This window comes from Simochromis diagramma, unplaced genomic scaffold (genome assembly GCF_900408965.1).
Source record: "Simochromis diagramma unplaced genomic scaffold, fSimDia1.1 OVJJ01000583.1, whole genome shotgun sequence".
Lineage (NCBI taxonomy): Eukaryota > Metazoa > Chordata > Actinopteri > Cichliformes > Cichlidae > Simochromis > Simochromis diagramma.
In genome coordinates, this window is record NW_024387285.1 from 991206 (window position 1) to 1279563 (window position 288358).

The window sequence follows — 288358 nt, forward strand, 5'->3', positions numbered from 1 at the left end:
GTTGGAGAGCGGTTGCTGTCTGTTGCTGAATGGTGCTAGCTAAAATCAGTCCTTAAATCAGGGTGCTGCACAACAAAACCTTGCAATTGCTTTGGGTGCCAGCAGTTTGCTTGGTTGCCCATAGTTTGCACTGAAAACAGAAACTTGTCTGCCCCCACCAACTAATCAACGAGCAATAGTGAAACTAGAAAAAGTGTGAGGCACACTTGTTTCAAAGTAAAAGTGCCTCAATGCTGCAGCCAACATGTTTTGAAAGGTGAAACTTGCCACCCAATTTTTTGTTGTCATCTAATCTTTAGACCCGTGTGACTGAGGCTGAACTTCCCTGCAGAGAAATGAATAATAACCTCAGATTTTATCAATAAAATGCCTTTCCAGTGGAAATCCATGTACAGTATTTCATTTGTTGTTTTGGATTATTAAGAACTAACAACTTGTGATTTTTATGTGTTGTTATGCTTTTTTTAAAGGTCTATTTGTGAACCATATAATTGAATGCAAATGTAATGAGAGAAGATTAAGTGTGTAATGATGAAAAGTAGCATTTATTGCTTTTGTATATCTATAGATGGATTTATTTATAATTTGCTGGTGTGGCTCACTTGAGATCAAATTGGACCAAATGCGGTCGGCTTGATAGCCCAACATTAAAAACCTGTATTTCTGCTTTGGTAGCTGCTGTGCTGCATTAAAACCACCACCACCCGCCTGCTTGCACTGCTTCAGCTCCCACAGCTTGACTGTTGCCTCATCAAGGGATTGCTCTACTAAGTCTAACAGGGTCACTTCTCTTATCTGGGTTTCTTTGTGGTTTGTGGGTTTAATGTGTTGGTCAAATAATTGAACTATGAAGTTACTGGTTTGAATCTTGCTGTGGACCTCTCCTGCATGTGTTCCTTTCATTGTGCTAATATGTTAAGAAAGTATTAATCTGTCTCTAAATCAGCTTCTATTAATGCAAATTCCCACTTTGTATTTTATTTCTTTTTTGTTCTTTGGACTCTGATGATGAAACGTGTGTGCAGCACACAGTATGCTCCCCTGCAGATGGCAGATGGAAGAGAGTGCTGTTTTGCTGCGTACACACTGAGAAAGCGTTGCAGTTAAAAGCCCAAACTTTCTTCCCCAGGCTCTGGCATGTTTGATTCGGCTCGAGTCTGAATCATTGAGAAAAAGTTATTGAGCAACAAGATTTAACCTGCAGAAGCATCGTTAATGGCGGCCTTCCTGGCTGCCTTACCCTTAGATGCTTTATCTTTGAAGCCTAAAGCGACCAATTAAGTGAGATAAACGTTATCATGATTTTTGTGACGATGGTCGTAGTCAGTCACAGTTATTGCTGCGTCTTTTATTGATATGTGAGGATTCATCATGAAACGCGTTTGTTTTTAAACCATATCTCCTGTGTTTCCCTCCCTGTTGTCTGTGTGAGCTTTGTGTCGCTCGTTGTTCTTATTTACTATTTATTTTGTTTGCTACGTGCTCGTGTGTCTCAGTTGGTTCTGCTTCCTGTAAACTCGCCTGTGACTTGTTAGCCAATCATAGTTCTGCACCTCCCTGTCGGTCTCCTCGTGTCTCTGTTTTGCCCCTTGTGATTTTTCTTCCTGCTGCTTTGCTACAACTTTGCTGCACTTTCTTAAACTTTTGCTTTTATGCTGCTTGTATTTTCTGGACTCTTTCCTTTTCCTGTTTTGTCTTGATCTCAAATCTATTTGTCAGCAGTTTGTTTGTTTCCCTCACTTTTTTCTCACGAAAGTATTAGCAGATGTTGCCTCATCTTAATATCATAGTATTTCTTTTAAAATTGATTTAGGCTTGTGCGGCGTTTGTGGAGGACTGTGATTGCCATCTTGTGGTGTTTTCATTTTTCCATGTTACCTGCTGAGCAACAAAAAAAACCCTTTAGATTTCACAGTCACGCTTTTCTGTTTCTAAAATAAATGTCTTTTCTTTTTTGTCTTTAAATAAAATTTAGTTACCAACCCTGAATCTAAAAGTGTGCCGACTCTCTCTTATGACAGTTTCTCTGCTTGTTGTGATTGCAGCCTGAAGTCTTAGTTTACCAGTCAGTCTGCTGGACTATTTGTCTTCAGGTTCTCAGGCTGGTGTGTATTAACGGGGATAACCTGCTAAACATCTTCTCTATTTCTCAGAATAAATGTGAGACCTCGGCAAGTTTAAAACTGTAGAAAAAAACAGAAAAGCAGAAGATATTTTTAAAAATCTTAACCTGTAATGTAAATAAAACTCCTTATCTTTTTATTTCTGTGCAGGCGAGTGCTGATATTCTGACCTTGCCTCTGAGCTGACACATTGCACAAAAGATTTTAGATTCACCTCAGCTGCACATGAAGAATAGTTTTTCTTATTCTCAAATGTGAACAACTGGTGGTGAACAGTGCAGCCAAGTGCACTTACATACACAAATCACAGGAACATAGACTCTGAGTTCAGTTCTCAGCACGCCAGGAGCAAATTGTCTCATTGCAGACGGGACTCAGAAGAAAGCATGACTTGCTGTATTTCTTTCCTGTGTGAGCTGGAAAGAAGTGCAGTGGTTCTCAATGGAGGAAAGGCTGACTCCTGGGGTGCTGTGAGCTACTACATGTGCGTGCTTTAGAGGACTGCAAGGCTGGAAAACCCGTGTGGGCTGAGAGACGTGGTTATGCTTTACACTTGTGCTGCAGGAGCTACCAGCAGTGAAAGCGTATGTTAGTGTTGCAGAAGGCTTGATGCATTATGCAGATGTTTATATGGATGTCTTGCTCTCTTATCCCCTTCAGTTATTAACTGAATTCCTCCCATTATATATTTTGTTTTATATATTTGCTCATTGCTGCCTTCAGTTTGTGTTATTTTGAAAACATCTCACTTTTTCTTTTTGTTTGCGCAGATATGCAATGAAACACTATTTTTGGAGAAAAGCACTTACATGTTTGGTTAACTCCAATTTGGTTTACCCACCCAATGATTTAATTGTAGTAACATGATCCACATTTAGGTTTTTTTAGAACCAGAGATGAAGCGGTGCAGATCTTGCTGGCAGACATGTTTAAAGTAGCCTTTTAAACCTTCTCCACCTATTGAAGGGCATGCATGTGCATGTATTTGCTTCCCTGCTCCTTTTGTCTCCCAGTATTAAGATGGGTCATTCCCACAAAGAGCTGATTTAGGTATGACTGGCGTTCCCAGTTTCACACTTGGCTTCTTCTTAATTAATTTATTCACTGTGATGTTTTATTTTCATTCTTAAATTTTGCCACATTTGCTCCTCATTTTAAATCTTTTTCTTTTTTTACAGACTTTTAGGACCGAGCTTTGATTTGATGGCCCAACTTCATACCAAGTAATGAATGTGTCACTGAACCATGTTAATCTATAATTAAACTTAAATTGTGGGTGACCGGTGGAGCGAGTGGCACAGGGTCGAACATATCAGATTAATGGGTGCTTCAAATAGGCTGCCCTTCTATTAAAGAAGCAGTGTTGTGCATTGTACTTCGGTTTTTTGTGGTAAGAAATCATGCAGTAGTAACTGCACCCCCCTGTGGGAGTTGCAGTATGGCAACACAGCTGTTTTAGCAAGGGGGTTTTGTCATTTGAAATAAAGTGATGCCAAACACTTTTTGCACTAATAAAATCCAAAAATGACACCAGGTTTAAAACTTGAACTTGCTGCAACTCTTGGGTCATCCCTCAGGACACCTCAAACAATTGGATTACTCTCTGGGAATCCAGTGTGTGTGTGTGTGTGTGTGTGTGTGTGTGTGTGTGTGTGTGTGTGTGTGTGTGTGTGTGTGTGTGTGTGTGTGTGTGTGTGTGTGTGTGTGTGTGTGCGCTGATGAAAGTCACCATGGTAACAAGAAGGCAGTTTGTGGACGACAGGCATCCTGCAGTATATGCAGGTCGAGCCTTGAGAATAACATTGTTTTATATGCACAGCAGCTGTAGAGAGTGCAGAGAGCTGGTCTCATGTGGAAGGATAGATAGGATTGCATTATTTTTTCAAACCTTACAAACACTGCAGCTCCCTGACCCTGTGCTTTGTTTACTGAACTTGCCTGCAGTGGAGTGTTTATTTTACGGGCTGGTTGAGTTATGTGTGATTAGGTCTTTTCAGTTTCCTCATCATTATCAGAACTTTACATAGAGACCTAAAATCCAAATCATCAATCCAATGTTTGTCAAATGTCTGTCCAAATGTGTTTGGCTAAAGCCGAGCTCGACGTAATAATTTAAATTTAACAAAATCGAAAACAGAAAGTAAGATTGCGCCGTATATTAAAACTGAGGCAAATTTACAGTTTTACGCACATCTCTGTCTAAACCACAGCATTTTTAAGCTTTGTTAGAGCTATATAGCTACACATCTGGCAGAGTATTTAAATGTTATTTTACTCCATGTACATTTGTGCATTATCTTTAGACAAAGGACAAGACATCTGGAGGCAAAATGCTTTCTGTTTTTTTCCTGGTTAAACCAGCTTTGGCTTCATGCGGTTGGACAGTGCATTTGGTGAAGTTCAGTCTCAGAACCACTTTAATAAAAACTGGCAAACAGAACAGGAAGTCTACATGGAAAGCCTGCCTTTAGCAAGGTTAACTCCAGGAACACAGCACGACGTTTGGAGCTGATCACAGCCTCCAGTCGGCCTAGACTGGGTCGCTTAATGCTAAAGATTGTATAACATTTAACATTTTTATTGTCAGTATGTATATATTGTATATTGGTACACATATAAAAATAAAATCATCAGTTCATTCTGCTTTACAATATGAAAACCTGTACAAAAATAAACTCTGCCGCTGGAAGAAAGGCTGCATAGATGGCTTAGTGCCTGGTCTTTGAAATGATTTATATTGTTTCCATGGTAATTTGAAACATTTTCATAAAGGCTTTGATAAAGAAATGTTACTGCAGCTCTGTCATTGTATATTACATACATATGCGCTTACTTGCAGCAAAGCTGTTTGATCAATTGCAAATAAGTGCATACATCATTCTCCAGCTGCTTAGCCAAACTGTAGGGCTCTTCTTTGTTTTCTGTCTCGGTATGTTCGCCCGTTTTACTACTGAAAATAAAATAAAAGATTATTATTTGGATTCTCAAGTTGATAAATAAATATGAGATTCATACATTTGTTTACCCTGATCTACACAGACGACAAATAAAAAAGGATAAGCACCACCTACCTGCAGCTCCAAGCCATAACCAAACCCGGCAGGAATGAATGTGCATGCTGGATCTAAGAGTCACTGGACATTTGGCTTTAGTGCGAGGCCAGATCTTTATTCAGTCTGTTTTATTCGGCTTATGATCTATGCATAATTTGGCTAAGACAAGCGTGAATAAAGAAGAACAGCGGGAACTACTTTATGTAACTGGCCTTTCTACGGACAATTATTTCTTCTTGGTCAGACTGAAAGAAGTATCAGCTTCAGAAAATAATCTTTTCATGCTGTTTTTCTTTCAAATGATAAAAAAGGGGGGAAAGAAATGTCAAATTACCTATCTCAAGTTTCTAAGCAGTGCATTTGAAGATAAAAATCCAACTTTTCAGTGAGTCATGACATGTAATGTCTGTGTCTTACGTGACCATAATGCTGTTGATTTAAAGGTGCCTCTGGCAGGAAGTGTCTCATCTCACCTTGTACTCACCTGCATCATCAGTAAATGACATCTAGTGTCAGGCAGGTGCTTTCAGACTGAACAAGGAGCTGATTTTTATCTTACTTTTCATCTCATGACTCAGAAATGTTGTTGCCTGGAGACTTTTCCTACACTCTGATTTTAAAACATGTTTAACATGCAGGACTTTGCTTCAAACTTTCCATCCTTTTCCTCATGTGTTCCAGATGAATATTTTACTACACGAGAATATCTTCTTGTTCTGTTTGCTCAGATGCTGTTTTCAGAGTAAGGCTGATAGAATGCAGCTTGGTGTGTTGGCTGATCTCCTTGGAGCTTCGGAGCTTATCCGAACAAAGGTGCTGGACTTTTCTGGTCTTCACATCACTATTTGTCCCACCTTCTTATCCATCGTGCTGCTAAGGCACCTGAAAGCTGCGCAGCATCAAGCCAAACAGGTTCTATGTTGCTGGTGTTGAGTAGGTATAATTACAGGAGCTCAAGGTCATCCACAAAGTGTCCACTGGACCCCTCTTACTGCTGGCAGTAGACTTCATGATCCGGTCATTAACCAGAACAATCTAAATGGATTGTCTCACTCCTCTTTCTCACGTGCACTGTGAATCACTCTGCACGGCATCCCTTTGTTGTGGATGAGGCAGACAGGCTTCTGGGGATGCCTGAGCAGCTTCAGCCAGTCCAAACTCATAGTTTACAAAATGAATGTAGAGCAATGTGTTCCAGAGAACATCGTAAAGCTTTAGAAATATCAGACAGCATGAACTCTGTAGATGTCAGAAGATCTTTCCATCCAGTCTTCTGTCAAACCCACAAACCTTTAATGACAAATATTAAAGGCCTGAAAATGCAGAAGCAAACACGGCTGTGTTGAAGGTGTTTCAAACTTGGGACGACTGGATGTTAATGAGGTTTTTTTCCATTGATGTTTGGTCCCAAATATAATTTAATATGCCATTAAAAAGGTCACAAAGTTACAGACTTAATGTGTGTATACCTGCAGACAACAAGTCCTCAGTAGACTAAGTCGACTGAGGCTAAAGCTATGAATAAAATTAATCATGCATCTGTGGATCCCTGCAGAAGAGAAAAATGAGACATTCTCTTTGCATGTTTAGAGCTAAGCAGACTGAAGTATCCAGAGGAATGTGAAAACGGCATGCATTTTCCTTTTTATATAAATCTATGTGATCGTTCACAGTTCATATTTGGACACGCAGGAGTGATTTCACATTCGCTTTATTGCAACAGTTTTTACCCAACAAGTGAAAAGAAGGTGAAGTCATGGGTTAACTCTCTGAAGTCTGATATGTTTAAAATGCAGAACACGTGTTATTCTTTGTTTAAATTCTGTCTTATCTCACAGCAACAATGAGGGAATTCAGGGAAACATCTCTTTTTCCCCTCTGGAGTGGTCGTGGGAAGCATCTGTCAGCCGTTTTTTCTTCTGAAGTATTTTACATGCAGCAGGCTGTTTGTCTCCAGTGACGGTGAAGGCAGGATGCTAATCAGAGCGACTGCTTTACCTCTGGCCCACTTCAGACATTTATACAGGTTTTTTTTGGCACTGGTTGGGGAGTGAATGAAAAACGTGTTACTGTCAGAAGTCCTCTGAGCTAATGGATTCCCCAAACACCGAGGAACAAAAGTACACACAGAGGAAAGAGGAAGAACTCCTGGTCCAACATGGATTTAACTGGTGTGTGTGTGTGTGTGTGTGTGTGTGTGTGTGTGTGTGTGTGTGTGTGTGTGTGTGTGTGTGTGTGTGTGTGTGTGTGTGTGTGTGTGTGTGTTGTTTTATTTTTTGTTTTTTGCATTTTAGCTTAAATGATCAGGTTACCGTTATAAACTGTTACGAATAGGGATGGGTACCGGTATCTGGTGCCATTATGGTACCGGTTCTGACATAAACAGTAGTAACCAGACCGAAAAGCAGCGCACATTTCGGTGCTTTTTTCCCCCTGAGATGTGATACGCTTTAGATTCTAGCCAATCATTTTACGTTTCCGAGGATAGTAGGCGGGCCCAGGTACATAGGTTCTTTTAGAGCAGAGCTACAGATTAAAAAAGCGGTCAAAAGTCTGGCTGTACTTCACAGCAAAAGATGCAAACTCAGCAGCAACAAGTGCTTTAAGCTGATACTGTGATACTGTCAAAGGAGGTAACACCTGGAATCTGATGAAACACCTGGCGACGCATAGCAGTTTTTTTTTAAAGCCGAGAAATGCGCCGTATTTGATAGCTTGCTGCGAGACTTCACACCGAGCACATCTACTGCGGGTGTGGTGCCTGTTATCGGACCCGGAGTTAGCAACATCCCCCAAAAACCCGAAGAGGAGAGTCCTGGCCCCTAGCCCTGCCAGTGTAGCAGAAATGATGAGGATGATGATGCAGCAGCAGCCGTTCTTCTCTGCGTGAGGAGCTTAATGTTGTTCGTGTGTAATTTACGTTGAGTAGGCTAACCGCGTTATTACATTAATGCATGTAAGGTGAACTAGCAAACATCATCATAGCTACATGCGGCTGTCTTCTTGTTTGATGGCAGATACTCCCTTCACCCTGGCCAAAAAGGCTAAAATGACCAAAGAAAAAGTGGGAAACAGCTAAACATGAGAGGTTTTTGGACAAAGTTTGTGTTTTTTTCCATTGTTTAAGCACTGCTTCCAGCCAAGAGTGATACCATATATGCTCCATAGCTGCAGAAAAGGCTAACATTGATATCTTTTTACAAAAAAACAGCTGAACATGAGAGGTTTATGGACCAATTTTGTGTTCTCCATTCTTTAAGCACCGGTTTGAGCACCGTTTAAGCACCGGCACCGTTTCAAAAGTACCGGTTTGGCACCGGTATCGGATAAAACCTAAACGATACCCATCCCTAGTTGCGAATATGTTTGAAGACACAGATCCCAACAGTCAAGTCTTTCCTGGTGCCCAGTTATCACCACGTTCCTGAACCGCTTAATTTGTCAGCTTTGATGTTGTATCAGTCTGACTTTCCTTTATACGCTTTTTGCAGCATAAAATCATTTGCAACTTTTCTTGTTCATTCACTTTTTTCCTTTTGCTTATTTTACATCCTTAAACAAACCTATCAGCCCGTCTACGATCAACCAGCAGCCGCACTGTGTTCAAACATTTTTCAGCACTTCTGTGTTGCCACCACTATTCATAAAGGCTAAAAGCAGATAAACCGGGGAGATTTCTCCATACTGTTTCTGCTACAAATTATATTTTCTGACACGTATACAGAAAATACAAAGTAATTCTGGCATATTTAAAAACATTAACATTATAAATGAGTTATTTAATTAGTTAATTAAGGATTGGTCATGCTCTCTTTCATCATTAATATGATCAGTCACCATGGTAATAGCCCTTTAAAGAACTGAAAAACTATCAGAGTCAAGATTAGATACGAGTCCTGGTTACGACTTTAATATATAGTTTCTTAAAATGCGCTTGGTTGTTAAAGACACTAGTAGCTGCTAAGTCTCTGAGGATGTTAATCAAATGACGTCTTGTCCTGCACTTATATGTCTTGCGCATGTGTGTTACGGTCCTTCCTCTTTCAAATTCCCTGCATCCACCCACAGTTGGTTTGACTAAACTGTGGTGTCAGGTGACGTGACTCTGGGGGAAAAGAGTGCTAAGACAGAAAAGTGTAGAGCAGCTGAGGGTGAGATGCACTGCAGGGTTATAAAAGTGCACCCCAGGAACGACCCTTAGATCCTGATTATTACAGACAGGAGGGTTGATACAGCTGGAACGTCTACCTCTGCACACCTGACAGGCCTCAGGGCAACAGGTTCATCAGCATCACAAATTTTCTTTCTATCGGCTCATGAATTTGAAACATGCACACTAGCTCCAACCACAGCCTGTAATATACATCTTGAATGTAGCTCAGTGCCCTTTCAGTTTTCACTAAATAAGGAAGTTGGTGATCGATTTCCCTTTTTTTCTTTATTGGAATAAAACTATATGATAAAAACCCCAAAAAAACCAACAGTCTGGAAAAAAAGTCTGGAAACTTGTCGGCTGTTCTGCCGGTTCACAGTTTTTCATTGAATTTGTCACCAGCACATTTTCTTTTGTCACTAAAGTCCACCTGACAGATCACAACGAACAATGTGCCAATTTTCAGCACTTTGACGTCCCTCCACAGACATCCATCACTCGCGAGGCTTTCTTTAGTTGAATCTAATAAAAATGTTAAAGGTAACCGTTTCACAGACATGAAATAAGATTTTAGCATCAACAAGGCGATTCCAAAAGAGCTGTTAGCTGAAAATGTGGCACATCTCTGCATGCTGTGCAGCGTTCCCTTAAAAATCTGAGGAAGTGGAGGGCAAACAAAGAAACGGCAGGCACAAAAACTATCTACAGCAGATGAACAGCATGTGAAAGTCACGTGCTTAACAAATACGAAAAGAAAATCCAGCAAAGACCTGATACGGAGCCTGAGAGATGCATCAGAGCCTTCAGTTCATCCTTCAGCCGAGTGGCTGTGAGGAAGACAGGATCAGGGAGGATCAGGGAGAAAAGACTGAGGTATACCAAATTACACAGAACTGGACTGACAGTCAATGGCAGGGAGTGATGAACCCAAATGAGAAATTTCAGTTTTCTCGAAGCAGCTTTTGATAACTTTAACAAAGATCGGAACAAAAGATATTTCCACAGTACTGTCCTTTTTTTCTTTTAACAAGCTTGGAAATCATTGGGGGATTTTTTTTTTCTTTAAAAAAAGATGTGAAGCTTCAAGAGACACAATCACTGGAGAGGCTGTCCTCTCAGACACGCTGCCATCTGCCAGAAGGGGTTTTCCTGCGAGGCAGAGCTCGTTCTTTTTTAAACACACACCCACACACCAAGAGAGAATTACACTTTCTGCATACTGTATGTATTAACTCATACATATCTCAGGGTTGGAGCCTATATCTATATATATATAGCACATAGTAGAAAGTGCTTTATACGTCTATATTTTTAACAAAGTGCAGAAAGATCAAAGCGTGCTGTCTACGGATTGAACATTTTTCCAACTTGATGTTTTTGTGGATATATTTATAGCAGAAATCTGAAAGCTGAAGTGCTGTGATGTTTACTGATTGTTAGGAACTAAGAAACAAGAAAGGGATTTTTGGCTTGACAGACATTGAGCTGGAAAGGAGAGCGATGAGTGAGATGAAAAGATGGAAGGAGTACTTTTAGGACTTCATGAATGAGGAAAATGAGAGAAGAGGACAGATGGAGGAAAGTGGATTAGTAAAAAGGAAGTGAGGGAAGCTTTGAAGAGGATGAAGAACTGTAGCTGGTCCAGCTGAATCTCTGTACTTCCACAGGTGTGAGGATGTCTAGGAGAGTGGTTGTTTAACACAATATTGAAGAATGACAGGATTTCTGAGGAATGGAGAAGAAGTGTTTTAATACTGAGTTTCAGGAATAAGAGAGCTGTGGTAACTGCACAAAGCCACACCGTGAAGATCCAGAAAAGAGTCCTGGAAGAAAACAAGTACTGACAAGGTCAGACGGCACTTCACTCTGTCTTTGTGAAAAAAGGACATAACAGGGAGAAGAACTGAGGTAGTCACGAGTGGCAGAGAAGTATGTGAGTGTGGTGGACATGGATGAGGACAGGAAGACAGTGGTGAGGTGTACAGTAGGAGTGACAGATGGAGGCTGGATCACATCGGAGATCAGCTCTGAGCTCATTCTTTGTTTGCAGCAGTGATGGACAGGCTGGCCGGCAGGAGTGTCTGCAGACGATGACATTGTGACCTGTAGTGAGAGTAGGGAGCAGGTGGTAGAGACGCATTAGAGGTGGAGGTATGAAAAGAAAGCACACCTCCAATACATGAGTTTGAATAAGAGAGAAAGTTTAAATACCTGGGCACAGGAGAGGTGAAGAAGAGAGCAGGCAGACAAAGTTAGAGAGGTGAGGTTTAGATGTTTTGGACATGTGCAGAGGGCAGATAATGAATATACTGGACAAAATAAGTGAAATAGTGAGCTGCCAGGCATCTTGGAGCATAATAAGAAACATCCGGCTCACTCGTGATGGTGATATTTGGATCTCACAGCTGCCCAGCTTCCTGCCCAGGTGATATTACAGCTTATGTGGCAGGAATCCACTGCAGGGTATCTTTTGAAATGGAAATATCAAAAAACATCCAAGAGACTAATTAATAATTTCACAAGAGGCACCTCAGTCTCGCAGGAAGCCAATTGCCTCCCCCGGGATTAGACAAGCTCATGTGCAGAACATAACAAGACAGGCGTATTTCTGCTAATACAAACCCTGTTTATAAAATAAGAACGCTGTCAGTCAGAATAAAGCTGGTTACATAATAACAGGCAAAAACAGAATGATGCAGCACCGTGTCAATTTTGAAAACAAAAGTCAGAAATACATTTAATGACTTAAGGTGGTGCCACTTAAAACACACATTTCAAGTAGGATGAAAAGCACTGTCGTGTTTTGATCTCCGGTCTAGACTTTTGGGACAGCCATCCTTGCCTGAGGATTTAAGAGTCTCTGTTTGTTTGTTATGCATGTTCTTGGGCAGTAAGCAGTTACCTCAGGATGTGTGCATTTAGATGAGACAAATCCAGGGACAAGAAGTTGCAAAAAGGCAGACTGTGATGCGGAGCGCAGCGGCTCAATGTCGACCAAAACTGCCAAAAGAAAAGGACAAAAGCTGTAACATGGAAAACACTTTAAGCTGTTCTAGAGTCATCATTTCAACCTTTACAGATCAAATTAAATTTCATCCCAGCTTTGATCACCTTACCACAACAAATTAGCTTAGGGCTTTTTCCCCTACAGGCGCATTCATCTTAGCCTTTCAGATAAAGCTGGCAGAAAATACACTGACTGTTTGCAAAAGGAGTAGAAGAAGAAGTAAAATTAGTATGCTGTCTGTGTTCCTGCCTTTGTTGCTCTCCTGGGCCTTGTTGTGTGTGATGGCAACATTTCTTCCAAAAATACTGATTTTAGTTAATAAACTTTAACAGCTGTGACAATGAGAAAAACACATAATGAACATCTGAGGATGCTGAAGCTTTGCTGAAAACAAACAACTGATTAGACCTGCAAGGAATCGATTTGATTACTTCTTCCAAGGAAGTTAGGTTTTTTTTGTGTGCATGCGTGCATGTCGTTCGCTCTGTAAACACGATAGCTCGAAAAGTTTTCAGCAAATTCTGATGAGACTTTGTGGTGGTGTAGCAGGAGGACGTGTTAACGGTTAACGTGTTAAACTACCAAGTTTGTAAAGGTCAACTTCACAATTTGTTGGTTGAAAACAGACAAAAACTATGATTCTTATAAGTGTGGTGTATGTTAGCAACATTTGGAAAGTATTGTATAAATAATTAAAATATGTCCCATTTGACCTCTGACCTCTCAGTAGATTGATCTGAATCTGATCTGGTCAAAATGATAATAATCCTATGAAGCTATTTAAAACTATATTTCTTACTGTCATTGTTTGCATCGGCATCACAGAGGCATACAGGGAATGATATATGGAGAGTCAAAATATCACATGACCTTGGACCTCTGACCTCTTTTTCAAAATTTTCTTAAAATGTGTTTGACCTTTAAACTTAAAATTCCTTTGGTTGTATCGCTGACAGTTAGGAAATGATACTGCTACAAGAGGATTCTAAATATCACATTATACTTTGTATCCAAATATCATTCCACATTTGACCTCTGACCCCTGATCTGCCTTTTATATTTCACACCTGTCAGTTATGTCAAGTATGATAAAATGGATACTCCAGCTTCCTGCCACAGATCAAAGACACTCGGTTAGTGGAGTTGAGTTAACTGGCGATTATAAATTTCCCAGAGGTGTAGCTGTCTGTCTCTCTGTGTCAGATTGGAAACCTGTCCAGGGTGCATCCTGCTTCTCGCCCTGTGGTAGCTGTACTATAGTTGTGTCTACTGAAAATCTCAGATGAGTTCAAATCCCAGTGACTTTGGCCTGAAGGTCAGATCACTGATTCGTAGCACTAGTGGCAGACAGTCATTTTTTCCACATTAGCCTCCACTGGAAGCAGCACCATGAACGCTCCTATAAAAGGGCTACAAGCATCACAAAGGTCATAAACTGTTAATTTACTTCCTCTTGCTTCCTTTCGGCGTGAGCTTTGTCTCCTTGTCGTTCAGCGGCTCCAGCAATCTACAGTAAAAATTACCCACGTCGTAGAGTCGCTTTCACGCCGCTGCTCGCTATTGATAGATGATAAAGACCGAGCCGTCCTTCCTGCTCCTTGGTTCTCTCCCCTCCGTCTCACCCTGAGTAATATTCCAGCTGCAGAGTGACAAGTGCAGACTCTTAATGAGTTATTATAGTTTGATTAAAACACAGCTGTTAAATCTGCCTCCTGGCCAGACTGTCAATGAACGACCTCAATAACAGCATCGATCTTTGATCTCAATCGAAGAAGTCACCGTGTCTGCAGAGCTGCTGGTTGTGTGAAACCTTTTGTAAGACCAAAGACTGCTGGTTAAAGGATTGCACTGAAAGTGAAGTTTTCTGTATCATCCTGTGTATCAGTTTTCAGTGCTACTGCACTAACATTGTTTTTACCTATTTCACAGTTTGGGGAGTGTAGGAGTTGAAGTTGATGAACAGTCCTGCTTCTGTTTATGCTTTCAGTAAAATGCTTTAATGACCGATCGATTCTTTGGTCATCTTGATCATCTTTTTTGTATTAATGAGCTGCATTCAGAAGTCAGGAGGGATTTTGTTACATTACATTTCTGAAGCAAGTTTGCATGACTGATACAAGTGAAGCTAATGTGCAGATTGCAGGACATTCCTGTTGTAGAAAACTACATTCTTATCCACTGTGATGTGTGTGTCAGGTGTGTGTCAGGTGAAAGCATCACCCACCCAGTCTAATCTCATTATAGCCTAATAAAGTGGTTTGTAGCTGCAATGGCTGATGACTGATGTAGTCATTTTAAGCTAAGTGATGATGTACACACTGCTGGCAGAGGACTGATAATCTCCTTGTCCAAAGCTGATGATGCACTGGCTCCTGACAAATTGGCTCTTGCATTGTTTTTTTTATTTAAATGTCTTTCTGACATTAAAAACAAGCAGAGACATGCTTCAAGGTGAACATTCACAAGAACAGCAGGAGGCAACCATTCGCTGTATGAATGGTTTTTAGACATATTTAGAGCTCTGATTTGTAGTACTTGTGTCTTGTTTTTGTTTTTAAGGTGCATTTCCATTATCTGCTGTCCTGCAAATATCAGAGGTTGGTGCATAGCACTCCCTCCAGTCAGCTGCATTACAATTTATCACTGAATGCATGTTGGCTGCATTTAAAGGTTTTCAAATCCAGTTTGGACGCACCTTCTCATTTAATGTTTTTTCTTTATTTTTACTACTTTCTACACTGTAGCTACAAACTGAAAACATCAGATCAAGATAAATGGAGCACAGAAACAATCAATAAATAACTCTAAATGTGTCTCATAGTTTATATTCTCCAGAGTAGCCACGCTTTGCTTTGTTGACAGCGCTGCAAACCCTCGGCCTTCTCTCAATGAGCTTCATGACGTATTCACCTGGAATTGTTTCACGTCACAGCTGTGCCTGTCAGGCTTCATTTGTGGAGTTTCTTGCCTTCTTAATGGGGTTGGGACCATCAGTTGTGTTGTGCAGCAGTCAGGTTGGTGCACAGCTGACAGCCCTACTTGAGAACTGTTAGAATTCATATTATTGCAAGAGCCAATCTGCGAAGTAAAGAGAAACGAAACTATAAGAACTGAGGGTCAGTTCTTAAAGTAATGATGGAGTAAAACGTTGCTAAAATGTTGAACGTGTCCACAAGTGCAGCTGCAAAAACCATCAAGCACTGCGACGAAGTTGACTGCCAAAATTTGAGATCTTTGGTTCCACTCGCCGTGTCTTTGTGTGACACAGAAAAGGTGAACAGATGGTCTCTACATGCATGTTTCCCACTGTGGAGCATAGAGGAGGAGGTGTGGTGGTGTGGTGGTGCTTTGCTGGTGACGCTGTTGGGGATTTATTCAAAGTTGAAGGCACACTGAACCAGCATGGCTACCACAGCATCCTGCAGCGACATGCCATCCCATCAGGTTCGTGTTTAGTTGGACCATCATTTATTTTTCAACAGGACAATGCCCCCAAACACACCTCCAGGCTGTGTGAGGCAAAAGTGCAACAAGTGCTCAGCACCTCTGTGAACTCCTCCAAGACTGCTGCGAAACCCTTTCAGGTGACGACCTCATGAAGCTCATTGAGGGAATGCCAAGAGTGTGAAAGCAGTAATCAAAGCAAAGGGTGGCTGTTTGAAAAAATCTAAAAAATAAAACGTGTTTTGAGACATTTCACACTTTTTTTTGTTTACATAATTCATATGTGTTCATTCATAGTTTTGAAGCCTTCAGTGAGAATCTACAATGTAAACAGGCTTTAAAAACATAGAAAACCCATTAAATGAGGCGTGTCCAAACTTCTATCTTTCATTTAATGAAATCAATTTCTTGATCTCTTTTTTATTCATTATTGAATGAGGACGTCCTGAAAACAGGAGAACGGTAAGTGACACACAAACAAGCTGACACAGGCAAATCAAGCTGAATGTATTTTACTTTTCAACAAGAGAAGCATGCTCAGGCTTTTATTGTCACATAACACATTACGGTTAAATGCACAGGAGCACATCTACATCTGATTTGCCGACTGATTTGTCTCTGTGAACAATTGAGTCACAACTCATAAGGTTTGGTTATGAGTAAAGCCAAAGGGTTGTGTTCTCTTCCTTTTTTGTTGTGTCGGGGGTTCAGCGTTTCATGTGACAGATCAAAGGATGAGTTCATGTTCAAGATATTCAGTCAAGTGCCCGAGGTCTGAGTTTGTGTCAGTGAAACATCAGGGTGTGCTGAGGCCTTAGACTGATGTTTGGTTGCACAGTTGGGGGTCCTTTCCTTTGAAGCTCCTGCACGGACCTGTTGATTGATTGTTGTTGTGGGACTAATAAAGGTATATCAAATCAAATCCTCCACCTAATGTCATTGTGCTTCACTCTGTATGAGTTCTTTTCCATCATACCTGTGATGTAGCCATGGTGAGCTCTCATGGTGAAGCAAGGATGTGACAAAAATGACAGCGCGGGCACTTCTGCAGATGCAAGCTTGCTGAGGTCTCTGGTCTTTTTAATTTGCACTTGTCTTGAGTTTGTCATATTAATAGAAACGTGTGCCGTCAGGCTCTCTCTCCATCCAGCTTCTCTAATTTATTCATCTGTTCTACTGTGCATGTTCTTTCTTTCACTCTGGCTTCATGTCTGTCATTATGTCCTGTGTCTGAGGGAAAATACCAGCTTATTCTGAAGAAAATGAACTAAGTGGAAACAGTTTTCTGAATGAAAATGAACATCATCACATTTTATGTCAATCAGTGTCTTAAGATGAGTGCAAGATTTTTGCTCCATATCACAGAGCTCAAATGTTGTGTTATCTCTGCTCTCTTCCTAGAAGGCTTTCTCTGAATGTGACACGTCATCAAATCTGGACTGGAACAGCACATTAACTGCTGCTGTACATTGTGGAATAGCACAAAAGTTTGCAAGTTAACACGAATTTTATTTGCAAAAGTATTCCAGAAACAAATCTACCCCTGTGCCCACTCTGGGGCTTTGCTTTGAAGCCAAGCAGTCATGTTTCTTTTTCTTTTTTTAGAACAGGACGACGTGTCCAAGCAGCAACGGTTTCAATATCTCTCCCTGGAAACGGTGATGAAACCATGGAATGGACTGATGCTTGCCTTAAACAAAAGACTTTACCCTAAATTTGACACAATTGATGAAAATGGCAGTAATGCATGTCAGGAGGGGGTTTTGCTGGTAAATAGCACCCAGAAATAAAAGCTTAATTCTAGCAGAATTGGAGGAGCCGGAGTTCGGAGCGTATTTCATCTCATATTTGAGTGAAGACAGATTTTTCCAAAGCCAATATGTTATTGTCTGGCGAGCGTCCTCCAAATGGCACATTCAACACTTGAAGCATCGTTGAAAGCCTTTTTTGAGGAGGAATATTGGCTTTTATCAGAAGACAACTTTTTGCATTCATAGCGGAGGTGTCAGACTCATTGTAGTTAATACGCCACATGCTGCCCACATCGATCTAAAACGAGCCAGAGCAGTGAAAGAGCTGCGTGAAAACACCACTCCAAAGTTTTCACTGTGTTTACCGTAAAGAAATACATTTTTGAAATGTTCTCCTGGGCCAAGATTGTAAAAATAATATATATATTTTGAAAAGCTTTTGGATCACTGCCTGGTCTTAATTTCATTGTGTGATTTGTTTTCATTTTGGGATGCTCGTACGGGAGAAAAGATCGTCTAAGATCGTCCCGCGGTGCCCCGGGCCATGGACCGGTCTGTGAGAGTTGAAGCTCGGGTGTGAAATTTATGGTTTTCGGGGTTTTTGTCATTAACTCGGTTTCCCTGGGCCTTTACCGTGTTGTAGTTGTGTGTCTTATGTTGAAAGAAATATTTACCTGTGACCATAGTGACCAGAGAGCATTAAGGGGAGGAGGACGCTGCTAATAAAGTTACACAATTAAACTGAATTCGCGATTGTTATTATATTTACAAAATACCACAGTTTTTGTCTTGGTCAGGTCATTTTATTTTGTTGTATTTATCCGGGACACATTAAAGGCCGGTCCGTGAAAATACTGTTGGACATTAAACCGGTCGGTTGTGGACCGCTGATAAACCACCTGGGTTTTGGAGTTTCAGTTAGTATGAAATGAAGCTGCAGTGCTGCCGCGGTCTCTGAGAAACCTTTGGTAACAAGCTTAATGTGGGGGTGTTATTTTAGTAATTCTAGGTTTTGGGTGGAAGCACGAATAAGTGCAACCCAGCATGGATCCACATGTTTGTGTTTTGCTTTTCTTTCCTTCAGTGTAAGCAGAACCGTCTCAGCACAGCAGAGAGGCATTTAAACTAAAGTTTAAAAATGTCCTTCGAGTTATTTATTATTTTTCAGATACAAACTACAGAGAAGCAAAAATGGTTTATGCAATAAATCGAGTGCTTCTCTACAGTGACCCAGAACAACACTTAATGAAAGACCAGAAAGTAGAAAAATGCTGCAAAAGCTCAAAACATGACAGATGTGTTTTTATAAGGTGACAGAAGTGACGAGTTAACAGTAACCAGCAAATGGCAAACTGTTATCGACAGTAGTGATTTGTAAAGTGGGGGCCACCTGGTGGGCAGTGACGGTACTGCAGGTGGGCTTCAGAACAGAAATACAGCTTAAAGGTATGTACAGTTACATATTTCTATAAATGATTTTATTTATATAAAAAGTGGATTAAAACGTGTAATAGCAGGTGGTTAGTCTGTGATATTACTCATTAGTCTGACATAAATTTACTGTTGATTTTAAAGTTTGTGCCCCAGTAGCAGCTGGGTCACACATTGGACTGAAACCTTTGCATATGACTGGGTAGAAATTCCTAGTTTCTAGCCAACAAGTGGTAACAGCTCTCTTTACTTTAGGAATGGCTGATTGTAAATAATGCAGTCAAAATACACATTACCTTGCATCTTTTTCTCCCTGTCCAGGGTCTACCCCGAGCCCTGCTCCCAGGACGTGTCTAGAACAACTCACTTAGGAGGTGCTCAGGAGACGTCGTATTCAGATCCTCAAGCCACCTCAACTGGCTCCTCTCATTGTGGAGCATTCTTCTAATTGCTGGTGTTTTCTTGAGTTGCAGTGCATTTGACCTCTCGGGGCCACCGTACAGAAGCTAGAAGCGAAAGCAGTCTGTGTCTGTTCTAATGTGAAATAGGGAAAGATTAGAAAATCTATAAATACTGGTAACCACATGTTCATCTAAATTTGAGAGCACTGAAAACCTGAGCAGGATAACTGGCGAGGAAAAAACAACCACGCTGTGCTTCTGTATTTCTGTATTACCACCAGCCAGTTCTGCAGGGTGTGCGCACACAGGTGCTCTCAAGATTAAAATTAAGATGATAATATACAGTGTGATGTTTTAACCACGAGTACTAAAGTTTCTGTCCCATTAAAACAGTGTAATTATAAAAACACTAACACACGCTAATGATGTACTTTCAGAACTTCAGAGAAATTTCTGCTGGCCCAAGGCAATAATCCATCATTTTAGCTGAATAAATGTAACATCTGCGCAGCCTGATTCAATTATTTTCCAAGAGCAAACTGTCCGACAGCACTAATGTGACATCTAGGTCTGCCCTCAATGTCATTTCCTCTTTAAAAACGTGTCCTTACCTGTGGTGACTGTAATCCATCCTTTTAAAGCACTTTTTCAGTGTTTTTTGGTGCATCAGAAATTTTTCTTGGATGCTTTGAGGTTTCAATTATTTTGCAGCTGTGTTAACTACCAAAATGTCTTCAACTTCTTCTTCTCTGGTGCCTTTTCTGTTAATCAGTGTAATAAAGTTGACACACTTGGTAATGAAGTATGCTGTTTTACACAAGTCACCAGAGATCAAATCTCCTGCCAACAAATTACCGTCCCATATCCCAAAAGTCTGATCCCATGTAAAATGTACATTAAAGACAATGATTTGCAAATCTCATAAACCCGGATTTTATTCAAGATAGAACAAAGAAAAAGTATAAAATGTGTAAACATTTCACTGTTTCCTGAAGAATATTTGCTCCTTTTGATATTTGGGACAGGCAAACAAAAGCCTTTTAAAGTAAAACGGTATTAAAAAGAAACAGTTTTAGGAACATTTTGCACCGAATCAGGTTAAATGGCATCAAGTCAGAAACCCTACTGGGAATAGAAAAAGAACATCTTAGAGAGCATCACCCATCTGCAAAAAGAACTGCATCTATAAACTGTGGAACAATTTCAAAATGATGTTAAATAATGTTAAAATTGCAAAGACTGAATATCTCATCATCAGCAGTGTGAGAGTTGATCAGAAAATCAGTCCTGGATGCCCGTGAATCATGGACATCAGCTCATCATGGGCTCAGGAAATGTTTGCAAATGCAGGTTAAAGCTGAGTCATACAAAGAAGCAGCCATGTGTGAACATGATGCAGAAACACCGCTGTCTTCTCTGGGGCAAAGCTCATTTCAAATTCATAAATGACCTGGACCTGGACTCTTCATAGCAGAAGGGTCCAGGTGCTGAACTGGCCTGAACAGACCTTTCACCAACCAACAACATTCGGCTCATCATAAAACCAAAAAGCTACAATCGTCTATCAGACAAGAACAGGACACATTCCTCCTCCAAAGGTCCAGCAGCTGCTCTCCTCAGTCCCCAGATGTTTGCCAACTGTTTTTAAGCCGTTTCTGTCACCAAATTCTTTTTTAAGTTATACAGAGTGTCCAAACTTTTTTGGAAGTAGGGTTGTAAATAAAATAAAATGAATGAAAGCTGTGATTCGTTTGTTCTGGTTTTGAAAACTTCTGGAAATACATTATATTATTGGGAGCAGCGGATCTGTGGTTCGGCCCTCAGACTGACAGCTACGTTTAATGTTGAGAAACACTCGGGATTCCCAAAGGATGAATCCTACTAACTGTTGCCTCCTGTATGTTTCCTCTAGTCCTGCTGTGAGGTTGGCACATCAGGGTGAATTTCAGATCCAATGGCGTGGCTTCCTTTGATCAATAGTTATGTAAATCAGTGGCGATATATATATCCTGAAACTGTAAACATATTTCATAATGAGTCTCTCGGTTTATTCTGTTTATCTCATTTGCTTTTTGTCCTATTTAATTACAGAGCTATAAAATGTAATTCTTCTTCAGCTCGTTGACGTGTTTTGCAGCCACACACTTAAAGCTGCGAAATGATGAAATGCATCCAAATAAGAAGTAAACTGTGGACTGAGGAGGATGACTCATGTTTGGATGATGCTCAATACTTTTCCATGTTGACACTGACCTAAAATAACATCCCAGTGCAGCCTCAGAGTTTATCAGAGCATCAGGGTTGTAGACGTTGTGTTTTTGTTGGTCCTCTCTCCCTCGTCCTCGGGGCCCCATCTGGGTTCACTGGACGAGGTGAATATCTGCGCAGCGAGGCAGGCTTAAATTTAGTGATAACATTCCCCCCACTGTCACAGATATAAGCGGCATAAACAGGACAAAGGCTTGTGTCAGGCTCAAGAGTTGTTGTGGTGACAAAGTGGGGGTTTCATGGATCTGGAGCAAAGATGTTACTTAACTGTACAATAATCTCTCCACATAAGTCCCACATCACGCAGACGGACTTCATCAGACTAAAAATGTAAACTTTGCATCCCAGAGGTCATGACACATTTCTCAGTGGTCCCAGAGTCCCGGGCCTGTTGTTTTATTGGTGTTGGCAACTCCTAAAACACAGTTGCTACATAGCGTCACAGGATGGTGCCTCCTTTGCTTTTGTTGTGATGAGTAAGAGGGGAGATTTTACACATCTACATGTTCTCCCATCTGACCAACGGGGAGTAGAGGAAGAATAGATGTGACGAGAAGGGGTCCAAACACAGAACCTTGTGGCACACCATGGTTTACTGGGGCAGGAGTGGATCAGGAGCCTCCCACTGGTGACAAGAGAGACGGGACTGAAACTAGGAGAATACAGTACCAGTGAAGCCAAGACAGTTGGACAGATGTGACAGAAGGATGGTGAGAGAAAGGCTGATAAAGGCTCCAAAGGTCCAGGAGGATGGGGATGCTGATGTGGTCAGAGTCAGCAGGAATGAGAAGCTTTTAGTTATTTTGCTAAAGTCTGAGCACTGCAGTGTGTATGGAAGCCATACTGGAAGGGTTCATAGAGCCCTTATTGGTAACAGAAAGACAGACAGGAGAGATGGAAACTGAGGATGCTGTGAAGCCCAAAATGTCCAAACTAATTTCATCTGAATTTAACCTGTCAATAAACTAATTGTTGCCTGCAGTTCGGTTATAATTGAGCCTTCATATTGTGAGTGACAGAGCAGAGCAAATGAAGAGCTGAGGAGGAAGATTAAGGAAGCTCAGCAGACAACAAAACAACAGCTGAATCATAATGAAGGAAAGTTCCTGTAAACATTTCCTCTCCAGTAGGTGTGTGTGGCAAAAACAGCTTAAAGGACTGAAAAAAAAAACCCAAAAATTTGAAGATCAGTGTAATAAAAAAACTTTAAAAAAAGGATTTTCAGCCTTAAAAGTTTCTCCTACCATGGATTTGTCACCCTATAACTAGTCCTACAACCTTTCATTGTCATGTTTGGAGGAAGTGGCCCACTGTGTGGTGAGAGTATTGTAAAGTTGTGTGACGTCATTTACAGCCCATTCATTTTTGTTCTTTCTATCACGGTTGGCTTTGATTTTATTGTAATTTTGCACCTATAATCACTACATTGTAATTTCCTGAATGAATTAATATAAATATAGTAGAAAGACGTCCTGCTGCAGCAGGCTTGATTTTCAGTGCTTTTGTACAAAATACTAAAGTTCAGTTCAGTCCTTTTATTGAAACAGCTCGGTTGTTTCAGGGTCAAAGACATCAATATAACAATTCCACATACAGACAAAGGGCGAACCTGCACTATTGTCAGAAGGTAGTTCCTTTGTGCTTCAAGCCACTGTATAAAAACTGCACACTTAGTTATGTCACTACTGTAAATGGAGAATCAAACCGAGGCTCAAATGCACATTTCTAAAAGAAACGTGCAAACTGAAGCTCGTCCTGCAAATCATTCAGGTCCTAAACCTTGCACTCTGTTGTTGTTTGTCCTTTGTAGTTACAGAACATCGAACCTTGAAATAGCTGTGCTGTAAGAACAACCATGAATTTATTGTTAAATCGGTCACAAAATGTTCCTCTTCTTGAATGCTTCCCTGTCAGTGTTGGTCCGTGTTCACACAACAGTGAAATATCCTGACGTCAGCAGGCAAACACATACTGATTAAGATGTGACCGATCACTCGTGCACTGCGATTAATTACCCGGTTTCCTCCGGTGAAGGGACACAACGTCTTAATAATACAGTTTATTTTTATAGAGCTTATACTCATCCTCTCTGCGGGTATACCTTGTTTTTGTTACTCCCAACCTGCCACACAATGAGCTTCCAATTTTAACACATTAAAGAGAATGAGCTGGTTTTTTATGAGGCTGTGTCAGTTCTCATCATGAAAGAAAAAATGATGAGCATCAACACTGGACAACAAAGCTTCAGCGTCTGCAAAGTTCAATCAGTGCAAAAATGCTTTAAACCTGCATTCTTTCTCATGGCCAGCAGGAGGCAGCGACTCTGGTTGCAGGAATAAGTCCGATTGTTTAGAAGTCTGTAGGAAAAAAACCCTTTAAAGTGTGCCCTCGATCATCACGTTTTTCATGTGTTTATGGTCTCTAATCATAGCTTTAAAGGCCTTTCACACACAGGATCTGTGTGAATATGTTCAGTGTTAAAAATTCAGTTGAACCGCAGAAGTTTGGATGAATTTGCAGCATTTATTTTTTCTGACCAAGGTTGATGTTTTTTTGTTTTGTTTTGTCGAATGCAAATAAGCAAATCTGACCAATCAGACCGCTGCATTTGTCCACAAATGTGCTTGTAGCTCAAAATGCACACCAGTACTGCATGTACAAAAGTAAAATAATATTATTTTACCCCAGACACACAGCTAGAAGGACTGTGTTATTCGTGTGGGTGGATCCTGCTCTCGCTCCCCAACTCAAGTGTCACCTCTCTTCTCCTGTGGAGCCTGTGCTCATGTTCAGCCACTGAAATCTGCTCGGTTACAACCTGTACTCTGTGCTAAAAGACACCCATCACACCAGTAACACTGCTAAAGGTCCACATGCCACTCCAGGATTAAAATGAGCCTTTTACAATTTTTTTAGTTAGTTAGTTAGTAGGTTAGTTATTTAGGGGTTTTTTTTAACTGAGGAACACTACATGATCATTTAGCAACATCTAAATCACGAGGCGACTCTAACGGGCGCCATAACTTACTGAATGAGATCCATGTTGTATTCAACATGACTTGAAAGGAGTGACTGACACCATATGCCATGAAGAAGATGTTTAGTGAGGTCATAGAGCTGAGAGCCATCATTTGCACAAACGTCTGCATAACTGGACTTCTTTTTGCAGCCAGAGGAGTCGCCCCCTGCTGGCCATAAAGAAGAATGCAAGGTTCATGCCCTTGCCTTCACTGTCAGGACATGGCAGCTGCCTCCTCCTTTTTGTTGTATACATCCTATGCAGTGATGGGAATAACGGCGTTACTTTTTTCAGTAATGAGTAATCTAATTACTATTTCTATCGTTACAACGCCGTTACCATTACTAACAAGAAAATGCGGTCGCATTACTATTTTTCAACAAACAGACGTTTGAAGCTGTCTTCAGGTTACCGCATCTTATATCAGCTGCGCGGAGGTTGCTGTCTATGTAAGTAACATGGGACCGCGGTAAAGTGAGCCGTCATTTGTGAGCCGCGGTCAAGCCAGCCGCCTCCTATCCGCCGCATAAATGTCCTTGCGCTTTTACACCAGTCTTTACGGTAGCGCCTTTTCGCCTTTTCCAGAATAGTTGAGGTCCAACTTTCAACAGATTCCTCAACTACTCAGGATGATTTTTAATGAATTTTCGAAATTTACATAATTGTAGTGTATTGGCTGTATTGAATTGTGTATAAATGTCCTTTAATTTCTGAGGAATTTTACAGTGAATCTGGATGAAACTTGGCACACAGGTACAGTAGGTGTCCCAGAGAAGGACACAAAGTTGTAATTTGTGTGCGCGCGTGTGCGTGTGACTGTTCGCGCGCGCGCACGTGTGCGCGAGTCTAGGCTTTCAATCAGGATATAAAGCGAAAAGGCGCTACCGTGAAGACTGGTGTAAAAGCGCAAGGACATTTATGCGGCGGATAGGAGGCGGCTTTGGGGATAGGAGCCACTTTTTTGAAGAAGTAACTAGCAACTATAATTAATTACTTTTTCAAAGTAACTTGCCCAACACTGATCCGATGGACAATCTACTCATTCTCTAGGGAATTCACGTAACGGTGAATACATGAGGCGTGCTGGCCCCTCAACAAATCAGAAACAAAATTCAAAGATATGTGAAGAAAACTCTCTGAGTTTATGGTATGCTGCTGCTCTTTCCAGGTATTTCCAGTATGAAAATACCTGTAGTGTGTGAAGTGTGAAAGAAATTAACTAATAAATTCTAACTCTGATATAGTGCCAGTCCCAGTAGATACTGAGATTTCAAACTGTGACCTGTTGGTTTCTGTTTGATCTGCACAGTTTTTGCGGTCACACCATGACCAGGTTTGTGATAAAGTTACTGTTACATCCATGTCTGCTGCACTTTCTAGAAATGTCCTCTTTCATCTGAAAGACGGCTCATGTCAAGCTATGATTTAAGTCTATTCAGCTCATTTAATGGACTTTTTCCTGTCTCTTTCACTTGGCAGCAAACTACCACGATTGCTCACACAGCAATTTAACATAAATTATAGTCTTCAGCTACAAGTCTTGTCAGAATAAGTCTAGCTGTATTTTTTTTTACCTATTTTCCCTTCAACCTGCTTCCAGCTGAATGCAGCTTCATCCTCACCGGTGCTTTTTATCTCTACCACAGCTCTTTATAGCCCCCTAGTGGAAACAGTGAGCAGTTACCTTTTTATAACCTCTGACACAGTATCAAAGTGGACGTGAAATCATGCTTTTCATGTAATTCTGTAATTATCTCTGCATGTCTGCTAATGAACTGGAATGCCCTGATTACATGGGAGAGCAGGAATCACACATTGCTGATTAGTGCTTTGTTTTGATGGTGTTTCTAAATGCTGATGAGGTGGATAAGCTGCAGCGCCTCTTACACTCTGTGTAGAATAATTAGCTGACATCTGAGAGCACTGTTGGCCTTTTGTTACAGAGCCAACGGGAGCTTCGAAGCTGCTCTGAAAATGACCTGCAGATATTTTAAACTGTAGCTGAAGTGACAGAATAGAAGAGCCCTCTATTGTCATCGTACATGAACAATGACATTATGTTGTTTATGGTCAGAAGACAGTTTTGGAAGAGAGACAGAGATTGATAACAACTAATGGTTAGATGCAGAGTGGTGTGTAAACACATGGTGAGCAAAAAGGTGAGTGAAGAAGCATCTCTTCTTCTGCATCTTCCTGTGCTGTCTGGGTCTTTTTACACTTTTCAGTATTGTTCTGCTTGTCACACATACTGTTTTGAACTTTGATAACTAAGAAAAACTGTACCACCAAGTGCAGTATTTACAGTATTATGAAACTTTTAAATTAGATAGCCAACAACTACTACTGAGCCTTCAAAAGTACACACACACACACACACACACACACTGCTCTTTTATTGAAACATCTGTACTATAGTCTTTAATAGCGTTCAGCTGACAGTAGAGGGAGTTACATAATCAGTAATGGTGAGTAAAATCAAAAACCTGTGCAAAGAGGACCCTTCCAGCACCATCATATATATATGTTTTTTTACAGACTATTATTTTAAGGTGTTTTCTAGTGAGTGCTTCAGGTCTGCCAGCTTCTTGGTGCGTTGCATTATGGGGGATATAGTCCATGAGCACATGTCTAATGTCTGATGAATGTCCGTGAACTTTTTATGTGTCTTAAAGAGATTAAAAGAGATTTTAATGCAAAATCATTAACTGTCCATCACTCAGCAACCATTCACCTCAGACTTTTTTTATCCAGAGTAAAAGTGGTTTCTGATGATTGTTCTGAAGGAAGGTTTAAAGAGCAGTGACTCAGTTATTCAGGTTTCACTTGTTTGTTAAATCACAAAATAGTGACTTAAATTTACTTTAACATAAATAATCCTCAAATAGTTTCAGTTCATAAATGTGACATTAAATGTAATTATGCTGGCTTTTCAATATGGAACACTTTAATTATCCCCAACATCAGACTGACGAGCACTCGAGTGCTGTTTGATAATTCTCTTTATTTCCAATATACATTTCATTTGAAAAATATAAATTCTAAAATAAACAATTTCACCTATTCTAAAGTCACAAAATGTTAATAATAATAAAAAAAAATTGCATCAGTATTCCGAACACTAGGATTAACAGAAGATTTTCACGTCGTGTTGTAGGTTTTTGTCCGACACACTTACACAGAATCACACTTTAAACTAACCACTCCCCACAGAAGATGTCCCGGGCGCTGACTCACATTCGTTTCCACTCGCCGCTGCTGCCAGCTGTAAATACTGAGGTGGAATATTAAGCATGTCGTGACTCTTATCTACGTCTTTGAAATCTCTACCGTGGCGATCCGTACGGAGGCCCGGAGGTTTCAAATTAAAATGAAAAAAGTGAGAAAGTGCTTCAGTGCACCCATTAGAGATTCAGTGGGGAGATGGTGTCGATCGCTGTACTGGAGTTAAAAGATAACCGTGGGTTATTTTTAACCGTTTAATGTGGGTCATGCCAACTTTGAGCTCCATCTTCACCACAGAGACAAAACAAAAACAGAAAACAGCATGTAAAAGCTTTTTGTGTCTATTGTTCGGATCAAACTGCAAGAGTGTGTCGTTCAACATTTAAAGCGGCTCTTTTGTGCTGTTGTTGTTGTTTTTCTTTGCTTATGAGAGTCATCCAGTCACTTTCTTCAGACGTGGAGAACTGAGGCTAAAACTACTTGTTTCAAACAGTAATGACTACTGTAAGATAAATATGGATTATTTATCTTACCATGCAAAGGTAATCTGTAATCTCCAGGAATAAGTATGTTAAAGATGCACAGGGTCTACATCCACCTGTATGTCCTGCTATCTGATGGAGTTATTATTATAATTTCCCACCAGTTATTTTGATGGGAAATTATATAACAAAGCTGCTAAAGTAAAATGCATGTCAGGTGAAAGTGGGTGTACAGCAACTCTTTTTACTTAATTACCTGTACGAGGAGCAGAGCACTTTGCTTCCAGTTGTTTCAGTGAGATACTTACTGCAGTTTGGGGGAAATTGTAAAATGTTTTTGCACTGAAGAAAAGAACATTTTTCTTTGTATATACCAAGAAACCTACAGCTGATGCATAATGGGTCAGCTGCAATTTTTTGTTTTTTCAAACAACCTTTGGAGCTTGTATTTCTCTAAACACAACTTCTGTTTCCTGCCTGATTACTACAACAGAAGGGAAGAGTTCAAAGTTAGCGCGACCCACACAGCAGCCACATTCATGTAATATAAGTTCACATAAACCTGAATTATCCTTTATAACTGGCCAAAAACAGACGAGCAGTCAGAGAGATGCACGTGGTCATTCTGTGGGAAACCGTCTGAAGTAAAAACATTGGAGCAAATATGGAGTTTGTGCATCTTCTGCCTCACTGACATGATGTTTTAACAACTGTTTAAAGGATGTGTGTGGGTTAAACATAACACTCACATGCCCTGTGCACACTCTACAAGCTCAGCAAGTTTATTATGGGGGCCAAAATTAAAATGCTTTGCCTGATAATGAGAGTGAAGAAAACTGAGTCAAACACTGACCAGCAATCAGAGGTTCAAAGACATGTGTGACAGCTGACGTGCGCACGGGTCTTTGTGTGGATTTGAAGAAGATAGCATTGCATAACAACGACCAATAAGTCTCTGAATGTAAGCACAGATGGCATGTGACCGTTGTATTACAGCCCAAACACATCCTTATGAAAAACGTCTTCACATCATCAGATAATTCCAAAAACAGCTGAGAAAAACAAAGAAAACCTGCCGTGAACCGAACTGAGCTCGCGTGGATTTGATTCCCGTCTCCTCTTTTTCACATTGTTACTTTAAGAATCAATCTCTTATAAGCCACTTAGGTAAAGTACTTTGTGCAGCAAAAGTAATTATTATGATATGCATTTCTAGTTAGAGTTTAAGTTTGGCGGAGGAAAATCGGATGATTATGTCGCTGGATTGTTTTCTACTCGAACAGAAAAAAAATAAGAAATGTTACAAACACACACACAATAAAATCTTTTTTTAAAGCAAAACAAAAGAAGAAAACGATTTAAATTAAACGAGTAACAAAAGCAAAAGAGTAAAAGATTCAGAAAACTAGAAACTGAAGCAAGTAAAACTGCATCACAAAGTGAGAATAAAAATATTTTCCTCATCTGCACATACAAATGTGCATTGTTAATCTGCTATTAATTTACTTAAATATCTACTGTATTTCCTTCACAAGCTATGATCATAGAGTGAATCTGTGTGAATCATTTCTACAAGAGGACAGAGAGAAAATATCAAAACCCCATCAAAAGTCAACACATTGCAATCATTCATGATAAGCACTGAATCTAAAACAAGAGGTAGAGCTATAAAAACATGATTTTCCTGCTACAGGAAAATGTTATTAGAATAATTCGGTTTATATAAAAACTCAGACAGATGATATTTGTATATGTTTATATAAAAAGAGCAGGTCCATGCGTGGTCAGAGTGAGCTGCAGCCTCGGTCGGTGACGCGTAGGAGGAGTTGCATAGAAGAATATTCAGGGGTTACTTTTGTAAGCAAAGACTAGCCGTGGAGCTGTGAGAGAAACGTGGTGAGGAAAGACCATATAGCGTGCAGCGTAATGCTTTTTCTAAAGCGTGCCGCTCTTCACAACAAAGTCTTGAAGTCATGAAGGAGATCGGAGTTAAAAGAATCACCGAAGGTCAGTAAAAAGCAAGTTGTGCTGCAGGTTGGTGGAGATCTACAGAGATGTTTCGGATCCTCTGCTCTTCCAGTAGAAAGTGTTATCATCGTCTGGGTCCATGTCTATTCTAATCTGAGGCACAGACTTCAGCGGACTCATCTCAGGGCTGAAACACAAAAATAAAACATTTTAAGTACATGTGTGCAGACGTAGTGCGTCGACTATATCATCTAGGTGTTCGGGGTCGATTAGATGAAGCTTCAGCAGACTCGCCTGCTGCATCACTTTTCACTTCAGTTTTTAGGGTGTCTTTAAATTCAGCTCTTTCTTTTCTTTGAAACAACGCAGCATCCTTCTGTTCCTAACACATCATCCTGTCCTTATCAGTATTCAGTAGATATCCAGGAGGATTTCAAAGTTTTCCTGTAATTTTTTGGGAGCAGAGTAAATATGACGAAGATCAAAAAAATCATGCTCACATCTCAAAGGTTGTACCCGGTGATTATTTGGCATCGTTGCTTAAAAACTACTTATCTTGGTTACTAGTTTATGTTTAGCTGACTTAACATTTCACCTCTAGGTCACTTTATTGTGGTATTTCACTAATACCTCAGTATAGATCTGATGTTTCCTGAGGTCGTCTGAGCTCAAAACAATTTGCCTTCAGTCTTAGTGGGACAGGATTACTTTAACAGCAGGGTCAGCGTAACGTCATTACTACGATAGATACCCAGGACCGATGCCAGTGATAATAATGAGCATGTAACTATTAAAATGCCTAAAATGTTTTAAAGTAAAATGACATCAAAAAGCACCCAGCTAATTAACCCTAAAAGAAAACAACATGTGACCGAAGAGCACTGCGGCTGCGGACCAATTATGTCACTGGTTGTGGTTTGTTGACATCGCAGATGTCCTGTAATCGCAGCTGCTTTTCACACATTGTGGTAACAGTGCTGATGGAAGAGGATTAGTGGGACGACTGTGGGGCAGATGGGGTGATGGGAAGGCAGCTTGACCCTGCATGTGCTCACAATGCGCAGATCCTGGTCATTGTGAGAAGTTGCGGACATGATGGAAAAACATAATCTCTCTTAAGCAGCATAATCTTTGCTATAAATATTTGCACACAAACAGTTCCTGTCATGCCTTTTTAAGACCGATTGTCTCCTTAAAGCTCATATCAGTGGAACACAGTGTGCATTTATCATGCAGTATAGACTTACAACATCCACACAGCAGATTGATCTGTGTTCCTAAATACACAAAAACACTACGAAATGGCCTAAGATGCAGCTTAAGATACTAATCTCTTACAAGTCACAGGCAAATTTAAGACGAACCAGTTTAGCTCTTTCTTTTTTTTAAATCCCACTAACCTCACAAATCCGAGCACCAGTGGAACCACACGCAGTTAAAGGTTTTATAAGACTACACTACGTGCACACAGCTGTTATTCAGCTGGTTGCTTTTGCAGGTTATGTTCCTGCAGACGTTCAATGAAGTTCAACATAGTCAGACTTTGTTAGCATTAGCTGGCTCGATAAAACCTAAAATCCCAGTCAGAGATGATGGATGTCACAAAGGTGGTTATCAACTTTGTCTGCATGAGAGAAACTGTCATGAACTGGCTGTGAAAGGACGCAAATGCAGATAACATATAACACAGCGTTATTAAGTAAATCAAAAACAATACAAAACAACAGCGGGAAAGGATAAGAACTAAACACATGTGGAGGCAAACAGAATAACACACAACCATGAGGGAGAACGCGACACTGGACAGAGGGAAACACGGGGCTTACATACACAATAGGATGATGAGGGAACAGGAAACACATGGGGAACACAGCGGAGACAAATTAGACACGAGGAAGCAAAACGAAACACACTGAACATGGAACGCAAGACTTTCACAATAAAACAGGAAACGAACGCAAGACTGACACTGGAGTGGAGAAAAGGCAGATAAGAGGGAGCGAGGGAACACGAGGGAACACGAGGGAAACATGGATAAACATGGTAGACAGGGGAACATGCAACGAAACATAAGGAGCGAAACAAGACACAAGGACTCACAAACAGATATAAACAGAGACACAGGGAGCTAAACAGGGAATATAGGAAACTCATAACAGCATAACTAGGACTACTAATGAACCAGAACATCAACCATACTACAAAATATTAACTAACTCAAAATGCTGGGTTAAAAGGACCCAGAACCACGACACGGACGTTGCAGACATTTTGTAAATGTTTCGATTTGATCGTAACAAGCACGAGTGAAAAAGTAACTCAGGCTCATATATTTTACCACTCGTTGTGGTGGTGCTGCACAGTACAGCTCTCAATCTTTAACTTGTTTAAACATTTGATGTTATTCAGTGTGTTCATGTCTGACACTTTCCCATAGGCTAATAAAGATGGGAAAATTAGTGAAACACACTTTGTTGTTTTATATACTTTTTGCATTGCTACGGGAAAGTGTGGAAAACTTACATATGACTTTAACTAAAACTCATACAAACAGATGAGTCTCCATGAGACTGAAAATATGGGCTAATTTTGCTTCCAAGTACACCCGTCGGGTCTGAATGCTATAGTTTGGGGCCATAATTATTATGTAGCTTTAATCCTATGCATATTTGCTGAAAATAATAAAGTATTATCTGTGATAATGCAGATTCTGGAGGCATCATTGGCCATTAGAAAGCACTTTGGGTGCAAGTTGCAGCCGAGCATGGAAGATTTCTTCCAGGCTTAGCAGTTACGTGGCAGCTTAGGTTAGCCAGCATCTACAGATGTCAGTTAATTTGAGTAAAACACAGACTAAGTCACAAAATGTGTTTAGGACAAACTTTATTTATCTCTAAAGCTGTGGAAAAGTAAACCAAAAACAAAATAAAATATTAGCTCACTAAAAAAGAAAAAGTCTCACTGAAGCAGCTCCTTTGTTTTACTGAAGGAAATAAAATAGAGTAAAAACTCTTTTGTGAACATAGCAGAAAAAAAGCACAGCAAAAAACTAGTATTCAGAAGCCTTTCACTTTTTAGCATACAGCATGCAAACAGCATGACGGGGCAGACAGACGAGCTGGCATATGGCGCCCAGCGCTTTGCTTCCCCTTGAGGAAAATACAGTTTAGCCATAGGTAAGCTAATTAGCCTAACTGACCTTTAAAGTTCAGGCTAGCATTACGCGTGGGGATAGTTAGCGTGCCTTCTGACCTTTTGCCATCTCTGATGCCACTGTCTTTATTAAATGCAAAAGGAAATTGGTGGAGGCTCTGTTTTGTTTCGTTGCCATTTTGTTTAGTCTGGCAGGTGAGCTGCACTGTGACAGTCTGTGGCTCTCAGCTTCCCGTCTGTACACACTCTGATATCCACACACACACACGTCTCACCTGGACAAGTAGTTGGCCTGGTAGAAGCGAAGCTGCTCAGCACGATGTGTGTCGTTCAAGGAATGATGAGGACTTGTCTCCTACGAAAAAACCCCAAAGAACACAGCCATTAGCTCACAGATATCCATGTAACTTGGTAGATAGCCTCTGACACACTTTAATGTTTGACATCCTGTGTGTGTCATAGCATCTGTAAGAGCAAAGCAGCGGGTAAAACCAGGAACAGTGTGGATCAAAGATACTGTAATGAATACATATAGAAACCAGTCAGTTCATTTAATGTTGTAAACGGGCATTTGTTCTAATATTAAAGGACCAGTGTGTCATACTGGGGTCATTTATTTTTCCCCATCCAGCGTGTATCATACTTTTATCTGCTTCAACAGAGTCTTTAAAGGTTGTTCTAGTATATTTCTACACCAGCCCAGACAAAGCTCAGGAGAGGGTCTGCTGTGTTGTATTCTATTTGATTTTATTAGGTGAAGTCATCCTAAAACATATAATAATCAAAAGCAGGGCTAATCAGTTAGTTCCAACCTCCAATAAATGTAATTAAGTCTACACACTAGTCCTTCAGCAAACACACATTAGTTATATATTAAGGCAAAAGTTAGAATTCAAGAAGACTTTTGTACATAAAACTAAAGTTACTGTTAAATACGTTTAAACAGGCAGGATCCACAAAGTCAGACTTAACAGCACGTAACTGAAAATGGAAACTGATGGGGGGAAAGAAGTTAATCGAGCAGGACGAGGTAGAAAGCGAGCAGCTTTCATGCATGTTTGAAAGGAAGTAAGCACAAAGAACGGCAAAGAAGTGAAGCAAATTTAAATATCATGCAGTTACAGACAAAAAGGCACCACATCTTTACTAAGTGCAGCAAGTTAGGCAGGCGCAAGAAGTAGTTTTCTCCGGTGCTGCAGGTGGTTACTCACTGTCAGAAGCCTTATCACTTAAGAAGGGCTCCTGTTCCATCATGTCCATGGGGATTTTAATGCTGGGAATATTCTCATTGTAAGGAAAGTCAGACTGTTGGAGAGAGGAAACATCATCATTGGAAACTTTCTTTTTTTCTCTTCACCGGCTTGTTTCCAGCCATATCCAGTTCAGAGCTACAAGAAAATCAGTCATGAGTGAATAATTCAGAGCAGCCTGCCAGAGGGTCCAACTGGGCCCGCTGCACATCTCTGCAAAGTGTAGAAAGTGGAGCAAAGTCATTCATTATATTTTGAATGCAGCACGACGATGGCGTTAACACACAGGAGTAAAAATATGTGGAAATTTTAACATGTTTTTAAAGTCATGTAGACATAAAATAATATTGTCTAGTTTTTAAAACCAATGCATATGAAGGTTTTGTACTTTTTAATGCCTGTGATTGTAAATCATAATGTAAATGTAAGCAAACTCACTGAGGGTGGAAAAACACGGATGCGTCACAGACTCATCTGTTTTTAAAGCGACAGTTCATTAAATGTATTCAAAAGAAAGGGGTGTGGCTGTTTTTCACCTCATTTACTATGCAGTCATACAGACTGGGCTGCAGGAGACTCGTTAACTGTTAGTTAACGATAACTGTGCCTGATGTGCACTGTTTAGCCTTTAGTCAAAACTCTTGCAATAAGATCTCTCTCTGTGCTGCAAATATCTAAAAATGCAAAGTGCTTGAATAAAACCCACGGCGTTCTCCGGTCTACACGGTGAAGGTATGATTTTAGCATATGTCGCCTCTTAAACATTCTCATGTTCATTAACTGGAAGAACTACAACCTAAAAATGAAAGAAATGTGCATAAACTCCGAGTTAGGATGAGCTGCTGTAACAGAAAACAAACAAAAGGAGTTAAGAATGAAGAATCTCAAATAAACCTAAGAGTGAGTTAGAAATGTCAGAGATGAACATATCCCAAACTTACGTCGTCAGCGTCGCTGTCTATGCTGCCACGTTTCTTCTTTTTCTTCTTATCATCCTCTTTCTTCTTCTTGTCCTTCTCTGGGATGACATCGTCCAGGAAACTGAGGTCATGCTGAGAGAACAGGTAATCCATCCCCTTCCTGACAGCGACCAGAGCGAGGATCTGATTTTGAGATCATTCGTTGACAGAAAGACGTCAGCGTTAATTCTATCGATATTTCTTTTCTAAACATGAGCTGAAATCTTCGTAATTTGTAAAATAAAATAATACATTAACCCACATTAACACATCAAACACATCAAAAGTACAACAAACTTTATCGTTCAATGAAGTTTATAACAACATCCTGCAATATAACTGTTACATGAAGTACTGGGATGATCTCTGCTGATTTATCACCCAGATAAACTCAAGTCTACGTACACAAAACAAACTTTCGAGAAACGGTTTGAACTTGAACTGGAAATGCATTTCTGGCCACAGCCTCTTTAATTCTGCTTTGGTGAGTGTAATGCTGAACATAGTGCCTGCTTAGCTTTAAAACAGCACAAACTCTCTGTTAATGAACTTTCCATTTAAGCTGTAAAAATGTGTCCTGATATGAAAGTTTCGTCACGCCATTATGAATCTGCCCAATACCTATGTACCTAGATCAGAGTCCTTCTGCTGATGATGCCTGTGATATGACTCTTACGATAATACTAAAAGGTGTTAGTATTACTCACTAATCCCACAAGGTTGATTCTGTTCATCTGGACCTTTTCAATGGGAGAAACGTTTCCTCATAAACAGCACATTTGCACAATGACTGAAACCAGCACCACTGAATGAACAAAGTGCTGCGAGGTCAGTTCTTTGATCGTTAATATGTTAACTGTCATGACCACTGATCAAAGCCCACGGAGCACTGATCAAAGAATCGGGGAACGGCTGCAATCACAGCATGTAAGATGGTGACAGATGGACCCTTAGGCCCCTCCTCCATTCAGAGATGGTCTTTCCCTTTTCACGTAAATGGCCTCCTTGACTCCGCCCTCAAACCAGCGTTCCTCCCTGTCCAGGATGTTACATCCTCATCCTTGGAAGAGTGTCCACTGGCCTGCAGGTGTAAACAGACTGCCGAGTCCTGACCTGACGAGGTGGCTCTTCTGTGACAAAATGTTTCTCACACTGAAAACGTCCAGATGAACAGAATCAACCTTTGCACTTACCTGGGTGATTGAGCGTGGATCAAGACATTACTCACTAATATTAATTAAAACTATACATTCTAGGATGCTGCAAACTTAATTAGCAGCATCTCAATAAAAAGATGTCTCACCATGACAGGGAAGACGATGGCAGCCACGGTGGACTTGAGGATCCAGAGCAGAGCCAAGCAAAGGATTTGCATAAAAGTGAAGAGGTGGACCTTCCGGAGAGGAACGTGTCGCAGGTAAACCAGGTCCGGCTGGTGCTTCGCCGGCATTAGAAGCAGCTTAAGACGATCCATGAACTACAGAGAGACCGTGGTAGCAATTAATATGACAGAGCTTCAGTAACCATCCCTGCTTTTCACTGCAACTAAAGTAAAGGAAACTATGCAAGTCCTTATTCTGAGACTTTTACTGATATCGGCTGCTGAAGGTACCCAGGCATCATCTGCAGCATGTTTGGATTTTTTATGTTTAGGCGTGAAGATTCAGCCAATCATTTCCAGCTGGTATCCTTAAATTTACAGCATAATGCAGTTTATCCTACACAAGTGCTGAGTGACTACCTCAAAGGGGGAGAAAGCAGCAAGGCAGCTTGAGTTTCTCTGACTCTGAGCACATCTGTCTGTGCTGATGCACAGATGGCCTTCTATCCAAAGAGCCTCTGCACCTATGGTGTCACAGGCTTGCTTCTCTAACATGAAGGAAACCAGAACAAACATGCAGCAGCTCTGACGCAACAAGCATAACATTACATGTGCTACTTCAAAGCTGGACCATCCTCCACGCTCCCCTTGCCAACTCAGCGCTTCCTCTGTCTGTTTTTACCATTTAACCGTCCATTTCTTAAAAGGAAATGGACGGTTAAACAGCTGGGTTATATTCCCCCCCCCGACTAGTCTAATTTGTGGAAATATGGTAATTGTAGTTGTTTTTTTGTTGTTGCTGTTTTGTTTTTTCAGATCAGTTTCTCTTTAGTCAAATTTTTTCTGTGGCTTGTGTTTTTTAAAAATTAAAATGATACCTGCACTCCATTGAGAGAAGCGACCCCCATGTACAAGAAGACTCCATACAGCACAGGCATGGGGATGAACTAGGTGAAGGGAAAAAGAAGAATGCACATCACAGATGATACTTAGATCCTGGTTTGTTAGGAAACACAGAATATGTAAAGGTTAGTGAGCAAAATGAAACCACTCAAACTCGTCTGATTTGTTCTGAATTCGAGGAGTCGCCTATGAGTTGTGTAGTGCTCTCAAAGATTCCCACAACAGTGTGTGGACTGTTGTGCATCACAGCTCCAAAAAGAGAAGTCGTATTACTCCACAGCTGTCACACAGCAGCAGCTGAATATCGTTTAAAAGTTTGAAATTACTTACTGTGCTGCAAAGGGAACCAATGACAGCTTTTTGAACCCAGCTTTCAGAGGTTGAATTTAAAATATGAGGTGAGAATAAGTATATCTAATCTTTGTAATCTAATGATAGATGGGCTGATTTGTATAAATCGAGGGAAAGCTGCATATAAAACTCTCTCAAGGAACTTGGCACGTGTTCGGCATGCAAAAGTCTTTGAGTTATAAAGTTTGTGAACATTTATGAAAGTTTGTGAGAGAGTCTGGCCTCTCGGTGGCCGAAGATCAAAGTTAATGGCGCTGCTGTAAAACTCATTGAGAGACAACTGACGTCTAGAAGGACTTAAAAAAAATCCCACTGATCTTTGACTTCATCCACACAAGTATTTATTGTGTGTGTGTGTGTGTGTGTGTGTGTGTGTGTGTGTGTGTGTTAACTTAATTTTTATTGTATTGAGCGATCTTCTTTTGCACTGAGATAACTGGACCTCAATGTCATTTTTCAGCGCCTCGTTGCTGCAGGGACGATAAAGATTCTGATTCTGATAAGATAGCAGCTTATCAGTAATCAGTGAGTGTATTTATTATGCAGGTTTATGGGCAGCCTGATAAAGAAATCCTTTTATTCTTTTAAATTTAATTTGACCAATGAAAACTATGTTAAAAAGCAGAGAAGTCCGATTTCATTTATGTCCTGATAACTGAAGAACAGGTTAAATAGTACAGATCCTCTTCATAATAATATGACCCACCGGCCATATTAAACAAACTATTACCACTTTGTTGTGTCGTTGCATTTTGATGCAGATTTGAAAAGTCACGTAAAAGCAACTGGAATTCAAACACATTAAACTGAAATGGGACATATTAGCTAATCGTGTCTGTGAGGGCTCTCAGTCATCCAGGTCATCGTAGCCTAAGGAGGTTGGAAAGAGGGTCCCAGATGACACCTTGGCTCATGTGATTAGGTAGAGGATCAATCAGGGGTCCATCACCCTGTTGGGGACACTCCCATAGGGCTTAAAATCTGGGACTCTCCACCAGTTGCTCTGAGAACTGAAGAAGCTTCTCGGATGGAACATCTATAAGAAACCTAAAGACGTCCAGATGCTTTTCTTTCCAAGCTCCTTAGACATTAGCTGTGGTTTGTTTTTGCATTTTTTGCAGGAGCATAGTGTGAAGCAGCATGACTTTTGTTCAGAGATGGCGATGAAGCCAAGTTACACTGCCTTTATATTGTTTAACTTTGTGCAGTATAACTAAAGAGAGCTTTTTAGCATTTTTGTAAGTCACATTTAAGCAGTACTTGCATTGTATGTCTCTAGATCAATTAAAAATGTATTGTTGTTTGTTGATTTCTAGTCAGAGGCTTGAAAATAAATTCAAACTCCTCCCCAGAGCTGTTACCAACATGGTCGCTACGTGGTAAGACCTGCTTCTAGAAGGACATTGATTAAACTCATAAACCGTTTAACTGGCATGCCAAGTTAACAAATCAATCACAAGACAAGAAATAAAATCAATATCTGATTGATTACCTTTAAAACTGGAGCCATAAACACAGACAGCCCTGTGAGGATGAACACGCACACACCCGTGACCCTCTGCTCTCTGCAAAGGACAGAAAAATACATTTTACACAAGAACAAAACTGCAGCGTCCGAGCTGTCTGCTTGCTATAAAGTCATGATCTGAAGCAGCCTGGCAGTCAGTTGCCAATTCGTAAATTAGTTTAGCCAAGAAAAAGAAAACAGCACCAGTGTTTGCAGAGGGTTCAGAGGTAGTGTGGATGTTCTGGTGTTACGGTTTGTTAGCTCAGCTTACAGCTGACACATCAGGAGGCCGGGGAGGACGTCAGACATGAAAACAATCAAAAGCCCCGTAAAACTAAAATGAACACAAAGGAAGAACCAGGCAAGATGCTGAAAATAAAATATGTTAATACTGCCAATAACTCAGCTTAATTTAAATACAGATAATCATTAAAAACCTGAGATGATGAGAAAAAAAAGAACATTTGTTAAAGTTGTCTCACGCTGCCTTTTCTGAAATATTTATTGAGACCAAACACTGAATGAACAATATTGACCAGCTTGGATCAACAAGCCAACAGCAATAAGTGTTTATTGATTATGATTTGAATGATAAGAGTGATCGAGACACTTTGTTCAGAGATCGTGTGCACGTTAAAAAACACAGACGCAACTTCCAGGTCAGAAAAACGAAGCCAGCGTTGACGTGCCTTAAGCCTGCGTTCTACCTGAAGGCCACCAGATGGCGATAGATGCGGTTGCAAAAAAAGACTTTGGTCCTATAGCAGTGTATGGAAAAACACCTCTCTGCCATGACCTCTGTGAACATGTTGTGACAAGTTTATGGGCTCAGTCACACGTTTGGGGTCATACTGAATAACAAATCAGAGTCTGCTTCATAAATCGTGGTAATAACATGTTTCACAATGGAGCAATACTTGTCAGTTAAAGGTCATTAACAATGAGTATATGGTTTCATATTCAGAGTGATCGGCTAAAGAAATCTGAGGCTTCAAACTGCCTCCCTGATCAGCGGCCACAGCTGCAACATCTGTCATCGAGTCCTTCAACATGAATCTACCAGAAGTAGGCAGGGGTGTCTTTAGCTGCTTATTTGCTAATCAGTTAATAAATTTTAAACTAAGACTAATCAGTTAATCTAACAGTCAGAAATCGAAACAAGTGTGGCTAATTTGAGCATTTCTGGCACTAACAGCCTTCTTTCCAGTGCACATGACATATGTGCTAAGAAAATAAAAGAAAAAGTTTAACTCATGAGCCAATTCAACATCTTAGCGTAACTATTTTTGAGGAAGGTTTTTGCTTCTGTGTTCATCACATCTCAAAATGACTCATTGCTGCTGCAACACTCGGGCCATTTGCAGAGCACTTGGTGTTTGAGCAGATCACAGCACGAGTCCTTCTTCATGGACCTTCCAGTTTTAACCACAACCCTTCATCTGAAAGCACTTAATTCCATTTTCAATTTAGTGCATGAAATATCTGAAAGATTATCCATTTACTGCTCTTTGATGCGTGTTGACCAAATCTAACCAAGTGATTCTGCCTTCTTCTTCCTGGAATCTCACCTGCAGATCAGATGTAAAAGCCATTCATTTCTCACAGTCAAACTAAAACTGTCATCGGGCTGTATGTGACCACAGTCCAGAAAGGGGGCGTCTTCCTAACAAGCATTGCTCTTACCTCACACCCAGGAACTTTGGCTGCTCTCCGGGAGCCGATGTTTCAGTCTCCATCTTCAAACTGTCGATGTGAGCGATGGAGATGACGGTGGCGGCCACGTACCACGGCAGACCCATGAAGGAGCAAATTGCTAGCAGAACAGCCACCCAAAACAGATCCAGATGGTAACCTGCCCCTTTCTGGTACAGACAAAAACAAGGTCAGAGGTAACGTGTGTGTATGTTCAGGCAGTAAGCAGAGCACAGCTGCAGATACAGGCAGACCTAAAACCCTGCAAACTGCTCATTTATGGTTTGTTTGCAGAATAAGACAGAAGAACCAAAGCGATGCTCCATCATTTATTGTTTAAAGGGGCAAATTACCCCGCTGAAAGAATCCTATTGGTCTACTTCAGCAGTTACTGCCTAAAAATAACAGGTAGTACTGCCGTGACATCTCTCTCACCCCTATGAGAAGAATGATGTTTAGCTCCAGGGTGAAAGGATCCAGTGTTCTAGAGCAGGGAGGCCAAACTCATTTTACATCGTGGCCCACTTTGATCTCAGGTGGGCCAGACCAGTGAAACTCGTCTTCATGTCAACATGAAGATGTTTAGAGATATTTAATATAAAAAATGTAATTAAATACATCCTGTAATTATAAAACAGTGTTGTTAATTTTTTCTTTTTTTTTTAAACACTGTAAAAATCATCATTTCTATAGCAGATAGTGAAAACACAGGAACTTTCTTGACTGTTTGTCTAATGCTTTTTTACTTTGTTCTTATATGAAGTAGAGATGGACCGATCCGATATTACGTGTCGATATCGGTCCGATACTGACCTAAATTACTGGATCGGATATCGGAGAGAAATAAAAAATGTAATCCGATCCATTAAATATCATGAAAGCAGCTCAAAAAACTTGCGACACGGCGTAACTCAGCTCATAATCGTAGCACGTCGGAGCAGTGTGCGTCACCTGATAGAGCGGCTGTGGCGTGCGAGACCTGTCGGTGGTCTGGTTGAGCATTTGTAGCTTCGCTACCAAACTGGTATTTCATCTCTGAGAAAGTTATCCCCGAGAGAAGTAAAGCAAGTGTGTAAGTTCATCTCTGAATGTTTGTAAAGCATTCCTGCGTTAAGCTTAACAACCGATATATGGAGCGACTGCCTCTCTCCCTCCCTCTCCTGCTGCTACTTCAATCATGAAACTGATCAATGATCAGCTGATCAGTTTTGGTGTCGCGACTTTTTTAATTTGACTATGAACTTATACAAAATGCAGCAAGATACTAAAAAAACAGTTTTATTGATTAAAACTATCCAAATTTATGATATCGGTATCGGACATAAAAAAGTGGTATCGTGCCATCTCCAGTATGGAGGGCCATGGGGGAGGTCTTTATCAGTAGGAAAACCTTTGAAAATACAGAGAAAATGTGAAAATTTGTTCCCTTCTTCACATTTTCCAAAGCCGTCCGGTGCACCAGATTGGAATTTTTGGCAGGTCGATTCTGGCCCCCAAGCCTTATGTTTGACACCCCTGTTATAATAGAGGGACTGTAGTTTGTTATGTGAAAACCACTAAAACTTCCATACATCATAAAAGAGAAACCGAATGAAAAAAACCTCTTATGTTTGCACCTTATGAAAAGCTGTTTTTGTTGGATTTATCAGTATTTACGCAGCAACAACGTTCAGCTTTGTAAAGACGCTTCACAAAGCTCATTCTGTCAGAAGGATTTCTGACTTACCTTTAGCTTGTGCTCCTTCCTGTTGACAATCACAGCAGTAATCTGTTGGTCCATAAAGAGCAGGATGGTGACCAGAAGGGCGGGAAGAGCAGACGCCAGATAAACCCACCAGGGGTTTCCTCCAAATGGGGCCACAAACCAGCCTCGGTTTGGACTTGTTGGCTATAAGGAAAGAAGACACACAGAGTCAGTCCATGAGATTTAAATTGTACATATCCTTGCAAAGGCTTCCTGTCCATCAAACATGTTCATTTAAACTCCAGAAAACCTTTTTTTGTTAACCTGTCTCTGAAACTGTGTTAAGGTTCATTATGTGCACAATCAGAGTGGCTGCTTTTAGTGAAAGATGAACCCGGTACAAAGTGCTACACCACTGTCTGTAGCCGCTTGTGCCGACTGGCCATCTTTTACATACAGTCTATGATGATGACTTGCAGGACAATTTAACAAGAGTTTATTGTTGCCTCAGGTTTCATAAAGCCACGCATAACTAATATGGACTTTAATTTCTCTGGGTGGAGGAGGGCACTCACTTTGAATTCACTTGGCACAAGAAGTTTAGGCGTATCAACTCCTACGAGCATATCAACTCCACAGAAGATAAGAATGGCCAAGATGATGGCAAAGTCACTGATGAGTTTTCGCACCTGAATGAAAAGAAAACACAAAGAGACTCTGGAACCTGCTGATCCACAAACAGGTGGGAATTTCATTTAGTTCCTTCACACGTGGCTTGTTCAGTTAAATTAGGTCGGCACGTGGACTCACAGTGGTGGGGAAAAAGGGGCTTGTCTTGAACTTTTTTAGACACATGGAGCAGGTGTAAGTGCCAAAGAACAATATGAAGGACATGAGGGTGATGTCTGGGACAAAGTCGCAGGCTTTGCCCACCAGCTCTCCATTATACTTCAAACACTCGGTCCTGGAGAGGGACGACCACGTGGCATTCGGTGGCTGCGTGAGAGAAACAAACAGGTTAAATAAAGTTTCAGACTTCCAGATTAAATTAAACCAAAATAGCTGCTTGAGAATTTCCGTCTTTTACAGTGTAAGAGATTCATAAAACAGTGCCCAGAAACACAGGAGAGAAAACCGAGAGCATCAGTGTTAATGTGGTGACTCTCCTGCAGAGGTTAATACAGCAAAGCACAGCGAGGGGTTTAGTCGAGAAGGTTTGGTTGCTCAGGTGACTCATCAAAAGAAACTATTAACCTGAAAATGATACATTTTAGTTTGTTTCTTAAAGAGCATCAAATAAAAGGAGAGAGACGCACCAGATCTGTGTTGTTCCAGAACCAGTCTGAAGTGCCTTCTAAAGGATCGCCAATGATGTCTGTGCTGTTTTCTGCAAGAAAACAACACAACATGTTTCCTCTCAGCATGAGAGCTTTAATACGTTTAAAGGTTTCCAAAGTGACACGACTGAAATCTTATATGGAAAATTAATTTTACAGAGGCCATTTATGACATCTGACAATCAGCCTGGTAAACTCTGGTCAAGGTTAAGATACTTGCAGTACAGTACAAAGCTCAGCTATGACTTAACTTGTTACAGTGATTATTTTGCATTCATTGTGATACTATCTCAATATAAGTATTAGCTATCATGTTAAAGTGCCCTTGGGAACAGCCTTTGTTACCTGGTTGCATCCGAATGTCAAAGAAAATCAGCAGCAATCTGCTAACAATGACCTCAACAGCTACTTCATTTCAATAATGTCCCATCTACACAGAACAGCTTGAAGCAGACATAATAAGTGTTCAGACAATCTGACATTGAGACATCAATGCTTGTAACTTCTTGTGATCTGACACAAAGGATACAAACGTTTTATGCATTTATGTCTGCTAGGAAACTCTAGACCAAGCCGCAGAAGAAGCAGCTACAATAAGAGGGAAAAGCATCAATACAACCTGACAGCTATGATTAGGTGCAGGATAAACTCGTTTTTATAGGTTAGCTTTTCCTTAATCTTTACCTTTGTTTTGGGCCATAATTTGGTTGATGTCTGTGTGAACATGTGCATTTAGCTTTAATGTAATATTCAAACTGAAACACTTTATTAATCTGTGTTTTTTAAAGTGTTACACAAATAAAAAGTACAGCTGTAGCAAACCTGATTAAAGAAAATGCACATGTGTACTGCTACCTTTAGACCTTTAGCTATGAATGCACTGCTGGTTTAACTTTATGCCAGTGGACTGGACGATCCACACAACTGTCGTTTCCTCTTTTCTATATTACACAATGCAGCAGCATTACTGTAAGCTGAACACAGAGCTGAACAGCACCAGCTGTGTTAAATGAAACCTCTGTTCTAACTGATAATTAGACATTAAACGCATCATATTGGTTTAAAAAAAAGATCTGTTCTTATTCTCACAAGAAGATAAATTTCATGCATTGTTCTTAAAGATTCTGGCAAAACCTGTAACATTCAATAGCAGACCGGCTGATTGGCATGCGTGGACAAAACAGGCTGTACAGTGTGTAGATATGCCTTTAATTTAGTAGCTACTCACCCAAGACAGTAGGAGCCATGCAGAGGCAGTCGTACTGCGTGACATATTCCATTCTGAAGTCAGGGTTGATTGGATAATGATGAGCTAATTTGATCATCTTCTTGAAGGCATCATAGATAAAGATGAAGCTGATGAGACAGGAGAAGCCCTCCTCAGTGAAGCGGGTGAAGTACTGGACCAAGTAGCTGGCATCAGTCGCCACGAGCAGCAGGCAGAAGAAAGCCGACCACAGGCCGATCCACAGGCGGAACTCCAAGTAGTCAAACTCATTATCTCTAAAAAAAAAAGGGGGGGGGGGGAGCACAATGAGTCATATGATGGGACGGGGATGTGACTTTCAGAGTAAAACAACAATAGTATTACTGGAATTATAGACACTGAACACAATTTGCACAAAAACAGCACAAAAAACTGTGAATATTGTTTCTTAAAAAGTTATTGCTCAGTACAACATGAGCACAACTTATTGTGCTTTTCCTTATTTTCTGTTGAGTGCTGTTGTCATGAGGTCAGAGCAGATGTACCTAATGTGGCCGTGCAGAAAGCTCTGCACCACCTGCCCTCTACTCAAACCGTCTCAAGAGACAGCAAATGAGAATCGAGCTGGATTAAACAGAGCTAAAAGCCTTATTTCTGAATCAGCTGCCATTCATAGTCCAAGAATAAAACGCATCGCCTTTAACAGAATCAAAAAGACACAGTGACAGCTGAGATTTTCTAAAACACAGGGCAGTAACCAGGCATCTAAAAAACAGAGAGAATGCAGACCTACCTGCTGAAGTTGAAAAGCAGCCGTTCAAACACCAAAACGGGGCCAGTGCTGCTGAGGATGATGAGAGGCTGACCACCCAGCAGACAGAAAACGCCACCAGCAATGGCTGTGCCCAGAAAACTCTCCAGCACACCCTGCACACATGTTGGAAAGCAGTCAGGGAAACGCTCACAGCGTAAACGGTGAACGCTCTTCAAACCGTCACATGGTGCAAAAGCCTGACCTGCATGTTCTCCGTAGCGTCTCCCAGCAGACCACCAAAGGTGATGGCGTTCGTTACAGTTCCCAGGTAAATAAACATAATAGCCGACAGGGCCTGAATGTGAAACGCGTCGGTGAAGTCACTGACGAAGAAAGGCGCTTTTCTCTTGATGTCAAGTTTGAGACCCCCACAAAACCTGAAACAGGACAAAGCAAAAGGTGAGTCGCTGTCAGTGGTATGGACTACTAAAGCCAGCAGCTCGTTTTGATGCACCGAACATGACATTCACACACGCGACACTGGACAGTGACTTTTCACTCAATATTCAATATGTTAGGTAAAAACAGCACAGTGCTCCCAACTATTGCATGCAGATGACATCGCTTTGTTCAAAGTGTCATACTTTCCCGTCTTCCTGAGCTCTTCGCCCACAGCGTGTCCTCCTCCATGACCTCCATCGTGAGGCATGTCTCCGTTCATCTGAGAGTCGCCTCCTGCATACATGTTTTTCCTGAAATACACATGAAGGCACAGATTTGTTCAGCAGCAGGAAGTCAGAGTACCTGATCCAGGTCCTACAGATACTGGTATGTGCTGGGAGATCGATCGATCATAGAAGAATCATAGAAGGTCGAGTTATTCTAGAGTTACTACATGCCAGCTTTATATAACCAGCTCTTTCATAATTGAACACTGTTGTCCACCTGGATGCACCTCAGTGATTTTACTCTCCTGGAACGTCTCATTTTTCCGTCTTTTATCTACAAACGTCTTCTAATCTTGCACTGGTCCTCTGTGGATTTGTGTTAACATCTAGGCAGACATATTTTCATGCTGCTGGTTATTAAATGGCTCTTTTAGACACGAGCTGCCAGAGTTAGAGCAGACTTTGGGTCACATGATGTTAGATGAAGTGTTTGTGCTGACACAGGTTTAATGAATGACCAGCACACTAATATACAGCCCCAGGTGTTTAAATCAATCAACTCTTTTGGTTTCAGATAAGATCACAGTGACAACTTCCACTAACGCTTATTTTTTAACATATTTTTTTCCCACAAACTCTGATATGACCCATTCTGCGTATCTTCTTTAGTGACAGGCAGCTTTTTCTTCAATCATCAACTCTGAATCATGTAAAACAGACAAGTTTGAGCTCACTGACCTTTTGTCAGAGGAGGGGAGGGATTTTGGAGGCTCTATCCTGATGGCTGGGTCCCATTCTCCAGGAGGAAGCACAATCACCTCATCCAGAAACTCGTCAATACCGGCCAGCAAATCTTGTCTGTCCTTGGCCTTATATGCAATGTCATGAAAGACCTGAACACACAGAGGGGGGGAGATGGGGCATTCAAGTGTAAAAGACACCTGTCAAAGAATCCAGGGTCACGGGGCAGCAAACTGCAATATCAGATGTAAGGATTGTGAACTAATCCCATCTGGTAAATCCCAAAACTCTGGAGGGGGACAGATGCAGTTTGTTTTCATCAAAACAATAACTCTCATAATGTACCCCAGCATGGATATAACATTAAAGAGGTGCCTGTCCCATCTAGTTTTATTAAGTTTGCATTTAAGACCTGGCCCCACAAAGCGATAGGTGTTATTCATAACCACTCAGTTATACAGTGCTGTAAATATCTCAGTGTCCACAGTGATACAGTACATTAACCTTTCATATTCATGGGAGGATAATGTGGTTCACTGGTTAAGTTCTCCTCCAGACACTGGCATGTGTTTGGAGGGGAGCATGTTTAATCAGGCTTGTTTTATTGAGTGTAATCAGGTGTGGGATAACTGCATGGGACGGGAACCCTCCTGTGTCACTGAAATCAAAGTTAGCTTGCTTAGTTCAGACTGCAGCGATTGTTAAAAAGACCGCTATAGCCTCCAAACTGGTTTCAGGTTTTATTATAAACTGGTTTTTAAACATTTTGTAATAAAACTTTATGATTCATCCAGCACAATATATGTTCTCAGCATGAGCTGCTACTGTCGGGTAGGTTTAAGAGCCTGCTGAGGACTTTACAGAGCAGTGTGAAATAAATGAACCCTACATAGGTTTCACTGCAGGGTCACTTCTGTGTGATGCCTGTTGTTTTGTTTCAGCTGGGGTTGTGTGCCATGTTTATCAGTGGGGACAATAAAGTATCTATTGATTATATCTATCTCAATACTGGCAAATACAAATGTTAAAGAGGTCGATTTTCCTCATTGGAGAGCTTAAAATAATGCTAACTGCTGCTGCAGCTAGGACATGTCGCTGCACGACTGCAAAGATTACTGATTCAGCTCGTTCCCCAGACACGATGTCCAAGAGTTCACTTGGCACCAGCACTTTATCCTAAACAGGTTTACGTGAGGATCACATTTTAATGTCTAATATCTAAGATCTTACCTCATCCGACATCAGTGTAGCGATCGCTCTGCCGATCTCGTGGTACGACTTGGCTTTGCCTTTGGGTCCAAGCAAGATGAATAAAAATCTGAAGCCACGTTAAAAAAAACAGAGTACAAATTTAACAAAAGGATTACAGGTTAAAACTATATTTTCTTATTTTAATTAGAGCCTTTTTGGGGCAGTTTGCATTTATTCAGATGTCATGCGCACACTTGGGGTCCCTGTGCAGTTTATAAAACATATTAACTCGAAGCTCAGAGATATTTTTGTTTTGTTCTGGCTGCAAAGATGCTGCTTTGTATGACAATCATCTATTCAGCTACTCTCCAATACAGATACGAGCAGTAAAGGATGTTGCTCACTATAAGAATAAACAAACTGATGATATAATGGATATGACACCATAACTGAGGCCTTGTTGTATAAATACCATGAACTAGCTTTAAATACTTTCACTGAAAAGTACTGAAAGTTAAATTGTTTTATGGCTCCTTTGCTTAAATATGAGAACAGACATCAGGTGTCAGTGATCAAACTTTATGATGCTTGTTTCAGTGAACAAACATCAGGTGAAACACCGTCATACATGTGTGTTTTACAGCTGTGATGCAACACTCTTTCATATTTTACTGTTTGTTGATCATAATAAAATATCCGGAATTATCATATAATCCACTTTTTATTGGATTTTGCAGTGGAGCTTATTTCAAGCTCCACAGTTACTATGTTACTGGTGGACTGTGATGCTACAGCAGCTTTGCATGATTCACAGTTCAACATTATCATCATTTCCCTTTAAGCTAGGTTTATTCTGATTGGCTGCCGCTCTCAAAAGAAAGATTTGAACATCGGCCTCCTGTGCTCGAGCCAGAGCTGTGTGCCTGAGATATCCACTCTGATTCATTCACATTCAGAAGACGTGACAGAAAATAAGGAAAAACGTATTAAGTTCCTGTCAAAATGTATAAACAACACATCCAGGTTGCAAACGGACAACCAGGAGTCTGGATTGGACAAAATTTCAGGCACCTTGTGGGAACAGGAACCTCCGTCAGGGCTCCCAGCATCACGGCCTGCTGCAGACGAACAAACGCCACAAAGGGCGCGTCCAGGAAGTCCACCTCCCCCACCAGCACGTTGGAGGCTTCTGCGTCTCTTGGCAACTTCTTCATGAATTTGTTCTTCAGCTGAAAAGCACAAAAGAGAAAAGCAACAGGAGTTGAGAGGTGCTCCGTTCACACCAGCAAGCCGTCTAGAAGCACGCACGCGAAATTAAAAAACCTATATCAAACGAGGCAATCCCTTTCAGGTTAAATACCAAACCAGGCGTCCCCCACGGTGCCTAAATAAGAAAGCAAGCAGTAAAATGAGCATTTCTTCTCGACGTAATGACACAGACATGCCAGGAGGTCAGCTACATGTGTGTCTTTCATGGGACTTTTATCTGTACGACGGCTCATCCTTATATGTCATTAATGTGTTTGCATAGACAGAGAGGGGCGGCAGTAAACCAGTGAGGCGTTAAAGACGGCTTCAGTTTGGGTTCAGTCATTTTTCAGAGGTTTGTTTTTTTCATGCTTTTGTTGCAGTCGTGGATTTAATTTTTTCTTTTTTATCCTATTTAGTGCACTAGAGCAGCGCTCCCCAACCCCCGGGCCTCGGACCGGTGCCGGTCCGTGAGTCGTTTGGTACCAGGGCCGCGAGAGTTGAGGCTCAGCTGTGAAATGTCTGGTTTTCAGGGTTTTTAATCGGTCAGACTGATGCTGCTAAAAGATGTTAAATAGCCTGCTGTACACACAGACTAACATACATATTCGAATGACAAACAAATGCAGATGACATACTGGGCTTTCTCAGCGTCTAAGGATTGAAATCCCATAAACTTGTGACCTTCCACTGTTAACAGCCAAACAGATCCAATCACAGGCTGTTGGGCCATCTTGGCAAAGAGTTTGTCTGTAAATGATTCAAGTCAAGAGGTTAAACCTGTGTAACTGCACACCACGGCCTGTGTCCAATCCCAGCTAATCCACACCGCGCTCGTAAACCACGTACACCTGAATCTGTTGTTTACTGCCCTGAGGCACAAACGCAATATGCACGGACCTGAAATGTTTATTAGCACGTTTAAAATGAGCCAGTGCAAAGATCAAAGTGAGATCTGAGATGTGACGTTTTCTTTGATGTGTTTTGTGTAAAGAAATTAGAGGCGCCAAAAACCCACTAAAAGCATCCCAACATTTCCAGAACTGCGTTTGTTGAATATGATACAATGTAATATTTAGATGTTGTTACTCAGGTTCAAATTTAAACTAATACTTGTAAGTCCTTGTAAAAGTAATACACTGTGAAGAGAAAATTAATTATATACGTTTGTAATTCATCTGTGCACCTCGAGTGGCTGCAGTCTCTGTATGTTAATCTGAACAGCTCCCGTCTTTATCTTATCTCTACATTAGCGACAAGTTATCAGTCACGATCGCTCCATGTGGAAACGTCATTATGGTATTTATGGGCTGAGTGGGTGTGGAGGAGCTTCGGTTTAGGAGATTCGTTTCCTGCCTGGGAGTCTCTAATCTGTCCCACAGGAGACTCACTGGGTCCCTCTGACTGGGTCGCTCTGACCTAATTCCTCTCTCCCACAGGCCTCGTCTGGGATGAGGGCATATAAAACATTGTCTGCTGTGAACTGGGGTAACATGACACATGGAATATGACAATACATACAATGAGAATGCATAGAGCACAGTCCAGAGAAGAGCTGCCATTTCAACCCAACATCACAACAAAACGTGTAATAGAAACGCCGGTCCACTGTGTCCATTTGGCACTTTGCTTCTATGAATCGTATGACACGCATGCAGAATTTGCAGTAAGTTGCAGTACTCTGCAGTAACAGCAGGGGGAGATATTTTATTTGAGTGTTTAACAGACATTATTATCACATTTATATGTGTATGTACACATTAACTGCTTAAGGCCTTTGGAATGTACTTTTTTTGAGCTTCTGTAGATCTTCACCTCATGGCTTTAAATATATTAGCGCCCCCTGGTGGTAATGCAATTTCTGCATGCTATTTCATGGTCGACTGGCGTGTCTATTCTCCATCTTGCCGTGATACTGGGTTGGATATTTTCATGAGAAAGTAACTCACTGATTAGTTTAGATTAATCGGACTTTGTTAAATCTACTCAGTCTGGAAAATAAAATAATTTGTTCGTTTTAGTAATCAGCACAGCTACAATGTTTTTGCATTTATCCAGTAAGTGTTTACATGTCACATTTCTGGCTCACACAGGTAGACTACATGAGAAATATTCCAGGAGCTACACTTTGGTAATAAACAACCTTTGCAGATGCTACTTCACATGTTGGCATACAAGTAGTAAGGATAAGATAGCGTGAGGGCAAAGGAGCAGCGTGTCTCAAGTGTGTGGAAGCCTCTGACAAAAACCCAGAGGAAAACTGTGTTATGTCCTGTGGGCGTGTTAGATGATCTAAATATAGCAACAGTGCAAGTATTTGCCCCGTTCCCGATTTCTCCATTTTTTGTATGTTTTTCGCACTTAAATGTTTCAGATCAAAGAAATTTTAATATCAGACAAAGATAACCCGAGTCAATACAAACTGCAGTTTTTAAATGATGGTTTCATTCACTAAGGGAAGAAAACTATCCAAACTATCCACCTGCCCTTGTGAAAAAGTCATTGCCCCCTCCACGTAATTCGTGATGAACCCTATTTTTTAAAACCTGGGTTACGACACCTGTCGTGTGTGTTTGTTTCTGTCTGAACAGCTCACTGTGTTATGGTAAATCCCTGCTGCGATTGGTGCGTGGAAGTATGGCTCCGGAATGACTGGTTCCAGCTGGAGGACCCGTCTTATAAATATAGCCTGGAGCACCGCCGGCAAGAGAGGTTCTCGTGCTTCCCCTAACGCCTGAGCAGCCACGCCTGTGACAGCCGCCGGGTGCAGTGCTCCGTAACAGTTGAGGAAGTGGGGGAGCGAGTGCCTCATCCATGCTACGACCTGGCCCCTAGACGGGTTGTAACATGAACTGGGGGCTCATCCGCACCCAAAGTGAGAATCATTCCTCTAGACTCAGTAACAAATGTCACTGATTCCTGCTAAACAAGACAAAGTAAAGTAGGCTCAACAATCTCAAAATGAAACGCATCATGCCACATCTACAGCTGTCTCTATCAGTCTAGAAAGGGTTGCAAAGCCATTTATAAGGAACTGCAGTGAAACACAGTAAGAGCCATTATGGAAAAAATAAATGGAAAAAATGAAACCGTTGTGAACCTTTCCAGGAGTGGCGAGCCTACAAAAATTACTCCAAGAGCCCAACAATGACTCATCTGACTCAACAATAAGAAAGACACAGAGTGAAAATGTAAAGAGAAAAACACCGCAGACCAAACACAATACAAAGACATAGCTCAGATTTGCCAAACAACATCTTGATGATCCCCAAGACTTTTAAGAAAATATTCTGTGGACCGATGAAACAAAAGGTTTCAGACCTGTTATATCTGGTGTGAAACTACTTCAGCATTTCATGAAAAGAAAATCACACCAACAGTCAAACATGGTGGTGATAGTGTGTTCGCCCGGGGCTGCTTTGCTGCTTCAGGACCTGGAAGACTTGCTGTAATTGATGCAACCATGAATTCTGTTTTCTACCAGAAAATCCTGAAGGAGGATGTCAAGCCATGAGTTTTGCTCAAGTGCACTTGGGTTTTGCAGCAGGACAATAATCTGAAGCACACCAGCAACTCCACCTCAGAATGGCTCAAAAGACAAATAAAGGGTTTGGTGAAGACTCCTCAAAGCCTGAGATGCTCTGGTGTGCCTTTAACAGGCAAATCCCCCCAACTGTAGCTGAATGAAAACTATTCTGCAAAAAAGATTCTGCCAAAGTTTCTCCACAATCACATGAAAGCCTCACGGACAGTTATCACAAACACCCGACTGCACTTCTTGCTCCCAAGGCCAAGGGTGGCACAGCCAGTAATTAGGTTTAGGAGGTCAGTTACTTCTTCACCGAGGGCTGGTAGGAACTTTTTTTTTTGTCTTTTTTGTCCTCTTAATAAATTAAACCATGATTTGAAAACTGCATTTTGTATTTACTCGGGTAATCTTTGTCTGATATTAAAATTTGTTTGAACTAAAACTGAGAAATCAGGCACGGTGCAAACACGGTTTAATGGCACTGTAGACCAGCAGTCCCCAACTTTTTTTGCACCACAGACCGGTTTATGGCCAACAGTATTTCATGGACCACCCTTTAAGGTGTCGCAGATAAATACAACAAAATAAAACCAGTACCAAAAACAGAACATTTATTGATAACATGTGGGAAAAGACCCAGGGAAACCGAGTCAACGATAAAACAATAACACTAAAACCAATGAAAAACCCTGAAAACCATCAGTTTCACACCCGAGCCTCAACTCTCGCGGCCCGGTGCCAAACGACTCACGGGCCAGTACCGGGCCGTGGCCCGGGGGTTGGGGACCGCTGCTGTCGACTGTAAGGCTGCAGAGGAAATTCAGTCTCTCTTTGCTGTTGATGACATCATCCTTTATCAGCCACAGCCTGATCCTCACTGCAGTCTAAAGTTGCTACACAAATTTCCACTTTAACCATCAAAGGAAAAGGCGGGGAAGGTTCAGAGCAGCTACAGCAGGCTGGGTGATAATACCAGGAGCGGGAACAATGCACTTTAGACAATCTTATCTCTGCTGTGAAGCAACAACCACGAAATACTCCGACGGGCCTCCTCAGCTCTGTTACATCCAGCCCACAGCATGCAGCTCTGTCATGGAGTCTAGTCAGGCTTTTCTCATCTCTTCTGCCAGTGCACTAGCTTGTTTTTAGCCTCAAGCTTGAGAAATCAGACAAGCTGGTTCATTATATCTGTTTCAGAATAAAAGGCCATCAAGCGTATCGTTACATCTACACCACCTTAAACTGGGAACTTGGGAATACAGAGATCCATCCCGTTCATTTTCCAGGAAATATAAACCTCTCACCACTGAGTCTGATGGATTGGTGAGGGTTGGTGTCCAGAAATAGTACAGCAGATGCATGAGGGCGACTTACCTGGTCTTTCTCCGGTTTGTCAGAGACGTCATTCAGGCTGGTGGATGTCAGGTTCCTGGGAGTAGTGGTGGGACTATCTGTTCAGACAGGGCAACAATGACTAGTTAGACCAGCTTCACCCCCACTGTGGTCTAAGACTCAAGAGGAAAAGAGGCAGAAACCCAAAGTGGCCCAGACAATTAGCTCCTTACATGCTTTGCCAAAAGAAGAAAAAATCCAACAGAAATACTCGTGCAAGCTGTAGGACAAAAGCTATTGTCTGTGATAAAGTAACTGGCCGATATTTAGGTCTAACCCGTCGGGTATAAAATGTGTGATCAGATCAAATATCAACTTTTTACTTTGAATTTCAAATAAAAGAAGGCAGGAGGTCAAAAACAAAGAGTAAAATTACCATTATTAATGCATCTTTCTTGAGGTTCAATCAGCTTGTTGTGCTTTGATAATAATGAGATCTAGTGTCATCATTCTTACTGTCACATTTAAAGCCTTACTCTGTGGATGGACTTAATGGGTGCAGACACAAAATAAGTAGAAGATGATCCTGAAATGTGACAGCAGAACAGGCTTCAGTCCAGAGATCAGAGGGAAAGAAAAACCTCAAAGAATGCAACAATCTGGTGCCACTGCAGCCTTTCATGCATCTGCACCTTTGGCACTGTTGGTAATAACGTGCATGTCAGTATGATGCAGCCAGATAATTTTTTTTTATAGGTGTAGTGTAGGTGAGAGAAAATATTCTTTAAAAACAACCTGAGCTGACAGGGATTATTCACCATCAAGTACTAGCATCTAGTGAAATTTCAAGCTAGTCGTGACTACATTCAAGCTGCAGGTCATCAGCACAAAGATGCCCTCGGACACAACTTTACGATCCGCTGTCTGTATATTTAAAAAAGCCTCAGTTTGAGACTAAATTTGAACTCTCTGGTCTTCGTTTCTTTGTCGCCAAATGGAAGCTCACCAGGGGTCTGCAGTGTGAACGTAGACTTCAGTGAACTTACTGAGCCAGTCCATACTGGAACTCCTTTGGGTCTGCAAGTCCTCCATTGAGATGCGACCTGACAGGCAAGTCACAGAGTTCTCGAGAGGACTGCGGGCTTTTAGTGGCAGCAGCAGGTTATCAAAGCCAATCCAGGGAAGCAAAGAGGACGAAAGAGAGACGGAAAGCAGAGTTGACAGAAAAGCCCGCTGAGCCAAAGCAGAAGATTTGTTAAATGCACAAAAGATCAAGTGGCTGTTAAAATATGTGAAGACGTGATATTGCTGCAATTGACAAGCCGTGCAGAGATACAGTGAGGAAAGAGGAGGGGCATCATTAAATGAGGACATCATGGGTCTTTGGACAGAAGTTTGACCTGCACTTTAATAAGTCAGAAAATAAACTTTATCCTTGAAAAGATGGTAATCAAGCAATATTTATCAGAGTGGCTCCTTATCGTTGCCGTGATAAGAGGACGAGCACAGCAAAAGCTGGGTCATGAACAGAGAAAGCCTTTTCTTTGATCGTCAAAGTTCCTGAAATCTGATAGTGGCTAATAAATAACTTCACTTTCCAAAGGCCCATGACTAGTAACAGATTCCTTCCACTGTCAACACAATAAACATTTAGTAAATCAATATTTTACAGACTACTAATCCACATGTTGTTAACATCAGTAAGAGCTGTGTGGTGGGGCTGTCACTTTGAGTTCTTCATCAAGATATTTCTAAAGATTTTGTGCCAGAGTGAAATTTCATTTATCCCGGGACAAATGAAACTTATCCCGGGACAAATGAAACTTATCCCGGGACAAATGAAACTTATCCCGGGAGTGAACTAATGATTATTTTTTGAAGAAGAATTTAAAAAAAAGTTAATATTCTGACAACTTTCATCAAAACAAAGTGACAGCTCTGTAAATAAAACATGCATTTCCATGAATTTAATCAAAACTAAGAGTTAATTGATTTGAAACGTTACTGTTAACATGAATCATGAATCTAGAAGATTGTGACCAACGTAGCTGAATTCCAGAATCCTATGATTTCAGGTTTATGATTACTCCTGTGGGTCGTGAAGTCTTGCCCCAGCTCACTTCTTCAGAGTTAAAGAGGACCCATTGTTCTGTCTCATATTAAAGTTAAGGTTTACAGAAACGACTTGTTCACGTGACTTTATTTATCAGATGTAAGAACAACTGCAACGGCTATGGTTGAAAAAAAACCCTCTTTCAGTTCTAAGGTTTTATGCATGAGGACATAAAAAATCATCTGAGCAGGCTCTAAAATTAACAACAGCTTGTGGAAGAACGTAACAACTCGAAGTAATAATCTTTCTTTATGACTTTATCAGTCTCACATCATCGTGGGGGAATGTTGGCCAGTCGTCTTTACAGCATTGCTTCAGTGCACAGAGATTAGTGAGCATTTTTTAGATGCACGGCTGTCTTTAGGTCCCGCTGCAGTTCTCCAGTCATGTTCAGGTCTGGACTTGTCTTTTTCTGTTTTAATGACCAGTTTGCATGACCAAATTTAGATCATGTTTTGGTCATAGGACAGATGACCTCACGTCGGACTGTAGGATGCTCCGACTGATCGACTGGTCGAGTGCAAGGTGCCCGGGTCCTGTGACTCAGAAAAATAACCCAGCTCATCGCCCCTCCACCAGTGCTGACAGCTGGTATCAGCTGTTTGGTTTTCTCCAAACATGGCACTGTGCATTATGGCCAAATGCATCCACTTCAGTCCAAAGACTGAACTTAAACCTGATCTGTCCTGCCATGTTCCTTCTAGAGAGCGGAGCCTTTCTCCTGGCTGCCCTTCCAAACACTACTTCTTTACTTTTCTGTACCATCATGAACTTTGCCATAAAAAGCTAACAGAGGCCTACAGAGTCTGGTCTTGTGTTTTTTTACAGTATCCTTGATCACATGCATATCTCTATAGAGCAGGGTTGGGGAACTCCAGGCCTCGAGGGCCGCTGTCCTGCAGGTTTTAGATGTGTCCTTGATCCAACACAGCTGATTCAAATGGCTAAATTACCTCCAGGATCTAAAACCTGCAGGACACCCTTAAATCCTGGAGTTCCCCACCCCTGCTATAGAGCTACTGACGCTTGCTGATGATTCTGATGATCATCAGAATTAAGGTTAATTAAGGTTGTCCATCTGATGTTGTATTGAATGAGCTTAAACCTGTTAAGAATCCGATTATTTTTGTATTATGTCCTGATACAAAAAACTTAGAATTGACAGAGGGTGCACTTCCTTTATACTTGACTGTAGATGACTAATAAATAGGTCCCCTTTAAACCTCTACCTCTGTTTATGTAGTTAGTACAGTACCCTGCAGTGAGTCCACTTAAAGCGTTAAAGTGCAAAAGACATTCCTGAACTTTACTAATTTTACTCAGTTGTTCTTTAGCTTTGGTGTTAATGCAGGCCGAGCTATTCAGGTTGGTTCTTTAGTGTTTTCCCTCATCTGCTGGTTCCAGCTGGAACTGTGTTTAAAGCCACATTAGTGGGTTCATGCAGAGGAGGGCAGCAGTGTGCCCCTTATGACACACTGTGGTATTCCTCAGAACCCACTCTACATCTTTTTCTTCACCTAACAAAATTTAGTATCGACCCCATTCTGCAATTAGTTTATTCTTATAAAATAGCAATCGAGCTTTAATTATTTAAGCTAAGACTGCACCAAACTGGCATCAGTATTACCATTTTCCGGGGTGGAAAACAGCCTACTTGCACTGGACACCGTCTTCCCGATGTCAGCCAGAGAGCGCAGGTTGGACTTCTTGGTCTGGTGGCGATGTTTCCGCAGCAACGTGTACATCACCTTGTCCTTAAGTTCGGCCTTCAGCTGGCCGATCTCTATCTGGTTGTCAGTGATCATCTCTGAAAATGCAGAAAGAGACGAGGCGAGGAAGAGAAGGTGAAAAGCTGAGTTAAAGTTTAAATGCAGGCTTTAAATACTCTGCATTAAAGCAAAGACACTGTGGATGCATTTTTTTAATTACTGCTTAATTTCTTGAGCTTTAGGTTTAATTAGGAGCAGAAGAATTCAGAAGAATCCAAAGAAAAAAATTATATATGTATAAACAAAACATGAAATTTAACATGTTAGAATGAATAAACACTTTTTGCAACATGAACAAAAATAAAATATTGTTTTAAGTTTATTGCAAAGGTGCCACCTGTTTCAAGTTTTATAAATTAAAAGATGAGCACAAAGAGTAAAATTATATTGTGCTGTTCTGTCAAATGACACTTTAATTTGGGGTCTCTTTCTTTCCCCACCCTGCAGCATTTTACTCAAAAAGGTAGACTTGGCAACACTATCACCCAAAACAGGTCACCATAAAAGTCTCTTCATACTTTAAGGACTCAATTAGTGCCTCCCAGACTCTAATGCTCCTCTTTATGGCATCATGAAATGGCTCAATCAAAAGGTCTAGTCTATTTTTGAAAAGAAGGTCAGAAGCCTGAATGCTGAATGAAAGCAGCCCGGGGCAGTTCCTCTTCTTGTGTAAGGGTAGTGCTGTTAATGGCCTATCAGTCAAGTCAGCAGGCCTCAGAGCAAGAGGCCCAGCTCCACTCCGCCCAGTGCAGCTCACGCAGCACAGACAATTACTTCACATTAATCACTCCAAGTGGTAACTCTTCTTCCTGCTCCCTCATGCAGACAAAAATGTTGGGGTGGTGGCATGAGATAGGAGGACACAGAGATATAATCATCTTAGAGCAACTGGAGAAGGTTAGCTGCCCTCAGATTAGGAAGTTTTTGTGTGGCCATTTAGTCCAAACTATAGTCAACTAGTGCTGTAATGTAAAGTACAGCGTGGCCTGCAACTCAGCTCTTTTCTCGCTCTTAAAAGACGGGAATGAAAAGAAACCTGAGTGTTTTGATGCGCATCAATCCGTGAACCTGCCGACCTGCTCTGCACACGCTGCACATCACACAGCTGATTTAATCAAGCTGGCAGACGGGCTGTTGTTTCAGAGCAGGAAGATGCTGACCTTTAGTATCGTTACGCAGCAGTAAAAAATAGTGATGTGTAAGGGAGAAAAAAACAAAACGATCAAACCGCAGAAAAAAATATTCTTACATCAAAGAAATCTGTCAGTTCAGTTCTTTCACACTCTAAAGCACTTTTGTGCTGGACTTCGTTAAGTAATACGATTTTTTAGGGATAGAGATCCAGACTTATTTACATTTTATATTGTATCTCCCAAAAATTCAATTTCTTCATGTTCATATTCAGCAAAAATAATTTTACTTCTAATCATAGAGATAATTCAAAGGAGTTTAGAGTTCATGGAATGGTAAAAAATAAAAAAATAAAACTTATTCACTCAAAAAAAAACTTAAAATATTTCCATAGAGGTCGCTCCATTACAGTTCCATGAATGGCCACTTGAGGCTTGCTGCAAAGGTGAGTCAACCCCCATTTACTCCCATGTTAAAACTTTACACCCTGTCGCTACCCGGAGTAGTGGCCTTTCGCACGGTACCGATCGGGTTTCCGGTACCGATCGGGTAGTGACACACCCTGCTATAAAAAACCTTCATAGTATCTATAGTACGGTGACCCTGAGAGGTCAATTACACTGCAAAATGACACAAAACATAATGGAAGTGTTTCTGGGGACACAATAACATGACGGACCAGCTGTGGAAGTGTCCGTCACATTATTGTCTCCCCAAAAACACTTACATCGTGTTTTGTGTGTTTGTTTTGGGGGCTTTTGGGGTTGTTTGGGGGGTTTTATTGAGCATTGTTCTGTTTTGGCCACCGGACTACAGCCCATTTTGCCCTTCACAACAGCTCTTCAGGGTCTGTTTCTTTAAAATAACACATTTGTTTAAATGTTATCGAAGTTAAAAGTTCGCATCACTAATCTCAGTTTTTAAAAGCAGAGTTGAGGTTGAATTTTTCATGAAATTATCTGACAAATGTCATGACTTGGTAAAGTACCATCAGCTAATAACTTTAAATTAAATAACTTAAAAGAGGGCTTCACATGCTGGATGAGATCACCGTGGCTATAGCCATCATTTATGTGCAGTCTGAGGTTCCCATCATAGCCCCAACCATGAGATGAAGCTGAAACATTGTCCACTTATGTATCTCTGCAGTGAGACCACTTGAATTTACATATGAAGTGGGATGAAGACACTTTGGTCCTGCTGCTACTTCCACTTTAACCTTCTCTCAACCATTGTGGTTGAACTATGTGAACATAACCTTTTAAAGATACAACACATCTATTATTGAAGTAAAAGGTGTTCTACTGCACTTTTAACCTCACAATCACAGGATGAAGTGCAGCTTTATATGAATTTGTTACAGCTGTGATTACACATCATGGCGATAATCACTCGATGGGTTAAATTAATTTGTAGCTGCTGGAATTAAAAAAACAAACAAACAAACAAATTATTTTTGAAGAGATGAGCTTACCAACAACCTGAGGTAGCGTGGAAGCTTCCAGGTCCAGCATGATGGTGCCTTTTTCTATACATGTCCTCAGTTCAAATAGGCTGTGTAAGGACAGCGTCGCCACATGAGGTTTACTCCAGCGTTCTCCACCTTTCTCCACCTTCTCCTCAAACTTGATCCACCTGGATTTAAACAAAAAAGAAAAAAGACTCAGACAGGCACACGCTGTAACAAAACAGGATTTAACATGAAAATCTTTTTATCATAGTCTTGGATAAACATTTACATTATTTTATTTTATAGAAATTTACTAAGCGGTAACCTGCTAACTTGGAGGGGAAGCAGGCATACCAAAAACAGGCTGTACAGTCAGGATGTAAGAGGAGAGATATCAGTGTTAGAGAGTAAGTATGGGTGGCTTCGAGGCATCACAAGTCTAATTTTAGCCCAAGCTATTCTCATAATGTCAGAATGTAGAGTGTCACAATGAACAAGAGCCCGGTGAAAAATGCCACCACTAAAAATATCTATGCAAGTATGTATTGCACTTCTACTAAGATTAGGCTTCAAACTTTCCTTTTTGCTAAAGCATATAGTTAGGGCTGGACCAGGTGACCCTGAATCCTCCCTTAGTTATGCTGCAATAGGTGTAGGCTGCTGCGGGAGTCCCATGATGCACTGGGTGTTTCTTCTTCAGTCACCTTTCTCACTCACTATGTTTTAATAGACCTCTCTGCACTGAATCATACTTGTAATATGTCTTTGTACTCTCGCCCTTCTCTCACCCCAACCGGTCTGCCGGAGGTTTCTTCCTGTTAAAAGGGAGTTTTTCCTTCCTACTGTCGCCAAAGTGCGACATGACCGTTGGGTTTTTCTCTGTACGTGTTATTGTAGGGTCATTAACATCCAATATAAAGCGCCTAGAGGCAACTGTTGTGTTGATTTGGCGCTGTATGAATAAAATTTAATTAAACTTTGTCTTGGGAAAAAAAGGAAAAGTAAATATTGTCAAATATATGACAAACTTAAAGGATTATTTCATGCTTTTTGCTCTTTAGTCCAAATTATGAGCCATCAAATGTGCGCTTGGTGGACCTGTTGACGAGGGTCAGCCATTATTTTTTAAATCAATCAATTTTTCATTTTTCATTATTGGGAAAAAAAACCTGGATTCTGAGTCTGCATTGTTATATTTTTTCTGCCATTCTTCATTTCGACAGCTGAGAGTGAGAGACCTGAGAATCAGAGGTGTGGCTGAGCGGCTGTTTCTCTACTGCGGTTTTAATCTGGCTGCCAAAACCGCACTTGGCAGGCAGTCAGCACTGCCCGGCACGTCGCAGAGCTTTTATTCAGTTTGAGTCCTCTGAGTGTACTCATCAAGATGCTGCACAAGTTCTTAAACTTTGAACTACAACTCTTGCACTGCTGTCCTCAGCCTGTTTTTTTTTTTCCATACAGTTTCTGTATGCTAAAGATTTTTATTTTTAGAGACTGAAAAACTATGCTGCATCCTCTTCTATCAAGCAGATCAGCTTTTTTTATTGCTTTTTATTAGATTTTTTCAGACGGCTGACATGAAATGATGGGAATCATTACTCCCGAGGCCACACTTACCTATCATAGTGCGTTTCAAACATGTGGTCCAGTGCAGGTTAAATTATGCTGAAGTTTCTCCAGAGCTGACCGAATATGACTGAAGGATCAGCCCCTCATCTGATCCTTCAGTCATATATAATAACTTCCTGTGTGCAGTAGGCACGGGGGCGGAGGCTGGACAATTTTATCGTCAGTCATTAGAAACGCTGGCAAAAAGGCCAAATTTAAAACGACAGTCAACTAGATTTAAAGCAGAACTTAGCAATTAAAAGCTTCACTGAGTTTAATTAAAAGCAGTTTTAAAGTGCACTAAAAATGTCAGCAGTACTTCTGCAAACTGTTTAAACAACAGTGAATCAAAACTTCTACAGTATGTCTGAGTTTAGGATAATGAATCGCTGATTGGGTGCCTCGAGCAGCGGTCCAGAGACTCTGTTTCCTCCTGAAAGAACTTCACTCATCCACTGCTAATTATGTATAAACAATCATCCCATCTCTGTCCCAGTGTGTCCCACTAGAGAGCCACTCAGAAGAAACCAGTAAAACTCTGAGCTCAGTTTTAAACTTGGAGCTGTTTTCAAATGTCTGTTCACTGTTTTTCCATAAAAAAACATATATTCATTCCTTTTGAGATAAAAACTTAACGTGAGGCTGGTTTTTCATCATTTTTATTCACATTTTTAGTGACTCGGTGAAAGGATATGATTTTAACAAAGCAGATACACACAAAGAGGATCTTACCTGGCCGTCTCCTTCCACTCCATCTCCTGTCCGTCCACTGACAGGAGCTCATCCAACTCAGTGAAGAGCTGTGGGGGTGCCGGGCCATCGTCGTCCTCACCTAGGATGAAGCGAATCCTCTCTGCTGCTGGTGAGACTGTGGAGAGAGGAAAGATACTGAGGTTCATAGGCTGGCAGTGGTGCCCATTGGGCAAGGGCTTGGGCACTGGCTTTTCGTCCTCAGCTGGACTCTTCACATTGACCTCAGTAGGAGGTGGAAGCAGCGCAGTGTTCACTGTGACCTCCTCTCTTTTATCTTCAGCGTCCTCTTCTTTTTCCTCCTTCTCTTCTTGATTATTGTTGTTGTTGGACATCTTTAAAATCTGACCCCCCTTTGCTCTCCAAGTCAGCTGACACAGCGTTTGCTTAACAGACTGTAGTCTGCAAGTGTCTCAGGCTCACCACAGTCCCAAAGCACCAGCTAGACCCTCATTAAAATCTTCGGTGGAAGTGACAGCGGCTCTCAGTTGCCTGCTCCAGCACTTTGTGAAGCAGGTAGGAGGGGGCTGATTGGGTTTAGGGTCCCCCTCAGTGACAGTGGCCCAACAGCTAGCCCCAGTCCACCCCCCCCAACCCCCCCTTCACTTTTCAAACAGTTCTTCGCCATTGGCCCTCCAGCCTTGGCAAGCTGTCCTGAAGCCCCTCATTAACAATTAGGAAATGGTTCACAAACTGGTCCATTCTTCAGCTCAGGCTTGGCTTTCCTTCCTCTTGTCTTCTCATTTGAATATTTAGAGAGTGACACATAAGTGAACCCAGCACAGTTCCAGCAGGAACAATAACGGTGTAATACTCCTCAGTATTAAACATGGTGCAAACAGTCGACGTGACAACAGCGTCTTTCACTGAGTGAAACAGACAATATCTGAACATTGCTTCTGAACCCTACTTTTTACTGGACCCACACAACATCACTATAGACACAGACACCAGAAACCTGCACAGTATCCACGAGTGCCTAAAACTGAACAGTGAGACATAAAAAGAGCACGACTACCATTAATAATCACTATTATTTAGTAACTCTGTCCTTTGAATTCTATTCTAATTCTATTCTATTCTATTCTTTGGCTGGTATCACATGTCAAAATTACACCTTGAAGTTTTTTAAAGCAAATGTCACTGAAATTCAGACTCTGTACTGCTCAATGCAGAAGCTCATGTTACATTTAAGATCATGTCTTCATTTAACATTTTGCTGATCTTAAAATTTAACGTTTGCTTCAGTATTGTTGTGGCGTGAATAGTGCGGGGCTGTAATTCTAATTTGCTGATATTTTTTGTGCTTGTCTTGGGCTCCAGCTTTTAAATGTTTAAATCCAGAATGAATAGCCCTGGCTTTTAATTAGCTGGCAGCACGCATCGCAGTTAGACAGATAACGTGGTTATTCAATAACCGATTAATGTGGTGTTGGGGGCTTGATTTTACAGCTTCTATTAATCTGTTCTGATGGCTCTCCAGGCTTTCCTGCGACCTGACATGTGAGACTTCAGATTTTAGCCCGGATCCCCCAAAAAAACAAAAAAGCAAACATTTGCTCACAAAACTAGTAGATAATACTGTACACTGCAAAACATAAGCTGTGTAAATCAGTAAATACTCTCAATTTAATATATCTATGCTAACTTTTGTATTTGAATGTGAAGCACTTAAGAAGTCGCATGAACTTAATGGTTTACCAGAGTAAATGGCTTCAAAGTTTAAAGGTAAATGCATTTTATACTACCCTAGTTTGCAAGTGTAAACTCAGGAAAATGTTGCAGTAATTTCCTGTTTTTCATAGCGAGCTAAGTGTTTCTACACAATTATTACCTGTTAAGAAACTATGAACATTTATCAACATTCAGCAACATTAACCCTCAACATTCATCTCTGCAGGCTGTTGCTAGCTAAACTGTCACACAAACTCTTGGAACCACATCACCCACAGCGTCGAAGTCACAACAAAACACAACATAACACAAACAATGATCACAGCGTGACTGAATTAAGGTTTTGAAAATGAAGTTGTGTATGTACAACTATATGCAAAACTTAGAAAACTAGTAAATATTAGGAGGCAGTGATTAAAGTTAAACATGGACAGCGAGTTTACTCTGTGACATCACTAATGAGGTGTTCTTGCATCCCTGTTGTTACTAGCATCACTTTGAGTCCCAGGTCTTTTCAGTGACCATTCCTTCAGTGGCTTTTTTGAGGGTTAAGACTTGGATTTACGGTAAAGATCCAGGAATGAATCGCCTTAAGAGCACAGAATTATAACTCTGCTCACACATGTGTGTGTGTCTCTGTGTGATAGCAAAGCCAGCTGATCAGATTACACAACAGCTTGCTAATACTGTAGCACCAGAGAGCTACTACAGTGATGGATATATTTACCATGGAGCATCTTTATTTCTCAACAGGTGATTAGTAAAAATGTGCTTTTGTTTCTTAATCTTCTGAGTCTGTAGGAGCTTCTGAAGCCACCACCATGGTCCAATTACAAGTTAACTATAAGAGTCTGGATTTTACTTTGCAGGACACATTTAGATGTTGGCAAACACAATTAACATCATATCATCCACCACATTGACTCATTCATTCATTCATGGCCCAATAGTAAAGGCTTGCAGTTTCCCGATTGTGTTTTCTGTGGCACAGGAACAGCAGCAGGTATGAGCCAGACAGGCAGCTGTAAGATTACTAGTTAGGGGATAAACTGTCTGCTGGCACGCACACACAGACATGCACGCACACACAGACATACACACACATACACACACTCACTCATTTCTACAAGCTGCAACTAGCTTAAGACACCACAACCTGTTTAATAACATCTTAGAGGGAGTAAAGCACACGTGTGTTTCACACATTCAGCTGACACTCACATCCAGAGCGATTTAGGCTGATTATAGTAAACATTTAAAACAAGCTTTAAATACCTGTATGGACAAAATTACATGCAAACAATGGCAGGCAGGTGGGTGCAAAGAGCCAAGTGATGCGGCCACACACCGAGGATCTACTGCTGTAATTTTCAGGTACTTCAGGTTAAAAAAAGAAGCGGCAAAAAAAATTAACAGAGGAGCAAATGTGCAAATATTTAATCAAAAATCATCGTGAAATATTTTAAAGTGGCATTAAGTGTAACAAACCGAACTGTGGACAGTGAGTATTTATTTTCTTTCCTGTGAATTCGAAGTAAAGACATTCCAGATGAAGCCAAGCATTAGGAGAAATCAGCTTTAGCATGGGTTAGGACAAGCTAACAGCAGAGAAATGTTGAGAGAGAGGCATGGCTCTCAAATAATCCAGAACGGAAATTAAGATGGTGCTAGAAGTGCAATTTATAGGGGGAAAAGCCACTTACATAAAAAAAATACATACAATTCAATTTTATTTTATTTATACAGCGCCAAATCACAACAACAGTCACCTCAAGGCAATTTTTATTGTAAGGTAGACCCTACAATAATACATACAGAGAAAACTCAAACAATAATATGACCCCCCTATGAGCAGCACTTTGGTGACAGTGGGAAGGAAAAACTCCCTTTTAACAGGAAGAAACCTGCAGCAGGACCAGGCTCAGGGAGGGGCGGGGCCATCTGCTGTGACCGGTTGGGGTGAGAGAAGGAAGACAGGATAAAGACACGCTGTGGAAGAGAGACATTCATAACGGCCAACCTCACCTTAATACAAATAAGTTCCCGGAGCAGTTTCAAGATGGCCGCCTAGTGGTGAGACTTGCTTCCAGAGGAATTTTTTCCAACATGCAAGCAGTTGTGTACAGCTGTAATCCACTACTATGCCTATCCGCATTTTCAAGTTACAGCCTCTACATTTTGGTTTTACTAATAAGAGCTACATATACATTTATCATCAACTATGTTGCACAAGCAAAGAAATTAACACAAGGGAAACGAAAGAAGCACGTTTGGGTGTTTGAGGGCATCTACAATCCTCATAATAAGGCCAGGAACACATTTAAAGGGCCTTTTATGAATGGCTCTATTTCCTGTCACACGTTTCCTCGTACAATGGTAAGTGGACCGGTACTTACATAGGGCCTTTCTACTCTAATTGAGCACTCAAAATGCTTTATACTACCAGCCTCATTCACCCAATCACACACATTCATACAACGCTTTTATTCTCCAAACGCCTTGTCTAACATTCATGCACACACTCGCCCTCTAATGAATGCACCAGGGGCATCTCAGTGTTCAGCATCTTGCCCGAGGATCCTTTGACATGCAGTTTGGAAGAATCAAGAATCAAACGGTGATGTAGACCTGAGTAGATGATCGCATTTGGTGACAGTGGGAAGGAAAAACTCCCTTTGGGGAGGAGGACATGCTGTGAGCTGGAAGCTCGGAATTCAGACTGGTATAAAATGCTGTTTCACACAGTTCTTTCTATTCTTGGCTCTGCATGATGTCAACAAGAGGGGATACACTTAATATGGTCATCTTAGTTCAACCCTCCTGATTATCAGAGGCAGACAATCAGAAGAAAACTGGCTTAAATGATGAGGCTAGACTGACGAGCTGCACCAGTTCTCAAATCTGGATTATTTTGAGTTGTGATTCACCCAAAGTTACTATAACAGAGTCAAAGAATGCAAATATGTAGCTGTAAATTAGAAGCATCTTTAAAAATGAATTTCCCCAAAGTTTTACAGCTAAATATTCAGCGCGCAACCTAAACTGCTGTTACACAAAAATGTGTCCGAGAATTTTTGAAATTTCTCGTGAGAAACAGATGCTGTGATCCAATATAAAAATGAAGAGGTAACACAAATAGTGCTGGTGTCAGAGCAATACCGTCCTACTCGGCCAGTTGCTAAGAGAAAGGTGGGTTTGGTGGGGAGGGTGCGGGTTGAGTCAGAGTGAAAGCAAAGAGGGGTGAGAGCAAGCACGAAAAGGAGGGCTAGAAATGAAAATCCCATCGTTCAAACACAATTTCAAAGCTCTGTGTGCTCTAGCCAAGAGCCATGGGCACACAAAGAGGACTTTGTCCCAGCAGCAAAGGCTCATGGGATAGGGTACGGAGGAAGAATGCTGCCCGGCAGAAAGCTTAGTGCGACTGCCACTAAAGGCCTGTTTAGTCCCATTCTTGACATGCATCCTACACAAATACCTTCCATCTACTCTGACCTTTCTGAAAATCTCAGTGCAGTATAAATGCTACATGGGATGTAGTAACATGCTCATTGTCTTTGGCCACACATGCAATGATATCTGTGTCTCCATTTCACCTCATTCAAAGCAAAAACAAAGTGCAGGACATGTTTTCAAGTCTGACATTCAGTATGCAGGGGAGCTAGCACACAGGCAGCGAGCAGGGACCGGCTTGAATACAGAGTGACACCCTGAGGGTGATTCATTGAGAGCACAGTATTTATATCGAGAACATCTAGCTCTGGTATTTTGCTGTGATAGCTGAGGTGGCCAATATAACAAATTCCAGCTGCGGGAAATAACCTGAAATGAAACCACTGTGCTGTCTGCAGGTGTGCTGGATGTAAAAAACATTTTCTCTGTGCCTCCACTGAGCTCAAATGTAAGTTTGATTCCAAGCCACATTCATCCCAAGTAATGTTTAATTCACATGAAATAAATGTGCTGTTACTTCGTTAGAAAGCTCGATTTCGTGCAGGACCTTCACTCCTGCGTACGACAGCTCAGCTGGGAGCGCGCTCCACTTTGTTGTCATGTTTAACTGATATAAGAAGGCGGTGCTGAGACGCATTACTAAACAGATTGTTTGTTACTTTTTCAAATAGAGACCTGTTTAACCATACGGCTGTCAGTTTAGCTCACTGGTTGATTCAGCCTTACGGCTGAAATGCAGCGGCCTGGGTTGGACTCTGACCTGCGATCCTTTGCTGCTGCTCTCTTCCCCATTTTCCTGTCTACTCTTTACTTTGGATGTTCACATCACTTTTAAATTTGTGGGTGCAAAACAGAATAGGTCTGTAAGAGTGAAATGTGGAGTGCCTGGGTGTTGGGTGGTTGTAAGAGGAGAATGATGCCTGCAGCACCAGCTGCAGCTGCCACAGTGGAGGAAACTGAAATGAGTGGCAGAGAAGCAGCTGATATCAATCTGCTATGCAATGAAGTAGAGCCTGTGCATTTAAAGGAAGATTTAAAGTAGGCTGCACACTACAACAAAATGTGTTTAAATAATTTTACAAGTTATTAAACCAGATTCCAGCAATGAGAAGCAAGCATCAGCAAAAGCAGTTAAAAACCTGCAGGCCCATCAGTAACACTGTTAGGTTACGATCCTTCAAACAAACATTTTGAAACACTGCAGCTTGCGTTAAATGCGGATCATTAAAAAAAAGTCCAGTGACTCCATGTGTGCATGTTTTAGCTAGCTTCAGTAGCTTGCTAACTTATAGCTAAGCTAATCACTATAAGTGAACTAGGCAAAAAGTGCTGAGATAATCACTAAGACAGCTAAAATGAGATAATAATGAGGTTATTGTTATTAATATTAGATATCTGGTGGAAAAATTATTAAAGCCATGCAACACTCTTTACTGCAAGCTGAAGGAATCTTTCTCTGTCCTTGTCTCAGGCCTTGTTGTGGCTCCTCTGCTATCTGTTATCCAGATGTCCGAGTTCACTGTGTAACTGAACTGTTTCTCTGCAAGAGTGTCGCACACATATCTGTTCCCAGGATAACGTTCAAAGAAGTGTATAAATGAAACTCGTGGGATTGCGTGGGCGAGCATTTACATAGATTATGCTTTTGCTTCCTTGCAAGTAAAATAAATGAGTTGGTACTCGCTCCTCTGTCTCACTTCATTAGACAAGTTCTCTAACAAAATTATACCAAAAGCATCCAAATAAGCCCTCGAATATTCAGCTCGTCAGTGGCCGTTTATGGCATTGATCCCTGAAAAATTACTATGTCACGATAGTTTAATGGCACTTTTGCTCCCTTTAGGGAATTTGCCTCCCTCTCACCTGATCCCCAGCATCCTCCTCTGTCACACCAAACCTCTGCATGCTTTTGCAGCACTTTAATCATTCAGGCTTTACAGTGAACACACACAGAAAAGTACAGTGAAGTGTTCTGGATAGTGTTTCTTTTTAAAAATCATTCTTGTGTGTTGACCAGGTAAGCAAACAGCTGGAATATGTTTAGGATTAAGGTAATCCTAAAGTACCACAGACCATCCTGTGGTGTAAACATAGTTTTTTTGTTAACTTGTTACCTAGAAATGTTTTTGGGATAGCATACATGCCACACATTTATGCTTTTCAGGAATAAGAAGAAAACTTTGCGGTGTCTCTCTAAATCTTTGCATTTATCAAACAGGAAAAGCTCATCAAGGTTTCCATTCTTTCCATTTGGGAATCCATATACAAAAAACAATTATAGCAATCACAGCTTGCTCTCTGTGACTTTGAGAAACTAAAGCTATTATCTGTGTGCAAGCTAAGTTTCTAAGTAATCCCTATAATCCACTTTGAAAGAGCATTTGACCCCAGAGCAGAAAAAGATGAGTAAAAGGTTAGGATTTAAAAGGAAAAACCAAAACTCATCAAAATGAGCAGGGTCAGAAAGCTGTGCAGTGGACATGCACGTAGCCGGGAGGACGCACTTGCAGTCCCTGCAGTGTCCATCTGACCAAACAAGAGGATTTGAGTTCAGAAAGAACACGGCCCTCCCCTGGGGGCGGCCATGTTTTCCACAGAGACAAACATGGAGTGAATAACAGTATGACATTACTGCATGCCTGTCAGTTTTTGAATGCCTGCAGATTTGAGTTTTACAATTGTAGAGGATGACACTTGGGAGGACCCATGTTGTGGATGTCATGAGGTGATGGGGATTCATTTATGGAAAGAATTTAATAAAGTCTTCTTTTTTTTAAGTCTCTTTAGCATAGTGTCTTTGTCCCGTCTCCCTCTCCTCACCCTCTACTGGTCACAGCAGGCGGTTTTACCTCCCTGAGCCTGGTTCTGCTGGAGGTTTCTTCCTGTTAAAAAGGAGTTTTTCCTTCCCGTTGTCACCAAGTGGTTGCTCCAAGATGTTGTTTGATTTGGGGGTTTTATTTGTATTATTGCAGAGTCTTTACTTCATAAAGCACCTTGAAACAACTGTTGCTGTGATTTGACAGTATATAAAAAAACTGAAATGACTGCAGGAGAACTGATCATAAGCTTGACGGTGAATGTAGTTAATCTATATGTCGAATGAAATCAACCCTCAAGGTAATTAATTTTTTTTGTCCCGTCTCTGCCCTTTTTTGTTTAAAATTACCTGTAATTTGTGTTATTTTATCAATTAAAAAATATTGTCGATGGCCGGTGATACAGTATGAGTTTCAAATTCCTACATCTCCAACCTCTCAATTTATCGCATTCACAAGATTTTCAGAAAACATGACCTTTGACCTCTAACCTTGCGATCACTAAGATTCGAACTCGTACAAGATTTTAAGTAGATGCACCAATCGTATCAATTTGTGTCATTACAAATCGCGTTTGTGTGTGCGTGTTAAATTTGATTTAGTGATAGTCGAGTGTGTTTAAGCTTGTCTGTGTGGAGAGGATTGATTGGAATAATGATGACGATGTCCGCTATCACTGTCAGTCATCAGTAAACACTTAATCTGGCTGATGAATCTTCACGTGGCACATTACTAAGTCTGTACTATTAAGTCTGTAATTAGGCGCCATTCTTATTCTTATTTTACAGCGTCGTTGTTCAATCGGGGGACGCTCTCTGTTGAGGAGAAAAGCCTGAATTTGTTTGTATACGAGGTATCCATTATTTAAATGTCCCGGGCAGTCGAAAAGGAGGCAGAGCTGTCGAGAAATGCTAGCAGCTAACTGGGCGCTGACCGTGTCATTCCAATACATTAAATGTCGCAGTGTTGGCAAAGAGAGGAAGTGAGGTAAGATTTGCACATGCGTGGTACCGATCGGGTTTCCGGTACAGATCGGGTAGCGACAGTGGCAATGCTTTCAACCAAAACAGGTGCAGCTTGACGACATCATCAACATGCGCTATCGCGGTAGAGCGGTATAGTCAAAATCTCTACAGTTGGCCAAATTCATATCGCTTCGACCGTATACCATTTATACCGCCCACCCCTACCTGTAGTCTATCGATCAGAGAATATTTCATGTTATTTCACTATGATGACAATGAAATCTGAAAGTTACTCATATATGCAGCTAAGCTTGACGTTACAATTGGCACTCATCTATGAAGTAATCAGCTCATAACTTTAAAAAGAGAGACTTTTCACGTGTAGTAGTAAATGGAGCACATCAACACAATGTGCAAAAGTCTGTTTACGTACAATAAAACATAAGAACAGCCGATTGTACAACAACACCAACTCTACTGTATGCTCTGCGTTTGTGGTGTTCCACACAGCAAACAGTGTTGACCGCTAATAAAACTGATATTTTATTAGTGGTCAAATCAACAAATCAGAGTGCGTAAGGTTTCATCTGTTCCCCCATCGAGGCGCCGACAGCACCAGAGAGTTTTGGGAACAAAAACACGGCCTTCCCTTCACGAATTAGAACTTATACGAGGGCGATCGTGGCTCAAGAGTTGGGAGTTCGTCTTGTAATCGGAAGGTTGCCGGTTCGAGCCCCGGCTCGGACAGTCTCGGTCGTTGTGTCCTTGGGTAAGACACTTCACCCGCTGCCTACTGGTGGTCAGAGGGCCCGGTGGCGCCAGTGTCCGGCAGCCTCGCCTCTGTCAGTGCGCCCCAGGGTGGCTGTGGCTACAATGTAGCTGCCATCACCAGTGTGTGAATGTGTGGATGACTGAACATGTAAAGCGCTTTGCGGTCCTTAGGGACTAAGTAAAGCGCTATATAAATACAGGCCATTTACCATATGAAACATGTATTACTGATTGGTGAGCTATCACTGATGATGAATAATCATAGACTTTAATACATGACACATCCTCTACTTGCAATAAACAAATAAAAACACAAAGCTCTTACTAAACAAACATACCAAAAAAATGAATTCATACACTATAAAAGCCAGTTACAGTTGACTTCAGCCCCATGCTGTTCAATACTCCTAACTGTAATTTAAAAAATATCCCAGAAACCAAAAAAAACACAGTTTTTGCTAAACATGCATGTGGACAGTGACCAGCACCAACCAGATGGGCCGGCTGTAATCTATTCTGTGATTGGATTTATGAAAATCCCTCTCATGGAGTGATGTGTGCACACTGTGAAATCCAGTTTTGGCACACTTTAGTCCTCTTGTCACGTCACGCGCATGCAGGCATGTGTAAAATTGCATCATTCTCTGGAAATGACAGCGGTCTGCCTCATTATACGACTTGGCAGAACACAAGAACATCTTAAGCTGTTTTCACGAGGACTCATCAGCGTTATGATGCTCTGTTTCTCCAAAAACTGCCAGGAGAGTCCCATCTTCACCAAACTGTTCATGCAGTTCGACGAAAACACTGAGCTTCCTTTCAGTTTGTTCACTTGACTAAGTCGTGAGCTTTTCTCTTTGTGACTGAATACATCACTAAAAGTTTCTGGTGCCAGAAGGATTTTAGTCTTACTTGACCTGAAACTTTAACTTGAACACGGCAGTGACCGAGAAAAATGCTGATACCATTAAGAGCTTTGCTTATACTTATGTCACCCAGTATAACCCGCCTCTTCTATTGGTTTCCTCACAACTGGCCAGAGCTGGTTGTCTGAGCATCCACTGATCTCAGCAGCCTGAGGGCATTTTGCACTTTACACTCCTAAGAAGGTTAAGGCAACCAAAAAACAAACACCAGCACATACAACATACATGCTACCGTATACCCAAAACAGACATATTCCTGTCTAAAATTATGACAAAGCCACGGGACGATTCAGCACTACTGCATTCGCGTCTTCACAACCACGACTTCCTAAGAAATTCACTGTCCTCTGTCGAGGCAGACTTGTCACTTAGCAGGACATACAAAGCTATTTCTGGCCACTAAGTGGACTCAGCAACTTTGCTCAGGTCACGCAGAGTCACAGAAGCGTTTTTCTCTGGAAAAGAGAGCAGCCTTCAGCGAAGACAGACGTGAACTCTAATCAGGCCTGACACCGAGTCCATCAGAACTTACTGAGAGGTTTGAGGATGCTGTTGCTGGCCTCGTCGTTGTTTTCTGTCTCCGACTTGTCAAAGACATTCTCCATCAACTTCTCCTTTCTGTCCTTGTGGCCGGTTTTCCGGCGGTGACGCCTCCGACGTCGATAGCTCTTGGGCACGTGCACGCCGATGTAAATGGTGTGGTGACCTGTAAATAAAGCAGAAAGGAAGATGAACTCTGACACGCAACATCCTGACAAATTCACAGCGCCATGATACCGCAAAGACAAACGTCCGAGCTTTCCAGAAATGACAACAAGGCCAGAATATGTATGAAGGCTTGTGCGCTCATAGTCACCCTGTGAATACAGCCCTCAGCTCAACACGTTATAATCATTTAAATGAGGAAAATAGTTACATTGTTATAAAGCATTCAAATAAACCAGATGCACTGTCTGCACTACATACACAGATGTTAAAGCAGTGCTTTTCAAACACCTCATTTAAGGGCTGATAAAAGTTAAAGCATCCCACCATTTTTATTGGTTAGTGAAAACCAGTTATTCAATTTTAGGTTTTTATTTTTGTAATTCAGGTTTGGTTCGGTGGCTTTCCTGAGTGGATTTGTTCGCTTCATGTCAGCTGTTATTTAACAATGCTCAGTTTTAGTTTTATATATTGACATTTGTAGGCATCTTTTTCATTTATATTATATGTCGGGGCATATTTCTCAGAAGTGCAGAGTAGATCTTAGAATACAAACAAGATTTAAAGGTAGGACTTTGAAGTTCATACAATTTTTATGCAATGTTGAGATAAATAAAGCAAATATTGGCACCCAAAAGTGCTGAAGTTCAGGACACATAGCCTAACAGTGGAGCAGATGTGCCTCTGAACTTTTAGATAATACAATTTTAAACTATCAAACATCACTGACAGAAAACTTATTAACCATAATTCTTCATCTCTGATCAACTTCTTATATATTTTCCTGTGTTTCCTAAACACTATTAAACCCCGATGCTTTTGTCCCCATGACAGAACGGAGAAAACCGACTCATAGTGTGTTAAAATATTGACATTTTATTCAATCATCTTCCGGAAGAGAGAGACCCCTGCACAGCTCAAACGCCAGTTGCAAGAGCTCTAACATTAGAATCATAAACTGTGCTTCATATAGGTGTGATTTTGGTACTTTACACATCACACAGTCTCAAACATTGCTTATATGGCAAGTTCCTCATTTCAGTGTCTTATCTATTAATATATCTGTGCACTAAAACTTCCTGTTGTTCAGTCTGGCTGAGCACTTAGTTTGGGAGTCAAAAGCGGCCTTGCTCTACAAGCCTTTATTAAAGTACATAAAACAATATAATGAGCAGATGCACATTAAAAATATTTCTCTTATCCCTAACAACACACCATAGCATTTTAGCATTCTAGCATTTTTCCCAAGCCTGGTTTTTAATCACTACAATAAGAACGACGAGGAAGAAGGACTGAAGTTGACCGTGCACGTTAGCAGCAAAGCTCACTTTGTTTATTTTGCCATCCACCCGTCCAGCCATGTATCCACGTCCACTTATTTACGGTTACAGTTGGGTTATAGCATATCTCGACTGTTTGTTTTTGCTTCAGAATTAATATTCGTTGAGCTCAGCTGCTGGAGACATTAACCTGTGGACTCGATCGGATCTTGACCACTTCTCACCTCAGTTCGAGCTTTCTCACATGGATCAGAGCAGAGCGATGGCACCAGAGCAGCGTAACAGTGGCAGCGGTATGCCATCAAGTCACACTCTGCAGTGAAGCCACCACCGACTGCATGGCTACATCCCTCGTATACAGGCTGACAAGCAGACCATACTGCATGCTAATAACATATTATTTGCATGGATGTGAGGTTCATGCCAGCAGGCTTCGCTGTACATCCACACGTGTGCAGAATAAGGCGAGAAACTTTTACATAAGTTACTGAACTTTAACTTATTACTAATGCGGGTATGTGAGAATTGAAGCCACACGTACCTGAGTGTTACATTGTCAGTTAAATGGTCATAAAATTAGTTTATTAATTTTGAATCTGATCCTGACATACTTTCTTTCATAGCATCAAACATCGGAAGTGCCCCTGAAGCTACTTTAGTGATAACAGAGTAATAATTTAGTTCTGCACGCTTCATTTCTTGCAGTTTCAACAGATTAGTTGGTGTTTAACGCCACTAATACACAAATAATCATGAAAGCCAGTTTACCAAAACTTTACAAAAAACTTTTTTTTGTTTTTCATTTAAGATGTTTATTCTTTGTAGTAAATTAGTAAAAATGTGAATAATAAGAATAATTCTCATCATCTTCCCATCATCTTCTCTCATACCTGCAAACCTTTAACTTAAGCTAATACAATCTGTTTTATATAATCTATTATTTTCACCAGACTTGGGTAAGAAAAAACCCAATAAAAGCAACATCACAGAGCAAACATCAAACGGGCTCCAGGAACAAAAAGCTCTGTGCGATCGGTGTCAAATGTTTCCTTTGGAGCAGGTCGGGCGAAGCTGAGCCAAGCACTGCACATGACCCAACCAGGAAGTGGCTGAACCCCTCAGCACAACAAACAATGACCTCTTAGAAGCACAACAGTGTTCATTATTCACTCGTACCACAACGCCTTGTCTTTTATTTTTAGGGATTCATCTAAATTCAGTGACACCAACAGTTCACAACACCGAGCTGATGCAGGGACGGAGAAAGTCAACAACTGTGAAGGCTTCTGTAAACCAAGGGGACTATTTTAGGTGGTCGGGCGTTGTGCTCCTCTGTCTGTGATCATTTATTACATTTTTCAGATGACGTCCAAACAGAGTGAAGAGCAAATATTACACTGAGCCAGGGGCTGGTCTACAGCTGCCCCCCAACGTTTACCTCCGTCACTTTTAGGAGAGCTTGAGCTCTTTCCTTGGCCCGTCGGGTCGGCTGGATGTGGTTTGTTTAAAACTCTTTTTTTTATTTTTCATCTAAAATGACAGAAATATGCTTCAACACATCTCTGGTCTTCTGTTTTGTTCTCAGAACTAAACTCTGGCTTCCTCCCACAGTCCAAAACATGCAGTTGGTGGGGACAGGTTAATTGGTAACTAAATTACCCACAGGTGTGAATGTGAATGCGAATGGTTGTCTGTCTCTATGCGAGCCCTGCGGCACACTGGCAACCTGTCAAGGGTGAACCTGGCTCTCGCCCTAATGCAGCTGGGATAGGCTCCAGCAGCCTCGTGACCCTGACAAGCATAAGTGGAAGAGAATGGATGGTTGGTTAAAATTCCACACGGAGTGTTGTTATATCAATATTTAAAAACGTCAATGCTGGGTATCTCAAAAACTTGATGTGCTTAATCAGACCACATATCTGAAGTCAGTGTGGGAGGTGGTGAATAAAAAGCATGACAGAAATAAAAACGGAGACAGAGGAAGACAAAACTGGAGACCGAGCCACCATCGCCCACACCTGACCTCCTGCCCTCTGTGCTTTTGGTTCAGCAAAGATGGCACAGCTCCCATGTTTACATGATAACATGCAAACACAAGATTAATCTACAACTCTGGGATCCTGTGCCAAGGAGGGGAAACATCCAAACAGAATTCATGCACTCTAAGAAACGAGCCTTCAGCTAAATGTAAACTCTCGTGACACCCTAAAGTCTTGCCCACCCTAAGGTTTTGTGCGTGGTGCTTGGGGTCTTTGAAAGCAGAACTATTAAATACAGGAAGTCCAGATTGGGAAATGAGAAGGCCTGCTATATGATGGAGGGACGACTGGTGTCATTTACTTTAAATATAGTTTTTACCTTCCTTGGATTCTTGTGTTATGCATTTAGTTAGTTGTTAGATTTAATTACTGCTAAACTAAAGTAACTCTTAAACTGGTGGTTTGGTTGATGCCTCTTTGTATCTTGTTTATCTTGTTTGAACAGCAGCAGTGGGGAGGAAGACCATCATTTTAAAATGAGTAGACTTTTAAGAGAATCATGTTCAAGGAGGGACAGCCATCGACTACGAAAGAGAACTGAGACAAGAGGGACACAGAGAGACAGGGACCAACACAAACCACAGGAGAGTGAAGACAAAGGTTAATGGCATCCCTGCAGTAATGGCACATAAATGCATCAGGAGTGAAAAGAGGGAGTAGAATTCAGTGCATCATGGGAAATCTTCCAGCAGCCTTGGTTACACTAACACGTTTAAGTTACTGTAGCAGCAGATCATTATTGATCAGTTCCTTAGTTTCAGACGGGCAAAAACAGCTGTTACTTCTTTCCAGTCTTCTGGAAAAATATTTTTCCAGCTTTTGCATCCTTTGTGCACAAAATCAGCCCTTCCCCTGCCTCCTTACGGTTCATGTCCATCCATCAATTCTCTTCTTTATCAGTATCAGGGGCTGGAGCCTCGCAGAGGTACCACAGGGTGAGAGGTGGGGTACACTCTAGACAGGGTGCAAATCCGAGGCAGAGCTAACAATGGTTCAAATCTATTTTTAATTATTGATCTGTTATTCATTTATGTTTTTATGCTTGTTTCTCTTATGGAACATGTACAAAAGAAAGGAGAGGAGATGCCAGCATCTGAACAGGAACTCACTTAGCTGCCCGAGTCTGCGTCTCTCCAGCCTAACGTAGCAGGATAAGACCTGCTGTGGGGGAAACCCTGCGATGGAGTCAAAGTCATCAAACTTTTTAAATCTCTTTTTAATCGGCGCATGTATTTTGGGCTGGTGACCACTGAAAATTGTTAAAATGAAATAACTGCCCAGGGGTGCAGGGATGATGCTGGGTGGCAAGACTTGCTTCTAGATGAATTTCTGCGCCGGCATGCTGGTAGTTGTATAGCAGAGCAAGGTAGCTCAGTTTAACATAACACAGGTGGCATAGGAGAAGATAGCTTGAACCCTGACGCAGTCGTAAACAAGCTTTAAATTCAGGTGAGCTTCCATCTTCAGTGTCAAATTAAAATGTAGTGGAAACACAGCCTACCTGGATACATCAGGTGCAATAGGTACAAGGGAAACTAAAACACATTTCAAACACCTGTGTTTGATGAGCAACTTCAAAGTGTCAATAAATGACAATTATGTAATTAAACAATTGGATCAATGGTGGATTTGGAGACTAATGTGGAGATTTTCCTGTTGCTGTGACTCAACATGACAGAAAAGCTGAGACACAGATGGCTGAACAGTAGCTAAAAGAGACAGACGGCGCTAATAAAGAACACAGAGCCATTGCAGCTGAGAGACGAGCGATAAAAACGAGACGCTTGCATAGGCCGAAGCAGAACAAGAAAGGAGGCGGCTGAATGAGAGGACAGCGATGAAGGCGAAGGAATAAAAAAATAGTCAAGTCAAGGAGCTGGAAGGGAAGATTTGCAGGGAGCCAGAGCGGCTTTGTGAAACAACTTCCTGTTCTTTTTTGGGGGGTGGAAGGAGAACTTCTTTTGGGGTTGCCCATGAGCACAAAGTGAATGAAATCTTGTGTTTGCCAGGAGGTTTGTTTAGCTCGCCAGATTTCTGAGGAGAGGCAAGGCTACAGCCAGTTTCCCCAGTAACAGCACTGCTGGGACATTGCCAGACCAGTGGTGGGGGGAGTGGCAGCACACCACACAGCACTGACAGCATACTAATACTCCAGCCTTTAAACGTGTTGTTGATTGTTGGGCTTCTTTGTCAGAAAGAATACAGATTTGTTTTTGCTGACTCAGCAGCAGGAGAGACTAAACAGACTAACTGCTGCTAAAAAGAATGTGATACCTGGACCAAAGCTGCTTTACAGAATCAAAGCGTACAGTGACAGACGTGTCCGGCTGTATGTCGTCTACTTTGGCTCCTCTGACAGAGCAGCACAGAAGGGGAAAACAAAACTCCAGCACTGATTTCACAGTAACAAATACGCATCTTTAAAGTAGATTATTCTGTTGTTTATTCTGGGTCTTGGTTGTTTGAGCTCCTCACCTTAATGAGCCAGGTTTCTTCTCATTGGATGCCACTCACAGACAGAAGGTTTGAATAGCAGGTGGGCGGAGCTTCTGTCCCCAAAGAGTACAATAAGTGGGATATGTAGAAACTGACCTTTTGGATCTCAAAAATGACTTGTTCATGCAGTCAGGTCCATAAATGTTTGGACAATCGCTCGATGCATTTCGACGCCATGACGGGCCGTCGGTCACTCCTTCATTTAATCACTGCTGAAGCTGTTTTTCATTTTTCTTTCACTATTTTGTTTCACTGCTAATTTCACTTCACTTTAATAACATTGCTCCCAATTCCAGCTTCATGTGAAAAGTCTTCTGTGTGTATTGATAATATACATAAAACTCATGAGATTATTATTATCATTACAAGGCTCTAGACTAACTTTTTGCCATGGGCGCACCGGTGCGCCTAACTTGTTAGCATCGCTTAACACCGCAGTTTTACATGTGCACATTTTTCGGGGGGGAAGTTGCAGTCCATACAGACAGTATTCATTTCTAAATTATTAACTAACAAACTTGTGCTTAAAGTGCTTTGTCAATATTGTAGAAAATGTTAAACTTAATCATCATCTCGGCTCCTCTGACGACCTGTTTGCTGTTGCATGCTGCTGACAGGCAGTGGGGAGAGGGGACACTTGGGCATTTATTGCAGCATATAATGTGTTTTCTGGATACACTGGTGTTTTTTCAGTGTTCAGAGGTTGATGGCACCGTGTCAGAGCTGGCTAAAAATATTCTGAATATTGCAGAAAATATTCTGCAATATTCTGTAATTTTGCATAATTTTAAAAAGTTTAAATTTCTTCAGTATTGAACAGCAGAAATGAGGCTTTCTTGTCCGAGGTCATTTAAGTGAAAAAAAATAAAATAAAATAAAAAGCAGCCGACAGCGCTGTAAACAACGGTAGACTGGTGGGTAATAAGAGAATGAATAATACAGAAAACAGAGATTTGAGACGGGAAACTGTTCCTGAAGTACAGAGAGAGATAGAGAGAGAGCTGTGCATGAAGTGTGATTTTTATCGTGGTGGAAGCAAAGCAGCAAAAGTCAGAGGGAATTCATGACGACACTGATCACATGTGAAGCGCAGTTTGCTGCTTCTTGTGCTGCTGGCTCGGTGAATTTTGGTTGGAGAGACAAAACCTGCAAAAAGACGTAAACACAGAGCGGACCCGACACATCAGAATCGCTGAGCTCCGACAGCGTGTCCGTCTACGGGCCGTCGGGTGAGAAAGCCGAGAAAGACAAAGCTGATTCTGATGCGTCGGGTCTGTGTTTACGTCTCTGTGTGGAGTCCGTGTACCTGCTCTCATCTGCTGTTTGGTTGTTGTTGAAATGGTTTTGTGAGCTTTAATCTGAGAATCTGGCGTTTCTGACAAAACACAGTTATGTTTAAAAGTCGATTCAGGATTTAATGAATCGATATCGCTTTATTCAAGCTACTCACCTCCCTCTATCCACCTGCACTTTCAACTGGACCACGGACAATCACAGAGGTCCCGCCCCTGACTATCTCTGATTGGTTTAGTCCACGACAGGGGCAAAATGTGTGTCTGTTGTTGACCACACGGAGAGTTGCAGAGATTTTTATTTATTTTTTGTTACCCGAACAGTTGGTCGCACTGGTGCAACCAAATATTTTTTGGTCGCATTTGCGACCAAATAGGTCGCACTCTAGAGCCCTGCATTATTATTATTATTATTATTATTATTATTATTATTATTATGTTGACAGCTTTCATTATTGAACAGGTTTATAGTTTTGTAACCACGGGTTAGGTGGCTCTTACATTCCTTGACTCCAGGTGTATTTGTCAGTGTTGGGAAGATTGGTCTTACTTTGTGCAGCTAGTTCACAGCATGAACTTAAATTACTTAAATATACCCCAGTGTCTCATTAGTGGCCCTGGGCAACACAAAACAATAGCAAGAGTCTGCGGTGGATCGCATGCCATACTTTGAAGTTCCTGGATTTAAAGTATTTAAGATTTACTTCATTTCAAATTTAAAATCAGCTTTCATGTATAAATATTTTTACAGTTCGTCTGTTACAGACACAATCTAAACTGTAAAAAAAACAAAAGGCCTTGGCTGCCTGTAATCCTAAATGAGCGCAGAGAGCAGAATGCAGCTCATTCTAAAGTTTTAAAGCTGTTAACTGGCGCATGTTAAAGACGGCAATGCTGAAAGGTTTTCCTGTTCCTGTCCGCTGTCCTGTAGGTCAGGATTAGTGAGGTAAACACAGCGTCACGCGCTCTGTGGTCCACATCTTTCTCCTGCCAGCTCGCTGAATAGCTGAGCATCAGGTTGTACATGCAGGAAGTAGAAACTGGCAGTTTTGAAAAGGCTAAACGACCTCCCTGTGTTTTGGGACTTCTTAAAAAAATTATATACATATATATATAAAATTCTGTTTTCTTGGTTAACTATTGTTTCTAGGCAAATTGGGCTTGTTTTTACTTCAGAACCTGAGGAACCTCTCAGAAGTTTTAAAAACTGGGAAAAATCTATTTTATTTCTTTTTTTTTTTTTTAGGCAGCTACATAGAAGAACTAAAGAGCAACAGGTAAAACTTACCTTCTACTTCCTCTTCATCACAAAGGTGCTTGAGTAAGGATGCCCCGCGGTCCAGCACCGCCTCATCCTCCATCCTGTAGTAGTAAAAAAGGAAGAAAGACTGTTCACACTTTTCCTCCAGCGACAGCGTGGAGCCATAGCGCTTGGGCTCGTTCACTTGCAGTAAGTTCGGACTGGGGTTCAGTCTGGTGCTGCTGGTGGCGCTCATCTCCACCCATCAAAGGCTCCAGAGTTACAGCGCCTTGAGATGTAATTTTCAGCAAGCAAACTATCCGAACTTAGAGAACACGCGTCGTCCTTCCGGAGGACAAAGTGTGCAGTCGGTAAGTGTGGTGTAATGGATTTAATCTAGAAGAGGGGGGTGAGGGGAGGACAGGAAGTCCTCTAATTGAGTACGATGTCCAGAGTGTCCACGCTGGACATGCGCGAAAAAATGTCCGACTGACCGAGACTTAAACCCGGTAAAATCCGGATGTGACTTTGGCTTCACTTGACTTTGATTAGAAACAGAATCAAGGTGAAAAACCATCAAAGGGAGCGTCAATAAATGTTGTGTCTAATCAGTTACACGCCCCCACATTACAAAGCCTCTCCATCTGTTTGGTAATGCCTGCCAGCCCCCCCTCCATCACCCTCCACCCAAGAAACAAGTGGGCCATCACATGTCTGTATACTCATCCTCCCTTACAGGATTACACCAGCTTTACTTAAGTGACATCACACTCACACAAGCCCGTAAGAGGCTGGCGTGCCGGCGCCTCCGCCACTCTCCAAGAACCGCACAAACGTAACGTTACCTCCAACGGGCCGAACTGTTTCCCAACAAACATTGACAGTAAAAAAGGATTCAAATGTCTCTACAGGCTGACTTGCCTTGAAGGTAACAACAGGTTTTGCCTTCTAGATTTTATACTGATCTTTACAGTATGTACTGCCAGTTATGCAAGACGAGCAACAGCAGAAATAAAAACGTTGCTGTCTTTAACCTCAAATCTCTGTTTTTTTGGGGGGGTTTTTTTTTTACACACACACAAAAACATTCACAGTTATAAGTTCCAGATCTTCCTCATAATTCACAAGCGTCCTCACACCCTCGTTTGTCCTACAGTGTGCTTTTCTTCCTGGTAAAAACTTTGATGTCGTTTGTTTTAATCAAAAGATTTCTGAGTATTTTTTTCCAGGACAATTCTTTTGTGTGCATGTCGTTCTGTCTGTTAACACGACCGATCGAAGACTTTTGAACTGATAAAATTAAGTAAGGGTGCAGAATTCGGTCGTTTTAACAGTCTATTAAAATTCGCTTTTCATCACCAAGATCTTCAAGGTTCACTTAATGATTTTTTCAGTTGAAAAGTGACAGAAAGCCTGTGCCAAACATCAGGTGCAGGGGCCAGAATTGGCCCATCAAAGACTCCAACCTGGGCCACTGAGCGGCTTAGGAAAACATGAAGGAGGACATGAATTTTAAACCTGTATTTTCAAGTTTTACAGTTTTTCTTGCTGGTGACTCCCCGTCCAATACCAAAGCAAAAAAGTTGGATAACAATTAAATACCAGAAAGTGCACTGCCTACTATAGAACTGTCAGTTCACTGTAAAAATCATGTAAAAATTAAATATTCTGTCAATTAATAAAAAGTTTCTGGATGCCCCGCCCTTAACCTGCTTCAGGTGGAGGCCACTTCCTGTTATAACTGGCTTTTTCTTTGCCGTTGTTTGTGCTGCTCAAAAGGGAAAGTCTCTGTGGGAGTTTTCTGTCTAACATTGGACAGACTATGTGACACATCTTGTTGTGATTGTTGGGAATTGGTGCCTTCGTTCCATGCATTTAGTTTGCATGATAAACAGGATGGAAACAGATGATAAAAGCATGACATAATGCTTTCCTTAAACACAAATCTTTCCTCATCAGTTCAGTCAGATTCTGAATCTTTTTAAGCCCTTAAAAAGCTTCAAGTTCAAATAAAACATCTGCTGCTGTGAAAACAGCACCAGTCATTTTAGAGGTTTTAATGCAGACACAGACTGTTTCATGTGTTTTGCAAAAAAACTGTCCAATTTTTTCCAATCTGTCTGCAGAATTTAAAAGCCTCCTAACTGTTACCTGCAAAGCAATAAAATATTGAATTCATTTAACATCCGTTTCTTCCACTAATTAATTGATTATAAAGAAAAAAGAAAATGTCTGAAATCTCTTCTTGCAGCTTTTCAAATAGGATTTCTTGCCTTTTCTGCACATCAACGAAACGTTGTCGAAAGGTCAGAGTGACATTTGAAAAGATTATGAGGCGTTCTTTGAGAAATCTATTTCTACTCAGTTTCTAACCAAAAGAACAAACACGCTAAAAGATGAGAAAACACTAACAAGCTCATTTTCTTTAAGTTAGCAGCATTGTTTCAGCGGGGCATACTTTCAGATCGAACGTTTAAGGTGTTGTAAACAGGCGTACATAAAACAGGCGCTCTGTAGACGTCGTTTTGATCTACTGGAAATGAAAGCACTTTTTTCTGTAACAGTAATCTTAAAAAATGATCAGCAGAGCCTCAGGTAACGGACGTTGAAGCCCCCAAGACAGGAAATAAATTAATGATCTACATTTGGTTATTCTGTGTATTTAGGCAATATCAGATAAATAACAACAGCATCTATCAGGACGTCTTCAACATTTTGAGGGGTTTAGGTCACAGAAGGTTTGACAGTTTGGGGATGAGAGGGCTCAGAGGGTAAAGGTCAGCTACAGAACTGTCAGGAGACTCATTAATGTGTTGTGCTGTGTAATTATCATGCATATAAAATAACATGTTTACTTTTTCTCTTGTTAGGCAAAGTTATAAAGCCAGTGCAGGAAGAAGTGTGTGTTTGCAACAATCCACCAAATGATCTGAGTTACAGAGTCTCTTATCCAGGATTTGGTGATATTACCTAATATTCAGATAAAGGCTGTGTGATGGGCTCCTTCGCCATCCTTTTCTGCCTGTCTGTGTGTCTCGCCACAGGTATTGCAGAGAAGTTGTTATTTGTTCTCAATCAAGACGCCAGCACACCTGGGCGCAGTGCACCTGTGCCTCACAGCAGCCTTCAGACTTCAGTTCCTGTGGTGCTCTCTTCCCTGAGACACTGCTTCAGCGTTTGCTTGCTCCTGACTGCACTAACTACACATGCACACTGGTTGATTTAACTTCCTATATTTCTTTAATTTAGCATAAACTGTTTCTTAATTGGTGCCCTTTGCCATGCCCATGCAGCCTGGTTTGTGGTTTTACCGGTTAAAGAACAAACTGGAGTTTTGATGTGCCTGAGTCAACTTCTTAAGAGCTTTAAAATAACACTAAGTTTCAGTCACAGCTAAAGCTGTGGTTTTGTATCTCTGCACTTCACTGGTTTTCCTGCTAATGCTGCCGTTCCCACTTCCTTCATTGCCACCTATGGAACAACCAAGGACATAACATGCAAAACTCCATTCGGCCTCGGCTGACCGCCCACACATGCCTGCACTAAATTTAACATAAGAGAAGAAGAAACGACCTCGTGTTATAAAAAACTAAAAACTCTGTCTTGTATCTGCTTCTACCCTAACTCTAGAGTTTTAAGAGGTAAAGGTTTAATAGATATCTGGCTTCATATTTTGTGTGCATGATATGAAACCAAAACCTTTGAGCCTCACCTTTTAGTACTGGGTTAAACATAATCTGACAGATTTAAAGTGCATAATGAAAAACAAGCAATCCAAACATTCACTGATTCCTCTGCTGAAAGGATGTGGTGTTTTTTTCTGCACAGTCTTAACTTATCAGACTTTTCCAAGTTGACTTAAAGACCAGTCTCATGTCATGTGATCTCATGAGTTCATAAAGGTACATGCTTTGCATCTTCTGTCATATGCTTTGCTATTTAGAAACACGAGTCTTATTGTATTTAACAAGTGAGTGACTTATAGTTCATAATGAACTCATTTAAACCAAAAGTGACAGGCAGAGTCTGATTCCAGTCAAGTTTATAGTAAGAAATCATCTTTGTAAAAAGAATGTGTGGCGGCTTATGAGACCAAAAGGGGTAAAAAAAAATATTACCAAAAAGTGCAGAAGACGATACACTTCGTCCACCTTTACATAACTTTTATTGGGCAGCACTTCAACAGATGTTCCTTCTTTCATACAACAAAAGTTCAGGACTTGACCTTGAACCTGATCTGCTCCGAGTCTGCTGCTAACATAGAAAGCTTTCCACTACCTTTGCTTTTAATGGAAGTTCTGCTAAAATAATGCTATGCTAGCTCTCCAGTTAGAACAAATGGAGAATAAACACACCTAAAATGCAAATCACATGAACCCTTATGCAAGTTTCATTAATCAATAATTGACACTTTGCATATGTTAAAGATTAGTAACTAAACCTTGAAACAACCCTATTAAAACTGTACAAGCAATCAGAACCTAGAGGGCTGTAACTTTGCACTTACATTAGTGCAATCTGTCCCTTCACAGATAACTTATCAGTCTCTCTGTCTTCACTACAACCTGCATGTAGCGTGCACTCTCTGTCTGTGTCTCCAAACCATGGAAACATCAAACAGCCTAAAGGCATCCACGTTGTGTTGTGGCTGACGGCATCTGCTCACGTGAGATGTGAAAAAATGCATGCAGGTCATGTATCGAGTATCTCTGACCTCTGGTCAGATTTGTAAAGGAAAATCTCCCTACAACAACTAACAACAACTAACAACAACTAACAACAACTAGGGCGAAGTGAAAGTCATCACGCTGAAAGCCAAAAGGGTGGTTGTGCGCACAGTAAAAGGATAGTTTTTTGGCAGCTATCACACCTGAAGGTTCAAGTGTGGTGTCTAAATAAACGCAGGTGCTGATGGATGTTGAAATTATGGCTCCAATCTTTGTGATGGAACAAACAAAAGATATTCAGACACTTTTTCTGATTCATTTTTGATCAGATTGATTACCTGTAATAAGCTTTGCTTTTATCGTCTCTGTGTTCTTCTTTCTTCGTTGTGTTCTTTACTGGGTTTCTAATTGCAACCTTGAAAAACCCCATCATAAAGCCGCAGCAAGATCTGGGTTTCTACAGTTATTTCAAAAACCTTCCAAGTGTTTTTAAAATGCAAAGATAGATCAATATATCCAATATATTCTGTGATTAATATTTATCAGAGTAATATAGGCAGTGTGTTTAAAGTAGCTTCACCATCCAAACAATTGCACGTTAGGTGACAGAATCCATGTGTGTCAGAGCTTACACTTTCACATCTTTAAACCTAAACTGACCTTAAAGGGCTGGGCCTTTGTTAATGGACGACTGTCCTGCCTCGACATGTGATATTTATTATGAGAGCTACGCTCAAATTGACAGGTTTCCTATTTTAAATGAATCTGAAAGGCAGAGACTAAAAGAACAAATTAAACGCCTGTTTTTACGCTTTTACTTTTTAAATCAAAACATCGTAATTGCTCACAAGTATCAGCAGCTTTTTTTCACACACGTGTGAATCAATCTTAATATATAAAATGTCTTAACTATGCTGTGAAAAAGCGTCTGACGGGATCACTTACTTCTTGGTGCCACTCATCTCTTCAGCGTGCGATAAATCTCCTTGCTGAATATGCTGAGTAGAGCGGATCAGAGGAGCGAGCGGCTGCTGATGTTTGACCTGACAAAGTAACACAGAGAGGTGATTTCCCTGCTTTCACGGGCAAGTCTTACACACAGGAATCACAGCAATGTGCTACATGTGCTGCTGCCGCTGTAAAAGTTTAGCAAAGGTTGGACTTAAAATCACAACGCAGGAAAAATGCAACATATGGTGCTGACATTCACACCGAAAGATCAAACAAGCGGACTTCATTAACTTTGCACTTGTGTGCAGACCCTTTGGCTCCCAGAAAACACCATCAAATCAAGTTGAACGAGCAAACGGCCTGACCAAAACAACAGCTGCGCATTTTACGCGCAGCCCACTCTTGAGTATTGTGATAATTTACCAAGTTGAGCATATAAAGTCACAAAAAGCAAGAAAAGGTCTACCGGCTCCTGAAGACACCTGCAGAAAACTGAAAAGAAAACAAAGCTGATTTCGTACCAAGGCGTCTTTTTACGCATCTACACGAGGCCGGAACACGTTCCGCTGTCCAAAGTGAAACTGGAGCTGCGGACTTACCTCTGTGTTATTGATCTTTGGCTTTGTGTCTTTGGTTCTTATTGTCCCTCCTTCGCTGGCATGCAGATAAGAGGTACTGCTCCCACTTCTTAGAGTAAGTTTGAATGTGGCATTGTGACAGCAGCTGCGCTCAGCGTGCAGCCTCTATCTCCTGGACCATCCTTCCTTCAACGCCACTCCTCCGGTGGGAGGTCAAACTGCCCCTCCGCTGCACCGTCCTGTTTTTCTCCCAGCTTTGTTTTTGCTCCAGCTGAACCATTGCGCGGTTTGACCGCGCGGGCACGATGTTGGAACGCACGCGGATATTCGCAGTAAAGTCTGTCCGAACTAAAAATCACGCACAAAAAGAGCGACATTGGATTTAAATCATTCAATTAGATACTCCGAAATTAGTAAATACTTCAAAATCTGGTAATCTGTACTTTCTGAAATCACGTTTAACTTATTACTATTGGACATACTTTTGGATGCTTTCATCAGGCACTTGCAGAGGGGGGTAGTAGAGCACCTGCCCCTTTCCTGATGGATGCCCCAAGTTTTTTTTTTTTTAGGGTTTGCACAGAGTGGATAGTCAAACAAACTGGATCCTCATAAATGCATTCTTTTATATTTATTTATTTATTTTGTCCTTATTACTTTAATATTATAGCACTAGGAATAAATCCTATGGGAAGGATTCTGGATCAGCAACATCATGCAAACTTTTGACCATAGTACGTACAGTATATACTATAAAATGTCACTGTATGTGCATGTGTCTGTGCGTGTTTTATGTGTATATTTTTAAAGTTATTACTCAAGTATAAAAACAATTATAAACACAACTGCAATGTTTTATAACATTTCTATCATTACTTTATTATGGATTAAGTGCAAGGTTGTTAACTGTGGATAATGAAATCATTTTAGCTTTGAGCCCCCCGCCCCTTCAAACATCTCTGCACGGCCCTGGCTTTCATTAGATGCCGGTAATGTCCAGCATAGCTGCAGCTTCTAAAGAGGACACCTGCTGAAACTGCTTAGTTCTGCAGCTATAGAGCGCCATCTGTTGGAAGAAATATTGCAAGATTGGCTGAGTCGACCTTCTTACTTGGCTGTAATATCAGCATTATCATCACCAGCTGCAGTAAATGGAAAGTAAGTTTCATGCCATGGCTGAAAAAAAAGGGTTTTTGTTATTTTTGCTGAAGGTTCTTTTTTTACCGGAGTCTTCCTCACACTATGAAATTATTAATTATAGCTTACCCTGTTATAAAAATAATAGTTGTTTGTGGTGTCTTGGTTTGAGCCACTGTTAAAGTTTTCTTTCCTTTTTTAGGATCCTAAAGTCTCCCATTCTAAATCAAAACTCTTATCTTATCATCTGCTGTGGTTCAGAAAACTGTTCACTAAGGTCTTTTCTTGGTTTGCAACCCACGTAACAGTTAAATACACCAAATACTTGCAATGTTAAAGTAAGACAATAGCTCGAGTGACTCAAACTGTCACTGTCCTACATCAGCAACATAGCCCAGCAGGTCAGTTTGCTCAGGAATAGCTTGAGGGTCAAGTCTTGACCCATCTTTGCCAGATCCCAAAGGAGCATCTGTGGGATGTGGCAGCACAGACCGAATCCAAGGTGGGCCACGCTGCAAAACCACAGTATCCAAAAGATGTGCTGTCAACCACCTGGTCCCAGCAGCACTGATAAAACTGAGGTCTCCTGTCCTTGAGATGACAGGCGACAGCTGGTTTGAAGCGATAAGGCAGACATTAAGTGTGGACTCAGTGCATCCTTGAACATTTAGCTTTGCATCCCTCCCAAATTCTTTCGGACTAAAGAATCATTGATAACCAAAATGGTTTCCAGAGACAATAAAGCTACTGAGAGCAGGAAATCCATCAGCACCAAGTTTCAATTGTGCACATTTAAGAAAAAAAAGGCAGAACAAACTGGTTAATGTTTCCAGACTATTTATGCAGAATCTGGTGGCCAGCCATGGGGTAAAAGGAGTTTTATTAACATTCCACACAGACCTGACTTTCCAGGAAAAGGTGAATATTTAATTTGGAAATAGAGAAACAATTGTCATCAGTCACCTTTGCCAGTTTTTGTCGGTGTAAAAACAAAACTAGGGACAAGTTGAAATTGTTAACTAAGGCAGACATAAGGTGTGGATTCAGTCCTTGAACATTTAGCTTTGTATCCCTCTGAGTAAAACTTTCAAAATACACAACTCGAAATCTCTAATTATTAAGTCAAATTGTGATGTTAGCCCGAATATAGATTTTTATGGCAAAAAAAAACATGTTGTCAGTGGCACAAACAAACTTCCATACTAAACAGGAATTTTAATATAAGTGTTGAATGTTTCTGCCTCAGCCAGGTCATTTCTATACAAATGAGTCTGCAGGTATTGGGCTTCTGACATTTAACATTTTCTCTATTTCATTTCCGTTGTCCATAAACGGCAGCAGATTCTGACAGCATAAACTTCCACAGGTAATAATCATTTACTTACTTATAACTTTTTTGTTTTGTTTTTTGAAAATATTTCCTCAGAATTAAGCAGCGATTCAAACAATTCTGCCTTAATAAACTCATGTTTATATCAAACTGTTATCAGCTTAAACTTTCATGCTGTCCAGGTTTTAACACCAATACTGTAAGTTTTTGTAAATGTATCTTATGTGGAAATTATTTTAACGAACACTCGGGAATAAAAGCATCATTCAGACAATCAGCAGATCAACAGATTGTAGCATTAAGCCAAAAGCATTAAAGCATCTTGTTTAATTGTTATCAGCATGATCTGTATAACACTAATATCAAATGAGGTGTATTAAGTCTCCAGATAATAACGTATGTGTGTGTTAGCTCACACCAGTAGCTCCTGTGTTTCCCATTTGTTTTACTGGCTGTGTGATAAAAATATTTATGGGAAATGATTTATGATGGACGACCAAGCAAACATCCACTTGTGCGAATTTAATTCAAATTTTGCATGTACACAGTGAAGACTTCACTATTCAGAGCAGAGTGCACACCACTGTTTATGGCACACTTACGGAGAAACTGTAGGAAAGTTTATGGAAAGTAGCTTCTAATGCCATGAGGTTATTATTGAAGTGACCTGTGTGGCTCAGAGCAGGTTAAATGTTTGTTGCTGCTGGAGTCAGTACATTCAGTGCCTTATTAAGAAGTCTCCCTCCATCCATCAACACTTGTGAGAATGAGATGAATGTGGGCTCAACAAGTATGAAGTCTTATATCTGTCTCCACTGTGGACACTGGTCCAGGTGCCTCTTAACGTGGCTTTTGTATTGTTTTATGAGACTGTTTGTTTTTCTGGACCATGAGTCTGAAGTAAAGCTTGGTTGAGACTATTTACTAAATTAAACTCAGGGCCAAACACACTGTGAGGGTTCGTGATCACTGGTGAATCCAATTAGCCCTGATGTCTAATGTGTTTGTAGCTTTGTGTTTCTGCCTGTCCCAAAGTCCATGGTGCTTGTAGCTCTGCTTTCATCTCCACCAACTCCAGTTTTGCTAACCTTTTTAGCTTCAGTGGAATCAGTGGGTTTACTTGCCCTTGTTTGATAAAGAAACATTTTACTTTCAGCTGCTGGTTCAGGTTTCATTAGACAGAATAGAACAAGTCATCAAATCAAAGGAATGAATTCAAAGGGTCCAAGAAGCTGCACAGAGCTGCAGAAAACACTTACTAGCCTATTTTTAATATGCTTCAATGAAACGCTGAAAGTTTATTTCAAATTATTTGCGTATCAGTTGCCACATTGTTATTTGAATAAGGTAGGGTGGGCTATTCTTTCAGGTAGTTCAATAGAAATTGTAATGCAAAGCTGCAATAAGATATTCTAGGTGTTTAAATGTTCTTGCGCTGAAAAAGTCCATCCATCCATCTTCTGCTGCTTATCTAGGGCAGAAGTCTAAACAAAGAAGTTGGGACTTCACTCTCCCCAGCCACCTTCCACCTTTGGCATTCCCAAACCAGCTGTGGGACATGATCTCTCTGTAGGTCTCTCACAGACCACCAATCTAAATGCACTTATGCTCAAATACAATGTTTTTCTTTATGAGCAAGACCACTTGATCAAGCCTTCTTTGCCAGTCACACTCCACAGGTCTCACTGTCATTGCTCACATGAGTGCTGAAGTCCTCGAGCAGGACAGTAGAGTCCCAAGCAGAGATGCCTTCAAGCATGCTGCCCATGCACAAGTCATGGAAAGTGCTGTTTAGAGTCAGAGTCACACGTGTGCACCATTTCTCAAAGGCATAGAAACATTGTCAATGGTCGTAGGGAAGATGTGTCATCGTGCTTGTATTGTCCTTTTTCCCCACTTTACTGGGAATCCTTAACTGCTTTCTGGAAACTTAAACTTGGTTGCTGTATAACCTGTGATTGTTCTCAGAGCTCGTATTTGTCACCTTTAGCCTCTTTACCTATATGCAAAAACAAGAGAATAATATTTAACTTTGAAATTCACTTTAACCTTTCAGGTTCATCTGACACAATCATCAATACATTTTGGAGTGTTGCCAAATCAAAACTAGGACAGGGATTTCTGCTGCCATGGGGAACTTTGGTGTCTGAACATCCAAAGCAACGGGAAAAGAGGAAAGAAAGTACATCTTTGTTACATTATAAACCTTTACATCGCAGGACACAATAACAAAATCATCTGTTTCCCACCAGATTCTAAAATTATTGAGATGCCAGATGCTGCTAATCAAATACACTTATTAACTGACCTTCAGCAGTGTTGCTGTCCATCACTAATGGGTGTAAGGATATGTCTAAATAATTTGAAGTCCAGCACATAGTGAGGAAGGTTATTCAAAAGTGGAAAATATTCAAGACCGTTCCCAGTATTCCCATTAATGGAAATCCCAGGAACTTCACCCCAAGGTCAGACTCTGCAAGTGCAAAAAAGCAAAAAGACTCTACAGACCTCAGTTAGCGTGTAAATTTTAAAGGTTATGACATTACAATTACAAAAAGCCCAAACAAGTGTGTTTTGTTTGGAAGGGTTGCCGGGAGAAACCGAACATGGCAGCACAGCTTATTTTTAGTCAATGTTGCATCTGAACGATGTCATGTTGACAGACAAGTCCAAAGTGGAGACGTTTGGCCCTAACAGCACCAGATCTGGAGAAAATCAAACACCTCACACTGTCTGCACGGAGGTGGGAGTGAGGAGTTGAGCTCTGGCAGTCATTAAGTGCACCGTGAAGTCCTCTGCATAACAAAGCATGTTAGAGTCAAATGTCAAGCCTTCTGTCTCACAGTGAAGGTTTGACCCAAACTGGGTCACATAACAAGTTAATGATCCCAAGCACAGCAGCAAATGTCCAACAGAATAGCTGAAAAATGAAGAAAGTTGCTGCAACGGCCCCAATCAAAGTCCAGACTGTAACCGACTGAAGTGCTAAGAGAGCTGAACTGAAGCAAACTTCAAATTCCTCCACAGCAATGTGAAAGACTGATCAAGTCACGCAGGAAACAACTATTTCAAGTTTGTGCTGCTAAAGAGTTTCTACAAGCGACTGAATCCAGGGGTCGTCTATGATTTTCACCTGCTGCTTCTGCAGTTTGTCTTGAACAAATGTTGAATCTGCTCAGGACGAGATGTTTGTTTTTTTGACCAATCAAATTAATCAAAGATCTCTGTGGATTGTTTTTGTGGCTGATTATGCTTAATTATTGCTTTTAATGTAAAAGAAAATTTTTCTGCCACTCTAGTGTTACTTTTTGACATCTGATCTGAGTCATCCCTCTCATACATGAATCTGTCAAAAGATTTACACAAATCATGATTATTGAAACCATGCAAAAGCAATAACTGTGCATGCTTTGTGTTTCAGTGAACGAACTCTTTACTTTCTAATTTTCTAAAGAATATTCAAGACAAACATCAGTTTGTAGAAGAATGTGAGTCAATGATACAAGAGTCTGATGTTTTCACTGAAGCTACTTAAATTTTCCAGAAGTTAAAATTTGTTCACAAAACATTGTTTTATGTTTTTATTCACAACACAAAATATTGTTAAGGCTAACATTCATACAGCATATCTCAGACAAGTTGGTATGAGAAGGGCTTTCTCCCTCATGATTGTGTGTATGATGCAGAACAGCTGCTGTTTTACACATTTACAACCACACACGTGTCAGCGTTTCGATGTTTTTCCCTCATGGACGACGAGTTTCATCCAGAGGAAGAAAAAAAAAGCAAAGTGGAGGGAGACGGGAAGCCATAATAACATGAATGTCGTGGATGTCTCTGTTTCATGATCCTCCAGCTTCAGCTCACTTTACATTTCATAAACATAAAGCCTATTAAGTATTTGACTTGATTTTCCCTTTAAAGAAGACTTTGAGGGGTACTTGCTGGGCTTTATGGATGCTTTGTAGTTTGAAGGTGTTAGGCAACCATGCTGCTGTTTTGATCCATGTTGTCTTTAACTTTCTGCCAGCTCCTGCCTTTGATGTGAAATCCTTCCAGGAAATCTAGTCCCCGTCCTCCTTTGACGTCTAATCCTTCCGTGACGTCAAAATGATAAAAATCAAAAGCAGAAGTTATTTATTTCCCATCATAATTGTATAATATTTCTTAGAATACAAAGGTTTTATGTGACGATGTATGTCATTTTAAATAAAAGGAAAAAACCTCCAGTTATTTTCTGAGGGCACTGGCTTGAGTTTATCCAACATCATTATTATTATTAACGTGTTTTCCTCACTTTCACCCTGAAGCATATCTGGGTGAGATTCTGTTAAACACGTTATTGTCTTATTGTATTCCTTATTTGCATGTGTGTTTGCTTTGAGCTATACAAAAAGTGACTGACTTCAAGAACATTTACGCTGATGTTTTCAGAGTAAAGTGCATACAAGCCTGGGACTGAACTGCCAAAGCATCTGCCTATGCGTGCCACCTCCTGCAGATGGAGGATGGATGCATGTAACTCCCTGGGGCTGAGCCCAGTCAGGCCTCATGGCTTAGCCTCTGAGCCCCATCCTTCAGGCCTGGCTCCAGGCTGAGGTCAGTGTTGCAGATCCAGGAAAGGTTCTTGGTGTCCTCTTCACTTAGTCTGATCCCTAAAGGAGGACCAATTTGCTTTGCCCCTAACAACATATTTCTTGAGATCACATGAGCATAAATCCCTCCGGCGCAGTAAGGTGATGATTCACACTAGTGATGTGTCGGTCGCGAACGAAACGGCTCTTAGAGCCGACTCTTTGAAGCGAACGACGCGAGCCGGCTCCTTATTGGGAGCCGTGGGTTTTGTTTTTTTTCTTTCTCTCACCCTCTCTCGCACTTTTTTCCCGCTTCACTCCGCACGCGAGCCTTGTGCTTTACACTGGGCAGAGGGGCGGTAGTTACACTCTCAGTAGCACAGGAACAGAGCAGGGAGGGAGAGACAGAAAGAAAGAGCCAGGGACAACAACGCCACATTAGAAAGGTATAGTAATCATCCACAACTACTTTCAGTTTTGGATGATAAAGGATTCAGAAAGTTTATTCATGCAGGCCCATATGACAGAGAATATGCATCTTCTTTTTGTTTTCATATTATAATTTATATTTAATTGTGTTGTGGTTTGCAGCGTTTCACTTTAAATTTGTTTAAAAGGAAAAAGCTGAAAATTTAAATATTTAAAAGTTGAAATGTAAATAGTTGGTTTTTATATTATATGATTTATTTATTACATTTTATGTGGAGTGAATAAATAAAAGTATATTTACGGTGGCCCCTAGAGACAAAGCACGTAAAAACTTCAAAACACGTAAAAACTTCAAAACACTAGAGGTGCTAGAGGCAGTGTTGAGCTTTAGTGGCTACACAAGCCAGCAAGTACCAACGACCGGATTTGGTGTGTGGTAATAACAGGTAAATGAACCTTTTTTATTATTATTATTTGAATATATATGAGTGCTTGTGTATAAATACACAAACAATACACATATGCTTTCAATTGAGTAATTTAAGTGATCTAGGTAGCTGTTTTGGAAGTTCAGTTCATGCTAGAAATGTGTTTTGGAGTTTGTACATGTTTTGTCTCTGGGGCCACCACATATATTTATATATAAACATATATACATAAAACCACTTCTTTCTTTTTTTTTACATTAGTAATTCCTTTTGTGCATAATTTTATATTATTGTTAATAATAAATTAATTAAAGCAACAAAACAGACGTAATGCTCCTCCTGAACACCTGCAATGTGAGACCCTAGTTGGAGAGGCCCAGACCCAGTACAGACCCGGAGCAGACTCAGGATACACCCAGGGTCAGACCTCTTCATTGTTTTGGAAGCATCCCAAGCACCAAATCATTTTTTGTTTGGGGGTGGGCAACCTTCTGGATTGGCTGGGAGGAATGGATGTGGATGACTAAAAAAACAAGAGTATTAACCAAAGATTAGGTCCAAACATTCCCAGTTTATCTTTTAATTTGTTTTATTTCAGCTTATCAATCTCAAAAAAGGACACTGAAACAAACACACACTGAGCATCATCTCTTCATTCAGACAAAATCTCTTCACATACTTTCTGTTAGAGTTAGAGTTAGAGAGATGGCACAGTCTGAAAAAACAGCCAACTAGCAGACGACAGCAACAAGTTCTGTAAACATCAATAACCCCTGAAATAAAGCAGGGGGGCAGAAATGCACAGCTGAGGGGGAAAGGAAATGGAGATGGATTAGGAGCAGACTGAGGACATAAACAAATATGACAAGACTGGAGAGCAGGATTAATGTGTGTAGTGATGGTGGATAAGAAAACTTTGAGTTATTGAAGAATTCCGTGCGAGTAAGCATCTGGAATTTCCTTAAACTACGTCACAGGACAGTCTATGTGATGTTTGATGGAGTTATAATAAGGTCATGAATACATATTGTTCTGGTTGGATTTAACGTAAATGCACAGTGTTTATAACATTTTGTCAGCAAAGAGGTGAAAAAGCCTTGATGTGCACCAGAACTGGTGGGCAGATGTTCTGTGCAGCTGTCTGTGAGGGCAGACAGAAAAGCTTTGGGAGGATCCTGCTCACCAAACTGAACTGACCCCACAAACACAGACTAAACCCTGTATTTCAAATAATAGTAGTTTTAACTGCCTTTTAACATAAAAAAAAAAAACACCTTTCGATGTCAAATATTTCTGATACCTAGATGAACTGTTTAGATCACCAACAGAGCCTTGGCCAGGGGTCTCAAACATTCAATTCAATTCAATTCAGTTTTATTTACACAGCGCCAAATCACAACAACAGTCGCCTCAAGGCGCTTTATATTGTAAGGTAGACCCTACAATCATACATACAGAGAAAAAAACAAAATCATATGACCCCCTATGAGCAGCACTTTGGCGACAGTGGGAAGGAAAAACTCCCTTTTAACAGGAAGAAACCTCCGGCAGAACCAGGCTCAGGGAGGGGCGGGGCCATCTGCTGTGATTGGTTGGGGTGAGAGAAGGAAGACAGGATAAAGACATGCTGCGGAAGAGAGACAGAGATTAATAACAGATATGATTCAGTGCAGAGAGGTCTATTAACACATAGTGAGTGAGAAAGGTGACTGGAAAGGAAAAACTTAATGCATCATGGGAATCCCCCGGCAGCCTACGTCTATTGCAGCATAACTAAGGGAGGATTCAGGGTCACCTGGTCCAGCCCTAACTATATGCTTTTGCAAAAAGGAAAGTTTGAAGCCTAATCTTAAAGCAGAGATAGTGTCTGTCTCCTGAATCCAAACTGGAAGCTGGTTCCACAGAAGAGGGGCCTGAAAACTGAAGGCTCTGCCTCCCATTCTACTTTTAAATCCTCTAGGAACAACAAGTAGGCCTGCAGAGCGAGAGCGAAGTGCTCTAATAGGGTGATACAGTAAGATGGGGCCTGATTATTTAAGACCTTGTATGTGAGGAGCAGGATTTTGAATTCTGGATTTAACAGGAAGCCAATGAAGGGAAGCCAAAACAGGAGAAATCTGCTCTCTCTTTCTAGTCCCTGTCAGGACTCTTGCTGCAGCATTTTGGATTAGCTGAAGGCTTTTCAGGGAGTTTTTAGGGCATATTGATAATAATGAATTACAGCATGTGACATGTGGCGCAGAATCAGTCCACCAAAGTATCCAGTTTGGCCCACAAGATGACTGTAATTGAAATTGAAGAGTGGAAGGTCATTATTTTTTGGAGTTTGGGGTAATAATCAGATCAGAGCTGGATCACCATCGGTTTTAAAGCAACACAGAAGAGAAGTAACACAGACATTAATAGCAGTACTTAGCAAGAAACACAGGAGAACAGAGATGTTACCACAGAAATGAGGCGTGAGGAACTGAAACCAATAAAAATCAACTTGAACCAAAACACAAAACTACAAAAGTGAGAGTCATGGCTAGAACAACCATAAACCAAAAGCAGGGGTCAAACACTTCATATTATTACCAGAAATAAAACTCACAGTCTGCTAAAAATGTAAGGAAACCAAAACCAGAATCCAAAGTTCAATAAACAGAAAAACTTCAAACACTAGAATAACAATAAAACCCAAATAGAAATCAAATATACTGACTGAGAATTCTAAAAGCCCCCAAAAGCACTAAATCCTGACTGAGGCAGGTCTGTTGTTTCTTAGCCATGTAGAGAACAGGCTCGAGCAGGTTATACAAATATCAGCTTCAAAGTACCGCAGAAACTATCATTTTATAGCCTGCCTAATGACACTACACAGGGGACATGAACGGTGTGATCCATCCTATTGCTAAATTTAATATCCATAATTTTTATGTTTCTGGCTATGTTTTTTGGTGTTTTAAACTCATTTGGAATCTGGAATCACTTGCATCTGCAAATTGTTTTGAAAAACCAAGAATTGATTGATTATCTGGACTGCAAGATGCAGCTTTCTTAATTCAGATCATTCTGATCCAGATTAAATCCCTGGTGATGAGGAATATCTTTTATATTCTCCAGTCCCTGGTAACTATCAGTCTGGCAGTTTTATTGGTCCCTAGTCTCCTCCTGTTGTCAGTTATGGGTATCACATGTAACAGTGCTCACCTTTCTTTGTATGAGAACTAGCAAAGCATCATGATAAACTTAGATCCTAAATTTAGAGCTCAGACTTTTGGCATGGAGCGGTTTGTTTCTTAATTATCTGACAGTTATTGTAAATTAATCTTTCCTTTTAATTTCCTTTTAATTCTTTGTGATGGATTCCTTTACAAAGCTCACACAGTTATGCCCACATATTACTCCGCAATGCATTCTGCTTATTTACACATTTTCACTGGGATACAACCTTCAACAAGTTTAAGATAATATAAGATAAAATGTAGTTTATGTATCCCAAAATGTACCCAAAGTTGGATTTTTTAAAAATTTGTTACAGAAGCTAAATAGAAAGTATGGAGCTAAATAAAAATGAACCAAAATATGAAAAAAATAAGGTAAAATCTAATCTGAAAATCAAGATAAATGAAGTCAAAAATTTAAACAAATATATTCCTAAAGCAGAATTATCTCACATTCAACAGAACAGCGAAACAATATTAAAATGGCTGAGTGTAGTAAAAACAGGGTACCAAATATTAGATAACATTAAAGTGGCTTAGCAAAATAGTTTATCATGCTATTATTTATTACTATTATTGTCTGTGAAGGTTCTCAGTCATCCAGGTCATCGTAGTCTAAGGAGCTTGGAAAGAAAACGTCTGGACTTCTTTGAGTTGCTTGAAGACGTTTCACCTCTCATCCGAGAAGCTTCTTCAGTTCTAAGTCTAAGTTGCTTTTCTTTCCAAGCTATTACTATTATTATTTGTATTTATAAAGCACCATATGACTATTGCTTGTTCTAAACAGTAGAAGCATTTTAAGAAAATATATAAAATATGTGGAAGGTTTTTCTTTCTGTGATTCATTCATTCATCATTTGAACCACTGCACAGCTTTCAGCTATAATCCAGCTTTTGTGTTTTTAGGTTTTAGCTGCCACATCAGTGTTAGCTAAAGTCTTTGTTAGTGGGGAAAAATGACAGTTTACTTTTTATCTTCTACAACAAACTGCGCTATTTATACACCTAAATGCTTGCAGGGTCCATTTTTAACCCACTAAGATAAAAATAGAGCACAGAAGAGGCTCCTTTAATGCGACATGTTTCGCAATGTATCATGGGAAACATAGGAGGACCTTCCCAGTCGTGCTTCTGCTGCTGGTGTCAAATCTTGCTTCGTGTATGGGCTCTGTGTATGTAAAAGACAGCTGACACAGCGCCTAAACTCTCGCGAAATTGGCAACAAATCTGACCAAAATGCTGAGGCTTGGCTATTTCCGGGTCATGGAGAGGCCGTGGTGGACAGGACGAAAGGCGGAGTGATTACTAGAGAGGCTTTGCTGGCAAGTGAGTCACTATCCAGCTGTTGCTAATCACCTCAGTGCATGTCTGCAGAAGCTAACCGCAGCTAACTAGCTTGGTACTGCCCGACAGCCCCCCTTCCCCGGTCACATGAGACGAATTTGACCGAAGAGAGGATGGCGGAGCGGGATATGCCGCCGGGAGATCTTCCTCTGCGGTCTTCTCCAGAAAGTTCCGACAAACAAAACTCCTCCGATGAAAACGGACACACTGACAGCCCGGACGAAACTCTCTCCCCGACCTCAGTGATTTACTTCAAGGAGGCTTTAAACTCGTCCAACCTGCGCTTCGCAAAGGCTGGATCGCTGCCGCCCGCTCCGCTTCGACAGTATGACTTCCAGATTGAACGAATCGAATCGAGGCGACGAAGTAAGTGCTGACCAACTTCAAAAAGTACACCTTTCCCTGACAGCTAACACTAGCTTCCTAATACACTGAGAATACCAACTGTAACGCTGCAGTTTGTGCTGCTAGCATTGTTGGCTAACTTTCCAGCGTCCGTAAACAAACACCTTGCTGACACATGAACTCAGTAAAGTACCAGGAGTTATCGGAGCTAAAGCTGGGGAGAGGATAAGCTACATCACATGATTGTTGACTCTCAGCCTCAGATTTCTGTCTGCAAAGTAAAAGCCGCTGTGTGTTCTTCTGTGTTGTTTCTCGGCTAATGTGTCGTCATGTGTTTTGACAGGCTTGGTTGACTCACCTTGCTGCTGGTTGTTGTTGTTGTTGTTGTTGTATAGATTTATCATTTATCTGATTTGGAGCTGCAGAAAGTGACCTCCTGGCTCCTTTCCTAACCACTTGAGAAAAAAAAAAGTAGAATTCCTAAGGAGTTTTTAAGGAAAATAAGACCGCTCAGAGAATCCAGCTGCCCTCACACCAGGCTGTTTAATACTGTGACAGTGAGTGTTGTTTACATGGGTCTGCTGTGTTGAAACTATGCCTCAAAGATGTACTGCAGATGGCTCATCTTTGATACCTCCTCTAGTGTCTTTGTGTCGTCTTTCATGCAATTAATACAGAAGAAAACTATCACTTCCTTCCCAATGTCCGAATTAAATAATAAAAAGGATGAAAACTTTCCAAATCCTTCCATCCAACTTCTGATACTTATCTGGGTCACGGGTGCAGTAGCCTTCTTTCTCCCCAGCAACCTCCTTTAGCTGTTCTGGGGGGCATTGAGACATCCCCAAGCTAAATGAGAGACATAATCTCTCCATTATCCCCCTTGGTCGCCTCTCAGTGGGACGTGCCCCGAATACCTCAACTTTGAACCTTTTCTGAACGACCAAGCTCCTAACCCCCTCTCTAAGGGAGAGCTAAGGCACCTTTTCAACCGCTATCTAAAGCTGGTGGTTATAGGTCAGGGAGGAATGTAGCTCTACCAGTAAATTCACAGCTACGCTTTCACGTTCATATCCACAACACTGGTGATGTTGCATCAGTCCATCTTTCAACGTCCTGCTTTGTTCCTCCCTCACTCATTAACAAGACGATCGAGATATTTGAGCTCCTCCACTGGAAGGTACATCCCATCCCCAACCCGGAGTGGGTATTCCACTGTTTGGTTCTCTGTACTGTTAATATTTATTAACAAACATGATGAGCATCACTTAAGGCTCATGTTGATGATTTAATTTTGTGTGCTGTGGTGAGCTTCTGGGTGGTGTTGTGTACTTTCCTTTCATAAAGGGATTGTCCAGTGTGTCCTCTGTTAAAAGAGGTAATAAAGGAAGCATTCAGACACCTTTCTTTAGTATTTACAGGAACTCTTAAAAGGAGTGGATGTATGTCTTATAGCTCTTATTCTGGCTGCAGATACTTTAGGGTCACTTAATTCAGTTAGAAACCTTCCTGAGGTATTGAGTCTTTGAATGATCCTGTCGTTGGTTGTGACAGAGTTAACCTGTTGTTAAAATACCTGTTTGCTTTCACATCTTCATTCTCTATCAGCACACAGGTCTCTGTGGCATTTAAGATATATAGATCCTTTTTACTTTTAGTTTCCAAAGCTCTTGCAGAGAGACCTTAAATAAATGTAGGCAATAGGTCAGTAATGTCTGTCCATAACGTTACAGTATAAAACTTGAGTAACATCCTATTCTTAATTCATAGGCTTTAATACTATGTTGGCCCACCCTTTGCAGCTATGAAAGCTGGAACTCTTCTAAGGTTTTCCACAAGGTTTAGGAGTGTTTATGGGGATTTTTGATGGTGGCCTCACAGTCTCCCCTCTAATTCATCCCAAAGGTGTCCTATCAGGTTGAGGTCAGGACTCAGTGCAGGCCAGTCAAGTTCTTCTACACTAAACTCTCTCATTCATGTCTTTGTGGACCTTGCATTGTGCAGTGGTGTGCATTCATGTGGGAACAGGAAAGGGCGTTCCCCAAACTGTTCCCAAAATGCCGAGAGCATGAAGTTTTCCTAAATGTCTCGGTATGCTGAAGCGCTAAGAGTTCCTTTGGGCCAAGTCCAGCTTCTGAAAAACAGCCCCCGGCATAATCATAGAAACACCTCTAAACTTTACACTTGGCCCATTACAGTCAGACAAGTACCACTTTCCTGGCAACCGCCAAACCCAGACTCATCCATCGTAATGCCAGACGGAGTGTGATTCACCACTCCAGAGAAAATGTGCCCAATCCACTAGAGTCTAGTAGTATCCTTTATACCACTGCATCTTACATCACTCGGTGATATAAGGCTTGGATGCAGCTGCTCAGGGATGTAAACACATTCCACGAAGCTCTGTGTGCACTGCTCTTGATCTAATCTGAAGGAACGTGAAGTTTGAGGTCCTACCGATCAACTCTGGAGAAAGTTGGCGACCTCTGTGCACTATGTGCCTTAGCATCTTTAAGCTGCCCCCCAAATACCAATGCAACATGGTAGAGAGGTTCAGTTTGGTTACGCTGTAGTCACCTGTGATCAGATGGCTGTCAATCGAAGTAGAAAGCGTATAAAATAATCGTCCCCATAAAGTTGTTACAATATGGAAACTAAGCTGTTTACTGTACATGCTATAAACATGTTTGTTTCTGCTGTAAAACTGGAGGTTTTAACACATCTGTGAGGATTGACTCACTTTTCTAGCCTCATGTGAACATTAGAGCAACTGCAGTTTTTGACTGTATCATACTGAACACATGGTGTTACTTTCTAAGAGAAAACAGAGGTTCGTTTCAGACAAACAAAGCAATCGATTAAAAAAAAAAGTGAAAACTTTCTCAATTAAATTTGTCACATGTTTATTTTTGTTGTCCTCTGATGGCACGGAGTGTCATCCTCTAAAGATGATCTGATTGTCAATATCCAGCTCGATGTTTTAGGTGTTAGGCCCAGGGAAGCTGTACCAAAATGGGTGGGGGATTTTAAAAAATAGATGGCCCCCGCTTACATCTGGGACCTTTGGCCTTATTGCCCTTCATGCTCACTGCTGCTGCTGTTGTTCTGCTGCAGCCAGCTGACAGGCCTGTGTTCGAGACTGGGAGGAGGGGGGATGTTGTTGATGCTTCAGAGAGACACAGGCCCTCTGCTGCATCATTAGCCTTGGTTGGTTACTCCGGGGACCCCCCTCCCCCCCCCTTATTTTAGCTTCTTTTTTTTTACGCATGCACCATCTGCTCACGTGACAATGTGTTGCTGTACCCAGCGCTGCCGTCAGCCATCTTGGTCAACACCCACCCAGTGCATTCACTGCGGTGCGCAGGCAGTCCAATCACAGAGAACCGGTGCTAAGCTGACCGGAGGAGGGCTGTGATTTTTCAGCACGGTGCTCTCTGTTGCATTTTAAATCCCCAGTCGGCACAAAAGGCGATAACAAGAGGCTGAAGAGGAGGAGGCGGTGGAGGAGTAGAAGGCACAGACAGCAGCCTGTTTCACTCAGTTGTAGCAAGGAGGAGAGGAGGATGCATGCATAAAGAGGAGGAGCACCCTTTCTAACACCTGCTGAAGGCTGCTGTGGGCCTTTCCCGTCTTGTCCTTTTTGTTTCTTCCTCTGATTCTCTTTTCATCTTTCATCCTCTTGTTTTTCTGGCCTTCTCTGGCTGTTGGAACGCAAAGCTCCTGCATCTTTTGTACCTCCCCCCTCCCTTTTCCCCTTCGGTGGTGTTGGTTTTGCCTCGCACAAGCTGAGTCATCATGTCTGATCTGACGCCTCAGAGCGAAACCCCGACTCCCACCACAGACAAGATCACCCAGGCTGCCAGGGAGACCATTTATCTGTGCAACTTTCGCGTCTCTGTCGATGGCGAGTGGCTGTGCCTCCGCGAGCTCAACGACATCTCGCTCACGCCAGACCCCGAGCCGGTCCATGAAGGTAACGTGACAGATTAGCTCAGCGTTTGAGGAAGTGTTTGTGAGCACAGTGCGATATGTGTTAGGGCGTGGTGGTGTGCATCGCGGACACCAGAAGCAACATATTTCACCTGGTGAACGGTGTGAGCTGTGTCACGACGGGTTTGATTTCATTGAGGGTTACGCAGCAGGATGACGCCACTTATAAATAAGCCAGGGGCGGACAACAAAGCAGCCAGGTCCTGCTGGGAGGCTTCAAGTACTTGGTAGCTGTTGCTCCTCACAGAAGATCCCAGTTGCACAGAACAAACATGTTTGTGTGCTGATGATTTTCATTTTGTTTCTCCCACTGACAAAGCGGAGTGCAGCAAACACAAGCCTGACTGTAAACAGATATCTATAACTGTGTGCGCTGTTTTTATTGTTTTTAAAACTGCCACACCTACTCTCAGCACGAGCAGGCCAGCTGGCAGGCACTCGTAGGCAGTTCAGTTGGCAAATGAGGCGCTGCAGCTTTCAGCCTACACCGCTGAAGAGTCCACTTTAATGACATTACAGAAGCCCATTAACAGACAACAGAAACATCTGCTTTAGGCTTTAGTTCTCTCTCCTCTTCACTCACTTTGCATAGGTTTCTGAGGTTCTTGTTATTGATAACGACAACATGCACAAGTTTGTTGCTTAAATCTATCATAGCACTGGTAGTGTCAAACCTTTTTATGGGAGACGTGGCAGTATTTATTTTAATGTTCATACAGTTTATCCACATGGCTTAATTTAACAAGCTGGGTAATCATTTCCATCCTGTTGAACGTTTTCTCAAACGGACTGATTCAGATCCACAGGGACAGACGCAGGACATCTTATATTTTAAACATATGCACATAATATTTTTATTGTATAATAACTGTTCATGATATGTTTATTATTATTATTATTATTATTATTATTATTATTATTATTATTATGGACTGTATAAAAAGATGGATGTAGCCAGCGTGACGTCACATATTGGTTGGCGAGATCCTGCCATGTGATTCCACCACCGCTCTTGGTGGTTTTAAAAACTGGAGGTAACAAGTGAGGGCTGGATCTGAAGCTGAGGGACACTGCACACTTATCAGCCACACAATAGAGCATGCTCTGCTTTATCCACCTTTTTAAGTCTTAATTGTAACATTAAAACAAATGAGCTTCATGTTGTATTTACTAAGACCTGAAACTTGTGATATATCCCATAAGGTTGTTAGAGAAAGAAAGATAAAGGAAGGTTGTTTTCCTACAGACACGTACAGAGTCAAAGACCTTATTACAGCCGCTGGTATCGCCCCCTGCTGGCTGCATTAGGAAGAATGCAGCTTTAAGGAGCTAAAGCGTCGGCGTCACTTTTCAGAGGTGGAAGCTTATGGATCTGTAGTTTCCACTGAAAGCGTTATAAAAGATGGACACTTTCTTCTTCTTCTTTTTTATTCTTTTTTTTAAACAATTCAGATTGACACATGGGGGAAAAAACCCAACGATAACTGACAAAGCTTGGCTCTTTGTCATTTATCATTGGAAGGAAAACACCAGGTAGAGATGGTGGAGAAAATGGTTTTAATCAAGCAGACCAGTACCCGCTATAAAATACCCAGATAAGTCACGCCGTCCTCCTGAACCAGCTCAGTATTTCTCAGTGTCTCGTTGTTTAGTTGCCTCAATTTTTTTCCCAGTTTTCTACAATTTTCTATTTTACTTTCAGCATTAATATTAAAATACAAATTTATACAGTTTTAATACCAGCATGCCGAGGATCTCTGCTAATTTGTTTACATTTTGCGTTAGAGAATAAGATGAACATGCTAATGTAAACTTTAAATGTGTAACTGTATTAATAATGTAAACAAATCTGCAGGGCAGCATAGAGCACCTCCACTAAAAGCCTCTCTGTGTTAAATGCTGACGTAAATAATAGATCAGATCAGGCGTGCAGAACGAGTGGACTGTATTAAACTTTCACATTCTCTTAATTGAGACTATTTCTCTTGCAGACACATTTTATAGTTTATATTAAAACTGTATATAATCTTCAGATTTGCAAGGTTTTTTCACAGTAAGTCCTGGAGTTTGTCTTCTTTTAGCTATTTGTAATGATGGAGTCTTTGTTGTCTTGCTGTGTATTCTTTATTTCACCTTCCTGGAAACTGACTTTTTTAAAATTTCTGTTTAAGAAATACAGAGCTGACTTTCAAACGAGTTTAGTTCCTGATTTATTTGTGCTGTTAAATTCTGAAGGTGAGAACTATAAAAGTCTGTTTCCTTTTCTCCGTCTTTTAGATCCCAAGGATCCCATCGCAATCGAGAGGCTTAACTTGATGAACATGGCCAAACTGAGCATCAAGGGCCTGATCGAGTCTGCGCTCAACCTGGGACGCACGCTTGACTCTGACTATGCACCGCTGCAGCAGTTCTTTGTCGTGATGGAGCACTGTCTGAAACACGGGCTGAAAAGTAACAACTGCATTCGTGTTGTCTTTTATAACTCCTTACAGTTTTTGACAGTGAGATGTGAGAGATTAAAATGCACAGTTGACATAGCTGTAAGGAATATTTAGTCTTAAACTCCTGCTTTAGTTTCCTTTTAACTGTATTGAGGCCAGTGTGTTTTTGCTCTTTCTGTATGCACGCTCTCAGTCTGTCCGTCTCATCGTTGTCTGTCAATCTTCAGCTAAGAAGACCTTCCTGGGCCAGAACAAGTCCTTCTGGGGACCATTGGAGTTGGTTGAGAAGCTGACGCCTGAGGCAGGAGAGATCACTGCCAGCGTAAAAGACCTGCCCGGGCTCAAGTGAGTTTGTTCAAAGTTTCCTACAAAAAAAGGCTCTTCTGCTTGGATTTTAATTATGTCATCTGAGCTTTAAACAATGCAAGAACGTGGCTGGAGCTTCTTTGCTAGCTGCCTTAATCTTGTAAAGGCTGTTAGTGTGTGCAAATCTCACTCTTCCCACGTTTGATACCAGAACTCCTCTAGGAAGAGGACGCGCCTGGTTACGACTGGCCTTGATGCAGAAGAAGCTCTCAGACTATATGAAGACCATCATCAACAGAAAGGACCTGCTCAGGTGTGTTTGGATCGTAATATTCACAGAGGCGAAGACTTTATGTGAACAGATGAATGTGGTGTCTCTTGTTGACCACTGCAGCCACAACATCTATCAGTTGGCAGTACAGTCATTAATTATAACAAATGATTATAATTTATCAGGTAATTGCATTAAACTTCTCCAGAAGGCAAAAACACCACAAATATGAAGGAAAGGTTCAGTTCACTGACTTTACTTAGCAGATGAGGAGGCGAGCAGGCAGCTTGCAGCACAGTCTTCATTCACCTGTATGTTTAAGCTGCCACACTCCTGATAATGCACAACTTGAACCTTTAATAACGAAGCAAACCTAGTTGCTTAGAGCAGTTATCACCTCGATCAAAGCTGGCTGTGGTCAAACTCAGTCACGGACAGACAGGTGTTGAGGTCCAGACAGCAGCTTGTATTACTGGCTGTGCTGTTTTATGTAAACGCTACTACATAAATCTACATTTAAGTTCTGTCTTCTTAGTTTCCCTCCAATGTCACCATTATAATCCCGTGTTCAGTTTACCGTCTGGTCAGTTGGCTCAGGAGGATGAGAGTCTGGCTCCAGAGCGGTGGGTCAGGAGTTTGCGGTGCACTTGCTGCACATCTTATATCAGCCAGTGGAGCAGTCAGATAGTTCACCTGACCCTGAAATAATAGCAGCTGGTCAAAGTCTTTTTTAAGAAGGATGCTTCAGTGCTTCCTTCATATGATCTCCTATCCAGAGGATGCAGTGAAGCATCCTTTATGAAAGGAGACAATGTTGTCCCACAGTTCATACCACACTCTGTCTGCATGACATGGATCATGTAAATCCTCATTTTAGTGGATTTATTATTTTTATGCCGTTTGTTAAAGGTTTTGAATTTTCAGCAACAAGCTTTTGAACCTGCAGGTTCAACTTTGAACTTTACACTGTGGTAAAAAAAATCAGCGTCCTATCAAGGTGTTTTATCTTGATGAGCTCCTTAAATCCAGATTGCGAGCTGTTTTAATCAAAGTGTGTTTAAGGTGTGTAATCAGTCAGTTTGTATTAGTAATGCCTGTTCTTGGACTTTGGCATCAGCTGGGCCTGGTTCCATCCCTCAGCCCCTGATCCCACCGTGTAGCCTGTCTCAAGTGGCCATCTGAGGATCTGCAGTTTTTGTTTTGGTTTGGTTTTTTTTGTTTGTTTGTTTGTGGCTCCGGTAGTATTTTATACAAACCTAAAACCCTTCCGCCTGACGTTGTAGCCCTTTCTGTCTCTTCTCTGTAGTGAATTTTACGAGCCAAACGCGTTGATGATGGAGGAGGAAGGCGCCGTCATCGCCGGGCTTCTGGTTGGATTAAATGTCATCGATGCCAATCTGTGTATGAAGGGAGAGGACTTGGACTCGCAGGTTAGTCTGCTTTCACCTCTAACTTAAAAGTCATCACACTCCCTGGTGTGGCATCGTTTTCTCTCAGCCCATGTAGAACAAGCGCGTCAAATTCAGTTTCACTGATCGCATCAAAGGCCAGACATGGACTTTATGACATGTGTAAAATAGCTTGTTATTTTCTGCAATAACGCCAACAACCTGACATGATACAAGTTCATGTTAAAGGAAAATAATCCATCATTTTATTTGTAAATGTCTAAAGTGGCCTCTTTCAACGATTGAAGCATGTGGTGTGTACTGGCTAGAAAGAGTAAACGAATAAATGTTTGGGAGATCTGTTTATGTTTTCATTTTTCTGAAAGACAAAAAATGTTCCATGCATTAGAAAATCATTTTAAAATCACCAAATACCTGTATGGTATCGGTCTTAAAAATCTGGTCTGTGTCGGCCGGGTTTGGTCCAGATTTGGCAGATGTGGTGCAGACAGTGTCTACACTGTGGTGTGGTTATTTAGAATTATTGAATGAAGTTTGTTTGGCATTCAAATTTTGGCCAGATGGCATTTATATATCTGTATATTTGAACTCTCACTAATGAGTTTCGTTTTTTCCCTACAGTCAGTATTTTCCCTTAAACATGCCAACAAAAGCCTTTCGTTAAACCAGGCGTGGGGAACTCCAGGTCTCCTGCAGGTTTTAAATCTCACCCTGGGTCAACACGCCTGAATCAAATGATTAGTTCATATCCAGGCTTCTGGAGAACTTCAAGACATGTTGAGGAGGTCATTTAGCCATTTAAATCAGCTGTGATGGATCAAGGACACATCTAAAACCTGCAGGACACCGGCCCTCGAGGTCTGGAGTTCCCCACCCTGAGTTAAACCATCTGTTCAGATCATTTAAATATGAAGTACAGCGATGTTTCCTTTACACAGCAGCAGCACAACTGAATTAAGAGCAATGTAAAGGGGCGCAGCGTTTTGTGCTCTGAGGCCTGTGTCCCCGCTCTGCTTCATAAACATTAAAATGTTGAGCAGTGCAGCTTCAGGTTGTTCTTGTTTCAGCAGCTCACAGCTTGTCAGTCAGGATGTTCAGCCCTCAGGTTGGGAGTCCAGAGTGACTGTGAGGAATGCTGCAGCTCTTTGTTCATATCCGCCTGAGCTTGGAGACTAAAATATTTCAGCCTGCAGACTCTACACACATACTTTGAATTGTTTTACATACGAGGATGGCTCCTGTCATTTGTTTTTTGCCTTTTTCTTAAAACATCTGCAGGTTGGGGTGATCGATTTCTCCATGTACCTAAAAGACGGTGGACACAGCAGCAAGAGCGTGGAGGGGTGAGTCCTGGCTCCTGTAGTAACTGTACACTGTGGGCCTGTAATCGGAGCGTGCGTTTTGTTTTTGCTTCACTCCTACCTCTGTCGACTGACAGCCATTTGTCTTGAACTTAATTAACAGAAAGTGTCCTTTTATTTGGACGGCTGGATTGAGCCCCAGCCTTCGGACCATATTTTTCCAATGTGTGGCCTTTAAACTTGAATATTGAAAAAGATTTCCGTTCCATGCCTGAAACACATTTTAGCCTCAACAGTTTAAAAATACTGCACTAGAATGAGATTTTCTGTCAGATTTCTATTGTTTTGTTTGTGTTGCTGTGTGTTTGTGTGCCTGACGGCTAACTGCACGTTTCTCTTTGTGCGTTTTCAGGGACGGTCAGATCACAGCGATTCTCGATCAGAAGAACTACGTGGAGGAGCTGAACAGACATTTAAGGTTTGTCGGGGTGGTGCGCTAACTTTGCTCTCCTCACCTTGGCGAGCTCGGTGACTCACCTGCTTTCTGCCTGTTTACAGCGCGTCGGTGAATAACCTGCAGGCCAAAGTGGACGCTCTGGAAAAGTCCAACACGAAGCTGACAGAAGAGGCGAGTCTCACAGAGATCATCTTCAAAAACTGCCTTTAAATGTCAGCCTTACATGTTTTTTGCCCGGCTGCAGGGACTTCCTGTTTACCAAGCTGCTTTGTTGATTTCTGTCCTTGCAGCTCGCAGTGGCGAATAACAGGATCATCACTTTACAAGAAGACGTGGAGAGAGTAAAGGAGGAGAGCTCGTATCAGCTGGAGTCCAGAAAGGTGAACGCTGCTGATCTGCCAGTTTATGCAGCAGCTGACTCGAGCATTTGGAAATTTGTAGTAAAAGCAAGCGTTCCTTTTTTCTTCAGGCATTAAGAAGTGATTCAGCAGCAGACGGACAAGCGCTGGGGGAAACACGCAAGCAGCTCAAAGAGGAAACTTTGCTTCGACTGGTGCGTTTCAGCTGTTTGACAGTCTTTGTGTAGCTTTAAGTCTGCTGAGGCGTTGATACCAGCGAGAGATTACACATGTAGCCGTGTCATCTGCTGACAAAGTTTGTAGTTAATAGTAACAAATGTGCTTGGCCTGTTTAGTGTTTTCATTTTTAGCTGCCATTTACACAGAAATACAACAAAGCTTATGTGGAGAAAGACAGTCAGCCCAGTCCAAATTCAGTCCATTTAGCTTAGAGTTTAATTATGACATTCCTGCTTATATTTTTCTAACTGACAAAGTCTGACTTGTGTGCAGGATGTGGAGAAGGAGCTGGAGGTGCAGATCGGGATGAAGCAGGAGATGGAGCTGTCCATGAAGATGCTGGAGAAAGACGTCTGTGAGAAGCAGGACGCTCTGGTGGAGCTCAGACAGCAGCTGGAAGACCTTCGTGCCATCAACCAACAGCTAATGCACAAGTCACAGGTGAGGCGGTGCTTCTCATGTCTGATTATGAGGACACTGCTTTTAAAAGGCGCACATCCACTTTTGTCTCTCTTCACTCGTAGATTTCAGCTTTTCCCAGGAACTTGTAGGTGTTTAATTTCACTATTAGCTCTCTGTGAAATGATAAAGCATCACTTCCTGTCTAGAATAACTTGCAGTCAGCAGTAGATACTGACTGACAGTAAGAACTTGGCATTTTTTCAGTTAAGGCAGAAAAGAGGAGGCCACTTCAACGAGAAAGTTCAAAGGTCTGCTTAACTGTAAGAAGACTGAAACTGTTCCACAAAGCAAGAATAAAATGGACGATAGCAATTAGTTTACTGGAACACATTGAAAATATTAGGCGGAAAAAGTTTTCAACCTGGCCTCAGATTAAAAGGTGCACAGGTGATCTTCACTTTTGCTCTGAGTTTAGTCTCTTAATATGATTTCTTGCCGTCTTATCAGCATTAACTTATCAACTAGGGATGGTCGCATTTATCAGATATTTCATCCGTCCACCTGTCCTTCCTTTTTCGGACCCCTATCCTGATCTTCACAGCCGCCTAATCCCAATCCTCCACCTGCTGTTCTAGGGATGACGAGCAGGTGGAGGATTAGATCCCCAAAAATATCTTTTCACACAAATCTGAGTGTATATGGAGGAAAGACATCAGTTGACTAGTTTGGATCATCTTCTGCAGAGTGCCGATGCCAGCTCGAAACAGAAGAGTGAGATCATCGTTCGCATGGAGGAGAAAATGAACCAGATGTCAGGGACCATAAAACAGCTGGAGACCAGGTGAGGCTAGTTTATTATTACAGCACGATGTGCATTTGGTGCTTCCAGATGACATGTCTTATGTTCATGGATGCATTTTCTCTCTCTTCACTTTCTTTTTCTTTAATTTTTTCCATCATTTGTTCGTCTGTTGTTTTGAAAAAAATCAGTGACAAACATTTGGCGAAGCAGGCCCGGAGCCTGAACTCTGCAGCGGGGAAGCTGCTGCAGCTGCAGCAGTAGCTGCCTGCTTTCACGAGTCTGAAAACAAACATACAACCCTGCCTAATATAGAAATAACCAAACTAGGATGTTATCTTTTCTGTACGATGCTCCTTTGTTGTTACAAAATAAAAACCATCTTCTTACAACCTCCTGCAGCGGCGCTCCAGCATCAGCTTTTAGTGTGGACTGAATGGATCCTTTAGCAGCCCCTTAATCCTCGTGTTTTCTGCCAGATGTGTTCGCCGCATCAGATTTCTACTTCAGATTTCCGTTTCTAAAAACTGCCCCGGTAATGCTTTAGTCAGACATAAGATGAGTAGAGGTGCCTGATGGACTGATGTGCCAATAAACCCATGCTGAATACTTGACAGTTGCTGTAATGTGATTCGTCCTCAAACCTGAGGCTGTCAGATATTCTCAACCGACAGAGAGAAGTGGCGTGTGGCGCCAGATATCAGAGGGGTTTGTTGAAGTCGAACGTCCAGCGCAGAAGAAGGAAGGGGCAGAATTAATGAATAATTTAAAATTGTATGTGAACATAAGTTTGGTGTCAACTGTAGTAATCATTAGGCTAATAAAACGCTAAACAAACAGAGTCTGCTTCATGGTCTTTGGTCACAGTGTCCCAGGTTGCTCTTACATTTTAGTTTGAGTTGATCTCTCTTCCCAGCCACGTTTCCCTTCATCACATTTTTATTTTTCCATGAGTTTATGTTAACCCGCTCACCCCAAACCAGATGCAAGCAGGCGGAGAAGGAGAGGGACCTGGCTTTAGAGGCGAACCGGCTCTTCAAGCAGGACTTTGGAGACAAAATCGAGAGTCTGCAGGTGGAGGTGGAGCAGCTGAGGAAGCAAAGGTAAAGTCTGGCGCCTCACTACTCCTGCTCCATCCGAAACACTGAGATGACCAAAACAAAGAGGAAGAGGACAAATCGCTTCCTTATTACTAAAACCGATTCTGAAGTACGATTTCACTACCTCATCTACACGAGGCGTTTTGTAGAAGCTGTGAGCCGTGGCAGTTGGCAAATCCACATTTTGAATTTATGCTGAAAATGAACATTTTTTCTTAATGTGGCCCTAATACTCCTTTCTATTTTATCAGTCTTTCTTTGTTAAAACAGTCAGACTCTCACTCTGTGGTCTCAGTGCTCTCATTGAGATCTTTTAAAATTTCATCACAGCGCATTTGTAACCATAGAAACGTACAAATACTAATGATATGTAGCCCATCAAACCACATCGATACAGAGAGTGGTTTCTAGAAAGTTTTGAGTAGCGACGTTTCACACAGATTTCAGTTACACAGGATGTATAACATGCAGGTTCTACCTGACGAAGGGACAAACCAGGTCAGAGGCCTGGCAGGAAACTGCTGGATGCACAGCTGTTAATCAAAGCTGCCTGCTTATTTCTACTGTAACATTGGGCTTTCCTACCCCTTGGAGGTTCCCCTTTACCATAAACGTTGTTCCTTTTTCTGCTCCAGATATGTTTATTAATTACTGTCGTCACTGAACTATACGTTTCTATTCTTTGGCTTATTTTGCTGTTTCAGGTCTAATCTGGAGCGTGAGCTGAGAAAAGGTCGCGATCGAAAGAGCGAGCATCACCTCAGTGCCTCCTCGGTACCTCAGTCCAGCACTCCGCGGACCGACAGGAGACAACCAGGGGATGTACCAACAGTACGTGGATTCTCACATTAACGATATGTCCGATGAACAGCTGTCAGCTGTGCTTTGGTGGCTTATGACTGTGTTCTTAACAGCAACTCCCAGAATCCCCGTCAGTGAAGGAGAAAGACCAGTTCCAGAGTGGCCCAGAGGACAATACCAGCCTGTAGGTATCTCAGAGTTTCAGAAAATAAAGTGAAATTTATGGAAAAATAATTCACTTTTTTATGTCCCGTCTTTAACTTTGAAGGTCCCTGTCGCACCACGAGGATGAGCAGGTGAGATTTGACTCTTTACCTGTGTGAAAGTTTGGCCTTTTAATAAGTGGATGCTGATGGCAGTGTGTCTTTGCACTGTTCAGAGACTCATGCATTTATTTCTTTTTGTTGTTCTTCCTCAGGAGTCGTTCTTGGAGATCAGCGAGCCTTCCATGTGTACGATGTGTGAGCACGCCGACTCCCTCCTCAAGACAAAGGTACAAATTACTGAGGATCATTTTGAACTTGAGTTATCGAGAATATTTTTCTGTTTGGCATTGAAAGTTTACAGCTTCTTTAAATAGTTGACTCCTGTTTTTCTTGGGTTGAACTTCCTAAAGCTGTTACGGCTGTTCCAAAACTTATTTTCTGTATCAAAAAAAATATCAAACATATGCAAATAGTCTGGTTCAAATCCTGATTGTGGGGGATCCATTCCCATCTCATCCGTCTCCAGGCTGACCACAGGAGGTGGAACTCCTCTTGTCCCCACACTTTTTAAGGACTGCCCACATCAAAGATCAGCATGATCATCTCAAAGGGCAAAGTGATTATTAAGACTCACAGATAGTCAGCATTTTGGATCAGTGGTCAGTAAACTGCCCCGATCTCAGACCAATCAATGATCTATGGTCAGGCTTTAGAAGGCTGAAGCGGAGTCTTTGATTGGCCGGTTCTGGCCCTCAGGGTGGGTGCTGAATGGGGAGCTAACGTGGACTGCACCAAAGCCCAATATGAGATGAATATGATCTGTGAGTCATGCAAAGCTACTCTCATAGAACCAAAAAGTAAAAATAAGGCGCTGTAAACGAGCAGAATGGAGGAGAACTCGTGTCCCCAGCTGTGGTTTCCTTTAATGGAGTTTTTCTTCTTCTCTGCAGAAACAGTGTAAGAACTGCAGCGGCGTTTTCTGTGAGAGCTGCGTGTCCAAAGAGCTGCCTTTACCTTCCTCCATTCTCCCAGAGACGGTCTGCACCACCTGCTACTCGCTGTTACTCCAACAATACGCTTCATCACCAACATGAACCCACAATCATCACACACAGCAGAGACGCGCGAGTGTAACAATGGCACCTAAAAACCAAAAAATCCCAACTTCCTGAGACATCCTAGGAATCACGGGGTCTGTGAGCTATTTAAATCAGGCGTGTGTGCGTGCAGGGTTTCCTTAAAATAAAAAACAGCTGACGCCATTTATCTTCCTTTTCTGGTTCGTGTTGGTGATTTTAGGCTTCCGTCGGCACTTTTAAGCTAAACTTGCTCTCCCTCACATGGCTGGATTTAAACAAATAAATAAAAGAATCATCTCATTTATGGACACTAAGTGATGAAAAGTTTAACTGATATTTTTATCCCCAGTGTTAAAAGATAAAAAAGGAAAAACTGGAATTCAAGGCTCGGTGTTTCGATTCAGAGATCAGGATACGGAGTTACTCGTACCTTTATGCACTTTTGTGATTAAACTGGCGTCACATTCAGTGGAAAACCCTGACAAACTCGGTCAACAAAATGACCAAATGCTGTCATGTTGTGTGTCATTACTTCCTTAAAGACTGTTTTAAATAAAAAATAAAAATTCATGCAATATATATTAAAAAAAAAAAAAGTTAAAGTGTTTATTTCCAGAGTGGAGCGGATTCTGGGAATTATAAACTGGAATGAAAAATCAGATCACCAAAAATCCACAACGATGTTGTGTGAGACTTAGAAACAGTTATGCTTATTCCCTGCTTTCAGAGATAAAAGATGAAAACGCTGATATCTATTTTGTCTCTATTTGCTTAAATATGACTGTTAGAGTATTAGCATAAATAACCAAATCCACCATAAAGAGGTCAACATGCCAATTTGAGTTTCCAGTGTTGTGTGCTGGAAACTTGGACATTGATTCAAAGTCATTCACAATAAAAATCAGTATCACCATTAAATTCTTCATCTTTGGAACTATTTTAGAAGCTGAGTTTGTCTCTTGTCTTAATATTGGTAAAGCTTTAAAAATTGGAGACCAATTTAAAGCCATTCACGGAGACTCAACCTCAGCAAGGAAGAAAACAGCAAGATCAGAGTTTTGATCGAAGGTTTGCACATTTCAGTCCCGGTGCTGTGTTCAGGAACAGCTGCTCCCGTCAGCGCGAGGAGCTTTAGATGCAGTGTTTCATTTTTGCAACGTTGTGTTAGTCGGCACTCGTTTCCCTTCTTTATGCTAAGCTCAGCTCGTTTCATGTAATGAGAAATAATAAATGTATTTTGCAAATGATCAACTGATTCTTAAGGTCACAAAGCTGCTTTTTCTTTCCTGCTGTTGTGTATTAGAAGTGTCATTAACAAAAAGGCTTAAAATCAGTCATGTAGCATGAAGTCACATCTGAGTCTGGTGTGTTTTAAACTGTAGCAGGTGAATCATACATTTTTAGACCGAAGGCTTTTTGCTCTGGATAAACTGAATGTGTTTCAGCACTTTTGATGCACGGCTCTGCCTGGCTGAGGTAAAGTGAAGACAGGTTTATAACTTATGTTCTGTTGATTTAAAAACTAAATCTTTATTTTTTTTGTGGCTGATGATGATTAACAGGTGAAGTGGAACAGCTTCTTGGCTTACAATAAACATGAGCATTTACAAGTGTTCGCCTCTTTCTTTCATTTTAAAGTGGAGATGCAAACCTCCAGAATAAAATCAAAAAAGCATTACAGGAATATTACATTTGATTAAATAAAGACGGACTGCTTTGTCTTTGACACCAGGAATGTTTATTCGATGTCCACGTCAGGCTGGAAAATAAATACGGGAATCCTGTGTGTCAACGTTCACCTGCAGGAGAGGGGAAAAACAAAACGCGCTCAGTCAAGGCAGCTTAAGTTTTTCTCTGGAGCAGCTGGGTTACGCTCAGTAATACGTGTTTAACCTCTTTAGATTTTCTAATATTAGTTTTACATGTAAAATCAGTCGATCCGTCCATGAATAAGAAACAAGAAGAGGGAAGGATCGTTGTACGGACCTCAGAGCACTTTGTCTACGACACATTTGCATCCTTTCCTCTCCAAAACTTTGAGACCAAATATTTTCTCAGAAAAAGGAAACGGCACTCTGTTGGACTCTAGTAATTATTGGTTTACACAAATAGGGCCGCTCCCCTGTCTTATGCATAACTTGGTCTCTTTTAAAACTAAACTGATGGTAGATGTGTTTCCTACCTGCCGTCACCGTCTGCAACAGAGTTGAGAAATAACTCGATGTATCGCTCGCCTGAAAGAGAAGAACCAAACAAAGTCAATATGCCACCGATCAGTAAGCAGCAAAGACGCGCTTTAGACATTTAGGCCAATATTATTTGGATCATAGAAAAATATATAAAGAGCAGAGAAGACTCAAATTATTCTTGTTTTTCTGATTTACGACGTTATCACAGACATTCAGGAGAGAGAAAAGGGGGGCATGGGGTGTACTAGACCACATTAATTTCAATACTTTCGTAACATTTTTCATATTGAAAGAGAAATAATATCAAATACTGTGTTAATTAATTGTTGTAATATTTAAACATGTAAAAATAAAAGCTTTTTTCACAATCCCATAAAAATGCACGAGGGCCATTAAGCTCGCTGACCTGAGGGTTGTTGGTTTGGACGCTGAATTATTATTAATGTAACATCTGTTTTCAGCAGCACAAAAACTTGCCTCCTCTTAACGTCAGAAGGTTTTCCAAGAAGACGGAGTAAAGATAACGTTTATGCCTTAGTTTAGTTTGCATCTATATCTTATTTCATTCAAGTTTGACATTTGACTCGAGATCATTTCCAGAGTTTTGCATTTAAAAATGTTTTAAATGTAATTTAAATACGAGGCGTACGATCAAAGAGATTATTTCGGGGTTTTGACAGATGTTGTATGCAGTTAAACTTTAAAACATTCAAGTTTCTAAAATGGAAATCAATGAGAAGTTCATTCTGAACTCATCTTTTGAAAATGTATTATTGCTCATTTATAAGACAAAAGTATTTCTTATCCGATTACTCAATTAGTTGATAAATTACTCGATTACTAAAATAACCGACAGCTGCTGCCCTGGTAAAGAGTTGAACTAAAAGCAAAAATAAACGACGCTGTGAAAAGCTCACCAACGGGCTCACCTATGTTCATCCTGTCTTTGGACATGGCGGCCACGGCGTCTCTGTGGCAGTGGAAGTAAACGTCAGCCTCGCCGCTCGGCCTGCCGTCGGGACCGCATTCGATCAGGATCTTACACACGGCCAGAGGATAGAAGAACTGCGAGAGAGAAACACCGACACGTGAAATCACCAAACTCAGCTTCATTGTCTCAACACGTGAACAGCTTTACCTTCACTATGTCTTCCCCAGAAGCCTGGAAAGGAAGTCCCCTCACGTGGATGTAGTGTAGCGGTACGGTGGAGCTCTGAAGGTGAAGTGACGGAGGAGGCGAAGCAGGTGATCTGTTTTCAGGGGCTAAAACAGGACCCATTACACTGCTGTCTGTTAACCAGGCTCATGTATCATTTGGGCTTGAACTTCCACAAATGGCTGAAACATCATCAAATATTCACTGGAGCTATTAAAGCTTGAAATGTATGTCAGAACATTCACATTACACATGCTGGGAAAGGAATGTGACAGTGACACTGAAATACATTTAATCTATACCCCCCTCCCCCGATGAGTCTTTATCAGGGTAGCAGAATTAACATGCCAGAGGGACGGGCCACCACCAGCACCTGTTGCACCGTATTGAACCCATAGAGGGCGCCAACTGCGTTGTATATGTCAGGTCATTTAAATGCTTTCTACCCTGTAAAGAACAAGAAAGTCTTTTTTTAAAATATGGCTTCTAACATTGAATTGGCACGTGTAAGAGTTGTCCACATGAAGAGTTTTAACCCCTCTCTGTGTTACCTGTTCGTTACATCCTAAACTTGTCTTGTCACATCTTAAGTGTCATTTATTTTCCCATAAATGTATCCGTCTACCGAATGCCTTTGCATTTGAGGAGAGGATGTGAGGCGAGAGGGTGTTTGACTAAATGAGACACCGAAGCCTTTGAGCCTCTTTTCAAAACAATGTTAAATATGATATTTTGCAGAGCCACATCACAAATGTTTTGTTGTAGCCACTCCAGCTGTGCTTCTTTTTATTTGTTTTATGTTTATATTCATATTTTAAGTGTAAGATTTGCACGTTTTTCCAATTCCAATTAAAATTCCTCACCACTCCTCCCGTCCACTGACTGAGGCCTGGACTGAGACGGAAATGGACTCGTTCTCTTCCTCCAGGTCGAGTGAATCTCATCTCTTCTGCTGGGAAACACCTCGATGTATCTGCAGATATTAGAAACAGCACAAGAAGCAACAAACATGACAAAAAATAAAAGAGTGCACTTCTTCTTGGTCACCAGAGAAACATCCAGGTGAATTCGAGAGTCAGTGAAGCTTCCCACCTGCTCCCTATGATCTCTCGGTCTCTCTGCAGCGCTTCATCAGCTGCTTCCTGAGACGTGAACTGCACATAAGCCACTCCAGACTTTCTTCCCCTGGAGTCTGTGACCATGGTGATCCCGTTCGCCATTATCTCCAAACCTGTGAAACACAGCTTGTTAAGATAAAGTAGTTATAATTCTTTTCCCCTTGCATACTTTCACCTTTTCAAAAGGCTCAGTGCCAGTTTTCTAACTGAAAGCCGTGTGCTCAGCTGCTCATGTTGGGAGGTGAAACAAATGAATCCTACGAATGTGATTTACCAAGTTTATCAAATCATGCATGAATTTATTTAAAAAAAATTAATCAGGACACTGCCAAGACAGTAAGTGATAACATTTTATTTAGCCACAGATGCTGAGAATTTTACTTTCGTTTTCTTGTCTTCAGACTAATAAACCAAAATCATTACCAAGCTCTACTTACATTCAATAGCTAACATTTATTTGGGTTTTTTTGCAACTAAATCTACTGAGTTTACACTGACAAGAGTCCCATACTGTAGCAACACAGTGTACCTGAAAAGAAGTGGACAATGTCATCCTCAGTGCAGGTGAAGGGGAGCCCTCTGAGCAGCACCACGCCATCAGCTCCTAGAGGCTGGGTGGCTTTCTTCAGGATGACTTCAGCGTCACCGTTTGTCACTTCATACACTGAGACAGGACAGGAGAATGTGTTCTTGTGAGTTAAGCCAACATGACTGCTTCTTATTTATTATAAATAAATGTCTGTTGTCAGGACCCTGAAACTGAACTGAGTTTTCCTTCATCAGTCTTTGTCAAGGACTTCCCGTTTGGAACAAACCTTCAACGTATCGTGGGCCGAGGTACTGCCGGTGCTTCTCCAGGGCTTTGCTGACGTCCTCCTCGTGCTCCATCTCAATGAAGGCTCGTCCTGACGGCCTCCCCAGCCTGTCCAAAGTCAAGTGGATGCCTTTCACCCCATCACGTATCCTACACTCTGGTACATGGTAATTGCAAAAAATAATAATCTCATTTAATTTATTCATATACTGTGTAGTTACAAAGTAAAGGTGTGCCACTCCTCAGACTCCCACCTGAGAAGAACTGCAGAAGGTCCTGAGTGGTGCAGGACCATGGGAGACCTTTCACCTGCACGATGTAAACCTCCCTGGACTCTGGTTCTGATTCAGGATGATAGGCCGGCAGAGGTGGGTAGTCATCCTCATAGGTTCCTCCTGTCTGGAAGATGTAGAGTCAATTAAATCAATATATCAGTGTGAAATGGAAATGATCATACAGGCTTGTTTTATCCACTGATACAATTTTAACTGTATGTGATTTTATATTGTAAAGGACTTTGTCACTTCTGTATTTGCATCTTTCTGGTCACTGCTAGGTTAGGTCCTACCTGCACCAGGATCAACTGTATTATATGAAAGAGATGCTGCAGTGAAAAAAAATTAAAGGAACATTTTTGAGAAAGAAACAGTGGTGAAAGAAACAGTGGTGAAAGAAACAGTGGTGGTAGACGTCATTTGGATGAGTGACAAAACGTTTCTCCCAATGAAAACTCTACGTTAAGATGACCAGAATCAGTCTTTTGGGGTTCTGTACATACAGTTTTTATACCCCTTTTAGTGAAAGGGAAATGAAAGTTAATTTAGATAATGCTTCAGGATAGCTGCCCAAATAAGTGCCTGGATGTGTTTCAATGACAACGACATGCTGCTAGAAGGACCATGTAGTCATCAATTCAAGTTGATGCTGCTCTTCAGTAACACCTGTCAAATCCCACAATTATAGCAGCTTTATAGTGACTAGGAGTCGGAAAGCAGCCACGATAGCTCAGGTAGAATAATTGTATGTACTGTAGAAGGCAGGTGGTAAACCTCAGAACCAGCTCAGGTCAACTGACCATAGCCAGACCACAGAGAAATAGCTCACATTAGAAATTACTTATTCTTTTTTTCTGACAGTCATTTCCTCCACTGCTCTCCTACGCCAGAACTAAGGAACCCCCACACTAGCCCCTGCCAGAGTGGGTTTGGTACAAGTGCTTTCCTTTACATGAACAGGGATATTTCTGTCCTGGAGTTTCGCATATAAGGGACACATTTCTAGATGAAAGTTCATAAAAAGCACGAATTTAAGTGTCTGATGCTCCCCAAACAAAACATACGCCCGTGGCGTTAATAAACTCTTCTAGAAGCATCTTCAGAGCAGTTTTAAAGTATCTTCTCGGTCTTTAACCGTCTCTAGTTGCCTCTGTGACCCAAACACATGCTAAACCACGCGGGGCTGCTCTGAGACTAACCTTAGTACAGAAGCGGCTCTGGCTGCTTCTAACTGCGGGCTGCAGCTCGCACAGTCTCTGGAGACAGGCTGTCCGGGCCGCCGAAGTCAAAGTTCGCTGCTGAGTGAAGCCGCACATGCGTGAAGCTGTCGGTACAGTTAGCTGTCTGACTGCGACACACCGCCGCAGTAAAAACCACAGAGATTTACCGCTGCAGGACATCGTAGCCGAACCAAGCCGGAAGTCAGGTCAATAACAGACAGTCTGTTCTGCAAAAGAAATGAGGCGCCCGAACGGTGTGAGACCGGGTTTCTCTTAATGTAGTCGGTTAGCTTAGCTAACTACCGGCTTAGCATCACGATAACCTGTAAATGAACACACTCACGTGGGTCGGTGACAGTCAAGGGCAGCGCTCGAGAATGTGAAAATGATAGTTAAGTTTCACATTCTCAATATCCGGTTTGGATTTTCACAATAAAGGTCTATTTCAAGGGCAGGACGCTGCTCTTTCGACATAATTCTATTGTATGGTTAAAAAAATCTTCAGCTTTGGTTTACTTTTTCTTAGTTTCAATATGGTATCTGACAGGAGAACCTTTTTTTTAGAAATCACAATAGAAATTACGACATGAATGCAGCTTTTCAGAAAGCAGTTGACTTGGCCATGTGGACATCTCAAGTCTTTATTTTATTATTTGTGTTAGTGGATTTTATAAGTATAATAATCTGGCTAATAACTGTTACAACTGTTGTTGTGTTTTTATTATTTTTATTTTTTTCAAAATGTATTTTTTTTAAATTAAATGTTATTCATATAGCACTAATGCACAACAGAATCACCTTAAAGCACTTCATGCTTTACGTTAATGACGTTAAAAATAATAGAGAGAAACAACCATAAACCCCCCCTATTAGCAATACTTGGTGAAGATGGGGAGGATAAGCACACTTTTATCAGGAAGAAAACTCTGGCAGAACCAGGTTTTGGTCAGTTGTGATGCAGCAGTAAGAATTTTAAAATATTAAAATAATATTTGTCATCATTCATGACTGAATTGTAGAAAAACAAGTGCAAGGGATGATTAACATATTAGTAAGACCTGCTGTGATGTATGGTTAGGAGATGGTGGCACAACTGAGTTGCAGAGTTGAAAATGCTCAGGTCAAATAATCTAGAGACCACAGAGGAGATTCAAGGATGTAGTGAGAACATGCAGAGGGCTGGCGTCACACAGAGGAGGATGCCAAGGAGAGGATGAGATGGAGGCAAGTGACCCACTGTCATGTCCCCTAAAGGGAGCAGCCCAGATAAGAAGAACAAAACATCCTTGATAATTAAGCAGATCTGATATCTTTTAAATGTTTTATTGCTTGCTTATGTATGTATGTATTTATTTAACTTTATTTTTAGATTCTTTCACATGGATTGGTTGTGATGGGTGCAAACTGCTAAAGACTGTGTGACAACAGATTCATCAGTAGTTATACAAATGTGCCACAAAAAGAGAAGCTGAATTTTTCACATTTATATTTGTCATTATACATGAATATTGCTGTGGTTATTTAAAGACAGTTCATTTCCGCCTTAGATATTAAATAAGAGTTTGTTGATCAGAGAAGCAGACTGGGCTTCTTTTGTTTTAGTGGGCCAAAATGGACGGGATGTTATTGTGAACTACTGCAAACTTGATGATCTTTAGCAACTTCTGCCTTGCAGCGCTTCCTCTCTCACATAGTATTTAACCCACACTGCCATCTAGAGGTCTGGGTCGGTGTGGGTATTATGAAGGGCCTCATTCACGAGTATGTGCGTAAAAATCTTCTCACTCTGTGGAGATAATGAGGAAGTAGTGGTTAGTCGTGGTTTTTGGTATTTTCATATCTTCTAAACAATCTGCTTCGAACCTTCTGTCGTTCAGCACTTCTTCTTTTTTTAATGTAATGGTTTTTCATTCTTTTCTCTCACTTCTTTTTCATTTAGTTATTTATGCTTTAAAGGTTTGTCTAAATAAGTTAAACAATTACAAACTAGAGGGAACTAAAGCTATCAGCAGAATGTAAAGAAACCCTATGACTTTATGCCCAAAGCATCAGTGTACTGTGTGGAAGTGATGCTAGCTGAAGCTGAATTATACCTGAGCTACCTGAGCTGCACTTTTGCACAATACAATCTGCTACCACCAGGTGGTGCAGTGTGTCAATGTAACATTATTTAACCAGGTAAGTCATTGAGTGCACATTTAAAAGGTAAAAGAAAGCAGCTCATGTTTAAAGCACATGACAACTTACTTTTTTAAGGTGCCCCCCTATGGTGCAACATTTAATGAAATTCTGCAGATGGAAAGTATTATATGCAAAATAAAAGCGTTTATAACCTTCCAAAATTAACCAGTGGCATCAACTAAATGCGTAGAAGCTGCGTCATTGATGTTAAATCCGCTTTTCTTTCTTTAGAGATCGAATAAGTTTTTATATTATATTTATGTTATAATAAATTAATTCTAAAACTTCATCATCATCATTTTTATAGGTAACTTTGATGTGAAAATTTTTATTTTTATAATCTATTTTAAAATAGCTAAGAAGGTGATAATTTTCTTTTTTTATGCAAAAACCTGAAATAAAAGGGTCTCGACATGTAGACAAGGCTGCATATGAAATAATGTATAAGTTATTATACTTTATGTCCTTAAAACTTTACTGAATTTATTTAGAGCTCAGCATGCCAGATCAGATCATAATTTAGAAATATTGTGACATGGAGAAACACCGATTTCATCAGTTACAGAGAAAATTAGGACATGTAGATATGTCATTTCGTCACTTGACTACATTTTTGTCTTTCAATATCTCCACAACCAAAGTTATTTAGTTATTGAACAAACCTGCAAAGGTCGAATTCATAGATAGATAGATAGATAGATAGATAGATAGATAGATAGATAGATAGATAGATAGATAGATAGATAGATAGATAGATAGATAGATAGAATTTTATTTTGAATATGCAAATATAACTGAAATAACAAGAGAAAAAACAAAAAACAAAACTTAACAAACATCAAGTTTTCATGTATATCTATGTCTACAGAATGTGTGTGCCAGTAGGATGCAGTTTAGTAGGATGACGTTTACACTTCATGCATTTAAAGTAACTACTTTCATCGGGAAAGTGTTACTTTGGGGTGTTTTTTCATGTTTTAAAAGAACATGTAATCTTGTTCTGCAGCTGCTAACAGGTAGATCAAAGCCAACATCAGAGTAGAGGTAAATAATAATAATAAAATAATATAATATAGTATATATAATATTACAATTGCATTTATAGCCCACTTGATAAAGTTCCAAGAGCCCAGTTTCTTTTTTTTTGTATTTGTAATATTTCAAATGACGTAAATGTTATCTGAAGTCCTCTCCGTTACAGCCTTTCTGTGGCAGAATAAAAATAAAGCTTTTTTTCTTTTAAAGTAAAATAAATAAATAAAGACCGGAGTCACGTGACCGCCTCCGTTGATGTCTTGCAGCAGCATCCTCTGCTGCGCGCTCCTGCCTGCGACAGCACAGCCGCGGTGTGGTCGCTCTGAACGCACGTTAACGGAAAGGAAAAAAAACACTCCACACGTCGGGAAGGCCTCCGCCACACTCTACACCCTGTTGCAGTCACAGCGGCGTCGGATATAAACACAGACACGCACGTTTTTCTGATCCTAGTCGCTCTTTTTTTACATTTAAAAGCCCTTTTAAAAGACAGTCCTCGTAATGGCGACAGCTGCGGTGTCTGCCCCAACTGGCAGCGGCCCCAGCCCCGGGCCGGGAACGGAGCTGGTCCGCGGGCAGGCCTTCGACGTCGGGCCTCGGTACAGCAACCTCTCCTACATCGGCGAAGGCGCCTACGGGATGGTGTGGTAAGTTGTAGCCGAAGTGTCTCGGGCTGACACTTTTTGATTTTAGCCCGACGTAAACGGCGGCTAACCCGCATCTTTTCCGTTTCTAACTGTCATGTTTCGTCTGGCTAGCAAGCAACAGCGAGAAGCCGATGTTGCTTAAAGGAAGACGGCAGTTAAATCCCGGCCGGTGGTCGCTGACTTCATGCCATTATACTAGCCTGGAAGTGCATTTTATGTGGCTACTTTTAGCTGTTATCAATGCTGAACAGGGTGGACGATATCTGAGGTATCGATCACTTCAGGCGGACAGAGGCGTTTCCAGGATTTCTTTTAAAGTGGGGTCCGCAGAGGGGGCCCGCGGGGAATCGGAACATTTGATCAGAAATAAATGCAGAGTAGAAAAAGTCACTGGGTGTGATTTTTCAGGCTCGCGTGAAGCTCTGTGCACATGGGAAGTGATCGTGCTTAAAGGTTTAAAGTTGTTTTTACTAAATAGCTGTTTCGCAAAGAGATGGAAAAAAACAGTTTAGATTCTTCACTCGGCTAAAGATCGTTATCCTGTTTAACTAGACAGATGCTGGGAACATGTTTTATATTCTTAAAGTTCCTAAAGTAAAAGGAAACTCATACATTACAATGTCACATCAAGAATATGGATTCATTGTTGTGTTTATCAGTTTAATATTGCAGCCATTAGCGACTTAATTGTTTGTACTTTATGTGTACTAACACAGTGTCATTTACTGTTATAATTGTGGAGAAACCGAGGCTTTAAAATAACTGGATTGAATAACAATTAGACTCAATCAAAAATGCTAATTCCATTTATTCCAGTGGACAGAAATACAAAAGTGTCTGCTTTAAAACAACCCTCAAGTCACTAAAACGACCCATCAGTGTCAGTTATGCCTCCCATTATCTTTATTTTAATATTTATATTTATGTTTGTCACCGGTTTTCCTATAGCTATAGCAGATATTCTAAAAATGCATAGTTTGTTTTTGCAAACCCTAATTAACTATACTAACTTTGTGTGTTAGCTCTCTGCCTGAGGCTTCTGCAGCAGTGCTACTCTGGGTCTGTTAGCCATGGTTCACTGCACAGTCACAATGTAGTGATTAGAAGTGGAAAATTACAATAAACTCAAACCTTTAATGTAAAAAAAAAAAAAAAAGGACTCCACTTAAAGGTACCTGGAGTCATGTACTCATGATGCTCTGAGAGCATAACTATTGATTTCTTAATATGAGTAATGTCACCTTAGTGTTTCAGCTGTAAACAGGTTTTTAATTTCTTTCCATACAAAAGTAGTTGAGTAGAAGCAGAGAGTAGCGTGGCGTCGAAAAAATAATGTAACAGAAAATAAGAATGTCTCTTACTTCAGTTTCTGTAACGTGCTGCGTGTAGTCATCCAGTGACATGTGCAGTAATTTAATCAACTCTAGTTTCTATATGTGTCTTCATGTCTTCAGGTTTATTTCTGCCACATTTACTTAAACATTTACAGAAATGCAGTTTTAATCTACTACATTCTAGGTGCTAATAATGTAATTTGCACCCCACATGATTTATCTTGAAGCCTTGGGTTCTTAATATTTTAAAGATTGTAATGTATACATGAAAGTACCCAGATGCATTTAAATCATCTCCAGCTGCATTATTAAAGTGATGATCAATGATTATGATTTGATATTAATTCTGCATTTGCTTTGTTAATGTTGCTTTGAAATGTAAAGTTTGTTTTGGTGCTGTGTTAGTACTCTCAGGCTGCTTAAGTGAGACTTTCACTTAAGTAAAGAGTCTAAATACATGCGTTGCAAAAACACTGGGTAAAAAAATATGTTCAGTCTCATGTGCACATTCCCTGTAATATCATCTTAATTATTGCACGGGGCTTCACATGAGCCTGAAAGTCATACCTAATGTTTTCTAGGCCAGTTTTCTCAATCAAATATTCAGATTTCCTGTGCCACCTCATTTAAAGCATCCTGGAAATACCGCTAGTGTGTGGGCTTTATAGTGAGCTGACATTACCTCATTAAATTTTTCTTTCTTTCTTTTTCTTTTTTCTTTTTGTTCCTACATGAGGTTAGTCCTCTGTTTAAGTTGCTTGGTGTTGCATAAAATGCCTGGAAAATGTATTGTGGGAGTATCTCAAGGGGTTTTCCTTGTAGCTGATGGCAGATTACAAGCAGTATATGAAGGAATGTGCAGGAAAGATAGACCACAGAAGCATTATTTTCTATCCACTTTCTACCTAATGGTATGCTATCAGTAGTGCAGTAGAGCGTAAACTCAAATTATTCACCATTTTATTTGTGGTTTCTCTTGGTAGTGTACATTCCCACACAGGAATGGCAATCAAAGGTAACTTAGTTTTGTCCACATTTCTTGGTGTATTAAATCAAACCCTACCCTCTACTTTGAAAAACACTTCTTGCATGTGTTTCTTTAGCCTGAGGAGCTGCTTCTGACCTTAAATGTGCACACTGTACAGCATTACATAATATATTGTCCTTGTGTCAAACAGCAGCAGTGTAGTTCTTTTGTCTTCTGTAGTTATAGAGAGGAGCAGGCTTTTCTGAGAACAGGCTTTGACACACAGCCTGCCCACGGTGTAGATGCACAGCAGGTTGTTTTAGCACCTTTTCGTCTGCAAACTGGAAAACCCACCGAAAGCACACAGCTACAGTTGTACGAGCAAAGAAATGACTCGTAGCTCAAGTCAAGCCGAATTGAAGTACATTTTTCCATGTGAGGATGTTCACTTGTAAAGAGGCCTCTGTGCTTTTACAGTAATGCTTCAAAGTACGTGTTGCAGTCTGCAAAGATGGCATTATTGCAGAGCTGAGCTCACATTAAAATTACTTTCAGAAGTTCACCTGCTTGGACAACTTTAGAAACACTGTTGCATGAAAATATTACCGCTGATATCCAGCTAGCTTTTATTTGTATGTTTGCAACACTTCAGTTTTAACCACACACTGTGGTCAGGAGAGCTAACACGACTGAAAACCAATGATGATGCTTTGTCTTGCTCACCGCTTCAGCAGTTTCTTTATGTTAATTGTAACACGTGTTTGCAAGGTTTTACTGCAGTTTACAGCAACCTAATGTTCTACATGGATGCATCACAGAAATGGAGGTAACGGCCGCAAGGACACAATTATACACTGTATCTTCAACTAGGCCGCAAACATCAAGTTGTGAGAGGTGCTCAAGCAGCTGAAAGAACGCCACAGCACAGCATGTGTCAGCAAAGTGATGTCACTTTTGCTATGCGCTGTCGTTCACAAAGGTGACGTTTTTTGGGGGGTTTTTTAACCAATGTTTTAGTGAGACAGTATAGAAGCTCAGGGTAAACAGAGGGAGATGTTCCCACAGTTTGGAAAGATGAGACTTAGTGGAAAAAACCTTCTTTGCTTCCGGTTTTGACAACTTCTCCTTCTACATCACAGCTGCCTGAGTGGCATACTGTTTTTTTTTTTGTTGTTGTTTTTTGAAGAATACTGCAATGGCTACTTGCGCTATAACGGCGAGTACTCACCAATGTGGTTGTGTGACGATTATACTGGTGGCACATGAAGAGACCAATGCATCGAGTGTACTGGTGCCTTAATAGTTCAGTGGTGAGCCTATGGGCAACTTTGCAGACCATCGTCCGCATGTTGTAGCTGTTTTACCAGGGGGAAGTGTCGCAAGCAGCCAGGCTGTGGGCTATTCTTGCATAAGCAAGAGTAGCCCACAGTTGCAGAGGACCCTGAACTTATAACGTTACAAAGAGCTGAGGTGAAGCAAGAGCATTTAACGTTTGGAACAGGGTTCCAGCCCAGTTTTGAACAATTTAGCATTTTACTTATGCACAACGTCATTCATGGCGACCTTCATGCTGTCTTTATGGAAAGCGAGGACTGCACACAAGCATGTTTGCATAGGTTGCAAACACCTCTGTGTAATCAAACCTACGCAAACTGACAACCAGTGTGCCATAAATTCACCATAATGTCTCTCACACTGAGCTGTTGTTTATTATTTTGATTACAAATACCAGCGCAATAAATAAATATTATTGGATTTATTTATTTGCCACATTGATTTCACACAGTTTGTAAAGCAGCATACCTTAACCCTGTTGTTGTCTTAAATATGAAGGAATGACTTCCAGTCTCTTCCCCACAGTAAGGACTAGAGCTTGGTCGTTAACAGTGTTAGTGGATCGGTTCTTGGTATCAGCGTACCCTAAGCCACGCTATCTATAGTGTGTCGGTTTGACACTGACAAAAGTTAAATGCAGTGCATCCCTGTCCATCTTATTACATGCTATCTTGTTTTATGAACTGTTGTGCTAGCTATTGCGCTAATTGATGAACTGTGTTAAATGGAGGATTACTACCAAACAGAGCAGTTATGCTTTTTGAGATCTCTATCACTGTAACGTAATTTCCAGGAAGGCGGATTTAGGTAGAACTGTAAAATGTACATATCAGTGCTCTAGGCGTCGTCTTGGCAAGCAGTTTATGTTAATTTCCTACAAGTGATGACTTGTTTAAAGTTTTGCTTCTAAGATTTGGATCTCATCACTGTGGCCTTTCCACACCTTCCCTGTCCATCACACTGCCAACTGGGTGAAAGGTTTGAACTTTTCTTTAATGAACTTTGTTTCCGTCACCGAAATGTGGCCTCTGTCAGTGTGGTCTCTGCAGGTGCCACTTCCAGTAACCATCAAAGTTCATATTTTCCTCCAGAATTGGGTTCTTATTGATGTTGATGATGATGATGATGATGATCTTCTGTCTGTCTGGAGCTTTGTCATCAGTATTTAATGGCTGTAGCTGTAATGGTATTCTTTTAAGGGCCTTTTCAGAGAAAGCATGCTGTGACCAGTTTCAGGAATGTTTCAGTCCATTTGATGAATGATGATGAATCTGGGCAAGTTTGAACAAAACATCTCAGGTCGAAAGGGAAACTCGAGGGATTTTTGCTTCGTTCAAAACTCAAATTTCTTTTGTTAGTTTTTTGTTTTGTTGTTTTTAATTTCCAGTGATAGAAAAATCTCTTGGCTGATCAAAAAAATCACAGGTTTTAAAATGTATGTACCAACAACTGCACATCTCTTAACACCTTACGTCCCGTCAGCATCACTGAGAACGGCTGACCAGTTATCCCCCATATCCTGAAGATTACACTGAAGAACGGGAGGGTCATGTCATAGCTTCTAAACTGTGAGTTGCCTCTCCATATTAGGCTGACCTTGCAAATTTTTAAGTACACTTCAAAACTTATTCTTTGTCCCACAATGACATTGGCAGGTATTTGGACAGCTGAGCTGTGTCATCTTGGTTTTCAGTGTGTCTGAACGCTCTGCTGGAGACACACTCAGCTATAGTCCAGACACTCTTGCTACTTCTAGAGGTGGTTTTTATTGTTCCGGACTGTACCGACCGCTTCCCGTAGCTTTATTAGCCATATGTTTCAGGGTGCGTTGAGCTTCAGATTTCAGCACTAGCACTGGCCCAAACTGTGCACACTAAGTGTCAGAGGATCTAATGACTTTGTAATAGCAACAACAATAGAGAAACGGATACATGTATGGTGTAAGCACCTGATGTTGTCACCATTAACATCTTTTTGCTTTGCTCCTTGTATTTGCGCTCTTGTCACAGTAAAGCAGACTGTATGGGCCTGAAGGAGTGACACAGATGCCGTCCCATGATGGCTTCTTCAGTTTCGCTTATATTCACAAATCGGTGATCCTTTCGCAGTCCTTACTCAGGTTCAGGTTGAAGCCCAGTTGTTTCACTGACTCTGGTAGCGTTACTGTATTTTTGGCTGTGTGTGCTTCCGAGTCAGAGGCGGTTGGAGCGAGTGCTGTGCGAGCCTCAGCCTCCTTGCACTCCTCTTTCTGCGTTCTTTTTGAGACCTGTGGTTTTCAGACAGTTGGGCATGTAGCTTTGATGTGCAGCAGCCAGCGAAAGTGTTGCAGGGTGTACTTCAGACATCCCTCAGTTTGCATCTGAAATATTTTTAAATACCATCAGTCAGTTCTTTGTCAGGCTGCGCTGCTGTGTGGTGGTGTTGGGCTGCAGTCAGCTGGCCTTTATGAGTCAGTAAAGCAGGATGCACTGTTCTGTTGTTGCATTTTCTATAGAGATTAAACATGAGTAAAAGCCACAGATGCACAGCGATACGCTGATTGCTTGTGTGATTTCTTTTTTTTTTTTTTTTAAAGATTATGAAGAACTATGTTTCTACAGCTCTACTGGGTTTAACTCCTTTGGATTATTTAAACCAAATTCACATTGAGCATTTAACTGTCACCATCTTGCTGTTTTGAAACCAGACATGACAGGCTACAGGTTGATCTGACTAGTTTGTTATTGACAGTTATATACCAAATCGGTATACACGTTATTTCTCCTTTTTGACTTTAATAATGATCGTGCTTCATGTTTTATTCACTGTTACCCAAAATGAGTGACTGAGCCCATAAAGTAATCAGAAAAGTGTTTACGGAGGTTCTATAAGATCAGGTATCGCTGATGTAAGCTTCTGCTTAAAGAGCGTATTTTTGGACCAAGAATCCCACTTCTCTTTCTGGTCGCCCACTGTACAGCAGGATATTCGTTCTCTGTGAATTCTCATTAAATGCACATTTTGTTTATTTTTCTAAAAAAACCCTGAAACATGATGCAGATTCTTTGTAACCTAAGTTGGTACGCTGCATGAAGACATTTGCTTACCAGTCGACTGTGAGGTATGTCTGTGTCATTTTCAGAGCAGGCCTATTTTTGCTTTCAACAACCTCTTGTTGGTGCCTGTTGAGGCTGGAAAGCCCTGACATGAGCAGATGTACAACCACAGATTGGTGGTACACTGAGCCTCTTAACACTGTATGCTTACACAATCACAAGATACTGTATCACCCTCTGTGATAATATTCAGAAGCTGCCATGGCAAACTCTGCCTTTTTCAACCCGCCCACATGAGCAGTTAGATCATGGGGGAATGCTGCTGAAGTGGCTCGTGTTTATAAAAAGTTTTACATCTGAAAAGATGGGTGATAGTTGGTCAGATTCCACTTTTTTTGTTCATATCACACTGGAACAAGGAAAACGGCAGGAGGGGATAAGTCGTATGCTCTTATATTAGCTAGTATGCAGTGGGGATCGCTTGGTGAAGCCTGTTTTAGGAAGGAGACTCTGTTTAATGGCCACCAGAGGATTACTCCTGTGGCTGCAAAAAGACTTGTAGTCCTACAGAAGGCTGCAGAAAAACAGCAGCCAGACACAATGTCTATAAATGGATTCTGGTTAAATACATGGGTTCATTCACTCATTTCAGGTCATATTGAATAAAATATTAAAGTCTATTTTGTAAATTTTGATCACTCTAAGTGTCAGATTATTCAGAATATGCTGAAAATGCTCAACTCAAGGCTTCAGAACTGGACTTAACTAACCAGTGGGTGACGTCACGGTGTCGGCGTTTATCTTTTATACGGTTTGTGGTTAAAAACAAAGCAGCACACTGAAACTGCTCCAGTGCTATTCAAAAAGAGCTTTTTTGTGTTGATGGCTATATAAACAAATAAAGGGAAGAAATTAAATAAATTAACCACATTAAAGCGCACTTGTGCAGACATGTATAATAGAAAAGAAAGACATGAACATGACTCCAGATTCGGATTATAGTTAATTACAACTAAATAAAAACGTAAAGTTAATTGTGAAGAAAATAGTTCTTTAGTTTGTCAACGCAAAAAGCATCAGAATGCTTTGGGATAATATTTGGTTTATTAAACTGACAAATACATGGAATTAAATTTTTCGCACTCGCCAAACAGGTGGTCCGATGCTTGGCTGCTCCAGTCTGCATGCCAAATATCATCGGGCAAGATAGTAACCCAAGGTTGCTCTGCGATCCATCCGGTGTGTGCAAATGTTAGATAAAAAACACATACATGCATGGAAAAAACATGTAAAATGTGGTTAGCACAACAAGTGTATTCAAATCATAATTCTGATTGTAAAAGCTGCCAGACAGGATTTTAAAAAAAAAAAAAAAAAAAAAAAAAAAAAAAGCTCCTGTGTGAATGTGTGAATGAGGGAAGTTGTATAAAGTGTTTTGAGTGCCCAGTTAGAGTAGACAAAGCCCTATATAAGAACCCGCTGGACTAATAAGCACCTCTGATATCTGGCATCTCATAATGTGAACCTGGCTATCATTTGAGCTTTGGTATTGTGTAGAAATACAAAGTTGTGTTATCACAGCATACTCTTTGGTATCACTGACATCCAGCATGGGAAACACTTGTTGCTTGTAAACATTTCATCCTAAATTTATTTGTCATTCTTGTCCTCTGGTGATTCTGACTCCGTCTCGAGTCCTTGACCTGCCTGATTCTTAGCCACCGCCGATGCTCTGCTTCGTCCTCTCGAAATGCCACTGTGGTGCCCATCTCCATGGCAACTCCTCTGCTTCTGACATCAGTACCACCACTCCACAGCCAATGAGAGAGGGGGGGAGAGAATGAGAGCCTTGACACTCTGAAATCCTGTTGTGCAATTCAGAAGGAGATGTAATTTGGGTAATTTGGGTGGCTGCGCCTGCCAAGACGAGCATGACGACTTCTGGTTCAGAAGGGCTGTAAAACATTCAGGCGCTGCTCTGCTGCGTTGATGTTAATATCTGTGTTGATCATCAGGACTTAAAGGTGCATGTTGTTGCTGCTTTTACTGTTGCATCCGCATTTCTCAGAAACCACAGTGCTGAGCTTACATTAGGACGTGTAACCTAATGAGAAAAAGGCAGATATCGAGTTCATGCACAGTGAAATATGCAGAATTAGCTTTGATTCTATCACCTGCCCTCATTTTTATGTCAAGGTATGCTTACGAAAGTTCAACTTGCCTTAAAACACACACACACATACACACACACACACACACACACACACACACACACACACACACACACACACACACCAGTGTTATAATGAATACTCGTTTCTTTTTTCTTTTTTTTTGGGCTTGACAAGCAAAGTTTTGCTGAAGGAAGGATGTTTATCACAATGAACAGTGGAAGATTCTTTTTTTTTCTCAAGAAAAGTTGCATGTTTTCATTTCAGAGATTTTAAAACACGGCTGTCTTTGAATTACCTTAGGTTAGCACCCTTTCAGCTGAATAGTCTAAATTATCTGCATGAATTACAAATCACAAGTGTGCTTCAATAAACAAACAAAATGTAATTGCCCTAAAATAAACACTTGTGACAAACTAAGATATATTTTTTGTTAATCGTTCCGTATATGAAGTGACATAAAGAACTAGAAATCCATGAAAATGACTCTGCTAAGCCCCAGAAATATTTAATTTAAAAAGCACAAAATTGCAACATTTTAAAAGCTACGGTCAGAGTATTTGCTGTTTTTAGGACTTCATTATAGTCTTCACTCCCACAGTGGAAAAATACCTTTTTACAATTTTCTGTGTGACGTCTTACTTTGGTTCATTTATCAGTTTTTAAACCAAAAGACTGAGTTTTCTAACCAATAAGTCACAGTAAAGTCCAGATCCTCTGAAAGAAGTCTAAAGGATTCCAACTTTCTAATTACAGTTCATCATTATGAAATCTAAATGCGCTTTAAATAACTATGAAGCCACTGACAAAATCCTTGTGTTGGTCAGGTTGAGTCCTGAATTCTAGAGACTGCCGATGCTTTTGTTTGCACAATTTGTTGTCTATGAAAAATGTCTCCCTTGAGCTCTTGTATTAATTGGTTTCCCTCATTCAGAGATGCGAGAGAGTGCTTCATTTAAATGAAAGGCTTTGAATTGATGCAAAAAAAAAAACAAAACAGCATCTGAATCTGAGGTTCAAGTGTTTGGTCAAAGCCTTGGAACTGGAAGGTATGCTGTGGCTAAATAGGAGAGAAGCAGCAGGCCTATGGTCAGAAATTAAAACATGAGTGCTATCTGTAGGAGAGTCACATGTGTACAGTTTTTTTTGTTTTGCTGTTGTGATTTTCTCTGACTTGACCTCTGTAAATTACTTGATGCATGCTCAATCATCCAGGTGAGTAAATCCCCAAAAGTTGATTCTGTTCATCTGGAAGTAGCGTTTTCAGCTGGAGAAATGTTTTGTGACTCATCCAGGTGACTTCTTCAGTCTCAGCTGACTGCAGGTTTCCAACCTTATAAACAGGACATTTGCATAATGACTGAAACCAGCCCACTGAAGGAACAATGGGCTGGGAGGTCAGCTCCTTAATCTTAATTATGGAAGTTTTCATGACCATTGATCAACACCCACTGATCAAAGCTACTTTATCAAAGATCACCATTCACAGAGAGTTGGGGAACGGCTGCAATCACAGCATTGTAAGATGGTGACAGATGTACCCTTAGGCCCCCTCCTCGATTCAGAGATGGTCTTTCCCTTTTCACGTAAATGGCCTCCTTGACTCCGCCCTCAAACCAGCGTTCCTCCCTGTCCAGGATGTTACATCCTCATCCTTGAAAGAGTGTCCGCTGGCCTGTAGGTGTAAATAGTCTGCAGAGTCCTGGCCTGACGAGGTAGCTCTTCTGTGCTGTGACATCCACTTCGGCAGAGGTTGTTTGGTTTGGTATCACCCTCTTCCTGTAGCCACTTCCTGGGTCTCGTTTCAGAGGCTCGTAAGTATTTTCGTCACTGAGCGACAAAATTTTCTTATGATAGTCTTTCTGGTTTAGCAAAACTGTGCATCTACCTTTGTATGCCGGAAGGATGATAATGTTGTGGTCAGTGCTAACTAGCACCATTGTTCCTTCAGTGGGCTTGTTTCAGTCATTATGCAAATGTACTGTTTATAAGGTTGGGGAAACCTGCAATCAGCTGAGACTGAAGAAGTCACTTGGATGAGTGATGAAACTGAAAACACTACATCCAGATGAACAGAATAAATTTTGGGGACCTCTGTAAACACCTTCCTAATGGGTTTATGAGCTCAGTCACCCATAGCAGGTCATACTGAATAAAACAGAGTCACTTTCGGTCATTCTAAATGCCAGAAAGTTTTTGTTGTTTTTTAAATTTGTTCGACATGCTTTAGAAAAATCGGGTTGTGACTTGATGACTCAAAAGAATGACAGCTGTAACTGATGGTAACAGGTGGAGATGCACATTAAGACTGATGGCGAGATTCTGTGCATTCAGGTTTTGCTTCATTTGCCTGATATTAGTCAGCTTTATGCTTTTAGGTTAAATAAACTATATAAATTTATTTAGATGTCATGTTAGCAGCTGTGATCAGAGAGTGAAATATAAAAACCTAGAAAGAAGTCAAGAGTACGTGTGTGTACGTATAAAGTATACTTTTTTTTATTTGTTTGTTTTAAATGTCTTTTTTAAATACATTTGGTTGTATAATCCACTTCATATGTGAAGAAATGAAAGCAATGAAACGGCTTACAGTATCAGTAAAAACAGATGTTCCTGGCATCTAATTTACCAGTTATTGTACTGGTAAAAGAAAATAATCGACTAGTTTTATAGTAAGAAAAATTAGAAAATAAAACTGAAATAACATAGAACTGAATGAAATGCCTCAGTCCATAGGTTGGCTTACTGACACCAGTATTGTGCCTTCCTAATAGCTGGCAGCTAACTAATAATAGCTGGCGTTATTTTATTTATTTATTTAAATGCAAAAATTTGTGTTGGTTTCAGCTTCAGCTGTTGGGTTTTGGTCTGCTGGACTCGTAAACATTTTATACTCAAAAGGATGGGGACAACAAGCAGCAAATTTAAATGTTACAGTAACGTTTAAGCCTATAATGGTTAAAATATTAAGGCTATCATAACGGCACACCTAAATATAGAGCTGGGGTTATGAATGACTCCATACAGTCTCTTGGAGTTATATATGTCTCATTTTCAGTCTGAAATGACACTGGAAAGTTAATGATTTATTCCACGTAAATGGATTCATTATTTTTTTTATGATAGTAGCAGAGGTGGCTTTTATTATAGGAGTGGCTTCTCCCCTATGTAAGAATAGACTCCACCAGCCACTAATGCAAAGCCTGTGACGAAACCCTGCAGGCCACACTGAGGCTGTACAAATATATTAGAAAACTGCGATGCATACTGTGTGAGGAAATGGCTTTGAGGAAGAAACTTTTCTCTGCTCATGCTCTTCAAAGTTTCTTTATCATGTTTGTGCTAAATAGTCTGAATTGCTGCAATAAGGTTACCTGCTAATTATTACTTATAAATGCGAACAGTGAGTGAAATGATATTGTTGAGCTCCACGCACTATAGCGCTTTACCTCTGAAAACAAACTATAGGTATGTTTCAATGTGGGCATTTTGCTGACGTCAGGGAAACAAATGGCTTATTGTGCAGAGCTGAATATTTCATACACCCATGTAAGCTTGATTGAAAAGCACCTGCAGACACAAACACCATGCTGGCATGTTTTTATAAATGGGTTATTGTGGTTAGTGTACACAGAAACAGGAAAGGCTGTTTTTTTTGTTTTGTTTTGTTTTTTTTAACTTTTTTTCTTTCTTTTTTTTTTTTAGTAAGCATGCAAATGCAGTTAAATCTATGATCGTTCCCAATGATAAATGCTGGAGGGTATAAATCACAATGAACTTGAATTAAGCTTTTGCAGCCAATGGTCAGTGTCGCCCGGTTATCTGCTGAAGCTTCTCAGAGAGCAGCTCAAAAAGATTAAACTTAACTGATCTCTGTGCAGAAATAAATCAATGTTACAGGATGAAATTAACAAAAATAAGATTGCAGATTACGTGTTCTGTAGGCCGGACAATATACCAGTGGTTTCTGGTAGCAGTGCAGTCATGTTAAGGAGAACAGTTTTCATAGTTGTTGCAGATGCACATGTCAATGTATTTCACTGTAGGTTAATTTTGATATTATTGTTAGGAACTCATTTAAGCAGTTTAAACAGGGGAAACCAATGACGTGTTTAAATTTATGTGTGGCTTATTCAACTGCTATGGTCCAATCACTTTTCTTTTTTTCTTTTTGTAAAGTTATTTTTCTCTTGGTTCTGACTAACATTTGTCTATTCAGGAAAAATTCCATGAGTAATCTGCGATGTGACTGATAAGCAGTTATGACTTGCTGTCGGTCTGAATCAGTAACTGCAGGCCACAGCAGTAACTTGTAAATGGCAGAGACGCTCGAGTCCTACTGTACCACCTCTTAATGCAGCAAACCCCCTCACAGCAGCACTGAGTGTGGTGTGAAGCCCAACCCCACAGCTATGGTACTCGCGCTGCCTTTTTAAACCTGTGACTGTGATGTCAGTCCACATTCTCACCATGGGGTCGCCCTTTAAGCACAGTGAACTTTGCCCCCCCCCCCCCCTTTTTCTTTCCTTCCACTCTAACCATGAATATTGTCATGGTTACAGTCCTATTGCATAACTGAGAAAAGCCTTGTATTCTTGTCTCCATGGAAATGGAGGCACCCCACCCCCCTACCCCCACAAAGCTTCTTCCTGAGCAGTGAGCATGCTCAGAAAACACTAAGTGCACAGAGGAAATAGGAAAAACAAGATTTCACTACAGAGCAACTTCATTGCACAAGCTGTGTTAAATTTAGCTTGTAAAAATATTATTGCATAATCATACCTAGGCCTTTTTCCCCCAAATTCAGGAAAGTACACAATGTGGATCGAAAATTGGTCCTATTTGATTCACCTTTTTTTTCCTAATTGTAGGCCCGTATAACTCAAAGTAAAGGAGAATTTAAGGATTTAATACAACTTTTATGCTCTGTTTAAAAACACTGATTGGTTGACTTTACAGCTGATTCTTAATAAATGCAGTTACATGTAGGGCTGGGCCATATTATACCGTTCATGGTAATACCGGTACAATGTTAGGCAATGATAAGAAAATGAAATATCGCAATAGAATATGGGTAAAACGCGCATGTGCAGTGCCTTTGTTTTCATACGCACATGGCTGAAAAGCATGGCGGCAACGGAGAATGAGAAGGGAGAAAGCGGATCATTGAGTGAAACGGATGAACGAGAATTGGTTTGTAAAAATGGTGCCACTTCAGTGATGTGGAACTGGTTTGGTGTTTGTCCGTCAGATACACAACAAAGCACTTTTTTTTTTTTTTGTAGAACATGCAAGCGGGCCTCGTTATTGACTATGTGCACGAGACAATGCTAACTTCCTGGTTTGAGACCGGATGTGGGGTTGTACATTTCCGGTAGCTTTACTTTGCGGTCAATCGCTACTGCGAAGATATACTCCAAAATCATGTCCAAAACTTGAAAACGGAAAGATTGCGTTAAGTTACAAAGAGCAGAAGGTGGGAACACTCACCGCTGTTGTGTCATAAAAAATCTAATGATCAATTTTGACGTTTAAAGCGTTTAGATCGATCAGTTGTTTACATCACTCAACACAAGCAGAACTGCATTACTGCAGCAGAAGACACATCGTCCACATTCAGAAGCACATCTCTGTATAGTGACTGGTCTTATGAATTAAACAGGCAAATGTTCAGCATTCAAACTACAGGTGAAGAATAGTCAAACCAGATGTTTCCCCCGTTATGTCGATATCAGCTAGTCAAGTACACACCTACACAGCATATTAACAAACCGTGAAAAAAGCCACACAAAAAATGAATGATTGCTGGTAATGGTTTCTATACATTAGTATTTACGAAGGGTATGTTGTGACTTACCTTCAAAATTACAGCGGTCCCTCGCTATAACGCGGTTCACCTTTCACCTTGCTGTTTCAGATTTTTTAGTGCAAGTTTGCATGCTTTTTTTTTTTACGTCACATTGTGTCCTGCGTCCTGATCGCTGCAGACGATCTCCTCCATGACGTCTCTCCTGTACAGTACAGAATCGCTGCATTGATTGCTAGCAGTGTGACTCTGAAGTGCAGTACTGTATGTCCACGATGTCCATCAAACGTTTTGCACCGTCAAAAATAAATTTGGCTACTTGATTTCACCTGTCGCTGGTTATTTTTAGAACATAACACCCGTGATAAACGAGGGACAGCTGAGAAATATAACATTTGAATCCCTTTTTCTCTTTTGCTCTAAGGCGCGGGGGAAAAATATCGACAAGTCAATGAACATCATTTACAGATATATTGGGTAAATGCCCAAGACATCTATAGAAATGTAAATCGCCACTTGATTCATTTGCTTAACTTGTTTTGGACCGTAAACCAGGCGCGAATAGGACACCGGAAACAAAGCTCCCCACAGGAGTTTCCGCACCGGAAGTAGCATATGCTAACGTGCACATAGTCAATTGCCGTATTTGTCGGACTAAGGTGCTCGTAAATCTGGGAGTAATCTGGGTCCTAAACTCCGTATTCTACAGGTCCCAAAGTCAAACGAACACTGCAGCATCACTGAGAGTAAAAATCTGTCTAAATTCTTTCATCTTTAATAAAACGATCAGCATTGCTGCTTTACCAGGTGTAACTATGAAGTTTAGCATCCATGAAAACAGAATTTATTACATTTAACGGCGTTAGAAGTTAGCAGGAAGTTAGCGGAAGTTAGCTCGCTAGTTTCGCTAGTTACCTCAGCATGATATAGCATGTTCTGACTGAGAGATTTCAGAAAAAATTCAAACATGTACAGCTCTGCTATCACTTCCAACATAAATGAAGTTAGAAAACTAAACAGCAGTGATGTTTGTAAAGTTACTGAAGTTGGGCTAGCTGGTATATAATGATGTGCTACGTGATCGCTAGCGACACAGCTATGTTAGCATAACATAAACAGTGAAGCTGGAGGATGAACGCTAACACTTTTCCACTCGATAAAAGTTAACGTGAAGGTTCCTGATGGTTAGAGACAAATACAGTTGCATGGCAGGATGCTGTAAACGGACCAAACTTCAGTCAGGAGAACAACTGAGATAATCCATCCACAATACGAGGTTAGTGATTAATATACTGCAACAACACGGGAATAGAGCAGCTGTGATAGAATACAGCATTAATGAATCAATGGTACAGAAGTGGAGGAAGCAAGAAGAATGAGTTGAGTAAAGTTTGATTTATCTGACTGCTTTGTTTCGCTTAATGTGCCTTATAATCCCGTGCACCTTTATTGTCCAAAAAATACGTATTTGACTTTTTTATTTGGCACACTGCAGTTTAATGTTGCAAAGCTCCTCTTTTTAACTTCAGTGGATATATTATACATGGTTATGCTCAGGATATGCCAGCCCATTTCTACTGGAAATGCCTTTTGGTTAAACTTTCAGTAAGGAATTTGCATTTGCACTGTTTAAATTTTTATATAGCTTCAATGCACATAAAAAACAGCTGCTTGTTTAAGTAAAAATAAATGGATGGGGGTTGCACTAGTAAAGTTGTGGAGTTGCATTTTGTCTCGCATCAATTATATAGTCAGTTATATCGTTATCGCAAATTTTCAAATATATATCGTGATAAATATTTTTGGCCATATCGCCCTGCTCTAGTCACATATGACGTTTAATGCTTTTTGATGGATGGATGTAGGTCAGTGAAATGGTCAAAAAAATTACAATAGTAAAATAAACTAAGTTAAACTATTGCTCATCAAAACAGGATAGCTAAAAAAAATGAGGGCTTTAAACTAGGTTTGATCTACAGAGTAATAGCTTTCAGTTCAAAGGTCACAGGTGCCTGAGAGCAGCCCGAGTCCACCCTCCAGTGATAAAGCCGTGCAGCTCAAAACTGCCTTAGCAGGCAGAGATAACTGCATTAAAACTACTTGGTGAACTCTGTACTTTGTACTTCCTCAAAGTTCCTTCTGCATGCCAGATAAAGGGACAAGGAACTGCAGGGCTTGGCTCAGTAAATATGGTGAAATACAGTATGAACCAATACTTTTTGTTTGTCATAAATTCCTATAGCATGGAACAGCATTTCAAAAGCTGAAACCAAAAAGTATTAGGCCTTTTTTGCCTTAGAAGAAGTTTTATCTTATGTCAGTGTGATCATTTAATAAATACTTTACAGTAATATGAGCCACAAAAGCACCAAATTCTCTTTTTTGCAGCTGCAGCCTGAGAATAATAAAACAAAAGAAAATTGTGCACATCAGTTCAGGAACAGCAAGGTTGCTCATCTCAGGGCTTCATAACCAACGACTGATATCTGCATTCATCTTTATACCATCCTGGTCTTTTGCAAAACAGGAAATGGTCACATGATCATGAGCACAACATTGTGCCTGATGTATTTCACTAGAAGGTATATTTCTGCATCAGAAAATGCAGAAACGTTTCACCATGCCAACTAAGACACTGAGCTTTTTAAAAGAAGTTGCAACCAATGTTGTTTAGAGTTGGCTAAACCGTGATCCTTTTCTAGACCTGATCCAGTGATTTATGATGCCTCACCCCATAAACCTGATTGATGTGTGAAAATATATGTGTAGTCTGATTGTCACCCTTAACCCCTCCCACCTCCAAATGTGGACTTTTCGTCTTTTAAAAGCAGAAAATATTCATTTCACATGCATGCACATGTGAATCAGAGCATAAGAGTCCAGACAGATGAAAATCCTGTCCAAAAATACAAATCAGTAGATTAGAGGTGGTATTTCACAGACTGTTGTGTCTGTGTGTTACTCAAAGCTAACAGGAGGTTTTACTCAAGAAAAGTCCAAATGGAGATTTGTTTCACAGCTTTTTTGCACTAAAGGTTTGTCATCCAGAAATATTGCCATTAAATACTGGCTTCATCAGAAAGTGACCTCCAGCACTTACTGGGCCAGTGTGAAATGACAGGAATGAGAATTAACACCTCATAGTCTGAAGCCGTGGTTCTCAGCTGGAAATAAGTGAAATGCCCATTTCAGGTCAGGGAGGAGTTGCTGCCTCAAGTGGAGGAGTTCAGGTATCTCAGAGTCCTGTTCACGAACGAGGGGAGAGTGGTGCTGTACCGGTCTGTTGTGGTAAAGCGAGAGCAGAGTATTGATTTACTGATGAGTCTACGTCTACGTTCCTCCAAACACCTCAACAAGTTCTGGGTAGTGACTGAAAGAATGAAGTTGCTGGGAATGAGCTTTCCTCTTCCGGTGGCTCCTCACCGGAAGAGGAAAGAGAGGGAGAGAGGGTGAGGAGCTGCGCATCGAAAGGAGCCAGTTGAGATTGAGTTGACAGTTGACTAGAGTGCATCCTGGAGATACCCTAGGTGAGGTGTATTGGGAATATCCGGTGTGGAGGAGACCCAGGGCAGACTCAAGAGCTGCTGGAGAGAATACGTTTCCGGCTGGCTTGGGAAGGCCTTGGTTGTCTCTCTGGAACAGCTGGAGGAGGTGGCTGGGGTGGGAAGTCTGCACTGCTTAGACTGCTGCCCTTGTGACCCATACTGGATAAGCAGCAGATGCATAGATGGATTTATGCTGTGAAATAAAGTGAAAGCATCAAAGTCTTCCAAAATATACATTTTGTTATACCATTCAGTACTGCTGCAGACCTGCTGTTCTAAATGGTTCCAAAGTTAGGGACATATTTATCTTTGACCTTTGACATATTATCAGTTTCATGAAAATATTTAGCTTCTCATGTCTGCCATTTCCACAAACTAGGAGGAGGCTGTTGTACCATTGACTGTTTAAAAACAGTACGAGGATATGATGTCTGTGCCAAACTGCCTCTGCCCTGGATCGGATTGCAGCTTTGATGAATAACTACTGTCGTTGCCTGCTTCTCTGTACATGAGGGTATCTGCTGGTGTAGAACAGTTACATGGAGAACTATTTACTTACCTCCCACACACACACACACACACACACACACACACACACACACACACACACACACACACACACACACACTCCTCTCACACAAGTGGAAAGGAAGGTCACTCATATTTCCCTCACAGAAGGCTGGCACACTTGTGTTTACATTGCAGTCCTTACACCCCCATCACTATAGCAACTCATTTTCTTATTTTGTCTGACTACGTGGGTGTTTTTCAGTCATTTCTGTTGTGTGTAATGTGCCGAAATAAAACAATGCTTGTGTAGATGTAAACGATGAAGCTGAGGAAGATGATAAAAGCTGCAAATTCTCTCAGTTTGTCATCCCGAGGTGCAGCTGCGTTGTGCAGTTTTGCTTTTCTGGTTGTACCAAATGGGGTGAGATGAGCTGGCAGCAGTGATTTGCATTTCCTGGCAGTACTAGGTCAGCTGGACTTGGTTTGGATGTGTCATCTGAAGATGTTTGATCATTTCGCACACCCAACACCAGGCTGTAAATTAATCGTTCTCCATGACGTATGTAGGCGGGCTCAACTTCTGTCATTATTACTCAGTTTAAAAAAACAAAAACTAGAACATACAAAAAAACAAAGTGCTTTTATAGTCAAAATTGCAGTCATTCATGCAGACTAATAATTGGAAAAGATTAATTGAAGTCGACTCCTGCATATCTTCTTATTTATTTTAGTAAAGTGTGTTTGCTTTTGTTTTGGGTTTTTTGGTAAGGCTGTGAGATTTAGGTTGAGACCACAGCGTGGGTCTGACACAGCCATTAAGAGTGAAAAAAGCCAGATATTCAGCAGTGGACATGTCTGTACCTGGGGTAGTGTGGAGGAGGTGTTTCAGCACAGGCAGGGCTGGATATTTGAGTGGATGAACAGTGAGCCTGTTGGGTGCGAGCATAATCACCCACATTTTTCCACATAATCACTAAAGATACTTTTTCTAAATTAAAAATGTTTCCAAAATAAGTTACAGCTGTGAGCAGAAACTGAAGAGGAAAGTACTCTTGATGTCCAACATTTATATATTGTGTTAAAAAGCTGATTCTAGGATGTAAAATAAAGTCAATGAAAGCACTAAATTTGTTGGATCATTTTATGATGAATGGAAATGTGATGGCAGTGAAGTTTAGATTTTGTTTTCTAAAAGGCTTAATGTGTCCCACATTCAAAACATCACATCTGCTTTCTGCTTTGGAAATTATGGTCTCTGCACAGTTGCACAAGAGAAAATAAGACAAAGTGGGCAGACTAAACAAAAATCCAGCCAACATGTTTTTACTAGTTAGTACAAATAAGTGGTGTCATTCTTGGAAGTAAAAACCCTGCAGAGAAAAGTGCTGATACACAAACCCTCTTCATGCCAAAGGGTGTGCTAGTGTTTGTTTTTCCCTTTCAACATCTAATCTCACACACACGGTGTTCATGTGCTGTGGTCCTGTCTTTGTTTATGGCCGCTAGAGTTGCATGGTACATAAAAATATTCCAGCACCTTTGGTCAGGGCGTCTGTCAGTGTCTGTAGGCAATGATTAGGATTGGGTTTTCTGCTTAGCCACATGCGAAGTATGACAATGAAGTGTCGTAGACTAATTTTGGAGTAAGAGTTTTGAAAAGGCTTGCAAATGTTTTTTCCAATATAGTAACTGATAAGTGTATTTATTATTTTTCCCTGAGCCTGGATCTGCTGGAGGTTTCTTCCTGTTAAAAGGGAGTTTTTCCTTCCCACTGTCACTAAAGTGCTGCTCATAGGGGGTCATATGATTGTTGGGTTTTTCTCTGTATGTGTTATTGTAGGGTCTACCTTACAATGTAAAGCACCTTGAGGCGACTCTTGTTGTGATTTGGCGCTGTATAAATAAAATTGAATTGAATTATTTTATTATTATCTATATTTTAATCACACATGTTTGTGTAATGAGCCTTTACCTTAGTGAGGGATCTCTCTGCTAAGGTTGACCTCTGCTGTGAAGAATGTGTGATATGAAAGTAGCTAGCTAAGCTTTGCATGTTAACTCCCTGCTCCTTCTCTAAATCTAGCTTTAACTTTAGATCCTCCATACCCGGCATGCAAGACGGCTTCCTAATTTCCTGAAAATGTTTTGTCTTTATCACATTCCAGATATGGTTTGGTTGAAAGCACTTAAACCGGTTGGGTTTCTATTAGTGGTGCAACCGATCACAAATCTCATGGATCGGATCACGGTTTTAAGTCACAGATCGGATCAATTTTCGGATCAGCAAAAAAAGGAAAAAAGAGAGAATTTTAACATTTACTTATTAACTTATTTAAGTAATTTTTGCCTATTAAAACATTCAACTCAAGACTCATTCCACGGAACTGTATAAAAACAAATTAAGGTGCAGTACAGGGCTTTGTATCTACCACTCCGCTGTGATATAATGAGCGGTCACGGTCACGTAGCTTTCCGTTGACCTGCAGCTCCACCCATTTTTAGTTGGGCAACAGAAGATGCCTGGGACAGTTCAGCCATAACTTTAATCTTTTCCTGCTCATACATGCCTGGAACGATCTTGTCACTAAAGTGGACGCGCAACAGGATATCATAGCGTGGCTCAAGCACGTTCATCATAGTTTAAACCCCTTGTTTTGCACAGGAGAATACGGCCTCATGTCTGCAGCTAAACCAACCCAGTAGCTTCTGTAATAGCTTTAGCCGGTCGGACTGGGCAGCAAAGGGCTGCTTAAATACTGCAAACTCCTCTGCTCCTCCACTTGGACCGCTAGCTCTGTCCATAGCTATCGCTTGACAGACTGACCACGCGCACCATACACATACTTTTTTTCCTTCTTTTTCGAATCTTCGGATCACGTGTGTGCCGAACCGTGGAGTGGGATCGATTTGGATTACGGATCAACCGTGATCCGTTGCACCACTAGTTTATGTATTGCTGTAGTAGTTCTCGTGTAAAAGCAAATGTGCTACACTTATCTTTCCATTTTAGTGTGTGCTTACGGTTTTACAATACTTTTAATTCAAACCTAGCATTTCCTGCCGATTTGACTTAACATGAAAAACTTTTCGCTTGCAAACCACAGGAAGGAAGTGGCATTTGTCACAGAGGTTTGAGCGGGTTTGATTCACACAGCAATGTTTCTTTATTTTTTTATCTGCCATTTTCATTTGTAAATAATAGTTAAAGTAACGGTTAAAGGTTTTTTGGTCAGTTTTTTAAAAATTGTATGGTACCTTTTTCATAAATGCTTATTTGGGATTATACGTGACTTTTTGGTGAATGAACATGTGGTCTTTTTGTGGAATAGGTTTTATTGTTGTCTTCTAAAGATAGTTATTAGAAGTTAATATAAGCTACAGTATCGTGCTGGTATGTGACATGTGTGGTTCTTCAGGCTGCACTTGTTGAACTTGCTTGGCCCAGTAAGCACAGAAGCTTAGAGCTGGATATGGAAGAAACTGATTATATCAAGTGTTATTTTGTGCGATATTGGTTATAGCTTTAATATTGATTACTTTGACTACAGTCTCCACAGTCTCCACCAAACATTGACTTAAGGCAATTAAAGGGGAAAAAAACCTTGATTCCAGGTGTGGAAGAGAGGGAGAGTCCTGAGCAGTTCATCTTAGTGAGGCGTGCTCCATCAGCTCAGTGGCCCTTGGTCTGTATTTCATTGATTGATTGATTGATTGATTCTCATATTTACCATCCCAACTTGAAAACATGGTTTTCAACATTTGGATAATGGCTGTGCTCAGTTTTGGGCACAGCTGGGCATTCACAGAGGAAGAGGGTGTGACTCACTTTCACCACAAAGGCCATGTTCTTAGCTGTGTTAGCACCATCACCACAGCGAGAAAGTCTTGGTCACCTGCGGCCTTTCTGTCCTAATAAGTGGTTCTGAATCGTAATTATAAATTAATGCAGTTATTGCGCATATCTGGCATTTGAGTTTTATGGATTTAAAAGGTTTATATTTTTTAACTTTTTGGGGTTTTTGTTTTGTTTTTGTTTTTTTAAATACAGCTCTGCCTACGACCGGGAGAACAAGATACGCGTGGCCATCAAGAAGATCAGCCCCTTTGAGCACCAGACCTACTGCCAGCGCACCCTGAGAGAGATCAAAATCCTTCTGCGCTTCAAGCACGAGAACATTATCGGAATCAACGACATTATCCGTGCACCGACCATCGAGCAGATGAAGGATGTGTATCCTCACTGAAGCATGTTTGAGTGTAAAGAGTCTCATTCTTGTGTTTGATGGTTTTCTTTAGCTGCTGGTCAGATTGGTATTACCACCAAACGTTTGTGGTCAAGAGGTTTTTATTTGTCTTCTATTACATAATAGCCACCTGTCGCCATACAGTTGGCAGAGATGCTTTTCACTGTAGCCAAATGTTAGCAGACTATCAAGCCTGCAGGCACTGTGTATAGTTTTACACTGCGTCTGTGACTGAAGCCTGCAGCTGCTCAGCCTGGCAACACAAGCATGTGCCCAAGAACAAATACTAAATTGCACTGGCTTTCTTTCACCAAGAGTCGTCAGGGAGGTGGAGTCCACCTGGACCAGTTTCAGTACATATTGGCCTCAAGAGCACCAATCAGAATCCTCATGCTTTGAAACTTGACTAAAAGTCCTAAAAGACCCAACAACTGATCAGATAGTTTTGTATTTTTGCAGCTGTGCATCTGTCTGGACTAAATCTTTGACACAAGAACATCCGCCTTTGCTCTTATCAAGTCTTCCTTTAACAAAAAAAACAAAGAAACGTAAAACAGTGAATAGTTTTACTGAACTTAAGTGTCAGCGAGCTTTCAGCATGATGAATACATTTACCAAAATTTACCATACTGACTAATAATGGCCTCGTAAGTGAGTCATGACTATTGACTGTCTGTAAATGATGTACGTAGTCACTCTGACGCCACACGTTAGATTGTGAAACTCTGTTTTGAATCCTCAAGTGTTTTGGCTACAGGCGCGTGCGTGTGTGTGTGTGTGTGTGTGTGTGTGTGTGTGTGTGTGTGTGTGTGTGTGTGTGTGTGTATATTAACATCTTTGTAGGGACCAAAATCCCGGTCCCCACGAGTTTGAAGATATTTTTGAGAGTCAAAATGTCGTTTTAGTGTCAGGGTCACTTAGGTATGGTTATGGTTAGGGTTAGGCATCCATTTTTGATGGTTAGGGTAAGCGGCCAGGGAAAGCATTATGTCAATGAGATGTCCCTGCAAGGATATAAATACGCACGTGAGTGTGAGGTTTTTCAGTATAAAAGCCGACTTTCCTTAACCTGGAACCGTGCAGATATATTGTCCAGGATCTAATGGAAACAGATCTGTACAAGCTCCTGAAGACTCAACACCTGAGCAATGACCACATCTGCTACTTCCTCTACCAGATCCTGCGAGGGCTCAAGTATATCCACTCTGCCAACGTACTACACCGTGACCTGAAGCCTTCCAACCTTCTGCTCAATACCACCTGTGATCTCAAGGTAGCGTCTCAAGCAGATGCTGGCTTCATTTAAATGCTTGTTTTCAGGCACTTACCCTTAAGGCCCCATTCAGATATTTTTCTTGTCACGGGAAAGACCTCCTCGTATGGTGGTTTAACTAACACCAGACATATTTTCATCATGATTTCATGATTAAATAACTTAACGTTGTCATAAATCCTCACAAATACAAATCTGCTGTGGAGACTCTCAACGTTTTACAGCCTATAATTTTTATGTTGTGTCCTCTAATGTTGTGACAATTTCTTGTGCCTTTCTCATTTTTTTGTAGATCTGTGACTTTGGTTTGGCTCGTGTGGCTGATCCCGACCACGATCACACTGGTTTCCTCACAGAGTACGTTGCCACTCGTTGGTACCGAGCTCCTGAGATCATGCTCAACTCAAAGGCGAGTAGAGTAACAGTGGAGTATGTTTAGTGTTTTTAGGTTTTCCCAACTTAAAAAATACTTTGTGCCCTCCATTGAAACGTGTTGATTGGAAAACGATGACCCTGTTAGTGATAATATCTTTAAACTTTGTATTTCTATTTCAAGTCTTAAACTTTAATTTCTAAATAGTAGTTGGAATAATTTAAAATGACTTGCAGCACTTGATAGGACACATGGTATATTAATGCTGTGTATAACTAAGTTAGTTACTGTAATCATGATTATGTCTGTTCTACTTGATTTCAGGGCTACACCAAGTCCATAGACATCTGGTCAGTGGGTTGCATCCTGGCTGAGATGCTGTCCAACAGGCCAATCTTTCCGGGGAAGCATTACTTGGATCAGCTTAACCATATTTTGGGTAAAAATAAACTTTGCATGCAGTAAACATGTAGAACTTTCCATTCTTAAAAATTCAAATGAGTTGTGTTGATGCGTAAGTCCACAGAGGCTGACATTTAGCCCATAGGCCACAAAATTAAAGCCTCCTGCAAAATGAATCTGCCAGAACGGATCAGGGATGTTAGGGTTAGGTTATGGGTCTATAAGTCAAACACACATCTAGATGAATCCCATGATCCCCACAAACCGCACACACCTGAGTCACTTCTATTGCTCCATTGTTCAGCTCAGGTGGTGGCTGGGGTTCAGCTGGGGCTCTGTGGCTGTGTAGTGCATTGCTTTGTGTTCTGGCATCTTTCTATCATAGCAAGCATTGAGGTTTTCTCCAGTTTGAGCAACAGTGGCCACATAATCAGTAAACATCTGCGCCGGTTACTGGTTATTCCAGTTATTCCCTCTTGGATTCCTTTTGCTTGGTACTCGCTGCCTCATACTGGGAACCTGTTTTGTTTTGGAGATGGTCTGACCAAGCCGAGTCCTCCATGATGAACTTTGTTTTTCCTGATAATGAATTTGTTTGGTCTGTATTTGTTTGGTAGTACAGTGTATCATTATGGTGTGACTCAGCTGCATTATTTAGTCTGTAAGAAAAACTTTAGACTTCACACTCCGTCGCAACAGCTTCCTGGTGCCAGTCCATAGATACCGTAGACACTAATATGTCCTTATCAAGTCGGACTTTTTTGTCTCTTGGTGCTAGACCACATGTTGCTTCTCCCATCTGTCCGTTCGTTGTGCGGTATGAATGTTTTTGTCCGTTTTTGAGAATTTTTCCTTTCAATATAAACTTTTAGCGGAGGCTCTGCAAATGGTTACATATCATATCATTTATCATTTTACATATCATTTATTTATCATAAAAGAACAAAATCTGATTGTCTTTATGATTTTCTATTTGTCCTCCAGGAATTCTGGGTTCTCCCTCACAGGAGGATCTCAACTGCATCATCAACATTAAAGCCAGGAACTATCTCTTGTCACTGCCTTTGCGCTGCAAAGTGCCGTGGAACCGTCTCTTTCCCAACGCTGATCCAAAAGGTAAGAGGTGGAATCTCACCATAACCGCAGTATTTGGTCATCAGGGGATTAGTAAATGTTAAACATTTCCTGAGAGAATTTCATTTTATGGAGCGGGAAGAAAAATGATTGCCTACACCTGGCTCACCTCATACACATCACATTACATTCATGTTGTGTCTACTTCTTTGATGACCTGTGCCCTGGCACAACACACAGCAGTCACAGTAGTCACAACATCTGGACTCTGGGGCTCAAACACGCTCACTACACTCTAATGATGTTTTTGCAGGTTCAGTTGGTTTTTCTGTGCATGATGGTTTTCTGTCTCCTTCACTGCTGAAATGAAATCAAATCATTCATAAGAACAGTGCTAACAAAGGCAGAGTGCCATTTCAACATGGTGAGAAAAGCTTTAGTAAAATCTTTGGTAATCACAATGTGAGTCCACCAACATGCATCTAAAGGCAGCATGAAGCCAAATTCAGAGAGAAGCTGATGATAATATTTACACAGTGTAAATTTAAGAGTACTTAAGAAAAACGTCCTCAGAAGCTGTAAAATTCACAGAGATTAAGCTGAATGATGGATTTGGTCAAACTCAAGTAAGAACTGTGGCCAAACCTTTACTCAGAGCACAAAAGCAGTGCAGGTGGATGACGCGATGCTGCTCTTAAATCCTTTTCTGTTTACAACACTTCACAATGAGTCACCACATATTCACCGTATCACCATGACATCTTCCAAACTGATATCATGCAGTGACACAAGCTAACACAGATGTTTATTAGAGCCATCCTGCAAATTCAGTAAGCTGAACCCCTCATTGTCACACAGTATTAAGTAGTGGATGAAGGTTGGATGAAGAGATGCATCAAATTCGTGTTCAGTAAAGAGCTGATCAGAGGTGGACCGACAGACTTTGGTGTCAAAGGATGGTTTAAAAAAATGCTAACATGTTGGATGTAGACTAGGACCTCTAGTGGACAGACAAGGATATTGTTGTTGTTTCAGAGTCACCTACAGTAAGTCCATCTTTGTGTTACAGCTCTGGACCTGCTGGACAAGATGTTGACCTTTAACCCTCACAAGAGGATCGAGGTGGAGGAGGCGCTGGCACACCCCTACCTGGAACAATACTACGACCCCACAGATGAGGTGGGTCAGGCATCTTGTGCTATATGGATCCCCTGGGTTAAAAAAAAACAGCACAACTTTTGTTATTTTACAAGATGATTGAAGAGCAGATTTCCAGCTTTAATTCAAGGAGTTCAGCAGAAGTATTGAACTGTTTTAGCAGGTGCTGTATTCCATATGCAGTTTTTTATATATATATATATAAATACTGAGTCCTCCATTTTCAGAGGCTCATGTTCAGTTCAGGCCTGATCCTCAACATGAGGTTCAAAGATAACGATGGGAGTGAAGACCGTCAGAGGGTGACTGTGTGAATGTACGCTTAAAAGTGTAAGAAAAAATATTATGGCATGAATTGTGCTTGTAGTTAGAAATAGTTTTTAGGTGTTCAAATAAAGTAGAAAAGCATCTTACAAGAACCAGTCGCCGGTAAAACGAATGAATGCACTCGTCAGCAGATGCATCTGAAATACCACAGCAAGCAACTGAAGTGGATGACTGCCAAATTATTTTCATGGTTAATAAAAACAGCTTCAGAGAATTTTGTCACTCTTGAGTAGGTAAACATATCAAAGTCTGCAATCACGAGCCACCAAATGCAACCTTGTACACTCAGGACCAGGAAGGCCAGATTAGACTGGCAGCAAACGTCTAAAAGAGCCTTCAAATATTCTTTGGAAAGATGAAATCAAGAGAAAATTGAGGAGGAGGAGAGAAACGGCTCATTAACCCAAAGCACACCACATCCTCTGTCAAACATGGTGCAGGAATGTAATGAAACGGGCATCCTGTTGGAAGAAGTGTACAGGGGCTATACTCTCTGCTCGGATTCAGCCAAGTGCCGCAAAACTAAGCAGACTTCATACAGGAAATGTTAATTTCAGTTACCAAAGACAAACCCGAAGGCAAAGAGACCCACAAACAAGAAGAAACAGGGCAGCTGCAGTAAAAGGCCTGCAGGGCATTTGGTGGTGTCCATGGGTTTTTGAACTTCGGTCTCTGGCAGCAGAAGATTTCCATTAAATATTAAACACAGTTTTTATGTTTAAAATTGTTAGTTTGTTCAATTAATTTTGAGGCTAAGAAAATGGAAATACAAATGTCTAATTGCAAAACAAATTTCCGTTGAGCTGCTTGAATTAAAGCTCAAACGTGCACTTCAGTCATAACTTTGATTTCAAAGTGATGATAGTGGCGTTGTCCAAATAGCTGCCTGCATGTTTCTCTGATCTAAAAATGTTCTTAATTTCTTTTGTGGTTGTTTGTGACTTAGCTGCTCTGTTGGAAAGTCTCCATGAACATTTACCTCACTCTGCCCTCGTTGCTCTCTGTCTTTAGCCTGTTGCCGAGGCCCCATTTAAGTTTGACATGGAGCTAGATGACCTACCCAAAGAGACGCTGAAGGAGCTCATCTTTCAAGAAACTGCACGTTTCCAGCCCAGCTTTAGGTCCTAACATCCCACACAGGTAAGTACACATCACTGCAGCCCAACTTATAACCCCAAACTACTGAAAAATAACCTGCAGGGGCTGGTGACACAAAACTATGAGCAATTTGTTAAGAAGTACACAACAACCAACTTTTCCAAGGTCATAAAGATCAGGGAGATCCTCATGACTGTCCCACCTCCGCTGCTTCAAAGCGCGGTGGAGTGAGTCGTGTTCCCGCGTTGAAATCTGCTCAGGATCACTGGGGTTAAATTTAACAGCTCATCTGTTTAAGAGCTGTAGTCAGGACCTCACAGAGTAAGTTTAAATTTTGCTTTTGTTGAGTACGAAGCCGAGGTACTCGACAGGATAAAACCACTTAAAACCATCCATCTAAGCACTTTAAACTTAGTGAGTTGTGCTTTACTGCCATCAATTTGTATCCAAAGCAAGACACAAAAATTGTTCTGTGGTATGAAATTTAGATTTTTCAATATGCAGCATTTACCATGTATTAAGACTTTATTTTCTCCCTATTGACAATGTGTGAATTGATTGTAACGCAAGTTAAATTCAGTATAGTTTAGTGTGAAGGGTGTGGGACAGATATTCCAAGAAACTCTAAATGATAAGACTTTAATGTTCCTTAGCTCATGCCTCGCTTCGGTGCCTCTGTTCTGCTCCCACACTGTCAGCAGTGAGCAACACTAGTAATAATAATAATAATAATAATGGATTGGATTTATATAGCACTTTTCAAGGCACCCAAAGCGCTTTACAATGCCACTATTCATTCAAATGGCTAACCTGTGTTAGCCATTTGAAACGGACGAACGTTCTTTGGGAATCAAACAAACCCTGAGCTAACGCTGGTTTGCCGGTTACAGGGTATCTGATGTACTGTCTTTAAGTGGCCGAGGTCATCAGTCCGTCCTCTCACACTAACCAATGGCACATACATGAAACATCCTGAAGTTGCATCTAGCTCCAGATTCTGCGGTTGCTAATGTCCCATCTGACCCACCTCAGATGTTTGGTGACTGGCCAGTCACCCTCACGTATGACTGATTATAAGCTGGTTGGAGTTGTTAAAGTAAACCTCAGGGGACTGCAACAAAAATGCTCCTAACAACAAAGCTAATCAGACTCCTTCAGCTGAATATGGACATTTTACAAAAGCTAACAAAAGGAAAGTGGCTAAAGCTACCGTGAGCTGTGAGTCAGCCTCTGGCCAGCAGCTTCGGTATGAGCAAAAGATTAATTATGAAAAAGTGAAAAAGGCTCATGTCCTGTTATCTGGTGAAGTCATAAACATACTGGGAAGTGACGCAAGTATCTGATGTTTGCGTTGTTATAGAAATCTGCTGCACCTTCTTTTGTTTAAGATACAACATCTCAGCTAAAGGTGTTTTTCTGTGATTACTATCAGGGCTTATACAGTGCCAAACACTTTGATATTTGTTTTCTTGTTTCTATGACAGGTGATCTGACAGGTTTGTTAAGCACTGTATGAAAGTTTTAATAACTGAAACTGCATCAGTTGAATATAAATGGCATAGAGGATCAGAAACCGGCATCGCTGGCCTGGGTGTTTGCTCCGTTTTCTGATGACTTGTGTGAGAAAACCTCCAAAAGTACAGTCAGATAGAAAACCTCAAATTAGTGTTTTGCTGATGAAACTGTGATGTGCATCACGATACCGATTCTCTGTAATCGTGTTGATATTCTTGGAATGAAGGTGAAGAGTCGCATGGCGTCATTAAATATGCAGACATCATTGTGCAAATACAATCAGCTGATTGTGAGGGAGTCAGATGGGAGACGAGCTGTCTGTGCAGCGTCTGACAGTAATAACTTTGTCATATCAAGAATTATTATTATGTAGTTCTGAAAGTTTCTTTAAACAATGTAAACTACCCAGTTTATTGTTGCAATGTAATTCTTTATTTGACAGATGCACTGATGCTAAAATGGATACTCACCACTCTTAACAGCTAAAGTGTCATTTCCTTCAGAAAGGATTTTGGCAAATTATACAGTTAAAAACACGTCTGGATTGAAATGAAAATGTGGAGAGATTGTTTTTGTTTGTCCCCTCCCTCACTGATCTCTGCTCACCACCAGCTGCTTCCTGACAGGCCTCCTTTTGTGATAATAGCTATCAGCTCTACATTTTATAGCCCATCATCCTCTTTGTGCACAAGACGGGCTGTGTGTAATTACTGTGTTTCCACTGTGCATGTCTTGAAGCATAACACGAGTGCAGTGAAAGTGAGTCTGTGGTGCGACACCTCCCAGATTAGAGCACCGAGCATGTTTGCATTTTTTTAGTTCCTTGTTTCAGTATCTGCAGATCTGGTTATCTGTAAAAATGCTGCCTTTCTGCGCTGCACTCATCTCCTGGGACCTGGGCTGTGAAGCAAATGCATCATAGCCAGGGTAGCTTTCCATTATGTAGCTTTGCTTGATCTAACATCAGCAATCAGGCTAAAGGGTCACGTGAACACAGTTATCAGCTGCATAAATCTACCCGGGGTTTATCTATGCAGCACGTTCACATGAAAGAGGAAGAGTTCAAACGTGGACCGGGGTTAAAAATAAACGCGCTGTGAAACGTACAGGAAAAGTATAGCATTGTAAAACTGACTGATTCTTATATAGTGCTTTATACAACAGCCTCATTCGCCCATTCATGCAAGCACTTTCTTCTATGTTTAAGTGATGTGGGGTTAGTATCTTGCCCAGGGATATGTGGCTTGCAGCCAGGGATCGGAGCACCGGCCTTCCGATCAGTAGATGCTGCTTTACCTCCTGACCTACAGCCTCCCCACAAAGCTACTGTATGACTGTGTGCGGGCGTCAGCACTAGATCTGCCAGAAGGTTCGTTTTTGCCCCCTGCTGCAACAGCAGTAAGCGCCAAAATATTATTTTTGTAATTATAGGCGAGATTAGACTAAAATAACTATTTAAGTGTTTTATTAGTATTACAAATGATTTGGAGTGATTTCATCACAGATCAGAAAGGGAAAATATATTTAGAATCTACAAATAAATGGTACAACAAACACAATAACACAATAATGTGATTATCTTTGGACGTCGATGAAGTTTAAGACTGAAAAAGCACCGTTATATTAAAAAAGTTTGAAGCCAGGATAAAAAGCTGTTAAGTGACTTCTCAGTATCACAGCTCTGTTATTAAGACACCTGCTGCTTCATTCATCAACCCTTTGAGGTCTTGCTTCTGCATTTAATCTCTATATTCTGCTACATAATGGTGGGCACGGTGAGCATGCTTCATTTTCTCTCTTTGAGTTGATCCGTTCTCTTCCGTTCGTTTAAAAAAAAAAAAAAAAAAAAAAAAAGGCGTCAGAATAAATGGCTGCACATGCGACGGAGGAAATGGCGTGACTGACAAGCCAATCAGTCGTCGCCTGTACCTACATTTCTAGGGAGTTGCATACATGCCAGGTCACAGCATAGGGTTTGATTTATGATGTAACCGATGAGATTTAAGGCGGAAGTATAAATGATGACCCTGAAGCTGTGATATAATGATGCTACAGAGAGCTTTTTAAAACCATCTTTCTTACTGTCCCCACATGTTAAACTCTAAGTTGCCCACAGGTGTAAATGTGAGTGCGAATGGTTATCTGTGTGTGTTGGCCCTGCAACAGACTGGGGACCTGTCCAGGGTGTGCCCCGCCTCTCGCCCTACGACAGCTGGGATAGGCTCCACCCCCCCTCTGCTGGATGCTCAGTGTTATGAGTCTTGGGTTCAGTATGGCGGCTCATCACGGCGTCTCTGTTTTCTTCTCCTTCCAGATGATTCTGCGGACTGGCTCCTGCGTTGCCACTGCTCCTCCCCGCCTCCACACTGTTGCTGTGATATTTTATTATTCATTTTTATTTTATTTTTTTTTTAGTTTGGGTTTGTTTTTGTTTGAATGCTCCTCTGCCGATGTCCACATCTCCTGGATTCCTTGGGTCTCACTCGTCAAATCCACTTTGCTCAGGAATGGCGTCAGGAATCAATCAATCAGATCATCCTCCGTTTTGCTTTCTTTTTCTCTCGTTCTCTCTCGGAGGTGAGGACAGGTGAGGGGAGGGCGGGGTCACATCACAGCTTACAGGGGTGGTCGGGGTTGTGTGTTTTAAGCCAAGTTAAGCATTTTTTTTTCTACCTGTGTGTCTCAAACAACAGGGGTTGGGGGGGGTTACTATTCAAGACCTTTAATGTCCAGTTGAATGATGGTCATAGACTAGCTGCTCTTTTCTCTGCCTTCATTGCACAAACAACAGAGGGTTACATCTAAGGATCATTGATCGGAGTTTTCTAATGCTCGTCGCAGTGTTACAGGGGATGCAGTCTACGTTTTTCTTCTATTCAGAAAAAAAATCCAAATTTAACAACCAGATTTATGCAATGAAATCACTGAATCAGCCAGAGGGTCTGCAGGCAACAAGCCATCAGTCAGTGAGGACCTATGTTTTATCAAACGCTGTATTTTAATTAACACACACAAGGCCCGAATGCAAATGTATACCTATAAAGACATATATAAATATATGGCCTAAAGAGTCTTAAGATATTTTAAAGGTGAGAATTAGGATTTCCTGTCTCATCAGCTGGAGGAGGAAAGTGTCCACCTTAGCTGTGAGGAATTTCCCACACGTCTGTATGTACAGGGTGGTGTTTTTCATGGTGGGTTGGGGGAGCTTTACCGCATCAGGACAAGAATTCAGTTACCGCTCAGCGCTTGTTTTGTCTGGAGGAAATGTTGTTGTGCCTCCCTGTTTCTTTGTCTTCTTCTTCTCTTCTTCTTTGTGAGTTTCTGTTGATCTCTCTCTGTCTCTCTCTCTCTCTCTCTCGCCTTGTTAGAATAAAACTGTGCCCTTTGCATGACTGTTAAAAGCTCTGTATACAAAGACGACGATGTTAAGTGCCACACAAACCGGGCGGATCTGCCGGGAGAGCGCCCAGGCTCTGTCCGTTCTATCTTTTGTGGTATATCACACTTTACACACTCACGGTGCTTTTTGTCCTCTTTCTTTCTGTCGCTTTCACAACCTCTCTGTCCATTTTTCTTCTGTCTTGTTTTTTCTTTATTTCTTCAGATTTCAACTTTTTGTTTCTTAGATAAACTCCATCTGCATGCTGTAAGACATCTTGTTGTGGTTGCAAATAGGAGAATAACCATATAACTGTATTTATGCCAAACACACACACACACACACACACACACACACACACACACACACACACACACACACACACACACACGTACGTTTCCTGAACCTGACAAATGGGATCCAGGCATTATAAAGTTAGAAATTATACTCAGATATAACAGATCATGTTTGTTTTGTTGTGGGGTTTTTTTTGTTTTTGTTTTTTTTTTGCTTTAAATTGCACATTTTAACGCTGATAGCCGTTAGCAGCGTCAGCGCCAGCAGCCGACTGCAGTAAAACTAAAAACACAAAAAGAAATGCAGCAGAAGTCAAGACCATAATTCCACTTTTTGTCAGTAACTGCTGATTAAAGACTGTTGAATTTGAAGGTTTTATTTCAAGTGAGAGGAGCTTAAAAATAACACATATATCAGTGTGTGTGTGTGTGTGTGTGTGTGTGTGTGTGTGGGTGTGGATTTGGAAACTTTTGGGGAGCAAAAGTGGGATGAAATCCCCAAAGCTTCAGCTTGTTTAAATCTATTCGGCTTTAATGGCACACCTGACCTTAGGTTGGGTTGCAGAACTGCATATTCAAATTGAAACCTCTTGGTAAGGTGTGCATGACTCGTGTTAGTTACGATATTAAAACATTTCAGAGTACATCAAATTTAAAATCTACCTGAATGGATTCTTCAAGAATCTGACTCTGCTGCACTTAAAGTACAAAATTGAAATCTTTTATTAAAAGATTTTTCCTTTTTTCCCTGCATGTGGTCATTCGCAGAGGTAAACTCATGATTTTTATGTTTCTCTGAGGAGACGAGCCAAGTTTAAGTCGTTTTAAAGTTGATCTCCCCGAGGGCGGAGCTGCTCTGGTCGATAATAAATCACAGAGCCAAAGAACCTCAGTTTTACTTTTTTAGTTCTGACCTAAATGACATTAGACTGAAGCTGAGCGGAGCCACGACAGGACGCCGGAGCTCTGCTGAGATGCACTCAAGCCATAATCGGTCAGCCAGCCAGCCCATTGCACCTCTGACCACTCCCAACTGTGATGTCACGGCGTACTGACACCTCCCTCGAGTACACGTCAACATCACTGCAGCCACGTGATGTTACGCCAATGAAAGTGGCAAAAACGAGCGTTAAGACTCGAGATTAACGCGCTGACTTAAGACGAAAGCAAATGTTTTCTGGGTCTGCTGAGTTTTCTGGAAAGAACATGTAACTTTGCACAAACTGACGGATAATTGGAGTCGTCTTTAGAGCGAACCGTTCACTGAGAAGCAAAGATGGCAAATTGAGAAAAACGAGAATCCATGAATGGACACAAGCTTCAGGTAGTAAATGAAGTGATGCAGTTTTAAAGGTACTTTCTGCAGTGACCCTCTGCAGAGTTTAATGAACTTTTACCACTAGGGGCAGTGTTACCCATCGATGTGTTCAGATAGTTCCAGATATGTGCCCCTTTTCTCGTAAATTTAGTTTTAGCCCTGCCCTTTTCCCTAGAGGCCGGTTCGCGACCTCCTGTCAGTCTCTGTTTAGATCACGGTTTTTACTGGCTGGGTTGCTGAGAGCTGCAAAGAGGGCGCTGCAGTCACCTGTAATTTGTCAGGGAGATGCTGACTAATCAGCCAAAACTTGGAAGAAACAGCCACTGAGTAAGTTAGTAACTTGGTCTCATTGTCACAGGTGTTTGCAGACGAGTCGGCATGTTTCTTGCAAACTACGGGACTTGCCTGTCACAAGGTCTGAAACTACTTTGACTTAATAACAGCACGCAGCTTCCTGCAGCCTCTCACCAACCATTGTTCTACCACAGCATTACTCAGCAGTCGACCTTACAGCAGCCGCTCAAAATCGTAACCTGATGAGCTGCGGATGCTCTAAGCCTGTGTGACTGAGGCCCTTAAGCTCACCTGGTTTCATTGCGCCATCTTGTGGTATAAACTCAGATGGCAGTACAGCTGGCCCCCAGTTCAGTTTCTGCTGATATTGCATAAACACGATAGGAAGGTGTTCTGAACGTGAAGTCAAAGAAGCAGATTCTTCATTCTGCTGACAAAAAGTACCTTTCAACACGTTTTTCCACCAAGACAAACTTTATTGTAGTTTTTAAAACAAAATCAAACAAATCAGCATCAGAGGGAAAAAAGAAAAATCCACATAAAGAGGAGACACCTCAAACCTTGACTGTTTTACAGAAGAGAGTAAAACTTTGTGACTTTCAAAAGTTCAAAAAAAAAAAAGGTCCAGCTGAACACATTTCCCCAGTGATCAGGGTAAAACTGCGTGGTCTTTCGGTAAACTCACAGACCTGTACAAATAAAGTTTGCTTTGTAAATGTATACTTTAATCTTTTGGATCAGATTTCCCTCTTTGCTAACATCTGAAAAAAGATTATTTTTGGTTCAGTTTGCAGAGATTTAACTAAAAAAATATAGTTCATGACCAAAACTCTGATGCAGAAATGACAGTTTTTGCACTCAAATTAAAAGACGCTGAGATTCGTCTGTCCCAGTGCTCCAGCGCTCGCTGCATACACCCGTCTGTCACACGATTATTAAATGCACTTGCTTCTACAGTACTTGGGATGGGACTTGTAATCCGAGGTGCCTGCCGGGACTTGACTCGCCTGTAGATAGCCTTTTTTGGGGGGGGGGGGGGGTTAGCGAGAACATTAAGGGCACTGGAAATCTTACTGGGATTAGTTGTATAAAACAAAAAAAAGCTTCTGCTGAGTTCTTTGTGCAACCTGTCTGTTTGTGCCTTTTTTGATAGTCTTGATATCTGAGATTTGATGTGCAGCTTTCGTTCAGTCGGGAATCCGTTGTAATTGCAGTATATGCGCTTAAAAATGAATACAATCAAGTCTGGGGGGTGGGAGGGGTTCGGGGGTTATCCTTACCTTTCATTTCTGTAAATTTTAAAGAGATTTGTTGCCACAGCTGTGTGATTTGTGACTGTATTGAAAAGATGAAAAGCAAACATTTTATTTTATTTTTTTGCGTAACACTTTTTTGAGATTTTTTTTTTTCCTTTTTGGGGGGGGGGATGTTTTTGTGCAGATATTTTTATTGTAAAATGAATGTTATGTTTCTATCAGACACTAATCTTGTTTGAGTTGTCTCCAGTGGAACTACTTCACTCTGTATGTTTTGATCAGTATAAACCTTTAATTGTGTAGTTAACATTTCTGAAAGGAAAATAAATAAATAAATAAATAAGATCCTTGGTTGTATTTTTAAGGGTTTCTCTTCAACCTGCCATAGAAATTGTTCTGAATTGATTGGTCAGTTTTAATTTTGCTGTCGTGTGAAGGATTTGACTTGAACGAAGCGTTCACTATTATTAAAGACTGACTGCTACTTTGAAAGATCTGTTCTTTAATGTTTTTCTTTGCAACTCTGCCATGACAATTAAATAGACATTAAAGTTTGTGCTGCATTTGAGGTGTTTCCTGCCAGCACGTATCAGTCCTGGATTCTAATTGGTTGTTGGACAAGCAGAGGTACATGCGGCTGCAAGTCAACTCTACTCGGCACCAAACCCAAAAAAGTACTCATGGCCGAAATGTTTGACAGCATTACTAATTTAGTTTCATCTGCTTTTATGCTTCAGTTTGTTTTTAACATCGTTCTTCACTTTATCATTAACCGATAAAAACAAACAAAAACAGCTCTGCACACTGACTCCAACTGATGATTTAATCCTTACAACTTTTATTTAAAAGCAACATTTCCATCGTGCTGAAGAGGAGACATGTTTGAGGAAGATCAACTGGATAAAAAACTTTGCTTTAACCACAGAAAACCACTGGAGGGCGCAGTCTTCAGCTAAAAGGATACTTTAGGTTTATTTTGTAAGCTGAGTGGGCCCCAAAATGGAGCGATGTCCCGGTGTCTGGAAAAACGCACAACCAGTCCGAATGAAAAGGCTGGAAATCTATAAACACCTGAAATACGGAGTACAGCCTATAGAGGGCGTTATTTAAAAAAAAAAAAAAAAAAAAAAAAAAAAAAAAACCACACACACGGCAGAAAAACTTTCCAAAGGGAGAAAATCCTTAAAGTTGTTTTTTTTTTTTTTAATGTGGTGTTTAAATGAAGCTCTAATGCATCTTATACAATGAAATATTTTATATTTTTCTAGTATAAAAACAAAGACATTACTTTTTTGTATAATTTGGGGGCTTTTTCATTTCAGTTAAATATTTTTAATACAAATGATTGATTACAGGCTGATTGACAAATACTATCCCAGTTACCCAAATACCATCTCCCTGGTCCTGATCTCTAAACCTACTGATGGTGAATTCTACAATTTTAATGCCAAGTGTGGCGTAAAAATCTGATGGAATAAAAATGACGTATCCACAATCACTAAATACTGGATTTAATATAAGCAAGAGCCCCCAAATCCAAATAACACCTGTGACTGACACCTCCCATCACTCACAGCAGTGTTTGCCTTGCTCCTAACACACAAATACAGGCCATTTACTGCCTGTAAGTGCATTCCAGACTCAGTATTGACATTCCTGACAGTTTACAGGCTGTTGTTACTCTTTCTAATGGACGTTTTGCTGCTTCAGAGGGCTTTTCAAACCAACAAATGATACAAAGAGGCAGAAACGTTCAATAAAAGCACAGAGCATATGGCTCATGTTGGAGTCCACATTGAGGGATTAAAGTTTCCTTTGAAACTACATTCTTTGCTGTGCCAGGAACCCATTTCAAGCACAGCCCCAAGGTGCTTCTGTCCAGTCACGGGCTGGATCGGCTCCCTTTAATGAAAGTAGGCTGGATGATTATTTCCGCCTGAAGTCTTTACAGTGTCAAGGATGAGGTTTGTCCTGTCACAATGTTTAAGAACGCATTAAAGTAGTATCATCTACATACATAAAATACTCTTTAAAATATTGTTAAAAGCAGATTAATAGTCCACAAAGTGTGTAGTACATGCAGCAGAGTCGGTCCTGAGTCCTGAGTGGGCAAATTGCAGGGGGTCTATAAGATGCTCGTTTTGTGAGACCATGTACCTCTCACCAGGTGTTCAAAGCACTTTGTGACCAGTGATGTAAGTGTGACTGCTCTAAAGTCTTTGTGGATTGATGGCAAATACTATTAATAGTAAATAAAAATGACTGATCATAAGGACAGAGATGCTATATTTTATTTGAAGATATGTTTTCCCAGCTTCTTCTGTTTATTTTCATGATCTTATATGATCATCATTGTATACTCATCGTTTTCTGTCCCAAACTGTTACCTGTGTTTTCTTTGAACTTCAGCTGGGATACATTGGTACTTTTCTTTTCTTTTTTTGTAAGCACTCGAAATATGTGTCATCTTCTCATTAAATGAGTAGGAGGGGTCACATCAGCATAAAAGTATTTACAAAGATTTAAGCATGTTTCTCAGATTCAAAACCTAATGGCATTTCAGGATTTATTGATTTATTTATTTTTAGTAGCATAATCTTTTTTTTAGAGGAAACAACAACTTCAGCAGTTTTATACTGTCTTTAGGAAAAAGTCATCCATAGAGAATTTATCACCTAAAGCGGGACCAAACCAACTTCAAAGGGGACCAGAAGTATTCACGTTTGTCGTACTGAATGTTTTAGTAGTACTCAGTGTGTCCGGTAGGTGGTGCTGCGGTACAGTTTAATATGATGTGCTGCGGCATGTCCCGTGACTGATTCATAAATTCAAAACCTCATTCACTTTTTTTCAGCTACAAACCAAAGCAGGTCAGAAGTTCGAGTCTTTTGCTTTTAATTTTGTAGTAAATTTAAAAAGCATCTTCGTTCATACATATTAATATATTAATATCGCAGGGAGATGTAAATTTAACCCATGACATTTACGAAGGTAAAAGCAGATTTTGCTGTATGAAAGCAAAAATATATTCAAAATTATTCAAACCAAAAATAACTGCAGTGAAGACGTCACTGAGCAGCGATCAGATGGATTCATTTCTGACGGCTTTGTTTACCAGCTTTGTTTCGACCACGTGCTTGCAATGTGTCCACGCATGCGCACTAAAGTATTGTTCTTATGGCACGCGTATCGGTGGCGCGCGCAGCCAAAAACAACCACCAGCCACGCGGGCGCGCAGCCACTTCCCTGCCCTCGAGTTGATTGGTTGTAATCGCGTCTCCCCGCCCTCCGCCGCAGCTGATTGGGTACATGGAGATCTTTCTCCTCGCTGATTGGACTCTATTTGTAGAGCAGGCTTTGTAGCTAGGCTGCTGTTGCCTTCACGTACCTCTCCAAACAGCGAATTTTAAGGACGAAAAAACACAAAAAACACGTCTTTATTTGCCTTTGTGTGAAGAGTAACAGCGAAATGTTCCTTGTCACAGTGCTGTTTGACTGGCCCGGTAAAGGTTGTATGACATGTAACATATGAAGAGTCATAACACAAATGAAAGGAGAGGGACGATTGGTTAGCCAGCAAAGAGGTGCAGGAGTGAATTGTGGATACATATTGTAGATTGTACTCGCTCACTTTTAAGCCACAAATTATACAGCTAAGAAAAAAAATAATGAAAACACCAGAAAACGAATAACGTGAAATAAATGGAAGACAGAAAACTGTTTAAGGTGCTGTTTGTTTCTTGGATAGTTCTAGAAGTTTGCATTTGTGTGTGTGTGGGGGGGGGGGGGGGGGGGGGAGTTTCTTTCATTTCTCATTCTTGTGCTGAAGTTGGGTTTCCGCGTGGTTTTCTCACGGGCTGTGTCTGACACCGGCCATTTCCTGCGACACTTAAACGCATCACCGATAGATGGAGATAAAACTGCGCCTTTTCTGCACTTTTTTGCTCAAGTTTTCCTTCTAAGCGTGCGGCGCTGACGCTAAAGAGAAGCTGCAGACACCGAGGCGACGCTTATAAGTGACAGATCCGCGGCCGTGAACGCGGCTGTGCGCGCATCAGAGAGCTAATTAGGATTTCAGTATAAAAAAGGCCGCAGTCGGGACAGCTCGGCCTGTCCTGCCGCTGATGTCGGAGAGCTGAAGGTACAGAGGTGCACCCCAGCATGCACTCGCTCTGATCCCAAACAAGCGGATGGGATTTGGGGATTTCGCCCACGCTGCACTCTTCACGCTTTTGCTTTGTGAACGCATTGAAACTCCAACGAGGACACTGATGTTTCTGGAGACTTTAATGGCTCTGGGCTCGACCTAAAGAGGCTGCTGCTGCCTTTATGGGACGGTGAAGCTATCCTCATTTATTTTATTTTATTTTTATTTATTTATTTTGTTTGTTTTCTAAACTGATATCCACACTGCTGGTTCAGAGGGAAAAGCTTCGATTTCTTGGCCGGGTTGTTTTGGTTCTCTGACGGGGAGGAAGGTGAAGAGTTTTTGGGGTAAGTGCAGAAGCAGTGACCTGCTGGAGGACACGCATGTACTGGTCAGATACACCCGTGCTGTGGTGCTTTTAGAAGAGTGTGTGCAGATCTTGTCACACTCTATTTCCTGTTGCACCAAAGGAGTTTTTCCGTATTTAAAGCCTGCTCTGCGTGTCTGTGGGGCTGGTTTAAACTGTCTGACGCGTCGGGGAAGAAATAAAAATCAGGTGTCACCCTCTAGAATTTGAGATGATATCATTTAGTCCCCATTGTGGAAGTCCGTGGTCTTACAGGATGGCAGCTCGGGTGGATTTATGTAACCGTGGGGCTTTACCAATCTGCTTACATTAATTATAAGGTTACAACATCCTCTCCTTTAATGGGACACGTTTTGTAATTTGATCTCCAAGTTGTGTTCAAGAGCAGAAAAAAGCACGGTTTGCCGCTGCTTTCAGCTGATTATCTGCGCTGCCTTCATCACCACCACCATCATCATCGGTGCGCTTTTTTGGCTGCAGATCTCGGTCAGATTTGTGTGTGTGTGTAGGGGTGGGTAGGAGGGGAGGGCTTATAATGCCACGTGAACAGGCGACAAAAACACAGCGAAAGGACGGATTTCATAACGTCCACGCGCATTCTGCCTGCACCTCTTGAAGGAAGCTGCAATATTGTGTTTACATGCATCATCATCATCATCATCATCAGCCGCCCTCGTGGTGAAGCAATATCGCCCCTCAGGGTTTGTTACAACACGACAGTCCTCACGATACAGTTCATTATTATTGTTATGAAACACTTTAAAAATAAACAAAAGGAGAAACATGAAATGTTGTTTAAGGTAAGCGCGCCCACGACGCCAGGAGCGGAAGGGTAAGAAGAGGACAAGCTGTACTATTTAATATGAGACCTTTGTTAATGTTTGGTGTGATCATTCGTGGCGTCCTGTTCCAGATGTGATGTCCAGTGACAGGATGATGCAGCGCTGACACATAAACAGCGCAGCAGCAGCTGCAGGAGGAGGAGGAGGGTGAGGAGGAAGGCTGCTGTTTTTGTGCCTCTTATTCCATAAAAACATCTTCATCACGTGACAGAGCATTGAAGGAACCTGCTGGTCTTTGTCACAGTGGTAGGCTTTGTTTTATCGCCTATGTTGTTGCCTCTTAGAAAAACGACCGTTAATTATTTCGTTATTACTCAGTTATGACGTTTCCGGATGATGTAAGTCTGACTGTGTAGTTGTAAAGAACATGAAAACAATCATTTTCTTAGTTCTATTTGGTTAACTCACAGATTAATTATTATTGATCTTGAAATAATTAATCATCGGGGTGATTGGAGGGAACGCAAACGCATCATCTTCTTCATTTAACTCGAAGATCCGCAGGTGGGGAACCGAGCTGCACACACACGAGTGTGTCTGATTTTTATTTTGCTTTGTGTGTGAAGTAGAGGACAGAATCCAGATTCATATTCTCATCTTGTATTTATTTACACATCCGGGTGTCTGCGCGCTCCCACCTCCCTTTTGTGGTGCGTTCAAGCCGCATGGGAAATAATCTCGACAGTAAAAACAATAACATGTAGGGGGGGGGTTCTCCCTCCTTTGTGTGGTCTCCAAGCAGAAATATGCGATTGTCTTTTCTGGGAAATAAGTAGATGACAGTCTGTCACAGCAGAAACACAGACATCTAAAGAGTGATACAAGGAAACCGTGATAATGCCATTTATGACCAATTTCAAACTCACAAAGAGAAAAACTGTGGCTGAACATGTGGGTGGAAGACTCTGGGAACATTTTGTTTTATAAAACCAAATTAAGCAGCATAAATCCATCCACAAAAACAATTTCTACTAATCATTTAAACAACGATTTAACAATGTAACCTAAATAACAAGAAAAAAATTGAGGCACCAATTTTCATGGCTCTGCAGTTATCTCCACTGGCATGCAGCCTGCCTCCTTTACCTCTCACACAGTCCAGCAAAAACCTCTGACTGCCTCTGGCATGTTTGGAGGGGACCAAATTTGTGCTTCTTTAGCTTGCTAGCTGTCATGTCTCATAGATGTTGTTGCACTTTGGCACATATTCCAGCTGAAGCCAGGTGGCTTTCTGCTGGTATTGAGCTAAAATAAGAAAGTGATTCTTTCCCTGTCCAAGCAAAAGTCAAATCTGATCCTTTCTGTGTGGTGTTTGCGTGTCCATTCCAGGCATTTCGGCTTCCTCCCATGGTCCAAAAGCATGTTAGGTTAATTGGTGATTGGAAATTGGTTGTAAACTGTCTGAAGGCAAGGATAAGCTCCACCTTCCACATGACTCTGAAGTGGATAAGCAGGATAAGAATAAAGCAAGGATAGATCGTTGACTAAAAATTCCAAGTATGGCTTTCCAAAAGGATCCAAAAGCATTTAAAGTTTCAAAAGAAATCTTGTAAATATGGATATAAATACTAATTAGTGGAAATCACATTTTAAAAAATAGTCGAAAATACTTTGGTAATCTAAAGTAAATGAAGTACAAATGTACCAGTAAACAAAGACAAATATTTACAAGATTAAAGTTTACAAATAAACTTTAAAACAGAGTTGTGCTTTTTATAAAATAAGAGTTCTCAAAGGGTGGATTTAAAGAGAATGGCAGGCATTAAAATCGCACAAACACACCATTTTACCTTGAATTGCGCTCTTGATCTGGAATCCATCTTTCCCAAGGGAGCCTGAAGGCAGCGCAGGCATCTATTGGTCAGCTGGGCTGTTAATCAAAGCTCACGCTCCCTCCCACGTGGTGACGTCCTCGTAAAGTAACCAGGCCAGTCCATTGCGCACACAAAAGGCACAACAAAAGCCCGTGTGGGGAAAAATGAGAACCGTCATCACCCAAAGGAGGCAACAATAAGTTCCCATCTGGCAGCATCACCCATGGACCAGAGCCTGGGACGCCGACAATCATTTCTTTAAGTCCAAAAAGCAACAAGAAGTGCAAAAAACCCCCAACAACAACACCTCTCTGTCTCTTCCTCCAGCAAGCAGTTTTCCACCGAGCTGCGCTCTGCTCAGATCTGATCCAGGTGGTGAGTACAGCAGCAGCTGAAGCGCCGTTTGCCTAAAAACTGAAAGAAAGCAGCAGCCGAGGTTCTGTGTGCGCTGGATTCAGAGACAGCGCCAGGCTCAGAAAAACAAACAATGAAAGCAGACAGCAACACTGTTGCGCCTGAGCTGGCGTCGTGCTCTTTGTTGGGCATAAACAAATTTAGAAGAGGAGCAGGAGGAATTGGGAGGGCTGCAAACGCGTCTAACGGCCAGATTAACTGCTTTGGATCGTAAGACTTTCAGCGAAAACGCATGTTATCGGCTTGTTTTGGTTAGACTCAGTGATGAAGGGAGCGAGTCTTTTGTCTGGACACTCTTCCTGTTAGTGGTTACCAGAGACGCACATTGTGCTGCCTCTTTGTTTTCACTTTGCTCAGTGCGAATGTCAGCTGTTACCTGTCCTCTCCACTCACATTGCCACCCTTTTAAAAATATCTTTCTGCTTTTAATTTTTTAAAAGCCAAATATATTTTTGTTTAATTAAAAAACAGAAGCAGAAGGTGAGATGGCAGGCGATGGAGTGCATGGACACAATAGGAGGAGGAGACAATGTTGCAGGATTCAAAGCGTCGTGTTTAAAGTGTTTTATCAGCACTTTTATCGGCAAAACTCCAGAAATGTTAAAGTTTCACCAAAGAAACAGAACATGTGGTTTAAATGGCCTGAAGTCAGCAACTTGGCTTATAAAGTGTGTGTGCGTGCGTTTGTGTGTGTGTTTACCTTCATTGTGTACGTGCCACTGGGGTTAAACTGAGCTAGTTCAGAGGGGATTTTGTCCTTTTCATGCAGGGATTAGGCCTCGGCACCTGTGCAGATTATACTGTATGTATGTAAACGTGGCTCTCTGCGTGGGGCCTCTGTGGGCCAGAGTGTGTCTGCATGTCAGGTTTTTACCTGGCTGATTGTGTGTGTGTTTTTGTGTATGCATACGTATATATTCGTGTGTTTGTGTTTGCAGAGCAGCCATGCTTCATGCTGCTTCCTGTTGAGTTGCGGAAGTTCCTTTGTTTTCTGTCTGGCTGCTGGCTTCTGTCTCGGTGCTGCTCTTCCTGTTGCGGCACATTGAGCTCAATTGGAAACTTCTCGAGCCTTTTTAATTGTTTTCCCTCGCAGGGCCGCAGGGATATTGTTTTGAGGGGATTTCTGTCTAACGGGGCAACCTTTGCTATGCAGAGATTATATTAAGAGAGGCGTGTGGTGGGTTTTTCCTTCACTTTGCAACTCTTGAGAGATAAAAGTGAAAGTCTGAGAGTTTGGGTGTACAGTGTGCTGGTTGGTGTTTGAATGGGGAAATATGATCCACAGAGTCGGATTCACCGTATATTTCAGTCAACATGGGAAATGTGAGCCAGAGAATTTGCAAACTTCAGGAATCCTCACGCTCTGGTTTCATAGGGGGCGCTGGTGAGCCCGAAAATATAAACATTCCATATTCTTCATCCAGTTTTCAACATGATTGTAATAGGCCAGGGTGAGAGAGGGAAACACATCTCTGTGGGTATCAGGAACCTCACAGCACCATGGGTCCCTTTACATCCTCGGCCATTTTTATTTGGGAGAATTTTGGTTTCCCTGCAAGAAAAACAGAAGTGTGTGAATGTCATTTCATACCCGTTTGGAGGTGTTGTTGATATGCATTTGTCTCAGTCATTTAGCACAATTTACCACCATTTATGGAGGATGAGCTCACGATGCGCCCCCTACTGCACCCCAACCTGAACTGCAATCACATTGCAATGGGACAAACAGGAAGGGGAATGCATGTCCTGGATCTATAAAGGCACCGTTTGTAACATCTATGTAGCCATTGACTGTGTTTATCCATCCAATTATGGTAACCATGCCAACCCAACTGACATTCACAGTTTAGTCAGATGACGTTAAAGCTGTGTAGTTTTGGGAAATCTAATCTAAAGTCCTCAAGATTTATCACGATCCAGCCGGGTGTGTTTACCACGGTTAATTTTATCTCCCTTAACCTAGTAACCTTAGTTAACCCGATTAGCATTCCATTAGCCCTGCATGTTTAGGGGCTGAGGACTTTGACTCTCTGGTAAAGTTACTGCGTGTTGCTCATTTCCTGAAAGTCAGTAGTTCAGCAGAAAAAGGCTTTAAAAAAATCCATATGAGGAAAGATGCACTTTGTAAATCAGTAACAAAGTTAAACACAAGTAGGCAAAGATGACTTTTCTCAGCTGTCGGTGGAAACTTAATCAGCGCTAAAAGCACAGCAAATATCAGGCGTGCATTCAACAGGTGTCCAGAAACTCGACACCAGTGTTCAGGTGCTCTGCGCCTCCTGGCTGCTGATACACTGCTGCAAATCAATACATGTACCTTCATCGGTCAATCAGCCAATCAATCAGTCCGTCACCTTTAGCACCTTCAATCAGCGTGTGCTCTTCACATGCAGCAACCAGTAAAATAGAAAATGACACAAAATATGATTTTTAAAAATGAATACAATGCTATTTTTAGCACCATGCACAGCAGTGAATGTTTGTCTGCAGAGCTGTATATCACAGGGAAAAAAGTCTCAGTAAATCTCATATGCTCAAACCCCAGACATAAATCTAACCAATCACTGCATCCTTCTTAATCAATGTAGCAAACAGCTTTTAAGCCATGATATACAGTGTGTCCTGACCTTTAAACTTCTCAGAATAATCATTATTAATCGTTAGGTTTGTGCATTGTAGCCAGGCCAGAAGACACATTTTTATTTACTGAGGCATTTCTCCACATTTACACAAAATAAATGAATCACTGCTGTAACTTTTAAAGGTGCAGTGGAACTCACGCAGAATTCGATTTGAACACATTCAGACCCACTGGGGCTTTGCATTAGCTTTTCGTGGGTTTACTCGTTGCAGTGTAGTTTGCAATGTTTAGCTTCAGGTTAGTTTTATTTTCTGAATTTTATAAAAGTGCGGGTTTTACTAAGGGCCAAGATACGATGCTCACAATAGCAAAACGCAACAGTTTGTGAAGGAAGTTGAGTCACAGACCGGTGGACATCCCAGTAATCACACACTCCAAAGCCTCGTGAGGCTGGTTGTGTCACAAACCCGACCACACTGGGGGAAAAACTAAGAACACTTCCTCAGTTTTTCTATTTGCTTTTAGTTTGGCGAGCACAAAATATCCTCTCATTTTATTCTTTTATCCAAGTCTGTTTGTGGGATGTTTTTAACACCTACTTTTAGTCTTTTCTTGATTTAGATTCAGTCCAGGATCACAGCCTTGGTGTCTGGGATGGGGCTTGTTCAGGCATGTCCGTGGAAGTTTGAAATCTGGGAAAAAGTCTGCATGCTGTTTGGATCTGGTTTAATAATTAAATGCATTTTCAAAACATTCTTGCAAAGACCTTTGCAAACTTTTGTGATCATTTTTATTCATTTTAACAAATTTGGGGACACAGTTTGCTGTGGGAGACCCCTGCCAACATGGACTTCTGATTGTGTATGGAGAAGCGATATGTGTGGTGGTGCTGTTAGCAGAAAGCAAAAGATGGAGCAAACCAAATCAAAGGAGGCAGAGGGGGAGAGATCGATTACACTGAGCTTATTTAGGCTCGGTTTCTAGCCTGCACAGGTGCGCTTAAATTAATCTAACAACTCCCCCTACCTGCACAGTCCCACAGGGAGCGCAGAGAAACCGTAGCAGTGTGAAAGTAACATCTGCATGTCAGTGCAGTTCCAGGAGCCGACGAGTCCCCGCAGGACATTACACCCTAACGAGATCATCAATGTCACTCACTTCACCTGCAAGTGGTTTTAATGTTGTGGCAGATCTGTGCAGGTCTGTCACTCCGGGCTCTCTTTTTTTTTCTTTTTGAGGTTAAAAAAATTCCACATATGCATTTTTATGTGAGCATTAATCTCTTATTGGTCAGCTGGGAGTCGCATGCTTGCAAACAGGAGGAGGAGGAGGAGAAGGAAGACTCCACGTGGGTGGATGTTTAGCATCTGTGTAGACCTGCAGACGTGTTTTTCGTGAACCCCTTTCAAAGCTCGCACCTATTATCGGGCTTCTGTTTCATTGTCTCAGCAGCTGTGCTGGTGTGCAGTTTTTACTGCGGCGCTGCAGGCGCCTGCTTTCACTTTTACCTCTGAAACCTTTGCAGACAGTCGTGCCTCTTTCTTCTTTAAACGCCACGTTCCAAGATAAGGCCAAGAGATGTGACTAATGGTATCCTTAGACATAAAATCCCAGAAAGTTGATTCATATAAACAAACGTTTCATCAGTCAGCCAAGTTCATTCCAGACTGAAGAAATCACTCGGCTGAGTGATGCAACACTTCTCCCACTGAAAACACTGCCTGGATCGTTCGGCGTGCATTAACATACTTTGACGTCAAGTGTCCAACAAAAATGATTATGAGCCATTTGTTCGTGTAAATTAACGACATGAGAGGAAAACTTATCGAGCTACTTGAAAAATTGACATCTGAGCAGCATTTCCTTAAGTTTCTACAGGCACAAGAGTTGGTGCCGAGTTTTAGATTCGAAATCCTGTATATTTTTGTCTTTTGAACGATTTTTGTTTCTCCTGAGAAATTCCTCTGACTTGTCTCCAAGCTGCTGATCTCTTCTCGCATCTTTCAGTCTAAAGAGACAAAATGAAGACAGGCTGGTTTCTATCATGTGCTGTGAAGAAGAAAATAGTTTGAAAGCAGGTGAAACGTGTTATGTGGCTTCTGACTCGTTGTCATATTAAGTTACATAACCACGCAGCCGTGTTGGTCGGGGACAACATGCGACTGTAATCACTTAATAGATGTTTCTAATCAAATGATTGCTCCAGTGAACGAGCTGTTTATATTGGAAATGCAATTAAGCTCACGGGCGCTATAAATAGGAAGTGCGGAACGTGCCGCTCACCACATCATCTCTTTCCTTTTCCCACTTATCCGCAGGTTTGATTTTCTCCCGTGGTGTCTGTGTGGAGCGTGCCACACACCCACTCCACAACAACGACGGCTTTTGCTTGCATCTTCCAGTGTTTCTTCTGTCAGCAAGTCCAGCAGAGCTGCAACTCTTCCAGTGCCAGCCCTGACACCAGCGAGGAGCCCTGCCCCACTGACATGGTGAAGATGACCAAGTCTAAGACCTTCCAGGCTTACCTGCCGTCCTGCCACCGCACCTACAGCTGCATCCACTGCCGAGCACATCTGGCCAACCACGACGAGCTCATCTCAAAGGTATGACGGCTCCACACGAGCTCGCTCGTCTCTGCCCTTCATATAAAGCCACCCTGCAGCACTTCACATGACTTCAGCTGCTCTGTTTTATTTATGGGGGAAGGAAAGCTTCAGGGTTTTGCACTTGTCTCACAAATCTCACAGCAGCTACCCTTGGTGCCATCCCGAAGGTCAACTAGAGAGAAATATTACATTAGTGCAGCGTGCTTAAAACACCCTGATCAGCAGCGAGTGTTGGCCCTCTCCTTAGAGCTATAAATAAAAGCTGCGAGTGTCGGCCCATTCTGTAAGCTATAAATAAGCGTGGATAACGTGATGTAGTCGAAGAAGCAAATGTAGGTTACTGTGGCACAGTAAACTGTTTTTAGCCATACTGTCTGTTTGAAGACACGTCATGACGTGAGAGCAGAACAGAGAATTAATCTGAGCGAGCGCCAGCAGGCCGCTCCGCGCCGCACACTCGTGTTTGTTTGACTACTATGGTGACCAGCATGCCTCAGGAACTTCTCGTAATCTGCCGTGCTCGCCTGAGCTGACAGAAAATTTTAGTTATATAAAATCTAAAATGCGAGTTTGGAAGAGCTACGAGACGGGAGTCTGTCGATAAATGGGTCTCTCGAATCCCATAAACTGGCCTCGCTTCCTGAGCTGATAGCCTGAAGCCGGTGTGGAAGTGCATAAACCTGCAGTGTTCACGAAGGCCAGCAGGGGGCGAGACATTCAGTTGCAGGGTGAGTCCACCTTGTTATTGACAAACCGTTACCGTATGAGTGTGAGGTGTCCTTTAATTGATCGCATCTGGTTTCAAAAAGCTACCATGGCGATGGCCGAAATGTGTGACGTCACTATCGCTATGTCCATCTTTAATATACAGTCTATGCTTGAGCGTTCTTTAGCATAGTGACTAGTGCAGTTCACTCTGTTATAACCTAATGTTGTGGTATTAAATGTATGTTTTACAACCAAATATTTACTTTCAGCCAGCTCAGCGAGCGGGCGTGCTCACGTGAATTTTGGGAGCTTTTGTTTTTTTCTATTGTTCCTTCAAAATAAGAGCTCAGCCGCCTCGTGTTAGGAATAAAGTGGATCGTGTGCTTTAAAGCCTTAACAATGTGCTATAAGAGATTCACTGTGCAGTATTTTATAGACTGTATATCAAAAATGGTGTCACCTGCTGGTGAAGGCTCAAGCTTAGCATTGTTGATGCCGCCATGTTTATTTCTCCTTCTTTGGAGCTGGCGATGAAACCACCTTTAACCAAAACGTGGTTATCCATAACATGTGTCACATAACTTCATTATAAATACTTCTGAAGGCACAAACAGCACAAACATGCTGAGGAGGTTCAGTGACTCAGTCAGATTACCTAAAGGCTCACAGGCTGCGAGTGGCTTTACCCGTCTGTGTCACAATCCACCTGTTACTCAAAGTGGGTCACCTCCTAGTGTTGCATAACTTAAACAGCTGACATGTGTAAATAAAAACCTTACGGGTGTCATTGAGGGGAAACTGAAACTGCTGTGTGTTTGTTTAATATCAGGCTCTACGCTGTGCATTTAGGCTGTTAATCCTGGCAGTCTTTTTGGGATTGACTCGCTTTTTGACACTTCATTTCTAACCCTGACTCTTGAACCCTAATCAGTGGAGATTTTAAATAAGTGATCCTCACTAGATGGAACTGAATTAGAAGCACAAGCAACACGCATGTGAATTTGTAAAGTTAGAGCTCTGAAAGTGTTGGTGCTGATTTATGCAGCTCACGGTTAAAATCGAGCTCTGATAATTATGCAGACTTATCTGCAGATCAAAATGAATGGCATGTTTTCCTTAGTAACCATGGGGATGACTTTCTCAGGCAGTCATATTTGACAGCATGCTCGTTATATTTTGTGGTGAATAAATATGTCTAAACTGTGAAATCCCACTCAGCAATGTCTGATATCAGTTCTGGCAAATGACACAGATGAAATTTTACGTGATGCTCAACTCGCTGCATCTCCACAGCTCGTGTACCTGTCCGCTCGGGCGTCTGCGTCTGCGCCCATAAATTCTCCGAGGCTGGGCGGGGCTGCTATTATCACTGACGCTGCTCGAGCATGAAAGAGCTGGTCGCTCTATTAAAGTGTTACTGCTGTGGCTATTTTTGCTTCTGTGGCTGTTTTTGAGTTAAAAACGTCAAAGCTGAAAGAGCCGCTTTGGTTCGCTGAGCATCTTTGGTAACCTCGTACGTGCTTTGAAAATCTGAGATGGAAAAATCAAGACAGTCGAGCTTCGTATCTGCGCCGCTGGCCTGGGGACGTGTTTTTGTTTGTGTCAGCTCATATCGTATATTGTCATGATGTAGATGAGTGTGGCTTTAAAGTGCTGCCTATTGCAAAATGTCAGAGATAATGTCTTCAGATTCCATAATCTCCATGAACAAAAGTTTTAAATAAGTCAATGCATGGATGGCAACACTTTAGAAAGCCACAAAAATCATTCAATCTCAGACGTTCATTGACTGAAAGTTTGAGGCTGATGAGCATGAAACCTCAGCGCTCTTCTACTCACCTTACCTGTCATCGCTGGGCTGGTGTGACTAATATTCCCGTGACTGTGCTTTTCATTCTGACTTCACCCTTTTTTTTAAGGTAAATTACCTTCATCATCATCCACTCCTGTCGAGTACGAACAGCGTAAAGGTGCTGGTAGAAGTGATGTGTCACTCGTTGAATCCAGTGTTGCCGTCAGACTATTGTCAGAGAAATTCATCTCCGCGAGTCTGTGACCTGAAGTGAATCTAGACGACACATTATTATAAGCGTCATAAAGTGTCCGACGGTGCCAGTCTGGATTTAAAGTCGGGAATCTCAGGGAAAATCTCTGAAAACGCGAATATTAGGACCACTAATTTCAGCACAGTTTTCACAGTACCTGGTGGTGGGACTGGTTTTCAACTGGTCGCTGGTATCAACTCTTGACCCCTCCTCTGTGATGTGTCTGTGGAGTCAAATGTCTGCGTAGTCCTGTGGAAAAAAGCCTCAGTATTAACTTCCCATCATAAATGACTGCTGATCGTTTTGTTGCTGCCTGCACATAAATCCTGTCTTTACTAATGATCCATTCTAGCAGAGACCAAAACAAACAAAAAACCTCATTTTACAGTCAGAGCGCACAGCAGGACGCTGAAGATTCAGCCAATCTCCCAAAATGAAATTGTCCTGCCAGGGCTGGTCATTCATCAGCCCACAGAGAGTGACAAATGTGAACCTGAGTCAAATACAAAGAGCTCTGTGGCCCCTTAAAGTCTGTTTATTACACGATTTCTGTATCGAAGTCCACGCTGGCATTTGGGGGCACAAACGCGCAAAGGTGTGAAAGCGTCGCTTTAACGCCGGTCGTGAATCGGCAGCTGGAGGGGAAAGTTTCAGAACTGTGAGATGAAGCAGAGCAGAAGTGGTGACCTTTACGTGTTACGACGGCGTGCTCCTCTGCGTTAAGGCCTTACCGAGCGCTAAGCTGATTATTTAAATGGAAAAGTTGATCAATCTGAGCTTGGATCGACTGTGTGGAGGCTGCGCTGCTGTAATGACCTCACGTGCCACGTGGTACTCACTTGGAAAAAACTGAAACCAAGTACAGTCGAGTAAGGGCTGGCATTTATTTTTACATTAAACATAAAGTATGCATTTACACGTAACATATTTGACATAAGATCAAACAAAAACAACAACATGAAATCCGACATACCTGATAAAAAAGGTAAAAGAAAGAAAGACCTCCAAGTAAATAATTTGCCCACTCCAGCTCCTACGACCAAATACAAACAGTGGGGAAGAGGGTTAGCTCCACCCACCACAGCTCCCAAGCTAGCAAGGAGTATATATATTCATGCCAGCATTTATGGCGCCTAAAACACATTTATGATACACACATACTACACACTTATAACATCTAACAAAAACAGGCTTAATAATGACAATAACTGAATTAAAATCGCAATCAGAAACATCCAGGTGGCTAAATATGCATTATATGTGTGTTTTTAAAGTGTTGGAAAGAAATGACACCCACCTCTCCCACAGGGGAATTGTAGAAAAGGGGAGAGGCAAAAGGGGTACACTGTATTTATAGGATTGCACCAAAGAAGAAGAAGAAAAGAATGAGGAGGGGCTCTAACTGATAATGAACACAACTACAGGCTTGGAGGTCCTAAAAGTCAGGTATAAAGGAGCAGTTTGGGGGTTTAGAACACATTTTGGGTAATTATAACAATGTGATTTATGACCCTGATACATGGGTACTACTGGAACAGCTATAACATTACCACTGGCCCCTATGTCAAAAATCCAGTGTTTAAAAATTCTACATATATGTGCTAATTCTCTCCTGAAGCAAATGCTGATAACTCTGTTTGTTGGTGCAAGCACAACAGCACGCTCAGTGAAAAGCTTTACCAGCAGCCTCTCAGAAGGTTCGGAGGCCTCGAGGTGGTAAGTTTGGAGTTGCAAAGTCTACACAACGACAATTTTACTGGGTTTAATTTTTAACGAGTGTCATAAATCATGAATGCGATGTGCCTTTGGCCTGAGAGAGGGAGGGGGTGTCCTCATTTATCTGCGCCTCACTTAACCTGTCGTGAGCCGTGTCAGATATGTGGATTTATCTCCACGCGCAGCAAAGACTGTGACAGGGGAGAAAGGAGGTTTTATGCAGTGAAGGTTTATTGGATCCTGCGCGGGGAAATTAAATTGTTGCTCCAGCAAAGTTGAACTGAAACCGGGTGGCTGTGGGTGGTGGTGGTGGTGGTGGGGTGGGGGGGGATAAAGCAATAAATGAAGAGAAGTTTAGCCGATGTGGCTCATGCAAATAACCTTCAGTTTATCAGCAGAAGAAAAATGTAGAGGGAAACATGATTCATTCATGGGATGTTATTTAAATCGAGGCACCATTGCTTGCTCTTGTAATTAATACATTTCTTTCGCGCTTTTGCAAATAGGAAGTCGATCGTGGAAGAAAAAGCTATTAAACGTAACTTTTATGACACGGCTCATCCTCAATGGTCAAAGCTGGATTTAAAAAAACGTTTAGTTTTCTTTATGATGGATGAAAGTGAAGCTGAAACAATAATAACTGCCCTGTTGCTCAGTCATTCTCTTATCAGCGGCTCCTTGTTTCCCATCAAGTAGCAGCTTGTTGTAATCTCCTCCATAACCTCTCGCTCAGTTGACACAGCGGCTGATGACGGCCGATCGGTGACTTACTGGATCAGGGCCGGTCCGCATGCTTTGAGGTCAGTTTGACTTTCTCTGTGTGGCTTGGAGAAGACGAGCATGTAGCAGGGAACAGAACAAATGCTTTTACACACTCTTGGCTGCGATGGGCCGTCTACGATTCAAACGGTGCCAAAACTAGAGGTCAGCTGTTGTTTTCCAGAGCAAAGTTCCCAGAGAGCTCTTTTTAAGGAAAATATGCAATACTGTGTGTTACTGAGTACAGGCCTGTGTGGTTAAGGTGCTGCTGCATCTGATCAGGCGTAATGTTGCATTGAAATGTCAGCCAAAAGAAGCCGCCTGTTTGCCTTTTGAAATATTTAATCTGCAGTTACACCATCACTGCACGGCTCGAATGCCCGGTGTGGCAAATGTCTCACCGCGGTCATGTGTTATTATGAGCATCAAACCCACGTTGCCTGTGCTGCAGTCATTCTTCTTGATGTTGCCTCCCGTGTGACAAACGATTAGATGGAAGCAACACAATAATGACGGTCAGAGCGGGAGGAGCTGAAGGTGTTGGAGGTTGTTGAGCCTGTCTGCTGGCTTTATTAAAGTCACGCCACATTGTTTCTCAGTGTTCCTCAGAGATGACACTGGAGCAGGAATGCTGGAAAACCAGCAGCACCAGAGCGCTTCTGTCTGGGAGCTGATTTATGACTTCACATTAGCCACGTCCGTGCCGGCCTTTGTTTGGTTTGTGGGCTTTATTTCCATGGGAATAAATTAAACCTGTCTTGTTTTCTCATGAATTATTGAGGAATCAAACCACAGACATCCTGCTGCTGTGTTTACTAACATATAACCAGAGATGGTGTTGCTGCGGTTAAAGCTGAGAGGCGATGTTTGCGTCAGACTGCAGTCAGAAACGCTAACGCGCTTTAAAATGCGCCGCGCTGTTGTGACAAGTGCAAACGATTCAAGTAACAATTAGCCGACCAGCAAACTGGTGAATAATTACATTTGTTTAACTGGTCAGGAACACCAAGGCAACATTCACGAAACTCCCCGAACAGTAACCGAGCTGGTTGGTGGTTTATGATGTTAAATAGTTATATACGGCCATAAAAATCTCTATTCTCCATCTGTTTCTTAGGAACACGATTAGTTGGCAGTGCTAAACAGTTCCCAGTATACCACTGGAGTAAAGAGTGAAGTCACTGGGTTGTGTTGCTGTGTTTACTGGACTAATGCGACTGATGACGGACGACCTCTTTAAGCCAAACAATCCACGTCTATAATAATTGGATTTCATTAAGAGCGCTTCCTGGACAGGCTGTTCTTCTCCGGCAGGTTTCAAATGCTTAAAATGAGGCTCTTTGCTCCTATTCTGCCTTCATAACACTAATATCTATGTAGCATGTTTTTTTTCTGTAAATCCTGACCTGAAGTGCACGTAATATTTTTATTTTTTCCCCCCAACTCACTTCATTGTTAGTTTTAATTAAAGAAGGTAAAAGGCGTCCAGAGAGATCAGATGCTACAAAAGGCTGCGTGCACTTCATTTGGATGCAGATATTTCAGCTGAAGTTCAATTAGCAGCCTTTCATCGGGGTAAGTGTCAAAAGGGTTTCTCAAGGCCGCCGTGCATGTGCTTCCTCCTGCAGCCTCGCAGGAGATAATTTCACAATCGTAGCTCCTGCAGTTCAAGCGCCGCATAATTAATACAGAAAGCAATCAGAACACGGCCAGAAAAAACTGCAAATGTCAGGAAAACCTGCGACGCAGCGCAGCAGTAAATGTATTTTGTTGCATAATGCTGCCACGTGGACTCACAGCCACAGTAACAGACGCTTTACCTCCTTCATACAAGTGCAGGAATGCGTTTTCAGTCTTTTTCTATTATTTGAGAAATTGCAATTGAATGATTTTATTTTTAAAGTAGAGATGTCTCTCAAAATAGGACAACATACGATTATGTCTTTGACCACCAGTAGGTCACCTAAAGTATAATCCATGTAACTGTAGAGAGAAACGGATAATTATCAATAACATGAGTGCTGATTTAAATTTCTTAGCAATCATTTCAAAATAAAATAACCATCGTAGTTACAAAATAAAAGTTCTGCCCATGCTCAACATCACCTGAACCCCTTGTTTGACTTTTGAGTTAAAGAAAGTTTGTATTCAGCAGTTTTTTTTAAATATTGTCATGTGATTCAAAATAATGAAAAAGCTTTGAAACCTGGGAGTGACTCGACCCGCAGGCCTCCTGTTCTCAGGTCCCAGCTTACGACGGTGACGTCAGGGAGCAGAGCGCTGACGGATGTGACCATGTTTAATATGTTTCCAAAATTTCATTTCAAGTGTCGTTAGATCACATCAGGACCCCTCCGAATGTTCTCATCGCAGCACTCTGATTGGTGTTTCTCGCTCCGCTTTATGTGGAAGCGTCGTTGTTTATTGTTTAGTCTTTGACCCGGTTGTGATCTTTGTAGATGGATAAAAAACACGAACGTGCATTTTAATGTCTGATTTCACACAAATGCATCGTACCGTGAAAGCATCCATCTGGAAATCATTCTTAATATCTCGATATTGATTGTTGACCGTACCTCACACTGATCTATTAATAAACTCCTCTTTCTGCGCCACACCTCGCTGCCATGTGTGTGTTCAGTCCAAGGCGGCATCGCTGGACCTCAGCATCGAGCCTTCTAAGCCGATTATGTTACTCAGGAGAAGATGACACCGTAGTCTGGTGTTTTCCACTGCATGGTGCCAAGGACCGCTCGCCTTGTCCATGTTTGATTTTCATCTCATGTGAAAGTATCTCGCACCGGTAGTGCGTTATGTGGGGTTTTTCATTGTACGTGGTCTAAGCAGAGGAGAAAGTGGTTCCTGAGCCCTGTTTAAAAACAAAAACACAAAGGGAAGTGTTGGAGGAGATCTGCAGGTTCTGACAGATTTCTCTCCATCGCTGCAGCCTGAGTGCTGGAAATCCCCTGAGTCAGGTATAAAAAAAGAAGAGTGGGGGAAAAATGTTTCGTTCCAGAGCTTGTGCACAGAGTCTTCGAGGCATGCCAGGCAGCGAGGGAAGATGCAGATGGAGCAGCCTGAAAGAGAGGATTAACCTGAGCACATGGACCAGAAGGAAGTATGGCAGGCACAGTGGCCTCCCCCCTCCCGCTTCAGCCACTAAACTAAATATGTTTATTACCCCAGCGCTGAGTGGAGATGGTGATTTATGTTTTTTATGGTGGAAACCTGATGAAAATGTTTGAGGCAGTCTTGGGATTGATGTGCATCAGCATCAGTTAATGTGCAGATTATATGTTTCATAGAACACTGATGATGCATTTAAATCACTTGTACGGCTGTTTATCAATTAAAAGAGGAATTAATCAAACAAATGCAATATTTATAATATTTTATGTCTGTTTATTTCCTGGGCTGATTCCTGCAAACTGCTGCAGCAAAGCATGCAAAGTAAATAAACATATTTAAGCTGGATTTTAAGTTTGCCAGCAAACATGTTCCTCGGGAAATGATGCTAGATTGTTGCTGTAGGATATATATCTATTTTATATTTATATTACAGCAGACAACTTTTTAAAATATATTTCTCACTGTTCTGATTGAGTTGAGGCTAAAACTGTGCCGATATCCAGGCCTGACTTGTTACAGTTCCTAAGCTCTGATTCTATGGTCTGTTTTTGTCACTGATTTGTTAACATGAAGGGCAGCTAGACAATCAATGACACGGTTTAATTTCAGTCAACACCTTCAACCCAAACACGCTGAACACAAGACGCGCAGGCACAAAATCTGATCGGACACGTGTTGTTGTTGTCATCCTGAGCACGCAGCTTCTTTTCAGCATCGCTGTCGCTTCATATTTTTATCAGATGCGGGTTACAGATAGCGATATGGCATCCTGAAATCAGAGCAGCGGTTAAGAGCAGAGCGTGAAGGCCTGCAGTGTGAACGTGGTCCTGGAGCGGGAGGATGCCGCCCGAATACTGACGAGGAGGCCGAGTGTCTCATTCAGCACCTTGTCCTCGTCCCACCCATCGGGCTGATGGAAGTCCCTCTAATGGATTGATCGCACTTTTCATTTCTCACCATTAACAGACGCAGCTCCTTTTTTCGTCTTTCTTTTTTTAAACCATCTTTAACTGGAAGTTTGCCTGTGACAGAGAAGTCAGTTTAATATTGCTCTTCTTTCTCCCTTCTTTAAAAAAAAAACAACCTCCATTTGACCAGGAAGGTTTTGTTGAACCTTTTCGCAGCAACATCAGCGGTGATGTTTAGCGGTGATTGTCTCAGTTATAGACAAAAGTCCTCACCTACAGTACATCCATCGCACCTGTGGGTTACAGACCATTTCAGTTTTATTTTAATGGCATCACTTCAACAAAAACGATCTCATGGAGAGAGAGAAAGCCCCAATGATCCAAAAATCCCATATCTGCAAACACTTGGTGACAGTGGGAAGAAAGAACGCCATATTAAGAGAGGCAAACAAAACTGGATGCCTCTAAGAGGATCACAAACCTTTAGATGACCAGATATCCTGTAATGATCACGCCAAGAGTGCAACATGGAAAAAGGACTAAAACTTTAAATGCGTCCACTCGCAGAAAAACGTTGGGTGGGAACACTGGAGTGTGTCTCAAATATTTGGATGAGCCACAACATTTCAGGAAAGATGAGATAAAGGTGTTAAAGCCTCGCCCTGACTCTGCAGCACGGCGGAGGAATCATCGTGGTTCAGGGCTGCTTTTGAACCAATGAATGCAAAAGTTTAGCAAGTTTCACAGGCGGGTTTGGGTAATGCAACAACACAGAGACTCAAAGCAGCAAGTAAACCAAAAACTGCAGTTTCAAATAAGAAAACTGAGGTTTGGAGGGATGACATGAAAAGGACAATTTCTTCTATAATCAAGTTCAAACTGCGTCTCATTAGTTCATGTTGAAGTTTCACATAAGCTCTGATATGTCCCGTCGGAGCGTATCTGTGAGTGAACGCTACAGGACTTATAATAAAACAGAAGCCAACACAAACTCTACAAACACCAGATCTACTTTCCTTACAAACGCTGTCCTCTAACTGAATTTATACAGAGCCTTGGGATTTAAGAAGATTAAGTTGGAGCTGAGCTTCACCTGCAACAGCCAACATCTGTTAAAACAGATGGTAAAAGTTGACCTCAGCGTGTTTGTTATAAGAGCTCTGAGTTAATCTCTTTTCTTTCCTTTTTTTTTAAACACAAGTGTTTGTTTCACAGCTTCTCTTTCATTTTTATGGCGTCATTTTAAGAAGAAACGCCGGTGACACAGCACACTCACTGCTCTCACGGTGGATTTGTGTATCGTGTGTTTGGCTGAAGGAGAAGATTTCTGTGTGCGAGGTCTTGTTCCCTTTAGTCCCATGTGGTCAACAGGATATTCAGGGATTTTGAGATTTGCTTTGTAGAATTTATTTCTTGGGAACAAGCGTTTTAAAACAAGTGTGATTGCAGCAGCTTAAAGAAATGAGCTTGGTAACCACACTCCAGTTTTTGTCATGTTTTATTAAGCAGCAAAAAAACAAGCTGTGTGAATATTTCCAGCTGGTATCTGATTCTTGCTGCATGGTTAAACAGTCAACAGAGCAGTCCCTGGGATGTCTAGCTGGACTGCTGGTAGGCTGGAGGACGCTCGGGTTGCCGCCTGTCTTCCAAAGCTACTATCCGAATTTCTTTCTCTCTTTTTTTCTTTTTAATCTTGTAGGATTTTCTGTTGCTAATGTTTTAGTGAATGTTGCAGCAGCTCGAGAAAAAAACACAAGCAAAGTAAAAATAGACTGTGGGAAACAGATAAGGGCAGCAAGAGATGGAGCCTTTTGCCAGTTGTTCAGCTGATGGCGAGCCACAGAGCAGCACAGATACGACAGAGTAACCCGCCACCCTCTCTGGCCTAAACGCTGCCGAGGACTTGTTGTTAACTCCACGGGGACCGACCCAGTTCCCTCTCGCAGCTAAAGGTCGCATGTCTTGTGGCGCTGGACTGCATGTGTGCATAGATTTCCCTTCAAACACAAACATCAAAGTTAAGGATGTGACAGTAAGAGTTCTGCAGAGAGAAGGGTTTCCTTTTTTGCACCTCAAATTTGTTGCTGGGACGAACTGCTAACGTCTGAAATTCAACTTTGCCGGTTTGGACAGATGCTGGGCAGTTAAAGATGTCCCCCGGGCCTCAGTGCTGGTTGTGGCTGTGGTCAGTGAAGGAGGCAGCTGGTGCTCCTATTAGGCGGTATTAGCTCAGCGCCCTCAACCGCAACAACAAATGTATCTGCCACACTCATTTGCAATGGAAAAAGCAAAGCCGATCGAGGCCTGTCGCCCAGCCTGGGATGACGGGACCAGAGGATGGAAGCCTGGCAGGCTCTGTTGTCACTCACTGTGACGGCTTTACTGCGCTCTGTTTACATTTTACAGAACAGTCGTGTGTACGTTTAATGGCAGGCAAATAGCAGGATAGTAAACAAGGCCAGTTTTCTTTTTATTACCTCCAACAGCAATCAGGACTACATATGTGAGTGAGTGTACCCTCCAGTATTACTGAAACAGCCCCAACAATTGGCCACTCCCCTGTAAACAAACTTGGTGACTGTGGGGAGAAAGAACTCCCTCCCGGTCAGCAGCAGGCCTCGGCTGTCCCTCAGTGACCTGCTGGAGCGACACTACCATAAGTTGTTTGTGCAAGCGTCTTCTTAGGACCTATAGTCAGATTTTAAGTTTAAGCGACCTCTAGTGGCTCTGTGTGGAAATGCAGTAACATGTGCACTATGTGCGTTATCTTTAAACATTGTGGATTTGCTTTTTATTCTTTTTAAGATTGTGTCTCTATTTTAAACCAACTCCTGATCTGTAGCATACTACTGTAAAGTATTAATTGTGCGTTATCAATGTAAAATTCTCTTTAATTGTGTCTTTGGTTTATTTTTGGCAGATGCTAGCAGACTCACATCTGCTAGCGGCTAAATCTGTCATGCAGATATAATTTAAACCTGGGTAGTTCTGTCTGTGATAGTCCCACTTCCCACAGGTAAGGCATAGCAAGCTTTATCTGCCTCGACAATAATGGGAACCATGATTTACTAAATGAACACGATGTTATATTAAATGCAACATGGAACTAGAGATTGAGCCTATAAAGTAATCTGGAAAGTATTTAATCAGGCCCGTTTTCTCATAGATTACTATACAACCAGACATCTTTGCAACAATAGGAATCGCCCCTGCTGGACATTTGAATGACTGCAAGTTTAAGGCACTTTCTTGTTTGCTTCACTTTCTCCCTGTAAGCAGCTCAGCAGGCTCATCTGTGCTACTCTGACAGAACCTGCCGCTGTCATTGGTTTGTTCTCATCATTTCTGTAAATGAAGACTGAAACACCCCAAAAATGTTATTTGAGTACTTGACTCAAAGTTTCTTTTGTTTGCAGCAGCGTGTAAAGCGCTATACAAATACAGGCCATTTACCATTTACCATGAACACATAGGACCCCCGGTTACCCACATCATCCTTCTCTGCAGGGACATTTTTAATTCCAGCCTCATAAGGAAGGCTGTGTTTGATTTGCCTCAAGGAATCCCTGCTTATGCTATTTTCAGGGATGTAAACATAACAGTTCCTGTCTAACGAGAAAACTCCACAGGGTGCGTTTAATGAAACTGATGCAGGGTTTTCAGCTCATTTTGGGGGTGATGACGATGATTAAAGTAGTTATTATTAGCTGTGCGTGTGCGTGTGTGTGCGGGTGTGTGAATCCCTGTTAAACTGCAGCATTCCTCAGACATCGGTCTTCTATCAGCTGCTGTGAAAGCTGCTTTGTTGTTCGGCAGATGCACTGAATACCTGGAGCTGCATGTCAACAGTGGAGCTTGAAATGTTGAGATTGCAGGTGGAAAAACTGTAAAAATGTGACTCATTAGATTTTTACCTTGATTTTATATGATCCATTTATTCAAAACAAACATCATCTGTTTCCTCATAGCCCTACTTGTACTTTAATACTCTACTTTTGAGTCGAGTATTGACCTCTTCTTACATGACTGTCCATGCAGTACTTAGCAGAAACTGAAGTTTGTGAATACTGAGTCGTTGTTTATGTGGTCTAATGTTTTTACTGCTCTCACGTCCACATTATTCATAGACCTGCCTGTGTTGTTTATCTGCTCAGGCTTCTGCAGTTTTGAGCCTCATTTTATTCCTTACCTGCAGCCAAACTTGTGCAGGACTGTTGATAAGGTGGAAGAACAAGAATGCACAGCAGTCGAGGGGGGAGAAGCACCCCGGGGCGTCAGATGCTGACATTCTTGAACTCAGCGGTGCGGCGCAGCTCTTTAATGTCAACTTACATGATGTCTTTTTCTCTCTCTCTCTGGTTTCAGTCATTTCAAGGCAGTCAAGGAAGAGCCTATCTGTTTAATTCAGTGTAAGTATGACTCTCACACCTCCAGCTCACCCTCCTTGTTTCTCATATAAGCAGTCTGACCTATAGCTTAGTTTGGCTTTAAAACACAGTTCAGTTATCTGAATTCATCTTTCACTCCACTTTGCTTTCAACATTTGCCACTTTCATCAGTTGAAACACCATGTTAGCTGATGAAATGTTGAAACCACTTTCTTCTTAACTGCACAGGCCAAAATTTAGAAGTGAAAGAGGAACGATCACCTCCACTAACCCCGTTCGCTTCTGCAGAATTTGTCGGAGTAGCCATTTACAGTTATTTTGATAAGTTCTACTCAGCACATGCTTTATGCACGCACATAATCACTGTTCAGGAAACGCACACTTAAAGCAACCCATCCTTTAATTAATAGTTCCCACCCCCGTGTCCTCATAGATGCACACATTCCAGTGACGAAGGTTCATAGGAGGAAATGTTGTGCCGGGATGCTTCTTTGTACACCTGCATCTTATCAGTGCACTGCTGCAGCCAGAGCTGTTTGCATGAGATGCACATAAATTTTCATGCTCTCGGAGCATGGATCTGTCATGCATGCAGACTGCACCACAGTTGGCTTACAAACACCTCCTTTAGGTGGCCTCTGTGGGTTCATAAATTTTCTGGCATGCAATATCATTTTAACTACAAACACTCAAAGTAACTGCAGATTTCTGGCACCATAGTGACTCAGAAACAGTCTGGTTCCAGTTTGCAGCAGCCAAGCCCAGCAAGCACTGATTTATTTGGTGTTTTGCAGGTCAAACGATGTCAAAATAATTGTAGTTTTCAGTTTAGATCACACACACGACCGGTTCAGCTTTTGCACTATTTCTAATCATGTTTTAATGAGTCCAGTCATTAATTTATCATTTGACCTGGAAACAAACAAATCATTTCTTACCGGTGAACACAGGACGAACTTCCATTCTTTCAGAGTTTCAGTCCGTGCTGCAGAAAAAGCTGGTTAGCATTCATCTCTTTGAACCTGAGAGCAAGTTTTACCGGTCTATTTCTTGGTTGGTTGGTTTTTGGGACTCTGCTCTCAGTCTTAATGAACCGCGCAGAAGCCGCCCCCCTCTCTGCCCCCCAGAGCCCCGAGACATTTTGAGACCGTGTCGCTTTTCAACAGCTTCGTGCCACCCGACTCTGAATTACATTGTTTCACCTGTCACAATGAATCGAATGAGAGAAGCAGTCTACGGGCGTCTGAATAAATGATTCCGAACAATGTGAAAGCAACCGAACCCCTGAGACAAAGCTTATGGTGCGCTGCAGGTAAAAAGACATTTAGGCTGAAAAACAGAAACATTTGTGGTGGAGGGAAAAAACTAAAGGTTTGCAGACCTCTACCGGTTGCTTGGTTACATATAATAATTTCAAAAGGAGTGTGTTTCTCATGACGTGTTCGTTTAATTAAAACGCCACTCAAACTTCTCTGCAGCGCAGCGTTTTTAAAGGGCCAGTTCACCACAAAAAGCAGTCCAGTCAGTCTGCCTGGATTGTTTTGCTGTGAGTTATCAGACGTGTCTGCCTTCCTCCTCATGAGGCTGAGCATCAGGCGCTTTTCTTTCTTGTGTCTACATCTGCCAACAAATCCAAGCGTGCAGCTCGCTGACAGTACGGGTCAGCCGAGGTAGACGTGAATGTTTACATATTCTCACACCGTCACAGGTTGCTGCACCTCTGCGCGGCAATACCAGTTCGTCAGCAAATTAAGTAAGACGCCAAGGTTCGTGGTATTTTCAAGGAAAGGCTGACGTCTGTAGAGCTGATGTGTCCCTACCTGGTAAACTTAAAGCAGAGGATTTAACAACACAACAAAGATTTTGGGGGCAAACTATGAGCAAAGTGTCAGCGTCGAGTCATTCTTAACACGTTTATCTTTGCGTTGCTGTCACTTCTGAAACTTTCTGCAAGAAAATAAGATTCGGCCTATACAAAATGGTTTAGGTAGATTTAGGGGCGATCGTGGCTCAAGAGTTGGGCGTTCGTCTTGTAACTGGAAGGTTGCCGGTTCGAGCCCCGGCTTGGACAGTCTCGGTCGTTGTGTCCTTGGGCAAGACACTTCACCCGTTGCCTACTGGTGGTGGTCAGAGGGCCCGGTGGCGCCCCAGGGCAGCTGTGGCTTGCCATCGCCAGTGTGTGAATGGGTGGATGACTGAATGTAGTGTAAAGCGCTGTACAAATACAGGCCACTTACCATATTTAATCACAGGGCCTCTATTTATGCTCTGCTTTAATTTCCTTGACCCTTGTGACCTTTCCTGATCTCCCTGCCTTCCTTACAGGGTGAATGTCGGCTGCGGGCCAGCAGAGGAGCGGGTTCTCCTCACAGGTTTACATGCTGTGGCTGATATCTACTGTGAAAACTGTAAAACCACCCTTGGCTGGAAATATGTAAGTAATTTGCTATTTAAACTTTCCCCGTCTGTCTTGATGGATCACTTAAGGCTGCTGCTTTGTTGTTTTGCATCTGTGTGGTTTTTCTAGTTTCTGAGAGAACACATTATGCTGTTACAGGTCAGAAGAACGAGGTTGCTCTCATTAAAGCAGTGATCATTAAAGAAACTGTGACACTTTTTTCTTTTTTTAAATACTCAGGTTTTTGTTTGGGCTCAGAGATTGAACACTCTGTGGTATCCAAGTGTGCAAGATAATTACAGTGCCGAAAGGTTGGCTGCAGACAGCCAGGCTGGTACCTCTGAGAGTCTACAGTGATTAAATGTCAGGCCGTTTTGAAGAGGCTTGTCCTGGTAATTGTGTGAAAAGAGTATAGAAGGGTGTAAAATAACTGAACACGGTATAAAGACAGGGACTCACTTAAAGCTGCTGCTTCAGTGACAAAAACAATTAGAGATTCTCCGAAAAGCCCTGCAAGCAAAGCAGAGCAGGGCTGGTTTACAAGGCAAACCAGGCTGAGCAAATATTCACAGAAGCAGACTCGCACGAGTCTCCCGGAGCTCAGCAGGGCCGGGACATATGCCGGAAATCATACAGCACTTAACGAGATGCACTGCCGGTCTGGAAGTTTAGACCTTGTTGGACACCGGAGGAAATATTTCTCATATTTCTCTCTGCGTCTCTCAAAGCCCTGCTGTTCTCTGACGGTGATGTGATAGACGGTGATAGTGCTACATCAATGTGTTCATCTTGGATGCTTGAATGCTGCCGTCTCTACGCTTCCCATGTTCTCCATATAAAAAAGGGCTGGGACAAAATCGCCAGTCTTTCTGTCTTTTTGTGTGTTTTTATGACTATTTAAAAAAAAAACTGAAGATGTAAGCGTGCCAGATTTTAGCAAAGCTGCTAATTTACATCAGCAGTCCCTGCAGAGCACGTTAGTCTATATGATGCACCGGTGATGGTTACAAAGATGCACCGATATAGGAGAAAAGTAAAGTGAGCACAGATGAGCCACTGAGATATGAAGAGCAGCTGTTTATTGCTCTTATTCCACTTGTATTCCCACTGTCACTCGTTTTGTTTGATAATGTGTTTTTCTTTTTCCTGACTGATTCTCTGATGTTTTTCCTCTTTTAACAGGAGCACGCGTTTGAAAGCAGTCAAAAGTACAAAGAGGGAAAGTTCATCATCGAGCTGGCTCACATGATCAAGGACAACGGGTGGGAGTGACGCTCCGCCTCTCCGTTTGTTTTTCTTGTTTTTGTTGTTGTTTTTCTGACCTGGGAATGCTCTTTATCGAACTACAGGGGGAGGGCGCTCGTCCGGCCCTCCCTCCACCAGCCCCCACACTTTCCTAACAGTTAAAAAAATCAAACACCTCCACCTTCCCGCCTTCTCCACGTGCACACGCACCCACCTGCTCATTGTGAAAGTGAACAAACGGCGACCGCCGAGTGGAGCGACTCGTTGAAAAACGACGTCATGTGAGTCCCGCCGTTACTTCCCCAGAGCTTTTGGGATCGACCCCGCCCACTCTCAACCCGCCGCCGCCCCACCGAAACACGCTTACAAGTGATTGTGGTGACGTGTCGACCACTATGCGAAGGAAGAGAGAGACTTCACCGAGAGGACGTTTCTTTCTTTTCTTGATGGATGACTTTGGTTATTTTAATGTTATTTGCTTTAGTTTTAACGTCGGGTTTGGTAAAGATTTGGTTTGGCAGCCGATGGATGTTACTGGTTAGCATTACATTTTATTTCCCTGTCGAGTCTGTGTTTATTCATTTTGTCGGCTTGGTGTATCTCTGCCTCTAGCTGAGCATGCTTTTCTTTGCTAATGTCCAAATGAGTAATCAGGGATGGGTGAGGAGCAGAGGGGGAAAGGGAGTTTATCGTAGTTGCAAATATGTAGCAGCATCTTGCTTTCTTTCTTTTTTTCTTTTTTAAAGAGGCAAAGAATGAGTTTGCAGTATTGTGGAATTTTATACCTGATATTTTTCTGTTTTTACCCTTTTTTTTTTCGACTTTCTTTTTCCCTCTTTCTGGTACTTTTCAGCACCCAAAAGCATTGAAAGCAGCACCTAGTATTCGTTTGACATAAATGGGTATATATATACGTATACATAGATCTATAGATACATATTTGTAGTGTTTGGCTAATTGCGATTGTGGCTGGTCCCAGTTTGCAGCAGTACCACGAGTGAAAGACGAAAAAGGAGCAGAAATGGTTATTAGACTGGGGATCCTTCCATCAGTGCCCACACATCATAAAACACGATGACAGAGTGTATTATCCCATTGTCTGGTAATGAAACAATAAGAGACACTTACATATGAATATAAATACACATACTATGATTACATATCCATAAATACTATGAAAATGTTCGTAGTACGTCGATATTGGAACATGGTTTCTATATATATATATATTTGCTGTCACGCACATATGTATATATGCATATTACTGTGTGTATATATGCATTTTGTGTGTGTGTGGTCATGCATTAAACAGTGGCATACTTGAACGACTTCGTTTGCACTTTGCAGAGGCGTTTGGTCCATCGCGGTTTGGAGGCAAAATGTTTGTTCGCTCTCGTTTCCCAATGGCCTTCTCACAGATGAACGACAGATTGTTGGAGATGGAAAGGAAGCTGGAGCAGGAGGGCTTCGTCGACTCTGGTATGCTTAGCAACTGCCTGTTAGATACTTTGAGGAAATTTGGTTTCATTTTGTTTAAATTCCGGGTTTCCTCTCACTTCTTCCACACCACAAAGTAGTTTCCAATTTTTTGCTGCTATCCTGGAAATCCCGCCGCTTCGCCCCGTTCTTCTAGATCTTTTGCACTTTACGTCCTTCTCTCTCTCTCGGAGCGTATGAATCGTCTCTTTGTGGACAGCATCTGTGATTTGCCTCCAAGCCGTATGAATCTTGTGCCTCTTCAAAACACGAACGGCCTCCCTCTACTTGTTTTCTTTTATTTTTCCTTCTGTTGTGCAGTGCATAACTCTGAAAACTTTCATGTGAACCGATGTGTCTTCCCCTTCCCTTCGCCCCCTTCCTGGTTCAAAGAAGTAGCCCTCGAAATAACATTTTTCACCAAAATCCTCAGAGCTCTATGGATAACAGAGACTTGGTATATATACACACATATATTTTCTACGTTCAGATTTAAAGGTGCAAAAACAGATGGATATTCAGTATATTATTTCTCAGAGTAAAGCAAAGAGGAGGAAGAGGTTGCCCGGGACTTGTTGGACTTTTTAATCAGAGGGGTTAAAAAGATGGCAGCAGGTGATGGTGTGGGCAGGGTGGGATACGATGGGAGAGATTTAAAAAAAAAAAAAAAAAAAAAGAAAAAAAAAAAAAAAAATCAGCAGTGATTGATTACTTTGCCGGCAAGGTCAGTCAGATCACACGACCTTTTAACCTAAAACTATGACAATGCAAACCCTTGATAGTTAGCAGTGATACCTACTTGAAATATAAATACATAAACAGCTAAGATATTGGCCCGTGTTACAGTTTTTGTACATAAAGTAACATATTTAAGGTTTTATACGTATTTCTACTGGGTTAGTTCTTTTACTTCCCCTACTTGAAGCACTTTTGTTCACCGTACCTCTGGCTGTGTGGTGTCTGGCGTGTGCGCATACATGCATGTGTGTTAATCCACATGCATGCCTGCACACCAAAGCGAATGTTTACCTTCTCTTCCTCAGTTTTCCCCTCTTTCCTTTTTGAGTTTTCCTGGTGTGTTTTTTTTTCTTCCCTTTCACAGCTGTTTGGTTTCGCTGTCTCGCCCGCTGATCTGCGAGGTTGACAGCCAGGTTAGTTTGTTTGGAAGTGATTTATCCCCCGTTTGGTTTGTTTGCTTTTTTTTCTGTTAGCTTGTTTATTTAGCTTGTGTGGTAAGAGCCCGTTAGAGGGCCGGTGTTTAGGTCTCTGCTGAGCCATGTAGACGTTGAGGGCGAGCTGGAATCTCCCACCATGTCGCAGGGAGAGCCTTTACCAAGACCCTTTGGCCACCACAGTCAGTGTCTCCTGTGCTGAGGGCTTTCAGGTGTAGAAATGCACCCTGTGGCAGCTATGTCGGAGGTCGTTAGTTTGCGGCAACACTGGCTGTGAATATCTGATTGTATTTTTTGAACGTATTCATTCTCGTGGTGTTTTTCTTTTTTTGTGTAAAAGTGAACTGTTACTCCCCTTATCTATTTGATCGAATGGCTTGTTTTGATGATAATAGCCTGTTTTAGTCACATCTCAGTTCTGGTGCTGCATCCTTTCCATGTTTTGCAGGACACACAGGGCCTGTCAAACGCAGGCAAGAATTTGCAGGTCTGTCCAACAACTTAATGCATAGAGTGTTGAGCGCAGCTGCAAGAGTTAACCCCGTAGCATCGTTTGGGCGTGTGCTCAGAGGTGCAACAAACTTCTTTGCAGATGTCGTATCAAACTTTTAATGGCCTGTTTTTGAGTCCAAATTCTAAAGTATTGAAAGATGATGTGAAAGATTTGAGGTCCTTCAGCCAGAAATAGCTTGTCTTTCCATTTCCTGGTAACAAGCTGGAAAACTACAGACTGGAAGGCCATCGGATAAAACAGTCATTGCATTAAAGCCATGTCTTCTTCCACATGTCGTGAGATTTGGTCAGTTTAAAGCTACAAACATTAGATGTTCACATGAACGCGTGAATGCATCGTTAGATGCTCGAAGGTTGCAGCTCCTGAACTATGATGAGCTTTTATTAAAACAGCAAAGTCTGATTGCATTAACATAACAATGCCACAGCCCCTGCCTTTAGGTTGGTTTACCTCTGTGAACTTTCCACACACTCAGTCTCACAAGACCAGCACCGGTAGCAAAATTTGGAAAGAAATCTACCTTACAGGACTGTTTGTGTCTACCTGAATCATTACTGAATGCACACACACAGTTGTACGATTTCCCTCTGCTACATGCACACAGCCAGTTTCTCTTGAGGACCTCCACATGGCAGCAGCAGCAGTTTCTGGGAGCGACCCGACTGCAGAGCCTCTGTACTCTTCCCTTCGATAAGTCAGTCAAAATTGAACCAACAAAAAGCAGCTGCCAGTGTCACCGCCAGTGCGTACCAAATAAAGACCCAGGCTCTATCGAATGCATCAGTGTCATGTGTCAGCGGGCAGGAACGAAGCCAGGGGCCACGGTCGATGGGCCCCTGGAGATTCGACTGCGATACCAAAATCAAAGAGTAGAAAACCTGTCACCTATGACATTGTCTTTCTGTAGAATGTTTTGATTCTCTGAAATACAGCGTCAAAGCAGCCTGGATGAAAAATGTAGATATTTGCTGCTGAAAACTGTTTACTTTTTATTGTTGTTCTGTTGTTATCGTGGCACTGGCTACCTACTTTTTGCGCTCTGTTACTGTCTAAACAGGATGTTGATCAAAGGCTAGATGGGTATACGAGGAAAAGACTGTACAAGTTCTTTTCTTAGGACTGTTAAACTACAGTTTGAGGTCTAAAAGCATGTTGTATTTATGATGTCGTGCCTGTTTTTTGTTTTTCTTTCTTCCTAAATTTAAAAGCAAATATTCTGCTTTTTATTTGACTACATTGCTTTGCATTCTGTCTTATTAAAGCCATGTCACATGTCTGTTTTCACTCTAATGTAAACTATCAGATATCACAATAAAATTTTCAATGGCATTAAGTCTCAGTTTGTCAGAAGGTGTCATTATTTTTACATTTTAAATTTCATATGCCATTTTCCGTAGCACATTAACTTTTTCTGAATGTGTGCAAATAAGACAGCTTTTTGTATATTACATTTTTAAACATATACAATCTAAAGATTATGCAACTTTTATTATTTATATTTTGAAATGTAAAGAGTAAGCAACCAAGTGCTACTAATGAAATCACTTGATTAATTAATCATTAATCAGAATGACCACCTCCATAAACGTCATAAACATCAGCCATGAGAGAAGCAACAGTTGCCACTTTCAAGGAACTGAAGTCCATCATTCTACAGTTTTTCAGAACAGTCTCCCCCAGAGTCGATGTTCCCACAAATTCACCCCAAGGTCAGACCATACAAAAAAAAAAATCCACCTCTCAGAGTCTGCAGGCCTTGGTTAGCTTGTTAAATGTTAAAGCTCATGAAAATTACAATTAGAAGAAGCCTGAACTCTTATGGATTGTTTGGAAGGTTTGCCAGGAGAAGGCCTCTTTTCTCCAAAAAGGACATAGTACCATAGCATAGGTTTGAAAAGTTCTGAAGAAAGACTTCTGGAACAATGGCCTTTGGGACAGACGAGTCCAAAGTGGTGATGTTTAACCTCCTAGGACCTGGCATCCACATATGTGGACATCACATTTTGGGTTATTTAGACCAAAATACTCAATTTTTCTCTGCAAGGGCCTGATATCCACTTACGAGGACGTTATACTGCTACTGTTCTATCAAAATTTTAAACGAATATCCTCATATGTGGCACTTATTTTTCTTAAAAACAAAAATAAGGTAAAAAAAAATCTGGTAATTCTTTGTTTTTACATTCTTTAGGTCCCAATCAGCCCAAATATCAAAGAGAAATTAAAAATGCAAGTCGTGGAAGAGTTCGGGTCTTAGGAGGTTAACATAAGGCACAGCACCACGTTTGGAGAAAACCAAATCAGCATATCAGGACAAACACCTCACAAACTGTCAGCACGGTGGTGGAGGGGTGATGATTTAGGCTTGTTTCGCAGTCGACCATGAACTCCTCTGTGTACCAAAGTATCCTAGAATCAATGTGAGCTCATCTGTCTGACAGCTAAAGTTTGGCTGATCTGAGTCATGCAACAGGGCAATGATGCCAAGCACGGCAACAAATCTGCAACAGAATAAGTGAAAAAGAAAAAAACCTCAAGCTGATGCGTTGGCACTATCAAAGTCCAGACCTCAACCTGATAGAAATGCTTTAAGGGGGGACGCACAGTAAATCTGCCTGGGACAGCATCAAACTCAGCTTTCTGCAAATAGCCTTGCAGCATATGGGTCACCTGCTCAGCCCAGTGAGCTACACTGACACTCAACAAAATGATTGCTGCTCTGAAAGCGAATCATGGGATGTTCTTCATTTCTCACACACTGCTTCTGCTATTCGGCTTACAGTTTACCAAATAAAAAAAATAAGTGTAATATGTCGTGTGTTGTTGTTCTTCTAAAGCTGTGATTGCCTCATTTGAAAACCTGCGAAGGACCAGACAACTGCTTATCATGTCCTGATACGTAGATTCAAAGTCTGTAACTGTTGACTGTAATATATATACTTTTTCTGTCTTTGTGCACTAAACTGTTAAGGTGAGTTAGTTTAAATGGTTATTCCCTTAAACATTTTTTGTGAGCATGGATAAACAACAAGAATGCAAAAATTAGACAATGGTTATGTGCTTATTTGAGCACCATAAAAAGCCCTGAAAGTGATAATGTAAATTAGACCAGAGCACTGGCCTGGAGCATTTAAAACAGGGGTGCAGCTGAAAGAGGAACTGGTCTGTGGTGGATGTCATGTCTGTGAAAGGTGATGAAATGAACTTTGACAGTTTACCACAGAGGCGAAACTTCTTCATTGAATATTACAGGCCTTGCAGGAAATATGGGCTGTAAATGTAAAACAATTACTGAGGCATGAAATTCACGAGTCTCCTTTCTGATGTGCAAGTGTGGAGGGTTGTCAGGTCATTTCTTCAAAACACAAAGAACTGCAGGTGACAGTGCTTTTTGTTTTCGGTTTGTGCAGCTGAAGAGTCGGACGTCAGCAGTTGTGTGTTTCATCGACTGCAGCCGCACTTCCTTTTACCCGGTTTGACTGTTGGCTCAGTGCCAAAGGGCATAGGGTCATAAATATATAAATAATTAATTCTAATTATTTTTAGCAGGTCTCCAAGTGACAAACAGTGAATTCTTTAAGGCGGGGAAGCTTTATATAAATTAAACAAGACTATACTGTGGGATTGTGAATTGACAGTTTATTGATGAATAAATTTAGTCTGCACAGGTTCCTCAGATTTCTTGATTATATTTTCTGAGCTTCGGGGCTGTTTTGTTTTGTTTTGCAGTTACACTGTGACTATCTTCACTTCTATGACACTCAACTGTTCTCAGTTTCATGGTCAAGTGAGGCCTTTCCCCTCATTATTCCATGAAACATTTAGCAGAGAAAAGATTCCAAGACTTGAACTTGGATTTTGGGAGCTGTTCACTGTTAGTTAGAACGTGATGTCCAATAATGGAAATGAAGGAGGACTTCAACAGTTCAAACCAAATGAAACCTAACAGAGAGATCATACCACCACATCATCTGGCAAACATGGTGGGGGATTGTTATGTATGAGCGTGCATGTAGAAACAGCTCACTAGTGTTTATTAATGTGACGGCAGATAGTCGTAGGATGAATTGTGAGGTGTACAGGGCTGTACTCTCTGCTCAGAGTCAGACAAAACTGACTGGACCGTGCTTCAGAGAGGACATGGATAAATAAACCAAAGCAAAATGCAAAAGCAGTCCAAGAGTTTCTCAGGGCAAAGAAATGAGATATTATGAGATATATATATATATGAGAGACTGAAGACAAAACTGAAGGCAGAAAGACCCTCAAATAAAGCAGGTGGTCTTTAATTGCAAAGTATTTCAAATATGAATAAAAATGATGGCAATTCCTAAACAGTTAATGCAAAATTGTTTTTAAACCCCTTGAAATAAACCCAAAATTCTGCACTTCAAATTGATTGTTTGATTTAGAAGCCGATGTCACTGTGTACAGATGCCCTAAAATATGAGGGGTCGTAAGATGTTTAATGGGTCACAAAGAAGGAAAAATAAAAGTTCTGCCCTATAAATTTTCTTTTACTATATTTTGTTAAGCTTTTTCCTCCTGTTTTCTGGTTTACTTGAGTGAAGTACAATGTTACAATGTTCACTTTTGAATGCAGTCCCAAGAGTTTCAGTTTCAGCTGAGATTTATATTGGTTCTTCTGTTCTCACAACAGTTTTGCTTTTATCTCACAGGTTAATCATTCTCTGTTTGGGTGAGTTAGACTGACACACAGCGAGTACCTCAAACAGAAAGGTTGCTGTTTTATAACTGATCTTTACTTCCCTCAGTATCATCATATCCATATCATGGTCATACATGTGACGGTATCTCAACAACAAAGGCAAGAACTCTGCTAAAGTATAAAAAATGTGAATTCCTTGCAAACAACTTTAAACAGATTATTTAAAATGACTATAGCCTGCAATGGTATGAAGATAAAGACAGTGCAGTGGGGGGATTGGTATTTAAATTTAATATGATGGATAAAAGAAGACTGGAACATTTTCCTCTTCTCTCATAAAAGTATTTTTTTAATCATATTTGATGAGTGTGAAGGCCCGAGGTGACGAATGAATCTCACTACTGCTCTCTCAGCAGCCGCTCAGTCTGTTCTCACTCACAATTGTTTAACCTGCAATAGCTCAAAGTAAAGGAGTTATTTGAATTTGAATGTCTGTGTTATGACAATAACTGTGCATTATATATGTAAGGTCTGTGGAATAAACCTCAGGAGTTTACATGCATCACGCACACACAATGACTCAGAATGACTCAACAGAAACTGTAGTACAAATAACAAACATGTTGTGTCAATGTCATATTTTAAATATCAAAATATATTACGTATAATAATATACATATCAGTTATTTGATATTAAAGTGCAAAAAATAAAGATATTGCATTAACAGTTAAGGAAGTACAATAATTTTAATATACTGTTAAATGTTTTTAACAATGAAAGAAACAATGACAGCCGTCTAAAAACAAGAAAACTGCAAAATAGTCCGTCTGCTTCTTTTAGATGCTTTCCCAGGCCTGTAGCTGTCTTTAGTGAGACTTGCTTTTCCTGCGATCATCCACCGCTGTTGTTTTCTATTATCCAGGCCTTTTATTTTAAAAAAAGTATTATAAGAAGTGTGTTATTCTTTCTTTTTCCCCCAGAATATACTAAACTGTTGATTTTGTCTCGGGGCTTCCACACAGTAAATAACAAGCAGCGACATGGCAACCAGATCACAGAAAGCTGATGAAATTCAAGGACTTGAAGTGATAGCTGTTGAAATGAACCCACCCACCCACTTCACATCACCAGCTCTTGTTTCCAAGTCGCCAAATGTCTCTGATTCTCTGGTCTCTAATTGCCATGTCTCTGCTCAGACCCAGTAAGGATGAACAATTTAATTTGCATCGTAAGCTCACATGTTGTAGGTTCACAGTAAACAAAATGCCACATACAGAATCATCTTTAAAAATGTCATAATTTCAAATGAAAGCTAAGACTCTGCAGTTTAAGCCCATATTCATCACATAACTTTCCAAACAGAAGACATAAATTTAACCATAAAGTCATTCTGTTATGTTTTCAGATGAGTTCAAAAACCTTCTTGTTTACCTTCATTTCTTCAAGCTTCTGTATTATTCCATCCTTGGTCTCTTTATTTATTTACAGTTACACCCACTACTCCAGCCTAAAGTCATCAGAAGACACAGAAATGTAAACTTATTCCACAAAAAAGGCTGCCACACAATGAAATATCAATGCTTTGATCTCAGGAAGCTGTAATTTCTTTAAAAAATACACTTTTTTCAGTTTTTGGCACGTCAGTGAAACAAGAGAAAGACTGGCTGTCTTTTCCACCAAAAGACACTTTCTTATAACGGTTTTTGGAAGCATTAATTAATAGATAAATAAGAACTTTAGCTTGTGGCAGACAGACCAACCAGCAAAGAGGAAACTGCAGAAGTAATAAATGAGAAGCCTGATAGTTTTTTTAGCTGGTGGAGACCAAAAATGGAGCTAAAATAATTTAATCTGGATTTTAGTAAGATAATTTCATAGACAGACATCGCAGCAATTGTGTGACAATAATATTTCATTACTTAAACTTAAATACAATGTTGGATCCCATGTCTTCTCTCTCCTCTAATTTCTGTTTTGTCCTTTTCTTTCTTCTCTTTGCCTTCAACCAGTTGCAGTACAGGTCACCCAAACCTGGTTCAGCTGGAGGTCTCTGTGCTACTCACTGGTAAACAGTTCAACCCTTCAAATCCAAGTATATCATATTTGATCCATGTGTTTTGTGAGTTTTTGAGACTTCTACATGATCAGCATGACTTTTTTTTTGCCCCCCCAAAATGATATGAATTGCATGACACATTTTTAATAACTACATTGCAAAAATATTGCTTATGTAGCAAATGTGATTCAAATTAAAACTCATATATGCAGATTTAAATTTGATATATATTTTTATATAGTTTGTCTAAAGGTTCAACAAACACTCCATCATCAAAAAATTAAAGATTTCTGGCAGTTATTTCATGGTTCAGGTTTTAAAAGGTTAACTCAGCTCAGTTTTAATCAATTTATAACTGTAGCTGCATCAAAGCACTTTATCTTGTAAGCTACAGACGTCGTAATATTAGTGAAAATCCCAACAATCAGACAATCACCTTATATAATTTAATCATTAATCAACTAATACATTTATTTATTGTTTAATCAGATCCTGTAAATTGCCCAAACACTCACAAATGTTTACTGGCTGAAAACTTTGTCAAGTGTGTATCGTGTATCAAAGTAAACTGAAAGCAGAAGCCAGATAAAACTTCGGCGTGCCGTATAATGCCACAAAATCTTATTTAACAAAGCTGTGCGTTTCAGTCCAGAAGAAGCGTCTGTCGGGCTCTGTGAAGTGTTGAGTCTGCTCTGCAGTGAGCAGCACAAATGAGGCTGTGGCAGAAAATATCCCCAAAACCTGGGAGAACTTTGTGCGATGCTTCAAACCCACTATGGGTGAGTCACACCGTGTGTATTTATGCTGATTTGAGTGTACTGACCATTTAAAAGGTGTCACTGAGCTCTGGAGCTTTTATTTTGCAGAAAGATTATCTGACCTGCAGCTGCACAGCTTATTAAGCATGAATCATTTGGTAAAGTACAGACAGTTCATTTGTTGTAATGACGGGAGCTCCTGTGACAGTACATACTTAGATAAATATTCTCTCCACGGTGCTTTCTATCTGTCTAGCTTGTGATGCTGGTGCCCACACAGCCTCGTATTTTCATGTCCTTGAGGTGGCTGGCTTGTTTTCAAGCACAAAGCAGCCTCTAATTTATCCCACATTCTGCTTTTCTCTTAAGCTGCAGGACTATAAATGCATAATATTAATATAGATTTCCAAGTTATAGTTTTCAATATTGATTTGAAACTGTTTTAGACTTTTTATATCAGAGGCTGGTAAACTTATTGTAGTTTGTGGGGCACAAACAGCCCAATTTAGAGGGGCCAGAGAACTAATATTACCAATAACCTGTAAAAACAAATACCTCAGAATGAATCCTCTGTTAGTATAAAGAAATACATTCTGAGAACATTCACATCAATTAAAGATGTGTACCCTGTCTTTTGCCTTGTGGCAGCTGGACAAGACCCAGTACTGTGACAAAGAGGACAAACCAAATTACACATAAAGGAATCTTAAACGCAACAAGACTCAAGATGGTCAAAGCAAAAAAATAAAAACTTGATCCACACCAAGCAGAGAAACACCTGATAATAAATACAACTCAAGTCAAGTGGCTTTATTGTCATTTTAACCATGTGTAGTGATGCAGTGCACAGTGAAACGAGACAACGTTCCTCCAAGACCGCGGTGCTACATGTGACATATAACAGACAATCAACACAGGACTACATAAAGTGCAAAGTGCAAAAACTGCAAAACGCCCAAAACAAACACTGTGCAACAGCAGACAGAACAGAACGACACAGACACGAGACAATAGAAAGGTGCAAAATACTGAGCATTATGCAAAAAGTAACGAGGTGTATGAAGGTGTGCGTGTGTACGAGATTGCCTATTGTCAAGCACTTATCTGCACAAACGACCATAATAGAGACACATCAGCATGTCTCCACGAGTTTATAGTCTACGAAACAGATCTGTAAAATGATAGAAAAAGTACTGGCAGTCTGCTCCATGATTTCCTGTATAATTCACAGAAAACTAAACTGTCATCTAAGCTGATTTACTGCCCTTTAGCAAAGCCACCCGCAGGTCGGGTTGTGGAACTCTTGGCAGATCACTTTGTCCCCAGGCCATACTTTTGACATGTTTTTATTCGATATAAATATATCTATAACTTCTAAAAAGTATTTTCATTTACACACTCAATACTTATTTGTGGCTCCTTTACCATGAATTACTGCATCAGTGTGGTTTGGCACAGAGGTGCTCAGCTTGTAGCTGCTGGGGTGTTACTCACAGCCCAGGTTGCTTTGATAACTCATCTGTATTTTTGGGTGTTTCTTATCTTTCGTTTGATAATGTGTAATAAGGGGAAAGGAGAAGGAAGAGGGAGGTCCTCAGAGGGAAAGCAGCTAAAACAAACAAAGTTCATGATCATCAACCGCAACCCATTACTCTGGTGGTGTTTATTGAAACAGTCCAAGAGATACACAATATACTAAAACTCAAAATAAACTATTCAAATAAGACACTGGATTCTACATTTTTGACATACTCATACTGTATAATCTGTATAATCCAAAGTTATATGTACAGTTGCAAGAAAGCAGACCAGCTAGAATCATCTATCATCTCCTGAGAGTCCAGCTGAGTGTCCTCAGTGCCCAGATGTTTACAGACTGCTGTTCAGAGAAGAGGGGATCCACACAGCACTCAACTTTTTTTAGGATGTGTTGCTGCCTTAAAACTCCAAAAGAGCTCACCTTTTGTTTTGTTCTATGGTAAATAAAATATGGTTTTATTTGATTTCCGGATCATTACATTCTGTTTTCATTTACACTTCACACAGCATCTCACTAGTAATTGAGGTTGTACTGTAATTTATAAATTTATGAATTTTTTCAAACGTTTAGACGAACTTTAGAGAAAAAAAGATGTTTTGGGTTTTTTTAAATCATTCTTTTTGTTTACTGATGACTGAGTGCAGTTATGAGACACAGACCAGGCAGCCCAGAGTGAGAATCTAGCCTTTACTTTGTAAGGTCCATTTCCTGTGTGCAGACAGAGCGGCAGGCAGGGGGAATATGGATGGGTGTGCTGTTGGTGTTGTGATGGCTGCAGATAGCTAACAGCAGCACACCCTGACTGTTCATGTCTGCGCGTGTTACTCACATGTTCACTGTCCTCACGTTTCCTGTCCTACTTCTCTTGCACAGGAGGGTCTCTCTCTCGGTCTCGGTGGAAGGCTGTTTTCTTTTGTTCACACTCTGTCACTTCATCCACAGACAGGTTGTGATGTGAGAGCGGAGGGAGGGATAAAGAGAAGTGTTTGGGTGTGAGGGAAGCATGAGGAGTGAGAGGTAAACTGAGAACATGAGGGTAATGAAATCTTTCCATACTATTTCTCTGCTTTCTGCTAGAGGATTTAATGCAAATATGCATGCCGTTCATGCATAAACAGAAATACTTGACGTGGAATCTCAGTTCATCTTCTTTCTCATGTGAGCTGTTTATGTCCTCACAGTTTAAACCAACGTTCTTCTGATTGGCCGCCCCTCTCAAACAGGAGGCCCAAGCAGCAGGTGGGTGGATGCCACTGCTCGCAACCAGAGCTGTGTGCCCGAGACGGGAAGACAGTCTGACCCTGACTTTAAATCCGTCCGGTCTCATATGTACAATCCATGTTCATCAAATCAGGATTTTCTACTTTCAAACGGTGAAACAGTTCATGGTTGGAGGCTGGAGAAGGCTGCGGGCACAGGAGGAGCTGATGGTGGAGCTCGAGTAAATCACTTCACAAGTATTATTAATTTTTTCTAACGTTTAAATGTGTGCTTTGATTAAATTTAGTATTAAAAACCATTGGTTAGAGTTAGGAATGAAACAGGACACAGTCTGGGTTAAGACACAATCGTTGGCACTTCCTTTAAAGCTGTTTTCTTGGTTGCCACGGTGACACATCCCCAGTTTTTATCTGTAAAAAGTAGGTGTTGCAGAGAAATACATTACATACACATTTTTACTGTCCTGATCAAATGTCACAATTCGAGTCCATAAACCTGAGCTATTCATATTTTGTTATGAGGCATTAGCTCTCAGTGACATCATACAGAGCCAGGATTGGAAAAAACAGTCGGATTCTGAGTGTGGAGATCAGTCTGTGTGAGCTTATTTCTACATACGCTGGCATCCATTCTTTGAAACGTTGCCATGTTTATTATGGGCAACTACTGTTATAACCACATATATGGTTGACATATTTGCAGCTATATTATGTACCATGAGTTAGTTCATGTTATTGGTTTATTGCAAAGTAAGAAACAAAGACGACAGATCAAACCAGTGAAAATGAAAAATATCCAGGTTCACGTGTTCAGTTTGACCAAACACAATTGCCGCTCTCATATTTTGGACCCCTTCTGAGTGAGAGTAGCTCTGAAAGGATGTTGAGCCGATCACCCCTCTGACTTGTTGCTCCTGTCACTTCATTATCTCCTCCGTCTCTTTGTTTTTATGGCCCACCCCTCCCAGTCTCACTCCCCTCCTCAGCTGGAAGTAGCTGCCTGGGTTGCAGGCCTCACAGCAGGATCCCATGACTGGAAGCTCTAATGCTGCTGCTGCTGCTGCTGCTGCTGCTGCAGCTATTTCAAGCCCTCTGATGTCATCTGAAGGAGGGGCCGGCCCTCATGCCCAGAGCGTGAGTCACAACCAGAGAAGGAGAAAGAGAGAGAGAGAGATTCAGTGAGGAGGAGCATCTAAACATCAGGGGTATGCTGTTTGTTCCCATCTTGTCACATGAGACATTAAAACCTTCATGGTGGAAAAACCAGCGCACAAACTGGTGTAACTGGGCTGATGCAGCTAAATAAAACAGTCAGCGTTGTCACATTCTTCTGTTTATTGTGACTGTTGTATTTTAAAAATGAACACATTTTTTGAATTTTAAGAATATTTTTCTGTTGAATTTTATTTCTAGAGATTCTGTACTTCATGGTGATTTAATCAGCATTAATGAATTTGATCTTTTATTTTTGCAGTTAAAAAATATATTTTTATAACTTTTAATGATTTCTATTTTGTTTTTTCCCCTCAGCTTTTAATAAAGTGTCATATTTCTTTAATCACACATATGTACAAAGGTTTCCTAAATATAAAATTCAGCCAAAACTCATTTTTCAAACAGTTTCCAAAACATTTGAGCTGTAATGGAGAAGATTGTATCAGTACCGGTTTTCTTCTGCAGTCATCTTTTTGCGTACAGCAAAAGAGAGAGGCCAGTTTCTGGCTTTGCTTTGGGATTCAAAGTTGATTTCTAACAAAACGACCGTCTTTAGTTTTGCATCTTCCTCCAAATAACATTTGGTGTTATCGTCACGGGCAGAAAAACAGACACAGGAACTGAAGGCGATGTTGTTTTTCTCCCGTCTCGCTGAGTGATGTCATCCCCATTCAGACTCTGCCTACACAAAGTCGTGGCAGTGCTCAGCATCCACTGTCGCCATGGCTACAGCACTGCACCTGCCACACCTCCCTCAGATGCACCGCCGGGCAGTCATTGGTCAGTGCCTCGGACTGACGGTCACTTTGTCCAATGGGAGGGGTGGTGAGTGATGTCATTGAAAGGATGGATTTGAGGCAGAGATGCATATCCAAACACAGATTGTCAGATCTTCTGCTGACGCACCAACTTAACACGACAGGCCATCACATTATCTCTTTGAAGGAAACAGGTGAGGGTGGATGCCAGGGTCTGAGATCATTTACAGCTCAGTCCAGCCGCTCTTTAGCACTCATATAGCCAATTAAACCTGCGCTGTTCACGATGTCGGGTATTTCTGGGTGGGGTTTGGCATACTGCGGGTAAGTGGTTCAAAATATCAAAGCTTTTCCACGGACCTAAAGATCTATTACACCCAGAAACAAACTCTACACTATACCAGAGAGATATAAACAGGAGACAGAGCACTCAGAGGATCCTGAAGAGTAACAGTAAAGATGCTGGCAGAAGTATAAACACAAGTGGGGGAAATACTTTAAAGAAATATTGTGGGAACTAAAGAACAATATCGAAATATATGATAAGCTGTATTTTGAATTGATTTTAGAGTCACTTTGATGTGAAGCATAAATCTGTGTATGGACTGTTTAGTGTCGTTAGAGTAATCAATAACATTTCTCATAAACATAAACAGCACGAACATTTTCTTCTTATTTCCACTCCTCCCATTACAGATCATCTTTCTGACCTCTGCATCTTCCTGTGTCCTTGTTTCTGAGGAGGTAAATTTTCTAAATCTGGAGCCTTTCTTAAACTTAACGTTGTTTTTAAGGAAGCAAAAGGAAAAGTAAGTGAAAACAAAGCCAAATAAAGTGTAAAAACCCCAAATCAGACATGAAGTGTGAACTTTCCAAGCATAATATGTGATTGCAGTCTCCTTCTGTGACTCCCCATCACACTGAGGTGTCCTTTGATGTCCCCTCCCTCATGCCGTGGCCTTTAACAGATAATGGTTCCACTTTTTAAACCAAAAACATAAACAAGTTGAACGTTTGCCTGCCGGGACACTGTGGGAAGCTTTCTGCTTTGCACTTTATTTCTTTTCTCTCATTGGTTAGGCTAAGGCTAGCTTTGGGGAAAGTTAATGAGCTGGTTTAAAGCAGGAATCTTTACCTCAATAACCCATTCACTGACAAATAGGAAGTTTAGAGTGACGTACCCATCACACTAATGAGATCAACCAGTGCTTCATGGTACAGGCTCCTTCAGACACCTATGCATAAGTGAGTCGCAGCAGCTGACTTGAGAAACGCCACCAATTTATGACCAGAGATGAGAAAAGCCTTCAGTTGATCCAAAATGGTGCAGCAGGAGTCCTGAAGGAGACTAGAGAGCAGATTTCTCTTATATTGGCTTCCCTTCATTGTCTCCCTGTTAAATCCAGAATTGAGTTCAAACTCCTCATATACGAGGTCTTAAATAATCAGGCCCCATCTTATCTTAATGACCTTGTAGTACCATATCACCCTATTAGAGCACTTTGCTCTCGCTCTGCAGGCCTACTTGTTGTTCCTAGAGTATTTACAAGTAGAATGGGAGGCAGAGCCTTCAGGTTTCAGGCCCCTCTTCTGTGGAACCAGCTTCCTGTTTGGATTCAGGAGACAGACACTATCTCTACTTTCAAGATTAGGCTTCAAACTTTCCTTTCGGATAAAGCATACAGTTAGGGCTGGACCAGGTGACCTTGAATCCTCCCTTTGTTATGCTGCAATAGGCTTAATAGGCTTCACTCACTATGTGTTTGTACACCTGTTACATTCCCCTAAAAAGGTCCAGGGGATGAGGGAAAGTAACAAAAAGTGTCCAGGTTGAAAAAAGGAGACTGGTTAAATTAACAGGTTTTATTAACGTTTCTACTGATAACTAAACTAAAAGAGACGGACGAGCTGCCATCACATCATCACCCTTCAAAGAAAGAAAACAACAAAACTCAGGTGTTGGTCAGTAAACTGAAAAGTATGTAAAAAAGGATCAGTCACCAAACACACACAGCTCACACGCTGCAACCCAACATGACTCTCCGCCACTAGAGCTCTGGCTCTCTTTCACAACATGTCTTTGTCCCGTCTTCCTCACCCCCACCTAACCAGTCGCAGCAGATGGCCCCGCCCCTCCCTGAGCCTGGTTCTGTCTGAGGTTTCTTCCTGTTAGAAGGCAGTTTTTCCTTCCCACTGTCACCAAGTGTTTTCTCTGTATTATTACTTACAATAAAAGCACCTTGAGGCTGCTGTTGTTGAAATTTGGTACTTTATAAATACAACATGTCACCTCCCTTTGTCGTGTCCATCATCCGCAGCATTATCTGAAAGAACAGCAGAATTCATCGTTTTGGGGACCTTGCACCTCTTTCCACTGCTGAAAAATTAAATTGTGTAGTTCAACCTAACGATGACACCAGCTCACATTTTACAAGCACTTATTCACCTGATTGTTTTCACCTGTGCTTTGCTTTTTCTCTGTTGTCTGTTCACCTTCCCAAGTTCCTTACTTTGTGTTGCCTGAAGAGCTTTGTGTTAACTCTGTAAGCTGGGGCTGGATAACTTTTCACTTCTATACCTTTCAGGTTGTAATGAAAGCTCACACACAAGCTCTGTTTGTTGTTTTTCTGTAGCTGTAGAGCCATTTGTTTCAGGGAATGTTTCTTTATCCAGAAAAACAAAATGGTGAACAAAAGCTCGGCGCTTTCTGTTTTGCTGCAAGCCTGCTGTCGGCTCAGTGTGTGAACACAGCGATCCAGGAAATTTGACGGCTTTCAAAGGACAACATGAAAGGACTGGAAATAAACAACACCGCGTCTCCACAACACTTTTTATACTTTACTTTTCTTTGTGAAAGGGCGAATTATCAGAATTACCTCTGAGAGCTTCTAACATAATTGAACAGACCTCTCAACACATCAGACACAAGATCAAACGAAATGATCGTGATTATTGCAGGAGAAGCGCGCACCTTCACAAGAAGAGAAAATGGACCTTTAAAAGGTGTTTTCATCCAAAAACACAGAGAAAGCTCTTATATTTAAACCTAACGGTGTCCACTTCCATCTGTGATATCTGTTAATGCCTCCCAGGAACTGTTTCTCATGCTACCATGAGCACACAGTCAGGTTAAATAGTGAAGTAACCCAACATCGAACCAAGCCAATGATCAGGCTGGTAAATGTCAGCTGTGCTTTCACGTTAAAAGTAACTAAACTCATACTTGTAGTTTAAATATAACTATAATTAGATTCTGTAGTATTTGTCTTAATTAGGGTTGAGATCTTTTAAACCTGCCTTGCAGGTATTGATCTGAAAACGATGGATAAATTCTTGTCCTGTTCCACGTCTAGGGCACTGAACACCATCATTTCTTTGTTTTCACCTCATTTAAAAATCATGGAAAAGCTGCAGCCTGGGAGTGAGACAGATATGAGGAGCACTTTTTAAGACGTTAACAACAGCTTGTTATGACGAGGCAGTGACAACTTCTTGTGTTCGTCGATCTTCGATCACTTATCGGTTTGCCCCGACCTCCCTCTCCCCACCAGCTCATCTAGAAGTCTTCCTTTTTAACTTCACCTGGTTTACTTAGCAGTGTATAAACCTTTAATAAATGGGTCACATACACTGATGCTTTAGCTCATATAAAGCAGTGTATATGTAGAAGCTTTCCTGGTAGTGGGGTTTTTTTGTGCCTCCTCTCTCTGGACTATGTAACCTCATAAATGTTTCAGAATAAAACGCTGCAGCTCAGACGCAGCTCTGACAAACCCGTTCCCTCGCTGCGGTGCAGGGAGGAAGGGAGTCACAGATCACCTCCCTGCTCCAGGATGGGTGAATCATTTCCCCGTCTTATAAAGTAACAAGTGATCTCTGGCACAGTTTCAGTGAAATGGATGCAGCATGTAAAATGGAGGGCTGACCTGTGAAATGAAAAAAGACAGACAGCTGATGGTTGTAATTTAGAAAAAGGCAGATATAGAAAGACCCAGACTTGGTGCTGACAGCCTCGGGAGTCGGAGAGGCTGAAGTTTGGATGTTTGTCGTGGTTCTGGAATCTTTACACAAACCAGGACTTTTTATCCAAATACACAGCTGATTCAAATGATTCTGGTTTTCTTTTATTAAGCTAACTTATTGTAACATAACAAACAATGACATCATTTCTCAGGGAGCAAAACAACATTAAATAATACTTTTCATCTTAATCCATCTAAACTGATCAAAATTTGATGGATTAATTAACAGAACAAGAGAGAGAGACATAAATTAAATAGAAAACATCATATCTGAAAAAATATTATTTGATATTTTTTGTTTAACCCCAAAATGTTTTTCTATTATTTCCTTTATTCTAAAATATAGAGTTAGGGTGGTGGGTAATGTTGACACCCATGATGAGTTATATCTGAGGTCAGGGGTTAAAGTTGTCACTGATGGAAACTTCGATCTCTGGGCTAGATGAAGTAACCCTCCGATCACACCTGTATGTATAAATTCCAGCGTAGTGGGATGTCATCAGTCGTTTACTGACCACCTCCCCGATCCTACTTTAAAGCACCCAACATTGCCTTTTTGTCTTGAGCACTTGAAAGCTGAAGGCAACTGGACTTCCTCTTTTTAGGCTCTTGAAGCCATTTCACTTCTCATCTGAAAGCCTTCTTTGGTTTCTCTTGAACTTCAGATGTGAAAAGCGGAGCGATCACGAGAGAAAATACATCGAAACTAAACCCTCTGCAGGGTTAGCTGTCATTAAGTGACAACCTTAACCCTCAGAAGAGGAAGATTTTCATGCAAGAGGTGAAAGAAACCAAAAAGAAATCCAGTTGCCTTCAGCCCAAGTGTTTAAAACTACCATGACCATCACTGAGGAGAAAACGTGGTTACCAAAAGCTGTATGGGTGGACCACACAGATACACATGCTTGTAAATTAGTGCTAAGAAACAATCTGATAAAATGCTAGAATTTCAATTACCAACACTGAAGCACAAACTTCTTGGATGGTTTGTCAGAACAGCTGTCAATCAAACTGGACCCACCTCTAACTTTCCAGCACTTCATCAAACTTTTGATGAAGGTCAAAACGACTCATAGAGGCCAAACTGTCAGGGTGTAAACACAAGCTTTAACACTGTTAAGTTGGGAATTTCAATGTGAGAGTCTAAAGACTCACTTACTTTTGAAGTCAGCCTCATGTGGCCTCCAGAGGAACTGCAGCTTTTGACACTTGCCTTCAAGTCATTTCTTCATCTTTCTGCAGAGCCAGAAGTAAACAGCGGAAACAGGAAACACAAACCTATATTTGAGCTATAAAATCCACTTAATGATGAAATTAGAACCACAATCATCAAAAGAGTGAATTTAGTCAGTTACACTGAGAGACAACATAATAACTGAGCAGGAGGAGGTAAAGGTGCAGACCTGGTCGACACAGTGAAGTCCTGCAAATGACATAACAGCACCCATTTCTTCACTAGTGTGGCCTGAGCCTTGTAAGGTGAGAGGAAGTGTTGACACTTCTTTACATGCAGTCTGTGGTCTGGACCAACCAACAGCTACAGCCCTAAAACGCACTGGTGCATCAGAGCCAGTGTTACATAAGAAAAAATAGACAGGGAATGAGGACATAACCATTACTAAGATTTTAAACAAGCAAGTGATATTCCTAGAAAATCTAAAAATCTGAAAGGGGATGCTAAACCAAGACGAGAACCTGACTGCTGCATAACTGTGCTCAGCATTCACCCACTTTCTCCCCCTGCAGTATCTCTGCTCATGTCTGCTCTCAACGGTCTACTTCAAAAAGGAGGCCTGGGAATGAAAAGTGAGACTGAGAAGGGAGAGGGATGATGATGGTGATGATGGTGATGTGCGCAGACACACATTAGAAATTTATTCACGTACCCTACGAGAGTTCTGGTCAGTTTTTATTATAGCACTGAAGTGGTAGGGTGATGACTTTATAAAGACTATGTCCTCTGCTTGGCCTTTTAAAGGCACTGAAACTGGATCTCTATAACAACAGCATGTGAGACATCCAGTTACTGCAATTGCCTGACACAGCTGTTACTGCCTATTTAATTTGATATCAGTATTAAAGCTGGATAAGGAAATGCCAGATAACTGACTGATGGGCCGTTGGTGAGTGGTGCTGATGAACACGGCCTCTGACTCCTCCTCAAACTCCTCAGGAGAGCATGAATACAAAGCTCCATGTTCACTCTCTCGGCCACCTGTTACTCTGGTTGCAGATGGCAGTAGCCATCACAGGTATGTAGTAAAAGGAGGGTTTTTTTTCTTGAATCCCTGGTCATGTTTACCTCTAAGAACGCTGTATCCCATTTTTAAACCTCTAAATTTTGATTAGGTTGTGTAAAACTAGGAGTTGTAGGTTTTCCTTTCAAGTGAGGTGGAGGTCCACCTTAGTGGGATCCTAGCCACCTTTGGTGATGTGCATGCGAGTGACGCTACCTATCCAGCCACTTCACACTCAGCTGCAAACCACCCTAGAGCGTGCTGGAGGTCACTACCTAGTGACGCCAAAACAACCACATCATCTGCATAGAGGAGAGACGTGATTCTGAGACACAACTTGGCTGACAGTGACAAACTATTCTGGTTGAACTAATGAGCAGTGTGGAGTCTGTTAGTCAAACTTCCAGGAGCAGCGATGCAGTTTTCACCACTGGACCAGCTCTGTATCCTCTTGAGGGCACGCGAAGATGTGGAGGGGTTTGCCCCACCAGTCTACATGTCTTTTGCATACTTGCTTGATTTTCATTGCAGATTCAAGTCAAAATCAAGCATAAGAGAAGGCATTTGACTGCATCTTACGGGGGTCAGTGCTTTGGGAGTATGGAGACACTGGTGAAGAAATGTCTCCAAGTCCTGTTCCTCAGAGTTTGCTGTGGTGGTGTGTTTGTTGTGTATTCCAGTTGGGCTTTTACCACCCCAGAGAGGGGATCTGGGAAGGTAAGCCGACCCCGAGCCACTGAAAAGGCATGGCATTAATGCTGGTACACAAAAGGATGGGAATGATTAACGGGAGGGTACTAAACACAGAAAAAACGACATCAAAAGGTCTGAAGCCAGGAGTGTGGTGACAAGATCAAAGACATAAACAACTAAAACAGAGGTCTAAAGGTTAAACACTGGGGTGGTTCCAGCAGGTACTGCAATCAGGAGCAACAGAATGTTCAAAGCAGAGGATTCAGAGAAGTGAGTCTTCATCAAAATACTTCATCACCCATCGTAGTGACAGCTTGGTTTGCACAGTCAGCAGCAGGTCAGACTCAGCCTTCAGGTGGTTTGTCAGAGTTCGAGCTGCACCAGTCAGAAGTGTTTGCTTTTATTCTTGCCTCTACTCCTATGCGGTCTTCTTCTGAGACCTCGGTGTTCGGGTTTGGGGGTATAACCTTGGTTTGAGACAAAAATACACCCTTTTAAGATGTATAACACATCAAACAAAAGTTTCTGACCGTCTCTCGGTTGCAGTGGTTAGAGACGGTATGTCCGTGGTCTCATTTCAGATGCTGAAGGAGTCCTACTGAACTCCACTGAACAAACCTTCACCCTGAAATATGGATAACCAAAGCTAATTATTGTGACCAATCCACAGTATGTGACATGTTAGGAGGAACTGTTTGAAAGGGGAGTGATTTCAAGGACATATTTTAATGGTTCGATTCAGTGAAGAAACTTTGGCATTTCAAAGTTTTGCATCATTTTTGTGCTAAAATAGAACCAAAGTGATTTACAGCAGTTATTAAACCTGCACTAATAAAAAAGCATTAAAATTATTATGTGTAAATCAAACAGTACAAACTGTAATAAATTATGTTAGTTGTGGGTCTGAAAAGTAAAGCAGTTGTGGATTTCTTAAAACAACCGTATAGAAGTCCGTGAAAGTGGCACTCAGCTCGCTCCCGATTAATTTATGGTCTCAATCGCTACTTCCAAGGCTCAAAAATTAAGAAGAATAAATCAGTTTTACAATTTGCTTGTGTGGCTTTAACAAATGAACGTGCACTGTCCTGAACTTCAGAACAGGTATTAAAACACGAGCAACATTTTTTAATTAAACATCTTCTAAATTTTCCCAATATAATTTGTTATTTTCTAAAACTCAAATCAGATTTTGTTTATTTTAAACTTTTATAAAGATGTTTTTGGATAAAGAAAAACTACTGTGTATAAAAGTTTCATATACACTGTAACCCGGTACATGCTTAGCCTTCCCCTGGCTCAAACACTTGACTTCATTATGCAAACAACACACAGTTTACATGTCACTCCTCAGTCTCAAATTGCCCAGCCAATGCTTTCAAGCAGCACAGACCTTAATTATTCATTCTGTTAGTGACATCAGCATCTGAGAGCCTGCAGGAATTCATGTCAGCTGCTCTGCTGACGGGACAGTTGTGTGGACGAATGAGTGTCCGTCACGCTGCAGCGCCGTTTTAGCGCTCCATGTGTGAAAAGGATAATCGTGTAGGTCAAGAAGTTCAAGTTTTGGAGGGCACCAGCTTCATTTTCCACCTCCCCGTGTTTACGAAGCTTAATCTCACTCAGACACGGGAGAAACTTAGGACACTCAAGGGTGTATTCATTCAGGTAAAAGCCCAAAGCGTTGCAACTGCTGCCAAGAGCAACGCTAAATGATGAGACTTGAGTGGAGCAGCATTAGGGCGATAACCAAGCATCCAATAAATTACGTGTTATGTGACACAAGGGGGCCATTGCAAATAGGTCTTCTGCAACAGCACAACAAGGATCTTTAAAATGCCGATCCCACGCAGCTCCGTGGAATTACACGCCTGTTTTTCAGCCTTCAGATATAGAGCTAATGATTTAATACTCATCCAGGGAAAGCTTTCACACTTCTTGCCCAGAACACCTGATACTTTTGGTAATTCCCAGAAATATTTATAGTGTATAGGAAGTGATGTTTCCCAGGACCAATGGGTTATAGGAAAAATTACTCAATGCCCACGGTGCTCATTTCACATTGTTTTGAGGTTGGAGGAATTACACGACCGGAGGAGTGATCAGCCAAAAACGTCAGCTTCCTGCATATAAACCTTTCACTGCAGTCACATTCACCAAGTGGAAAATCCTCAAAAGCCCCATAAAGGTTTCTTAAATGATTGCAAACAAGCAAAGATTAGTCCAATAAGGTGTGGCAGTCACTGTTGAGCATCAAGAAGAAGAATAAAATGAACTGCAGGTAAAAAGGTGCGTGTTTGTATAAATGTGCAGAAAACCACCTGTCAGGCTTATTTACAGAGACCGAAACGCAGTTTTTCTATTCATTGCCTCAGAGCGATGTGTCAAGCACATCTGTCATGGATGTTACCACATCTGCACGAGACTGCAAGTTTTGATTTTGATGCTATTAAAACATTTTAAAACACAAGACGGATTTATGGAAGAAAAACGCAGAATCTGTATTTGTCAGGAAACACGAGAGCAGGAAAAAAAAAACATAAATAAATAAAAAATTCTTCAGGCTTTGTCCAAAAAACTTAAAATGACCTAAAAAACAAAACAATAAATGATAGAGAGTCACAAGTTGTCTTGTTATGTGTTGAAAACATCCATCCAACGTCACTTTGTAGGCAGTAAATTCAGATCTTTCTTTGGTTTAGTCTGATCGTTTTCTATAGAAGCTTTGTGTGGATGTATGAAATGTAATTTTCAAATTATGCTCTCACATAAAAGGGATGACAGGAGCCCTCTCTGAACATTTATTTCAAATGCATGAAAACAATGAATCAATACAGACGAAACTCTAAACACGAGAACAAACGAGGCAATAATCAGACCTGTAACTGCGCCCGTCAGTCACCGCAGTCTGATTTCCTTCAGTGTTGTTCAATGAAAACTCAAGAACTGAAAGTATTTTCACATATTTTTTCATGCATTTTCTTGGTGCTGTTGAATGAGAGCAGTGAATACGGTAATAAGGTTTTTGTCAAAGTAAAATAAAAAAATAAAAGATTCAAACCCTGAAGCTCTGTTGAAAAAATTATTTCGAGGTGATTTCAACCAGAATGAGAAAATATCAAACTATTGAGTTTGTGAGGTGAAGAGAAGCACTTCCCAGTGCTCGAAAATCACCGGACCATCCTTTTTTCTTGTTAGAAAATATTAACTTTATGAACTATGAAATTCAGAAAACATGAAAAAAAAAAACACTTAAAAGCTTTTTTTTTTTCGAGTACAGTGAGCTTTGAGGCTCATCGCTCGAGATCAGGGTGGGGAACTCCAGGCCCCAGGGGCCGGTGCCCTGCAGGTTTTAGATCCCACCCTGGGTCACCTGAATCCAATGATGAGTTCATTACCAGGCCTCTGGAGAACTTCAAGGCATGTTGATGAGGTAATTTAACCATTTAAATCAGCTGGATCAAGGACACATCTAAAACCTGCAGGAGCCCGGCCCTCGCCCCCACCCCTGCTCTAGATGCTGCAAGATTAGGTCAAAGACTTTTCCACACTGCTTCTCGAGCACTGCTCTATGAGCCACCTGCATATCCACCATCAGTCCTGAGCTGAACCACGCTTTAGTTACATTTCGTAGGCTGGTAAACGTGACTTCTTCCTCCCCACTATCACTGGGTGCTGCTCACAGGAGGCTATCCGACTGTCGGGTTTGAAAACGTGTTAAATACACTTCATCATCTGTGCCATGCAGAAGCCTCAGCGGAGATGATCTGTCTGCACAGACTCACGATTTTGGGTTTTATATCTGAATTTTATATCTGATTCAAACAGCCTTTAACTCCAGTGCTGCACGATGTGTGCATAGACTGTACATAAAAGACGAATGTAGCCGCCGTAAAGTCCTCCTTGTTTAATGAGGCATCACTCAAACGAGAGGTGGATCTGTTTAAGAGACCTTGCATGTTCTATAAAGATGTGAAACTAGCCACTGAACCCATAAACATATAGCTTTTGTTTACTATAGACACTGTAAATTAATTATGCCAGTGTTGCTAGCAAGCAGCTAACTGTAGTAGCATAGCAACACTTATTAAACCATCCAGGACGAAACATCAGTGAGATATTTAATCCAAGTATCTTTAATAATGAAGAAAACAGTCTTTATGAAAAAAGGAGCTTTACTTGATAGTTGTCAAAAAAGCTGATGCTACTGAGAGAAGAAAAACATTACACAAAAAAAAAAAAAGAAAGTAATTCTGCTGGTTGCCATTCTGACCAGTAAAGATACAATCTGGTAAATTGAGAATGTGTCAGTGCTACCAGGAGCTGAAGTCTCCGAAGCTGGTTTTGCCTTTGGACTTCTTGGCTGCCGTGCCGCTGGTGGACGGACCGCTTTCATCTTCAGCAGCTGAACGTTTTCTGAGAGAAAAGAAGCAGAATATGAACACACGAAGATCCATTTACATATTGCTTCTTGCAGATAATTCTTTGATCTTTCTTGTAACTCTGTTCTTTGTAAATTCTGTTGTGCATGTCCTTGTCTGCATGCTGGGCTCATATTTTCAGGCATTTCTTCTTAGTGAAAGTAAAAGTCAGCCCAAAAAAGGGGCGGTGGGGCGTACCTTCAGTCTTTGTGGCCTAAAAGCACTGCTGAGTTTTCTGTTGATCGATTCATTGACAGATTGGCCTGTACATTGTGAAAATACATTTAAAAATGTTTTAATGCTTCTAACGGTTCCTTAGAGACTGAGGAAATGTCCCGTTTTGTCTGGTAAATGGACGGGTTCTTATATACTGCTTTTGTATAACTTATTCACACCAGCACGTTTTTCTACAAGTGCTTTCTATCCAACATTCACACTGGAGAGAAATATTCATTCAACTACTCATTTGATTATTTTTCCACTGTGACACGATTACAGTTAATGTCATAAACCTCAGGCTACAGTCCCACACACTGACATGAATCTGCTCCACAGTCTGATCGTCCCACTGCTTCTGTGGGACCACCGATGACCACCGGCATCCTGATACCTTGTGGTAGCGATATAATAGCCTAAACCTGTACCTGTCTCTCCTGCGTTTTGTTATCAAAAAACAAACGAACAAAAAAAAAAAAAAAAACAGCTGGTGGAAACAAAGTTAAAAAGAAAAACAAATTCAGCCACATTATGATCCAAATCAAAAATCAAACCACAGCTGCAGCACGACTACTCACGACTGCTTCTTCAAATTTTAACTAAGCGCATTATATGTTAACACAGTTAAAAGCTTAACACGACAGATTAAAACCCCCCAAAAGAATGATCCCATAAAACACCATAAGAGGCCCTTTATGGACTAATAAAATAGAGCCAGAGGACAAAACTCTATTGTTTGGATCCATCTGTTTTATAACCCAGCGACTGAGCAATTTGAACAGAAAACTTGAGCAATAAAAAGTTAAAGTTATTCTAAATATTATGCCAAAACATGTGAAAACAAAATGAATATCAAAAATATGTTATGGATAATAACCCTGAATTATCCCTGTGGGGAAAATTGGCAATCTTCTCTATAACTGGCAATTTCATACAATATGCCTATTCCCATTCTCTCTTGCTATGCTGCTATATAATCATACTTTATCATCCATTCATTGCTTTCCACTTTCTCTAGTCTCTTACATCAGACGGTGAGAAAACGCTGCAACTTTTTAATGTAAATTCTGTCAGCGGAGTGGAAAGAAACTCTCTTTAACTCGTGTTTGTGCGCTTGCAGCTTTCATAGTCTCGCTGGTGCATATGAATGAGTCGTGTCTGCATTAAAAGCACAGGGGAGACTGTAGTCATCTGTATTCACGTGTGTTCCTTACATTGTGGCAGGGTTGATGTATTTTCCAACACCTGCTTTGAAGGTTTTTGGCGCCTGCTCCTCCTTGGCTTTCTTCAGGGCGATGTTGGCCTGCTGTTTCTCCTCCTCCTGCTTCTGTAGCTCCTTTTCTCGCTCCGCGGCAATCTGAGAGGCAAAAATCATGTAAATCCACACAAAACTCACAGGATAGTTTGAATAATCACTCTGACACAGGGCTGCCAGGTTTGTCAATATAAGAGCTGTGACCTGACACTCCGTGAGCAGACCTATAAAAATCAAAAAGCTTATCTGCTTTACATTCCTCCGATCTCCTGTTCAAGGTCAACATCTCAGTCGTGTCCAAACAGCTGCTATTTTTAGACTGCTGACTAGAAATCCATGCTGACTACTTGCACTGCACATTCTGAAGTTTACAGTCCGCTTCTTTTTCAAACTGACTCGACTTTCGAGGATCATCACCGGCGATGAGAGCTGGCTACAGTTTTCAAGCTTGAAGGTAGCCTGTTGAGAACAGGAGCAAGCCCCTCATCATTTTTAAATCGATTTTTTACTGAGCTCTGCACCACAAGAGTTTCTCGATCCTGAGGCATCTGAAGGAGAACGTTAGAGGAAACCAATGCGATCTGTGGCGCTGGTCAGCGCTGGCGCAGACTGTGTGAGAGGCCTCGAGCTCGAGCAGAGGTGGGAATTATCTTTACCAGCCAAACGAGGCAGAGCGTGATGGTTCTGAACAAAAACTACAAACTTTTACAACTGCTCAAAAGAACAAACTTTTCAAGAGGTTAGCACCATCACTATTGGGCAACAAGCAAATCAACCCCCAAGTGCCACACTGTACACGCCTGTACACCTTAAGCCCCTCCCACAGGAACTACTTTATCTACACAGTTGGCATTTTCATTTAAAAACTCGATAAGGGGATTCTAGACTTCTCAGAAACACAAATTCTTAAGTTTGAAAACAGCACAAAGCTGTTTCCCTCTGAAACGCCTCTACTTTAAAGATATTTATGGTTTCACAGTCACGTCATAGAGAAAAATCCAAACCTGTGCATCAGCTTCTTCATACGGGTCCACGAACACTGTCGTGCTTATGATCTTGATCTCCGACTGTGGAACAAACAAACATTGAAGCATTAAATGCAAAAAATTTTATTCATTGATTTAACTTTAAGGTAAACTTGGAAAACTGCTGCTGGATTTCTTTGTTGTGTACAGCTGTTTACTACGTTAAACAGAACTCTCCCTGCATCGTTTCTAGTCCTGGTATCTGACCTTCAGATGATCTGTGTATCCGTGGCATGACGTCTTGTTCTCCTCAGCTGCTTTTAATGTGTCCGATCCAGAAACTTGAACTCATTTTAAAACTACAGCTCAACCATTTAACATGTAAAAAATCTGACATACAACAAACCTGTGGAGTGATACGTCTTTTCATACATTTACAAGCAACAGCCAACCTTATACCTCACTGCTTCATACCTTTGGTTTGTCTGTTTTGGCATCGCTCTCCACGTTCTCCATGGCTGTGAGAGTCTCAAATCCACCGACCACCCTGCAACAGAGAAAAAACGCGACACGTCCTTCACTTTATACGCTGCCGAGTCCTGACAAAGGTCCCCTCATGCCGACCTTTGCCAGGAAGAGGATCGTATCCGTCATAAAACATATCATGAAAATGTAGCCGTGAGAGACTCAGACTGCTGAATAATTCATTCCCAGTTTTACCATTTAAAATGACACATCCATGTTAAGGGTGATGTGATGAGAGAGAGGAGCATGATGAAGCTTACATCGCCATGAGCTGATCCATCTACATTAAGAGAGCTGAACTGTGATTGCCCTGCGCTCACCTTCCACTGCAGGAGGGTGTTTGACTTTAACCTTCCTTTCTGACTGATAATGGTACCGAGTCGATTCATATCACACCTGTAAACACCAACAGATTCCAGGACTTTAACCTGCAGCTTTTTTAATGGCCAGTCACTGTCTGGACTGACGTGTGGGCTCGGTCACTCCTGGACTGACGCCTCTCACGTCCAGTTTCAGAACACTTCGAAACGAGTCTTCACAAACCAACGGGCGACATGTTTCATACATCCATGTGTTATGGATGAGCACAGTGCAATTACACAATGATGATGTATATTAAGGCTGGGAACCTATTTCATCATGAAAACCCATCAGCTGGGATTCTTCTCTCGGCATCGAGAGTCAGTAACGGAGGACGAGCTTGACTTGATTTGTAAAACTCTTTCTTTAGCTTGCATTCAGCCTTCAGTTGCTCCCCTGCTCGTCCTGTTGACCATTGGAGTGACTATTTGTGGGTTTCTAACACAGCTGTATGAATGCCAGCATCATCATCTTATTTGTAAGGTTATGACTGCTACAGATGCCAAACCTCACACCAGGATTTCTATAATTTTGTACTGGCAAATTTATTTCAGCTTATTAGAAACTCTGATGAGCCTTTCTGGAACTGGAAACGCTGCAGTTTCCCATCGTCACAGTTAATCGACTCAGAGTTTAGGTGGAGACTCTCAGGCCCCTGAGAGGTATACGACAAAGGAAGTTCAACACAGCTGGACCACTTTGTGTTAGCTGGCTTAACAAAACCTAAAACTGCAGCTTTCAGATGGTGGTTAGAGGCAGCTTCCTGCTTCAGGCTTTGTGCTTGTTTCACACATCAATCCTTATGAGCGCTGCCTACTCCAATCAGACATCATCAAGTGATGATGATAAAATATTATAGTCAAAATATTGTAAATAAGAGATTAACGCTGTAGAAAATTGTTAAATTGTTGGGATTTAGTGTACAGAGCGGTAAAATAAATATTTTAATTCAAGTTAATATATTCTAATTTTACAGTTTATTTGTAACTTGATCCTTCTACATTAGGGCTCTGAAACTTTAAGCTTTATAAGTAAAACTATATAAATATTAACGAATACTGTTCTGTAGGAGATGTGGAAATTACACACTGGTTTGCAGCTGGGTTTGATTTGGTGGTTTCAACAAGATGCACATATAAAACACGTGTTTACATCAGATAATCTATACAGCACTTAAAATCATGCTGTAATCAGTGAAAACATGGCACCTACAGACAGTTTATACTGAAACTCTCTGATGACACAGAAAAACAATTCGAGCATTAATTAAATATAGAATAAATATATATACATGAAGTCATCGTGAAAAACAAAAAGGTAAACATGAATTATGATGCCAGTGTGTCACGCAGCTTATAACCTCCTTAGTGAATGAACATCGTCTGCACATGAGGACAGCTAAACAAGCTGTGAACATCAGCAAACAGCTGCTTTTTCAGTTTAAACCTATAGAAACAGAACAGCGTTTATATGGAGTTTAAACTCAGCCCAGTAGTCACTACGATTAATTCTGCTTTTAGACACTTCCAACTCCTGCTGGAAAAATCTGGCTTTTTGGCTGATAAACACTCAACTAACCCTGTCTGCCATTTATTGCAGAGCATGTAAGGTATTCAGAAGCATTTTGAGCATTTTCTGTTAAAAGGCTGGTTTCTGCAGGCAAAAATGACTCAGGGAGCAGCGAGTGTGAAATAAAATGGAAAGGTTTAGGTCCAGGCAGCCAAACAAAAAGCTGACTCGCTGATAAAGCTCAGTGAGGCCAGGAGGAGCTGCAGGTTTAGCCGATAACACTCCTCACTGGATTCAACACTCGAGCTTTGTCACGTTGTTTTGACGTAGTCAAGAAGTTGCTCTCACTTCACTCTTTAAACTGCAAACTCTTTCTCCAGCTGCTTTCATACGTTCAGGCGAACCGATGAGCACAAACACTTGATGACTCGCTGACCTGCGGCATCAGATCAAACTGTAGCGCTTTTAACTTTTTTCCTACCTCCCGGTGACCCGACACATTGTTTTTATCTCTAGGCCTTCCAGCTCGAGCCTCTTTTGCAAATTTACATTAAGGTATAAATTAAGATCCCACCTGTCTGCACAACAGGTACCTGCAATGTGAACAAACATCCTCTATATAAGGTACAAAGAAGAAGCGTTATATAATCGATTTTCAAAATAAAATCATTTGCCAGATAAAATAACACAGAGGTGTTTGGGCTAATCCAGCGAATGACAAATCATCACAACATCACAAACACAACAACACAAAGCACTCCCACTAATCATTTTTACAGGAAGAAAAACGCTTCATCAATTAGTGAATTAAAATTAAATTAATCTGAAATACTTCTGACAACAAAACGATCCTGTCACTTTACAGGGAAAAAATATTGTGAAGCCAGAATTCACATGCAGATTAATAATAATAATCGATTAACTGAGAAAATAATTAACAACAAAAATTCACCGTCTCGTAGCTCCACTACCTAACATGTCGAGATAAAACCAGATAGAGTCATAGCAACAACAGTATACTGTGTACTATAAAGAAAAAAAATAATGCACACAAAAATATATCATAAGTCAACCCAGAAAACGTACCAGCTCCAGACGAGCCCGACAGAGTTTTTGTTCTGTATATAAAGTGCAGTGAATTAATAAAATGTGTGTTTGGAGTGCTGGCGCTAAATCTGAACATCCCTCATTAAAACACAGTCAGAGACGTTTGTTGCATGTCAAACCCCAAAATTTCTGTCTTTCTTCTAATAAAGGAAGAAAAAAAATCTTAACATTTGCAAACACACAAAAAATGCTAATAAAAGAAACCAATGAGCTGCATGAGAAGAAAAAAAAAAAAGACTACACGAAGTGATGCCTCCGTGTTATACGATTCATTATGGTCAAGCAAAACAAGACATTTTAAACGTGACCCGTTTTTAAGATGGAAAAATAAATTTTTAAAAAAGCCATCATGGAGCTAAACATTTAATCCCTTACAAAAACTAAAATGCATAAAGAAGCAGTCTGAAAGTGTGATTCCCCTCAATCAGAAAACACTGAGGATGTGGTCGCACATCATTAATACGAGCGTTACATCTGTTTCTTTAGACATTTTTAAATTTTCCATTCGAAATCATTTATGCAACCCATGAAGGTTATTTAATAAGATGAAGTGTTTCCTCATCAATTAAAAACAAACACATTATGTTCAGTACTAGAACAATAATAAATATTCTTGACGACCCTGCAGAAACAGTGTCCTCTGTAAAGTACCTAAATAGATCTGGTTTGGTTGCCTAGGCCTCAGTTAAATGTGCAAAGACACTGGGTTAGGCGGTAAAAAAAGCTGCTTGCAGGGTTAAAACTGAAGCTTTTATAGTGTGCTGAGCATCTAAAGAATCAGCCTGTTAAAAGCAGTGAATATTTTTAGACGACAGTCAAGGCTTTTTGCAAAAGACGACCATTCGCTTAGCAGGGAGAGCGAGAGAGAAAGCCATCAGTTTAGGTTCAGCATCTCCTAAATTTTTCACCGCTTTTGACCAGAAGTCAGTTTAGAAGTCAGAGTACTGGGACCACGTGTATGAAAGATAATATGAGAGGAGAGATGGAGAGATGAGGAAGAACATGCAGGACTGTTGCCTTTCACACCCAAATTATAAACACATAGACACAGTACACACATACAGTGAATATGATAACACTTAAAAGGCAGATTTACCTTCCAAATACTGAGTGCTTCCTGTCGAGGTAGGTGCACGATCGAAATGTGATGAAGCTGGAGGGAGAATTTTTTTAAAAAGTTACACAAGTTTTGGAAATAGTAGCCAGCCTTATTTTACAAAATATGAGAAATACCCTTCAATAATACACACAGGCTAAAAAAGCTAAAGCAGGGAGGTTTAAAAGACTGGAAATAGTGGAAACAAGGAACTGTGGAATATTAGCTGAATGATCAGAGAGCTCCTTTGTGACAAAATTTGCCCCAGTTGGCTTTTATAACTGATATTTAACACTAAACAGCAAGAAAGTAAAAGGAACTAATGGCTGTGCTGTTAACACGAGTTTCTGTGCACGCTCAGCAGAGACAACGACACAGACGAAACACAACATAATTCCCTGCCGGCTGACTTTCTGGGCAACTGTTCTAAGTTTAGGAAAAATATGTCTTACAACTGAGATTTGTTGGTGTTTGGACCAGAGTTTGCCATGCTGAGAATCCCCCGGCCGGTATGGGATAGGTTGGGGCGAAACTCATCCTTGAAAGGTTTTCCCCAGAAGGATTCGCCTCCTGAGGATGGAGAAAGAATGACCGAGAGAAGGAAAACAACAGAAAACATTACGTCACGATGGAAAAGAACAGAAACAGTCAAGTCCTTAATAACATATTTGCTTCAGAGTCCTAATTGACGTGCAGTTTTAACACTTTCTTGCGCTCTGGCAACGTGGCTGAAAATGTTTCTGCAGGTAAAGCTTCAATATTTGCTCAGGCTAAACCTTTTACACTGCAGACACTGGGTCATGTTAGCAGGAACTGTTGACGGATGCTGTACATCCTGCTGTCCAGCTTTCAAGGTCTTGGGATTAAGCATCCTGGCTCACTGGCTGTGTTTACTGGGCGCTATTCACATTTTGAAGATATATAAGTCTGAGGTAAAAAGTAAGCAAGTAAAGTAAGTTAAATATATTTATATAGCACTTTTCTCTCTCATATCCATCCACTCATTAACCACAGAAGGCTAAATAATTACCGATATTCTCTCTTCACGCTTTAGAGAGAGAAATAAACTCAGCTGTGTTTGTGTGGGTGGACGGTGACCTCCTCCCCACCAGGACAAAGTTGGTTTTGGTTATAGCATGGCTGCTATATGGAGCCCAAATCATGCAGAATACATGGTGAGTGAATGATTTCGTAATACATTTTAGAAAGACTGAGTATGGTCATACACCGTTATATTTATGTTTTGGGGGGGTTTTCCTAATTTGCGCACTACTTTTTAATATACTCTAGTTCACTTCTTCTTGCTGAGGCTTGTACTGCTGTAACATGAGGAATTAATAAAGCCCTTGTATGCCTGACGAGTTTTTTCTTCGTTTAGAAAGTAAATCTAAATTAACCCGGGTCCAGTTTGGGGCTGGCAGCCGTCTGAGCAAAGACATGATATCTCCAGTGTGTTCTGCCCCAGGGTTTCCTAACCGGGGTTTCCTCCCGCTCTGACTCGCCTGAAACACCTCTCGTAGGAGGAGCCCCAGAGGCATCTTAATCAGATTCCCAAACCACCTCAACGCGTTGTGATGTGGAGGAGTAGCAGCTCTGACTCCCTTCCACTCCTTCACTTAGGCCAACAGGTCGTTTCTGCCTGAGAACCATGGTCTCAGACTTGGAGGTGCTCCTTCTCATCCCATGTGCTTCACACTCAGCTGCAAAGCGCCCCAGTGAGAGCTGGAGGTTGTTTAATATAATCGAACAAACCTGTGAAAACTATTAACCGAGCTGGTGACAGAGGACAGTCCTGGCTAACTGGGATAGAGTCCGACTTACTGCTGCCAATGTGAGCCAGACTCTCTCTATGGTTGTACACGGGCCAGGCAGGGTGTAACAATGACCCCACACTCCCAGAGCACTCCCCACAGTGACCGAGTCCAAGTCCACAAAACACATATAGACCGGTTGGACAAACTCCTACGCTCCCTTAAATATCCTTGAGGGGAAAACAAACCGATCGAGTGTCCCATGACCAGGACGAAAAGTGCACTTTGAGCTTCCTAACCAGATTGGTCATGTGTGTACAGTAAAGAAATGCCTGTCATTTATCCACAGACCCACACGGTTGTATAAATAAACTGTGGTTTCTCGCTGATCCACAGCTGACATGCCCTAAGGGTGGGAAAAAGGAGACTGCTAGCTGGTATAAACAGATGGAAAACGCAACGCAGGTTTCAAAAATAAAAACATCAACAAATGCTTAACAGAAGGAGACACGTCGAGCCTCGAGGACACGCGAGGGTTTTAGTGAGAAACGTGGACGGAAAAACAACTTCGAAGTTTGTTAGGAAAAAGGAAACATGTCCAAGTCTTGTTTTCAGCTTTCAGCTCCACATAAGTGCGTGTTGTATTTTTATATTGTGAAAGTAACAAATCAAATTAGTTTGTATGAAAACAACTCGAGTTAGCGGCTCTGCCAGTACCACTTATTCAGATTCCTGCACCATGAGAGAGACAGGCAAGAGACCCGGTTGCCCTTGAACACGGAGGCGTGTTGAGAGCCTTCAGCTGTGAATCATTATTCAGACTGACTTCATCATTAAGAATCATCATAATGAGTATACAGGAATACGCACTGCAGGGGCTTATTGCCTCCCAACAGGGGAAAGGATCTGTCGCCCTGAGATGTGTTTCACTGTCCTGCGTGCTGCCAGCTGGTGCATGTGTGTGTGTGTGTCTCCACGTAGGCACAATATGTACCCGTGAGTGTGTTTGCGATGCATACAACCAACCAATCAATTCTTTAGAGGCTTCTGCAGCCACGACGTTCCCCCGGTGACATTTTTGTATAATTTATAAAGTCGCTGACATTTTACCTCGCTACGAATGGATCGTAAACGAAGGTGAGCGAGAGAGGAGGGCCGAGGGAGAAATTAATTCCCACCAGCGAGTTAACGATTAAATTAAAGTGAAAATCCCTCTGTGGGGAATTTCAAATATTCCTCAAATTAAATCAATGGCACAAACTTAAACTTTGCTCGACCTAAACAGGAAAGAAGGAAGAGACGTGAAGACAGCTTCAGCCTAATAAACATTTTTATTTTTTATCGCATCGGCGATTTCACGGTTCAGTATTTAAAAATCAGCTCTGGCCAAAGCACCTGATCTTGCAGGGTTTTAGATAAATGAAGCTTTTCAAAACTTGGCAAAGAATTAATGCTACAGTGAGCAGTTAGCTGAACGTCATATACAGGAAGTGAAAAAGACAGATTTGCTCAAAACATTTCAGCAATTCCTGAAACTCCTGACAGGAAAGCACTCCAACATGACCTAATAACTTGTTTTAACATCACTACCTCCCCATGCACACACAGTATTAATATTTTTTTGACCTTAAAATACACAATTAGTTTTTGTTTTTTTACCTCATGCTTGTGTAACCCATGTGAAATACAGGGCTGCAAAATCCCTTTTTGTAATCTAAGGCTATAGCCTGTTATTGTCACAAGGGGGCGTTGTGATGCAGTCTTGTGTTCTGACGACCTTGCGTCTAGTGCGCAGGAAGTATTACCTGTCTCTTCCTGTGAGATCTTCCCTCTGACGGCGGTCAAGTACGTGTCGGAGCGCATGGAAAAAGTATCTTGGTATGCAATACTGCAACCCGGTTAATGAGACCAGATTGTTTTACGTATAAATGCTAATAAGGTACTCTTTTATTAGGTCCCGAACTCTGACCACAAAGGGAATAACGTCTGTCAAGTTATTTGTGTCTGAAAATCCCGGTGAGTCACGTGCTTTCGTTAGCTACCTGTTAAGTTAGATAATGTATTTCACTAGCCGATTCAGCTCAGAAACCTTTGAACAAAAACCAATTGGGAGCTATGAGAATCTGGCGTGTTGTTTTACTTCTCCTGTTGTTCTTTACAGTGTGTTATAAGTGTTGAATGCTTTGAGCTAAACGATGCCAATGCTAGATGCGATGCTAGCTGCTAATAGCTGTTAGCCACCCCACCCCACTGAAGCCATATTCCGATCGGGGGGAGGTATTCAAGTAGAAGCACTAGCTCTGTTTATATTAGAATGAGCATATTCATATTTCAAGTTTAATAGTATTTGCACTGAATTAAGTTACAATTGCTTGTCAGCCTTAAGGATGAATGTCACTTTCATTGCTATGACTGTTTACATTACTGTTTAAGCGGCTGATGTTCTTTGTTGTGATATAATTTTGGTAAAATTGTTGATACTGGTACAAACAAGTTACTGTAACTCGTGTAACTTGGTAAAGCTAAAGGGAATGCCATTTGTGATTAATACATTTGGAAAAGAAGTTAATGAGCTCATGTTAAGAACACAAAATGGGAAAAGAAATTGATTGTTCTGCACTGTTTGTGTAGATTGGTTTTTTTGAACTACTAGAAGAATTCTGGAGAACCACTGACGGCGAGAACAGCCCAAATGAGATCCTGGATGATCGTGAAATGGTGTGGCCAGCCATGCGATCGGATTGTGGGATTTGCCTGAGAAACTGATTCAAGCAACCCTGGATTACAGATAAGCCCTATGCACTACTTTTCCTACCCGGATAATAGGGTTTGCACACTGACAATTCCCCTACAGTACACCTGTTTGGGTTTTCAACGACTTTAAAGGACAATTCAGACTGGACAATTCAAACTTCACAACAGGAACACTTTAATCTGTTTCATTCATTCCCAAGAGCTCTGATACTGTTCAGTATAAATCTTCCATTTAAGTGTCTTTATTTTGTTTTGTTTTACATGTATTCACCTTTAAAATGCACTATTAGTGTGCAATTTGGGTTATTGTGTTGTATATGTGTATAAATGATACTGAGGCAATAAAGGTCCCAGTTATTCACTTCCAAGCCAACTCCTTTTGTGAGTCTCCAAAACAAAACCTCCTCCTGAACCTAGAAAGATGTCTAGGGTCTCTATTTAAAGTGAGTGTGTACTGGTGCTGAGTAGAGGCGCTACACAAAACGTGGCGAGCCAGCCAGGAGGTTTAATTCCTTTTATTTTTGGAAGTTGAGCAACTGGTGCTTTCATGCCTTTTGGGTCAAATCATTACAATTGTCCATGACATTCTGGGTTGGAGCAATAAGACAACATGGATGTAATCCAAAGTGAAGGTGTCAAAGTACCTAACTCTGTCCTAGTAGGAGGGTTAACAGGCGACGAGGTTGACAATGAGGTTATTGATTACTTAGGGCAGTTTGGTTCTGTTGGAAGAGTAATCAAAGTAACTAGCACAGAGGCACAGTTTAAAAACACAGCCATTGTGGAGTTCCAATCAGGTGAACCAGTCCAGTTCCTTAAGGATAGCTTGCCTTGCAAAAGACAAAGCCGTAACCCAAGTGTTGTCCATCATATCCAGCTTCTGTCTGCGCTGTATGCTGCAGACAGGGGTTCATGTTTAACCCATTCTTACCTAACTGAACTGAAAGGGCTTGCTAAACTGAGTGGTGCAGATTTTGAGAAGGTTTTACTAGATGAGCTGGCCAGAATGAAGAAGTCCACTGAGAGTGATCCCGCAGTTGGACCAAATGTAACCGTGCCTAATCAGAATCTGCAGCTCACTAGTGACACAGACCAAGATGAACCAGCCATCATAGAGCATCAAAGTCCTCTTAAACTGGGCAGTGATTTAACCCACTTGCCTGAGCATGACTCTCACTCATCCTCTCCAAGTGTAGAAGTGACTCCCTCGCACAGAAAAACCACTATCTACTTACCACCTGAACAGCTCACTACACCTGAAGTACAGAGAGTAGTAGTTGAGCATGTCATTAAGAACAATGAAATGCCTTCTCAAGGTCATGCAAAGCTCAGGCCCTTCTCGGGGAAAACCCCTTGCTCTACTTTCGAAGCTGATTATGATACGTGGCGCAACAATGTTGAATTCCACCTCATAGATTGTACCATATCTGACAAACATATGGTAAGGAAAATAGTTGAGAGCCTTCTTCCACCAGCTGCTAACATTGTAAAGCACCTTGGTCCTAACGCTTCTCCCCATGACTATCTCAGCCTTCTTGACTCAGCGTATGGTACTGTTGATGATGGGGATGAGCTTTTTGCCAAATTCCTGAGCACAAACCAGAACTCAGGTGAAAAGCCTTCTGCCTATTTACAGCGGTTGCAGATAACCCTGAGTAAAGTCATTAAAAGAGGTGGCATCACTACAAATGATTCAGATCGCCAACTGCTTAAACAGTTTTGTAGAGGTTGCTGGAATAACAGCTTGATCACAACCTTGCAGCTTGAGCAGAAGAAGGACAAGCCACCTTCATTTCCAGAGTTGCTCCTCATGCTACGTACTGAGGAGGACCGGCAAGCGGCAAAGTCCAGCCGAATGAAACAGCACTTAGGCATTTCTAAGCCTAAGGCACATTTGAACTCCCTTGAAGTAGGAGAGTATGTCACTGATGATACAGACGTATCAGCTGTTAATGATAGGCTAGTGCCTTTTGATGCACATAAGTTAGAAAGGAAACTTGCAAAGCTACAAGCCCAAGTGGCTTCACTGAAAGCATCAGCTATTGACAGTTCAAGCCAGAACTCTGACAAGCCAAATAAGAAAACCAAACCTAAGTTCAAGATTCTTCCTAAAGAGAAATCTGACCCAAGCGAGACTAAGCTCACTAAGAAGCCACGCCCATGGTACTGCTTCAGGTGCGGCGAGGATGGTCATATTGCTGCCTCTTGCAGCAATGAACCAAACCCTGAACTAGTTGAAATGAAACGTAAGGAGTTCAACCAAAAACTACAAGTCTGGGAGGAACAGAATATGTCAGCTTTAAACTAAAATCAGTTTCTGGGGAGGGACTACCAGGAACTGAAAGTAATCATGAACGTCCCAAACTGGAACCTCAGAGCAAAGCATCTTCTCTCTCTCGTGCAGCACGACCCCAGATTAGGTTACCCAAGGGACTTGTAGGACAGAAATGTACAGCAAATGTTACCGTGTCTGGAGTCAATTGCAGTTGTCTCCTTGACACTGGGTCTCAAGGTGACCACAGTAGTCCGCTTCATTTTACAACACCAATCTTTCAGAACTATCCCATTCAGCCTATCAGTGGCCTGGATGTTGAGGCTGCTAGTGGCCAAAATGTTCCTTACTTGGGATACATACCCATCAGCCTTAAGTTTCCAAAAAGCTTTATTGAAACTGAGCCTGAGGTTTCTAGCCTTGCTTTAGTAGTACCTGACTTACGCTCTAACTGTGACTTGCCTGTGCTGATTGGGACAAATGCACTTGATGTTCTGTACGACGAATATTGTCAAGGTAAAGATCCCAATGATTTGTCGTCGGTCTATGGCTACAGGCAAATCCTCCGTACACTCAAGGTCAGGAGAGAGATAAACCTAGCCGGAAACGATGGCTTTGTAACTCTTAAGGGCAAGGTGCAACACGTAGTACCAGCTCAAGGGAGGGTTCTCCTTGAAGGCTGTGTCAGATCCAGCAGTGCTGGTGAATGTGCCATTGTTGAACAGCCAACGACATCCATCTTACCAGGGGGAATTTTTGTGGAGTGCTGTCTTGTCACTTTGCCCAAGAAGCATCCTCATAGGTTACCTATATGGGTGAGAAATGAAACTGAGCATGACGTGACACTGCCTTCTAGATGTGTCATTGCAGAGCTCCATAGTCCTGCAAAGATATATGACGAATCACCCATTTCAACCAAAAACGATGACACTGTGAAATGTTATAATGTTACTGCACAGCCAGTTGATGAACCTGCTCACCCAGATTTGACATTTGACTTTGGCAATTCTCCCCTCCCGCAGGAGTGGAAAGAGAGGGTTACCCAGCGTCTAAGTGCCTATGCTGATGTTTTTGCCCAGCATGATTTGGATCTTGGACATGTATCTAAAGTCAAACATCACATAAACTTAAAGGACGAAGCACCCTTTAAGCAAAAGTCCAGGCCAATCCACCCAAATGATTATGAAGCTGTGAGGAAGCACTTGCAAGCACTCCTTGATGCAGGAGTAATCCGTGAATCAGAGTCCCCTTATGCTTCACCGATTGTGGTGGTTAAAAAGAAGAATGGAGAGGTCCGTCTTTGTATTGATTATCGTAAGCTCAATGCGTTAACAATACGAGATGCGTACGCACTTCCAAACCTTGAAGAGGCTTTCTCAGCCCTTGCTGGATCCAAATGGTTTTCAGTAATGGATCTCAAGTCTGGTTATTACCAGATTGAGATGGAGGAATGTGATAAGCCCAAGACAGCTTTTGTGTGCCCTTTGGGATTTTACGAGTTTAACCGTATGCCCCAGGGGATCACCAACGCTCCCAGCACCTTCCAGCGCTTAATGGAACGGTGTATGGGCAGCCTCAATCTGAAAGAAGTTCTGGTGTTCATAGATGACATCATCGTGTTCTCCAGCACTTTGGAGGAACATGAAACCAGGCTTCTACGTGTCCTTCAGCAACTGAGAGAATATGGGTTGAAACTTTCTCCCAAAAAGTGCTCCTTCTTCCAAAGTTCTGTGCGATACCTAGGACACATCGTGTCTACCAAAGGTGTAGAGACCGATCCTGAGAAGGTCAGAGCTCTCAAAACCTGGCCAAGACCCCAGACGCTCAGTGACCTCAAGTCTTTCCTAGGCTTTGCAGGGTACTATCGACGGTTTGTGAAGGACTATTCAAAAATTGTCAAGCCCCTGAATGATCTTACCAAAGGCTACCCACCATACAGGAAGGGCAGAAAGGTGACACCCGGTCCTAGCGGATACTTGAACCCTAAAGAGCCTCTTTCCAGCCGTTGGACACCTGCTTGTCAGGAAGCTTTTGAGGTAATCATAGAGAAACTGACATCAGCTCCAGTGCTTGGATATGCTAACCCAAAATTACCATACGTCCTCCATACTGATGCGAGCACCTCTGGGTTAGGGGCAGCCTTGTATCAAGAACAGGATGGTGAAGTGAGGGTTATTGCCTACGCAAGTAGAGGACTTTCACCCAGTGAAAAGCGGTATCCAGCTCATAAACTGGAATTTCTTGCATTAAAGTGGTCCATTGTAGAGAAGTTCCAAGATTATCTCTACGGGAACACATTCACGGTTTTAACGGACAACAACCCATTGACCTATGTTTTGAAGTCAGCCAAGCTTGATGCTGCCAGCTATCGCTGGTTGGCCGCTCTCTCCACCTTCGACTTTAATATTAAGTATCGTGCTGGTAAGAGCAATCAAGATGCGGATGGCCTCTCTAGGCGGCCACATGATACTGTGGATGATGACTATGCTTCTCTTGAAGAAAAAGAGCGAATGAAACAATTCGCTTCCCATCATCTCTCTTCATCTCCCAACAGACAAGATGTGACAGCTGACACATTCAGTGTCTTGTGTCACCGTCATCTCTTAGGTGAATCTGACAATAGCCTACCTTCTATCACTTTGGTAGAGTCCCTTGCTCTACATACCGATGCGGTGCCAGACGTCTACGCAGATGATGGAACATTAGGTTGTTCTGTCATACCTACCTATAGTGAGGTAGAACTCCAACAACATCAGAGGTCTGACCCAATTATTGGGTATGTGGTCAACATGTTAGAAAATGGAGGTGAAGCAAATTCCAATCCTAACTCTGCATCCTTAGAGCTTAAACTAATGCTCAAAGAGTGGAAACGTTTGGAACTGAAAAATGGTCTCCTCTACAGAACCCGCAAATCAGGTGAAGATGTCACCTTTCAGCTTGTTGTCCCTGAGTCTTTAAGGTCCACCATTCTCACTTGCCTTCATGACGACATGGGGCATATGGGTTTGGAAAGAACCCTCGACTTGGTTAGGTCAAGATTTTATTGGCCTAAAATGGCAACTGATGTAGAGAGAAAGATTAAGTCTTGCGGACGTTGTGTTAGAAGGAAGACCCTTCCTGAAAGAGCAGCACCTCTTGTGAGTATCCAAACAACCCGTCCCATGGAACTGGTATGCATGGACTATTTATCCTTGGAGCCTGACAGTCACAACACCAAAGACATTCTGGTCATAACTGATCATTTCACCAAATACGCTGTTGCTATGCCAACAAAAGACCAAAAGGCTACAACAGTTGCGAAGTGTCTTTGGGAGCAGTTTCTGGTGCATTATGGTTTTCCTGAGCGCCTGCTTAGTGATCAGGGCAGGGATTTTGAGTCCCAACTCATTAAAGAGCTCTGTGCCCTAGCTGGTATCACGAAGGTGCGCACCAGTCCTTATCATCCACGGGGAAACCCAGTTGAACGGTTCAACCGAACTCTTCTTGGCATGTTAGGAACTCTACAAGACAAAGAGAAAACTCATTGGCGCGATTATGTGAAACCACTAACTCATGCCTATAATTGCACCAAGAACGAAACCACTGGGTTTAGCCCATACGAGTTAATGTTTGGTCGCCAGCCGAGGCTTCCCGTGGATATTGCATTCTGCCTGCCAGTTAAAGATGGCTCTCCTACATCTCACTCTCAGTATGTGAGAGCTCTGAAGGCTCGCCTTCAAGAGAGCTATCAGATCGCTGCCAAAAACTCTCAGAAGGTTGCTGAACGGAATAAACGCCGTTTTGACAAAACTGTCAGGGAGTCAACTTTGGAGAAAGGTGATCAAGTGCTAGTGCGGAACCTGCGACTTCGGAATAAACACAAACTTGCAGATAAGTGGGAGTCAACCATGTACAGAGTGGTGGAAAAGATGGTAGACCTACCTGTGTATGTTGTACAGCCTATGAATGGAGATGGTCCTATTCGAACTCTTCACAGGGATCTCTTACTCCCTTGTGGTGACTTATCTGAAGCTGAGGAAGTTGACCAGGTCAAGCCAAAGAGTTGCAGGCCAAGAACGAGGCGCAGTCAGCCTCTGTTACTGGAGGAGCAATCAGAATCTGAAGATGACTCACCTGTCTATCCTAGGCAGTCTTCTGTCATTCCTGGAAAGTTGGTTCAGGTGTTTGAAATCCCGAAGAGACGACAGCAAACAGGAAAAACAGTACCGGAGGGTAGTTGTGTACCAGCTATGCCAGCAGACTGTGTAAACCCTCAGCCTCAGGATGAGCCTTGCAGAGGCAGCTCCCCTTTGCTGCCTGCAGAGCCTGTAGGGGTACCTCCTGAAGTAGCTGAAGGAGAGGAGCCAGATGTTGTGGCTGAGCAACACCCTACTGAAGACGATGTAACTTTACCAACTATGACTAATCAAAAATCATCTGTGGCCGAAGACAGCGTTGATGTACCGTCCATTGATGTAGAGGCTCCTATAGCTATGGAAACCATTGATCTGAACCCACAAACCCCTGAGGTAGCTCTGGAGCATAAGGAAACTGTTGACAGTGGAGAAAACAATGACCATGTTCGTAAGTCAGAAAGGACACGTCGACCACCAGGGCGCTTCCATTATCCTGAGTTGGGAAATCCCTTAATTTCTTTTGCGCAGAGCCTCATAGAGAGCTTTAACCAAGCACTTTACACAATAGGTGACTATGAGAGTTCATCTGTAGACCACAGCGTGACGCATGAAGGGGCTCATGCTGGGTCAAAGGGGGAGGGTGTAACCCATGTGAAATACAGGGCTGCAAAATCCCTTTTTGTAATCTAAGGCTATAGCCTGTTATTGTCACAAGGGGGCGTTGTGATGCAGTCTTGTGTTCTGACGACCTTGCGTCTAGTGCGCAGGAAGTATTACCTGTCTCTTCCTGTGAGATCTTCCCTCTGACGGCGGTCAAGTACGTGTCGGAGCGCATGGAAAAAGTATCTTGGTATGCAATACTGCAACCCGGTTAATGAGACCAGATTGTTTTACGTATAAATGCTAATAAGGTACTCTTTTATTAGGTCCCGAACTCTGACCACAAAGGGAATAACGTCTGTCAAGTTATTTGTGTCTGAAAATCCCGGTGAGTCACGTGCTTTCGTTAGCTACCTGTTAAGTTAGATAATGTATTTCACTAGCCGATTCAGCTCAGAAACCTTTGAACAAAAACCAATCGGGAGCTATGAGAATCTGGCGTGTTGTTTTACTTCTCCTGTTGTTTTTTTACAGTGTGTTATAAGTGTTGTATGCTTTGAGCTAAACGATGCCGATGCTAGATGCGATGCTAGCTGCTAATAGCTGTTAGCCACCCCACCCCACTGAAGCCATATTCCGATCGGGGGGAGGTATTCAAGTAGAAGCACTAGCTCTGTTTATATTAGAATGAGCATATTCATATTTCAAGTTTAATAGTATTTGCACTGAATTAAGTTACATTTGCTTGTCAGCCTTAAGGATGAATGTCACTTTCATTGCTATGACTGTTTACATTACTGTTTAAGCTGCTGATGTTCTTTGTTGTGATATAATTTTGGTAAAATTGTTGATACTGGTACAAACAAGTTACTGTAACTCGTGTAACTTGGTAAAGCTAAAGGGAATGCCATTTGTGATTAATACATTTGGAAAAGAAGTTAATGAGCTCATGTTAAGAACACAAAATGGGAAAAGAAATTGATTGTTCTGCACTGTTTGTGTAGATTGGTTTTTTTGAACTACTAGAAGAATTCTGGAGAACCACTGACGGCGAGAACAGCCCAAATGAGATCCTGGATGATCGTGAAATGGTGTGGCCAGCCATGCGATCGGATTGTGGGATTTGCCTGAGAAACTGATTCAAGCAACCCTGGATTACAGATAAGCCCTATGCACTACTTTTCCTACCCGGATAATAGGGTTTGCACACTGACAATTCCCCTACAGTACACCTGTTTGGGTTTTCAACGACTTTAAAGGACAATTCAGACTGGACAATTCAAACTTCACAACAGGAACACTTTAATCTGTTTCATTCATTCCCAAGAGCTCTGATACTGTTCAGTATAAATCTTCCATTTAAGTGTCTTTATTTTGTTTTGTTTTACATGTATTCACCTTTAAAATGCACTATTAGTGTGCAATTTGGGTTATTGTGTTGTATATGTGTATAAATGATACTGAGGCAATAAAGGTCCCAGTTATTCACTTCCAAGCCAACTCCTTTTGTGAGTCTCCAAAACAAAACCTCCTCCTGAACCTAGAAAGATGTCTAGGGTCTCTATTTAAAGTGAGTGTGTACTGGTGCTGAGTAGAGGCGCTACACTTGTATTTGAGATATTCAGAAAACTTCACATTAAACAACACGTGAAATTCATCACATCTGCTTTGGTTTCCACAAAAGGGGCCAAAGCAAAACAACAGATTGAGAGTCGCACTCCAAACCTTCCCTACAGTTCATTTTATTATACAAACAGCATGCTAGACTGCACCCTACAACGTGCTTTGGGACTATTAAAAGAACAGTTCACCCAAAATCTAATTTATGCCTTTTGGAGATATCGGCTGTAGTCGTCTGCCTTTTCTTGAACATAATGGAACAAGATGGCATTTGCTTGCAGGCAGTAAAAAAAGCTATATTTAAAAAAATGATTTACAGATCGTCTTTCCAGAAATCATGATCCGATTACTCAAAGGAAACACACGAAAGTATTGTGAACAGTAACTATTTGTAGCAACTGTATCACCCTGCAAATAAAAATGACGTATCTACCCTTGATGAGAGTCTCAATTTAGGGACAGTGTAATGGGTTTTTGTCCTGAGGCTGGCGAGGCTTATTATTCTTTATGATGGGAGCAACAGGCTTGTATATGACACTATGCCAGAGGCCATCCCAAAAATATCCGAATATTAAAAATGATTAGAGGAATACTTTGCCCACTGTGGATCTGCCAAGATAAATAACAATCACGTACTTGAAACCTACTGTCTGTCTTAATAGCCTTACAGAAACAAAAGAATCTCAACAGGGGAAAAGAAAGGTTGTAATGTTTTCCATTAAGCGTGTGGCTAGGTGGTTTTCAGCCCTTAAAAAACAACTCTTTCCTAATGGTGTCCATCCTCAGCTGACCTTTATTGCTAACTTGCTGCCTGCTTCTTTTGATTGGTGGATGACGACATCAGGAAGAAAACACTTCCTACATGAAACTGTAACAGCAAGTACTGTGGATTTTATGGCTTCAGCGTGTCATGATTTCTGCACAGAGACACTGCTGCTGAACCTTTTAATTTTAAATGCTCTTTTTTTAAAAATTTCAAAGCCTTTCAAAGGATTAAAGGCATACAGACCGGGCGGGAACAAGAGACAGAGGCAACGTTTGCCCTCTTCCTCATTAGGGGGGTGATATCTTTAGCAGACAATAACAAAATCCTGAGAAAGGGAAGTGAGTCAGTAGCAGTTTGGCCTTACATACTCGTACAGCTGTGAGAAAACGAAAATATTTCACATGAATCTACGCATACCCACCTCTAGAGCCAATATCTCCAAAACTGACCCACTGATAATAAATCTATCTATAAAGATAAACAGCTCTACAAGCCAGTGGGGAAAAACACACCAGTTTGATTCTGGATGAACGGCCTCTTTAAGCACTGCAGAGAATCCCTCCTTTAAGTCCGGTTGAAGGTCTGCTAAGGAGTTGTGTGCACACACTGTTCAGTCCAGGTGACGAGGAACATTTTGCCCACAGGCCAGAAATTCTGCACCTCTATAAATCTGTCATGCTGGATGCGTTTTGCATAGAGTTCAGAGACGCCCACAGACACAAAGCTCACTTTGTGCTGCAAACTCTCACATCGGCTCCGACGACACGAAGGCAGGAAATTAACTACATGTGGCCTAGCAGTCAATTACACTTTTGCTTTTAAAGTGGTTGTAAAAGCAGGAAAATTACAGCATATGCTAGATGACTGGTGTTTCACCACAGCCCCATTCAGCACTCTACCCTCAGCCGCCTCTATCCACATCATCTCTGTTGCTTTCTACGCATGTACCCCCGTATTTAGTAACACTCTTGACTTGCAGTATTTGCGCAAAGCTTCCAAAAAGGGACTATTAATGATTCAACCACTCAAATGAATTCAAAATGTAGTTTAAGTGCAGTGCTAATCTTACCTGTGCCTGTGCCAGTCGGGTCTCCTCCTTGAATCTGGAAAAAAGAAAAGAAAAAATGACCGTTGGGTGACCTCAGCTTCCTCTGCTGCACACTGAAAAACTAAATGCGGGTTTTGTTCTGCAATACAGGAACAAATGATACATCGTTTTTAAGTGTTTTTCTTCCCCAAATGTGACTGTAAATTGATTATCTTTTGGATGGGAGGCTTCTGGATGTTTCAGCAGTTTTTAAACATGCGATAAACGACACAATTGACAAAACTAAAGTTTCCCTTCTTGCCAAACACCCAACCTGGGGTCACGTTTCCCTGTTAGAAGCCTGACTCAAAGCTTTCCAGGACACTGGCCCCTATTGTTCATTGTAAACTTGCCCGGTGTTCCTATGAGTGCTTCTACAGTTCCCTGCATTTCTTTAGTGTTCTTGTTTAAAGAGCTTTCTGAACTTTTGACCACCAGCATCACCGTGGAGCACAGTTTTGTTGAGTGGGCCTCCTGTGCTTCCATGCAGAAAACACTTCTAACGTCTTGATGCATGCTCGACCATCCAGGTAAAGAAATCCCCAAAAAGTGGATTCTGTTCATCTGGACGTTCTCAGTGGGAGAAACGTTTCATCATCATCCAGGTGACGCTGTCGGTCTCAGGTGACTGCAGGTTTCTCCAGCATTATAAACCTTATGACTAAAACTAGCACTGAAAGAACAATGGGCCGCGAGGTCAGTTCCTTGATCATTAATATGTAAATTGTCACGAACATTGATCAACAACCACCGATCAATGGTGATCAGATGAACAGAATCAACTGTTTTTGGACTTTCTTCTAACAGCACAGGCAGCTGATTATTCTGCATTTTGCACTGTTGCCTTTGAAGCCATGTTCTAAAAAGGAGCCAGTGACAGAGAAGAAAAGAACGGCTGCAGGGAAAGGGAGAAGACAAAGAGCAGGAGCATGTTTGCTCAAACATAATTTGTGGAAACAGGATATTGTTTTAGGTACGGTTTATGCTATGCACGCCCCAGTGTGCCAGCCGTGCAGTTATGCTTTTTCTGCCACCCTTGTTAACCTGCTTCCCCCTCTCTCATTCCTCCTTACTGCTGATTGGCCGTCTTTTGTTGCTGCTGTTTTAACTGTTTTATTTTTCACTGTTTTACTGTTCGTTGAATAGTGCAACACAAATAATAATAAAGTTTTTTTAATGCAAAAGATCTCTCGTGGCATGAAGGTGGAATCAAACAAACACTGCACCGTCTCGAGTGTACTGGTCTCCCACGTTAGAGCTTTAAAAAGGTGCAAAAGACGACAAAAAGCAATGCTTGTAATGCTTCCCCATTAATACAGTAAATAAGCATACATATTATTCAATTAATATTAAACCTGAATTATTAGACGGCTGCATCATGTTGATGTTCAACACGTCTGTGCCTCTCATGTTTCAAAGTAAAACCACCTCTGGATGTTCAGCGATTCACAGGTCCTGCTTTATAGTGACAGTGCTTTTACTGCCACTACCACAGATTTTAAAGTGTTTGTTGCTATGAAATGATTCTCTGTGAGGCCTCCTCTCCTTTTGGGCTGCGGAGGATAAGCTGAAGGCGCTAGTGGCAGTGTAATTACGTATAAACAATTCACAGCTTGCCAGTGCGAATGAACGCCACAGGACAGAATAAAAAAGGTAAGGGTCCTCTTGAGACCAGATGTCCACTCAGAGCCACTTTAATTATGGAAGCAGCAGCTCTGAAATACACAGACGACGGCTGATCAGACTCGCCGCCTCATATTCTCGGTCTGTGTTTAAAGCTTAAGCTGAAGAGACACAAATAAAGTCTATCATGATTACAACAAAAACCAATGTAATAAAACACAGATTCTAATTATTCAGGGGTGGAGGATGAACCCAGATATATTCAGGTCATCCTGACTTCTTCATAATGTGAACTCTAATCACTGTTTAAGCCAATATAAATCCTCCACATTTCAGTTAAAAGGCAGCAGGCCGAGCATAGACCATAATTTCCAAATCCATCAGTTCCATCAGCTGTCTGTTTAAGAGCCAATTTGAAGCTTTTAATGAGTAATTAGAGCATCAGCGCCTGACCACTGCACATGTTCTGCAAACTCTTGACCTCTAATACAGTGAAGTTGCATTGATTTAAAAATCTGTGAAAGGAACTTGTGAATCACAGAGAAAGGTCTCAAAGCTCAATCCAGACACGCATTAATTGGTGGCTTTAGTGGAGGAAGGTAAAAGCAGGAAGGTGTTTTAAGCAGGTATTATTTCCTTACCATGAAATTCCGGATGGACCTGTGGAAGATCGTTCCATCGTAGTAGCCCTTTTTGCACAGACGGACGAAATTCTCGCCCGCTTTGGGAACCTTGAGGAAAAATAACGCAGGTGCTTAGCTTTGTGATTTTCTTCTTCACTGCAAGATCAATACTTTTCATTTTATCGCCACTCATTTGATAAGTGCCAGCACGAACAGTCAAAAAGTGCCCACTGTGTCAAACTAGTGTCATATACCAATATACATGTTTTCTTTCCCACACATATACATAATTGCATAACCTGTTAGATTTTTCAAGTTCATGATAGTACTTTTGGACAACGACACAATGTTTGTTCTGAAGTTCAGCTTTATTTTGACGTGTTTAACAAAAATATTGCTCTTCCTGTTCAGGAACTGCAGCCGTTTTTATGCATGGTAAAAAAAAAAAAAAAAAGTACTTATGGAGCTAAGTGTACTTTCACTCCATCCTCCATGTGAATATTTGACTTCTCTTATTGGAGCTTTAGAAAACACTGAACTGGCTGTATTTCAGCTTTCATGCAGCAGTTACTGTCAGCGTGAAGTTTTACATTCACATAAACAAACTGAGTGGCACATTTTCAGCTCTGCCTGACCTGCTACAAAATGTTTGTTGTACCCATAAGTCTGTCATGAAGTAGGGCTCGTAGCGAGAAGGCGGGCTTAGTTCACATCTACAACAGAGCGATTTAAATGTTGAAAAATAAAATGGTTCATTGAAGGTGCTTCCTGGGTTATGAAACTTTTAGACGTCTTGTAAATCATTGCAAAACACCAAGCGTCAGGCGCTAATTTTGACTGACTGGTAGTCTGTGAAACGAGGCGGCGACACAGCCCCGAGCAGAAGGCGTGGCTTTGACTATGACGCCGGTCAGGTCTACCGTTATTAATGTCAACAGCCTGGAGGAACACCTCTCTGAGTGTTCGTGCGAGAGAAACACACACACCCCCGGGCCCGGCAACAACGGTTGGTGGTTTCCCCAGATTTATAAAATACTCCGGTTAAACCTCTTTATTTTAACAGCTCTCTGCTGGTCTTATTTCCACATACATCTTGATTTTGCTGGGGGTGATCAACTCTCTGGCTCCTTTTCCCTCTAACATAAATCCCAGATTTTCCAAGCACTCTGGTACAAAGAGGCTTATTGTTTTAAACCACTAAGCACACACACACACACACACAAAGTAATTTATTTCTATATTTTTGGATATAAAACTGATTTTTGGAATTGAAAAGGACGTCTTAAAATAGTTGTCTAAGGACAAGCTGTCTGGTTCAACAGATTACTACCACCTCTATGAATAAATACATAACAAATCAATATAAAAGCCTCCTTCTTCCCCCAGTGCTTTAACTTTGATTATTAACCAGTCTCCTGCGTCAGAGACACGTCTGCAAGTCCTCTCCCTCTCGCTGTTGCTGCTCTGTAATAATGGTTAATTTAGCGTGCATGCTTTTGCGTTACTTTGCGAGTCTCTAAAATGCAATTCAATTTAGAAACATGCCTAGGTACCTAAAATTGTCAACAATCAGCTGGTGTCAGCATGGAAACATTTGGTGACGCAGACAAGAAGGAAAAGTAGAAAATGTCCTGATTCACACATGTTTACAGACTCGCTCACGCTGCCATGCAATCAGGCAGTAATGTGAAAGAGCGGAGGAGCATAAATCCATTAAAATTACTCAATTCATTTACATTTTAGCTGCAGACATTTACTTGTCTGCAGCTGAGATTTTATAGGTCCCACATAATCCACTTCACTAGAATAAATAGTCATCATTGTTTGTGCGTCTTGTTTAACTTTAAACCCACACTCAAAGACAAAAATATCTGACTTTACATTTTCAAAGGTGTTTTTGAATATAATAAAGCTTTGATATCATGGGCGACTGAAGCGCAGGCTCCGTCGGACAATTACAAAAATCCACCCCCTTGCGGACAGCGAGGGTTGGGCAGGCTGAGTGAGCAAACCTTACATGGAGGTGGGATCTGGGTCTGTGTGACTGAATGTGACAGTGAAGCAGCTCTTATTAATTCATAAACAGCAGGCTACGAATAGAGCTGCGATCTTGCGAGGAAACCACTGGGGAGGAAGGCGGGGTGGAGGAGGATGTGGGGCACAGAGGGCAGGTTTGTCTAACTGCTGCAACTTTCCCTTCATTATTCTGATTCGACAGCTCAGAAGCCAATGAAAACCAGACGCACGAGGCGCTCGGTTACCAGGGAAGAAATATGTTCCTGGAGTTCACGCTGGCTCTCAGGAGCCCCCCGCCTCTAAGCTTAGAAGGGTGAACACTTTGCCAAGACATAAGTTTGGCAAAGTGTGAGGTGGGGACACTGTCTATTTTCACAGTTTCAGGTGAGTCATCCTAAAAGCTATTTATTTAAACACATGCACCAGGAAAAACTTCATTTGAAAACCTCACAGCGGAGAATGAAATCACCCTGTCACCTGAATCAGAGCCTCACAGGCTGCACTTGTAAAACTATTCGTTTTGGCAGTTAGGATTGCTAATATCCAAGTGAAGCCATCTGCTCCTTTCAGGTTCCACATTGTTTTCATGTAGCCCAATGCAGTGGTTTGGTTCATTGTCTCAATGAACATCTGTTTATGGCCAGCCTCCATTTAAGCCGGTGGTTTTTGAAATGTTATGACAAGAAGCTGAAAGCTTAAACTTTGATTCCTGGTTAGTCTCTTAATAACTGTCAAAAAAAATGTTCGTTTCTTTGGAACATGTTCGACAAAAACTGCAAACTTGACGTGTGTGCATACGCTACACACCTTATTATATGAAACTTTTCTGACAGCTAAGAAGTGAAAACATGTCCAGTCCCACCTTCTTACGCCCACATCTCACTCACCCATTTGTTCTTGTGCTTACGGCACTTCTGCATTTGCTTCATTTCTCCCACCTGAGAGCTACGTCCAGATTTTATACAGAGATAAAAACAACTCACAAAATCTCAATGCCTGCAGAGACCAAGCTGGCACCGCAAAAACAAAAAGTTATATATTTTTATTTTCCCCACAGTCCTTCCTGTGCTAACTGCTAAGAACTGAAACCCCCGACTTACCCTACAAATTTTAATGAGCTTTTATTTTCTAGTTCTGTCCTGCAATGATCATAAGAAAACATCAATGCGGACTGTTACTATACTAACAGTAAAACCTGCTGAATTGCACACTTTCTCCTCAGTTTCTTGTCTTTTCAAAATAAAAGTACGACGCTAAACGGCTGAGACCTATTCATTGTATAACACAGATTATTATAATTATTTCCACCTTATCGATTAGCAATTACCATCCAAATTATTCCTACTGTTCATGCGTAAATACGAGCGTTCTTACCTTATCACAGTGCAACTCAAGATTCAGGTCTCCCTTGTTTGTATGCAGGCGTACGTATCCCTTTTTCTTCACATACTGGTAACGCACAGTGTCGTCTGCAATAGCGTCTGTAAAACACGTTTAAATATAAATTTAGTTGACGTGCATATGATGAAAATATTTCACATTTATAGCTGGCACGTCAAGCGGGAACAGTTATTCTGAAAAACAATCTTAAGAGTTCATTGATTGTTTTGTGAGTCTCAGCTTGATGTTGGCACAGGTGAGATCTCTGACCTTTAAAGAGCCTGCATGCGTCTGCAGGGAAAGCTGTTATGTAGATTTATGCCTGAGTGTTTTTCTCCTGTTGACAATCTCCAGATCAAAAAGCCGTTTTTAAACATCAGCGTTTAGCTTTTCACTAGAAACACTGGTTTAAAAAAATAAATACAAATCCCTTCTTGTATTTCGCTAAATAAAGAGCTCTGTATAAATATATTTCAAGCCATTTCATCCCTTCTCAGAAACTTGAACTAGGTCACTAAATCCAAACATTGTCCTCCTTTTCTGAAGTGTGCTGAACCTACTATACAGTTGCATAACAGCAAATCTCTTTCATGAAGCAGCTCAGCGGCTGACAGGAGAAGAAAACGACAGTCGAAATAAGCAGCTCCCACTTGCAGCTGCATTTAAACCGTGTGAGCGTGAAGCTGCACTTTCCTTTTTAAAATAAATAAATAAATAAAAAGAGCACACATGGGCAGCCAGTCGTCCCTGAATGAATGCAGGTTGAAGATGAGCCAAACATTTGTTTTTACGGGGACTCTGTGGAGGCTTTGTGTGTGTGATGTGTTCACTTGCCTGCTTCGTGTGTTGTGGCAGGAGTCATAGCCGTGGATGTGAACGAGGCAGAAACTCTTCCTGTGGAGTAATGAGCCTGAGGGGGAAAAAAACGAACAAGATAAAAGTTTAAAAAGTCATGCCGATCTGTCATATGTCAATAGAGCTCAAAAGGATGCTGAATATAAATGTGATTAAGACAAGAGGTTTACTTAATGCTAAATTCTGGGGGTGTTGTTAGCATCTTTATCATGTGGCACTTGTTACGCCCCTCTGCAGCCCCTAATCTCTTTGCAGTGGCAGTGCAAGAGTGTTCAGCTGTTGCTAATTGACCACATCTAGTCAGGTGTGGATAAAGGCATACCCGAGGCAGGCTTTCATGTAGCCACACTAGTCTTCGTCTTTGTGGCACCAGCTATTTTAGCTAACTTGTTACATAGTTGAAAATAAAACCTCTTCTAGTTGAAATTCTGGTGTTACTCTCCATATTTATGTTGCAGCTTTTGAGCCGTTTCGCAAACATAACCGGGGGCTCGTCCGGGATATGAAACCGGGACGTCTCGCACCCCAAGCAAGAATCGTACTCCTAGACTATGATTCTGTTGAGCAAGGTTGTAACAGCATTAAATAACTTTTCTAGTCTTATTGACCACTGGACACACTCATAAATCATTCTTACACATAAACTTTGCACAACTCTTGATTAAAGTCGTGATATCCAAAACACGTAGCACACACCAGGAAAAACTACTACTTTTCTTTGTTTTTAAGTCACCTGAGCAGAGCTAGCAGGAGGCAGGACACATGAGGCTGCTGCCATGTCACCTGTACTATGCAGTATTTGCACTATTCTCATATAAACATAAACTGGTATAATCTGACAGGACTGAAGCTGGCACCTGTTGAGAATTATATAGAACATCAGAGGTGCAACAAATGTGCAAGAACAGCCTTTTAGCAGTCACATCAATGGTGGCAGAATAATCTGGGGTTCAGTATTTTCCCCCAGGACACTTGGATATGCAGGCTGGAGGAGCTGGGGAATGAACCACTGACCTACTGATTCAGGATGACCTGCTTTAAGTCCCAAGGGAGGGGCACAGGTATGAAAAAAAAAAAAGCCAGTGGATCTCAAGCTTCTGTGCTGCTTTAGGGTCTTTGTATTATTCTAGATGCAGGGAAAATATGTAAAATTTTACAATGTAATTATTACATACTTAAAAAAAACTCATCACTTTCTCTCATTACTGTACATTTTTCTCTACTGTGAAATAATCCCTGGAGCTCAGAGGCAGCCAGGGCAGATATTTCCTCATTAAAAAGGCCTGAAGGTTCATCCACCAGTTGAGGAAGCGTCTTCTCCACTCGTCATATCTTTCCAGCTTCATTCTCGAATGGCCCCCTCGTTTGCTCTAAAGGGCGTGTGAGCTTTTCCAGGCTCCGCACGATTAAGAGCCGAGAACAGAAAGATTTCTATCACGATATAATTACGGAGCACCAGAGAAGTTATCTGAGCTTAAATTATAGTAGAAAGCGATTGTTGGATCGTAATATACACCTAACAATACCAGAAACATGTGATAAGGCGGCTAGAGTTATTCAAGTGAAAGAATAACAACTCTGAAGATTAAAGCAGAGAAGTGAAAATGGATTTCAAAAGCTAAAAGTCTGTTCTTCAGTCCCCGCTTAGCATTCTTCTGCTCCAGTTCTTGTGAAGGCGCATGAAAGTGCAGACTTCACCTTGCACGCTCTGTCTGACCTATATTCCCTCTTCTCTCAGATGCTGTCAAAGCGTCACTATGAACTCGACACAGAGAGCGACCAAGGATGAGCTGTGCTGTAAAAATGAGGCACGGCGCAGCATCAAAGGAGAGCTGATAAGAAAGAAGGTGTAGCTGCGGCTCAAATTGAATCAGCCGTCATCCTTCCAGTAATTCAAGGGCACAGTCACGGCGGTAACGTCACCGCCAGTGACCTCCTTTGTTACACATCGGTCTGTGTGTGCGAGTGTTCCCCAGAGGTATGATGACTGAGAGCAGGCCTGGAGGAAGGTTACATTATGTATATGTTGAGTTTTCAAATGGATATAAACATGCTCCACATTTTACTCTCTCTGGTTCTGACACTGATGTTATTTTTTATCAACAATATTTTACATGCAAAATATTATCCATCAATCTCCCTTAGATTACAGTAAATATATGTTATTCTTTGTTGTTTCTGTTCCTGGATACAGCTGGGCTTTATCTGGTGTTTGTTTTTGTTTTCTCATCCACAATACTGTGAATATATTTTCTAATATTTGGCTCCCTCCTGTGGACAAAGTCAAACTAGCACATCTTCACCTGGTTCAGAAGGCTCTCTTAAACCTGCTGCAGTGACGTGACTAAATAACTGAAAAATCTCCTAAATTATGTTAAATTAGTTCTCAGCAATGACATTTGATTAACTGTCAGCTTCATTACTAGTTGTGAGCTTGTCCAAAAGTAAAGAAATATGACATAAAATAATGTAACAGTTTAGTGAAACAGGTTCAGGTCACATCCTGTCGGCTTCATTTCAAATCCAGTGTGGTGCCGTGTCGGCAAAACGGAGGAAAAGTGCTTCCTTGTCTAAATACTTCTGCACGTGGCTCAGTTTCCATCACCTGGTCTAAATGTTGGGACTTTTCCTTCAGCAGCTTAGAAGCTTGGACACCCGAGCCTGGACAGTTTTTAAATTATTATTTATATTCTTAATAACCATTTATGAGTCTTTGTGATTCGCCATCATATTGGCCAAAGATCCCTATAAGACTAATTCATTGCTCATAGCAAATAAGATGGTGTTTACTAATCAAGTAACCAAACGCAGCAAGATGAGAAGCTCAAAGGTTTAAAATCAGCAGTGAGTTTTTCCAAAGGTGGGAGAAACCAGAGTTTCTGAGAAAACCTATGTAAGCAAAGAGAGAACATCCAACAACCCAAGACCCTCTTACTATGAGACTGCTGTCCAAATATATTATCTAATCTTATTAACTAAAGTCACTTCTAGCAACTTGGTTTTTCAGGCATTTGACTCTACATCACCTTAAGTTAGCGATTAAACTCTACTGTGGACACAGACAGCTGCAGATAACAGCAGCAGATGAGATGTCTAAGTCCACCCAAAAGGTGAAGGCGTTGAATTAGAGACTGACCAATATATTAACTGGTATTAAATACTGCAGATAAATTAGTGTGTCGGCATTTATAAAAGAGATGGCAGTAACACCCTTCACCCATCTTGAAGGGTTGGAATCTGACTCCACCTTCAGGTTTCTGGGCACCCACATGTCCACTGATCTCACCAGGACCCACAACACCATCGCCCTGGTAAAGAAGGCCCAGCAGCAGCTGCACTTCCTCGTGTCCTGAGGAAGAAGAACCTGGACCAGAAGCTGCTGCTGGCCTTCTACTGCTCCTCATTAGAGAGCGTGTGCTCCTCCTACCTGGGTGTTTGGTACGCAGGGGTCACGACTGAGAACAGGAAGGCTGACAGAGAGTAATTAACACCGCCCCCAACATCACTGGCTGCCCTCTGCTGCCCCGAGACCATCGTCAGATCCTCCTGTCTCAGGAAAACTAGAGCCAACATAGGTGACACCTTGTACCCACCACCTCACCAATCTGAGCCATGGTCTGAATAGCCCCCATCACTCAGGCCACTCACACACGGACTCTATACTCAGACCAAGTCCTTTGCACTGCTTCCAAACACTTTGGCCTCCAGTGTTTGCCTTTCTCTAGTTTGTATTTTCTCCTGTCTGTTATTTATTCTGTTGTCTTATTATTTATATTTAACTCCTGCACAGTTGTTATGGAGCACCCATCATTTCGTTGTACATGTAGAATGACAATAAAGGGCTCTTCTATTCTATTCTATTCTATGGTCACAAAGGCATTGCTGCGCATGGAGCCTTGCAATGATGAAACCAGGAGCTATAAAGTGGCTTTAAGGATCATAGTGAGGATGGTTTTCTTACAGCATTTAATTTGTCCGTCTTCTTGGCCTGCGGCTCCTTCATGGTGGAAGCCAGAAGTTCATCCCCTTTGTATTCTTTATAAAGCTCCGCTAAAGTCTCCCTCGTCTCCAGATTGGTGGTCCTCAGATGGTATGCTGGGTCCTGCTTAGCCTTTTCCTCATCTGAAACATGCCAGAAAGAGCAAGAGAAAATGGATGATTTTACCATAGCACATTTATATAATGCGAGAATTACCCATCACCAGAAAAATACTGATAGCTCACCTGGGTCCAACACTTTCAGGTCGTTCTTGACATGGAAAAAGTTGGAGACGTTGAACTTATCCAGGTTTGTGGGGTCCTAAGAAGAGAAAACAACGTCTCTGTTCCTCAAATAAAAGTACTCTTTCATTGTGTAGGTGGATAAAAATCGTGAAACAACGTCTCACCTGAAGAGTTATAATATCTTTTCTTGTGAAGGGTTCATCTGTGAGCAGATCTTTAAAACTTTTGGTCTTAATGTTTAACTGCTCAACTGCCTGCATGAAAACAGAAATATTAGAAAGAAAAGCCTCTGTTGGTCACAAGGAAAACAAACGTGGGCAGCAGGTAAAATTAAATTATATGTGTTTCCTTTAAGTTTAACACAAGCTTAGTATCACTACAACTGAATGAACAACACTTTGTGGAATTCATCTGTAAAAATAAACAGAACAACACTGTTTTTTGTTTGGAGAGAGATTTTTTTGCACACAGCTAATTCTGTGTGATGTAAGGCAGCATCTTGTGAGACCATGTGGGCTGAGCATCTGCACTGTATCACGCCAAGACCAAAATCAATATCATCTCTTTCTCCATGTGCGTAATTTTAGACATCGATTTCTGTCTGAAAAGCATCATCGTGAGGATCAATGCAGCAAGAGCACGAGTTCACTGACCTCATAAGAAAACACATTCCCGGTGACCTTGTTGGCAACAATGTGAGAATTATTTGTGAAGACGTTGTACAGAACAGGGCAGTGATACTTTCCTGGAACAAAACGAAGCAAAGAAAAAAAAAAAGTGAGAGAGCAGCAGGCTGAGCAGCAGAGTCCAATCTGCTGCCAGGGGCTGAATCCACTCGAGAAGTCAACGAGTACCTCATGCAATCCTCTGCTGAATTATATCACATCTTCTCCCCTCACTTGCTTTTTTGGATTTTTATTCCTCCAACCCCTTTTAAGTCAAGCTTTCTTTTTTAAGGTTCCCCTCACACAAACCAAAGCAGTAAGAAAAGTGTGGATTTAAAAGAAAACTAAAGCCTGCAGGATTTCAGTGACTATGACCTGGCAAACTGGGCTAATGACAGCATTAAATTTCTTCTACATGCAACTTGTTGTGCCTCAGGTGCATCAAAGCGTAAGCATATTTACCATCATTGTTCTTGGCTAAGTTAAGTTTGATGAGGGACTTTGCTTCCAGTTTCTGTGGAGGAAAAGAACAAATTTGCGCTACAAGTACAACCACAAATGGATCATCTTACAGAGATCAGTTTCCAGCTGTGACATGGAGGAAATTGTAGAGATGTGCTTCATGATGCATGCTCAATCATCCAGGTAAGTAAATCCCCAAAGTTGATTCTGTTCATCAGGACGTAGCGTTTTCAGTGGGAGAAACGTATCATCAGTCATCCAAGTGACTTCTTCTATGTGAAAAGGGAAAGACTCTGAATCGAGGAGGGGGCCTAAGGGTACATCTTTTGCCATCTTACAATGCTGTGATTGCAGCCATTCCCCAACTCTCTGTGAACGGTACTCATGGCCATTGATCAGTGGGCTTTGTTCAGTGGTTGTTGATCAACGGCCATGAGAATTTGCATATTAATGATCAAGGAACTGACCTCCCAGCCCATTGTTCCTTCAGTGTTCTGGTTTCAGTCATTATGCAAATGTACTGTTTATAAGGTTGAAACCTGCAGTCAGCTGAGACTGAAGACGTCACCTGGATGAGTGACGAAACGTTTCTCCCACTGAAAACGCTGCATCCTGATGAACAGAATCAACTTTTGGAGATTTACTTTCCTGGATGATTGAGAATGCATCAAGATGTGCTGTATATATTCATGACTGATAAGTATACTCATTAACTTTAAACAAGATGTCTGGCATTAACACTGTATTTGTGAGCAGCACTTTCTCTTACTTATAATAAAAGCTTGAATATGAAAGAGGAGCTGAACTGCTTATAAAGATGATAGTAACATGTTATACACAGCCTTACCCTAAATATTATTCTTATCATTGTAAGACAGTGACCGCTAGCAGTAAATAACATGTTTGACATGCAGGGTCACGGTAAAAACTTGATATTCTCCTGAATTTAAAATTTATAAACAGCTCAAGGTCAAGCTAACCCGACCCTAAGCTATTGAATTCCACCTTCAGCTTTTATAATCGGCTTGGTCGGCTAATATTTAAGGTCATGTTTTTATAGAAAATTGTGTTTATTTCTTTTTGCGTTGGATGATTAAAACCACAATTTCTGTAAATGAGAGCAGCTTATGGAGCAGTTAGATCATGAAGGAATCGTTGTCTCCTCACCTCTCCAGAGATCGGGTTTGTACCATACTTCTTAATCCACGGAACAATGCTCCTAAAAACAGGAAGTACACAGTAAATAATTTTTTAGGTTATGCTAAAAGCAAGAAAGGAGATGCAAAAATATGTAAGAGATACATCATGTTGTGCGAAATTATTTATGCCAAGTGAGATGTCAAGTCACACACCAGATAAATCATCAAAAAAAAAAGAAAAGGAAAAATCACCTTTAAAAGCCAAAACTGAAACAAAACTGATATTTGTTTGGTTTTATTTAACAGAATTAAGGCAAGTGTGACATATCCAAGCTTCCTTTGTGTTAGCTGGCTTGATAAAACCCAGAAACAGAGTTGGAAGCAAATCAGGACCAAACATAAAAACATATTTTTACTGCAACAACTTAATGACTGAAACGCGACGCTTAAAGTTTGCACTTCTGCAACTTTTCTGTACAGCTTCATCAAGTGGCAGAAATAAGATATAGCCGATGAAACTGCATATATAATATCTATTCTTTCAGCATAGACTATATAATTTATCATGCTTAGAGCATGTCATCAGGAAAAGAATCACTACTGGATGATTTTAAACCAAAACTCTGAACATACAGGAGGAGGTTATGTGTTCAGCATATGTTCTAATCCAGCCGGGGTTAAATACACTGAAAACTGTCCATTAATGTTGCCGCACAGTACACACTCAGAGCTTCTTCCAATATCTTCTTCCAAGACCTGCCTGGCTACTGAGGGTGTTATGTGAACACTTAAAGGCATCAGACATCATTTACTCACAGCAGGTCGAAGACGACTCCCTCCTCAGTGCAGACAGGATACTCAAATGGCTGAAGGGACAAGCTGAAATATGTCACAGCACAAGTGTCAAACTCACTTCAGCTCATCAATTAACCAAAGTTCGTCTGTATAGCATCTTTCAGGCAGATCAGTACAGCTCAAAATTATTCACAGATGACAACAAACCAATAAAAAGACATAACAAGAGTTAACAAAGCAAAGCAAATAACATACGGAAAAACATTCCTAGCATAAGGAATTCAAATTAAATTAGGAAAAATTCAATTAACTTAAAAATGTTTAAAAAGTAAGGTTAGATAAAATATGCTGTAAAGTACAATATCCACCAATATAACAATAGTGAATAAAAATAAAATTATGTAACGATAAATAAAAATCTAAACAGTACAATGGGGAAAAAATTACAAATCAAATAAGGTAAAGAAATAAGTGACTCGTGCAAATGTTGGGATGGAGAACGGAGTTTGAGTTTAAACATTTCCAGCTGCAACTTGGGGAACAAGAGCTAAAAACTGCCCAACCAGATGTTTGTCAGGGGACCTGGTCATACTCTGTCAGCATGAACTGATGGGACGTATGACGTACCTTAAAAACAAACAAACAAGAAAAAGCAGTTTCTGAACATAGCAGGATTTGATTCTATACATGGGGTTTAAAAATTAGTTCAATTTTCCTTCCCTTCCTAATAAGTCACCTGCCAGTACTAAGAGAACAATTTGTTCCCAAGTGGACCAAACAACTGCATAATAAAAAATCCTTCTTTTAATATTATAAGATGCTCTTTATAATTTGCAGAAATCTAGAAATGGGTTGGCCAGCAATTTTTTTTCTAAAGTGCCTCTTCTTCTTCGTCATCATCATCATGTTCTTCTTTCGGCTGCTCCCTTTAGGGGTCTCCACAATGATCATCTGACTCCATCTTACCCTCTGTCTATCATCCTGCTCTGTCACACATGCATGCCCTTCTTCACTACATCCAGAAAACATCTCTACGGTCTTCCTCTTTTCCTTCTCCCTGACAGCTCCTTTAAAATCATCTCCATCTCAGCCTTGCCTCTCTACCTTTGTCTCCAAATCACTTAACCTGATGTGTTCATTTCTAATCCTGTCAAATCCTGCTCACCCCCAGTTAAAACAGTCTAGCATCTTCAGCTTTGCCTCCTCTCTTTTTGTCAGTGCCACCATCTCCAAACTATAACACTTTAAACACATCACAGCAGGCTTCACCACCACCCTTATCTTTTCCTCTATCACTTTACTCTTTTGTCGCTTTCTAAGGTGCCTCTTCTCATAATAAACGAGTCTCCTGTTACCTGCAGTGGTCGAAGGGAAGCCGTCTGAAGTTTGCTTGTGGGATTTCTGGAAAGTAAATACACAAAGAGAATGTAAGACAAGCAAAAATCAGTTTCATTTTTAAGGACTAAAAACCACTGACAAACCCCCGATCAAGTACAGCAGCCCTCAGCACTTTTTACCTTCAGAGGCTCTGGTTCATTTACAGTACTTTAGCCAAACTTAACAATTATAACATTACTTATAACGACTAACTATAGATATTGTAATCCGTGCAATTAAATATGACTCAATGATTTAAAAAATATATATATTAATTCAGAAACATGATTTCAAGCAGCTAAACAAACTAAAGCCCCCAAAACAGCAAACAGCATAAAATTGAATTTCCTTAAAGGCGAAACCCTTCTGAACATGCCTGTGTTAAAGCTTAGTGGGCTAGTCTGAAAGCACGCTGCAAAAACTTGCATAAACTTATATCAAAGACAACAATAAATAAATAACATGAACAGTGTCTCCACAGACGCTGGTTTTAACCAGTTAGTCTGAAAATCAGCTCACCTGCTCGTTTTCCTCCATAAAAGTTCGTGTACTCTGTACATGTGATGTACCTGAAGGGTTACACAAAACACAGGTGAGACAACAAAGGCAACGATACAACTTTAATGATAACACTTTAAACTGTTAGTAACGCAACACTCAATACGCTAATGTGGGTTAGCTTGCTACTAGCTTCTTAAGTGCTAACGGTGGCCAAACAAGCCCGTTTCAGAGCTGTTTGATGCTCACGCTTACATTTTGTCTTTCTGGTGCTGTCGCTTCCCCATTTTGACTGGTTTTGCAGGTCTGAAGAAATATCCTCAGTCACAAAATAAAATATTAAGACAATAACACGCAATAACCACTGTGTGCCTTTCCTATCTTCCTGTTTACGTTCTTTGTCGTCGTCGTGATTAACTGTACACTGTATGTAACAGCTGCACTCTGCTGCCCCCTATCGACAGTGCGGTAAAAACATTTTAAGCATTGAATTGAAACAATTAAATAAGGAGCTATACACAATCATGTAGTTCGGTCAGAAATAGAGTATTGTGACTCTCTGTAGAGATACATTGTAGGATTTTTATGAAATATGTAAAAACAGTGTTTGTTTGTTTGTTTTACCATCATTGAAATAAAATGAAAGAGTGACAACCACAGCCTAATTTGGAGTTCCAAATTCATACTGTAGACATACTGTATCATACTGTATTTTTTAAATCAACAATTTTGTGTTTTATGTCTTTTTATGTCACAGTTGAAAAACTGTTTTCTCATTCATTCTGTGAGCCTGCAGTTCATCTATTTTACCTTTGGGGACTGCAAAGCACACAAAACAGGTTGATCATAATTTTTATGTGATAAATCATAGTCATACATGATAAAAACACCAATCAATTTTTTACTGCTTTTTTTTTTTTTTTACCTTATGTCTACATTTTATTTTGCCATGTTTATTATATTTTATTGCTGCTATTGTTCTTGTGTTATTGTAAGGTGACCCTGAGGGTCTTAAAGGCACCTATAAATAAATTATATATTATTATATATTATGTATTATTATTATTATTATTATATTATATTATATTATCATCATCATCATCATCGATTTGAGTGTATTCAAGCTGCCATAAACCAAACAGACAGGGTCACAAAAACAAAATATTTTAATCAATATTTTTAATAGGCTGACAAGTTGTTACTAACTTCCGCTGCCTGCGTCCATGCACACTGTAACTGTCTGCCAGTAGATTGATTCAAGGAAGATAGAGTCAAACGTCAAATGATCTTAACCTGGAGCCAAACAAAAGTTATGTGTGCATTTACACACTTGGCACAGTAACACTATCTACAAAGCACGGATCAGACACGTTTTCAGCTTTATAAAGTGACATATAAGGTGCCCTCCACGCCAGATTTAAAACTGATTTATCCACAAGATCCTCAGACAATTTCTAACTGAAGAGTTTATGTTTACATAAAAAACACAAACTTTCCTTCAGCTGCCTAATTTGTCCGACGGTCTGTTTCCAGAAAAAACAGCGTGTAAAACCTGCGCTTACCCTGTATACTTTTGGAAAGCATATTATTCGTTCCTCACGGGTCTGCTCGAGTTTGATCCACTATTTTGTGTTCTTCTTAGTGGAATCCTTCACATCACTGAACTTACCAAACTGGCTGCGTTTTCGCAAACTACAGGCTCACTTATGTAAAATGATCAATTTTCTTCATTACAAATCTGTTGAATCGTCCAGAACCGTCCTGTCGGAGCTTTGGACACGTATTTGTCTTCATCTTCTTTTTCCTCTTCCAATCTGTGTAGCTGCATCTCTTATTTCTGACATTATTTCTCAGTGTACAAACATAACAAGACAATACAGGATAAATTCATCTACAAGTTTATTCTTTTCTTGGCAATTAATTCGTAATTATGGCTAATCATTGACCTCTTCTAACAAGAGAAGGGAGCAAACAAAACTGGTTACAGAGGCATGATCCAGGGCCGGGTGGTTAGTAAAATGTTGTAATGTGGAGCATTCAGGTACATTCAGATTGCACACTTGTCCTCTGAAGCGTGAACACATGATAAAGCTCGACCAATCCCTTATCCAAGAAACAATAAGGACATTTTTAAACTTCACACAGACACCTTTAACGGTAGAGGATGATCTGGAGTGATGGGGTATAAAAATAGAATACAGCGCAGCAACACAAGCACCGCCTGCATACCTGAGTTACAACTTGCTTTCACTTCTCTCATCACTCATTTAAAAGAACAAAGAATAAATTATATACTCCACACTGGACTTCACGTTGCAGACTGAAAAACTCAAAAACAAGTTTATGTTCTCATCCTTGGCACTTTATCCTTCAGGCAGAAACCAAAATGTGACGATGGTGCAAGAAAGGTTTGGGTTACCAGACGTGCGTCTCTCACTGATGAACGAACATCTTTATTAATGACAAAAGGAAAGAAGTACACCACACACTGACAGAAACAAAGGGCCCCAAGAACAAGTCCTTCAGCTGGATCGCAGTTGCTTGTTTGGAAAGTGCAACAATATGTGGAATATCTTCTTAACAGAACAAAAAAACATAAAAAGAAAAACGTTTGCAGCGTTGTTCTCTTTGAGAACAACCGAGGTCCATAATTATGGTAAACTCGCGGCCAGCATCTGCTCAGAACCGCCCTGAAAATAAAAATGAGTGTTTTTTCCCCAGCTTGATGAAACAGTCTGTGAGTGTTTTGGTGAAAAAAAGGAAAGAGATCACCGCAAATCCATCATGGACACGGTGCCATCAGTGATGGTGACATGTCCGGCGTGCTGAAAAAGGAGAAACACATTTCAGTTACACGCTCAAACAGTTAGCCACTCTGGGGTACGGTACACCAGGAAGAGTACCGTACCCCATTCCCATCCCTCCCCCCCCCCAAGCAGAGCCAAACAAGAGCTGGACTGGGAATCGCAGCAGACGTTTCATGTGGAGGCAGATATACGTCTCCTTGTGATTATAGCAAAGTACTTTTGAAATATTTATTTCCTGGTTTACGCTCTCTTAACATTAATTAGCATGCTGTGGACAGTGAGCCATTCATAAAGCTGTAATATCACACGTTTGCACACAAATAACTTGTGGAAAAATCCTTTTAAATTCTATTTTGGGACAAAAAGAATCAGTTTCTCAAGCTTTTGTTTTTTTAAACAGATTTGATTCTATACATGCAGTTTTTCCATTACTGATGAAATAAATAAAAAAGCCATTCTCAGGAAGATTTAGGTAGTTCGATCTGATGAAAGTTATCCAGCCCACAGATTAGTACGGAGTTAAAACTGGATGGCTTTCCTGATGCAACCCTCCCATCTATCCGCCTTTGGGACGGCCATTGTGAGGACACTAAGCTTGTGACTCCCTGAGGCTGGATTTGTGTCTCCTCCTTGTTTGGATGCTGGGATTTTTCACATGTTAGAGAAATGTGTTAACTATTAAAACATTTAAGTTATTTTATTGAAAAAGTAATAATCAAATCTATTTAAGATGTTTAATTTTTCTCTATGAACCTTTAATCTGACTGAGATACTGCAGTAAATATAAGAAAACGCCTCCTATTGAGTAGATTTGAGTACTCTTTGAGTTAACTAACCTTTTAAAAGTGACCCAAATATCTCATTAAAGGAAGAAAGAAAAAGCTACACTGAACCCTGGGTCATCACTTCATCTGCACTTTTTTGGCAATAAGCCCTGCCCGTGCCAAAAATCATATATGACTTTCCACAGAAAACTGTGCACAGTACATCTATCTGTAGGGAAGATAAACTGTACTCTACAGCTGCGGGAAACAAGATCTTTATTCTGGAGTGTTGCATCTACCTCCATACCACCCTGGCACGTAAAAAAAAAAACCCCAGACATGTCAGAGTTTTTAGTCATACGTTATAAACATGTTTACTTTTTGCAAGACTACAGTTGGATTCCTTTTGAGGTTATTTCCCATCATGCACATGGTGGAAATTTACAAGCAGAAAAACTGGAGCAGAAACAAGGAAGGAGCTTTTGGCCACACCTGCAGTTTTGTGTGGAGTAGTTTGTTCTAAATAAAGATAAAAGAGCTTTAAAAAATAAAAAAAAGATCTGGCAGAATGTGGGCACAGCATGGAGAGAGCGCAGACTTTGAAAACTTCAAATAATGTTAAACATGGCTGACTTTATTGGAACGCCAAGACAGGAAAAAGACTCAGTTTCCTGACCACCAAACAGCAGATGATGATGATGCAATCCCACTACAGCTTTAGTAAGACCGTTGAGGTTTTACTGCGACACTGAAATCACTTTAATAGTCATTTGGTGGGAGGCCAATACTTTTCCTTGTTCTAACTGGCTGGTTAGAGGCAAGTAAAATAAGTTTCCAGGGGAAGTCGTGAGGCTCAGTCACTCAGTCTGTCAAGATGAGATTATTTTTACATCATTATTAACAATCCTTCGAAAAATAAAAGACTCCAGTTAGTTACTGGAAATTATAATCCTGTTTAAACACTTTGGGATTTTCAAAATAAAATGTAACTCCAGTTATAGGAGTTATAGAAATTAATCTGGATGCACAGAAGATGTTTTCAATAAAAGCCACCAGTTAATTATAGGATGCTTTAGTGTTAGATTTTTCAAAATAACAGCGTGTTTTTCTTTTTTTGTGCCACTTGCAGTTAAATTTGTTTTTATAATCCTAAATCATCTATACAACTTCAATATCCCCAGAAATTGCATCGTTTTCTTTAGCGATACAAATTCTGTCCATTTGCGACAACACTGCATCTATGACTTCACAGCACAGATATACTTACTGTAAATAGAGGTGGCTCTTTGCTGTGAGGATGAAACCCTTTCTGTTTACATGTGGAAATCTCATCTGTTCCCCGATCTGTCAGTCTGAAGTAGCCAATTCTGAAACACACACACACACACACACACACACGGTTAGATCACAGAAAAAGACAAAAAAAAAAAAAAAACATCCCATAGTCTGTAAAGACAGGACACTGAGTTCTCCCACTCACTCGTTGAATTTAGGCGAGCAGACTATAGCGATGGCCTCTGGCAGCATGATCTGGTAGGAGCAGTGCGTGTGGAGGTCTACGCTGGACAAGAAGGCTGTCTGTGTGGGGTGAGTCTGGGAAACACAGAGGGCAGACCTCAGTTTACTTCAGTGCTCATCACACAGCAGAACAGGACCAGAGGTAGCCATGAGGACTTATTCTTGTGAGCCAAACTGTAGTTTATGCAGGTCAGAATGTCTAAAAAAAAAAGTTTAACTATACACGTGAACTAATACAAACTCAAAACCAATCAGTGAACAGTTTTACATTAGGCGGCAGGTTTTAGTACCTACTCGGCACTTTGGTTGATACGAGGTTCCACACAGTTAAGCAGCATTAAAGTACGATTCATTACTGAAGAATGTGATGGGTGGTTTCTAATCCCTCTGTTTAGACAGTTTTTGACAGCCTCCATTAAACAGTCCTCAATTTTAGCTTCATATTTGAGCGTTGCTTCTTCCTGTTCTTGTCGCTATTTTCAGAATGTTTTTGTAGATGCAATGAGGTTGCAGTTACATCTTTACTCGTGTGACTGAGCCATTGGTTTGCTCTGAGTTAGGAAGAATCTCAGTATGAGGTGAGCGCTCTTATTTGTAGTATTCATATAGTATTTTAATTTATTTAATACAATGCTAATATTTGGTGTTGTTGTATTAATGCAATATCACCACACAAAATATTACGATACTTTTTCCCCTCAGCCCTCGTGAACGCATGAGGAAAATCTATTTTAGTGTGAAATCAGACACAGAGGATTACCTCACTATGAATCAGTGACCTCCTTTTTAAGACATTTTACAGGGTGGCTTTGGTGACGTCTTTATCTTCTGGTTATCATCTTATTTATCATCTATGCCTGATTTTACTCCTATAATTTACACACATGCTCTTGTTTTAAAATTTCAGTGAGTAATGTTTTAATCTATTCTTTGAATAAAGTTTAGAAGCTAAGCTGATTGGTGTGGGTGACTCTGATTATTCGTCAGCACTGACGCAAACCTGCCCATCTTTTACTCACATGTATCCAGCCGAGTGTGATGAGATCATACTGGTCCTGCATGAGGAAGAGTTCCTCCTCGTTTTCCGTGTCACAATAGTCCGGTCCGCCGCACTGCTTTGGTACGATGACGTGGGTCACAGTAAACGCATTTCTGGTCTGGACCAAACACAAAAAGCGTCTTGCTTTTACACTCCTTTAAATTATGCATGTCCTGCTGTCTGCCAAAGTGCTACCCAAGGGCACTGCCTGCACAAAATTAACACTGAGCACTTACAGAGCTGCTAGCAAAAACGCTCAGTCATGCTCATAGAAAAGTGGAAAGAGCTTGAAGTTAACCCCACCAGCAAATGATATAATGTAAACAATGGGCAGAGTAGCCAAAGAGCAATGAGATAAGAGTCAAATTATCTTCTACACCTCTGAAGAGGGACATCAACTGTTGTTTAATTTAAAATCCACATTCATAAAATGTTCACAGCCTCAGAATTATTGACACAACATTTAGCACCTCTGGGCTCAAGGGCTGCATAAAAGCAACCCATCGCTCCAGCATAGCTACACTGTTCCAGCTTCTTACCAGTTTGCCACATAGGATGCCACAAGTTTCTACAGCTCTGCTTGTGTTGGCCTCAGCCAACCTCAGAAAGCTCCGGCACAACTCAGCGGGAACAGCCAACTGCCGAAGGGCATCCACCATTGTATCTGCAGAGACCATACACAAAAGCTGAATGGGAAAGTTAGACTCTTGTGAGATTCTGAAACAAGTCATGGTGCAAACAAACAAACAAACGAAATTAAGTAGGTCGGGGGGGAAAGAAATCAGCTCAGAGGAATAAATACTTTCACCCAGGAGCAGGGCAGTGCTTTAAATCCTGTGAAGGCCAGCCCACCGTGACACAAAAGAATGAACTCACTGTTATTCCCCGGGCTGACCAGAGACCCCGGCTTGAGTGAGCGGTCAAAGCTGGGCGGGCCGGTGGTGGGTGTGCCGATGGATGTGGGAGGGCGGTTATGTTGGTGGTTGGACAGTTCTCCTGGGATCTGAGGAAAGGTAGGGGAGACTAACGGGGGGCCCTGGATGCCTGGGATGAGGGGTGTGTCAGAGGAAGGCTCAGCCGGAGTGGCAAACTCCAGAAGCACTCGTTGGCGCTCCTTCTCCAACTCTTGGCGGCGGATCATCTCCTCAAAGGCACTGAACTGCTCCTGCTCCCGCTGCCGCCGCTGCATCTCAGCCACACGTTCCCGCTCTGCGTCCAGCGCTCGCTGCTTGGACTGCTGCCGCGCCAACACCTCCTCCTCCTCTTTCTGAGCATGTAGCAAACACATCACATACTGGCTTAGCTTCAGCCGTGGTTTCTCTTTTTGGCCCTTTTTTTAAACAGCGACATTAAATGTATTGATCTTTTTGATGATGAAACAAGTTTGCTGTAGAACAGTTAGTGTGGCACATGAACTGCTACTGATTGACTATTCAAGGTCAGCTTAGGTGCATATTAATGAACTGTGATATGAGGTTACTGTGGGGCTTGTTAATGATTCACCTGCTTATGGACTTTAAATGTAAATTGGTTTTTATTTAATTACTTCAAATCTCTTAAACCTTTCCAGTGTGACTTAACCTCCTCGGACCTGGCGTCCACATATGTGGACATCACATTTTGGGATGTCTAGACCAAAATAAAAAATTTTACTCTACAAGGGCCTGATAACCACTAACGAGGACATTATACTGCAAATGTTCTACTGAAATTTAAAACAAATGTCCTCATATGTCAATCTTATTTTTGTCAGAGATAAAATCAGGTAAAAAAAAAAAAATCTGGAAATTCTTTGTTTTTACATTCATCAGGTCCCAAACAGCCCAAATAGCAAAGAGAATTTAAAAATGCATGCCATGAAAGAGTTCGGGTCTTAGGAGGTTAATGCAGCAATGTGATGCAAGGGTGTAAATTCACAAAAGAGTGTCTCAGCTCACCTTTTTGACAAGATATTGAGCATATTCCTGTTCAAATCTTTTCAGTAGAGCCTTTTTGAGAATCTCAGCCTGAGGAAATGCAACATCCTTCAGTTTCTGTAGATTAATCAGAATGAAGTAAGTGTCCAACTTTCCTTGAAAACAATTAGTAACGCAAAAAAACAAACAAAATAAAACTGGATGACGACCTTTAGTGTGTCCTTTTTCTCAGGAATGTTGGCTGTCTTGTAATCCCGATGCTTGGGAAGTTTTTCTATAAAGAGCCTTAGGAGGGGGAAAAAAAAAATATCAAGACCCATAAAGGTCAGAAAACTCTTAAGAGAGGTCTTTACGTAAACTCCCTCAGCTTACTTCAGTCAATGTGGACAGAAATGTGAAAAGACACTCACGTAATATATTTATTGTAAAGGACAAAGGCATGCTCGATGTTGCCCTCCTCCGTGTAGATGTTAGCCATGCGGATCATCTCCATGCCTGAGCGGAAGTATCGGCGTGGGGGCATGTCGTCATTAATCTCCACCGAGCTGCCCTTCTTGGTCAGGGCGCGGACGCGCTCCTCCGGCTGCAGGCTGACATCAGTGTGATCGGCCATCACGATGGCTCAACCTGTAAGACTGGAGAAACAGGCTGACTCAGTGGCGCCTTTAAGCCAACAGTGGATTCATAACGCCGGGTTTAAACATCCGAGAGCCTTTGAACACACCGTCAATCTGAATTCTGACTTGGAGGTAAAACTAAACATGATTATTTTGGTTAATACTGAGAAAAAGACAATTTAACACAATTATTCAAAGACTGTGCAGAGTCAGACTTTCATTCTCAAACAGGAATTGGAAAGTCTAAGCAGGTAAAAAACAAAACTATAGAGCTAACTAGAGTGGGGAATAAATAAGAGAACATTTAGTTGCCCCCTTTAAACCTCTAAAATCTGCACATTTGTTTCACAGTTTTTAAGTCAGACACTGCTTCATCTGCTTTCAGAACTCTCTACAACCTTCATGGAGTCCTAAGGAAATGTACATTTTATTAGAAGTTAACAGCAAGAAGGAATCTTGAAAAAAAAAATTAAGGCATATCCAGCTGGAGTTTTTAACAAATGACTCTATTAGGAATTCACAATGACATCACTGGAAACTATGCGTATATAGAGTATATTTTAAGTTAATTAATTCAGTAAGTATGTAGGAAACACAGACTCTCGTATACGCTAGCACAAAGAGGCAGTGTGTCCTCAGTATCAAGGCCACAACTCAGTCTAAAAATCACTGGCTGCTGAATATATTTAGGGAAAAAAAAACTGCTGGGAGGGTCGATTTGGTGTGACTCGAGGTTCTCTAGGCTTCATCAGCATGCTGACTAACAGTCAAATGGCTGCTATTGATTCTCCCATGATGGCTTCTTGGCTAGAAGGCACAGAAACACAGTGTGTAAAGAGGCGGCCACTTCTTAACAGTTTAGCTCAAGAGGTGTGGCGCTGATAAAAGCAGCGGAGGGGTGGTACTTGTGGTTCATGCTGTCCAGTGCTAGCTACCGTTTTCTTTCTAACATACACAGCTGCACAAACAGTCTTGTCCCCCCCCCCCCAAAAAACCCCCCCAAAAAAACAATACAATTGTGTGTGTGTATATATAGACTATATTATATATGGTCTATATAACAAGTTAGTAATATTACATAACACATATTTAGTCACTAAATATGTGTTAAGTCTAAATTATTTATGTTGCCCACATAAAGCAGATGATGAACATAAAACTAAGGAGATATTCATGGAGAAAAACTAAACTTTATTACCAATTACAACACTGATATCTGCATAAAATATTGAAACTTGTTTTGTAGACTCAGAATAGGCCTGTAGGAAGTGACTACCCGTGATGGTATTTTTGGTAAACAAAATTTGCTTTATGGATAAGTGTCTGTAAGCCTAATTATAAAAACGGCTTAAAGATATTATGTATTTAAAAAGGTGTTATTTTTCATTTGGCTCCAATACTCTTCTTCTAAGCAAGAAAGCCTAGAGAAACCTTAAACCTTTTAACATGATTATCCAGTAATCTACCCTTATTGTAGACTCACACAGAATTAAAACAGGCCGAAGAGATGACACAACCACAGCTGGGGTTGGCAGCGTGTGATACTAAATTTTATAGTTGAGATAAACCCTCAAGAACTTCAGAAGCATTCAGTCATCAAATGCGGGTAAAAATTAGATTTCTCAACATGACTGTGTATTTTAAGTCTATATAACTATATAATATCAAAATTAACCTGCAATAAAAACACGAATAAGGTGCTTGACATGAATAAATTCCTTAGAAAATTTATTGACAGAGTATTTGAGAAAGTAAAACGTAAAAACCACAGTGACAGTAACTTTTATGTTTACAGTCAGTGTGATCTTTATAGAAACGGGTAAATTACAAATGTCGTGCCAGACTTCGTTTTTTATCCAAACAATTTGCCAGCTCGGTCATGGCCTATTTAACCTTCAGGGTTGCTTTCACCTCCTTTAAAAACTTCACGACACTCCCTGTGTGTCACTATATTTTCCCATCGATCCCTGTCACTGAACTGATCGAGCTCTTTAAAAACGTCGCGTTAGCCTATGCTAAGTTAGCCTCTAATAAAGGGGTAAAAAGCTCTCCACCTCCGTACAAATTCCATCATCCTTCTTACCTGATCGAGCCGTGAACCTGAACCCGAAGCTCCCACAGAACTACATACAAGTGGATAATAAACACGGTCAAATTACGGCCCCAAGGCTAATTGTTAGTAAGCTGCGCCTACAACCAACAGCATCTGTACACTTCCGCAATCAAAGCAACTTCCGCCCGACTAATCCTCACGCAAGCGCAGAAATATCCCTGTAATTTAGTTTCTTTCGCATGGATATGGGCTTTGTGTTGTGTTTAAATATATATACACTGATCTGATTTTTAAAGGTGAAAATTTTCAGACAAAAAAATTATTTATTTTAAGTGTTTGATGGTCATTTTGCAGTCTTTTGCTATTTGTTTGTGTAGCTATTGACTTCATGTGTTTTCAAGCTTTTCCTATATAAAAAACATTTTCTAGCATTTCATTGGACAGTTCGCCTCGTACTTTACACACGCATGCGCTGTCCTTCCCCAGGTGGCCTTGTGCTCTGGTACTTTCCCTTGCTTAGTGATATGCATTTAAAACGGCTGGTCCAGAACAGCGGATGCGTTTCAGGTTGAATGGGGTGACGTCAGCCATCAGCCCAGGCACCAACCAATCAAACCACGGTATCCTGAGAGAGAGCGACGTGGTTACTCGTGCAGTCTGGCATCAAAATGTCGAGACCTTGATTACTGTGCTCAATAATGAATATACTGTATATTAACAGTGTAACCAGCAATTAGCTTGGCTCGTTTGAATATGATGGACGATGTTCCACGGAGCAGCATGGCTCGTTGGTCTAGGGGTATGATTCTCGCTTTGGGTGCGAGAGGTCCCGGGTTCAAATCCCGGACGAGCCCTTTATTTGTTAATGTTTACGGACTGTATGAGATCGTGGGCGCTTGGGCAGTAAAAAAAAAGTATACACATCCATTGATGTAGCGCACTTTATGCAAATGAGTTCTCACTGTGTTTGTCAGGCTTATCTGCGTGTCTTTAGGGTACTTTGTGGGTTTATTAATTATATAATCGTAAATAGAATTCACATGAAATGTTCTGAATTACACGGTAGGGATGGAAAAACACATTTATCTTTGAATTACTTTTTGTGATCACAGTTTACTTCATTATATTAATTGAACATTTAAGGATGAAATTGGGAATTTAAACCAAAAATTAAATGACAAATAAATTTGGAAAATAAATCCATCCACTCCTTCTTTTGTGAAGTTCTTACCATAATAACATATTTGTTTGCTTTGGCATATTTTATATCATGACCTGTATTTATTTTATTATATTAAATTCATTTCTGCTAGTTTTTTTTTAAAGGTTTAAGATATTTAACAATATTGTTTAGCAACACATGAACGTTTTAAATCATTGGTCAGTTGCCACTAATGGATAAATAGCTTGTTGGCCTACTTCTCATTTTTAAAATATTTTGCTTCCAAGGTGCCAGACTTTTATATAAGTTGGTAAAGTGTTTTTTTTGGGTTTCTGCAGGTCTATCAAATTTCTTCTTTGCAATTTCTTCTTTCTATGCATAAAATACAACAGGCATTTTTGGGCATGTCTATCTCAAAAACCTACAATTTGTAATTTAGTTTACTCTTAAAAAAGAGAGACAAAGACAACAGAGTTTGACAGGCATGAAATAGTATTTCTGCACAAATAAAGTGACCCCCAAAGCATCTGAAATGAGGGTGTATTTCTTTTCTGAGGAAAAAAAAAGTTGGGGATGAAAGATGTGGCAGGCCTGAAAATCCTATCTACAGCAGGCAGAAAGGGAATCAGGTACGACAGTGAATGTGTAAAGCCCTCTGTAAAACACAGTGGAAGCATGTTGATGGCTTTGCACTTCATGGCGATTGCCAAGATCTTATCAAAGATCTTATCTTATCAAAAATGACAGAAATATGGACACAGATAAATACTATGAGGGAATGTAATTTGGAGGGTGTCTGACTGGCAGAAGGTTTATTTTTCACAGACTGATCCCAAACAGACTGGCAATGCAGAAAAAGCATACTTAGATAGAAAAACACACAGAGGAGCATGGACCGGGCTAGCCAATGTTCAATAATGATGACCTCAACATTAGTGAATAGTCAACTACCTCACTTTTTGTTCAACAATAAACAACCTATAACAATCCTTTTTTGATCCTTTTAATTATAATTCAGGTAGTGTGGGATCATCTTGAGAATATATATAATATGTATAATGATGAAGTAAAATAGAATATCACAAAACATTAGTTAAACTAATGTTAGGTAAAAATAAAAAAAAGTAAAATAAATATAAATTTGAATGTAAAGTAATATAGCTCACGCATAATCAGGGTACGGGGTTTTCGTGCAGTACCACCTTTGAACGCAAGGTGGCAGACACGACCATGTGGAAAAAGCCAGTGCGGTCTGTGACGTCACAGTGAAAACGACCACATCCTCCACGCGTTCCTGCTGCCAGGGGCTAAAAAGCAAGCGTCCTGTCTGTGTGAACGACTGAGCAGTGCCGGATGGATCGTCCCCACCACAGCTGACATTTTCACTCCCTGTATTTGACGTCGCGGTTCGTGTCGGAGCCACGGGAATTGAATTGTTGACAGGAATTGACGTCAAGCCTGATTTTCTGTCCCTAACAGTGGCACCCGGTAAGCTAACTCTCCAGGCTAATCTAAAACCAGCTAATATACCTGACTCCAGGTTATCAGACCACTAAGATGAAACGTCTGCTCAGTTTTATTGATGAACACAGGGTAGTGTGTCCGTGTTTATTCAGCGTAAGCATTTAAGACCATAGCTAAATAATCAATTGTTTTTTAGTGTAGAAGCTAACATTATAAAGGTAGATAAGTAATCTTCAAGCTTTTTAACTCATTCAGTTTTGGGTTTAGTGTTCTCCACGATAATCCATAGATTTGCCTTTGAGAGAAATAAAGGAGTGCAGACAGGTGAGACTCACCCAGGTGTCTGTAGAAATCTGCCAATAAAAAAAAAAAGAGTCCCTTTAATGTATGCATGTAACATCTGTTTTCTGGCACACATTAAATCTCATTTTGGTCACTGGAAGTCGGCACTGTTACTCAGTACTACTACTGCTTCTAATTTTTACTCAACTTATATTCAGCTGTATTGCATAGGATGAGTTAATTGTTAATTTATCTTTTATTGCTCACACTGACAGTTGCTTAAACCTGTAAAGTCCACTGCCTCGTCAGTCGTTTAGGGTCGCTTGTAGTTTATAGGTCACATTATGAAATGTTATAGTTTATATTACAGTCTGCAGAAAGTTAAAAGTAACAATGATTAGGAGTATTGTGAATGAGATTGGAGCCTTTACAAGTATCTCAAAGGCCCTTTATTTTAATTGTTAACTTTACAATTCAGTTTAGTGTTTTATTTAGTTGTATTTCATTTTATTACTTTCAGTGTTATTGTTGTAAAATAACTACAGTGTGTGTGCATACAGACACTATGATTTGGAGATATGAGCACAGAGGGGTGTACTACAAACATGGTTTAACACAGCCAGCCTTTCTTTGCATTAGCTGGTGTGACCAAACCTAAAACCACATTTGAGGATAAAAGATATCAAATTCTTTGTTAAGCTGACTTTCTGCTTCAGGCTCTGTGGGCTTTCACATATAAAGGGGCATGTCGCATATGTCATACGATTCTTCTTCCACACCAAATGATCCCCATGAGTGCTGCCAACTGCAGAGACGTTATAAGATGAAAGTAAAATCCAGTAAAATAAACATTTTAATTCAAGTTAATTGTTTGATCGCTGAGTTCGCTCTCACTGCTGCTCCTTAGAAACCTTATCTCTAAGCTTACAGCTGCACATTACAGCTCTGAAAATGTCCTTACTTTGCAAAATAAAATGTTACACATCTACCCAGTATCATTGATACACAGTTTAGATTTTGCAGACTGTGTTTGATTTTTTTTATTTATTTTTTGCTCCAGATATATTTTTAATATTACCTTGGGCAGGTTAGCTATAAGTTTGTATGTATAAGTATATTTGAAAGCAGCATGGCTGACGTGTTCGTTTGCTGCTAGAGGCTCGTTGGCCTAGGGGTCTGCTTCTTGCTTTGGGTGTGCGAGGTCCTGGGTTCACATCCTAGATGGCATTAAGTCCATATTTTTGTATTATTTTAACAATGTAATGCAAGCAGGTCAAGATATACATTAATAATTTTTTAAAGCAATGATGTGAAATTTGTTTGGTGCTGAACTTTGTAAAATAAAAAAGCATGGCAGCTTTTCCTTTGACAGCTCTCTCTCTGTGCGTGCACCACCTACACAAACATGTTGTGCGTGCAGTGGAGCCAACACTAGACATGTGAAGGGAAATACTATTAATAGAGTTTGGATTGCAGGTGAGAAATGAGCAAAGATCTGATCTGAAAAGATGTGCCTGTTGTCACTGATGCATGATCTGGCTTTTTTCAGTCAGGATTAGACTGACATCTGTCCTCCTCCTGCCATCAGTGGTGCATTTTTGATATGAAATTGGGACGGGTGAGATGTTTCACTGCTTTCACAGGCCCGTTGGGTGATGTGTATGCGCTTTACTTTGTGTGCTAAAGGCCCTGGATTCATATTTTGTTTGTTCCACGCCTGTATGATAGCACATAATAATGTGCTATCATACATACTTTATATGTGCATTATCTTCAAGCACCTCAAGCTTTACAGTTCTATACAACAAGATGCTTTACTTTATGTGTGAGTCTGCCGTTTTCAAAGGCTTTTCTGACTGCTATCATGGCTTGCTTGTTTCTTCAAGCATTTAACTTGTCCCAGGTCATGGTTTCCTTTCACTAATGGATTTCAAAAAATTGCGTAAAAAGTGCACGCAACAACAAAAACACTATAATTCAGAAACACGGTTTGCCGATCTGTTCAGCTGTTCGTGGCACTTCCTATGTTGAAATAAACGTCATCGTGTTATCAGAACAAACTATCACGTGTCAGCCATTCTTTGCAAAACCCAAATTTTACATCATTTTTGCAGGAAATGTAGTTTATTTTCCCCCTCGGGGCCTTTTAAATGCCCACTGGTGCTACTGAAAGAACTATACAGTTTCTGTATAATTCCAGGAACACTTAGAACTTTGACCTGTTGAAAATGGTTTATTTTGATGCACATGCTGCATTTTGCAAATTGTGCACAATATTTATTTTTGTTTTTGCTGCAGTTTTTAAAAATGAGCTTATCTCAGAAATTATGAAGACACTTAAAATAAACTTCCTGTGGTTGGAAACTATTTTGGATAATGTTTTTGCATTTATAGATTTAAAGGATATCTTTCACATTTCTGTAACTAGAAAAACGATTTTCAGTTTCTTTTGTAGTATTTGCACTTTTTAGCAATTTATGTAGTTACTAGAGGGTGCAACGATACACAAGATTCACGGTTGGTTCGATACTTTGGTGTCACGGTTCAATATTTTTTCGATACAAAGAAAATGTTCATGCTTTTTTAATTTGTCATTTATTAAAATTATAAATATATATTTTAACTCAAACGTACAGTTTTTAAATTTAATGTTGCTGAAACAACAAAGTAATAAAATACTAAATCTGATCGAGAAATCACTCATCTTTGGAAAAGAGAGTTTATTACAGAGAAATGGCTCTTTCCTAAATAAAAACTATACTATAGCTTCTTCTGGGCTATATTCTCAGCAGCATATTAAACATATCAGGTCCCCATAAGGAGAATCAGGTGCTAACGGCTGTCTAAATGACTCGGGTAAAGTTTGTAGCATGCGTGCTTGTTGTTTTTGTCTGCTTCCACTTGTCTTTGCACTAGGATGATGTCGGAGTAAATGTGCAGTCATATTCGTTGTGTTCCCACTAGTGCTGTCAGCGTTAATCTGAAATGACGTTAACGCCACAACAAGGCAAATCTCCGTTAACGAGCTACCGTGGATCGCCCCGTGCTTGGGGCTGGACGGCGTCAACATGTTAACAAGCTAACTGCGCTAACGCACTAGTTCCCACCAATTGAGCATTGCGTGGCACATCCAACATACTGTTTTACTTTTGTCCATGACGCGCTTACCTTCAGGGTCATGCTTCATATGCAGACCAAGATAGTTCCAAACGCCAGATCTGAATGAGGGTGGGGGAGGTTCAATTTCGGGTAGCGTTGAGGCAGTTGCCATGTTGCAACGAGCTTAGCTTCTGTCTTGCTAGCTTGCGCTGCGCTCAGTGGATCTGCGTTCGACTAGTGCAGCCTAGGCGGAGTAGTCGAACGCAGATCCACTGAGCGCTCAACACAGACAGCATCGTCAGAAGAAAAGTATGGGCTCAAAATGTGGTCATAAATATTTTGTACTTGTAAATCAGTTTTGTGTGTGTGTGTGTGTGTGTGTGTGTGTGTGTGTAAAAAGAAACAAACTCTTGTAGAGGACATAAAGTCAGAGGTAGAAAAGACAAGGAGCAGGTGCATCTAGTACAGGTAGAGCTGCTGCAAAAACCCACAGAGCCCAGCAGCCAGCGCAACAAATTCTGGATCCTTTGCTTTTAGTTAGCAGTTAGCATTAGCAGCACATCCTGCATCCAATGTGAAAGGACTTTTATGCTGCGCACTGTGACTCACAGCAATGGTCCCGGGTCAGCCCTGACTTTGTGTTAAACTAATCCTAAAGTAATAATGGTATTTCTAACCACCGATATACCACAACTTTATCCTTTCAACAATCCTTTCAACAGCTGCTGAAAGTAAGGGGACCTAGCTGCTATCGGATATTTATATAGAGATCCTCCAGCTTCAAACTGTATTACCCTTCAAGGACCTGCAGTTCAAAAAAAGCGCCCCTCCGACAGCCAAACCCATCTGTTCTCTGATTGGATTATTACATTTGTGATTGACATGACATTGACCAATCAGATGAAAGGAAGAAAAATAGGGTCAAAATTCGTACTTGTAACTTGCAGGTTTTTTTTTTTTTTTTTTTTTTTTGGCTAAGTCCACACTCAAATCTTTTTTACGCACACACAAATCTTTTTACGCAATCTTTTACGCACACACAAATCTTTTTTTACACATACTAAACTGATTTACAAGTACAAAATATTTATGACCACATTTTGAGCCCATAGTGAAAAGCTGATAAAATAAATAAAATTTTTTGTATTGTTCGATACATATGCGTACTGAACCAAAAGCACTGTATCGAACGGTTCAATATCGATACGAGTATTGTTGCACCCCTAGTAGTTACTATGGACTTAATGCATACCTATTATTAAAATTTGGGATATAATGGTTGTATTGATGCATAGTAACTTGAAATACTCCAAAAAAAGGCTCTACAGCATTTGGATCAGAGCTTCAGTAAGAAATGCAGATTCTTTGAAACAACTTTATTCATGTTGGCTGCAGTCTAAAAATAAAGTTACTGCGCTTTATACAGAAGAATAACAATAACAAAAAAAAAAACAAAACCCAAAGTGACTTGAGCAAGATTTTGTCTGCTAGAGGTTCTGAATGATTTTTGATCGATTACCCAGCCATAGCATGCAGCATATTTACAGTCTGGTTTAGAAATGCTTTTGGCCTCTATGAATAGTTTCCTTCTTCATAACAGCTCTGAGAAGGCTGATTATTATTATTTTTTTTGGTCTTTTACTTTGTTCATCTGGATGATTCTTCAGAGCTCTGTCCACATTAATTGACACGTCCTGACCAGGCCTCACTACTCTGAGTCATTAAACTGGATCATGCATGTGCTGTTGTTACCTGTGGGAGTGTTTTTAATCTAATTTTAGGGCTTACTGTGTAATCCATGACGTCCGTGCTCAAGGTTTAGTGATGAAATTCTAGTATTTTGTTAGTTTTAGCTCTCATTAGCTGTGCCTGTGTTTCACCCATACAGTTTTGCCCCAGTGTTTGCAAATAACTTAGGTGTCCAACTCCAGGCCTCGAGGGCCGGCGTCCTGCAGGTTTTAGATATCACCATCGCTGTAACTTTGTGCTGAACATTGGCGGGGTTAAGATCTCTGTCTAAATAAATAAATAAATCTGGGTATATTCCCAGATGATTAAACATGAAACGATTTTGCTGGTAATAACTGAAAAGAGTAAAGATAATCAATAACCTCTTTATGCAAGATAATTCATAATTTTATTGGGAGGGTTATATTGATTGGGTCTGATTATTGGGGGGGGGGGGGTGATAACCCCCCTAACCCACCTGTAAATTTTGCCCCTGGATATCACCCTGGGTCAACACACCTGAATCAAATGACCAGTTCATTACCAGCCTCTGGAGAACTTCAAGACATGTTGAGGAGGTCATTTAACCATTTAAATCAGCTGTGATGGATCTAAAACCTGCAGGACACCGGCCCTTGAGGCCTGGAGTTCCCCGCCCCTGGTAGGGAGTATGATTCTCTGCATGAGGTCCCAGGTTCAAATCCTGGACCAGCTCTTTGTCTATAAGTGTGTTTGTGGTAAATGATTTGATTTCTGTAAACACCCCAAGCTGTACAATATTCAGTCGTCCTCTCAGCAATTACTTTATTGACATGTTTCATACAAGATCATTTCCAAGAGCTCGTTTTCATGTGCTTGTTTTATCTGGTTTTTGTGCTGATTTCAGTTACATATAGTTAGAGTCAATGATCTGTAGTTTAATTAGATTTTTTTTTTTTTTTTTTTTTTTTTTTTTAATTTGTACCTCACTCAGTTCATTTTTATTATTATTTTTAATCAGTGCATTTCCCAAACATGGATTTAACCTACTTGAAAAAATTTTTATGGTCTAAGACTGGATTTAATCCACGTCATGTTTAACTTACTCTTGATAAAAAAACTCTACCTTAACTAATTTGATGGCTGCAGTTTATCTTTAATGTTCTCTTAAAGTAAAAAGGAAACAGTAACCCACCACTTAAAATGTGTGTAACTTCCTTCAGTGCACGTGCTCTGTGGCTTTCTGTGTCTGGATTCCTGCCCTGGGTAAGAGAGATGGGGTCTGAGTCAGTCCGGGTCACGTCGAAACCCTTTAATTTTATGGTTGGTGGTCGTTTGGAGTGTAGTCAGGATGAGTGGAGCACAATAACAATGTGTTTGGTGAACCAAAACAGTGCCCACAGCTATCACTCTATCATCTAATGACGGCTTTGGTTGATGATAACTGCACGAGAACCAAGCGAAACAGTAATTAGGGGTTGATGAAGGCATGCGCAGCCTCACCTGGTCTTCCCTGTGGTTGTATATAAAGTGGCCTGAGAGGACAGAGTGCAGATGTGAGAGGACGGACGAGATGTGAGGTGCAAACTGCTGGAAATTGCAAAGGATCTGTTCAAAAGCAGTCTCCATTCATAGAAAAGGTAGGATGAAATGCATGCTCTGTAGTCAGCATGAGTCTGCAGAGAAAGCCTGTTGAAACCAGATCAGAGATCTGAGAGCTTGTTTATGTTTTTAGATTTATCACAAGTCTGATAAGTACAGTTATTGGACTAATAAGGGTGACTGAGATTGAATGTAATTTTGCTATTTAGTGACACAACCCTCCTTATTTGTCCAGGTTTGGGACTGGCAGTCGTTACTTTTGTTATTTAAAGACCTAAATATTGATTTTATGGAAACACACATGGCATGGCAGCATTTAATACTAAGTGTTCTTATCATCATTTTGTTGGGCAACATGAATGAAATCACTGCCTGTTAATCATTGAAATCTCTAAAAAAAACTATCTCTGCACGATCTCTTCGACTTCAGAGTGCAGAGTTTTATCTTTCCCCGAAGAGCATCGGTAAGAAATACGGATTCTTAGAAGCAACTTTATTTGTTCTGGCTGCAATATAAAAATAACTTTATTGCTCTGTAAGCCTCTATATATGATCCTAAAACAGAGCACTGTGTTTTTGTTTTTGTTTTTTGTTTTTTTGTTTTTTTTTAGTTGTTTTTTTTACCTTATGTCAGTTTTTCAAATAGATCAAGCCTAAGTTTGAATTCATTTTTAAAATTCTTTTTTATATTTATCCTTTATTATCAGAGTTTAAACGCCTGAACATAGTTAAGCGTTTGTCATTCGCTGGTACGTCAGGTGTTAATGACAGAGCTGTGATACTGATGAATGTGTTCTCGTCCACAGACGGCATTTATGGCAGCTTTACCTGCTTCACACTGGCCAAAGTTTTATTTCTCCTTGTAAAATCTCCCTTCAGTAGACCTACCCCAGTTTGTGATCAGTAATATAACACCAACGCCATCCCTTTCATGTGAACGTGTTAATATCTAGCCTGATAAACGCTGTGTTGACTTATTACTTCTCTGTACAGATTTGTGATCTTCCCCAGCTGAAAGTAAGGATAAGAATTGTTACGAATGACTGCAATAATGCTGTTTGATTTTATTTTTGGAAAGACACAAAGTACATCTTACTTAATCTTACAGTTTCAGGCGCCTCTTTTATTCACTGCTTTGTTTGGTTTAATTCCCCTGTGCTCTTCTTTCGTTTCGTTTTGTTACGAAATTCCACTTTTCTTCTTCTTTTTTTGTTACACCTACTTGTTTCTTGAGATCTGCCTCTTCAGACTACCCTTTTAAAACTTTCTGGTGCCAAATGACGACATCTATGCTCCTTGTACGGAGCCTCATGGTGCCGGCTTATTTAAAAAGGCGAAATGCGAGCAGAAAGTTTCTTTCTGTGCTTTTATGATGGATGGTTTAGTTTGTGGATTAGCTCATCAGTATGCATCACCCTAATTACTCACAAATTTATTAAAAGGATGCGTGGGTTTGGAGTGGTCATGGTTTGTTTGGTTAAACTAATCCATGGAAAGCAGTTATTCATGTTGTTTTTGAGGCCGGTGGTAAAGTGTCAGCCAGAAGTCCTGTGAGACCTGTAACCCACCGCTGACTTCATTTCTGCCTTGTCAGCACACGAAGTTGGTGATGACGAGGGAAACTGGTCATCGAGCGGTGTTTACACGTGGGTGCAGTAGCCGTGAGATGTGACCGTAGTGCAGAAAACACTGGTAATAATGGTTAATCACCACAAGTGCTCTGATACCGCGGTGACCTCAGCCTGCGAGTTCACGGCTTTCTCTGGCTGCAGTATTCTCATGCTTGCTCGTGGATGGCTACCTGATCTGTAACGGAAACCCGATTTGTCTTGTGTGTCCTTCCTGTCAGCGCTTCAGTTTGACGGGATTCATTTTCATGCCAGTGTTAGATTAGATTTCCTCTTCATTGGTACTTCATATTATAGAGAAATATAATCATTGTATTTATACTTATTGGTATTTAAATGGTGTATTTAAATGCCAGTTACACTTATTTTGAAAATGGGAACAAATCTTCAAGAATACATACTAATAAAAAAAAAAAAAATGTATCACTGAAATGATAAGTGAACATTATATGTTTACTTATTTGGGGGGTTGGGTATGGATCAGGGAGAGATTATCCTGTCATGATGGGAGACTAAAAAGACAAAGTCAGACAAACGGGTGACGTCTTGAGACATCCGAGGTCCTCTGCGTGCTGTCGGGATTGGTGACTAAGCTTTTTCCCTCCTTCACCCCGCTGCTGCCAGCTCCCATGTAATCATCATGCTTTCCATCCATGGCCTTCACCATCATGTTGAAGAGCTCACGTCTGTGCTGCAGACTGCCAGTCTCGTCCGCCAGCCTTTATCTTATCTGTGCACACACACACACCACTAAAACGGACATGGTGACATGAGCGTGACCCAACATTCGGGGCACTCGTTTTGATTGGACCTCAGCCATCTGCCAGTGAGGAATGTTTCTGCTCCTTCACTGTTTATCATAGCTCGACTTTTTGGAGCTGCGCATCCTCCAGACGCTGAGATGCATGTGTATATTTAGTGTGTGTAACCTGGAGATTATCCCAGGCAGGTTTCTAACACTGCAATAATGGTGCTCGTGTTGATATTGACATTTGATAGTTGACGATTTATGTCATCGACTGACTGCAAACATCCTTGTTGCATGTGTGTGGTGCATGCATGTGTGTGTGAGCGTGTATTTATATCATTGTGGGGACCAAAAATTGGAAGCTTACTATACTTGTGGGGACCCGCAGCACTTACGGGGACCTAAATCAGGGTCCCTGCAAGTTTGAAGGCATTTCTGAGACTCATAATGTGGTTTTAGTGTAAGGGCTACAGTTAGGTTATGGTTAGGTATATTAGGGTTAGGCATTCATTTTTGATGGTTAGGGCAAGAGGCTAGGGTAAGCATTATGCCAATTAGATGTCCTCGCAAGATGTGAATACCCGACATGTTGTGTTTGTGTTAAGGAAGATTACATGGCTGGTTCTTAAGTTTCAACATATTAATTGAGGGTTAAAGCCTTTCTTCCTGTGTTTGTTGGATGGTTCATGTGTAACGTAGCAGCAGAGCTTCTTGGTTGGTGTCTGCCCATTTTCTTTGGTTTTAGAGGAATTAACACATACATGTTGGGAAACGTTTGAGTCAGACTTGTTAGGCTGCAAAAAGAACCAGAAAACTGTAATATACTGTCCTGTAGAAAATGCGTCTTGGCTTTTCCCCTCAGTACTGGTCTCTTTAAAATGTTCTCCCCTTCTTCTAGACAAACATTTGTCTCGAACATGCCCGTGAATGCGTTTCACCTTTGTGCTTTCACTCTCTAATATAGGCTGACACACCTTGACTCTCTTCTAAAAAATAAATGCACAAGATGAGAGAGAGATCAGTTTACTTCTGGCAGCTTTCCTGGGTTTTCACAGGGACCACTAACAGCAGTTAAACCACAAGGTGAAGCTTCAAAACAGCTGGCTGTTACTTCATTCTTAAGATTAGAGGTACTTAAGACCTTTTTATTTAACCAAGCAAATCCTGTTAATATGAGGATGTTTGGCTAAGGCAGTGGGATTATAAAAAGAAATAAAATATCTGCTAGGCTTCTGTCAACTACCTAACACAAACAGTCTGTCTTCACTTATATGGACCAGTCATACTTATGTGACCTCCCAAAGACCAGTTTTGACCCATGAAATATGCTGCACCACTTCTATTTTGCACATCAGCGTGCTCAGTTTTAAGCCTTTCTCACAAATAGACTCTACAGATTGCACAACATAGTGTCCACCACACTCTCCCACTGCCTACTGCAGGAAAACCTCAGCTTTAAAAAGTTAGAAGGAGCAAGTATTTGTTGTATTAATTTTAGCTTGACTAATTTATTTTAGTACCATTGTTTACTCTCAGCTTCCCCGTGTGCCTGAACATTAGCAGCCAGCAGGAAAGAGGCCAAGGTTCAGAGCTCCTGCAACTTTAAGGAGGATTGTGCAACAGAGACTTGCAGGGAAGAAAGTTTGAAAAAGTGGTACCTAAAGATGCTTTTGAAGTTTTATTCTGTTTCTCTCCTCCACCAACTCCAGAATAAGGCCTCATTAGGCCAAGTGGAGGGGAAAATGTGGGAGAGAGGGTGTAATTCACTCGGGAGAAGAGGAGAGTCTTCTCTTTGCCTCCTCAGATCAGAGACCTTTGGAGAGAGACGTAAAGACGATGCCTGAACTCAAATTGGTTAGTCAACTTTCCCCAGATAAAATAAAACATACTTTTTCAGGTAAGGCTGCATTTTTCCAAAACATCAGTGATGTTTGGAAGTGAGAAATTTCAAAGTGAATCATCCTGATCACTTGCTTGCACGTCAGCCTGCTTTTTCTTAATTAATCTTTTTCAGCGCTGTTTAACGCTTCAGTTTTAAGTAACTGCATAGGTGTCAACAAGAAACACTTCAGTTGCAGAAAAGAAATATTCAGGGTTCGGCTCAGTTCTTGACTTTGTGGCCCGAGTGTCAGACAGGAAGAGGACGAATCGATGGATAAGAGAACACACGGTAGATTTGAGCTGGCAGCTGCCATTTCAGGTTTCTTTTTAGTCCTCATGTCTTTTTGTCTGCCTCTCCCTATTTGTTTCCTCCTAACCAGTGACTTGTAACCTTCATTTTATCTGTCTCCCTCTCTTCCACAGCCCGCTGCACTCCTGAGGACCCTGCTGCCCTCTCCAGACTCACATTTCTCCCTCCCCACATCTATCTCAGCTCCCAAGTTACCCGTGAGCATTACTCAGCAGGCTGGGAGCCTCAGGGCAGACCGACTGAAACAGCCTCTTTACTCACCGGCTATCATTACGCACCTCTGTAGGAAAAGGTGAGCGCTTCTTTACAACAAAATGAATGGCTGTGTTTATTCAGCCCAGCTTTGCTTGTAGACCTGCAGGGTGCACAGACATGAATAGAGACTCTGTTACAACAGTGGACCCTATGTGGACATGATCCTATGTGATTGGACTGTCAGAGTTTAAAAAAGTGGAAATCATAAGGGTTTTATATAGTCGAAACACACAGTGTTGGATAAATCCCACCAACACCGATTGAGTAAAGTGAAACACCAGTAAATCCTATTTCCGGTCGACAGACGGCACATTGGTTGAGATCGTCAGTGATAATCTGTGTGCTATAATTTCCTGTAATTGTCTGTAATTGGGGACTGTGTTTATTCCACTGTTTCCTGTTCTCAGCTTGTGCTTCGTGCTACAAAAGCTCTTTGTGTCACCTTGTGTGTTTGGTGTTTAATTAGAAGTTCACAGCTTTGCTTCAAGCAGCAGTTATTTTGTATATTATAGTGTTTTGGTTCCAGTGTTTCTCCTGCTTTGGATGAGGCTCTGTTACAAGCTCCCAAAATCTTTCAGTTGTCATAATTCAGAAGAGAATCAATCTTGGGCTCAGGAAGACTTCAGTGTGGACATTAAACTTAGGGTCAGGACTTTTTCATAGTGAGCAATCCAAACCACACAGCAGCATATTATTGTTGTAGATCGAGTAATACAATAAAAATTAAAGTAATGTCCACGCTGTAGACTGCGCCACTGTTTTCCTCCTCTGACACACGAGCAGAAATCGGCTGATTGTGCCCAGAGTATGGATAGCCAGGCAGACTAACCATTCCAAGGAATTGGACTACTGGGTTCTCAATTCCCATCCCTACTGACGAGTCTCCCAGTACCTGTTGCCACAATGCTTCACCTTAGTAATGCTATTAGCCCGGTAATGAGCAGTGCCTGGTTCCCTCCAGACATGATGCCTGGATTCAGGCCAAAGAGTGCAATCTTTGTTTCATCAGAGTAAAGAATTGTTTCTCATGGTCCGAGAGTCCTTCAGGTGCCTTTTGACAAACTCCGGGCAGGCTGTGATGTGGCCTCCCCGATGAAGGCCCGTCTACCTCGATCGCTCAGATTGGCCGGGATTAATAAGATAAACATGAGAAACATCAACCCATATATCACTGTTAGCGTGCTTGTTTTCTATCAGAAAATTGTCAGTATGCGTCACAATTACTACTACTAACTGTGTTCTGTTACGTACTATCACAATGTTAACACACCTTATCAGGAAGTCGCATACAGAAACTATGCTGTTTAGACAGTATAGTGAATTTCCAGCAAATAGCGACGCGTGCTTGCACACAAACAGTGATGTGTCCAACAGGTATTGATAGTCTGGTATTTCAGGTCCTCAACATGCAATCCAAGTAGTTTCCTAAAAAGCGAGGTAATGCCACATTCTCTTCAGTGATTTCAAAGATTTACTCAAACTTTCTTTTTTGTGGCTTCTGTCCTCCCCACAGATCGACGTCCTGCGTCCACTGAAGAAGACATGCTCATCTGCTGCCCTCATGGCCGTGCCGCTACATCCACCAGCCTCTTTCACTTTGACTTGGCGTTCCTGCTGGCTCTAGCTGTGCTGCTCTGCCGGGTGACGGGTCAGGTGGAGAGTCAGACGCAGTCACCTGCCCAGGTGCTACAGGACTTTCTGTCCCGCTATGGGGACAACAGCACCATCACGGTCCCTCAGCTGCGATCTCTGTTAGCAGCCCTCAGCCAGGGCCAGAGTGAAAGCGACAGCGGCAGCACAGCTGAAACACCAACAACCACACCTCCCCAGTTCAACAGCTCCAAGGTACAAAACCTTTTCATTCTCTCCATTTTAATTTTATAATTTATTTCTGTTGTGGAGAAAATATAACAAATAGAAGCTAAAGACTAACATTCGTGCACCTTTGCAGGACTCTGAAGTAGAATCATAAATCCAGTTTTGTCTGGAAGAAACAGGCGCTACCGGTTCCAGATAGCTGAGCTGTTTAGCATATTTCCCATACTTAGTGTCGTGGCTCATTGACTCACTCACTTGTTGATCTGCCTTTGAATAGATTCGCTGTGAGTACTGGTGGCCAAGTATGAACCTTTCCAAAAAAGAATAAATGACGGCTAGGACGTCACACGTGAGTCAGGCGTTGGTTTGTGACACTGAAACGTTTCGTTTGTCAATAACCGGCCGAACTACAGAGAACGTTCAGGGTGTTCCACAGTTTGACTTTGCAGCATATTGAGGCATCTGCTCCTTCTACCACGTCACAGATCTTAAAGCTTTTTATTATTTTCAGCACCAACTTTTCTTTCCCACCTTTGTAAAATACAGTGTAGCAAACAAATACATGTAAAAATATAAATCTAATGAACTGGTATTTATTACATGACAATAAATAACATTAAAATCTGAGCGATCACTTTATTCACCTAATTTTAATTTTTCACTCACTGTGTTTATCCTGTCTTCCTCTGTTTTTTCTGATCCACCTTTTTAAGTCAGGATTAAAGCGACAGCTGCCACATGCATCCCGAGTCAACGCATGCGCAACTAATCCCAAAAGCTCAGTCTTCTGATTGCATCAAACACTCTGTTCTGAACTTGTTTCTCTACTTCAGCCTTTTCATAATTACAATGAGAGCAGATGTCGTTAAAAAGCTCTGGATCTGAGTGAAAACACCTACTTTAGGTGCTGTCGCCCTCGTGAGTGGCAGTTGTGACGTCACTTTGGGACGCACTTTCCTTGTTTCTCCACCCCTTGATGTTTATGACCTCGGTCATGCGTTGCAGCTCAGTTGAAGACACATTCGTTTCATTGATATATCAGTTCAAGAGCTCAGATTCTCCGATTATAAAGAGGGAGCTCTGACTTCTATTTCTGTTCCAGCATGAACATGAAGGTTTATTCTGAGTGGCGACACCTGTCTCTGAGCAGGTTCAGCCCGCCTCAGCGTGCCCAGTATAAATGTTACAGTGCTGTGATGACGCAGTCGGTGGAGGCAACAACGAGGCCCAACAAAAAGGATTATTTTAAACCGTTACTTTGTTAACATTAGAGTCGAAAATTTAATCATCATTTTTATTTGGTCAGATGCTGTTTTTTTTTTTTTATTTATTTTATTGGTGACACCAATGTTATGCAATAGTGCCTTCCTGTTAATTTCGTCTAGTCTAGACTCCAAATATGAGTCTTGACAGACTCATTTGTGTTGTGTTTTCAGTCCACGTGAAGGTGAAACGCATGCTAACCTGTCACTGCATCCTGGTTATATCCTGGCTAATTCACCAACAGTGAGATGTTCGCTTGTGTGGGTCATTTATGGGGATGTTTCCTGTTCCAGTGCTTGCCTGCAGACACACTGGCCATTTACAGCATGAGCGAGGAGTCGCGGCTGGATGGCCGAGGTTTTCAGGAGCTGTGCCCCACCATGCTGCAGCAGCTGGATGCTGGCAGTTGCAGGGCACATAAAGGGGAGGAGCAAAGCAGCGACACCTACCCCAGGCCCTCAGACGCTGAAGGTGAGCACCAACTAAATACTAATATTTAACATATTTGTATGTTTTAATTTCCTCTGGTGGAAATTGTACATATGTGTTGATCAAAGTTTACCTTTTGCTCCTTAATGTCTTTTAAAGCTTTTTTATCATTGTTAGTCAGAAGAGACACATTTGGATTCATCCAAGCAGCATCTCAGACAAAAACAGCATGAATCCAGAAAGTATTTCTTCTCCAAATATTTTCTTTTTAACTTCCTCTGCAATCGCTGTATTTCTTTCAAGGTTTTCTGTGCCTCATTGTTCATGTCTGTTGTCAGTTCAAGTATTATCACACACCTTGCAAATCTCAGCTCGAAATTTGTGTGTTTTGTTGCCTGGTGATTTTATGGTGTCCCCGAAGGAG

General features: G+C 41.2%; 9 protein-coding genes and 1 non-coding gene across 23 annotated transcripts in view; 6 read left to right on the forward strand and 4 right to left on the reverse strand.

Annotated features, from left to right (window-relative positions):
• Positions 1–27631: 27631 nt before the first annotated feature.
• Positions 27632–89985, reverse strand: slc4a4a (solute carrier family 4 member 4a). Of its 3 annotated transcripts, none has more exons than XM_040003539.1 (27): positions 89842–89982; positions 89237–89334; positions 83673–83746; positions 75105–75278; positions 63953–64088; positions 61637–61797; positions 58890–59069; positions 55192–55268; positions 50112–50269; positions 49080–49167; positions 47847–48001; positions 47085–47192; positions 46703–46877; positions 46480–46613; positions 45708–45982; positions 44459–44529; positions 43953–44138; positions 43718–43831; positions 43185–43346; positions 41450–41628; positions 39752–39824; positions 37884–37952; positions 36988–37161; positions 35667–35828; positions 34687–34780; positions 33751–33830; positions 30394–30509 (listed from the first exon to the last, which is right to left on the reverse strand). In XM_040003539.1, the coding sequence occupies exons 2-26, from the start codon at positions 89251–89253 to the stop codon at positions 33787–33789; spliced, it is 3240 nt and encodes a 1079-aa protein (XP_039859473.1). In that variant the 5' UTR covers positions 89254–89334; positions 89842–89982; the 3' UTR covers positions 30394–30509; positions 33751–33786. The 3 variants fall into 3 exon arrangements, with proteins under 3 accessions (XP_039859475.1, XP_039859473.1, XP_039859474.1); XM_040003540.1 differs by having other exon boundaries at positions 58917–59069; positions 89842–89979; XM_040003541.1 differs by lacking the exon at positions 34687–34780 and having other exon boundaries at positions 27632–30509; positions 89842–89985.
• Positions 89986–102034: 12049 nt separating this feature from the next.
• Positions 102035–118666, forward strand: rufy3 (RUN and FYVE domain containing 3). Of its 4 annotated transcripts, XM_040003527.1 has the most exons (19): positions 102035–102250; positions 102338–102634; positions 108881–109054; positions 109272–109389; positions 109562–109663; positions 110928–111051; positions 112309–112373; positions 112744–112809; positions 112890–112959; positions 113079–113168; positions 113258–113341; positions 113640–113807; positions 114512–114609; positions 115551–115670; positions 116372–116498; positions 116582–116652; positions 116737–116764; positions 116887–116961; positions 117625–118666. In XM_040003527.1, the coding sequence occupies exons 2-19, from the start codon at positions 102382–102384 to the stop codon at positions 117766–117768; spliced, it is 1977 nt and encodes a 658-aa protein (XP_039859461.1). In that variant the 5' UTR covers positions 102035–102250; positions 102338–102381; the 3' UTR covers positions 117769–118666. The 4 variants fall into 4 exon arrangements, with proteins under 4 accessions (XP_039859461.1, XP_039859462.1, XP_039859460.1 ...); XM_040003526.1 differs by lacking the exons at positions 102035–102250; positions 102338–102634 and adding an exon at positions 102662–106586; XM_040003528.1 differs by lacking the exons at positions 115551–115670; positions 116372–116498; positions 116582–116652; ... (1 more) ...; positions 116887–116961; positions 117625–118666 and adding an exon at positions 114759–115305 and having other exon boundaries at positions 102042–102634.
• Positions 118667–119472: 806 nt separating this feature from the next.
• Positions 119473–124957, reverse strand: grsf1 (G-rich RNA sequence binding factor 1). Of its 2 annotated transcripts, XM_040003530.1 has the most exons (11): positions 124869–124957; positions 124505–124752; positions 123285–123429; positions 123032–123187; positions 122746–122880; positions 122191–122329; positions 121962–122071; positions 121081–121205; positions 120872–121007; positions 119936–119987; positions 119473–119552 (listed from the first exon to the last, which is right to left on the reverse strand). In XM_040003530.1, exons 2-11 carry the CDS (start codon positions 124703–124705, stop codon positions 119549–119551), a joined length of 1203 nt encoding a protein of 400 aa, XP_039859464.1. In that variant the 5' UTR covers positions 124706–124752; positions 124869–124957; the 3' UTR covers positions 119473–119548. The 2 variants fall into 2 exon arrangements, with proteins under 2 accessions (XP_039859464.1, XP_039859465.1); XM_040003531.1 differs by lacking the exon at positions 124869–124957 and having other exon boundaries at positions 121081–121206; positions 122008–122071; positions 124505–124862.
• Positions 124958–128017: 3060 nt separating this feature from the next.
• Positions 128018–165458, forward strand: mapk1 (mitogen-activated protein kinase 1). The gene is made up of 9 exons (XM_040003532.1): positions 128018–128388; positions 151140–151322; positions 152419–152608; positions 152901–153017; positions 153306–153420; positions 154368–154499; positions 155527–155636; positions 156954–157082; positions 160870–165458. The coding sequence occupies exons 1-8, from the start codon at positions 128243–128245 to the stop codon at positions 157068–157070; spliced, it is 1110 nt and encodes a 369-aa protein (XP_039859466.1). The 5' UTR covers positions 128018–128242; the 3' UTR covers positions 157071–157082; positions 160870–165458.
• Positions 165459–168982: 3524 nt separating this feature from the next.
• On the forward strand, positions 168983–199664 carry ypel1 (yippee-like 1). 4 transcript variants are annotated; one of them, XM_040003536.1, is made up of 6 exons: positions 169602–170447; positions 170529–170604; positions 177585–177869; positions 191503–191546; positions 193851–193959; positions 195106–199664. In XM_040003536.1, the coding sequence occupies exons 3-6, from the start codon at positions 177753–177755 to the stop codon at positions 195193–195195; spliced, it is 360 nt and encodes a 119-aa protein (XP_039859470.1). In that variant the 5' UTR covers positions 169602–170447; positions 170529–170604; positions 177585–177752; the 3' UTR covers positions 195196–199664. The 4 variants fall into 4 exon arrangements, with proteins under 4 accessions (XP_039859468.1, XP_039859470.1, XP_039859469.1 ...); XM_040003534.1 differs by lacking the exons at positions 169602–170447; positions 170529–170604 and adding an exon at positions 168983–169595; XM_040003535.1 differs by lacking the exon at positions 169602–170447 and having other exon boundaries at positions 170591–170703.
• A 21612-nt stretch (positions 199665–221276) lies between these two features.
• ppil2 (peptidylprolyl isomerase (cyclophilin)-like 2) lies at positions 221277–259991 on the reverse strand. The gene is made up of 20 exons (XM_040003525.1): positions 259828–259991; positions 259594–259643; positions 259053–259098; positions 257719–257781; positions 256931–256982; positions 255764–255815; positions 255290–255381; positions 254801–254890; positions 254637–254712; positions 254374–254534; positions 250392–250467; positions 249552–249658; positions 246180–246269; positions 243898–243931; positions 229403–229520; positions 228951–229007; positions 224828–224900; positions 224393–224455; positions 223348–223490; positions 221277–221912 (listed from the first exon to the last, which is right to left on the reverse strand). Exons 1-20 carry the CDS (start codon positions 259857–259859, stop codon positions 221810–221812), a joined length of 1578 nt encoding a protein of 525 aa, XP_039859459.1. The 5' UTR covers positions 259860–259991; the 3' UTR covers positions 221277–221809.
• LOC120716135 (zinc finger CCHC domain-containing protein 18-like) lies at positions 232429–235946 on the forward strand. 2 transcript variants are annotated; one of them, XM_040003524.1, is made up of 3 exons: positions 232429–232579; positions 232656–232717; positions 233333–235946. In XM_040003524.1, exon 3 carries the CDS (start codon positions 234066–234068, stop codon positions 235761–235763), a length of 1698 nt encoding a protein of 565 aa, XP_039859458.1. In that variant the 5' UTR covers positions 232429–232579; positions 232656–232717; positions 233333–234065; the 3' UTR covers positions 235764–235946. The 2 variants fall into 2 exon arrangements, with proteins under 2 accessions (XP_039859458.1, XP_039859456.1); XM_040003522.1 differs by having other exon boundaries at positions 232429–232717.
• Positions 259992–261454: 1463 nt separating the features above from the next.
• Positions 261455–270483, reverse strand: LOC120716179 (STAM-binding protein-like A). The gene is made up of 10 exons (XM_040003608.1): positions 270317–270483; positions 268027–268251; positions 267826–267901; positions 267638–267733; positions 266577–266967; positions 266240–266364; positions 265681–265818; positions 264624–264736; positions 264411–264510; positions 261455–262397 (listed from the first exon to the last, which is right to left on the reverse strand). Exons 2-10 carry the CDS (start codon positions 268227–268229, stop codon positions 262341–262343), a joined length of 1299 nt encoding a protein of 432 aa, XP_039859542.1. The 5' UTR covers positions 268230–268251; positions 270317–270483; the 3' UTR covers positions 261455–262340.
• A 585-nt stretch (positions 270484–271068) lies between these two features.
• On the forward strand, positions 271069–271140 carry trnap-ugg. Its single transcript has one exon. It is a non-coding gene; the product is annotated as a tRNA-Pro (tRNA).
• A 1571-nt stretch (positions 271141–272711) lies between these two features.
• slc39a14 (solute carrier family 39 member 14) overlaps positions 272712–288358 on the forward strand; it is a 30136-nt gene continuing 14489 nt past the window's right edge. The window contains exons 1-4 of one of the 4 annotated variants that reach the window (XM_040003458.1): positions 272712–272936; positions 284283–284461; positions 285938–286269; positions 287799–287976. In XM_040003458.1, the coding sequence (XP_039859392.1) occupies positions 285967–286269; positions 287799–287976 (481 nt within the window). In that variant the 5' untranslated portion in view covers positions 272712–272936; positions 284283–284461; positions 285938–285966. The other 3 variants (XM_040003457.1, XM_040003459.1, XM_040003460.1) reach the window with 3 other exon arrangements.

Coding starts and splice junctions, on each gene's coding strand:
- slc4a4a (XM_040003541.1), bottom strand. Junction 48,002..49,079: donor CTACACTGATGTCGGATGAG/GTAAGATCTTAG, acceptor CTGTGTGTTCAG/GTCTTTCATGACATTGCATA. Junction 46,878..47,084: donor GAGCTCAGGAAGACGGGAAA/GTATGACACTTT, acceptor GTCCTGTTTCAG/GTTTTGTGGGGGTCTCAAAC.
- rufy3 (XM_040003527.1), top strand. CDS start 102,382: ATGGCGGAGCGGGATATGCCGCCGGGAGATCTTCCTCTGCGGTCTTCT. Junction 111,052..112,308: donor GAGAGGACTTGGACTCGCAG/GTTAGTCTGCTT, acceptor AAACATCTGCAG/GTTGGGGTGATCGATTTCTC. Junction 116,962..117,624: donor ACTCCCTCCTCAAGACAAAG/GTACAAATTACT, acceptor TCTTCTCTGCAG/AAACAGTGTAAGAACTGCAG.
- grsf1 (XM_040003530.1), bottom strand. CDS start 124,705: ATGTCCTGCAGCGGTAAATCTCTGTGGTTTTTACTGCGGCGGTGTGTC. Junction 123,188..123,284: donor CCTTCTGCAGTTCTTCTCAG/GTGGGAGTCTGA, acceptor ACCATGTACCAG/AGTGTAGGATACGTGATGGG. Junction 122,881..123,031: donor CGGCCCACGATACGTTGAAG/GTTTGTTCCAAA, acceptor GTCCTGTCTCAG/TGTATGAAGTGACAAACGGT.
- mapk1 (XM_040003532.1), top strand. CDS start 128,243: ATGGCGACAGCTGCGGTGTCTGCCCCAACTGGCAGCGGCCCCAGCCCC. Junction 153,421..154,367: donor TCAGCTTAACCATATTTTGG/GTAAAAATAAAC, acceptor TTTGTCCTCCAG/GAATTCTGGGTTCTCCCTCA. Junction 154,500..155,526: donor TCCCAACGCTGATCCAAAAG/GTAAGAGGTGGA, acceptor TTTGTGTTACAG/CTCTGGACCTGCTGGACAAG.
- ypel1 (XM_040003534.1), top strand. CDS start 177,753: ATGGTGAAGATGACCAAGTCTAAGACCTTCCAGGCTTACCTGCCGTCC. Junction 177,870..191,502: donor ACGACGAGCTCATCTCAAAG/GTATGACGGCTC, acceptor CTCTGGTTTCAG/TCATTTCAAGGCAGTCAAGG. Junction 191,547..193,850: donor GCCTATCTGTTTAATTCAGT/GTAAGTATGACT, acceptor CCTTCCTTACAG/GGTGAATGTCGGCTGCGGGC.
- LOC120716135 (XM_040003522.1), top strand. CDS start 234,066: ATGGATGTAATCCAAAGTGAAGGTGTCAAAGTACCTAACTCTGTCCTA.
- ppil2 (XM_040003525.1), bottom strand. CDS start 259,859: ATGGGGAAGCGACAGCACCAGAAAGACAAAAT. Junction 259,099..259,593: donor TTATGGAGGAAAACGAGCAG/GTGAGCTGATTT, acceptor TTTACTTTCCAG/AAATCCCACAAGCAAACTTC. Junction 254,713..254,800: donor AAGATATTATAACTCTTCAG/GTGAGACGTTGT, acceptor TTCTCTTCTTAG/GACCCCACAAACCTGGATAA.
- LOC120716179 (XM_040003608.1), bottom strand. CDS start 268,229: ATGGCCGATCACACTGATGTCAGCCTGCAGCCGGAGGAGCGCGTCCGC. Junction 266,968..267,637: donor CTCAATATCTTGTCAAAAAG/GTGAGCTGAGAC, acceptor CTACATGCTCAG/AAAGAGGAGGAGGAGGTGTT. Junction 264,737..265,680: donor TCACACTCGGCTGGATACAT/GTGAGTAAAAGA, acceptor TGTGTTTCCCAG/ACTCACCCCACACAGACAGC.